Source organism: Stegodyphus dumicola, chromosome 7 (genome assembly GCF_044657685.1).
Source record: "Stegodyphus dumicola isolate Sdum_Otavi_A_Nest chromosome 7, ASM4465768v1".
Classification (NCBI taxonomy): Eukaryota; Metazoa; Arthropoda; class Arachnida; order Araneae; family Eresidae; genus Stegodyphus; species Stegodyphus dumicola.
In genome coordinates this window covers 65483786-65772143 of record NC_140774.1, presented here as the reverse complement: position 1 = coordinate 65772143, position 288358 = coordinate 65483786, and the positions used below count along the sequence as shown (strand labels likewise).

At 34.5% G+C, this 288358-nt stretch overlaps 2 protein-coding genes across 6 annotated transcripts; both read left to right on the top strand.

Annotated features, from left to right (window-relative positions):
- Positions 1-103652: 103652 nt before the first annotated feature.
- Positions 103653-173844, top strand: LOC118188773 (zinc finger X-chromosomal protein-like). 4 transcript variants are annotated; one of them, XR_015042067.1, is made up of 4 exons: positions 103653-103987; positions 123988-124056; positions 157992-160357; positions 171397-173844. XR_015042067.1 is itself a non-coding variant. In XM_085820360.1 (3 exons), exons 2-3 carry the CDS (start codon positions 124011-124013, stop codon positions 171762-171764), a joined length of 414 nt encoding a protein of 137 aa, XP_085676486.1. In that variant the 5' UTR covers positions 103653-103987; positions 123988-124010; the 3' UTR covers positions 171765-173844. The 4 variants fall into 4 exon arrangements, 3 of the variants coding, with proteins under 3 accessions (XP_085676486.1, XP_085676485.1, XP_085676487.1); XM_085820360.1 differs by lacking the exon at positions 157992-160357; XM_085820359.1 differs by lacking the exon at positions 171397-173844 and having other exon boundaries at positions 157992-160712.
- Positions 173845-179823: 5979 nt separating this feature from the next.
- LOC118188774 (uncharacterized) lies at positions 179824-226143 on the top strand. 2 transcript variants are annotated; one of them, XR_015042066.1, is made up of 5 exons: positions 179824-180304; positions 183858-183943; positions 191525-191621; positions 196189-196282; positions 225526-226143. XR_015042066.1 is itself a non-coding variant. In XM_085820358.1 (2 exons), the coding sequence occupies exons 1-2, from the start codon at positions 211822-211824 to the stop codon at positions 226077-226079; spliced, it is 678 nt and encodes a 225-aa protein (XP_085676484.1). In that variant the 5' UTR covers positions 211754-211821; the 3' UTR covers positions 226080-226143. The 2 variants fall into 2 exon arrangements, 1 of the variants encoding a protein (XP_085676484.1); XM_085820358.1 differs by lacking the exons at positions 179824-180304; positions 183858-183943; positions 191525-191621; positions 196189-196282 and adding an exon at positions 211754-211945.
- Positions 226144-288358: the final 62215 nt, after the last annotated feature.

Genomic DNA, 288358 nt, shown 5'->3' with positions numbered 1-288358 from the left:
AGATTCTTCCGCCTCCTCTTCGTCTTCGACAGCTTTGCTCTCGGAGGGGTAACAATGTAATTTCCGGAAAACGTAACTACCCTCCATCAAATGGTATCGAAAATTTCTCATCTTGTTCTCGGCACAATGAATCATCTTTTGGAAATATTGGTGTCCCGTGCATTTCGACTTGTTCCGCCACTCGGTTTTCCCTGGGATGTAAAACTCGTAAACGGATCGCTGGCAGAGCTTGCTGAAAAATTCGGCTTTATCGTATCCATTGACGTAGATCAACTCCACATTTTCGGTCAGTATTTTCAGGATCGTAGGAAGATGCTCGTAGGAAAGACGACCCTCGGTCCATTGCAGGCCGTGTCGGTTATTTGTAATCTGGATGACCACAGCTTGATTGCGGGACGATAAGTCATCGTAATGGACAGGAGGGAGAAAGTCATGGATCCGCATAAGGTTAAATCGCAAGTGATGTAGCCCAGTTCTTTCAAGATGAAACATATATCTCCCGTCTTTGGATCATAACAGTGAAAGTATTCCATGTCCAGAACAATGTAGGAATCTTTGAGAGGTTTGGCACTCAAAATGTCCATCTTCTTCAATTGAGGAAAAAAAGAAAACAAAATTCTCTCTCTCTCGCTGTGTGTCCTGAAGGAAAAAATGGATAGCGTTCTCTCGCCGTCTCCTATTTTATATATATAGAGAGAGAAGGTTGCACGTGACAGGTCGTATGAATTCTGGGAAAGGTCACATTCGTATATATATATTTGTTTTTTGAATAATATCGTGCGTATCTCAATACACATCCATCATAATAATAATAAAGGTCACCTTGGAAAGAAAAAGAAATAAAAAACATGGAACTCGTGCTCGACTTTGAAGGTTTCTACGATTCTCAAGGAGCCTTTATTGTGAAAGAATTGGCTTACGTCACATTGGACGGTACTTCTCGAGGGGTATTTGTTTTTAAACCCCCATTTCCATGGCAAATGCTCACCGAGAAAGAAAAACGAACCGCTGTGTGGGCGAGTGATTATTATCACGGCTTGTCGTGGTACGAAGGAGAAATTCCGTACAGTTATTTTCCATGGGTGTTAACGATGTTGACGGAAACCTTTTCCATGATTTGGGTGCGAGGAGAAATGAAACGGCAGTTTTTAGAGAAATGGTTGCAAAGATGCATTTATTGCATTTCGGGATCGACGCAAGAGATTCTCAAATACAATGGGATCGAACACATGAATTATCCTAACCATACAAAAAGTTTTTTCCATTGCGCTCTACAAAAAGCGGTTCGGTATCATTATTATTTAAAGACACAGAGAAGAAATTCGCAAGGTCGATCCTGCACAATTCAATCTTGATAGAACACATTAAAAAAAATACATATATCACGTTACTTCTTCAACAGCATAGATGGTTCTGAAGCGAAACTTGGAATTTTGAAATAATAGATCAGGGAGAAATCATTCTTAAAAAAAATGGTAAAGTCTCGAATCGGCTTGGAGAAAAAAATTTCTCAGAGCTGAAATTTAAAAAAAAAAAAAAAAAACTTTTGGTTAATTTTTATCATGTCTTTAGACATGATAAAAATTAATGACCCTCCCTTTTTGTCTGGGAAGGTCTTAAGACATGATAAAAATTAACCAAAAGTTTTTTTTTTTTTTTTTTTTTTTTGAGTTAGAGAATTTTTTTTTTCCAGGCTCTCAAAATTTTTTCCCAGCCGACTCGATTCTCCAATTGACGACACAGCGCCACATTTTTTAAGAATAAACTCTCGCTTATCTATTTAAGCATTCCCAGTTTGGCTTTAGATGAGTGTCAGCCGTTGAAGAAGAAGCATCCTGTCACTTGGGAGAGACATATTTTGACGAGTCAACATGTTGTGTGGACCGTTGAGATCGATTTTTCTCTTCCCATTGTGTGCACATTGTTGAGCGTTTTGTGAAGCTTTGAAAGAATGGAGGGGTTTTGATGGAGAATATTTCTTTTTATTGAATTTTTTTAAAAAAAAGATTTAAGATTGACATTTTATAACAGGTTTTACATGGAAAGAAGGTTTTTCTTCTAGTTTGACGATTTCTTTTTCTTGGGAGATTTTTCTATTGGAAAGATGGAAGGAAAGGCGATTCCCACATTTAAGAAGGTTCATGAGAAACTCGTACGGATCTTGGTTCTCTTCTCGAGCCGAAACATCATACGGAATCCGGGACATGTTTTGCAATCGCTCCAGTTCCTCCTCGTATTTTTGCTTGCTCGCCAATTTCATGCGGGGACGAAACTGGTCCAGAATATACAATCCCTGGGGTTGAGTCACTCGAGAAAAAGCGACATATTGCTGAAATCGATTAAAAGGTCCGTGCATGTAAATTGCGATCGACGGAAAGGTGGCTCCTTGGGCTTTATGAGCCGTGATCGCTTCGGCTAACATCAAAGGAAACTGTTCGCGATAAAATGCGAGTGTTTTCGTCGAACAGGTGTCAATACGAATGGAGACGCGATCGATAGGAGCTAGACTATTCGAAAATTGCAGCCAGACACGCGTCACAACTCCGTCTTCATCCTGGTCTATTTGGTGTAGTGTTCCAATCGCTCCATTCATCCATCCTTTGGATCTGTCGAGCGTTTTAGTCAATTGATATCGCGCTCCTCTTTGTAAATGGAGGACGGATTCGAGATTCGCCATCTGAGATCGATGTAAATGTTGACTCCGTTTCATCATCCTCTTCCGCAATTTTTCGCTCTCGGAATAAATCACGTCTCGAGCCAGACACGAACAGTACGTCCCTCGGGATTGGAGACGTTTCATATTATATTTCTCTGCATCCTTGCTCGAAAAACAGAGAATAATAGCTTCGCGAGGAATTTCGTCGAAACTGCGAACGCGGCACTGGAAAAATGCAACATCGTCCGGTTCTAAAAAGTGATTTCTCGTTAAACGATCGAGTCTCTCCTCATAATCCAGAGAAAATCGCATACATTCGACTAGTTCATAGTAGAGCGTGGATTGAGGCGTCCACCACCCTTCAGAATAAAAAATGGGCGTGTCGCGAATCGGTCGGAGCTGCTGCAAATCTCCAAATTTAATCATATGCACATTCCTAAACGGCTTATCCGGCACATGACACAATTGTCGAAGTTGCTGGTCGAGGCGCGAAAATAAATTGGATCCGATCGTGGAAACGTCATCCAAAATCACCATCCGTAAAGGAGCATACAGGGGTCTGTAATAGTCTAAAGTCTCTTGGGTCAGAGGTCGAACAAAAGTCCCGTTCATTTGAAGACGCAGGGCATGATGCAAAGTATCTCCCGTAATGTAGACCGCTCCTTGAGCACTGAGTGCGAGTTTGAGAACCGAGCACGCTTCGCTAAAAAGAGGCGTTCGAATCAGAGTTTGGTATAAAGCTTGGATCAGGAAAGATTTACCCGTTCCGGCAGATCCTTGCACAATAATATCCAGAGGAGGGGGACGTTTCGATTCAGGTAACGCGTAATAAGTGTACAAACGGACGAGAACGTAGATCAGGAAATTGTATTGCTCTTTATTACATTGTCGAATACATTTTTGATAGGCTTCTTCGGACCACATATCCTTATACTGCAAATTCGTATAGCTTTCCCACTGCTTGGGAGGAAGATGTTTCTTTCGCGGTCGGGAGTTCTTTTTAAGAACAGCATAACGTTCCCTTTGAAGTATTCGTTCTCGCTCTCGATTAGCTGAATTGCTTTGCCAGCGTCGTTTCTGTTCACGCATTCTTTCCCTAAGACGTTCTCTACTGGATAGGCTCATCGTGACACCACTCAAAAAGGTGAAGTGTGTGTATAGAAAATCACTTCCTTTAATTTATATACATATACTTTTTGAGGAGGAGGGGGGGGTGTGTGAAATGACCTCGTCTCGAAACGAACCAATAGCACTTTGAGAAGACTTGGAACGAGATAGGTTTCTTAGAGAGAGAGAGGGACACAAAAAATATATAAAAATCAGAATGATTTATCCGTCGACCTCTGGGCTAAAAGTAAACAAACAAAATTTGAAAAGGTCAAGGTGAACTCACTGAATTCATCTTAGAAATCAGATAGGAAAAAAAAATGAGGGTACCCATGTTTCCTCTTCAACAACATAGACTCATCTAAAACGAAACTCGGAATGCTTACACAAATAAACAAGAATCCATTCTTAAATAAAAAATGGGGACGTCTTATCGATCGAGTCGGCTGGAAAAAATTTCTGTTACTCAAAAAAAAAAAAAAAAAAAAAAAAAAAAAACACTTTTGGTTAATTTTTATCATGTCTTGTAGACATGATAAAAATTAATGAACCCCCCTTTTTGTCTGGGAAGGATGTCTCACTCTTTCTAAAAATAGACCATCACTCACCCTTTCTAATAGCAACAATTCCAAGAATGAGTCATGGTTTGTTTTTTCGAATGGGTGAGACATCCTTCCCAGACAAAAAGGGGGGACAGTTAATTTTTATCATGTCTATAAGACATGATAAAAATTAACCAAAAGTTTTTTTTTTCTTTTTTTAAACTCTGAGAATTTTTTTCAGAGCTCTGAGAATTTTTTTCCCAGTCAACTTGGCTGGACAAGACATCTCCGGATTCTTTCTGGAATGGACTCTATGATCTATTTAAACATTTCGAGTTCCGAGTTTCGCTTAAGTTGAGTGTGAGCCGTTCAAGAAGAAGAAACCATCCTGTGACTGGATAGAGAGAACTATTCCTTTTTCCATTCACCCGTTGTGTTGAACCGTTCAGATATTTGCTTTTATTAATATTTTTTTCCCTAACCCACCCGTCTTTAAACAATGGAATAGTTTGAAAGGGTCAACCTATTTTATAGATATCGACCTCATACCCTCATCTCAACGGGTCTCGAGTGGGAGGAAGGAAGGAGCAGGCGACGAGAACTAAGCATGTCTGTTTATCGAGTAGACGCATCGGGGAAAGAACGATACCCGACCGACCCCAACATCCTCATTACGAATTATACGTTACGGATCCTGAAGGAAATCCTATCTTGGCTCGAGACGAAAACGGTCATGAGTATTACGCAGTAGATTTAAACGGAAACCAATACATTTTAGCTCCTCGACGGTATGCCTGAACGTCTTTTGGACGAGAATACTACCCGAAATTTCAAAATGGGGACGAGTATTCGCTTTATACGTCTGTTTTATTTCCTTATGCCAAAGACGAATCGGGGCATGAAATGTATCTTAAAAAGGCGGATGGAGTCGAATATTGTTTAACGGCCGGCGATCGAATTCGTTATGCTCGCGATGCTTGGGGAAACGAATTTTATCCTCGAAGAGCGGATCAGCAAACGGAATACCTCTGTGAAGAAGTGGGGTATGCGAAAAGAGCCGACGGATCCGAAACGTATCCTAAATTTTATACCTACACTTCTGGTTAAGATCTCTCTCTCTCTCTCTCTCTCTCTATCGAAAGAGAAGAAAATAATAAAGAGTGTGTTACTGCAATGGAGCATTCTGACGCGGAACCTGTTTCGTATTCCATTTGGTGTGTGAAATGCCGAACCAAGCCCGATACGGTCGACGTCCACTATCGCATGTCGAAAAATCGACGGCCGATGGTCACGGGAAAATGTCAGGCGTGTGGAACCAAGAAACAACAGTTTATTACAAATGCTTCCGTTCCACCTGGAATTCAGTTCCTGGATGAGGAGGAAGAAAAAGGAAAATGTTCCGAGTAAGAAGAAACAAGTATACAAATCAAAAATTGGAAAAAGATGGATCTTACTATTATATGCTCTCCTAAAGCGGGTGGTTCTCCTTTACTTTTTTGCATACAGACGGATTCGCATAATCCGGTTCCAAGACTCGTGAATTTTCCTCAACCGGCAACTCCACCCTTAGATACTTCTTCTTTGAATGAGTTTTCTAGCATTCTGAAAGAATATCTAAACGTCGTGAGAGAATTGATTCTTCCCCTGCAACGAAATGTTGAAGAAAAGAGCTCTGAATGTGGAAGCAAGGACACGGATCCAAAGCCAAATTCGGAGGGTTGAAAGGGATAGGTGAAAGTCCATTATTAAAAAAAAAAAGAAACAATGGTCATGTCATGTCTTGTCGATCGAGTCGGCTAGAAAAAATTCTCTAGATTAGATTGAAAAAAAAAAACTTTTGGTTAATTTTTATCATGTCTTAAGACATGATAAAAATTAACTCTCTCTTCTTTTTGACTGGGAAGGATGTCTCACCCTTTCTAAAAATAGACCATCACTCACCCTTTCTCAAGGCAATTATTCCAAGAATGAGTCATGATCTATTTTTAGAAACGGTGAGGCAACCTTCCTTGACAAAAAGGAGGGACAGTTAATTTTTATCATGTCTAGAAGACATGATAAAAATTAACCAAAAGTTTTTTTTTTTTTCAGAGCTCTGAGAATTTTTTTTCCCAGTCAACTCGATGATCCAAACAACAAGACATCCAAAATTGTTTCTAGAAGAAACTCTCGCTTCTCTATTTAAACCCCTCGCGTTTCCAACTTCAGATCCGTGTGTGCTGTGCACTCAACCTAGAATTGCGCTTCTCCTCCCTCCTGGAAAGAGCCTTTTTTTTTCCTGAGCTCTTAGCATTTTTTCTCAGCTTCATTTCCATTCTCCAGGTTTCTGTCTCCTCCTTTCCGTTAACACTGCAAAATTTCTAAATTTCTAATCACTCGGAGCTTGGAAATCTGTCATCAAAAAAAACATGACATAGCTCTGCTTTCAAGGAGTCGGTTTAGATTCGTCAGGATCATGGCTGATTTTCCATGACGGCTCTCCAACGTCAATATTAGAGTTTGAAACGAATAAGGTAAAAAAGTTCGTCCTAGATATGCAACGAAACGTAAAAAGAGCGACGAAGATCTAAAAAAGCTACGACCCTTTCCAGAAGGGGAGGGAGCAATGGATATTCAGGTGAGTCCACAGCATGGACTGCACGAAAATGAAACGGCTTTCGCAGATAACAGAATGTTCGAGATGTCTCTCGTCGATCAAGTCAGCTGGTAAAATTTTTCTAAGAGTTGAGAAAAATGTTCGCATACCTTCACAGAAATTCTTTCCAAGAGGGAGAAGTGTGTATCCAGGTCGAATTCACAGCACAGACTGAACTGAAGTTGGAAACACGAGTGGTTTAAATAGACAAGGGAGAGTTCCTTCTAGAAACAATTTGGATCTGTCTTGTTTGGATCATCGAGTCGGCTGGGAAAAAATTCTCAGAGCTTTGGAAAAAATTTCTGAGTGATAAAAAAAAAACTTTTTGTTAATTTTTATCATGTCTTCTAGACATGATAAAAAGTAACTCTCTCTTTGTATTTAAAAAAATAATGTCAGCACGGACTGATCTGACCCTTGCCCATCCAGTTGGCTGCTGCAGGGAGGAAAAAAAAAGAAATTTGTTTTGAAGGATATGTCAATTCTTTTCTAAAAATAGATTTCTAAGAAAAGAATGAACCTTTGTTGGAAATCTATTTTTAGAAACATGTCTAGACAACATGTTGACAAGAAAAAAATTCTTTTTTTTTTCCTGAGAGTGAAATGATTTTTTTCTTTCCACCCACTTTTCTTATTCTTTGGGAGGAAGGAAGAACTTCCCTTCCCCCCGCCTTTTTTCCTCTAGTATTTATATAGATCCGAGTTTTTCTGCCTACAGGGTTCATTCTCGTTCTTCCTTCTCAACCGAGCAAAACTAAAATGTCGACCGATGCCGTTGTAGTTCTACCTACCCTGGTGGAAATCACGCCCGTCTGTCATCTCGAAGTAGCTGATCAATGGGAACCTCTCTCCCGTTTCGAAGAATGGTTTCGGGACCCGGAGCGTATGGAACAAATAGTCCAAGAAACCATGTGCTATTTATCCTGTTACGATGGAAAAATCCTGCATTATTTTTCGTCCATCGACGTTTTCAAGCATTTTGCTTTCCAATCGATGATGGAGGCAGGAACCTTTCGCTTACACGCTTATCTGCGATGGGAAAATGTGATCGCCGTCGATGCTGGAACCTTTTTAAAACTGTTTTACGCTTCACCCGAGTGGGCTCATATTCTTCAAACCGGAGAAGCTTCTATCCGTCTTTATGGATGGGAAATGGAATCAGAAGCCGACGGGTATCGTATGATTCCCTATCGACTGCGAGCTCGCTCCGTGTATATTATTCACGGACCTCTTTACTACCAACTCCAATTTCATGACAAGACGATGTTTGCCGTAGACGCCCTCTCCAGGAAGAAAATGGAGTCTTTACGAGCGTTGCATCCTGAACAGCATTTCCAATTCCCTGCTCGCGAGGAAGAGAGGAGAAGGAAAAGATCCAGAAGGAGGAGACACCTAAAGAGCTACTAAAAAGAAGTCGGAAGGTAGAAGCATATTTGTTTTTTCATTAACGGAAAAAAAAACTGTGGATCATTCTTTGTATATTTCTTGGAAAAAAAGACTAATAGTCATAATAGAGGGAGTTAGGAGGGACCCTATCTATATATAACTCTCTATATAAATCGGAAGCGTCAACAGGACGGTCCACCGAAAACAATCTACCTTATCTTTCTCAGAGCAGAGTGGAAGAAAGGCCAAGATGCGTGGACTCATTGGAAGCAAAAAAAATCGAGTGGTTTAAATAGATAAGTGAGAAAAGATTTTGAGAGGTGTTGTTTTATGGATGGAGCTGGCTGGGAAAAAAATTGGCAAAGCTCAGAGAAAAAATTTCTGAATTGAAAAAAAAAAAAAAACTTTTTGTTAATTTTTATCATGTCTTATAGACATGATAAAAATTAACTCTCTTTTCTTTTTGTCTGGGAATCATGTCTCACCGTTTCGAAAAATAGACCATCACTCATCATCCTTTCTAAAATAATAGAATTTCAAGAATGGGATATGTTCTATTTTTCGAAACGGTGAGACATCATTCCCAGACAAAAAGAAGAGAGAGTTAATTTTTATCATGTCTATAAGACATGATAAAAATTAACCAAAAGTTTTTTTTTTTTTTTTTTTTTTTTTTTTTTCATAACACGAAATTTTTTTCCAGAGCGCTGAGAAATTTTTCCCAGTCGACTCACACATCCAAACAAGACATCTAAAATTGTTTCTAGAAGGAGCTCTTATTTTTTCTAATTAAGAAACTCGAGTTTCGGCTTCCCATCAGTCTGTACTGTGCATTCAACCTGGATACCCATTTTTTGGAGATAGGGGGGGAAACTTTCGCAGTTTTTTTTCTGAAACCCTCTATGGATCAGAGAATCTCGCACATATCTTCCTCCGTGGATCGAAATGGACTGACCGCCATATCTGTTTTAGATAATAGTTTTGAATTTTCCACCTCATCCCCAAGATTGGACTATCTCAATATTTTTTTTAAAGAAAAACAAAATTATTTTTTATGATTATTCTACAATTTTTAGTTTTCCCCTACACTCTTTAAGAAGAATAAAAACATAAAGCACATTGAAACAGTTCCGATAAATTTTGAAACTGAAAGTCCATCACCTTGTTCTCCACGGGACTAAAATAAGTTTCCCCGGTCTGAGAATCTTCTTGGATTTGAAGAGGTTTTCTCATCACACTCTGAAGCCAGGTCGAAAAGAGGAGAGCGTCTGGACCCAAATCGTTGAGCAGTTTTTCCAGGGAATCGAAGGTGATAAAAGGGGTATAGCGGAGAATCCGGCTGGGGCGGTCCGACGTATCGATCCAGAGATCCGTCGTTAAGGATCGGTAAGGGCGAAAAGGGGCTCGAGAGATCCATTGCTGAATAGTCCGTTGACGTTTCGGACTCATCCAAGTCCCTTGCTGGGAAAGGCAAGTTACGAGTTCCGATCCTCGAAAATAGAGCGTGCCCGACCCCAAGTAAAACGTGAGGGGAATTGTCTTGGCGAAACGGAAACGAATCGCGAGGGAAAAAGACTCTCGCCGTAACCACTCCATGGCATTTGGTTTCCTCTCTCTTTCTCCTGAGGACGAGATGGAAAAAAAAGAAAAGACAACTTTTCTCTCGGTTTCTTTTATATATAGGAAGAGAGAGGGGAAGGAGGGTTCTCGAAAAGACTTATGGGAAATTTCCTCTTCTTCTTTTTGGGGTAGGTGGGAGGAACTCGTTTTTTTTTTGGCGGAGAGAATGCGTCGGATGACATCCCGAGACATTAAAAAAAAGAATAGATAGGATGGGTTCTTCAAATGGGAAATGCGGGGTGCTAAGGGATCTTACTCCATTTTTTTTACTTTTCTAAATAACAAATAGAATCGGGTGGATTCCATTTATCTCCTTCTAAAAAATATAGCAACACTTGATCCTTCCCGTCCTTTTTCATTTCCTGTTGACGTGTTATATACTTTAGAGCCTCTTCGATTTTAATTAAGTAACCCCGATAGACCATCCGATCATCAATACTCCCGATATTGCGTTCGAGAGCCATTCTATAAGCAGCTTGAGATTGGAAAGGAGAATAATTATCAAAGTAGGTATTACGGCGTAAATGTTTAGGATGTTCGACTATAAAAAAATATTGTGTATAAATGCATTGATCTAATCCCGTAAATTCTAGTTTGATTAAGGGATACTGAGCCACGTCCGAGGGTTGGTAGGCGAATCGGTAGCCGGACTCTTCTTCAAATTCCTGATACGCGACTCTGAACCATTTGAATCGAGGGTCGTCGTCTTTCTTGAAGCGTCTTTTATCCATTTGTCCATGCGGGAAATCCCATTCATCTTCATAAGCTAATTTAGCCTTGTACCGATCATAATCGTCTTGTAAATTGGGATGGAGAGTCGGATAAATATGGTTTTCAAATTCATCTTGAAGCACCGATATTTTTTCCAAATCGAAGGGTGGTTCGATACGTTTATTTTTTAAAAGCTGAATTAAATAATTTTGAAAACAGTATGGCATTTTTCGATGAATCATTACCAGCTGTCCTGATGAGGTCTTTACCACTAAACCATATGAAGTAGAGTATTTGTTTCTCTGGATCATCTGAAAAAAGGAAAAAGAGAGAAAAATTCCTTGAATACCTATCCACTCAATGAATACATTTATGAACAGCAAATTTCACTAATTGTTGGAGCGCTAGCATGGCCATAAATCGATGACAAGATTTCGATCGACAAGATGGACATTGCTGTGGCTGACGATGTTGAGGTTTGTAAATAACAGTCCATAAAAACTTGAGAGGTACCTTTTGATGAATTTTTTCTCGAGTGGGTTCATTCGCCACGTAGAGTTTTTCAATATGAAGTCGTTCCAGATCCGCATTCAATTGCTGAATAAATTCCTTCGTATGTGTTTTCAGGTCTCTGGCTATAAACCGGAGGCAGTTCGTAAGAGTATATCCATCAGAGGTGACAGCCAACACACCAACAATTTTTTGGTGGAGCTTGGTCTGTGAGGACTTCTTCTTTCTAGAGCACTGATGAGTGGATAACGAGGGAGGAGAAGACAGTATTTCCAAAGAATGAGTTGGAGAAGGAGAAGACTTTTTCGGTACTCTAAAAACGGGTGAAAATGGTCCATAAAAAGTGGGTTCCGTAACTGGAATATCCTCAAAGGGATCTTCTTCACATGAAATGACTAAGTTATCCGTTGCCATGTGTTCGCTATCTTTCTACGAAACAGAATGAACTCTGATTTCTTTTTCAACCATTTATATACTAAGAGAGAAGGAGGGGGGGAAATAAAAGTAGGTAGAGGTATCGAGACATCGTAAATATTTTTGATTGAGAGCTGGGAGAAAAAAATTCTTTAACCTTAAAAAAAAAAAAAAAAAAAAAAAAAAAACTTTTGGTTAATTTTTATCATGTCCTTTAGACATGATAAAAATTAACTCTACCCTCCTTTTCGTTTTGAATGATGTCAATATGTTGTCTAGACATGTTTGTAAACAATAGACTTCAAGGAAAGTATGATTCATTCTTAGAAATCTATTTTTAGGAAAGGTGAGACATCATTCAAAACAAAAAGGAGGGTAGAGTTAATTTTTATCATGTCTAAAGACATGATAAAAATTAACAAAAATTTTTTTTTTTTTAACCTTAGAATTTTTTTCACCTGATTCGATTGACAAGACATCCCAGTTTTTTTTAAGAATGGAATTTCTCTTCTATATATTTTAGCATGCATTTAAGTTTTGATTCAGATCCCTCTGTGCTGTTGTAAAAGCCTGCACTGCAACTCTCCTGGAAACAGTTTAAGCCATGTCTCTCTCAAGATTCTCTTTAGATCCAGCAAAGATGTGGATTGAGTCTCGTGAAAACAGTTCATTGTTCAAGAAATTTATAGAAGGATAGGGAGGTCTTTTTAAATGTATTATTTCTTTTTATTAACTCTTTTCTTATGTTTACGACCTTGACAACTTGTTGCTTTCTCAACTTCAGGTTCTTTGGTCGGCTGTCTAAAATCAGCTCTTACCTCGGTGGACGATGCATCAAATTCCATTGTACTGAATTCTCCATTTCCCGAAAAGACTTCTTTCAACATGTGGATGGCTTCTTTGGTCAATTCTAATGTTTTATCTATCGTCTTATTCTTTTCATTTTCTCTACGTTGGAGAATAACGGGAGTTAAAAAAGGATTTTGACAACAGGGTTCAAATTCTTTCGTTTTGTCTTTGCGATCATGACGATGTATTTCTATAATCTTGTCATCCGTATCATCGGGGTTTATCCATATTTCCAAATCTATCTCTTTACCTTTAGAATTTTTGGGAGATAGATGAATAAGTACAGGATCCATCGCCATGGTTAAATTATTGCTTCTTCCTTTTTTATTACTCTTCTCCCTCTTCATTTTTTTTCAAAGTTTTTTTTATATAATCCACTCTTCAAGTCCCATATTCAACGAATATATTTCTGACTTTCTTTAAAAGCTTGCAATAGCCACTGAAATCGGTATCGTATCAAGTAGGTCAGAGCTCCAAAGCAAAATAATAGAATTAAACAGACGACATAATAATGAATCTTCAATACGTTGCCCAGTAAAGCGAAAAGAATCGTAGGACCTGCCGTTACCAGTAGTAAATGAATGGCGAACGTTTGTCTCTTCGACCATCCTTCTTCTTTGGGGCTTTCGTCTTCCTTTTCAAACCGACTCAATTCTTGGTCCGTTTGAAAATTTTTCTCGATTCGTTTGAAATGAGATGTCATTCTTGAACTCTCGAAATTTTAGGAACACTTGTTCCATGTACAATGACATAATCGTACGCTGTGTTGCCTCGCAAGACCCGTTTTGTGAACTGTAAAACCGACTGATTCTCTGGACAATAAATCGGTCGGAATTCAACAGATTGGTCGGTCATACATTCTCGTTTTCCCGTTAACCTATGCTTTTCGTCTATGTGTGTATATTCCAAAACACAGGGGGAAGATAGATCGCCCAGAACTCGATGCACGTAGGGTCCACATTCACAGACGTGTCGTTCGGAGTCCCATCCTAGTCCGGGCACGTTCCACAAATCTCGAACGCAGTAATCGACAGAACAGACCCACGGAGATGTTTGAATCATTCGATTACCTCGTCGATCTAAAGAATGGCATTGACATTGGTATCGGAACGATCCATCTTCTAACGTTTCGTAATAATCGGCTACTTCTTGAGCGGGTTGTTGGGTTCGACGATCTATTAAAACATTGAGAGAAGGATCACGGGCTTCTGGATGTTGACAGGGATGGGTGAAAGAGGAACGAGGAGCACAGAGCCATCCCGAGGCCGAAAAAATAGGAATTTCCGAGGAAGAAAGACAAGCGGTCCAGATTCCTTGGGGAATACAATAAGTACCCGGTTCGAGATGATTCCATGTTTTATCAGAAAGAGTGAGTTTTTCGTAAAACGTGGGATTTGTTTCACAGAGCTGAGAACAATCGCAATGGCTATCGGGACACTGAAAGATTTGGAAAGGGCAATACGTCTCGGTTGAAATTTCTGGTAAGGCTAATGATGATGAAGGAGGAATAGAAGGCATCCGGAGATCGGGTTTATAAAAAAGATTCAAGAGAGTCACTAGAAATACAATGCATAGAATGATCGCGCTCGGGTGTATCATTTTTCTTTCTTTCCTCCTTTATAAATTAGAACCGGTTCCAATCCCTACGAGTTCTCATTATACTGTGATTCGACACTTTTCCAAGGACAAGTCGCTTCTGCAACTGTTTCCTCAAGACGTTTACGTGTTCGTCGATCAAGGTATTTGTTATTTGTACGAGAAAACCAACGAAGAAAAAACCTATATTTCAGCTATCCGGCTCGATACGCTGAGACGGCACGATCTTTTACATTATAAATACATGCTAAAATGGCCTCATACGATTGAAATCGTGTCGTATCCGAATCATCTCACCCATCCGATGGATATTTTAAATTACAGAGCTTAAGGTTCGGTTTTGATGAAAGGAGCCGTATTCTTCACGGCAATATCGTTTTTATTCTCAGTAGTATACCAATGAGCATCGACCTCCCAAATATTTTGAATAGCCTTGCATTGTGTTTCATAGACGGGATCGTCGAGCGATTTGAGAGGTAATAACGCGTTCGGTTGTAACCGTTGTTCGGCATTCAAACCTTGGTGAACGATCCGTTTCAACATAAACGTAAGAAACAAGCGACGTTTTCCAAAGAAAACCAGCGACTCTTCTGTATGGGTATCCATAGCCGGATGAAAGAGTGTGAAATGGCGTCCTTTTTGGGGATCCATCACGTATTGGATGACGATATGATGATACCAATCGCGTTGCCGCATTTGCGAGAGGAAGTGAAGCCGTTGCAATTGACGAAAATAACGTCGGGTTAGACGATACGAATCCATTCTGACTTACTTTTTTATCGCGCCAAGATCTTTCTTTTTTGTTGACAGGATAAACATTCACGATACAGAGGCGGCATTTCATCCAACGCGCGATCTTGTTTTAAAAAATGTCGATAATTCGGTTTGGAACAACACGCTGCTGCGTCCTTTTTCGGAATTTTTTGCTCTTTCCATAATTGGCACATCTCGTTTATGAATAAAGGCTGGATGCTCGCCATACTTTTATTCGTTTTGGGTTTATACTACTGCTACTTGTATTTCTATAATTTTTCGGTCCCGTCCCCGAAAGTTCCTTCTTCTCCTCCGACGACAACGACGCGTTTCCAATATCAGATCGAGACCTCAAACGACAACGAGGTTTCGTTTCACACCTCCACGGGAAAAACATGGACGTTTCCTCTCCCACTCGAATTATATTTCGCGGAAGGACGGATTTGGGAAAAAGATGAATGTTTTGGACAGCCCGATGATACTCAGCTCCCCGCAACGGGGAAAAACCTCTACCTGTTTTTATTACGATCGCAGAGTTTTGTACCCCGCGAAAAGTCCATGATGTATTATTATTATCGATGTCGGCACGGTCGTGTTCTAGACATGCTCATGTGTCAAGAAGAACATTCTCCTTCTACCTGCATTCCTGTCAATCCCTGCATCGATCAGCATGACGGATCGGTTTTACCCGATCCAACCAATCGACGTTTTTATTACGAATGCCAGAACGAACAACCGATTCGAATCGCCTGTCCCCCCAAGACATTTTTCTACTACGACGCTTGCACTTCGCGAAAACATTTCGTATCTTACTGTGAAGACGGTCAACATTTTCCGATTGACGAGCTGACGTATATCGAGTGTCGTGGCCATCGACCGAAAATGATTCGATGTTCGCCCGGAGAAAAATATTCGACACATTATCGGCGATGCGTGTCTGATCTCTGCGACGGATTTCCGGATAATACGCAACGACCTCTCCCCATCGTCCAAAAAGGATCTTTTCTGTACTCTCCGGGTTACGCGATTTGTGAAAACGGAATGGTTCGCGACACTATATCCTGTCCTCTTTCCTGGGATACATGGACCGGCGATGCCTTATTCCATTTACCGATGGTGTACGACGAAACGTCCCAAACATGTCAACCGCCTCTTTTCTGTGAAAATGTTCAACCGAGCTCAAAATAAACTGTCGTTTCCGCTCACGAGTATACGAAACATCTCCCGTCCTATCCATTTTCAACATCCTTGGATCGAGCTGTAGCTTACACGTGTGATCCAACCCGAAAACGTACGGTTCTAGAACCAGGCTATCGAGTGTCGGATCAATATACGGTTGAATGGGCTTGTGAGGATAAGTCGTCATCGTCAAAACTCGCGATAGGCGATACGAGCGATCGATATTTTGATTGCGCTCGGAGGGAAATTCAAACGTATCCTCCTCAAACATTTTTTGACGGAAATGAATGTCGACCGCGCATCCCCGGCGCGTTTCAGTATCGGCATCTCGATGTGTTTAAATTCGATCATTTATCGATCGTTGCGAATTGGATTCGGCCCTGGACGACTCTTGATCATGAACCTTGTGCCTCTTGTGACGAAACCAACGAAGAAGTTTATATTCCCGGCTATAATATTTGTTCTCATCCCGACTGCACGCCGTACCCATTTCTCAAACAATTGAAAACGGCTATTTATTTACCCACTTCTCCTCACATGTGTCTTTTCGAAAAGGGAAAAATTCGAAAGAAACGCGTTCGACGGCAAGGTTTGAAATTTTGGTCGCAGCGATTTGTGAAACAGGCTTCGACTTATAGTGTTCCCGAAACGTGTCGTGAAGGCCATCGCATACGATCGGGACGATTTATTCCCGATTCCGTATTATACGCCACTTGTAATTGGCGTCAACCTTTTGTCTTTTGTCCTTCTTCCTCCACAGAAGGAATTCGAGCCACTCCGTAAGGGTATCACGTATGCGTACCCAAAGAAGAAGCCTATGAAGGGATTTTACCAGCTGGATTAACCCTTCGACTTGAAGTTCAAGAGCTGAGTCGTATTATACCGGAACATGGAGCGCGATATAAAATAGATGGACGAGAAGCTGTTTTTGATGCGACGCAGCATCCCGAAGGTATCCCCCTCCTTACCTCAGTCTATGAAATTTGGACCGAGCGCGACATGAAATTGTTTTTTAGAATTCTCGTCACGCATCCTCGTTCAGCTTACTGGGAAGACCGAAAATTAAAAGCCCTCCCCGATCCTGACATGACGTTGTTGTACACGGGTGAAATGACCGAAAAGCCCGTCACGACCGATGACTATCCGGTCTCGGCCGACTCATTGATTCAAATGGAATAAAGTAGAAAAAAAATGGATCGTTATTTAGGTCAAGGCATATTGTTTTACTCTACGGTTTATATCAGCATCATCCTAGTCGCAGTCACCCTCTTAACGAACCGGCTCATCTTTTTATTTTTATTAGTCCTCACATTTGGTCTAGCCGCTTACATGGCTTATTTGACCGTTCATAATTCCGAACATCTCAAAACGACGGGCCAATCGATTGAAGACTGGATTCGAAAGATGTATCAAAAGATAACTGGATAATCGGAGGTGACTCATGTAAATATCAAGATCGGTAAAGGAAAAAAACATGGTTTCGGTTTACACCATAGATGAATTTGGAAAAGAACGATATCCGAAAGATCCTAAAAAACCTAAACAGGAGCTGTGTTATTTCGATAATGACAATCGACCTATTTTTGCCAAAGACGAGCATGGAAATGAATATTACGCTGTGGAATATCGGGGTCATGAATATATAGCGCTTCCTCGTCGGTACGCCAAATCCAATTCCGGAGACGAATTTTATCCTAAATTAAACAATGGAGGAGAATACCCGTTAAATTCATTGGATGTAAATGTGAAAACGTATGCTGTCAATGCGAGGGGAGGAGAGATTGATCCTAAATCCAGCATTGGAAAAGAATATTATATACAGGATAGAATTCGGGAAAAGCCAGAGACGAATTACATACGATATGCACGAGACGAAAATGGAAATGAGTATTACCCGAAAGATCATAAAAACGAGGAATTTCTCTATATCTATCTAAGTTATGCTAAAAAAGCGAATGGTGATGAATTTTATCCGAGAAAGTGGTATTATTGAAAGATCTTCAGGAAAACAGTATCCGCAGCACGAACTCATTTGAAACGAAACTTGGAAAGCTTAAATGGGTAAACGAGAGTCCATTCTTAAAAAATGGTATCTTGTCCATCGAGTCGGCTGGGAAAAAATTTCTCACAGCTTAAAAAAAAAAAAAAAAAAAAAAAAAAAAAAAAAAAAAAATTTGTTAATTTTTATTATGTCTTCTAGACATGATAATAATTAACTAGTTCCCCCTTTTGTCTGGGAATGTTGTCTCACCGTTTCTAAAAATAGACCAGAACCCATTCTTGGAATTCTATTCTTTAGAAAGGATGAGTGATGGTCTATTTTTAGAAAGTATGAGACAACATTCCCAGACAAAAGGGGGAGGTAGTTAATTTTTATCATGTCTAAAGACATGATAAAAATAAACCAAAAGTTTTTTTTTTTTTTTTTTTTTTTTTTATCATCTAAAAATTTTTTTCAGCTCTTACAGTTTTTTCCCAGCCGACTTGATCCACAAAACCAGACATGTCAAAATTGTTTCTGGAAGGGATTCTTGCTTATCTATTTAAACTCCAAGTTTCACTTCAGATCACTCTGTGCTGTGAAAGAAGAAACATCTTCTTATAATTTGTAAGTACTAACTGATTTTTTAGTTTATTCACTGGTTAGTTAGTCCCCCTCCAAGTCATTCGTTTTTTTTCTCTCCAAAAATCTTCAGCTTTCATTTAGAATGACGATAAAAATAAAATACAAATAGGAAAAAGATGGTCACGCATAAGTAATGCATGTAGGGTTGAAATAGGAAGGTGAATCCTGTTAACAAATAAACAATTATCGTGAAATAAATCCAATTTTTCGGGGTTCTTTCGTCTGTTCGTGATTTTTGGAGAAATTACATTCGCGTTTGGGGTCGATCGGTCATGGGCACTTTATGGATAGCATCTAAATATTCTTGCACTTTCTTGGCAAAGAAGAGGTATCGATCGCTCGCATCTTCTTCTAACACGTCCCATAGAAGATCGGGTGTGATTTCTAGAACATGGTCAGTTTCCGATTGATAAAACTGAACGTCTAATCGCCAGTCGATATCGTAAAGAGTTCGAGCGGTCAGCACTTTATTGAAATGAAACGGATCCAATATATCGAGTACGGCGGACAGAATACTTATACCCGTCAGCACATTGGAAGTAACCGAGAATCCTGTCGCGGCGATTCTGGAAAGTGTTGCGAGCGTACTTAATTGGGTCCGAACGATGGCTTGAAGGATGGCCGATTGAATGGGAAGAGACTGCATACTCAATTTGGTTAAGAGTTTAGGCATCCGTTTTTCAAGGATTTTTTGCGCGGCTTCTATCCGATATCGATCCCTACATCAATCGCCAATTCATGAACCAAGGACCGTTTCACATGTTTCTTGGGCCAATTTTGTACAAAGTCGGGAAGATGAGGATATGGTGGTAACGTATGATTTTTTTGCAGAGTGGAAATAGATCGATAGATACTGCTTCCCAAGAAAAATTCGCCAATATCTTGCCCCGTCGTCGTCACACAATCAGACCCGTTGAATACAAGACCGTACGCTTCACAATAAGGCTGGTTGAGTCGTAAATGACCCTCGACGAGATTGAGGCCGGCATGATGACGAGGAAGAGAAGGATGATTTGATCGAAAGAAAACTTGTTCGGGCAAGAGAGCTAATAATTTCTTGGCGAGATTTACGGCTACACATTTTCCATTTCGATATTCCGTGTCCATACTCTGCTGCGTGTTGGAATATAAACGATCGCAGGCGGGTTGGCAAGCTAAACTGAAACCCGTTCCGAGTCGAATCCATCGCGGTTCATCTTCCGGGGAACACGATTCTAAATTTTCTTGAAAAGGGAAGCAGGCAATCATGTCACATCCCGTTTGCGTAAAAACAAATTTTTCGACGACGTGACATTGTTCCGGATCGAGGGTTTTAGGTATGTAGTAATCCCGTTTGGAGTCGGCTTTTCTTATTTGGAAGGTGGTATGTTTAAAAATAAAAGCGTACCGACTTTGAAGAGCTTGTTCGTAAATATAGAGTTGAGTCGCTTCTTGAGCATACCGAATAGCGTGATCGAGATCGTAAGAAGTGACAGTATATTCATTTCTATTTTGAAACGAATCCCATTTCATCTTGGAGGAGGGCTTTGTTCCTATATATTGAAAAAATGTTCGATGTTGTTGCTTTTTTTTAACAACAAAAATAAAAGGATTCTTTTTTTATATAGTAACAAGTATAAAATGAGATTCAATTCAGTATTTACAGTTGCGTATGGAACATATACAAAAACCAGTTCCAAAAAAATTTTTTTTTAATTAAAAAATAAATTGTCTCAACTATAAAATCCTATAAATTTTAGTTTTTACAGTTGCGTATGGAATAGCGATAAAAACCAGTTCTCAAAAATTTTTTTTAATGAACTATCTTATCTATAAAATCTTGTCAAAATCAGTTTTTACAGTTGAGGATGGAACCTGATGAAAAAATATTTTGGAAAGGATGCTATTCGAAAAACATTTTATCGTGGTTAGTAGTTCTTCTTGTAAAGGACAAAAACAAGTTCATTTCGTCTAATATTTGTGCATCTAAAGTATTTAAATCTATTCCAAAAAATATATATATATAGTCTCCCACATACCTTCAATGTATTATTGGACTGTTCACTCTTTATATTCCATTAAAGAGCCATGGAAAAAATGTTCCGAGTCTCTAGGGGTTCATTTTGCCTTGTTCACTACTTGTAGTTTCTACATTTTCGTCTTCACACTCTAGTCTTTCGAAGGAAGCTTCTACAGGATCTTCTCCTCCCCTTTCCGATGGAGGTGGACTCTCGGGAGAAATAGGATCTTCTTCCCCCTTTTCCGATGGAGGTGGACTCTTGGGAGAAGGATAACGAACAGGTTGCAAATCGACAATCGAAGGGTCGAAATAATCACTTGAAGCTAAAGTAGGGTCCGACATATTATTTCTGTTTTTCTTCTTGATTCTAGGATCCTCTCTCACATTCTTTCTCTTTTGAGAATTATTTTCTTGTTGATTCTTTTTCGCCTGGTATTGTTCCAATTCTTTCGTCTTCCAGACTTTAATTTCGTAAAATATATTTGAAAATAGATCCTCTCCAAGATACTTTAAATACAATGCACCCCATTCGCTTACTTTATCACTGGTAGAAGGTGTAGTGTTTATTATTTCTTCTATAGTACGTCGAATCACATCCACGTAGAGAAGAGATTCCGATCGTTTGGAAACTTCGTGATATAAACAACGGACGATTCGAGCATGAACTGCTTTAAAATCTAGAGCTTCTTGTTCGTTTAAATTTGTTTTTTCATCTCCTCCGTACTGTAGATTAAAAACATACTTTTGCAGATCCTCGCCCAGCAATCCGTCTACGGCAAATAATTTATACACTTCTATCTTAGGTATTTCCTGTCGTTTGAATAAGATGTTGGAAAGTCTTATTAGATCGGTCGATCTAGAATAGTCTTTAGATAAAACTTTCTCGATCATATTCCATTCATCTGGCGTGGAGATGGTTTTATTTTGTACCAACTGCTGCTGCACATCCATCCATAAACGCCAAATGGTATTTAAACAGTATCGATGGACGGGTACAAGAGGTTTCAAATCTTGAATCAAGGTCCACGGAAACATCATCATATTAGCTATTCTTTTTAAAACTCTCAACTGAACGGTGGTTTTAGTCGTAAACAAATTAGATTGATTAAATTCTTCCAGCACGACTTCATCCAACACGTACTTGAGACGATCCTTCAAGGGTAATGTCAAAGGCTCCAGGGTTACAGTGTTTTCCTGATCCATCTTGTCCTCAGTATGAAATGAGAAAATCGTCTCAGCTCCAGCTGTTTATATACTGTGAAACGAAAGGGGGGGAGGTAGAAAGGAGAAGCAAAAGTTGGGTAGTAGGAAAAAATTTAGCTTTAAAAAAAAAAAAAAAAAAAAAAAACACTTTTTGTTAATTTTTATCATGTCCTTAGACATGATAAAAATTAACTCTCTCTTCTTTTTGTCTGGGAATAATGTCTCATCTTTTCGAACATATTTCTAAAAATAAATTTCCAAGAAAGAAATGAGTCATGTTCTATTTTTAGAAACATATTGAGACAATAGATTAACATCATTTGAACAAAAGGGGGATAGTTAATTTTTATCATGTCTGAAGACATGATTAAAATTAACAAAAAGTTTTTTTTTTTTTTTTTTTTTAATACAACTCTGGAAATTTTTCCCAGTTGGTTCTTTCGATAAAACCAGAACCATCCATCTTGTCCTCAGTATGAAACCAGACTTAACTATTTAAATTACTCGAGTTTCGGTTTCAGATCAGTTTGTGCTTTGCATACCAGCCTCGAAAGAGCTTCAGTTAAAGTCTATTATATACACATTTTGGTAAGTGAACTTTATTATTTTGTTGAATTGTTTTTTGGCTTTTGTGAATTGCTTGGATATTGTTTCTTTTTCTACTCGTTGTGTTTAAGCTCTTTTCTTTCTCAAAACAATACGAGCTTGTCGTGGCAATCGATCTCGAGCTGTTGGATGCCGTCGTGAGCAATGACTTAATAGATATCGACAAGCTTTATTGGGAATTTTCTTATTTCGTATGTGGGCCCCACCTTCGGTCACAAACGTAATGGAATGGCTACCATATTTATGAAGCAATCGATTAGGACCCACACGAACGGTTCGAAATCCAAGAACGTATCCTCGACGTTTTCTCATAGGTCTTCTACGAATGGGTCTTTGTGTTCCTCTACGATTCATATTGGAAGGAGAGGAAGAAGAAGATGCAGACGATGAAAAGGAAGCCGAACGACTTCTTCTTACAGGACTTCTTCTTCTAGAATGACGTATTTCTAAACTACGACTACGATTTCTCTGACTTTTTCTTCTTCTTGGACTTGGACTTCTGCTCCTGCTTAGACTTGGACTTCTGCTCCTTCTTGGACTCGGACTGCGTTTTCTTGGACTTCTTCTTGAACTTGGACTCGAACTTCGAGAAGAAGGAGAAACGGACGGTCGAATAATGTAAGGGCTAGTGGTTACATCGGATTTGGCATACGTGTGGAGAGGAAATTGAAGTTCGAAATCGTCAGGAAGGTCGACTTGGTTTTGAATTTGTGAAGGTAGAATATCGTCATAATAAATAACTTCGGGTGTTCCAAGAGGTGGAATTTCCTTCGAAACATCATCCTCGTTAGGATCATTCATTCTGACTTTATTTCAATCGAAACACGGATCCGACGACAGGATCTAAGTTATATCGCATAGAAGCTCGATACGCATCTTGAACCGATGTGCAAAGAATATATTCCAAAGGTCCGAATCGTTTCTTTTCTAAAATAATGGGAAGATCGACCGTCCCTGCTCGATAAAAAGGCGTGAGGGAGAGAATTTCATTCAATTGTAACACGTTCCCGTGCTGGAATTCCCTACAACAGAGATAATCGATCCATTTCTGAACGAGTTTCTTATAAGCACGAGCTTCCGCGGACGTTTTAAAACACAATTGCCAGCCTTCAATGCGATCGATATGGTTCAGCATGTAATCAAAGGCTGTCCAAAAATGAAATAACAGTGACGACGTATTCCGGAAGGACGTGAGATCGATTAAAATCCATGACATGTTTTCTAAGGGAGTCGGATCGGGATTCTCGGGACTGATCCATCGATCCAGGGTAGGACTAGGACCGATCGAAAGAGCTTTCTTGGACTCTTTAACTTCGGGTAGATCCGTTTTGTAAAGGAACGTCTGTTCCAAATCCATCAGCTGTTTGGTTTTTTCCATATACCTTTCTAAACTTCCCGGGAAATGAAAATAGGATAAATAGGAACACGTATGGTATCGATCGATAAAAATCATGTGGCTCGTTAAAATGACGAGGTGTTGAGCCGTTTTAATGTCGTGGTGTAAAACGGCATGCGGAAAAGTTTCAATGTAGAATATTAAATCGCACGTGTTCGTGCTCAATTCTTCCGGTTTAATTACACGCACATGAGGGGAAGACGGGTACGTATAAAAGGGACAAATGACAAAAATGGTGAGGTGGGATAAATGTTTGGAAATGTAATCGTTGATCACATAGGGTAATCGACTCAGGTTCCCAAACACAATTGTTTTCTTGTGTTGGAGAAGGTACTGAAACAATTCGTCTAAATGATTCATTCTTTGCTCTTCTTTTTCTTTTTCTAAAATAAATGAAAAAAAAATATTTAAAAATAAGGAACCATGAATTCAGAAACGATTATGAAACAAACTGTAGCTTGCATTTCTTGGTTTTTGAATGAAACGTTCGGTCCCTCAATTGCCGATCGGTTCAACCAAAAAATTCAATGTTGGCCCGAGACGTGGAACCGGTTACGCGAATGGTTAGTTCATACGCCGATGCAGAATCCCAAAGACTGTATTTTATCGTTTGCTCAAACTCTGCCTCAGTACGAAACGTTCCAGGCCTCTTTAGAAAATTCGCTCGCTATTCACGAAGAATTTTGGAATAAAGTATTTACTAACTTGAGAGTTGCCCAGTCGCTTTTAGGATCCCCATGAATATTTCGAAGCTAGAACCGTTCGGTATCTTTGCTTTAGCGGGCGGATTACTCTATTCCATTTGCGTGTTGATTGTGCATGAGGAAGAAACTCACTTTAAATTTCATTTCACGGTCTTAACGCTCGTCATTTTTCTAGCGCTCATGGCCATCACATCTTTCAAATATTTAAAATACCGCTATCAATGTGAGAGAATGGAAGATATAATGTCCGCTTTGAAAATTCAATAATAATAATAAGAAGAAAAAAGCACTTCCATCATGAATTTTGTCGAACAGTTATACGAAATGACATTGGATGAAATGGCCACTTATTTAAGTGAGAAAGATCCTATTTTCCGGAAATTGTTCACTGAATATGTGGAGTATGCCAATTTATTACCCGAAGAACAAACTCAAGCCGAAACGCTTTACCGACAATATTTTCCAGAATCGGAGGATACTCTCGACGCGTTTATTTACAATTGGCGACGGTTTAAATTACAGTATCGTTCCGACAATGGCCGACAGGTCGAAGAAGATGTCGAACCGGACGAGGTGGAAGTTCGTTCTCAAAAAGGTGGACCTTGTCCGGGTTTCGTCTTTGATCCGAAGGGGAAACGACTTTACAGTCCGAGAGTCCTGAAACCCTTCAAATCAGATCGCCGGCCAAATGAATTTGATGTGTTCAAGTTTCTCATGGACAAAGAACGCAATCATGAAGTGTATCACCTAAATATTGAACCGAACGCCAATGAGCTGTATTTAGATATGTCTTATGAAGATAGACGCAACATGGACACTCGAGCAAATCAAGCGCTACGGAAAATGGCGAAAATGGTGACCATCTTAAATCAAAATTGCCATTATAAAATATTGGATCTCTATAGCGAAAGACGAATCACATAAACTAAACGCGAAAAGCCAAAGAAACAAAAAATATATTATTAACATACCTGAACAGAAGCTTGTATTCAGGTCATAGTACAGACTGATTTGAAGTGAAACTGGGATGGTTTAAATAAATAAGTGAAAGTTCATTATTGTAAGAAAATGGTGATGTCTGGACAATCGAGTTGGCTGGGAAAATTTCTGAGAGCTGAGAAAAATATTTTCTAGTAGTGGGAAAAAAAAAAAAAAAAAAAAAAAAAAAAAACTTTTTGTTAATTTTTATCATGTCTTCTAGACATGATAAAAATTAACTCTACCCTCCTTTTCGTTTTGAATGATGTCAACATGTGTCTAAAAATAGATTTCCAAGAAAAGTATGATTCATTCTTAGAGATCTATTTTTAGAAACATGTTGACATCATTCAAAACGAAAAGAAGGGTAGAGTGAATTTTTATCATGTCTAGAAGACATGATAAAAATTAACAAAAAGTTTTTTTTTTTTTTTCAGCTTTTGGGAAATTTTTCTAGCTGACTCTGATCATTCTTGTTCTTCCTTCTTGAGTGGGCAAGATGTCAATAAAAGCAGTTGTTGGTATATTTCTTCTTGGATTGAAGTTACGCCCGTCCATCACCTTGAACGTGTTTATGAATACGAGTGACTCATCGTTATCTATGAAAGTATTTCTCTGAAAGATTTTGGATTCATCTTGGGTAGGTCTTGTCATATTTTTTTAAAATTAAATCATTACTTTTTCATAAAAATGCCTCCACCTAGCATCAGAGCAATAATATGTAGCATTATATTTCCGTAAAACATCCAGTTGCGTTGATTAAAATGTTCGGCTCCTGTTTTGGGTGTCGCATCACTGTAAATAGCTGTTGCCAGGTAGCCGAAATTGAGTAACGAGACAAATACAATTCCTAATAAGATAATTACCATGATAGCCTTTGTATCCATCGTGATGTATTTTTGAATCTAGTCTTTATTCTCTTTTCGGTTACACGTAAAGTAATAAACCGACCATTAGTATATTTATCACATTGACAACCGTTGGAGCAATGAGCAACATTTTATTGTTGGCCCAGAAATCGCTCGCTGTCGTTCCTTTGGTCGTGACTTTATTCGGATCAGCAGCATCGTAAACGAAAGCCACACTGCCGTAGGAGAGACGATATACGATGAGGGCCGTGATGACCAGTGTTGTCACCAGACATATTAAAATGGTTATGGCGAGAGTCGAACGAAGATTAAAACCAAACATTGTTTTATCCACCAATGATTCCTTTATTATGTGATTTCTTGATGGACTTGTCGATACCATTGAAGAAGATTGAAATGAAAAGGGATCGATTGTCCCGAATAATAGACGAATAAATTTCGGTACATGAAACATTGGAATAGGTAAAGAAGAAAAAAACAGAGTACATGAAATAATATCATGATGGAAACGATTCTTGATCGTTCATCAGCTTGGATTCCTTATCAGGAAGAATTTCTAAGAAGTCAATTGTTATTGACGTATCCCAAAAATATTATTTTTACAGCTCAACTCCTAGACGCGCATTTACGATATGTAACGGAACATGTTTATCCCAATTACCCCTCGGCAGAAAAATTCAACGTGGATTCTTTAAATGAGGTGGATTGGGCTCATTCCGTGATTCTGGTGAATCAAGACAGACAATTATTAATCGCTCCTGAACCGGTTAAACAGCTCGTCAACCTTGATCGGCGTTTACGGTACCATGAAGCGGCCGAAACTATATTCCATGGATTTCATTTCTTTCCTAAACTCTTCTATATATTTCAGTTTCGATGGATCGTGTTTCTGGTGTTGGTTGCGTGGTTTATCGAATGGAGAATAGACATTCAAAAAAAGAAATTCTTTTAAGAATATGGACCCAAATAAGAAGGTTTTTTCCTATGATGGAGTATAAGCTTGGATCCAGTCCACAGCACTGACTGACGATTTAAATAGTTAAGTGAAAGTTTATTCTGGTTAAAAAAGGGTAACTTCTTGTCCACATCGAATTGACTATTAAAAAAAAAAAAAAAAAAAAAAAAAAAAAAAACTTTTTGTTAATTTTTATCATGTCTTTAGACATGATAAAAATTAACTTTACTACCCCTTATTTTGGTTTGAATCAGGTGTCAACATGTTTCTAAAATAAATTTCCAAGAACGATATGACTCATTTTTTTTTGCTTAGAAATCTAGTTTTAGAAAGTGTGAGACATCATTCACAACAAAAAAGAAAAAGGGGGTAGAGTTAATTTTTATCATGTCTAAAGACATGATAAAAATTAACAAAAAAAATTTTTTTTTTTTTTTTTTCCAGCTCTTAGAAAATTTTTCCAACTGACATTGTCATGTTTTGTTACTAATGGACTTTCGTATTTCTAAGCTTTTTTTTTCATTGGTTATTTTTCTCCTTTTCTAGGTGTTCCGATCATTTCAAAGTCAGGCGTAGATGCAGTTGCATGATTCGCTGCGATCGCCATTAATATACTTGTCACGTATTTACTGACGGCATACATTTGCTGCGTGAAACGATTATACAAAGGATTGGGGACTTTGAGAGGTTCCTTCTTTGACAATTCGTCTTGAATCAAAAACGAAACGCAATGGAGTTCCGTGGATACGTTCGTATCGTCTGCTTGCAGAGTTTCTTGGAATACGGCAAAAGCCCGATTCAAATCGTGATCGGTGACGAGTTTCGTTAAATATGGAGCAATATATTTATCGTGAATGACTTTCCCGATCACGCCATTCAACATGTCAAAGATGGAATTAAACGCCATCAATTTTTTTAACTGAATTTCCGAATGGACGCATGTTTTAGCGATACTGTACATTTTTAAAAATCCTTCGTAGCCTTCTGGAATTTCGGTCGTTGAATCTAGAACGTGTTTACTCATGGGCAGTTTTTCAATGACTTTCCGTAGATAAGAAACGAGATATTTTTCGCGAGCCGTTTCCAATTCTCGATTCATTTGCTGACCGGGATCTGTGTGTTTATTTTGAAGCTCTAATAATAGAGACACGTCCGACTCTTTAATTCGTTTATGGGTAGGTTCTTCTTCCTCCTTCTCCCCCTCTTCATGGTCCATTTCCTTTTCGGATTCTTCATGAGCGCGTTTCATTTTTATTTTGATTATATGTCTCCCTTTCTTTTATTTTGATTTTCTCTCTCTTTCTCTTTAAAAGAAATGACCTTTTTCCAACGCTTTCGTGGGTTCTCCTTTAATATCGGGAAAGACGGCTGGATCTAACGTCGCCGCATATGTTTCTACATAAGGAGCTCGAGCGAACGTAACATGCCACATGCCTTCCTCATTCGGTTTCATCTGAATACCGTTCGATCGAAGAAGGTTTGGGAGGGTTTTCAACAGTAAATGGAAAGGATTGAGAACGACATGGCCTTGATAAATTTCGGGAACGCGTCGATCCTCCTCTGAAAAAAGACATACGGGATATCGATACAGGAGCGTGTAGGCGTTCGCGTGTTGACTTAATTTTCCATCCAGTTCTTGCTCGATCAACTGGCAACGCGTGAGCTGGTTTTGTCGAATAATGGTTTCGTAGCACGTTTTAACATGAAAAATAGGATCTTCGTGGCAGTGACGCGTATGCACCGTAAAGGGAAGGTACTTAAAAACATATTGCATGTAGTCAAAAGGCCACGTTTCTTCGATTTGTAGATGGTGTTTCTTGGATTGGACCACGTAATAATTGAAAGGATAGGATAATTGAGTCGGGTCTAAATTCTCAAATTCGATGAACGCGACCGGCGAATAATCAAACATGTAGAAATAGGCAAACAGTTTCACATGATGGATCGGGGAATCGGGTTCGCTTTTAAAAATATTCGCGCAAGCATTATAGCCCTTATCGTTATTTTTCAAATAATAGGGATGATCGAGTCGCACCCCGATATTCCCATACCTCGGATCACACACACAACTTCCAAATTCTGCATGATAAAAAGTATGTTTTAAAGGCTGACCTGTAAAAGCATCGAAGGAACAGGGCTGCTGGAAGTAACCGGGTTTTTGGAAAGACGCGAGATACTTTTCGGAAAATACGGTCGGATCCCATACGTTGTTTTTTTCTTCTTCCTTCGAAAACGCTAATCGTTCGTGAGCGGTCATTTCTTCACACCCGAAACCTTGCAAAAGCGGCTTGTATCCAAAATCGCAAACACATTTACCTTCTTTCAAAGGATCTTTGTCTAAACTTTCTAATCGGCCGTGAGGTCCGCAAGCAAAGTCTACGTCACGATTCCCCCCGCGTTCTTTTTGCGTGACGAGATGAGGATATTTACAAAAACAGGTCGCGAATTTCAATCCTTTTTGATTCACCAGAACCCACTCTCCCGTAGCTGAAGAACAAGTAGCATGGGGAAGGAGTTTGGGAAGACATTCACCCCGAAAACATATTTGATCGTCGTCACAATCGGTTGCGTGAATGCAAGTCGAATAAAGCGTCGTCCGCTGAGGAGGGTGGTAAGAAATGGATTGCCAAGGAGGGGTTGTAGTCGTTTGTGACTCGTTTCGAAACACGTAGATCATGATCAGGTAAAGATAAAAGGCGAGAAGAAATATACAAAGCGTCATCTTCTTTTTTTCAATAGAGGTTCACAACTTTTATTTTATTGCCTCGATCTTCATGCACCAGACCGGCATTATCTCGTTGGGCCCCAATTTGTTCAAAATATTGCAAAAGTTTATATTTGGTTTGTAGATTCTGGATCGATAATAAATACTTTCGAACACTGTAGACCATATCGTTTCGTTGAACCTTCACCATTTTGACAGGGTCGTCCATTATTTTTTAAATTACTTGTTTACGCCAAACATTTGATTCAGTGCAACCTCCGTGGAGGTTCCTGGACCCCCCTTAATAACACTTACTTTCCTAGCATTTGGATCCTCTATTGGGTCTTTAGGAAGTCCTCTTGTGTCCATCGGTAATTCTTCCTGTTCCGTTTTCACCTTTTCCGCGATCGAGGTGGCTATTAACTGAAGGAGGAGAGGTTGATTAAAATTGCGGCAAGGAACGATTTTGTTCAAATATTGACTGTACTGAGGATCAATATTATCTTTTCGGTGTATAATGCTGGAAAGCATATGATCGGTAATCACAAAACTGTTACTCAACAGCGATTCCGATAAACCTCGATGAATAAACATATTATGAGGGGTGAGATAGGGAAGTTGATCCATTTCTTTTTGAGCCATCTTGGCAAAAAATCGGTAACGTCGTTTGGATAATAAATGTCGACGATGGATTTTCCATAAATCCATTTTTAAATGCTTTCTTCTTATTTAAAAATGAGTAACGGGATTGAAGTAATTGGGAATGCCGATAATTTCGGGACACTTCTCTTCCCCTTCTTCCATCTCTTCGACTACAGGGAGGGAAAGAGGAGTTTCAATATCCAGATCGGTCGAGAACAGGACAGATTCTTTAAATAAGATAAATTCGCGAACTAAACCTCCTGCCTTGTACGAATTTTCTCCGAAAGTGTACCGGTTAGAAATTTGAAGGTTTAGAATACCTAGAAAAGAAGTCGTCGTACCAAACATATTTTCAATCGAACACTGAAAAGTATTTTTTAAACCCTCTCCATTAAAGATCCGACTCTTTCGTATACACCACATATTTCTATGAATTTGAAATTTATCTTGGGCTCCTTTACAAGCAGAGCAAAACGCGGGATCGCACCGGTCCATGAAAAAACGACAATTCTCCGCAAATTTGTGTTGCGGATTCTCTTTCATGCTTTCGCCAATTTTAGTTAAAGGAGCACACAGTCGAGTCATGAACGAAGTTCCTGTTTTATTATTCTTCCCGGTTTCAAATACCAATAACCAGCCACGAGAACATTATAGCAATTTTGTAAACCAATAATGTTTCGGATGTGAACAGTATCTTTTCGAGTTCCTTTGGAAAATTGAACTTTTTGTTGACAATGTGTCTCGTACAGCGGATCGTGATTTAAAACATCTTCCCAGTCGGGACATATTAAGTTGAGAGCACCTTGACGTTCTTTTAATTCGTCGATAGCTTTCTCAAGGATGGGAGAAGAAAGAATATTCTTGATAATCAACGAATAATCCATTCTTACTCAATAGATTTCTTCTTTTCGAACAAAGTAGAATGTAGTATCTTGGTTATTAGACTACTGGCCTTAGATGTTACCTCTTCAGCAGCACAAACTGATTTGAAGCGAAAATGGGATGACTTAAATAGATAAGCGAGAATTCATTCTAGAAAGAATTTTGCAATGTCTTGTTTGGTTGATGAAGTCGAGTGGAAAAAAAAAATTTGTGAGAGCTGGAAAAAAAAAAAAACTTTTTGTTAATTTTTATCATGTCTTTAGACATGATAAAAATTAACACTACTACCCTTTTGTCTCTGAATGATGTCTTACCATTTCTAAAAATAAACTATGACTCATTCTTTTCTTCGAATTTTATTTTTAGAAATGGTGAGTCATGGTGTATTTTAGAAACATGGTGCTGAGACATCATTGAAAACAAAAAAGGGGGTCATTAATTTTTATCATGTCTAGAAGACATGATAAAAATTAACAAAAAGTTTTTTTTTTTTTTTTTTTTTTTTTAATGGTTGTAAATTTTCCTGACATATTTTTTCCAGCCAGATTTTCAACCGACCTTTTCCCAATCATCATTTTTTAAAACTGGCTTACTATTGGTTTGTTTAAAAACGACGTCATTGCTTCAAGAACTATATACACATAACTTTCTCGTACTCACTTCTCTATACGGAATGGGGTTCCCAGCTGACATAGCAAAAACCCTATCTCGCTTCATCTACAACTCTCGTTGATGATCTATACAAAATTGGGTAATTTTTTCCACGACTTTATACAGTTCTTGATCACGGGGATCTATCTGCTTGTACGGCTTCACGTGAATTCTTAAATCATAGCGCTCGTCCATATTTTCATTGACGTTATCATCGACCCCAATTAAAAGAATGTCGTAATCGTACAAGACTCTGATATGTTCCGAACATTTTGAAATATTATACTTTCGGCACGACTTTTCACATTGCGTGCGGCCAAATATCCGATACGCATATCGTGCAATATCGTGCACTGTTGATCACTCGCTCGACATAATCATCCGAACCTTTACTCCACAAAATTATATCGATATTGCAAAGACGTAAAAACTGGATCAGGAAATTGGTTTTGGGTCGAATTTGAAATGTTTCTCCTTCAAAGTATCCAAGCGTCTCATCCATATCTAAGACACAGACCACCACCATCTTTCTTTTTTAAAGAAAGAAGAAGATGAGTCGATCCACCACTCATACTATTATTGAACACGTGAAAGAAATTGTTTATTATGCTCCTTCCAAATGTCCTTGGCATTTTGATTATGCCTGTTTTCTCATTTTAAATAATTTCAATCAAAGACGATTCCACTGCCTGTTTACTTCCCACTCGATGCAGTGGAGATCTTACAGTGCCAGCAGCTCTTGTGACTTGCCCGAACATTTTTTCGATTTGATCCTTCTTCATCGACAATTGAGTTCGGAGTATGTGTTGCCTTTTGCAACGCATTTCCGAGAACGTTCGGGATATACAATAGGTCTCTTTGAAATGAATCCTGGACTTTATAGTGCTCGCATTCTTCAACCGGAATATTTAGCAGAAACGTTTTACACGTTCATTGTTTTCTTGTGTAGTATTTGTTATCGACTCGGAGGAACGGCTCCCGTTTTAAAATTATGTTCTTTTGTGTACACGGACCATCATCCCGTGCTCGTGGATATTGGAGCTCTGAATGTGGAAAAGCATCGGTCATCGAGAATTTTTAAACGAGAAGAAATGGCATCGGTTCTTGAAACGACGAACGACTCGAGACATTATTCGGTACGTGAAACTCATGCATCCGGATTATTTTAAGAAGAAATGTCGCGGTCAATGCATTCTCTCCGAGAAAGTCGTCTTCAACGATGTAACGCATCAACTGATTTGTAAAAGTCGACAACGCAGTCTGGCCGAGGTTTTAGATACTTTTCAAGAACTCATGCCCCATGAGCCTATTCGTCAACTCATTCGAACGTGGCTTTCTGCGAGATAAACAAGAAGATGGATTATAAACAACTCGTCCTCGATTTATTGAAACAGAAAAAATATCCCATTTTATTGGGTTATGTGATCATGGATATTTATTACAAAGAGGTTTATAAATCAGACGGGAAAATAAAACGATTTGACTCCCCATGTTTCGAGTTGAATCAAAGATATTTAGAAGAACCCAATCCATATAAACTGGAATTTATCACTTCGGACGAGAGTAGTAAATTGGTTATTCGACGACAAATCGATCCTAAAGATTTTAATATAAATCAATATCCGGAAAAATGTTTTCGTGTTAAACTCTCCAGTCACCATCTTGCTGAATTTGATATGTTTAAATACAAGATGTTCGAAGAACAAATTTATAATTTCATAATGTATCTGAATAGTAACATTCCTGCCATTCGAGAATTTTTGAACTTAACTCACGACGAAAGTACTCGATATTTACCCCAGTCCATACGACTATGGGTGTATAACTATAAAACGGCCAAGATCACTCATCAAATTATGGATCCCGAATATTTTGGACCTCGTTCATCTCTTTTACTGGAAACACGCATGATTCAAGGTTTATTGTCACCGTGCACTTCTAAATCAGTATTATTGTCCCTTCGAGATGATTATGCTTGGAAGAATCATACCGATAAAGCCATTTTACCGTCTTATGTATATGATTACGATCCTTATAATTTATATTATTCGGATCACTGGAAGGCTCTTGTCCCGCTAGCTTTTAATCCGTTAGAAAATCCCATCATTTGTTAATATTCCAGTTGCAGCACATACTCATCGTCTTCACTCCCGTCACGAACAAAATTGATGTAACGTTTCGTTTGAGGATCCTTGTAGCGACAGACTTGGCGAATACCCCGACAAATAGATCCCGGCAAATTTAAATCTCGATCCATTCCTCGAGTCGGTTTTAGAATCAGACCTGATTCGTTTGTCTCGAGGGCTTTTATAAACTTTTGATCGTAGCCAACACGAGCTTTGAGTTTAGACTTTCTCTTTCTCCCTCTTTTTTTGGGTAGAGGAGCCAAGTAATGCCGAATGGGTATATCTATACTCGAAGAGCGACTTCGGGATTGATTTCGGACTCTTGTTGGACTTGGAGATTGACTTCGGACTGTTGTTGGACTTTGAGATCGTGTTCGGACTCTCGTTGGACTTTGAGATCGACTTCTCGATCGACTTCTAGAACGTTGACGTTGAGATCGACGCCGCATATTTGGATTTATTTCTACTTTATTACGGTTTAAGAAACGTTTTACATAGTCTTGGACACGAGGTTCTTCACTCATAGCGTCATACCAGTAATTTCCCGGAATGATTATAAATTTATCGTCTCGAAACTTTATAAACTCTTCTGGACTATAGCGGGGAAAAAATTTTTGTAAATGAGACAAGTCGAATAAAACGTGCCCCAACGAACATGTCCCTGTCAATTCAGAACGATGCACGTTTCGATTTAATTTCTCTTCTAACACTTTTTGAACATACTCAATAGGAACTTTGGAAGGATAAGACATTTTTTTTTTGCTTTATATTCCCCAAATGACTTGTCCATAGAAATATAATCGGAAGAAAACTGAATCTCGAACGTGCTGGTGTGTATCATAGTAAGCGTGATCGTATAAATCAAACACATCTAAATGAGCCAAGGCATGTAAAGTAAAAATGAATAATAATTGCCATGTCGTTTCATTACGATAAAATCGAGTTTGATCTACATTGACCTGATTAGCATAATAGGTGTTCATATTGATCGTGCCCCTGTTTTGATCTACTAGCATCTTGTTCGAAGTAGAATAGTTTAAGCAGTAATTGCGATGAATTTTAATAAACTCGAAAAGATTAAAAATAACGTAGACGGGAATTTTTCCTTCCTCGGTTTCGGTTTCATTAATATATAACTGAATAACCTCTTTGGGTCCTCCTGGCTCTTCACAAAAATACATGGACATTTCGTAACGGTCCAATCGACGAATTGGATTTTCCAAGATACGATTGAGAATCGAGACCCATCGTTCAAATATGAAATGGAATTTTTTAAAATCGATCGTGGCCCAATCATCCATGATTTTAAAGCATGCCGTACAAGCATCTCGCCAAGTATTAATTTTAGACTGAAGAGCCGTTTGACGACAAGATCGACGTTCTTCGTGTTGATCAACTCGTCTTTCCATATCCTTATCCTTTGTTTTTTGTCCAAAGAAAAAAAAAAGATGGCTGAAATGTATATATTCTTGATGATGTTTGGTCTCTTTCTATTTTTCTTTCCTACTTCTGTCATAGAATCGGATTCCATCCCCATGAACGAATCTATACCGCTTAAAGATTGTCGACGAGAAAAAGTCTGGTGTGTGGATACATGTGATTTTCTTTGCACAAACGGGGAAGAAATGCAATGTGTTCGAGGACTCTGTATGCCCAAACTGAATCCTTACCCGTGTCAAACTGAAAAAGGGGGTATGATTATTCTTACCGAAAAAAATGGATTCTATCAGTGGTTGTGTTACTGTACGGATCCAGCTTTTTACAATGGACCGGATTGTGGAGAATTGGCGAAAGACGTTTGTCAAAATGGTACATTTATCTATAGGGGGTTCAATCAGCATGAATGCATGTGTCAATTTCCACAAGTAAAGGCTATGATTCAAGGAAAACCTCAGTGTGTGCATAGGAATATAGCTCGGTTTTATCGGGATCCGTAATGAACTGGATCATTAAAAAATGTACGTCTGAAAATGTCTCAAATTTTTTGAAAAAACAAACCGTGACTCTATCTTACATTGGGTGCAATTAGAAATTACCCCTCTTTTCGTCCGAAAATGATGTCTCACAATTTCGAAAAATTGAAGACATCAATTTCGGACGAAAAGAGAGAATTTTTTTTTTTTTTTAATTCAATCTACTTGATCCTTATGGTTTTTTAATTATCCAGACTCTCACTTATCTATTTAAACAATCCGACATTCCCTACAGATCAGTCTGTACTACTGAAGAGGTAACATCTTTCAACGCAGCTTCTACGTTACGACAAATGCTTCAATAAAGGTAAGAGATTTTTCCTTCTTAATTATTTTTCGTTTTACTAGAAAGAAATGATTATCCTATTTTTTTTTAACCTATCTAAGTGTTTTGAGTTCTACTTCAGATTACGAAGTGCTTTTGAAGATCCAATCTGGTTATCTTTTTCAATCCATAAAAGCAATGATCCCTATATTTTTTTAAAGTTTTTTAAAGAATAGACTCTTGTGTTACTGATTCCATCTCTTTTTTAGCTTCTTCTCGTATATATTTACGATATTTTGCAATTTTCATGGAACGTTTAATGATGGTATAGGAAGGATTAAAGGGTCGATACGGAAAATACTTTCGAAAGAATCGTTTTAATTTTCTTAAGCAACCATCTAATGATCGAGGGAAAAGTGGGCCGGCAATAACCCAAGCCAAAAATTCATACAAAAACCGATTACGTTGATCCCATATATTGGACGATGCCAATTTCTTTTCTGCATAATGTCGTCGAAGATCTGTTTCGTTCAGAAGTTTTAAAATTTCGTTTGGTTTTAAGTCAGTTTCAAGAATGACAAGAATAAATAAAGCCATCTCTTCATATTCATAGCGATCTATAACTATTTTTCTAAGTTTTTTGAGATCATTTAATGTAAGAAGAGGACCTTGACATCTTTTAATATGAATTTGGTTCGAGCGCTCCCTTTATTCACCGAGCAAACGGTATAAAAACACGATTTTATTTTTTATTTTATTATACGATTTCCTCTTTTCCTCAGTCAGATACTTTTCATATATCTCTAGTGCTCTTTTATAATGATATTTTATACCGTCACCATGTTTTTGATACCAATCATAGAATTCATTAAAATAAAATTCATACTTAGCTCGTGTTCCTTCCGAAATATTCATACGTTTAATAATATTTTGACATTCCTCCATCGACGGACATTGTTTGAATACTGTATTGTCAGGCTTATGTCTATGTTTAGGAAGAGCGTTATCCCAACATTTCCATCGTCTCATTCGTTGGTATTCTTTTTCTTTGAATCGAACGTTTGGATCTTTTCTCTTTTCTCGTTTTCTCCATCGATTTGCTTCTTTTACTCGTTCCAGTGACCAATAATGTTTCAAATATGCTTTTTTTTTCTTTTCCTTTCAGATAAAGTTGTAGGTTCCTCAGTATCCATCTTGATTCCTACCCTTCATTATTAATTATTATCTATTATTTTTCACTTCGTCTTATATTTTTTAATCTAATCCCTTTTTGGTACCTAAAAAGTAAATTGATTAAAAAAAATATAAGGATTCCATAAAACTTTTAAATTTTCCTTGACCGTAAAATAACAAAGATCCTAAAATCCTTACCTTTTAAATGTAGTGTGTCCCATAGGACAAACCGGTTTGTCCTATGGGACACACTAGATTTAAAAGGTAAGGATTTTAGGATCTTTTTTATTTTACTAAAAATTTGATAAAAAGGTTTATACTAGAAGGTTTCAAAATTTTATTAATGATATTAAATTATTATTAATGATTTTTGAATGGGTGCCAGGATCTGACGCTACTGATAAAGAAATAACTTAATCCATAATATATATGTCTGAAAAACAAATACCATGAAGGGGGAACATAGTTTTCCTAATATTTATCTTGCTGTGTTTCATAAATCATGTAGATGGTCAGACAAATTACTAATGTAATGACAAATAAACAGTAAAGCTGAATAGTATGAATAAAAGGCATAAATGTCTTATAATTAGATCCAAAAACGGATCGGAGAAATGATTCATAACTCATTTTATCTTGTTCATTCCTTTCTCTCTAATTACATACAAGTTCTATCAATATCCTTAATGGATCCAAGATTCTACTTCAACTATAAAATTGACTCATCGTAAGATTTTTTACTTGCAGATACTCGAGGCAGTTTGGTCTGTTTATTAGAATTCCAAATACATTTCCCGCATCTGTTCTAACCAATGGATTCTGGATTTACAACGAGCGGTTTTTATCAGAAGCATAAAAGACTTTCCCATCTATTCTCTAGCCATGGATTTTAGATTTTATTAGACCCCTTAGCGAATGTCAGTTCGGATACTACGCCAACTATAAAATCGGCTCATCGTAAGCTTTTACACTTGCGGATACTTTCTCAGATGTCTATTTTCTTCTTTTTTTAATCCGACCCTCTCAAAAACAAAGGATAATGAATATTCATAAATACGCTACACTTTACAGCCAATTTCATGGCTTGCATTTAGGAGGATTCAATGTGATTCAAGATACGATTTTTTTTCCCTTAGCCCATATGCGGCTTCAACCTTCTGTGATTCGAAAACTCGCTCATTTCGATAAAGTCGTCCCGAGTCAGAAACCACTCGTTCTCGCCCTAGCCGCCTATTGTAAAATGTCGGACTTGTCGTGTACCGTTTTTCTTCAACGCAATGCATCATGGATCCTTCTTTTAGAAAACGAACGGGTCATTTTCCCCACGATCCCGAATTCATCGGAATCCTCCCACAATCTTTTCAAACTTTTCGCCACACCATTTTTTGTGAAAGATCCTAAAACGATCGAACGGTATTTACAAAATCCCGTGTTCGAAAATGTGTACCGCTCCCAAAATAATCATACAATTCTCTATTTAGACGAATGGGATATACCGTATCCAGGAGGACATTACTTTGATGATGATAACGGGCCCAGATTACATTTACCAGAAGATGACGGAGGGAAAAGGTATCGTCTTTGTTTTTTGTCCAACCAGGTCCATCACGAGAATGACCTCGTCCATAATTTCATCAACGAATGGAAAGATCGACCGGACGTTTATTACGATCCTCTGAAAACGCGAACGGCTTTTCCGTCTTCCTTTATTGAATTTTTACCGTCCGTGAATCCTGAGAAACCCATCCCGTTTCCCATTGAGTACAATAAGAGTACGGCGCTCATTCAAAAACAATGGACGTATCAGCACCATCCTCAATATATTGTCCAAGATATTTTGAATACGTACGATCAGAGAAATTCGCTTGAGAAGGTCGGACTCTTGATCGAATACCCGTTTCAAATCGGGTTCGACAATGCTACTCGATCGAATCCTAACGGGAAATGCATTGGACTCGTCGTCAACGGTTCTGAACCGGAAACGATTTTATATGTTCGATCACCGTATCAGCGGTACATGGAATATCAAGCCATCCCCACGACCGTGCACTGGATTCCTATTCTTTACGAACCAGAAACCACGTATCCACTTCAACCGGTCGTACTCTGTTCGACGATCATCGGGTTTGAATACAAAAAGGCTTTCTTATGTTTAAGTTATGTCATGCTCGAATCTCATCCGAAACAACCTGCTAATAGAAACACGGCGTGTCTGTTCCATCCCGTCACAGATGTGAGCGAATTGACGTTTCTCGAGAGTTACGAATACGATTGTCAGCATGCGCTTCACCGAGTTCGATATGCTTCCATTCCTCATGATTTATGGTGTCTGACCAAAATCGAAGAAGAAAAACCAGTTCCACTTGCTAAACCCTATGCTCATCTACCTTACCTGGTTCAATCATGGCTGGAGTTTTATCATCAGAATCGTTCCACGGATCCAGAAATCAGGTACGGCAATCTGAAACTCTTTCAATTAGCTCTAACTTTGGCTCGACATAAAATATGCTTTTCGGCCGAAACGGTCGAAACCGAAGAAGAAGAAGGTATCATTGTACCAAGAAATTCATCGTCTCCGATCGTCATTCGCCTAAGTCGGGAAGCTCAAAAATTTCTCGATATTGTCCGGTTAAGAATTGAATTTATGGAACGACCAGTTTCCTCTCCATGTGTTCTGTTGTAAAGAGAAAAAAAAAACGAAACAAATATCTGTAGATTGAGAAATGGTGATTCCCTTAGCTCAGCTAGGAACTCAACTTACAAGAAATGCGAAAGTTATCCACTGATATACACAATTCTTGAAACGATGACGTCATCTTGAAATGTCTTGTGAATCGAGTCGGCTGGAAAAAATTTCTGAGAGCTTAAAAAAAAAAAAAAAAAAAAAAAAAAAAAAAACTTTTTGTTAATTTTTATCATGTTTTTAAGACATGATAAAAATTAACTCTCTCTTCTTTTTGGCTGGGAAGGATGTCTCACCGTTTCGAAAAACAAACCGTGACTCATTCTTGCAATTCTTGCAATGATTGCCATGAGAAAGGATGAGTTATGGTTTGTTTTTTCAAACGGTGAGACATCCTTCCCAGACAAAAAGAAGAGAGAGTTAATTTTTATCATGTCTTAAGACATGATAAAAATTAACAAAAAGTTTTTTTTTTTTTTTTTTTTTTTATCTATATAAATTTTTCCTAGCCGACTCGATTGGCAAGACATCTCAAAATTCTTTCTAGAATGGGCTCTCGCTTATCTATTTAAACATTTCAAGTTTTACTTCAGATCGCTCAGGAGGGTTGAAGAAGAAGCATTTCGTAACTTGGAGATCATATTGTATTCTTTTCCATTTCGGAATTGGTCAAGATTCGATTAGGAGCAGCAATCAAGTAATCATACATCTGATTACATCGTAGCAAATAATCGACCGTGATCCAATTGAGTTGAATATTCACAATCAACACTAAAAAATAGAGTATTTCAACGCGAGTTATTTCGCACGTCATATCTCCCCGTTGAGCGAACTGGTCGGCTATCTGATCTATTTCCGTAATGATAGTAAAAAAGTTCAGTGGATCCACGACCAATTCTGTATTCCATTGAATTGTAAATGGAAGTACGAGGTTTTGTTCACTCAAAAAATACAAATAGCCGTATTTCTCTTTTTCTCGAAACAGCGTTTGAATATAGTCTCGCACCGCTTCCCGTACTTCTGGATCGCGCACCAGTTCGAGCGTGACGAGGCTCGTGAAGGGCGGAAATTTATGAAATTTGATATATTGAGGCACCACGGTATTCAGTCGAGGACGATATTTATGATGAAGAAGGTGATCAATAGGAGTCTTTAAGGATTGAAGTGTAACGATATCCATCTTTTCTTATACGAATTTGCAAATAATAAGGCCGATGATGACAAGAACGATTCCCAACAAGATTGGTTTTAGGTACGGTATATTACCCAAAACATCTAAAATACCACTTGTGATGGAACCCGTCACGTCTTGACTGAAATGCGTTAAAGCTTCTCCGATCGTGGGTCGACGGCATTTCAATTCTTGCGTCGGTGTACAATCGTGATATTGACAATCACATAATCGACAACACGTATCCTCTTTCTCGTTGTCGTACCCTTCACACGCATTCCATTGCTGAATAGGAAATCCCGTGCACGATTCGATCCCGTGAACAGGTTCGGGTTGACAACAACTCAATTCTTTAGGTTTACAAACCATGTCCCCTCCGTTGTAGAGAAAACAGCCCGAATTGTCCCGAATGTATTGGTTGACATATTGAGAACCGAGCGCGACGGCCGTCACCCCTCCTGCGGTCAGAAGAGCTTTCTTACTAAACACTTTATCAAAAGCTTGCTTTTTGAAGGGGTTTATTCTTCGCGACGACTTTAGCGACCTCCCCTGCTCGTTTGACAGGAATGTCGAATTGTTTAAATTGTTTAGCGACTTTGCCTCCAGACTTGTTAAAAAATCGCATGTCTCTTGACCTTTGCCGGATTTTCAGAAACCAAGACAATGAACGAATCCAATTGTATTTTTAGTAATCGAAAAATTCCTTGTGGGTCGGACAATATTTCGGCGTTTTGGAATATTCTCTGCCTGAACCATCTTCGAAATCCTTATGGATTGCAAATTTATTATCATCGAATGGAATCGGAATCTCATACCAAGGTCGTTAGACCTTTCCTGATTGTGAAGGAAAATTTCTCGTTTCCGAAAAATACTGTCATTTTACCGACGCGCGAGTTCCTGGATAAACATTTCCGACCCGATTTACACGACGTCCAGTTGGACGATCTCACATTTAAACTCAACCCGTGCATCGAGCACTATATCAACCACCTGTATTCTCAAGACCCGACCGACTTGAAACGCAATAACGCCATGGATGTGTTTGATCGGCGTTTCCATTACGAACTGCTACGGAATTTAAGTGTTGGCAACACGAACGAAATTGGTTTAGGCGTGAACAATACCACGAAGATGCAAGAAGAAATGATGGTTCATTTCAAGAGCACGCTTCAGCAACGTCTTTGCGGTTTATACCACTATATTAATAATTCAAATGTAGCGACGCTCTTCGACAAGATAAAGGTATGCGACATGGCGAATGGAGGTCTCTTTGTCGACCCTAAAACGGAATTCTCTCCCTTTTACAATTTCCTGCTGGCGCATTGTTTATTCGATTTTCATAAACTACCCAATTTAGACCTCGTTCCCGAAACCGTCATTTCGAATGTCGCGTACAAGAAAGGGGTTGGGTTTTATACGTTAGAAGATATTTGTCACCCTGAACCGATTGTTGTGATGGGAGAAGAAACAGGATCTTCGTATCTCTATCAATCCAAATGCATCACGTATCCCAAAGAAACGGCTTTAAATAAACAATTGACGAGAAAGGATTTGCCCGATAATCTCATTATGAAAAATGCCATGCAGTTTTCTGATACGCGGTTCCTAACTTGCTAAATGCGAAAAGGTTTGGAGAAATAAATTGATTTGGTTGGGGGGGTTAAAAAGTCAGTACAGAAAAATTTCTATTATGTAAAAAGGAAAAAAAAAAACAAAATGGTAATATACCTTGACACAGAATCTGTTTTCATCATGTAGAAGCTTGTACACAAACCACAGCATTAAACGATCTGAAATGAAACTTGAATGGCTTAAATAGATAAGTGAGAACACATTCTTGAAAAAAAAATGATGGTCTTGTTGATCGAGTCGGCTGGAAAAAATTTTTGAGATCTAAAAAAAAAAAAAAAAAAAACTTTTTGTTAATTTTTATCATGTCTTTAGACATGATAAAAATTAACAACCCCCTTCCCTTTTTGTCTGGGAATGTTGTCTCACACTTTCTAAAAATAGACCATAACTCATCCTTTCTAATGGCAATCATTCCAAGAATGAGTCACGGTTTATTTTTCGAAAGAGTGAGACAACATTCCCAGACAAAAAGGCGAGGGTAGTTAATTTTTATCATGTCTTTAGACATGATAAAAATTAACAAAAAGTTTTTTTTTTTTTTTTTTTTTTTTTTAACTTCTAATCCAGATCATCCAGATCACGACGAGACCTGAGAGCGTACGGTTTATACGCAAATTTACTAAACTTGTTCTTCATAGAACTGGCAGAAACCTCACCTAAATAGACTGGATCCTCATTGCCTTTTACATCCTCAGCCTCCTTCTTAGACTTCTCTTTCTTGAATGGTTTCCACAGATCTGGATTGATCTTGCTTTTGATGGGAACCTGGTCTGGATCCACCTTTTCAGTTTTGATTTTCTCTTTATCGAAGGTAGTGGAAATGGTTTCGTTAATAATATTTCTCGAAGAATGTTCTAAAATATTTAACTGAAACACGGGTTTTTCGATCATATTCAGAGCATCTTCTTGAAAGAGAATCATATCTCTACAAATGCCTCCTACTCTACAATATAAAGCGTCCGTTTCGTAAAAGTACCGCGAATTAATTTTAATATTTAAAATACCAATAAACATATCGTTATTCACAAATTCTTGGTCCAGGGTTTCTTGAAACACGTTCAAAAGGGTCGTTCCATCAAACACTTTGGTTTTGCGTAAACACCATTGATTTTGAGACATCTGAGAATTCAGATCATTTCGTTGACTCATTTGCCCACACGCTTTACAGAGAGAAGGTCTACATTTTTCAATGAAGAACCGACATTGTTCTGAAATCAGCATTTGGGAATGATCGGCAGCCACGGCTTTGGTAATGTCCACCAGAGGAGGACAGAGTTTACATATGAAAGAATGGCCATTCAGATTCCTCTTATAATTAGTAGCGCAGAGAACCCAATACCCCGCTACGAGAATATTATAATGATGATTGAAATCTTTAATATTTTCAATCTGAATATAACCTTTTTCTACGGGATGCTGGAACGGGATCGCTTTAGCTTGAAACTCTTGAAACTGAGGATTGTTGGCTAATATATTTTTCCATTCCCGGCTCACGAGGTTTAACGTTCTCGGGTTATTTTCAACGATTTCGTCAATCCCCGCTTTTAAAATCGGGTGCGCAAGAATACGATCGATTAACTCTGAATATTCCATAGTTCCCCTTTATTATTATTTTATGGACTTCTAAACATCTCGGTCTGTTTCCTCAATTCTTTCGCGTACCGGTCAATGATTTCAATCGTTTGATTCATGCAATAGGTTAAGAATTCATCTTTAATGTAGGCTGTATGCGACCCCTGCCAATCTAACCCTCCTGTCAGAGTTTGTACGTCCCATTTGATGTATTGCAATAAAACATCGGTCCATTCTTTCACAGTCATATTGGATCGAATGCTTCGATCCACGAAATCCAATTTATTCAGCACGGATCTAATATATTCCTCCGACGAAAAAACGGTTTTTCCGTACACGACATCAAATCGTAATCGAAAATAGGACACGTATAATTGATAAAACAGGTCGCTGAGCATTTTGAAATCGGACGATACGGAGGGAGAAGGGGTTGGTTCGGTTTTAATGTGTTCCAATTCCTTTTGCAAGTGGGCTTTCTCGTCCAGACATCGATCTAAAGCGTGTTTGGCATCTTGTAAATCCAATGACAGACCTCTTACATAGTCTTCGTCGACCGTCGATACGTGCTTTCGTTTATATTTCGAAGTATCGGACATTTCTACATCCTGCGGAGCTACGAGAGCTTTAGCCAGTTGGTTTTCTAAAGTTTGGTTTCGAGACCGAGACACTTCCAGTTGGTTTTGTAAATCTTTCACTTCCCGCTGTAATTCCTCCACTTGATCCGTAGGATACGTAATGGCCGGTACAGTAGTGGGTTCTTTCACTTCGGTGATGTGAGGACGTTCCTCCAACTGCCGTCGATACAGGTCTCGTTCCTGCTCGAAATATAAAATCACCGAATTCGCCAATTCTTCAATGGGATCCGGTATGTTCGGAAACTGGGCTCGAAGCGTGACAATTTGTTTATAAACGAGATCTTGAAATTGTCGATGCTCGTGAATCACGTTTTGGAGTTGATGGACAACGGCTTGCGGCCAATCTTCCCTCTGATCACTAGGGTCATTCTGAAGAATCGTTTTTAGGAACGTGGTCAATTTCGTTTTGGCGTAGAGAAGGTACTCATTACATTTCGTATAATTACTTTCGACTTGATCGAGTTTCTGTTTCAATTCGAAAAGTTGTTCTTTGGTTTTACGGAGCTCGACTTCACAATCGTTGTGATTCTCGACCTGTCGAGCCCATTCGATCATGCTCGACGCCAAAATATCGAATTGAACGACCGGTATTTCGGGAAAATGATCTTTCAGTTGCGCCAATTGCGTTTCGATAGTCCTCTCTAGATTTTCTTTGAATTGGAATACTTTTTCGAGTTCCGCGAGAATCTGATCGTGATCCGTGGCCCCAAAATACGCATTCCATTTAGTCCGTATCAGAGTTACCAAATTCGTTTTCAGGACCTCCAGTTTCTTTTCCAAAGCGACGCGTTGCCGTTTTTCATGTTCTAGACTCTGCTGTAATTTTTTATGTTCTTGGCTACGATCCCGATGGAGTTGAGCTTGGATTTGTTGTAGGACCTCCTTCGCTTCGTTCTGGTTCTCAATCGATTGTTGAAGATCGTGCAGTCGTTGCAAGAGGGTCGTGTCTTCCATCATGCTTTTAGAGGAAGAAGGGAGACTGTGAAGAATGGTATGAGCTAAATTGTCGGGCGTTAGCGATTGATTTAAAGCATTCCCGAGAAGTGTTAATTGGTTCAAAAGCTGGGTTTGCCAATTTTGTAAATACTGGATATACGTTTGAATTTGCTGGAAGAAAAACGTTTTCCAATCTTGGTTCGCACCTAAAGGTTTCCAAAATGAGGGGGGAAGGATCGTCTGTAAAAACGTCATAAACTGCGTTTCGTGGAACTCCTTCATTTGTTTAGCCATTTCGTCTCGAAGAATCGTCTCGATATGAGGATTTTTCTTTTGCAGCGTGTCAAGAACGCGTTGAATACCTTCCTGGAAATGTGTTTCGGACTCGATTTTCCATTTTTGCAGGAGGTCGGTTCGTTCTTTCTGACCCTGCTCCAACTGCTTTTCCAATATCCGTTTTTCGTTTTGACAAAGGGTCAATTGTCCTTTCAGTTCCTCGTTCAATTGCTGGACGTGCTGTTTTTGTTCCGATTGATACGATGTTAAAAACTGGTCGAGGGTTTCTTGTAATTGCTCTAATTTAGATCGCGACGACTCGATCATGAGCTGCTGAGAAGGAGGCGATTCGAGCGGTAAAGTTTCAATGACCGTAGTCGTAGAAGAAGGAGGAAGTTTCAGTTGCTCGATCGTTTCTTGTAAAGCCATTTGCAAAGGGCAGATTAAACTTTCCGTTCGTTGCATCCATTCTTCAAGTCCTGTTTCGTAGCGTTGGTGGAGCATTTGCCATTCGTTCATCAAACGGTTTGGAAACTCGATATTATTATTATTATTATTCAATTGTTGTTGTTGTTGTTGTTGTTGTTGATGTTCTACTATTTGCCTCTGCCATTGTATTTTTTCAGACTCGTGCGTTCGAATTTGTGTCTGTAAGGTTTCGTGATCTCGTTTCAATTGCTCCCACTGAGTTTGTAAGGTTTCGTGATTCCGTTTCAGCTGCTCCAACTCAGTCTGCAGGGTTTCTTTCTCCCATGTAAGGCGTTCCAATTGTCGTTGCAAATCCACGACTGAATGCTCTTTTCCGAATCGAGCGGTATTCACATATTGTTCTTTTTCTGCTAGAAAATAACGCATTTCGTTCCTGTGCTCTTGTTGGAGCATCTCGATTTGTTTCTCAAAAGCTTTCCGATCTGCCTCCAATTGAGTTTCCAAAGAAGCGATTTTGTTTTCCAGGTCCTGCGATTCCATCGGAACAATCTCTTCCAAATGCAAGCCCGAAATGCGAAACAAGAAATCGATGATGCTCGAACTCTTTTTATACAGTTGAGGATAGAGATGGAGTAAAGGTCGACTCAGGAGAAAAGCATCGATCACGTCGTCTCGAAGATTTTGTTTGAGACCATCGACAACATTTAAAGATATAAAAGTGGGGTCGGACTGGTATTGAATATGACATCGAACCAGTTCTCGTAACATTCTTTTCTTTTTGCTTTTTTTAAATCATTAAAAGGTAGGCTACTTTGTTCAAATCGAGCAACATATATTGATATTTTTCTTCGGAGCGGGACGATAACCAAATCATGACTTCTTTCAAGTAGCGACGATTCTTTCTAAAGTGGGAAACGTATATTTTAAATCCTTCTCTGGTCCATAATTCATTATTTCGGTAAAACGGTAGCCAATAATTACATTGTTCACGATTCACGTCGAGGAACGTTTCATGATGGAATGACGCAATCATGGGCGAAACATACATCACTAAAGACATATTCAAAACGACAAACCAAACACCGGTTAATTTCGTGTCGTCAAAAGTAATTTCACAAGTATAAAAGTCCGATGGAATAGAATCCGTATGCAGGTAAGGTGGAAGGGAGCGTTTCCACAATTTATGAAGTTTGGCAGCCAATTGAGCACTCGCAGCTTGTCCCGTTAAATGTATGAAGTGGAGGATGAGCATGGGATGTAAATAGTGATACCAGTTGGACCACGATTCCCAGACGTGCGTATTTCGTTTGAAAAATCGGAGGCGCATGCAATGCTCTAACTGGAAAGGTTCTCTTTTTATGTAGGTCATCGTCAGATCGCTTAAGGCGCGAAAAGCCATATTGCGAGGAAGTACTTTCCAGAACAAGGAAAACGCATTGATGGTCGAACAAACAAATAAAGTATTATTTTCATAGGAGACCTTGATAAAATCTCGAGAGGGAAATAAACTTTGTAAAAACTGATCGGTCGTATCTCTGGAGACGTTAATCCAACGAGGATCCTCTTTTGTTCCATGCACGCAAAAGACTAAAGACCCACGAGGAAACGGATAGTCTTTGTCTAAATTTTCTCCTTGCAAAATGAGTCGATTTTCACTGACCACGAGAATACAAGGTGCTCGAACGAGACCCGGGCTAAAATGTTTCAAAGTATCGACATGGAAGATGGGTAGTTTGAAACGAACAGCTATAAAATAATATTGTCTATAAACATTTCCATACGCTTCCACATAATCCGAAACATTGTAGTACTTTTCATTATCCATGACAGAGCTTACTTTATCTCGCCTTCTTCCTCGAAAGGAATAAGTCAACAGAGCCAACTTACACGCTTTATATATACATGAGAGATGACGTCATTCAAGGACATAAACAAGGACGTTTATGTCTAGAAAAGTAAAAGCTGGCTGGGAAAAATTTCCCAGATAATCTGAAATGTATATTAAAAAAAAAAAAAAATGTTTGTTAATTTTTATCATGTCTTTTAGACATGATAAAAATTAACTGTCCCCTCTTTTTGTCAGGGAAGGATGTCTCACTCTCTAAAAAATATACCTTGACCCATTCTTTTATTGGAGTTCTATTTTTAGAAAGAATGAGTCATGTTCTCTTTTCCGAAAGTGTGAGACAACATTCCCAGACAAAAGGGGAAGGTAGTTAATTTTTATCATGTCTAAAGACATGATAAAAATTAACAAAAAGTTTTTTTTTTTTAATATCTACTTTAGAATTTTTTTCTGAGTTCTGGCTAGAAAGAACTCTGGTTTATCTATTTAAGACGTGCGAAACGAATTTCACTTTAAATCATTCTGTGCCGTGAATTCAACAGTATATAGGAACAGACTTTATGAAGGTAAAAGTGCTCAGTTTATTTATTCTTTAGAGGAGCACGTGGAGATTTTATAGGATATTTACTTACAAAGCATTGCTTGTATTTTTTTAAGAAATATTAATCAAGTTAAAGATATATAATCATGTCGCAGAGCCTCCATTATTTAACAAGGATTAATTCGGTTGGAGATGCGCCCAACGATGCTTACATTTTCTACCAGATGTCGGGAGGAATCTTTTACTGTAACCGAAAAGACTACGCACAATTTTCTCGATTTTATACTCGAACGTTTGCCGAAAATCTTTTTTTAACGATGGATCTTTGCTCGACGACCCATCATTCCCTTATCCTAGATATTGATATTAAAACCGAATGCGATGCATCCCTTCCTTCATCTATGCTCTACGATTATGTAGATTCTGTTATTCTCTCAACCTTAAAATTTTACTTTTCATCTCTTAAGCATTTTACTTTTATTGTGGCTGTTCGTCCAGGAGGTGGTATTCATGTCCATTTGCCGGAAATCTCGATCGCTCATGATGATTATATTCAATTCTGCAGCCAACTTCAACCCCGGTTCTATCACGAAACATCTGAATTTATTTTCCAGTTGGACGTTTTAGCGAATGCGACGCTTGTGAATTCCTCCAAGCCCTATACGAATAAATACGAACCCATGCTGATTATTTATGTAGACGAACAAACCACCTGGCGTTTAGATTTGACCAATCCCAATGCTTTCAGCATGCGATTGTTAGGCATTCAATCAAAATTTAAACGTCGCAAGGATAATACCAATTCCTTTTTTCGTAAACTGCTCCACCTCCAGCCAATGGATATTCAAAAACAACTTTATGAATATATGATGCCTGTGGTGACACTGTACGATCCTTTGTATCGAGTATCGTATCCCACGCTTATTAGCAAAGATGAGGAAGCTGGACCCGACGATGAAAAAGTGGCTACATTTGTGTATAAACTAAAAACCCCGATGTATATTTACAAAGGGAAGGATTTTGGAACCGAAGGTCATCATTGGTTAAAAACGTTTTACTTTATCAAGTTTAACGGGTTTGTGATTTCAGACTTTGAATCGAATAACCGGGCTCTAAAACGATGGTACCGGGAAAGTCAAAATTCTATCGTCATCGAAAACGATGTATTCCAGACGGTGAATCAAGCTCTCAAGTTAGACAATCCTAGTTTGCATTCCGATCCCAATCCCCTTCGTACGATTATGCAGTACGATCAAGGTTACTATTTTTTACCTGTCTTTTGTGCCTTGTGTCAACATTTACGAATGTCCTCCCATACACTCGCATCCCATTTGCGTACGATATTAGAATCTCACGAACTCATAGATTCTGTAGAAAAAATCAACAGTAAAATTATAGATATCATTTCCCAAGATTTTACTCTCGACACGATCCTCTTTTGTGGTTCGAATCTCAATCCTAAAATTTACAAATTTAAAGATAAACTGGAAGCTATTATCAAAACCATGAAAGGCGTTATTTTATATTCGGTGTCTGGAGATCAGCTCGTGGAACAAATTCATCGAATTCAAGAGCGATATTTTCCGATTCTCGTCATTACCATGCACAATTCCTGTAAGAAACCTCAACGCTATATGTGGAATAATATCCACGAGTACTGGCAAGAAGTGCCCCACCAGATAGAAATTCTAAACCTGATGAATGCCATCTGGTCCTCCATTCAGGCCTATGCTCGGAATCAGTTTGCCGATAAAACTAAAAACATGTGTCCTTTCACAGACATTATGAAACAGGTCAACATTAATCATGTGGTCTCGTCCATTCTGAGTCGAACCAACATTGATCGTAAAATCATTCAAATGGATCGACATAAATGGCATATTCGAACCCACGATGGGGTTCTGAATCTCTTGACGGGTCATGTAGGAGGGATGGTTCCGGAATTTTACCTATCGGATCGACGTCTGGGCATCAATTTTAGTCGACACGAGTTGATGCAATTTCGTCACGATCCGGATTTGATAGCCATCTATCGTTTATTAACCGACCGGAAATTTTACCTACAATAACTGAAAAGCTGTTTTCTCGACCTCACGGATGATTTACTGGATACGCTGCGGGAAAAAGTGCGCGAGTTTCATGACAAACTAGAAACCAACCCGCTCATTCAAAGCATGCTTCATTTTTATGTGCACATGTGTAAATATACGTGTTTCGAATACGATCTGTTCATGTACCTTTTAGATGTCCTGGCCAGTCTTCTCATTGCGACCAATTACGGTCGCAAATTTTTTATTTTGAAAGGCAATACGCGCAATGGAAAAAGTAAATTCTTTCAAATGATCTCGAAGGTCTTTGGAGGCTATAGTCATGGTATTCGAGCCGTCAATTTACAAACGAGGAGTGGTCAAGGACTATCAGCCCAACCCGAACTAGCCTCTTCGTTATTTTGTTGTCGGGTAGTGACTGTTGAAGAAATGTCGGGAAAATTAAACGAAAACCTCGTGAAAGAAATCACGGGTAATTCGACCACCAGTTTTCGGAATTTGTACGAGCAAAATGTAGGAGCGATTCCCAGTGCCAAACTCATGGCTTCTACCAATACGTTCCCAGTGTGTACGGCCACAGAGGCGTTTAATGATCGCGTGGTAGCAATTCCTTTTGACGCCGTGTTTACGAAAAATGCTCCATTCCTCACCTCAGAACAAGTGATGCAGGATCAATATTTACTCGAAACCAAAGATTCTATCGTCGAAGATTCCTATAAAGGTTTCTTTTTAATGATTTATCTGCATCTGGCCCACAATATTAACATGGAGGACGGCATGATCCGTTACCGTTCCGAACCTGAAATATTAGTAGAATTCAAAAAAGAATTTTTATCTTCGACCGATATTTTTACACAATTCAAACAGTATGCCGATGTACAAATCATTCCCGGTTCTGTTACGACCTTTAACGAACTGAAATCGGCCATTCGACAATTTTTGAAAACGATGCGCGACACCTCCATCCACGAAACGGAACTCATTATGCGTTTCAATGATGAATTTGGACATTTGAAACGGACCGAAATGGATTTCAGTTCCTTTTCAGCCGAAAATAATATTTCCTCTTCTTTGGATATAGTAGAACCCCTTCAGTTTGAAAATGCCGAATTGAATTCGTCTCTCAAACGAAAGCATGACGACGAAGAGGGAGAACACTCAACCACGAAACATTTAAAAGTGGACGATGAACCCATTGATCTGCCTCAGCATAAAAGACAAGTTATTTATTACGATAATGTTATCATCAAAAATCTGAAAAAAGACAAGAATTACTAACCTTTTTACATATGCATGAGGTAGGTTCCCAACATTTCATTGTGTAATGACTTGGAAAAAACAAAAGTTGACTGAAGAAAGCCAGATTTCAAGATGTTTCTTCTTCAAAAACACAGAATCATGTGAAGTGAAACTCGCAATGCTGAAATATATAAGTGAGAGTCCATTCTTAAAAAAGGGTGATGTCCGGTCGATCGAGTCGGGTTGAAAATATTTCTAAGAGCTGAGAAAAAATTCTAAAGATTTAAATAAAAAAAAAAAAAAAAAAAATACCCTCTTTTAGTCTGAAAATTGATGTCTTCAATTTTTCGAAAATTGAAGACATCAATTTCGGAAGAAAAAGGGGATTTTTTTTTTTTTTTTTTTTTAATAGAATTTTTTCTCAGCCAGCTTCGAGTCATTCTTTCTCTTCTCACTGACTATATATAAGAACGTTGTTCTTACAGTCCTGGTATTGACATTAACGTAGCTGCTAGAATAAAAGCCATTGTAGGTATTTCAGCTAAGCACAAACAGAGGCATGGAAACAACTTTTTAAGAATTTCTTCAACGAGTACCGTGGATTGATAAACGCAGTTTCCTGCAGCATCGCATGTGCGTTTATAATGTTCTGAGAGAAGATACTTGTACTGTTCAAAATAATTCCAGGGAATGAGGACTTTTCCACTACATGTTTTAGCAAAGTAGATTTCACCTTGGGCATCTTTCAGGACGTAAGGTTCTTCATTTTTCACTAAATAATATTCGTTCCCTCTAAAATCCACCGGATATCGTTCTTTTCCGTCCGCGTATTTGGCCAGAACGAATTCGTTTTGAATTTGAATAACGAGGGATTTTTTACGTTGTAGAGGATATTTTTCATTTCCTTTCCGATCTTTGGCATAATATGGAAGGCCGTCTCGGGTTTTAGCGAAAGGATCACCTTTGTCGGGATAGATTTCTCCCTTTTGGGAGTGAATGGCATACCTTCCATGACCATATTCACTTTTCACAAAGACTGGATCTTTTTTTCGATATTTGTAATATTCGCTACCATATCGATTCGGATAAAATTCCATTATATTGCTTTATCTTTTCAAAAATAAATTTCTCGTCTAATGATTTTATTTTTACTTTTCTTCGTGAGCATGTTTAACTAATAAATATTGATGATATTTATTGCCGTGCATTAAATAATCCATTGTGATCCAAGTATATTTCGGATTCGCGAGTAGTGCGTAAAAATATAAGACATAGATGCAAGTGACATGGTAATGAGCAGAATCTTTAGGAAAAAACTGACTGGCCATTTTGCGAATAGGGTCTAAGATTTCTTCATTCGATAAAATAAATTCTTCATCATTCCATTCCAGGGCATTAAACAGGGGCTGCTGATCGATTAAAAGATATAGGTGTCCATATTGCGACATATTATCTAACACGTGATGGATATGAGCAACGGCCTGTGATTGAAAATCTCGAACGAGTCGAGGCGTAATCTCAAAAAATAAATTCAGAAACCGGTACGTCGCTTGATAGTTTTCAAGTTGAGGATTTTGCCCAATCACGAATCGGATGAGTCGATCAATCGGTAATTGAATAGTTTTCAAAACAGAAATATCGTAATACTCTGCCATGCTTGTTTAATCCTTCGAACCGAAGAAGAAAAAAAAATTAAATTAAATTGAAAAAAAAAATGAATCATTCAACCTTTCTTCCATGGCGAATCACCGAACGGTTCAATCGACAAATAGGTCCCTCCTTTCGATATATTGTTCTTATTTCCCATACTGCCACGTTTAATTTGGAAAGAGATTTAAAATCGACCTTGGGTCTTCAATCTTGGTCCTTAATACAATTTCTACAAAAGTTTCGTCAACATCGAGTGGGTATAGAATATATAACTCTGTTCACTCGCAAGGATAAGATACGTCTAGGACCTATTGCAGTACAAGTATCAGAGCGGATTTGTTTCCAACAATTAAAGAAAAAATATGGAACTCAATCCATCCACTTAGTTGGAGCCACCTATCTAAAAGGCAAATTGAGAGATTTTCATGTGATAACCGTAGAGGATTTTAGATTCAATGTTCTCCTGAAACAAGATGACCGATAAAAATAAAACATGGAATCCTATATCGTTCTCAATTTCGAAGGTTTCGAATTGAATGGTGATCCTCTCGCCAAAGAACTTAATCTTTCTTATAATGATGACTTTTCCGACTATATTATTAAAGAAGTGGCTTATATCACCCATGATCGTTCCCAAGGCATTATCTACGTGGAACCACCCATACCGTGGTTTGAATTATCCTATTCCGCCAAACAAAGTGTATCGAGTGTTCATTTACCGTTAGCGGATATAACGCATGGCTTTTCATGGAATGAGGGTCATTTGCCGTACGATCAATTAAAACCGTTTCTCGTAGCTCTAACGGCAGGATATAAAAACATTTACTGCCCTCATTATTGGAAAATTAATGTTTTGTACCAGATACTGGCCCGTCCTATTTATTTCAATTTCGTCTCCAAGAACAAGGAGGCGTTTCATACCGCGCCCATACCAATGAACTATGAATATTCATCGTTTTGTCCGAAACATATAGGTCGGACCAAATATTGTGCTTTCCAAGAAGCTTTGTTTTATTTTCATCGCCTTCAAGAGTACAAGAAAGAAACCTTTCCGTTTGTCATTCATAAATCTTTAGAAAAAAATGAAAAAGAAAGAGACTTACCTCCAACATTATCCAACACGTTATAGAATACTTTTTTTTTCCTTCCCCATGAATGAGTCAACTAGGATCTAGGTGGGTCCCTCTTCAACAGCACGTACACATTTGAAGCGAAACTCGAAATGCTTAAATAGATAAGGAAGAGTTCATTCCTAAAAAAAATGGTGATGACTTGTGAATCCAGTCGGCTGGAAAAAATTTCTCAGAGCTAAGAAAAAATTCTGTAATGAAAAAAAAAAAAAAACTTTTTGTTAATTTTTATCATGTCTTCTAGACATGATAAAAATTAACTAACCCCTTTTATATGACATGATAAAATTAACCTAGACATGATAAAATTAACACCATGATTCTAAAAATACACCATGACTCATTTATTTCTTGGAATTTTATTTTTAGAAATGGTGAGTCATGGTCTAATTTTCGAAAGGGTGAGACATCATTCCTAGACAAAAAGAGTAGATAGTTAATTTTTATCATGTCTAGAAGACATGATAAAAATTAACAAAAAGGGTTTTTTTTTTTTTTTTTTTTTTTTTTTTTTTTTTTCCAGCTCTGAAAATTTTTTTCCAACCGACTGGATTGAAAAGACATCCCAATCTTTTTAAGAATGGATTGTTTCAGATATTTTTCTTTCTCTCACGACTTTAGTTTTTAAACAGTATATTAATGCAGATTAGGAACGCAAGTATGACCAAGATACCTATCATAGAAAGAATGATTTTTGTCCAGTTGGTGGTGGATTGATGATTATTTTCGTCAGACTGTATCGGGTTGGCATATATTTTCTTCTTTCTTTTCTTCTTTTTCTCTTCCTCTTCCACTGGATCTTCTTGTCCTGGAAGACCGCTTTCCACTTTCTCGACCACTTTACCCTCCGAGTTATTATATATAACTTTATAGGGTTGGAACGCGTGTCGAGAAGCGCGTTTAGATCTCAAATTGGTCAAATAATCCATCGGTTTCAAATGCGATCGGTACAAGTAGCCTATCAAATTTTCGGGTTCAATTCTAGGGTCTCGTATAAACGCAGGCGTCCAGGGCTTGTCATTTAAATTGGGAACAATGATAATTTGATCACACGTGATGGGGTATCCACTCGCAAAGATTTGTTCCTCACTCACTTTCTTGAACTGGACAATGTACTCGTTATTATATCGATCGACCGGGTAGTAATATTCACCTAATTTATTTTGAGCGTACCGGTTTTTGTCTAGGCATACAGTAGACTGGGATCGTCAGTGGTAATATATGTTTCAAATTCCCTTCGATCCTTTCTATATCGTTGATTTCCAAGATTGTCGACTGCATAATACTCATCTTTTGCCATCGAAGATCCTTTGGTAATCGTTTTGCTTTATTCGTCATTGTCGTCGTGGTAAATTCTCGGATAATATTCGTCCAAGTTTTCATCTTTCGCATAAATGCCTCCTCCTAAAGCATCTAAGGCCGGTTCGTCCCTATTTCCAATTCGAATATACGTTTCGAGACCGTTGAGTTGCTTGGGATAGTATTCGTCCCCACTCGCTCTCTTAGCGTAATAAGGGGTTCCATCGATGTTCCTAGCCGGCATTTCATTGTGCAAACGATCTCGAGCGTAAATTTCATCGTTGAATTCGTTGACGGGATAATATTCACCTAGCGTATTGTTTCGGAAATACATTTCGTCCTGATCCGGAGAGAGTTCAAACAGTGGTCGTTTTGTGACGAGATTAAACGGGTATTGAAATTTATTGTTGTCTAAGGGAATATAGATCCGTTGACCGTTGGAATCGAGAGGGGCATATTCGATAGGGAATTGATTGACATCGAGTTTTCGAGCATAGTAAGGCTTTTGATGCTCGTCTTTAGCAAAATAGGGTCGATGGTGCTCGTCGAAAGCATAGATTTGTTCTTTGGTCTGAGGATTTTCCGGATACCATTCTTTTCCTCCGTAGAACAGATACACCATTTTTCCGTTTTCCATGGGAAACATGGGTTCCCCATCACTATCAAATCCATACACGGGACGGTTTTGGGCGTCGACGGGTAAAATAGAACGGTTCAGATGATCGACGGCATAGACAGGGGTTATTTTACCGGTGATGGGAGAGATTTGTTTTGCAAACACAATATTTCCATCGGGATCCAGCATATAAAATTCATCTCCTTGTCGATTCTTATCATAAGTCTCATTTCCGTCATCCAATTTGGCATAGCGCTTATCTGATTTCATTCGATCGGGGTAGTATTCTTCGTAATTGAGGAGATCTCGCCTATGCCGACGAATTATTTCCTCATCCACGTCCATGGGAATATTGCCTACATTATCATTATTAGGAGGATTGTCATGGATTGGAGGAGGATGGTTAGATGGATTGCTTGGAGGGTCATTGTTAAGGGGGTTGTCAACAACTGGGTCTCCTACATGATTAGGAGGAGCTGCTTCCATTCGAAGCAATTTTCGTTCCGCTTTATCAGATTTGGATTTATCCCTTCGAACCATTTTTTTTAAATTAATATGAGTTACTTTATTATTATCTCTTCTCTTCTGACTCAGAACAAAGAAAACAAAAATATGGTATCGATCCTCTTATGGATTTTATTATTTCTCTTTATCCACCATCCCGTTTATAATGCTTACCAGAATATTACGTATCGGACCCTTTATTACGAGACATTAGGTCAAGAATAGAGAAGAAAAAGAAAACAAAACAAATGGATTCCTTAACATTAGGAACGCTTTTAGTCGCTGGAGCGTATACGTCCTTCGTGATCCTGTTTTGTCTCATTTTAACACAAAGCTGGTTCTTTCTCCTTTTCCTCCTCATCAACGGACTCATTTTTTTCTTTCTGGCTTTTGGATACATTCGCAAGCTGACGATTTTTACAACTTTCGGGGAATTGCTCGGCAGTTTGGTGCAAAATAAAGACGTGGGAGATTGGTATTGCCGTTTTCGTCAATGGTGGTTTAAGTAAAGAGAATGGATGCTCAAACCTTTAAACGTTTAAAACGAACTTATTTAGAAGATGAACCGATCGTTTCGAACGAACTCCAAGAAAGCCAGGCTCGTGTTTCACCGTTCGTGGCTCATAAAATTCATGAACTTTTACACTTCAAAACCCCTTCTTCTTCACCTCCTCCGGGTATTGACGTCACCCACTTTACGACCGCTTTCCGAGAAGAAGAGCCCCAACAACGATTAGATGAAGTCGTCGTCACCTATTTATTATTCATGGCCAATTTAATGAACCAAGATAAATGGGGACGGACGTTTCTACGACCTGGAGCTTGGGTAGGCGAATACAGTTGGATTCAACTCTTTAAATTGACTACGTACTGCGTCTTAACGCTCCTGTACCGTATTCGATGGAAGAGCGAATACTTTTTCTTTTTAGACGAAGCGGTGATTGAATTACTCCAGGGGAAAAGTCAGGCGATTCGAGACTTGATGACCCGGATCGGCATTTCCGTATCCCCGCAACCTTTTTCAGCCGAAGATTATTTTCATCACATCAATTACCATAACACGTTGGTCTTTGGTCCTTATTACTGGCGCCTTTTACATTGGATGGCCGAAGCGTTTTCAGTTCAGGACGAGCAGGACGAGGATATTCGTCTCGCGAAAACTCTTTGGAGAGACTTTGTGACAGAATCTTTATATCGAACTCTCCGATGCGGGATTTGTGTGTATCATTACTTATCCAAACTCAAAACGTATAAAGAACGGTTTTTAGGCGAACACTTTGCCCATGTCTGGTTTCAATTTCATAATGAAGTGAATGCCAGTCTTCAAAAGTCACCTTATCCTGAATCGGAATTCCAGAAAGATCAAGAATATATGCGAGCTGCGTTAAAAAAATAAAGAAGCATGGGATCTTTTCTGACTCGTCTCGGGAATCAAGTATGCGGAATAACCAGCATGGGTTCCATTCAAGATCTTTTCAAGAAATGTCAAGACGCACCCGTGACCGTTGTATTAGGTAATTTAGGAAGGCATCCTTCCCTCTTATCCTATCATTTGGAAACCCTTTTTGTTCGACATCATAAAACGGTCCATATTCTTCTCGACGATTCCAACGATTGGTTCGTCAGCGGGTTAGATCCGTCTTACGAATGCGACGGCACGCATTGCGATCTTCTCATCTGGATCGAACCGAATTTTGGAGACTCGGTGGTCAAACCAGCCTATGCCGATCGTCTCATTGTTTTCACGAGCCATCTTCATCTCAATTTATCTAATTGTCAGTTATTGAATTATCATTTAGGCGATCCCTACGACCTTCCTTCCAGTACCATGAAACCGTGGATCGAAGATGAGGCTGAAATATATCCACACAATGAAGTGCTGTACCCAAGGAAATATCAAACTGGGAGATGGTGGAAGCAAGTCGAGAATGAAATGGATGTTGTCTTTCATTTGAAACTGTGTCGGACAGCTCAAGAATGCTATCTCAGCATGTTAAACGCTCTCGAGATTGTTGGAAAGTATCGTCCCAAAACCTGGCGATTCCTTCTTTCCGAATATATGAAAAAGTCATTGGCTTTAAATCTTCGGATGGGATTAAAGAAATGGGATGAATATCAGTCCCAATCCATTCCATCGGTTCGAGTCCGATCCTTACATCCGTCATCGGCTAATTTACTCAAACCCATCTATGGTCTCGATTCCTTTTTCCAGTCTCAATTAGTTTCCTCACTCTGGTTTTCTTCCTCAGGTTCGATTGATTCTGTTTCCTCCTCCTCTTCCTCCTCAGAAGTTTCCCAAGGTCCCAATAATTCATACATGTGTAAATCATCTAAATCAGCCTCATCGTCTGAAAACCTGATGCGGTTTTCATAATCGTAAATTACATCATATAAAAAAGAACGTCGCAAAGGGAGAAACATAGAAGTTAACTTCTGCAGGACATCTTCAAACGGTTCTCGGCAGACAGGACACGTCAATGCTTTTTCTCTCCAAATGTCAATACATTTCGTGTGGAACTGATGTTGACACGTTAAAGTAGAAATGGTTTCTACATCTTCGGCAATGAGTTCGTCTAAGCAAATTGGACAACATTCGGCCATTTTGTTTCTACTGTTTCTTCTTCTTATTATAAATATTTTTTTTGATTCAAAAACCTATTAAAAAAATTATAAATAAGTAAGAGTTCTTCATTATACCAAAAATAAAAGAAGCATTATGTCTCCCTCAAAAACTAGTAAATTAGTCTACTCTATTTATGAAAATCAATATGAAACTTGGTGTTTACAAATGCATAAGGATCTAAATCATACCGAAACACTTCAAGAATATCACCAATATCTTATCGATCAGAAACAACGTTCCGCGAAATATATTTCAAATGCTTTAAATGCTATTCGACGAAAATGGTTCTTACCTTCTGCAGATGAGGTGGTGGTCAAGAAACCTCGTCGTCGAAAACACCAACTTTTTACAGCAGAGCAGATGAATCAAATCCGTAATCACTGTCTCTCCAATTATGAAACAGATGAACTGTCGCTGATAGTCTTATTACTATTAGAAACGGAATTGAGGATGATTCACATCTTGGGCTATCTAAACGATGATCCAGAGAAACGAAAAGCGTTTGCGTCTAAATCTTTAGAAGTCTGTAAGGATCCAAATCAGATAAAGTTATTCCAGTTTCTTTTCAATGCTCCTCCATCCAAACTATTTGGAAAAAATCATTACCAGTATTTATTTAATCTAAAGCGACGATTGAAGAAACAGTATAACATCAAAGGGGCTTCCTTCGAAATGCTGAAGCGGTCTCGATATCTCGTGAAAGCAAAAGCGAAAACGAATGAATCAGAACCCAGTGAGTGAAACTTATATATCGACTTATATATCGTTATCAACATCTCCAAAAAAAGAAAGTAAAACCGACCGACTGGTGGAAAATATTTCTCAAAAAAAATCTAATGTGGTATTAAAAAAAAAAAAAAAAAAAAAAAAAAAAAAACTTTTTGTTAATTTTTATCATGTCTTAGACATGATAAAAATTAACTTTACCCTCCTTTTTGTTTGGAATGGTGTCAACATGTTGTCTAGACATGTTTCTAAATATAAATTTCCAAGAAAAGCATGATTCATTCTTAGAAATCTATTTTTAGAAAAGGTGACATCATTCAAAATAAAAAAGAAGGTACAGTTAATTTTTATCATGTCTAAAAGACATGATAAAAATTAACAAAAAGTTTTGTTTTTTTTTTTTTTTTTTTTTTTTTTTACTATCAAATTTTTTTGAGAAATATTTTTCAACAGTCGGTCGGTTTTACTTTTCTATTTGGAAATAGATCTGTTGATATAACGATGTATAGGAGATGGATCTGTTGATAACGAAATATTATACACCAGTCGTGAGTCTTACTTTTCCATTTTTGCGTACTGTATTCATTTTTATTTTAAGAATCATCTAATTCCTTCTACTTCGTCTTTGTCGTCTCATTTCTCTCCAAAATGCATTCGGTCGACCAAAATAAGGATTGACTTCCCGTTCTTCATCATCTGAGGTAGGTGAACTTTGTCTAGGTGTATCCATATAAGCATAATCTCCCACTAAATCTTCTCTTCTCTGTCTTCTGGGTCTCGTTTGACTGGTACTAGGCCCTGAAAAAATGAGACCATGGCCTCCCAGATCGACTAATTCTTCTTCGGGTCTTCGTCTTCGTCGTTGCCTTGGCGGTTCTTCCACCTCTGGTTCTTCCTCCTCCTCCTCTTCATCCGAATCTATTCTTAAATGTTCCATTTGCAATGTTCCGCTGGTAAAATAGAGCATATCATCCTGGCTGATACGAGTCCGACAGGTCGGGCATTTCTTTTTACCATACTCTCGAATCCATTTCTTTATACATTTAATATGAAAGGAATGCTCACAATCGAGATTGTAGACTTTATGGCGTTTCGTTTCTTTGAAGGCCTTCAGGCAAATTCCACAGATTTCTTCCTCTGCGCCTGCCACTTTTTCCAATGATTTACTTGATTATGACATATCCATCTCTTCGCCATCTTCGTTTCTTCTTCCTCCTCCTCCTTGACATATTTCTTGACGAGAGGGAACTTGAGATTCCTTCGTCGCTACATTGAGTAACATTCTCAATTCTTTTTCCATATACCCGTCGGAACATAAGAACAGTTTCACCATTTCCATCGTCCAGAAAATTTCTTCGTCGGATTTTTCAAATTCGCGTATTTTCAAGGCCACTTTCTGTACAAGACGGTAAAATTTCTTACCCGTCGCGATCGAACCTTTCACTAATCCTTTACCTTTGAGCTTGGAAATAATAAACCCGGTCCCGAAAAGATATCCGAGGTACTCATCAATTTGGATGGCTTTTTTCGTCGTCTCTTCGTCTTCTTTCGGAACAAACAGGACGTAGGGGAAATTTTGTTTGAACGCAAACTGCTTTATTCGATCATCCGCTTTTTCTAGGAACACTTTCGCTAAAAAGGTTTCGATTCGACTCATTTTTTCAATAAATTCTAGTGATAAGGCATCGCACGTGCCGCCTTGTTGAATCTCTCGAAGGAGGTAGTAGAATTCTGTATTCCGATGGTACGTAATTTGAGGAGTGACCAGTTTTCGCAATTGCTGGGTCAAGAACGATTCTTTGAAGAAGAAGGGGCGACGACAAATGCGAACTCCAAACTCAAACACGAAATTCGCCACCACGTTGAGTTCGTTCCGGCATAAATTGCAATAAATCATAACGGGCACAAGATCAAATAGGGTCGTGTAAGGAGAATAACGAGCCCGAATTTGATTCGAGGCTTTCATTTCCAAACATAATTGATAAGCGGGATCCTTTTCAACATCCTTGGAAGTAGGAGGTAGAAGGAACGAAGCATTGTCGCCGTCACATATTTTTACATAGGGAGCTAGGACTTTGTGATAATAACTTAAGAAGTTGAAAGGTTGGTCCTCGTCTTGATGGACATTTTCCATGAGCGATTTCATGTTGGTGAAAAGAGCGTGCAGAGCCGCTTTATCGACTTGGGAGTGATTCTCTTCATTGGCGATTTTTTCAATATGCTGGGCGTATTCGTCCATGTATTCGATCATGAACCGTTCGAGCGATTCATACGATTCAAAAGGTTCGGCCTGGGATCGAAAAGGGGCATTCACGCATTGTAATAATCGAATCCCGTTTAATAAAATACGTAACGTGACGGAAACATTACGGATCGGTAAAATACCAGGAATCCCTATGAGAGGAAATGTGCAGGGTACGTTCAAATCTCCCGTCCAATTCGCATATTCTCGAGCTAGACGAGCCGATAAGAACGGATCACTGTCATCAGGAAAGGATGCTTGTAAAATAAAAGCATACGCATCTTGAATTTGATCACATTCCGTGCACTGCAATTGACCATTGACACCTGCTACGATTTTATCGGGACCGTGACACGTTGAAATGAAATCAAGGAACATGGTAACCAAGATCCTACTTGTATTATTCTTATTCTTATCATTCCGTATACACCTATTGAAATAAGACGGGAAATTCGTTGTTCGTATTATGAACGAGGGCAAACGGTTCGTCAAATTGCTCGACACTTGAATGTCGCTCCTTCCACAGTTCAATATTGGATCTGCCGCTCCTCGGAAAATGAGGAGAACTGTCAAACCAAACACAAATCCGGCCGACCTCGAGCCACGACCCAAGAAATGGATCAACGTATTTTTGAAATGTCGACGGGTGATCCCTTTTTACCCGCGACGGATATTGGTCGTCGATTACAAGTGCCTTGCACCGCTCAAACGGTTCGTCGACGATTAAAAGAAAAAGGATTAGTGTCGTGCATCCCCGTCCGAAAAGATTATTTGCGGGAGATTCATCGTCAACGACGCTACGACTTTGCTTCTCAGCGTGCGGAATGGACGGTCGATGATTGGTCCCGGATTATATTTTTCGACGAGAAAGTATTCAGTTCGATCGGGTACGGTCCTATTCGCGTATGGCGGCCTCGACAGGCCCTGCGTTATCAAGACGAACGTTATTTTTCTTCTGCGTTAGAAGGCCGTCAACGTTCCGGTCGTTTTAATCTCAGTGTCTGGATGTGCATGAGCGGAAAATTTCCCAACCAAATCCGTCGAATCGGGATCCAGCATTTAAATGCCGACTATTACCTCTCTAATATTTTAGAGCCGGTGCTTCTCGATCATAGTCAACCTCCCGATGTTTCTTTAAACCCTTTGATCACCGAACACCGTCTCTTGTTTATGCACGATCTCTCTCCGATCCATACGAGTTTACGCGTCACACAATGGATTCGAGAACATGAAATTCCTATGGTCGAAGACTGGCCTCCTAAAGGAGCCGATTTGAATCCCGTCGAAAATGTTTGGGCGGAATTAGAACGTCGATTAGCGAATCGGGTAGCTCGAAACCGATTGGAATTATGGGACTTGGTCCGCGATGCTTTTTATAGTTTGGAAGAAACTTATTTTGAAACATTAATCGCGTCCATGCCTCGACGAATTGCATCTGTCATAGAACATAGAGGAGGTTGGACAAAATACTAATCATCATCTATAAAAAAAAGACACTTCATTTGGTTCTTCAATGAATATATTTATTGACACCATATTTCACTATTTGTTGCAGGGCAATCATAGCCATAAATCGATGACAATATTTCGTTCCACACTACTCACATTGCTGTGGACGACGAGAAGGTTTATAGCTTACTTTCCATACAGATTCAACACGGAGCAATTGATAAATTTTTTTTCGACAATGTTCATTCGCGACATACAGTCTTTGAATATGAAGTTTTCGCAGATCCTCATTCAATTGCTGAATCCATTTGGTATGCGGTCGATACGTTTTCATGTCTCTAGAGGCAAACCGGACACTGTTTGTCAGAGTGTATCCATCAGACGTGATGGCCAGCACACCTATGACACTCGGATGAATTTCAGTTCGATATTTCTTTTTTTTAGTAGAAGAAGTAGAATGAGATGAGGAGGGAAGATCTTCTTCGATTGTAGAACGCATGTGTGGTGGAGAGGATTGGTCCATTATTTCTGAATAATGAGAGGAAGAAGACGAAATGGGTGATAACGGCGGATTGAAATTCAGAGAAGGATTATCACGAATTGGATTAGGTTTCTTCTTTTTGATCCTACGGCGGACAGGTGGAGGAGAAGGAGTTGGCGATATATCAGACCACGACGTGATATACTCATTCTCCGAAGAAACACATTCATATAAAGGCGAAGAAGGTTGCAAGTCCAAACAGGGTTCATTATATCGTCTTCACACGTCATGATTAAGTCTCCCGTAGCCATCTGTTTTCGACCTATCTGCTCAAGAAAATGAGACGCGATTCCTTCTGCAATCGTTTATATAGAGAAAGAGTGAGAGGGGGGAATGAAAGTAGGTAGGAGTAAAAAAGATAAGTCGTTGGGAAAAATATTTCTCTCAGAAAAATTTTTAACCTTAAAAAAAAAAAAAAAACTTTTTGTTAATTTTTATCATGTCTTTAGACATGATAAAAATTAACTATACCCTCTTTTTCAAATGATGTTAACCTGTTGTCTCGATATGCTTCTAAAAATAGAACATGACTCATTTCTTTCTTGGAAATTTATTTTTAGAAACATATTCGAAAGGATGAGACATCATTCTCAGACAAAAAGGGAGTAATTAATTTTTATCATGTCTAGAAGACATGATAAAAATTAACCAAAAGTTTTTTTTTTTTTTTTTTTTTTTTTTTTTTTTTTTTTTCAAGGTTTAGAAATTTTTTTCTTGGCTTTCAGAAATTTTTCCCAGCCAACTCGATGGACAAAACCATCCAATTTTTTAAGAACGGACTATCGCTCATCTATTTAAGCATTCCAAGTTTCGCTTTAGTTCAATCCGTGTTTCCTTTTAGAATGAGTGTGTGCTCTCCAACATGGTTCTACCCTCTCTTCTCAAGAACCCCGTCCAGTGAAGAATTTAAGGATATCTCCTACCTATCTATCAAAGAAGCTACGCGTAAATTTAATAGAGTTGAATTCAATATGAGTTTTTCTAACATTTTTCATCAATGGATATTCACAAAATTAATAATAAACGCGGAACCACTCGTTTTTTATGAACACAGATTAACGAAAAGAAATGCTTTACATTTCGCTATTTTGTTCTCAATGGATGATATCGTTCGGCAACTGATTCTTCTTGGATGCGACATGAACAAGCATGATATTTTTGGTTTTACCCCTTTACACTATGCCTGTCAATTACGATGCAAACTCATCGTGGATATGTTGTTGCTTGCTGGTGCGAATGTCCGGTGTTGCGATCCCAAAACCGTTTTAGAACGCTGGCGAAAAAATGGAAAATTGGAAGAGGAAAATATGCGGTTACTCAATTATGCTGTTGAACCACGTATTCTTAGCCTGGAAAATTTATGTTACATAACTATTAGAAAACATATGAGGCATGTCAAAAGGAATGCTCATCATCTCGGATTACCTGACTTAATGGTAAGACGTCTCACCCTCGAAGAATGGTAATAATATTCTTTAAAATAAGATCCCTTAACCACCCCGCATTTCCCATTTGAAGAATCCATCCTATCTATTCTTTTTTTTTAATGTCTCGGGATGTCATCCGACGCATTCTCTCCGCCAAAAAAAACGAGTTCCTCCCACCTACCCCAAAAAGAAGAAGAAGAAGAAGAAATTTCCCATGAGTCTTTTCGAGAACACTCCTTCCTCTCTCTTTTCCTATATATAAAAGAAGCTGAGAGAAAATTTGTCTTTTCTTTTTTTTTCCATCTCATCCTCAGGAGAAAGAGAGAGAAAACCAAACGCCATGGAGTGGTTACGGCGAGAGTCTTTTTCCCTCGCGATTCGTTTCCGTTTCGCCAAGACAATTCCCCTCACGTTTTACTTGGGGTCGGGCACGCTCTATTTTCGAGGATCGGAACTCGTGACTTGCCTTTCCCAGCAAGGGACTTGGATGAGTCCGAAAAGTCAACGGACCCTTCAGCAATGGATCTCTCGAGCCCCTTTTCGCCCTTACCGATCCTTAACGACGGATCTCTGGATCGATACGTCGGACCGCCCCAGCCGGATTCTCCGCCATACCCCTTTTATCACCTTCGATTCCCTGGAAAGACTGCTCAACGATTTGGGTCCAGACGCTCTCCTCTTTTCGACCTGGCTTCAGAGTGTGATGAGAGAACCTCTTCAAATCCAAGAAGATTCTCAGACCGGGGAAACTTATTTTAGTCCCGTGGAGAACAAGGTGATGGACTTTCAGTTTCAAAATTTATCGGAACTATTTCAATGTGCTTTATGTTTTTATTCTTCTTAAAGAGTGTGGGGGGGAAACTAAAAATTGTAGAATAATCATAAAAAATAATTTTGTTTTTCTTTAAAAAAAATATTGAGATAGTCCAATCTTGGGGAGGAGGTGGAAAATTCAAAACTATTATCTAAAACAGATATGGCGGTCAGTCCATTTCGATCCACGGAGGAGGATATGTGTGAGATTCTCTGATCCATAGAGGGTTTCAGGAAAAAAAAACTGCGAAAGTTCCCCCCCCCTATCTCCAAAAAATGGGTATCCAGGTTGAATGCACAGTACAGACTGATGGGAAGCCGAAACTCGAGTTTCTTAAATAGAAAAAAATAAGAGCTCCTTCTAGAAACAAATTTAGATGTCTTGTTTGGATGAGTGAGTCGACTGGGAAAAATTTCTCAGCGCTCTGGAAAAAAATTTTGAGTAAAAAAAAAAAAAACTTTTGGTTAATTTTTATCATGTCTTATAGACATGATAAAAATTAACTCTCTCTTCTTTTTGTCTGGGAATGATGTCTCACCGTTTCGAAAAATAGAACATATCCCATTCTTGAAATTCTATTATTTTAGAAAGGATGATGAGTGATGGTCTATTTTTCGAAACGGTGAGACATCATTCCCAGACAAAAAGAAGAGAGAGTTAATTTTTATCATGTCTATAAGACATGATAAAAATTAACAAAAATTTTTTTTTTTTTTCAATTCAGAAATTTTTTCTCTGAGCTTTGCCAATTTTTTCCCAGCCAGCTCCATCCATAAAACAACACCTCTCAAAATCTTTTCTCACTTATCTATTTAAACCACTCGAATTTTTATGCTTCCAATGAGTCCACGCATCTTGGCCTTTCTTCCACTCTGCTCTGAGAAAGATAAGGTAGATTGTTATGGGTGGACCGTCCTGTTGACGCTTCCGATTTATATAGAGAGTTATATATAGATGGGGTCCCTCCTAACTCCCTCTATTATGACTATTAGTCTTTTCTTCTTTTTTTCCCAAGAAATATACAAAAAATGATCCACAGTTTTTTTTCCGTTAATGAAAAAACAAATATGCTTCTACCTTCCGACTTCTTTTTAGTACCTCTTTAGGTGTCTCCTCCTTCTGGATCTTTTCCTTCTCCTCTCTTCCTCGCGAGCAGGGAATTGGAAATGCTGTTCAGGATGCAACGCTCGTAAAGACTCCATTTTCTTCCTGGAGAGGGCGTCTACGGCAAACACCGTCTTGTCATGAAATTGGAGTTGGTAGTAAAGAGGTCCGTGAATAATATACACGGAGCGAGCTCGCAGTCGATAGGGAATCATACGATACCCGTCGGCTTCTGATTCCATTTCCCATCCATAAAGACGGATAGAAGCTTCTCCGGTTTGAAGAATATGAGCCCACTCGGGTGAAACGTAAAACAGTTTTAAAAAGGTTCCAGCATCGACGGCGATCACATTTTCCCATCGCAGATAAGCGTGTAAGCGAAAGGTTCCTGCCTCCATCATCGATTGGAAAGCAAAATGCTTGAAAACTTCGATGGACGAAAAATAATGCAGGATTTTTCCATCGTAACAGGATAAATAGCACATGGTTTCTTGGACGATTTGTTCCATACGCTCCGGGTCCCGAAACCATTCTTCGAAACGGGAGAGAGGTTCCCATTGATCAGCTACATCGAGATGACAGACGGCCGTGATTTCCACCAGGGTAGGTAGAACTGCAACGGCATCGGTCGACATTTTAGTTTTACTCATCGTCTAGTCCATTGAGTTGGTTGGAGGGGGAGAAAAAAATTTCTGAGTAATGAAAAAAAAAACTTTTTGTTAATTTTTATCATGTCTTATAGACATGATAAAAATTAACTGTCCCCTCTTTTTGTCAAGGAAGGATGTCTCACTGTTTCGAAAACGAAACCAAAACTCATCCTTCGCATGGCAATTATTCCAAGAATGAGTCACGGTTTGTTTTTCGAAACGGTGAGACATCCTTCCCAGAATCTAAACCGACTCCTTGAAAGCAGAGCTATGTCATGTTTTTTTGATGACAGATTTCCAAGCTCCGAGTGATGAGAAATTTAGAAATTTTGCAGTGTTAATGGAAAGGAGGAGACAGAAACCTGGAGAATGGAAATGAAGCTGAGAAAAAATGCTAAGAGCTCAGAAAAAAAAAAGGCTTTTTCCAGGAGGGAGGAGAAGCGCGTATCTAGGTAGAGTGCACAGCACACACGGATCTGAAGTTGGAAACGCGAGGGGTTTAAATAGAGAAGCGAGAGTTTCTTCTAGAAACAATTTTGGATGTCTTGTTGTGTGGATCATCGAGTTGACTGGGAAAAAAAATTCTCAGAGCTCTGAAAAAAAAAAAAACTTTTGGTTAATTTTTATCATGTCTTCTAGACATGATAAAAATTAACTGTCCCTCCTTTTTGTCAAGGAAGGTTGTCTCACCGTTTCTAAAAATAGATCATGACTCATTCTTGGAATAATTGCCTTGAGAAAGGGTGAGTGATGGTCTATTTTTAGAAAGGGTGAGACATCCTTCCCAGAAAAAAAGAAGAGAGAGTTAATTTTTATCATGTCTTAAGACATGATAAAAATTAACCAAAAGTTGTTTTTTTTTCTAGAGAATCTACAGAATTTTTTCTAGCCGACTCGATCGACAAGACATGACATGACCATTGTTTCTTTTTTTTTAATAATGGACTTTCACCTATCCCTTTCAACCCTCCGAATTTGGCTTTGGATCCGTGTCCTTGCTTCCACATTCAGAGCTCTTTTCCTTAACATTTCGTTGCAGGGTAAAAATCAATTCTCTCACGACGTTTAGATATTCTTTCAGAATGCTAGAAAACTCATTCAAAGAAGAAGTATCTAAGGGTGGAGTTGCCGGTTGAGGAAAATTCACGAGTCTTGGAACCGGATTATGCGAATCCGTCTGTATGCCAAACTGTTAAGGAGAACCACCCGCTTTAGGAGAGCATATAATAGTAAGATCCATCTTTTTCCAATTTTTGATTTGTATACTTGTTTCTTCTTACTCGGAACATTTTCCTTTTTCTTCCTCCTCATCCAGGAACTGAATTCCAGGTGGAACGGAAGCATTTGTAATAAACTGTTGTTTCTTGGTTCCACACGCCTGACATTTTCCCGTGACCATCGGCCGTCGATTTTTCGACATGCGATAGTGGACGTCGACCGTATCGGTCTTGGCTCGGCATTTCACACACCAAATGGAATACGAAACAGGTTCCGCGTCAGAATGCTCCATTGCAATAACACACTCTTTATTATTTTCTTCTCTTTCGATAGAGAGAGAGAGAGATCTTAACCAGAAGTGTAGATATGAAATTTAGGATACGTTTCGGATCCGTCGGCTCTTTTCGCATACCCCACTTCTTCACAGAGGTATTCCGTTTGCTGACCCGCTCTTCGAGGATAAAATTCGTTTCCCCAAGCATCGCGAGCATAACGAATTCGATCGCCGGCCGTTAAACAATATTCGACTCCATCCGCCTTTTTAGGATACATTTCATGCCCCGATTCGTCTTTGGCATAAGGGAATAAAACAGACGTATAAAGCGAATACTCGTCCCCATTTTGAAATTTCGGGTAGTATTCTCGTCCAAAAGCCGTTCGGGCATACCGTCGAGGAGCTAAAATGTATTGGTTTCCGTTTAAATCTACCGCGTAATACTCATGACCGTTTTCGTCTCGAGCCAAGATAGGATTTCCTTCAGGATCCGTAACGTATAATTCGTAATGAGGATGTTGGGGTCGGTCGGGTATCGTTCTTTCCCCGATGCGTCTACTCGATAAACAGACATGCTTAGTTCTCGTCGCCTGCTCCTTCCTTCCTCCCACTCGAGACCCGTTGAGATGAGGGTATGAGGTTGATATCTATAAAATGGGTTGACCCTTTCAAACTATTCTATTGTTTAAAGACGGGTGGGTTAGGAAAAAAAATATTAATAAAAGCAAATATCTGAACGGTTCAACACAACGGGTGAATGGAAAAAGGAATAGTTCTCTCTATCCAGTCACAGGATGGTTTCTTCTTCTTGAACGGCTCACACTCAACTGAAGCGAAACTCGGAACTCGAAATGTTTAAATAGATCATAGAGTCCATTCCAGAAAGAATCCGGAGATGTCTTGTCCAGCCAAGTCGGCTGGGAAAAAAATTCTCAGAGCTCTGAAAAAAATTTCTGAGTTAAAAAAAAAAAAAAAAAAATCTGAAAGAAATCAGATTTTAGATTACGTCCAAAGGGGCATTGTCCCCGAAGGACTTTGATTGTGATTAATGATATGATAATTGTTTTTCAATACAAATGATTTTTACAATAGTTTTTTTCACTAAGATCTATTTCAAAGATTTCCTCTTACTGCGGTTGCTTGACTACCGTTTTATTGAGAATGATTACTATTCTATTGTTTCATACAAAGGGGAAATGGTAACTATATGGAAATGGAGGACAAGAGAGAGGAGGATGAGAGAGTGTGGATGAGTAGAGAGAGGAGGAGGATTACAGAGTGGAGGAGGATGGGAAAGCGAGGAGGATGGGAGAGCGAGGAGGATAAGAGAGAGGAGGAGGATAAGACAGCGAGGAGGAGGAGAGAGTGGTTAAGGATAAGAGAGCGAGGAGGAGGTGAGGGTGGATCTGGGTAAGTGCGTTATTTTGAAAAGTGAATCGGACATTCTACGGTTTTCGACGCAAAACGCCCAAACGAAACTAATAGTCCTTCGGGGACAATGCCCCTTTGGACTAAAAAAAAAACTTTTGGTTAATTTTTATCATGTCTTATAGACATGATAAAAATTAACTGTCCCCTCTTTTGTCTGGGAAGGATGTCTCACCCATTCGAAAAAACAAACCATGACTCATTCTTGGAATGGTTCCCATTAGAAAGGGTGAGTGATGGTCTATTTTTAGAAAGAGTGAGACATCCTTCCCAGAGAAAAAGGGGAAGACATGATAAAAATTAACCAAAAGTTTTTTTTTTTTTTCAGAGTAACAGAAACTTTTTCCAGCCGACTCGATCGACAAGACGTCCCCATTTTTATTTAAGAATGGATTCTTGTTTATTTGTGTAAGCATTCCGAGTTTCGTTTTAGATGAGTCTATGTTGTTGAAGAGGAAACATGGGTACACTCATTTTTTTTCCTATCTGATTTCTAAGATGAATTCAGTGAGTTCACCTTGACCTTTTCAAATTTTGTTTGTTTACTTTTAGCCCAGAGGTCGACGGATAAATCATTCTGATTTTTTATATATTTTTTGTGTCCCTCTCTCTCTCTAAGAAACCTATCTCGTTCCAAGTCTTCTCAAAGTGCTATTGGTTCGTTTCGAGACGAGGTCATTTCACACCCCCCCTCCTCCTCAAAAAGTATATGTATATAAATTAAAGAAAGTGATTTTCCATACACACACTTCACCTTTTTGAGTGGTGTCACGATGAGCCTATCCAGTAGAGAACGTCTTAGGGAAAGAATGCGTGAACAGAAACGACGCTGTCGAAGCAATTCAGCTAATCGAGAGCGAGAACGAATACTTCAAAGGGAACGTTATGCTGTTCTTAAAAAGAACTCCCGACCGCGAAAGAAACATCTTCCTTCCAAGCAGTGGGAAAGCTATACGAATTTGCAGTATAAGGATATGTGGTCCGAAGAAGCCTATCAAAAATGTATTCGACAATGTAATAAAGAGCAATACAATTTCCTGATCTACGTTCTCGTCCGTTTGTACACCTATTACGCGCTACCTGAATCGAAACGTCCCCCTCCTCTGGATATTATTGTGCAAGGATCTGCCGGAACGGGTAAATCTTTCCTGATCCAAGCTTTATACCAAACTCTGATTCGAACGCCTCTTTTTAGCGAAGCGTGCTCGGTTCTCAAACTCGCACTCAGTGCTCAAGGAGCGGTCTACATTACGGGAGATACTTTGCATCATGCCATGCGTCTTCAAATGAACGGGACTTTTGTTCGACCTCTGACCCAAGAGACTTTAGACTATTACAGACCCCTGTATGCTCCTTTACGGATGGTGATTTTGGATGACGTTTCCACGATCGGATCCAATTTATTTTCGCGCCTCGACCAGCAACTTCGACAATTGTGTCATGTGCCGGATAAGCCGTTTGGTAATGTCCATATGATTAAATTTGGAGATTTGCAGCAGCTCCAACCGATTCGCGACACGCCCATTTTTTATTCTGAAGGGTGGTGGACGCCTCAATCCACGCTCTACTATGAACTAGTCGAATGTATGCGATTTTCTCTGGATTACGAAGAGAGACTCGATCGTTTAACGAGAAATTACTTTTTAGAACCGGACGATGTGGCATTTTTCCAGTCCCGCGTTCGCAGTTTCGACGAAATTCCTCGCGAAGCTATTATTCTCTGTTTTTCGAGCAAGGATGCAGAGAAATATAATATGAAACGTCTCCAATCCCGAGGGACGTACTGTTCGTGTCTGGCTCGAGACGTGATTTATTCCGAGAGCGAAAAATTGCGGAAGAGGATGATGAAACGGAGTCAACATTTACATCGATCTCAAATGGCGAATCTCGAATCCGTCCTCCATTTACAAAGAGGAGCACGATATCAATTGACTAAAACGCTCGACAGATCCAAAGGATGGATGAATGGAGCGATTGGAACACTACACCAAATAGACCAGGATGAAGACGGAGTTGTGACGCGTGTCTGGCTGCAATTTTCGAATAGTCTAGCTCCTATCGATCGCGTCTCCATTCGTATTGACACCTGTTCGACAAAAACACTCGCATTTTATCGCGAACAGTTTCCTTTGATGTTAGCCGAAGCGATCACGGCTCATAAAGCCCAAGGAGCCACCTTTCCGTCGATCGCAATTTACATGCACGGACCTTTTAATCGATTTCAGCAATATGTCGCTTTTTCTCGAGTGACTCAACCCCAGGGATTGTATATTCTGGACCAGTTTCGTCCCCGCATGAAATTGGCGAGCAAGCAAAAATACGAGGAGGAACTGGAGCGATTGCAAAACATGTCCCGGATACCGTATGATATATCGGCTCGAGAAGAGAACCAAGATCCGCACGAGTTTCTCATGAACCTTCTTCAATGTGGGAATCGTCTTTCCTTCCATCTTTCCAATAGAAACATCTCCCAAGAAAAAGAAGTCGTCAAACTAGAAGAAAAACCTTCTTTCCATGTAAAACCTGTTATAAAATGTCAATCTTAAATCTTTTTTTTAAAAAAATTCAATAAAAAGAAATATTCTCCATCAAAACCCCTCCATTCTTTCAAAGCTTCACAAAACGCTCAACAATGTCCACACAATGGGAAGAGAAAAATCGATCTCAACGGTCCACACAACATGTTGACTCCTCAAAATATGTCTCTCCCAAGTGACAGGATGCTTCTTCTTCAACGGCTGACACTCATCTAAAGCCAAACTGGGAATGCTTAAATAGATAAGCGAGAGTTTATTCTTAAAAAAAATGGCGCTGTGTCGTCAATTGGAGAATCGAGTCGGCTGGGAAAAAATTTTGAGAGCCTGGAAAAAAAAATTCTCTAACTCAAAAAAAAAAAAAATTTTGGTTAATTTTTATCATGTCTTAAGACATGATAAAAATAAACCAAAAGTTTTTTTTTTTCTTTCAGAGTTAGAAAATTTTTTTTCCTGGCTCTCAAAATATTTTCCGAGCAGACTCGATTCTCCAATTGACGACACAGCGCCATTTTTTTTAAGAATGGACTCTCGTTTATCTATTTAAGCATTTCGAGTGTCACTTCAGATGAATGTCAGCCGTTGAGGAAGAAAAACGCAGATTCCCATTTTCTCATTTCCTTCAGAGAGAGAGAGGCCTAGATTTTCGAGACTCGATGACATTTCAAGCACTTTTTGTTTAAGCTATTCGACTTCATATTTGTCTGACGTTCAAGAGTATGATCTCTCGTGGATGGATCTCTTCCACCTCATTCTCTTTCCAGTCGATTTAGAAGGGGAAGGGGAGATTTTTTTTTCCTCATGGAGGATGTCTCCTGAATACCGTTCAAAGAGTCTATGGAGAAATTATATGGTCAGAGTCACGGATTTCCAGGGCAATCTGCTTCTCAGCTAAAAAAAAGGATCTCTCTTTAACAGTCTGTCTTCGATTGCCTCGTTAACTGTGAAACCCATCGCTTATCCGATTTTATGGTTCTCCCAGTATAATCAGACAGTCGGTCACAAAAGTATTCGAACACCGGTACCCTATCAGAAAATGACAAGATGGCGTTTTTTTTTCTCTTTCTCTCTGTGTGTCGTGTTATTCCATCCTAGGTTTTCTTCTCCCCCCCATCTTGGAAAAAACTGGAAAAAATTGGTCACGATCTCTTTTTGAATGGGGAGATGCCATTTTGAGAAAAAGCTGACGACCCTATCTTGGAGAAGGAACATGACCGCTCTACACACCTTTTCACTCTCTCTCTTTCTCTGAATTGGGAAGCCATTTTGGGAAAAAAGCAGACGACCCTATCTTGGAGAATGGAAATGAACGCCTCTCCCTCTCTCTTTGAAATGGAAAGCCATTTTGGGACCCTCTATTCTTGGGAAGGGAGAAAACTGAAGTCTGCACTTCGCTGTCTCTGAATGCGGAAAGCCATTTTGGGAAAAGCGGACCCTCTTCTTCTGATCTTGGAGAACTGGAAATGAACGCTCTACACGATCTATCTTTGAATTCAGAAGGTATTTTGGGACCTTCTAATGTTGGAAAACTGAAATGGACGATCTACGCATTTTCTCTCTCTCTCTCTTTAACATGAGTAGCCATTTTGGAGGATTCTCCACCACCATCCTAACCTTGGAAAACTGAAATGAACGCTCTACACCTTCTCTCTCTCTCTCTCTCTCTGAAATGGGTAGTCATTTGAAAACTCCCTAACTTTGGAAAAAAACAGAAATGAACGCTCTACACCATCTCTCTTTGAAAATGGGGGGGTGTCATTTTGAGACCTCCCTCCCCTAAACTTGGAAAAAAAACTGAAATGAACGCTCTACACTTTCTCTCTTTGGGCATGGGTAGCCCTTTGGGGACCCTCTCCTCTTGGTAGGAAAAAAAAAGAACTGAAGTGAAGGCTCTACACAATCTCTCTTGGAATGGGATCCATATTTCGGGAAACGTGGATCACCTCATGCTGGAAAACTGAAGTGAACCACCAAGATTGGACTCTATATAATATTTTTTTTAATTGACATCATGACCCTCCTCCAATTTGATATTAAAAAAATTGTTTTTTTTTTTGGTTTTTATCCCATTTCCGATGTGATTTCAGAAATGCAATTCCATAACAGTTCAATTTCATTCGAGGTTAAATGATCTAAACAGTCTTTGACCCACCCATCCGTATGATTATTTTCTTCTCCTTCCTGTTGCACCAAATTTTGTAAGTCCATATAATCATTCCATACGGGAAGGGCTGGATCCTCACAAGGCTGTCTTGAAACACTTGGAGTCTCTTTGGGATGAGTGGAGGGATCTAGGATGTCTGGACCCGGCTGCGATTCTACCTCCATGATTTCTGGACCCGTTGGAACTTGTTTACCCGGCTGAAATTCTACCTCCATGATTTCTGGACCCGTTGGAACTTGTGAACCCGGCTGTGATTCTGCTTCCATGATTTCTGGACCTGTTGGAACTTGTTTACCCGGCTGACATTCTACCTCTACGATGTCGGGACTTTTTGAAGCTTGTGGACCCGTCCGACATTCTACCTCTACGATGTCGGGACAGGTTGGAGGAGAAGAAGAAGAAGAAGAGGTTACTGGAAGAGGTTCTGTCTGTGAGGAGTCCGAAAGAGGTTGCCTGTTTGAACAAGTCGGGGAAGAAGAAGAAGCTTCTGGATTCTGAAGCGGATCTTGCACGCCAGGTAGGTTCCGGTAAGTCGACCGTTTATTAAGAGGTAATTTTTTTTCTTCCTCCTCATCTTCAATTGTGATGACTTCAATTTCATTCCGTTGCCGGGTCGATTTTGTTTCGGGAAATAACGGTTTGGTCCAGCTCCTCTTATCATCTAAGGAAGGGATGGGTAAAGGTGGCGGAGGGTTTTCTTCTTCTTTTTGTTGAAACATCATCGGCGATTGGAAAGAAATCTCTTCTTTCAATTGTTTCCAAAGCGAGTACGAGCACCGATCGACGAGAAAGAGACTCTTCTGGGTTGTGACGATGAGATATTGCGTTTTCGGGGGAACGACATAGTTTTGAAAAGGTCTTAGAATATATTTCTTATATTTCATCCTGTCGCTGACTTTAAAACTTCTTTCCTTCAGATTGGGGGACGATGATTCGTAATAGGCGAGAGGAGCGGCTGTGGTTTGAACAATATGAACTTCGTCCTCAGCCGTCGTTCTCACTCCAAACGTAAAATATCGTTTCGTGAGAAAAATATTCTTCCACCGAAAACTCGTGCGCGGATCTGTATATCGCCGGTCTGTTTGAATGGGCCGTCTCAAAGCTCGATCCATCCGATTCCAAGAGAAGGGAGATTCCTCTTTCGTTTGTTGCGATTCGAATAAATTTCTGTATATATTCTGAACGAGCAGGTTGGAGGATTCGACATCTTGGTTGAAAGAAACGATCGCTTGATGAGGTGGTAAATGCGGAATAAATGTCGCACAATGACACGCCAAAAAAATTTTCAAGTTGGAGATTTGCTTTAGCGTCTTCAAATCCTCCCCGTTCGAAATCCGTTGAGTTGGGAAAACGTCTAATAGCGACATGGCTCCCAATGGAAAAGAAATGATCTCGCCCAGTACATTCGTCTTTTTATATATCTATATAGACACACACAGACACACATAGAGGCTCTATGACGTCCGTTTTATTTGTTTTTTTTTGTTTCTCTCTCTCTTCTTTCCAAGAAATCTTATCTCCATGACCTCTTTTTCTTTTCTTAAAAAGATGAATGTGTGTGGGAATGAGGAAGTGAAAGTAATAATTTAATAAACAAAAAATTATCCAACCATGACCTTCTTTTTTTTTCAAAGTCAACCTTTCCAATCCAAGGACGTCCAGAGATAGAGGAAGCAGGGAGAGAGGAGGAGGAGGGAAGGGAAGGTCACACTCTCTTTCTCTCTATAAATAAAAGGGGAGAGCCCCAAAGTCATATTTTTGTCCAAGTGGATCATGAGGAGGCATCCCCGGCTCACTACGTGTATTCCTTTCAAATATAAATATGTTGATCTTTCCTTTTATATCACCCAAGGAGTCGTTTACCTGAAAGCCTCCGATTTTTCAAAATGTGCGGGTTATTATACCGTGGGGAGTTATCAAAAGATGCGGGACGAATTTTTGTCCGACGAAAACGTGTTGATGGCTCGTGACATTCCACCTTTGGATGCACATATTTTGTTAATGAAACGAGCCAAATATTTTTACACGTCCCACTTTCTAACCGTCTCGCAAATGAATAGGATTATGGATCGTCTTGAGAAGACAAAAGGAATTCTCGTTCATTTTAGTGAATGGTTGCACAAATGTTTGCACGAACCTCTCTCGATCGAGAAGACTGGGAAGAATACCTATTATATTCTTCTCGAGGACTCTCCTCCTTCGTCTCATCATAGAGAGGCCACGACTTTTGAAAAAATCCTCGAGCAAGAAAAAATAGAATGGTGGAACAACTACCCCATCCCTCTCCCCGAGCATCAAGAGGAGCCTGTTCAGAATAAAAAGAAAAAACCTTTCCAAAAGCCTATCCTCATCCTCCTCGATAATGATGGGGATGAGGAGAAGCCTGTTCAGATTCCTCTCAGTTTGTTAAAACCCGTCGAGGATGAAAAACCTCTCCCTTCCTCGAAACCCCTTGAGGAAGAGAGACCCCTCGAGAAGGAGAAATCTCTCCCATTGTCAAACCTCCTCGAAGATGAAAAACCTCTCCATTTATCAAGACCCCTCGAGAAGGAGGGACCTCTTCCTTTATCAAACCCCCTCGAAGATGAAAAACCTCTCCATTTATCAAGACCCCTCGAAAATGAGGGACCTCTCGATTTGTCAAAACCCCTCGAGGATAAGGGAACCAAAACTTCTCTCTCTTTCGAAGAGAAGGGACCTCTCAATTTGTCAAGACCCCTCGAGGATAAGGGAACCAAAACTTCTCTCTCTTTCGAAGAGGAGGGACCTCTCAATTTGTCAAGACCCCTCGAGAATAAGGGAACCGAAAATCCTCTCCCTTTCTCAAGACTTCTCGAGGAGGAGGAGGAGAGACAGCTCCATGTCTCAAGACAGGACCCCCCTCTATCTCTTGAGGATCCAAGGGAAACGATTTCTATTGAAAAACCATCTATCGACGATCCCCAGAAAAGGTCTTCGGAGGAGATTAGACTTCCATGTAGAAAACGAATCTGCCACAATCATCATCATCATAATAATAATAATATACCCCCTTCTCAACAACAGAATCCTACAACATTTGCAGATAAATGCATTCAAACCAATCCCTTTATAGTAACCCTTTTGATTGGAGAACCCGTGCATTAGCCTCGAAAAAAAAATGAGATTGTAGACTGTTTCTATGACCAGAATGTTAAGCCAATAGATAGGTCTAGCTCAGAATTTTTCTTTTTAAAAGAAAATAAATAAATAATCCAAAGACTATTCGTAAATATAAATGGTAAATTCTCGAGTCGGCTGGAAAAAAATTTTCAAAGCTGAGAAAAATTCTCCAACTCAAAAAAAAAAAAAAAAACTTTTTGTTAATTTTTATCATGTCTTAGACATGATAAAAATTAACGACCCCCTTCCCTTTTCGTCTGGGAATGTTGTCTCACTCTTTTGAAAAACAAATCGTGATTCATTCATGGAATGATTGCCATTAGAGAAAGGATGAGTCATGATCTATTTTTAGAAAGGGTGAGACATCCTTCCCAGACAAAAAGGGAGGGTCATTAATTTTTATCATGTCTAAAGACATGATAAAAATTAACCAAAAGTTTTTTTTTTAAATTTCAGCTCTGAGAAATTTTTTTTCTCCCAGCCGATTCGAGACTTTACCATTTTTTTTAAGAATGATTTCTTCCTGATCTATTATTTCAAAATTCCAAGTTTCGCTTCAGAACCATCTATGCTGTTGAAGAAGTAACGTGATATATGTATTTTTTAATGAGTTCTGTCAAGATTGAATTGTGCAGGATCAACCTTGCGAATTTCTTCTCTGTGTCTTTAAATAATAATGATACCGAACCGCTTTTTGTAGAGCGCAATGGAAAAAACCTTTTGTATGGTTAGGACAATTCATGTGTTCGATCCCATTGTATATGAGAATCTCTTGCGTCGATCCCGAAATGCAATAAATGGATCTTTGCAACCATTTCTCTAAAAACTGCCGTTTCATTTCTCCTCGCACCCAAATCATGGAAAAGGGTTCCGTCAACATCGTTAACACTCATGGAAAATAACTGTACGGAATTTCTCCTTCGTACCACGACAAGCCGTGATAATAATCACTCGCCCACACAGCGGTTTGTTTTTCTTTCTCGGTGAGCATTTGCCATGGAAATGGGGGTTTAAAAACAAATACCCCTCGAGAAGTACCGTCCAATGTGACGTAAGCCAATTCTTTCACAATAAAGGCTCCTTGAGAATCGTAGAAACCTTCAAAGTCGAGCACGAGTTCCATGTTTTTTATTTCTTTTTCTTTCCAAGGTGACCTTTATTATTATTATGATGGATGTGTATTGAGATACGCACGATATTATTCAAAAAACAAATATATATATACGAATGTGACCTTTCCCAGAATTCATACGACCTGTCACGTGCAACCTTCTCTCTATATATATATAAAAGAGGAGACGGCGAGAGAACGCTATCCATTTTTTCCTTCAGGACACACAGCGAGAGAGAGAGAATTTTGTTTTCTTTTTTTCCTCAATTGAAGAAGATGGACATTTTGAGTGCCAAACCTCTCAAAGATTCCTACATTGTTCTGGACATGGAATACTTTCACTCTTATGATCCAAAGACGGGGATATATGTTTCATCTACATAACTTGCTACATCACTTGCGATTTAACCTTATGCGGATCCATGATTTTCTCCCTCGTGTCCATTACGATGACTTATCGTCCCGCAATCAAGCTGTGGTCAACCAGACTACAAATAACCGACACGGCCTGCAATGGACCGAGGGTCGTCTTTCCTACGAGCATCTTCCTACGATCCTGAAAATACTGACCGAAAATGTGGAGGTGATCTACGTCAATGGATACGATAAAGCCGAATTTTTCAGCAAGCTCTGCCAGCGATCCGTTTATGCGTTTTACATCCCAGGGAAAACCGAGTGGCGGAACAAGTCGAAATGCACGCGACACCAATATTTCCAAAAGATGATTCATTGTGCCGAGAACAAGGTGAGAAATTTTCGATACCATTTGATGGAGGGTAGTTACGTTTTCCGGAAATTACATTGTTACCCCTCCGAAAGCAAAGCTGTCGAAGACGAAGAGGAGGCGGAAGAATCTCCCCAGGAGAACTCGTGCGACGATGAGGAGGAGGAGGAGGAGGATGAACTTTCTAATAATAATAATAAATGTCTAAGTTGGGATGCTTTAGAGACCCAAGAATATTGGTGTCAACCCTTATCTCACCTAGACCTGAAAGAGGATGCTCAAATGTACTCTTTGTGGTCCTCTTCTAAAATTTGGTCTTGGAGAGAACCCTTGAATGTTCATGAATGAAATCGTATGTAAATTCCTAGAGAAAAAAAATAGAAAAAAAGTTCCTTTTTTTGTAATGTGTTGATTTCTTTCCAATCCCATTTCTTTTCCATAACTCCAGCCCAATCGACGAGAAGAAGAAGAATTTTCCAAGTTAAACAAGACGAATCTTCCAAGTTACACAAGACGTAGAAAGATTTCACAAGGATTTATAAATCACACGCTCCCACATGATATATGTATAGAGAGAAAAAGACCCTCTGTTTTCTAGCCAATACGTCAAGACTTCCCTAAACTAAGAGAGACCATGAGTACCGAGGAAACCTTAGCAGAGCAAGTGGAAAGACTTTCAAAGAGATTAGAAGAGTTAAGACGGGATAGATTTACAGTTCCGCCGACTAAAGAGGAAACAATCATCGATTTCAACAAACCGCTGTACTTTCATCCCCTACCCCAAAGAATGAGACGAGTGGACTCGCCGTTGAACAGTTCCAATGAGAAACAAAATGTCACTTATTTGAATAGTCAATTTCAACACATGAATATTTCATAAGTATTTTTTTGTTTTTTTCCCTAAAGCGTAGGGAGATCGGATCAGTAGTTTTGCCTTTTCATCGTCGAAAAAGATTGGGAGGAAAAATCTTTCTCAGCTCTCTCAGAAAAATTTTCAGCCTTTAAAAAAAAAAAAAAAAAAAAAAAAAAAAAAAAAAAAAACTTTTTGTTAATTTTTATCATGTCTTAGACATGATAAAAATTAACTCTACCCCCTTTTGTCTGGGAATGTTGTCTCACACTTTCTAAAAATAGACCATCACTCCTCCTTTCCTAAAGAATAGAATTCCAAGAATAGGATCTGGTCTATTTTTAGAAACAGTGAGACCCTATTCCCAGACAAAAGGCGGGTAGAGTTAATTTTTATCATGTCTAAAGTTCAGGGTCCATCCATCTTCTTATGTGAAACGGTGACCCTGACGAGATCGAGATAAACAAGTCCTGTGAGTTGTTTTGTAATCTTGACGCGATCCAAGAAAGACATTTTATTTTTTTTGAAATAGGCGGGGGGTGGGGAGAGAAAATGTTCTCACGACCCTCAGATATCTTTTTATAAATATATTTTTTATCAAAGTGTTTCTTTCATTCCAAACCTTTTAAGAGGTTGGAATGACCCTGACATTTAGATGGGGTCGCGATCCCGACAGATGTCGCGCGAGTATAAAAGTGTGTGTCCTCCGCAAGATTTCTTCAGAGAACAGAAGAAGACGTGAACTGAGCTGGTAAGTCCCTTTGGTCCTATGAATATGGTTATCTATAAAATCGATTTGATTCTTTGTTTTTTTTAATAATCATAATAATCATAACTTCATTTAAAAAGACTTTTGAAACTTTGAAACTTCTTAACTCTTTGAAAAGAAAAATGGCTCTTTCAAGACGACGACTTTAAAACGTTTTATTGTTTTTTTTTTTTTTCCCCTTTCTAGATCTTTCCTGTTATACATATATACCTTTTCGACTCTTTTTTTGCTCCTGTTTGTGGGAGACATCACCGTATTCATCGCCATGGCGTGTTCAGAAAACTTTATCGTGCTCGATCTAGAGGGTTTCCAGTCCTACAACCACAAGAAGGGTGAATTTACCTACGTTTTAAAAGAATTGGGCTATGCGACAAAAGATTTTTTGACCGTGGGATCGTTGACGTTTGCTCCTCCTCACCCCTTCCACCAACTGAGTGAAAAAAACCAAAAGACAAATGCCTGGCTGACGAGAAACCGGCACGGACTTCGTTGGAACGAGGGTCATATTCCCTACAACCATTTAGGACGCATTCTCCAATCGCTCACTCACAGCTTCTCCACGATTTATGTGGTGGGATGCCAGAAAGCTAAATTCTTTGCTAAAGCCTTGGATTATCAAAAACCCGTGACGGAAATTTATGTGCCAGATGGAATCATTTGGAAGTATCGGGAAAAATGTGTCCTACATCATCAAAGGATGAAATATTTCCATTGTGCCGAAAACAAAGTGCGCAACTATCGATGGCATATTACGGAAGGAGATTTTCATATCAATCACGTCTATCCAGACGGAACGGAGAAAGAGGAGAGGATTCAGGAGGAAGCAGACAATCCTCTGCAAGCTTTTGATAAGGCCTACGATCAGTTAGAGAAGGATCCGTCCCCAAAAGCGTACGATAACCTCACGCAAAATGGGATAATCTGTCCTGTTTTCAAGTGATGGAACATCCGGATGAGCATACGCCTTTAAACTTGATGGGCTCTTCTACTTCGTCAACTTCCTCCAATAACTCGAGGAAGACGGAGGGTTGGGGAGACATACCTGAAAATATTCCCCATTACGATCCAGCAGCCTGTTGGGACGAACTTCCAAAGAATCTCATGAGACCCCCAAAATATCTTCAGAGGATCCAAAGACAAAATCCACTGAGTGTTGGGACAATGAACGGACGACTCATGATCCAAAATCCACTAAGACTATGTCCACTGAGTGTTGGGACAATGAACAGACGACTCATGCTCCAAAATCTATTGAGACTATGTCCACTGAATGTTGGGACAATGAACGGACGACCCATGCTCCAAAATCGACTGAGACTATGTCCACTGAGTGTTGGGACGATGAAACCGAAAAGACGACAGAGAATTGGGATGACCGTTCTCAAAAGTATTTGAATTGATATATACATAAACTCAGGAGAAAAAAAATAAAGAAAAGATTTTTAGAAATAAGTAGGGAAAGGTTCTCCGCTTTCCCTATATTTATGGAAATGGACTGAGAAGAGAGAGAGAGAGAGACGAATCAGGAGACCAAAAAAAATGGGTCTTGGAAGGAATGAGTGCAAATGCATTCGATTCCTTCCGAGACCCATTTTTTTTGGGTCCCTCTCTCATCCAATCTTGGAAAAGAACTTTGTCCTATCTTTCTAGGTCCATTCAAAAAGAAATGAATCTATCCATAAATTTTCTTAAAAGAAAAAAAAACCAAAAAATCCTTTACCTCTTGACGGTCCAAAGTCGAGAATCTTGGGAAAAGTCATCCACTCTCCATCCAGTCAAGCTTCTCTGTAGAAAATCTAGTAAGTGCATCTGCATTCTTGAACACCCGGCAGTTATTATTGGACGCGAAACGTCGAATGCTGAAATAGTTAACAATGAGCCCATTCTTAAAGAAACGGGGATGTTTTATTCATCCAGTCGAGTGCGGAAAAATTTCTGAGAGCCGGAGAAAAATTTCTCTCACTGAAAAAAAAAAAAAAAAAAAAAAAAAAAAAAAAAAAAAAAATACCCCCTTTTTAGTCTGAAAATTGATGTCTTCAATTTTTCAAAAATTGAAGACATCAATTTTCAAATTTTCAGACTAAAAAGGGGGGTAATTTATTTTTCAGAAACTTTTCGCAGCCGACTCGATGGAATAAAACTTTACTGTTTGTTAAGAAAGTTATTTAATGGATCGATTTCAACCTATCGAGTTTCGCCTGAGTTCCGGCCGTGCTGTGGGCCCACCTGGATACAAGTTTCCCCCTTTTGGAATAGAATAAAACTTTACTGTTTTTTAAGAATGTTATTTAATGGATCGATTTCAACCTATCGAGTTTCGCTTGAGTTCCGGCTGTGCTGTGGGCCCACCTGGATACAAGTTTTCCCCTTTTGGAATAGAATTTCCGTCAAGGTAGGCTACTTTTCCTCTTTTTGCATTTTTCATGTCATTTCATTTGTATTACAATATACTGAAAACGGGCGTTCGAACTGATTTCTAGGCTATTTCTATACAAATGGAGCTCGATCCAAGAAAGAAATGATATCTTTTTTTTATTTTGTGGACTGCCAATTTGTATTGGAATATACTGAAAACGGGTGTTTGAGTCGGTTTTCAGTATATTTCAATACAAATAGAGCTCGATCCAAGAAAGAAATAATGGCTTTTTTTTTATTTTGTGGACTGCCAATTTGTATTGGAATATACTGAAAACGGGTGTTTGAGTCGGTTTTCAGTATATTCCAATACAAGTGGAGCTCGATCCAAGAAAAAAATGATGTCTTTTTTTTTATTTTGTGGACTGCCAATTTTGTATTGGAATATACTGAAAACGGGTGTTTGAGTCGGTTTTCAGTATATTTCAATACAAGTGGAGCTCGATCCAAGAAAAAAATGATGTCTTTTTTTTATTTTGTGGACTGCCAATTTTGTATTGGAATATACTGAAAACGGGTGTTTGAGTCGGTTTTCAGTATATTTCAATACAAGTGGAGCTCGATCCAAGAAAAAAATGATGTCTTTTTTTTTTATTTTGTGGATTGCCAATTTTGTATTGGAATATACTGAAAACGGGCGTTCACGTTGGTTTTCAGTATATTCCAATACAAATGGAGCTCCATCCAAGAAAAAAATGATGTCTTTTTTTTTTATTTTGTGGACTGCCAATTTTGTATTGGAATATACTGAAAACGGGCGTTCACGTTGGTTTTCAGTATATTCCAATACAAATGGAGATTCATCCAAGAAAAAAATGATGTCTTTTTTTTTTATTTTTTGTGGACAGCGAATTTTGTATTGGAATATACTGAAAACGGGCGTTCACGTTGGTTTTCAGTATATTCCAATACAAATGGAGCTCCATCAAGAAAAAAATGAAGTCTTTTTTTTATTTTCTGGACAGCCAATTTTGTATTGGAATATACTGAAAACGGGCGTTAACGTTGGTTTTCAGTATATTCCAATACAAATGGAGCTCGATCCAAGAAAAAAAATGATGTCTTTTTTTTTTATTTTTTGTGGACAGCCAATTTTGTATTGGAATATACTGAAAACGGGCATTCACGTTGGTTTTCAGTATATTCCAATACAAATGGAGCTCCATCCAAGAAAAAAAATGATGTCTTATTTTTATGTTGTGGACAGCCAATTTTGTATTGGAATATACTGAAAACGGGCGTTCGAGTCGGTTTTCAGTATATTCTAATACAAATGGAGCTCCATCCAAGAAAAAAATGATGTCTTTCTTTATGTTGTGGACAATCAATTTTGTATTGGAATACTGAAAACGGGCGTTCGAGTCCTTTTTCCGACTATTTCTATACACATTCCACTATATTAAAGTGACGTCATGGTTGAGTCCAAACAGAGTCGTCCCCGGATAGAGTCGTCTCCGGACAAAGTCGTCCCCGGACAATTTTATACCGAATTTGTATAGAAATATACTTAAAATGGGCTTGGAGGGGGGGCGGAGTCCAAACAAAGTCGTTCCCGGACCATCTTGATGACCAGACATATTGCCTTTTCAACAGCCCGTATTATTCTGAACAAAAACGTGGAATACTTTTATAGAAAAGAGAAGAATTGAAAGTGAAAGTCAAAAAGCAAAATGGGATCGGCTGGGAAAAATTTCTGAGAGCCGAGAAAAAATTCTGAGTCAGAAAAAAAAAAGAAAAAATATATAATATATATATTATATAATATATATATTATATAATATATATTATATAATATATATTATAAATACTTTTTGTTAATTTTTATCATGTCTTCTAGACATGATAAAAATTAACTCATCCCCCTTTTGTCTGGGTATGTTGTCTCACCGTTTCTAAAAATAGACCAGAACCCAGTCTTTTCTTGGAATTTAAAAGGATGAGTCATGGTCTATTTTTAGAAAGTGGGAGACAACATTCCCAGACAAAAGGGGGGTGAGTTAATTTTTATCATGTCTAGAAGACATGATAAAAATTAACAAAAAGTTTTTTTTTTTTTTTTTTTTTTTTTTTTTTTTTTTTTTTTTTTACATCTCAGAATTTTTTTCTGAGCTCTGAAAAATTTTTCCTAGCCGATCCCATTTCGTTTTTCGACTTTCACTTTCAACTCTTCACTTTTCCTATCCACTGTCGTTGGAATTGTGTTCACTGGAGGCTATTTCTTTTTTTGCAATCTCGCTTTTAGTTTTCTCTGAGATTCTTTAGAAATGGCTATACAAATTTCACCATCTATATAGAAATGATGTCCAAACAAAGTCGTCCCCGGACCATCTTGATGACCGAATATGTATAGAAATAGTCTGAAAATGGGCTTGAGGGCCTGTTTCTGGACGATTCCTCTACAAATTCGGCCGCATCCAGAAAAACAAAAATACATAGTTTCTTTTTTGGGTGGACAGGAGATGATAAATTTCTTTTCTCTCTCTCTCCCAATATTGGAGGAGAGAGTGGCCCAAAAAAATGGGTCTCGGAAGGAATCGAATGCATTTTGAAATGCACTCATTCCTTCCAAGACCCATTTTTTTGGTCTCCTGATTCAACTCTCCAGTCTATGGAACAGGGAAAGCGGAGAACGGTTCCCCTTCTTTAAGCGACTGGAGACCATATCGCATCATCATCATCATCATCATCATCACCATCATCCTCTTTCTGATACTTTTCAACGAAGGCTTGATGTCTCTGGATGATTTTGGGGAGATGATGGATCCCGAATTGAGTGATGAAAAAGAGAGGACTCTTTTTCCTTTCTTGTTCGTCTTGCACAGTCTCTCGGAGGGTGATATACGTTTCCCCGTCCTCCTCAATTTTCGTCAGAGGTCTCATCAATATTTTACACATCCAAGGGAAGAGCGACTTGTTATGCAGGGATTTCGAAGCGACGAAGGCCGCTTCATTCGAAGTGAGGACAATCTGGTTCGGTTGACCCCATTCTTTGGAGTAGTTGTCCAAATCGCCTAGTCGAAGAAAATGGTGTCGATTAGGAAAAAAGACTTGGAGAACACTCGTCGTATGCGAGACGTTCGTAGGCAAGAGAGTCAAGATATCTTTGGCATTCCAGTACAGGAATCCTAGATCCACATACGCGTGCACGTAATAGTCATCGTTATATTCCAGTTTGAGCAGCATGGCTTTTGTATTTTTTTTTCCGTTCTCAAGGCGAAACACTCGTCTGATATGAACAAGAGCTCGCTGGCGATCCGTTTATATAGACTCCTCAGAGAGAGAGAGAGAGAGAGGGAGAGGGGAGGAGGAAGAAGGTTGATGAATTCTAAAATAAAAAAAAATGATAAAACATGAGTGTTTGTGAAGGTCATAGAGAGATGATTATAAAGTTGTTTTATTTTTTATTTTCTCAAAAGAAAAAACCAAAAGGGTCCCATTCCATACGACATGGCCTTTGAGAAGGTGACGGGATCATGTGTCTACAAAGTTGATAAACTCTAGAATAAAAAAAAAGCTTTCATCACGTAGCTCTCGAGAAGAAAATGACAGGGGTCTCTAGGAGAAGGTCATAGGTAGTATACAAAGGATGGTTGTTTTTTTTTCTTTCGTTCCTCTCAATCCCATGACCTTTGAAAAGGTGCCGGGGTGTCCTTTAGGAAAAAAATAGAAGGTCATAGAGAGAGAGATAGACAAAGTTGATTTTTTTTTCTAGAAGTCAACCGTCACGTCGCCCATCACGTGGTCTTCTCGTATATATAGAGAGGCGAGTGGAAGATAGACTCTATTTCCCAGAGAGAGAGACTGCTGTGCGTATCCATATTTCTACTCAAGATGATGATCCGCGTCTTATATAATGAGTTTGTGAGCATTCGCTGTTATGTGGATGACGGAAGATTGTTTTGGAACGCTACGGACATTTTGCCTCTGATTCATACTTCCAGTAAAAGAACCTGGGACATTCTCTCCGTGTTTTTCGACGAACACCACGTCTTCAGGAAAATAAAAGATCTTGAGAGTCTCGGCAGTTCTCAAGAGGGATATGTCCTCTCCAGCGAAGAAATGTTACATCTGGCCGAAAATAATCCTAAAAATAATCAGCTTCTGGCCTGGGTGTATAGCATTTTAACTCAGCCGCTGGTTCGAGTTGTACCCAATCAACCCGTTTACCGACTGCTCTATCCGGGGGAGAGATTTCCCTTCATCACCCTCTTTAATCTGGGAGTGCGCTACATACCGCCTCATCCAGGCATGACGGACTCTTCTACTTACCCTAAACAATATGCCAGGGCTTATTGCCAGACAGACCCCCATCAAGAAAAGGTCGTCGAGACTCAAACGGATCCTCTGGTGGTCTCTTTAAATGTCACTAAAGTTATCACCTTCTAAAAAAAACAACCACCACCACCCAAAAAAAAATTTGCTCCTCCTCCAAATTTTTTTTTATCTTCTCGAAAGAAAAAAAAAGAAACTTTACCATCTAGCCTCTTTCTTTCAATCCCTCTTAAGAGAGAGGGAGGAGAAAAGAAAGAGAGTTCTGAGGAGGCAAAAGAAATGGGTCTGGAAGGAAACGGGTGCATTGCGAGAAAAAGAGGGTCCTCTTTTCTTTTCTCGAAATGCACTCTTTTCCTTCCAGACCCATTTTTTTTGATCACTTCTTCAAGCCAATCTTGGAAAGGTGGGGATACAATAAATTGTGTGTAAAGTCCATTTCGATCAAGACTGGATTTTGTTTTTGAAAAGAAAACATAATGTTGTATATAGATAGCTAAATCTTTATCATGATATTCTTTAAGAATTTCTTAGCCATTTGTCAAAGAAGGGGACTATAATTGAAGAATTTATGAATTTGGGAACATGTCACCCATGGCAAATCTAAAATCTTGGAAGTGGATACTGGAAAGCCCCGCTCTGATTATAATTCTGAGTTCTAGCATGGGACATTTTTTAGATCAATAAGCTAAACTATTTTTCTAGTCTCATATTCTCTCGTGACTAGGGTTTCAGATTTGGGTAGAGAGAGACACTGTTCTGAACAGAAACGTGGAATGCTTTTATAGAAAAGTGAAGAGTTGAAAGTGAAAGTCAAAAAACGAAATGAGATCGGCTGTCAAAATATTTTCAGAGCTCAGAAAAAAATTCTGAGATGTAAAAAAAAAAAAAAAAAAAAAAAAAAAAAAAAAACTTTTTGTTAATTTTTATCATATCTTCTAGACATGAAAAAAATTAACTCCCTTCTCTTTTTGTCTGGGAATGTTGTCTCACCGTTTCTAAAAATAGACCATGACTCATCCTTTTAAAGAATAGAATTCCAAGAAAAGCCTGGGTTCTGGTCTGTTTTTAGAAACGGTGAGACAACATACCCAGACAAAAGGGGGATGAGTTAATTTTTATCATGTCTAGAAGACATGATAAAAATTAACAAAAAGTTTTTTTTTTTTTTTTTTTACATCTCAGAATTTTTTTCTGACCTCTCAAAATATTTTGCCAGCCGATCTCATTTCGTTTTTCGACTTTCACTTTCAACTCTTCTCTTTTCTATAAAAGGCAACACGCCTCCCTCTCTACCCTAATCGGGAATCCTGATCCAGGTGTCCCCCGCTTCACGCTGCCCATCTTCACCCATTCCGACCCCGTCACCTTCTCAAAGGCCATGTCGTATGGAATGGGACACTTTTGGTTTTTTCTTTTGAGAAAATAAAAAATAAAACAACTTTATAATCATCTCTCTAAGACCTTCACAAACACTCATGTTTTATCATTTTTTTTTATTTTAGAATTCATCAACCTTGTTCCTCCTCCCCTCTCCCTCTCTCTCTCTCTCTCTGAGGAGTCTATATAAACGGATCGCCAGCGAGCTCTTGTTCATATCAGACGAGTGTTTCGCCTTGAGAACGAAAAAAAAATACAAAAGCCATGCTGCTCAAACTGGAATATAACGATGACTATTACGTGCACGCGTATGTGGATCTAGGATTCCTGTACTGGAATGCCAAAGATATCTTGACTCTCTTGCCTACGAACGTCTCGCATACGACGAGTGTTCTCCAAGTCTTTTTTCCTAATCGACACCATTTTCTTCGACTAGGCGATTTGGACAACTACTCCAAAGAATGGGGTCAACCGAACCAGATTGTCCTCACTTCGAATGAAGCGGCCTTCGTCGCTTCGAAATCCCTGCATAACAAGTCGCTCTTCCCTTGGATGTGTAAAATATTGATGAGACCTCTGACGAAAATTGAGGAGGACGGGGAAACGTATATCACCCTCCGAGAGACTGTGCAAGACGAACAAGAAAGGAAAAAGAGTCCTCTCTTTTTCATCACTCAATTCGGGATCCATCATCTCCCCAAAATCATCCAGAGACATCAAGCCTTCGTTGAAAAGTATCAGAAAGAGGATGATGGTGATGATGATGATGATGATGATGATGCGATATGGTCTCCAGTCGCTTAAAGAAGGGGAACCGTTCTCCGCTTTCCCTGTTCCATAGACTGGAGAGTTGAATCAGGAGACCAAAAAAATGGGTCTTGGAAGGAATGAGTGCATTTCAAAATGCATTCGATTCCTTCCGAGACCCATTTTTTTGGGCCACTCTCTCCTCCAATATTGGGAGAGAGAGAGAAAAGAAATTTATCATCTCCTGTCCACCCAAAAAAGAAACTATGTATTTTTGTTTTTCTGGATGCGGCCGAATTTGTAGAGGAATCGTCCAGAAACAGGCCCTCAAGCCCATTTTCAGACTATTTCTATACATATTCGGTCATCAAGATGGTCCGGGGACGACTTTGTTTGGACATCATTTCTATATAGATGGTGAAATTTGTATAGCCATTTCTAAAGAATCTCAGAGAAAACTAAAAGCGAGATTGCAAAAAAAGAAATAGCCTCCAGTGAACACAATTCCAACGACAGTGGATAGGAAAAGTGAAGAGTTGAAAGTGAAAGTCGAAAAACGAAATGGGATCCGATCTCCCTACGCTTTAGGGAAAAAACAAAAAAATACTTATGAAATATTCATGTGTTGAAATTGACTATTCAAATAAGTGACATTTTGTTTCTCATTGGAACTGTTCAACGGCGAGTCCACTCGTCTCATTCTTTGGGGTAGGGGATGAAAGTACAGCGGTTTGTTGAAATCGATGATAGTTTCCTCTTTAGTCGGCGGAACTGTAAATCTATCCCGTCTTAACTCTTCTAATCTCTTTGAAAGTCTTTCCACTTGCTCTGCTAAGGTTTCCTCGGTACTCATGGTCTCTCTTAGTTTAGGGAAGTCTTGACGTATTGGCTAGAGAACAGAGGGTCTTTTTCTCTCTATACATATATCATGTGGGAGCGTGTGATTTATAAATCCTTGTGAAATCTTTCTACGTCTTGTGTAACTTGGACGATTCGTCTTGTGTAACTTGGAAAATTCTTCTTCTTCTCGTCGATTGGGATGGAGTTATGGAAAAGAAATGGGATTGGAAAGAAATCAACACATTACAAAAAAAAGGAACTTTTTTTCTATTTTTTTTCTCTAGGAATTTACATACCATTTCATTCATGAACATTCAAGGGTTCTCTCCAAGACCAAATTTTAGAAGAGGACCACAAAGAGTACACTTGAGGATTCTCTTTCAGGTCTAGGTGAGATAAGGGTTGAGACCAATATTCTTGGGTCTCTAAAGCATCCCAACTTAGACATTTATTATTATTATTAGAAAGTTCATCCTCCTCCTCCTCCTCCTCATCGTCGCACGAGTTCTCCTGGGGAGATTCTTCCGCCTCCTCTTCGTCTTCGACAGCTTTGCTTTCGGAGGGGTAACAATGTAATTTTCGGAAAACGTAACTACCCTCCATCAAATGGTATCGAAAATTTCTCACCTTGTTCTCGGCACAATGAATCATCTTTTGGAAATATTGGTGTCGCGTGCATTTCGGCTTGTTCCGCCACTCGGTTTTCCCTGGGATGTAAAACTCGTAAACGGATCGCTGGCACAGCTTGCTGAAAAATTCGGCTTTATCGTATCCATTGACGTAGATCACCTCCACATTTTCGGTCAGTATTTTCAGGATCGTAGGAAGATGCTCGTAGGAAAGACGACCCTCGGTCCATTGCAGGCCGTGTCGGTTATTTGTAGTCTGGTTGACCACAGCTTGATTGCGGGACGATAAGTCATCGTAATGGACAGGAGGGAGAAAATCATGGATCCGCATAAGGTTAAATCGCAAGTGATGTAGCCCAGTTCTTTCAAGATGAAACATATATCTCCCGTCTTTGGATCATAACAGTGAAAGTATTCCATGTCCAGAACAATGTAGGAATCTTTGAGAGGTTTGGCACTCAAAATGTCCATCTTCTTCAATTGAGGAAAAAAAGAAAACAAAATTCTCTCTCTCTCGCTGTGTGTCCTGAAGGAAAAAATGGATAGCGTTCTCTCGCCGTCTCCTCTTTTATATATATATAGAGAGAAGGTTGCACGTGACAGGTCGTATGAATTCTGGGAAAGGTCACATTCGTATATATATATTTGTTTTTTGAATAATATCGTGCGTATCTCAATACACATCCATCATAATAATAATAAAGGTCACTTTGGAAAGAAAAAGAAATAAAAAACATGGAACTCGTGCTCGACTTTGAAGGTTTCTACGATTCTCAAGGAGCCTTTATTGTGAAAGAATTGGCTTACGTCACATTGGACGGTACTTTTCGAGGGGTATTTGTTTTTAAACCCCCATTTCCATGGCAAATGCTCACCGAGAAAGAAAAACAAACCGCTGTGTGGGCGAGTGATTATTATCACGGCTTGTCGTGGTACGAAGGAGAAATTCCGTACAGTTATTTTCCATGAGTGTTAACGATGTTGACGGAACCCTTTTCCATGATTTGGGTGCGAGGAGAAATGAAACGGCAGTTTTTAGAGAAATGGTTGCAAAGATCCATTTATTGCATTTCGGGATCGACGCAAGAGATTCTCATATACAATGGGATCGAACACATGAATTGTCCTAACCATACAAAAGGTTTTTTCCATTGCGCTCTACAAAAAGCGGTTCGGTACCATTATTATTTAAAGACACAGAGAAGAAATTCGCAAGGTCGATCCTGCACAATTCAATCTTGACAGAACTCATTAAGAAAAATACATATATCACGTTACTTCTTCAACAGCATAGATGGTTCTGAAGCGAAACTTGGAATTTTGAAATAATAGATCAGGAAGAAATCATTCTTAAAAAAAATGGTAAAGTCTCGAATCGGCTGGGAGAAAAAAAATTTCTCAGAGCTGAAATTTAAAAAAAAAACTTTTGGTTAATTTTTATCATGTCTTTAGACATGATAAAAATTAATGACCCTCCCTTTTTGTCTGGGAAGGATGTCTCACCCTTTCTAAAAATAGATCATGACTCATCCTTTCTCTAATGGCAATCATTCCATGAATGAATCACGATTTGTTTTTCAAAAGAATGAGACAACATTCCCAGACGAAAAGGGAAGGGGGGTCGTTAATTTTTATCATGTCTAAGACATGATAAAAATTAACAAAATTTTTTTTTTTTTTTTTTTTGAGTTGGAGAATTTTTCTCAGCTTTGAAAATTCTTTTCCAGCCGACCCGAGACTTTACCATTTATATTTACGAATAGACTTTGGATTATTTATTTATTTTCTTTTAAAAAGAAAAATTCTGAGCTAGACCTATCTATTGGCTTAACATTCTGGTCATAGAAACAGTCTACAATCTCATTTTTTTTTCGAGGCTAATGCACGGGTTCTCCAATCAAAAGGGTTACTATAAAGGAACTGGTTTGAATGGATTTATCTGCAAATGTTGTAGGATTCTGTTGTTGAAAAGGGGGTACATTATTATTATTATGATGATGATGATTGTGGCAGATTCGTTTTCTACATGGAAGTCTAATCTCCTCCGAAGACCTTTTCTGGGGATCGTCGATAGATGGTTTTTCAATAGAAATCGTTTCCCTTGGATCCTCAAGAGATAGAGGGGGGTCCTGTCTTGAGACATGGAGCTGTCTCTCCTCCTCCTCCTCGAGAAGTCTTGAGAAAGGGAGAGGATTTTCGGTTCCCTTATTCTCGAGGGGTCTTGACAAATTGAGAGGTCCCTCCTCTTCGAAAGAGAGAGAAGTTTTGGTTCCCTTATCCTCGAGGGGTCTTGACAAATTGAGAGGTCCCTTCTCTTCGAAAGAGAGAGAAGTTTTGGTTCCCTTATCCTCGAGGGGTTTTGACAAATCGAGAGGTCCCTCATTTTCGAGGGGTCTTGATAAATGGAGAGGTTTTTCATCTTCGAGGGGGTTTGATAAAGGAAGAGGTCCCTCCTTCTCGAGGGGTCTTGATAAATGGAGAGGTTTTTCATCTTCGAGGAGGTTTGACAATGGGAGAAATTTCTCCTTCTCGAGGGGTCTCTCTTCCTCAAGGGGTTTTGAGGAAGGGAGAAGTTTTTCATCCTCGACGGGTTTTGACAAACTGAGAGGAATCTGAACAGGCTTCTCCTCATCCCCATCATTATCGAGGAGGATGAGGATAGGCTTTTGGAAAGGTTTTTTCTTTTTCTTCTGAACAGGCTCCTCTAGATGCTCGGGGAGAGGGATGGGGTAGTTGTTCCACCATTCTATTTTTTCTTGCTCGAGGATTTTTTCAAAAGTCGTGGCCTCTCTATGATGAGACGAAGGAGGAGAGTTCTCGAGAAGAATATAATAGGTATTCTTCCCAGTCTTCTCGATCGAGAGAGGTTCGTGCAAACATTTGTGCAACCATTCACTAAAATGAACGAGAATCACTTTTGTCTTCTCAAGACGATCCATAATCCTATTCATTTGCGAGACGGTTAGAAAGTGGGACGTGTAAAAATATTTGGCTCGTTTCATTAACAAAATTTGTGCATCCAAAGGTGGAATGTCACGAGCCATCAACACGTTTTCGTCGGACAAAAATTCGTCCCGCATCTTTTGATAACTCCCCACGGTATAATAACCCGCACATTGTGAAAAATCGGAGGCTTTCAGGTAAACGACTCCTTGGATGATATAAAAGGAAAGATCAACATATTTATATTTGAAAGGAATACACGTAGTGAGCCGGGGATGCCTCCTCATGATCCACTTGGACAAAAATATGACTTTGGGGCTCTATCCTTTTATTTATAGAGACAAAGAGAGTGTGACCTTCCCTTCCCTCCCCCTCCTCTCTCCCTGCTTCCTCTATCTCTGGACGTCCTTGGATTGGAAAGGTTGACTTTGAAAAAAAAAGAAGGTCATGGTTGGATAATTTTTTGTTTATTAAATTATTACTTTCACTTCCTCATTCCCACACACATTCATCTTTTTAAGAAAAGAAAAAGAGGTCATGGAGATAAGATTTCTTGGAAAGAAGAGAGAGAAACAAAAAAAAAAACAAATAAAACGGACGTCATAGAGCCTCTATGTGTGTCTGTGTGTGTCTATATAGATATATAAAAATACGAGAGTACTGGGCGAGATCATTTCTTTTCCATTGGGAGCCATGTCGCTATTAGACGTTTTTCCAACTCAACGGATTTCGAACGGGGAGGATTTGAAGACTCTAAAGCAAATCTCCAACTTAAAATTTTTTTGGCGTGTCATTGTGCGACATTTATTCCGCATTTACCACCTCATCAAGCGATCGTTTCTTTCAACCAAGATGTCGAATCCTTCAACCTGCTCGTTCAGAATATATACAGAAATTTATTCGAATCGCAACAAACGAAAGAGGAATCTCCCTTCTCTTGGAATCGGATGGATCGAGCTTTGAGACGGCCCATTCAAACAGACCGGCGATATACAGATCCGCGCACGAGTTTTCGGTGGAAGAATATTTTTCTCACGAAACGATATTTTACGTTTGGAGTGAGAACGACGGCTGAGGACGAAGTTCATATTGTGCAAACCACAGCCGCTCCTCTCGCCTATTACGAATCATCGTCCCCCAATCTGAAGGAAACAAGTTTTAAAGTCAGCGACAGGATGAAATATAAGAAATATATTCTAAAACCTTTTCAAAACTATGTCGTTCCCCCCGAAAACGCAATATCTCATCGTCACAACCCAGAAGAGTCTCTTTCTCGTCGATCGGTGCTCGTACTCGCTTTGGAAACAATTGAAAGAGGAGATTTCTTTCCAATCGCCGATGATGTTTCAAGAAAAAGAAGAAGAAAACCCTCCTCCACCTTTACCCATCCCTTCCTTAGATGATAAGAGGAGCTGGACCAAACCGTTATTTCCCGAAACAAAATCGACCCGACAACGGAATGAAATTGAAGTCATCACAATTGAAGATGAGGAGGAAGAAAAAAAATTACCTCTTAAAAAACGGTCGACTTACCGGAACCTACCTGGCGTGCAAGATCCGCTTCAGAATCCAGAAGCTTCTTCTTCTTCCCCGACATGTTCAAACAGGCAACCTCTTTCGGACTCCTCACAGACAGAACCTCTTCCAGTATCCTCTTCTTCTTCTTCTTCTTCTCCTCCAACCTGTCCCGACATCGTAGAGGTAGAATGTCAGACGGGTCCACAAGCTTCAAAAAGTCCCGACATCGTAGAGGTAGAATGTCAGCCGGGTAAACAAGTTCCAACAGGTCCAGAAATCATGGAGGCAGAATCACAGCCGGGTTCACAAGTTCCAACGGGTCCGAAATCATGGAGGTAGAATTTCAGCCGGGTAAACAAGTTCCAACGGGTCCAGAAATCATGGAGGTAGAATCGCAGCCGGGTCCAGACATCCTAGATCCCTCCACTCATCCCAAAGAGACTCCAAGTGTTTCAAGACAGCCTTGTGAGGATCCAGCCCTTCCCGTATGGAATGATTATATGGACTTACAAAATTTGGTGCAACAGGAAGGAGAAGAAAATAATCATACGGATGGGTGGGTCAAAGACTGTTTAGATCATTTAACCTCGAATGAAATTGAACTGTTATGGAATTGTATTTCTGAAATCACATCGGAAATGGGATAAAAACCAAAACAAAAAAAACTTTTTTAATAACAAATTGGAGGAGGGTCATGATGTCAATTAAAAAAAATATTATAGAGAGTCCAATCTTGGTGGTTCACTTCAGTTTTCCAGCATGAGGTGATCCACGTTTCCCGAAATATGGATCCCGTTCCAAGAGAGATTGTGTAGAGCCTTCACTTCAGTTCTTTTTTTTTCCTACCAAGAGGAGAGGGTCCCCAAAGGGCTACCCATGTCCAAAGAGAGAAAGTGTAGAGCGTTCATTTCAGTTTTTTTTCCAAGTTTAGGGGAGGGAGGTCTCAAAATGACCCCCCCCCCATTTTCAAAGAGAGATGGTGTAGAGCGTTCATTTCTGTTTTTTTCCAAAGTTAGGGAGTTTTCAAATGACTACCCATTTCAGAGAAAGAGAGAGGGAGAGAGAGAAGGTGTAGAGCGTTCATTTCAGTTTTCCAAGGTTAGGATGGTGGTGGAGAATCCTCCAAAATGGCTACTCATGTTAAAGAGAGCGAGAGAGAGAGAAAATGCGTAGAGCGTCCATTTCAGTTTTCCAACATTAGAAGGTCCCAAAATACCTTCTGAATTCAAAGAGAGATCGTGTAGAGCGTTCATTTCCAGTTCTCCAAGATCAGAAGAAGAGGGTCCGCTTTTCCCAAAATGGCTTTCCGCATTCAGAGACAGCGAAGTGCAGACTTCAGTTTTCTCCCTTCCCAAGAATAGAGGGTCCCAAAATGGCTTTCCATTTCAAAGAGAGAGGGAGAGGCGTTCATTTCCATTCTCCAAGATAGGGTCGTCTGCTTTTTTCCCAAAATGGCTTCCCAATTCAGAGAAAGAGAGAGAGTGAAAAGGTGTGTAGAGCGGTCATGTTCATTCTCCAAGATAGGGTCGTCAGCTTTTTCTTAAAATGGCATCTCTCCATTCAAAAAGAGATCGTGACCAATTTTTTCCAGTTTTTTCCAAGATGGGGGGAGAAGAAAACCTAGGATGGAATAACACGACACACAGAGAGAAAGAGAAAAAAAAACGCCATCTTGTCATTTTCTGATAGGGTACCGGTGTTCGAATACTTTTGTGGCCGACTGTACATGATCACAGCGCCCTCCATTATTATTATTTCGCGCCTTCATTTAAGACAGACAAGACAGACAGACAGACAAAGTAGACAGATGTCTTGTTTTGCACCCGCTAAGTCTTTCTGCACCGATGGGCGTAAAATCAAGCATAGGTGCGAAGGAAAGGTATATAGAAAGGGGGCAATTTCGTATTTGAGGAGAGTAAAAAGGGAACTTCGTACATCTTGCACAAGTTCAAAAGGTAAGGAAGAAATGATGGGACAAAATAAAATTTAAAATAAATGGCCCAAAAATAATAGAGAGGAAAAAAAAAGGGCCTATAGAAAGAAAAGGAAAAGAAGTAGAAAATATCCTAAAATACGATTGTGTCCATGAGTGTAGTTAAAAGGAGGAAAATTGTCTTCATTTACAATAAATAGTGTCTCACAAGTGTGTGTGTGTGTGTGTGGTGAGTGTGTTTGGTAATGATGAATAGATGTGTTACTGGGGGAGAAAAAAATATTGACGGTGTTAAATTGCTTCGTATCAAGGTATTTAGCATGAAATACAAAGTAATATGTATGCTGTGTATATGCAAAGTAATATGTATTGCATCCTGAGATATCAACAAAAGTCATCATACAAAGTATATATTAATTTAACTAAAGTAACTTGTGTTATTTTCGTTCCCAACATTTTCATACATTTTTTAAAAAACAGCAGCAGATAAACAAGATAGAACCATATACAATACAAGAGCACAACCGTACACACACACACACACACACAAAAAAAAGATATATATATATATACGTGTGTGTGTGTGTGTGTGTATGTAAATTACTGGGTATATGTATTAAAAACACAAATTAAACATAGTATTTATTATTTTATATATCATAATTTATTACAAGATTTATTATTTTGCTATCATAATTTATTACTACTTAATTAATTAATTATACAATGAGGGACACTGTTGCTTATATAAGCTCATAGTTCTAAGAATTTATTTAAGGCAGTGACGAATAATCCATCCGTTACATATGGACATTTAACAGATAGCAAGGAACAGTATGAGAAAAAATCGGTGAGGTATAATATTATTTAAAGGCAAAAAATATTTAAGCGAACTAAAAAAAAAAAGGAATCCAGAGGATCCGAGAGGAAATAGCGCGATGCCATGAGTCCCCTATTTTCCCTCTCATGAGATTCCTCAAAGCTAGATAAGGGGGCTTTGTAAGTGACGACAGACGTGAACTGATAACGTTGGCGTCTGTTTGGAATTGTTTAACAAAGGAAGCCACAGGCAATGAGCAATTTCAAGTATTTTTTAATGCTAAAAACTGATTAAAAGTTAAAATTTATTGATTTAAAGGGACATATTTATAGAAATTTGATTGAGTTTAGATGAAAGAAGGGTACTTATCTTAAAATTCCAGCCTTTCGTAGTATTTCCTTACATTGTCCGCTGTTTCATTCTCATCAACATCGCAACTGAAAAACTTTTGAAAACGTGTAGGTATTGTAGAAAAATCAGTATTTCAAAGTAATTTAATTGATAATCCCCAAGGGGAAAGGAATTTTTTTCACTTTTATACGGAGCGCTGCGAACGTCCAGCCTCTTGCCTCGGTCCATTGGCGAGCGTTTTAGACAGACAGACAGACAAAGTAGACAGATGTCTTGTTTTGCACCCGCTAAGTCTTTCTGCACCGATGGGCGAAAAATCAAGCATAGGTGCGAAGGAAAGGTATATAGAAAGAGGGGCAATTTCGTATTTGAGGAGAGTAAAAAGGAACTTCGTACATCTTGTACGAATTCAAAAGGCCAGGAAGAAAAGATGGGACAAAATAAAATTTAAAATAAATGGCCCAAAAATAATAAAGGGAAAAAAAAGGGCCTATAGAAAGAAAAGGAAAAGAAGTAGAAAATATCCTAAAATACGATTGTGTCCATGAGTGTAGTTAAAAGGAGAAGAAACTGTCTTCATTTGCAATAAATAGTATCTCACATGTGTGTTTGTGTAGTGAGTGTGTTTGGTAATGGTGAATAGATGTGTTACTGGGGAAAAAACAATTATTGACGGTGTTAAAATGCTTCGTATCAAGGTATTTAGCATGGAATATAAAGTAATATGTACGCTTGCATCCTGAGATATCAACAAAGGTCATCAAACAAAAGTATATATTAATTTAACCAAAGTAACTTATGCTACTTTCATTCTCAACATTTTCATACATTTTTCAAAAAACAGCATCAGACTAACAACAGAGAACCATATACAATATATACAATACAAGACCACAACCGCACACACACACACACAAAAAAAAAATATATATATATATATATATATATATATGTGTGTGTGTAAATTACTGAGTATATGTATTAAAAACACAAATTAAACAGTATTTATTAATTTAACTATCATAATTTATTACAAGATTAATTATTTTACTATCATAATTTATTACTAGTTAAATAATGTTAGTATAACACAATGAGGCACACTGTTATTTATATAAGCTCATAGTTCTAAGAATTCATTTAAGGCGGTGAAGAATAAACCATCCCTTACATATGGACATTTAACAGATAGCAAAGAACAGTATGAGAAAAAATCGGTGAGGTATAATATTATTTAAAGGCGAAACTATATTCAAGCGATCTAGAAAGAAATGAGAATCCAGAAGATCCGAGAGGGAAATAGCGCGATGCCCAAATTATCCCTCTCATCCCAAAATTTTCCCTCTCTCGAGATTCCTTAAGGGCTTTGTAAGTGTTGACAGACGTGAACTGATAACGCTGGCGTCTGTTTGGAGTTGATACACAAAGGAAGCCACAAGCAATGGCAATTTCAAGTATTTTTTAATGCTTTAAACTGATGAAAAATTAAAATTTATTGATTTAAATGCACTTATTTAAAGAAATTTGATTTAGTTTAGATGAAAGAAAAGTACTTATCTTAGGCTTTTGAAGTATATCCTTTCATTGTCCGCTGTTTTATTCTCGTTAACATCGGAGCCGAAATTCATTGGAATGATATAGGTGTTGTAGGGGAAAAAAAACATTTTTCAAAGAAATTTAATTGATAATCACCAAGAGGAAAGGAAATATTTTCACTTTTTTACGGAGCGCAGCGATCCTGCCGCTTCCACTATTCTAAATAATACATACAGTTACAGTTACATATATAACAACATCGACCTATTTTCACTTAAAAAACATCCCAGAATTGCACACAAATGGCATTGAGCATTCCCTTGACTTTATTCATGTACACATTGACCTATTTTCACTTAAAAAGACAAAGAAAATTGACAAAATTACAATTCTTCTTGCTCTTGTAAAAGGCACCAAACAAATAAGTGGGCGATTCTGCACTTTAGCCGGAACTTGGTTGAAACTCCCCATTTTTTGAATGCCTATTGTTCGCACATAAGCTTGATTTTTCGTAGCGCCTTTCGCTCTTGCGGGGAGAAAGACTTATCTGGTGCAAAATGAGGCAACTATGTTTTGAATAAAATGCTATTTTTCGAGAATTCAGTAATCAGAATTTATAAATTGTATCTCGGAAAAATGATGCTCTTATAGATATGTGAGGGTTCTTTTACATGTAATTCGAAAGACTTTAGGGTAGTGTTTTCAGTTATATCCGGTATGACACACGAAAACACTATCCGAAGGCATAATTTCAAAGCTCTGCTTTGAGTTTAACAATATGTTATTTCACATTAGAAATTACAGCGGAGGCTGTTCGACTGTAATTTCACAAGAAATAGGAAAGAAAGGTGGCTCTGCTCCAAAATTGCTCTGTATTGGTAAGATGAGTAATAATACAAGGTAAAAGTTCTAATATCTCTTTTTCGTTTCGAATTTGAGTGTAGTAAATGATCTTTCGACTTAAAAATTCAAGAACGCTTTTAATTTTTTTAATATTGCTTTCCGAAAATTTGTAGTATCTACTATTGATAATGCAATATATATTTTTTCTTGGTAAACTCTGGAAGAAGTTTGTTATTTTACCATTTCATGACATGTCACTTGTAGACTCAAGTGAACGCAGTTCGCAGTTTTAGGCTTCAGCGCATGAGTGCGCTATCCCTGGTAAACAAGTAGTCAATTTTCTAACAGTTATTTCATTGTCTAGCAAGTACATAAAAAAAAAAAAAAATGCCTATAATTTGTTGAAAGAGCCGACTAGCAACCAAGCGTTAAAGGACACTGGTTATTTGTTCCTAGGTCTCAAACTTCGGCAAACATGCTGGCTTGTTGAGCTTTTCATGGAGTTATCCATGTGTAACATATACACTGAAGTGACAAAAGTCATGGGATACCTCCTAATATTTTGTTGGTCCTCCTTTTGCCCGGCGAAGTGCAGCAACTCGACGTGGAATGGACTCAACAAGTCATTGGAAGTCCCGTGCAGGAATATTGAGCCCTTCCTCTATAGACGTCCATCATTGTGAAAGTGTTGATGGTGCAGGGTTTTGGGCACGAACTGACCTCTCGATGATGTCCCATAAATGTTCGATGGGATTCATGTTGGGCGATCTAGGTGGCCAGATCATTCGCTGGAATTGTCCAGAATGTTCTTCTAACCTAGTCGCGAACAATTGTGGCCCGGTGACATGGCGCATTGTCATCCATAAAAATCCCATCGTTGTTTGAGGACGTGAAGTGCATGAATGGCTGTAAGTGATCTCGAAGTAGCTAAAGGTATCCATTTCCAGTCAATGGTCGGTTCAGTTGCACCAGAGGACAGACTCCATGCCATGTAGAAACAGCCCAGACCATTATGGAACCACCACCAGCTCGAACAGTGCCTTGTTGACAACTTGGGTCCATGGCTTCGTGGGGTCTGCACCACACTCGAACCCTACCATTAACTCTTACCAACTGAAATCGTGACTCATCTGACCAAGCCACAGTTTTCCGTTCGTTTAGGGACCAATTGATATGCTCACGAGCCCACGAGAGTCACTGCAGGTGATGTCGTGCTATCAGTAAAGACACTCGAGTCGGTCTTCTGCTGGCATAGCCCAAGGAAGACAAATTTTGCCGCACTGTCCTATTGGACACGTCCCTCGTACATCCCACATTGATTTCTGTGGTTATTTGACGCAGTGTTGCTTGTCTGTGAACATTGACAACTCTATGCAAACGTCGCTGGTCCATGGTGGGATGTTATGTCTGAAATTAGATACTCTCGGCACACTCTTGGACACTGTGGATCTCGGAATGTTGAATTCCCTAACAATATCCGAAATGGAATGACCCATACGTCTAGCTCCAACTACCATTCCGCGTTCAAAGTCCGTTAATTCCTGTCGTGCGGCCATAATCACGTCAAAGCCTCTTTACATGAATAACTTGGACACAAATGAAAGCCCTGCCAAAGCACTTCGCATTTATACATTTTCTACGTGATACTACTGCCATATGTATATTTGCATATTGCTATCCCATGATTTTGTCACTTCAGTGTACACGAGCCAGTTTTCCCTAGAAAGACCTCCATGAAGGCATTCTCCCGTTTGGCAGATAATCCTCCAGTGCTTTGTCATCATCAAATAAAGCAAATTATTTTTTGAATGCTATAAAGTCACATTTTCTGATCGTAAACAAAATTTTACATTTTGCTGTAATATCAGCATACTGAAATTTTTTACCTTAATAACATGTTTGCATCCCACTTTTCTCACTCCTTTTAGCTATATGCTGCTGTGTATCTGGTTGAAAAGTTATTTAAAGTTGAAGGTTGATGTTTTTTTTAATATTACATTGTTTAAATTCAAGTCAATATCTGGGTAGATTGTTACATTTTTTAATAGAATCCTTAGCATTATCTATATAGTTTCCACGTTTAGCAACATCATTTGAATTATGTATGAATGAGCATTGTGGTTCATATTATTGTTTTCAGATAAACTGAAGTTTCCAAAGATCTTTATTGATAATCAGGGCCAGATTAAGACACTTAAAGGCTCCAAGCACATAAAAGATTTTGTCAACATCATTTATATGTACACCAGTTTTTTTTCTTCATTCTTTCTGTCTGTCCATTTTGGTTTATATGCGCCATAAATTCCTTGGTAAAAACAGCAATAAAAAAATTTTGATGCCTCTTTTACTGAATATTTGAGGACTTTTTGTGGTATCCTCTTTCCTTGATGCCCTAACCTTGCCTCAAGCTTAATGGTTAATCCAGCTGTGTTGATAATGCCATGCATCATTCAGTATATAATTATCTGTGTGGTTAAAATTGTTCTTAAATTTAATTGTATTTGAGCTTGAGCAAGTTGTTACTCTTTTCCATTTTAATAATTTAACAATCTCTAATACTTTTACTTACATGAGTAATCTTTCTTGAGTATTTGAGTACATCGTTATTTTACTATCCAAATAATGCGTAGTTTGCATTAGTAAAAGGTAGGAAAATTAGAAATATTTACATTATATTCTCATTAAATAACTTCAAATAAAGATTTTTGACATTCTGAACTGCAGCTGAGAAGTGTATATAGTTTTCTAAAATGGCTATTGACTTGTTTCTTAGAGCATAAATTAAATTAAATATGGTCATTAATAAGATATCTTTTATAAATATGACAGTGTGAGGTCATTGATGTTTTTTCATTAGTTGTTTTTTAAATGTAAAATACAAGCCATGTGTCTGACAGTAAATCCTGGTGTGAGGAAAAGTAAAGAAGCTGTTAAAAACTTTTGTTAATGCAGTCAAAAGTCGTTAATTTGGACACCCATAATCCGGAATGATCTATAATCCGGACCTCAAAGCTACAAACTTTCTGCGCATGCGCACAGGCGTTTACGAGAGCGCGTAAGACCTTTACGGCTGCTAATATGTTTGTGCACATGCGCATTTAATGTGTAACGGAGGTATAAGCTGAGCTAAAATTATCTAATTCAGTTAATGTTGCAGATTGCGTTGTTCCTTAATCTTCGAATTAGATCGGCTTATTATTTTTGGCAGACTGTTAGAGCAATTTCATAAAAGTAAGCTTGAACTTTCGATTATGTCAAATAGAATTTCCGATATACATTTACTAATATGTAATTTGTATCTACAAAGCGAAAGTATGTTTTGAAATCCGAAATCTGTTTATCAATTTCACGCCGCGGATTGGAAGTTGATCTGTCAGCACTATCCTTATCTTCAGGGCAGATGTTTTTATTTTATTTGGTTTATAATTCCGTACTAAGTGTAGTATTTCATCTCGATGTACTCCGTCTTTGATATGATTTAAATTAAGTTCCTCGTCATTATAATTCGCTTCCGATAGTGAAGAAAGTGACCCAGAGGTTATTGAAAACGAAAACATTTCGATTGACAAATTAGTCGGTATTCTCAACACAGCAATTATAGGACTTGAACAGCGGAACTTTGTAACTAAACAAGAAATTATGTCTGTTTAATAGAATTAAAGAGAAAGTATTATCACATGAAACGAAGCAACTTACATTGAAGGAAATGTTTAATAAAGTAAACAAATAAATATTAAGCTTTTTTTTTTTGTAAATTTTGATACCCTTTAGATCATAATTGTTCTTTATTTCATAAATTACGGTTTCATATTTTTAATTTTATAATTTCTGCATGCCATCTTACCAGATTTAAACTGATGATCTATAATCTGGAAAAATCGATAATCCGGAATCGCCGAAGTCCCGACGAGTCCGGATTAACGACTTTTGACTGTAATGAATATTTATAAGGCCTGTTTTGAAAATATTAAGCTAAGGTGAATATAATGAAAACAATTTGTATGGCTGAGATGCAACTTGGCAGACTATGGGAAAGTAACTCTAATGCACAAGCATGAATGAAGTTAATGGAACTACTCTGATATGCGCCCTCGAGTCGGAGAAACTCCATGCTGCCGTATTACTAACGAAATTTTTTGTCTACATTTCGAACTTTCTCCAAAAACGCGGTTCCCGCGCATGCAAAAAACATGTTTTAAGCACACAATTTAAGCTAAAAATCCAAAACAAAAACAAAAAAATTAGCTAGCAAAAACGTAAAGTTTCCATTGATCTTTGGATTATGGTAACTTGGCGAAAATTTGGCGACCAACTCTGCTACAGCAACCCTCTATTTTTTTTTTTCCCGCCGCCATTTTGTCTTCGCGAAGTAAAGACATGTTTCTTTTCTTTTTATTTACTGAACACGTTTTCCAACAATCTACTAGCCAAATTACACTTATACTAGAAATTTTATTTGACAAAACTGCTTAATCATGACAAATATTCACTGCAAAATTGGGAAAAAGTGCACAATCGCAAACTTCTTGCGCGTTTTTCACAATAACACATACACATAAACCATGTACATGTCGACTTATTATTACTTAAAAAAACATCCCAGAATTGCACAAAAAGGGCATTGCACACACTCATAACTTTATCCATCTACACTGCTATTTTCTCATAAATTACAAAAATTTGCACGAAAATGCAGGAAAATTTTGTAAATCTTTAAACCCGGTAAAAAGAACGTATATGAAGTTACCTTATAGCGAAAAAGTATATACCCTTTCCAAATATGAACATTTCCACGTATAAAATAAATAAAATATCTAAAAACTTTTACCTCTAAATTATCTATTATATTATAAACGTCACCAACGAATTCATACCGCAAGCATTACAAATACTTAGTGTCAAATATTTAAATTATTTCCATGCATGTTTACTTCAACTAAAACATATACCAAATTCCTACAAACATAAAATTCACAAAATAACTATCATTTAATTAAAATATTACTAAACCATGTACATGTCGACTTATTTTTACTTAAAAAAACATCCCAGAATTGGACAAAAATGGCATCACGCACACTCTTCACTATATATATGTACACTGCTTTTTTCTCATAAATTAGAAAAATTTCACGAAAATGCATGAAAATACTCAATGTATACTACTCAAACATATTCCAAAATACTACAAACATATAACTCACAAAATCACGATCATTAAATTAAAATATAATTAAATTAAAAACACTACTTAAAATATAAATAAGCACATACATTAAATTAATAAAAAATAGATTACAATCCTAATTACTTTAAACTAAATCATTGCTAATAACAATTTTCAAATAATACCATTTTAATTTATTTACTCCTTACATTTAGAACAATGCATAAAAATAATATCCTCAAATGATTAAAAATACTAACTTACCTAATCTTCTTCAGAATCTTCATTACGTCACTGCAGTACTACTCCTAATTTCTAAATCCTAAATCCAGTAGTCAACTGGAAGTCTATTCACCAAGTAATAAGAAATTAATAAAATTTCACCTATACTCAAACTACTTTCAGCAAACCACATACCCTTCCTTACACTCCTTTTCACAAAATGTCCATTTTCACCATATTTCTTGCACCGCCAAACTTGTAATAGCCTTCCTTTCACACAATCTCAACTTATTATTATTATCAGATAAACGCATTAAAATTTTAGAATTCACTTTACAAAGCACCATGCAATCCGAAAATTAATCAACACTATTTCGCACAACACACAATGAAGCTTTTCCAAATTAACCCCCTTTTCCGATTAAAGAACTGTAATTCATCCATTAATGTCATGTTTCACACAACACAGAATATAGCTAAATACGAAATTTCCAGATTTCCCCCCTTTTCCGATTGAACAACTGTAATTCGTCCATTAATGCCACATCACATGATCTTTCATTTCCCTCACACAAAATAATGCGTAATCGGAACTGAGTGCTTCTCACATTATTACCAAAGTCCTAGGTAGTAACCTTTATCGCCACCAAAATGTCGCCAAACTACCAGTTACCATATTCCAAAGATCAGCCGAAGTTTCTAACCAAAAATAGGCTGATCTTTGGAATATGGTAACTGGTAGTTTGGCGACATTTTGGAGGCAATAAAGGTTACTACCTAGGACTTTGGTAATAATGTGAGAAATACTCAGTTCCGATTACGCATTCTTTTGTGTTAGGGAAATGAGAGATCATGAGATATGTCATGTGACATTAATGAACGAATTACAGTTCTTTAATCGGAAAAGGGGGGGGAATTTGGAAAACTGTAGTACAGTCAAAAGTCTTTAATCCGGACTCGTCGGGACTTCGGTGATTCCGGATTATCTATTTTTCCGGATTATAGATCATCAGTTTAAATCTGGTAAGATGGCACGCAGAAATTATAAAATTAAAAATATGCAACCGTAATTTATAAAGTAATGAGCAATTATGATCTAAAGGGTATCAAAATTTACAAAAAAAAGCTTAATATTTATTTGTTTACTTTATTAAACATTTCTTTCAACGCGCGCATGCGTAAAGCATACATTATGCATAGCCGAAATTAGAAAATTGCAACCAGAAAACCATTTGATTTGTATTCGTGATATTTATAATGACAAGGAATTTGATTTAAATCATATCAGGGACGAAGTACATCGAGATGAAATACTACATTTAATAAGGAATTATAAGCCGAATAAAATAAAAACATCTGCCCTGAAGATAACGATAGTGTTGACAGATCAACTTCCAGTTCATTGCACGCCGCCACGTCCCCCCCCCGTGCAGAGCAACGTGAAATTGATAAACAGATTTCGGAACGGTTAGATAAACAAAGGATATGCCTTTATCCATTTTTTGGAGCAATTCCACTTTTTGTTTGATGGACATCGAAACATACTTTCGTTTTCGTAGATCCTGTGGGAGCTCCAGCATCGGAAATTCTATTTGACATAATTGAAAGTTCAAGCTTACTTTTATAAAATTGCTCTTACAGTCTGCAAAACATAATAAGTCGGATCCAATTCGAAGATTAATTAACAACGCAATCATCAACATTAACTGAAATAGACAATTAGATAATTTTAGCTTATACCGTCCATTATACATTAAACGCGCAGCAAAAACGTATTCTGCACTTGTGCACACGCAAATGCGCAGTCGTTAAGGTCTTACATGCACGCTTAAATGCCTATGCGCATGCGCAGAAAGTTTTTAGCTTTGAGGTCCGCATTATAGATCATTCCGGATTATGGGTGTCCGAATTAACGACTTTTGACTGTATTATATTATTTTGTATTAAGCTTCATTGTGTGTTGTGTGAAATAGTGTTGATTAATTTTCGGATTGCATGGCGCTATCTAAAGTGAATTCTAAATTTTTAATGCGTTTTTCTGATAATAATAATAAGTTGAGATTGTGTGAAAGGAAGGATATTACAGATAAGTTTGAATGGCGGTGCCAGAAATCTGGTGAAAATGGACATTTTGTGAAACAGAGTGTAAGGAAGAGTACGTGGTTTGCTGAAAGTGGTTTGAGTATGGGTGAAATTTTATTAATTTCTTATTACTGGGTGAATAGACTGCCAGTTGTCTACTGGATTTCGGATTTAGAAATTAGCAGTAGTACTGCAGCCGATTGGAACTCTTTCTGTAGGGAAGTGTGCGTTCCACATAATGAAGATTCTGAAGATTAGGTAAGTTAGTATTTTTAATCATTTGAGGATATTATTTTTATGCATTGTTCTAAATGTAAGGAGTAAATAAATTAATATGGTATTATTGGAAAATTGTTATTAGCAATGATTTAGTTTAAAGTAATTAGGATTGTAATCTAATTTTTATTAATTTAATGTATGTGCTTATTTATATTTTAAGTAGTATTTTTTAATTTAATTATATTTTATTTTAATGATCATGATTTTGTGAGTTATATGTGTGTAGTATTTTAGAATACTTTTGAGTAGAATACGTTGAGTATTTTCATGCATTTTCGTAAAATTTTTCTAATTTATGAGAAAAAAGCAGTGTACATGGATATAGTGAAGAGTGTGTGCAATGCCATTTTTGTGCAATTCTGGGATGGTTTTTTAAGTAAAAATAAGTCGACGTGTACATGGTTTAGTGATATTTTAATTAAATGATAGTTATTTTGTGAATTTTATGTTTGTAGGAATTTGGTATATGTTTCAGTTGAAGTAAACGGGTAGGGAAATAATTTAAATATTTGACACTAAGTATTTGTAACCATTTGTAATGTTTGCAGTATGAATTCGTTGGTGATGTTTATAATATAATAGATAATTTAGAGGTAAAAGTTTTTGGATATTTTATTTATTTTATACGTGGAAATGTTCATCTTTGGAAATAGTATATACTTTTCGCGATCAGGTAATTTCATATATGTTCTTTTTACCGGATTTAAAGATTCACAGAATTTTTTTGCATTTTCGTGCAAATTTTTGTAATTTATGAGAAAATACCAGTGTAGATGGATAAAGTTAAGAGTGTGTGCAATGCCATTTTTGTGCAATTCTGGGATGTTTTTTTAAGTAAAAATAAGTCGACATGTAAATGGTGTATGTGTATGTGCTATTCTGAAAAACGCGCAAGGTGTTTGCGATTGTGCACTTTTCCCCAATTTTGCAGTTAATATTTGTCATGATTAAGCAGTTTTGTTACATAAAATTTCTAGCATAAGTGTAATTTGGCTAGTAGATTGTTGGAAAAAGTGTTCAGTAAATAAAAAGAAAAGAAACATGTCTTTACTTCGTGAAGACAAAATGGCGGCGAAAAAAAAAATAGAGGGTTGCTGTAGCAGAGTTGGTCGCCAAATTTTTGCCAAAAAATCGCCAAGTTACCATAATCTAAAGATCAACCCAAAAATATTTGACAAGAATCCATGTACACAGCAATATGTTTTAACTTGAAAAAACATCTACAAATGGCACAATCTAGGCAACGAATAAATCTACGAAATACGCACACCTTGCTTTAATAAATTAACATAACAACAATAAATTTCAAAGAATACCATGTACTCAGCATGCGGTTTAAACTTTAAAGAAAATCTACGAATTGCACAATCTAGGCAACAAACGAATCTATGAACTACGCACACCTTGCTTTAATAAATTAACATAACAACAATAAATTTCAAAGAATACCATGTACACAGCATTCTGTGTCAACTTTAAAAAACATCTACGAATTGCACAATCTAGATGCTATGCAATCAACAAAATAAACTAAAATAAATTTCAAACAATTAAAAAAAACAATAGCGACAGAAATTCATACTAAAAAACAATAAACATAACATTCTACAAAATAAGAACAAGAATAAAATAAAATGCACTTACCATAAATTTATGGTGATTTCCTGTTATGTTTTCACCACCAATCCTTGAATTCCATATCCATATCAATGCAGTAAGAACATAATCCTCGAATTATGTTCTTACTGCATTAATATAAATATTAACAAGACATAGTGCACAATAAAAATTAAGCTTTATTTAGGAACTTCGCGCACACTGCCCGACAGCCGACTGTTTCGCTCTGCTCGCTACTCGTAAGAAACTTCTCCTCTAGGGTTGCCACACTTATCGGAGGGCACAAGGCGCGCTCCTTATCGCCATCACCACAGAGTTTCCCCCAGTTCCTTTAATGGCTATTCAAAGGAACGACATAGGTTATGAAATTATCTCAGAGGATCCGTACTGTCGGGTATTTTTTACATGATTACAAAATTAGAATATAAAATTAGAAAAGATCAAAATGCAATTCAATGTATAACAAGGTATTGACACATATAAGAAACATGAAATAACAAGAAATATGTTAAGATATGAATTTAAAAAAATGTTTTAAATTGTTATGTAAGAAGCAAGTTTCTTAGGGAAGTGAACATGTCTTCCCGATCTGGTGACAGTTTATGTCTTAGAGAGTTCGTTTGCAGATTTATTCTGCTGAACTGTCTTTAAGTCTTTATTTGTTTTCAGTTCAGGCAAATTAGAGTCCGAAAGCAAAAAGGCTGGTTTCACACGGTCTATAGACACAGTAGATTTCAGACCGTTAATATCAATTGTGAAAGTTTTGTTCGTTCTAGAAAGGACTTTACGCGGACCTGTATATGGTTGGCACAGAGGTGGCTTTACTCGATCGACACGTAAGTATACATGCGTACACGACTTTAAGGTAGCATTTACGTAACATTTTTCTTGGCAATGTGCAGATGTTGCTATTGGATTCAATTGTTGCATTCTATGCCGAAGATTCGTGATAAATTGAGTGTCATACGGAGATATGTTAGATGACGTTATCATATCACTAGGCAGCTTGAGAGTTGTGCCATACACCAGTTCAGCACAAGATGACTATAGATCTTCCTTTATGGCTGTCCGAATACCAAGCATAACAACTGGTAGTGTTTCAGTCCAGTTATTGGTTTCGGGAGCCTTGAGAGAAGATTTTAAATGTCGATGAAATCGTTCAACAATGCCGTTGGACATTGGATGATAGGCTGTTGTTGTGATTCTGTTCGTACCCAAAATGCGCGTAAATTCTGCAAAAAGTGCGGATCTCATTTGAGAACCTTAGTCTGTTGTTATGATCGATGGGCAGCCAAAACGAGATATCCAACAGTTGAAGATGGCTCTGCAAATGGTTTCCGTTTTCATATCCAGGATGGGAATGGCTTCAGGCCATCTGGAGAATCTATCTATTAGAGTCAAAAGGTACACGTTGCCTTCTGATGGAGGTAAAGGTCCGACGATATCCATATGGATTTCTGAAAAACGTGCATCAGGAAGAGAGAATGTGCCCAGTGGTACTTTAGTATGCCTAGTAATTTTCGATTTTTGGCAAGATTCACAGGATTTCACCCAATTTTTGATATGACGTTTCATATCGGGCCATACATAACGAGAACAAATAAGCTTCGTAGTAGCTGCAATTCCTGGATGTGACAGATTGTGCAGATGATTAAAGATAAGTCTGCGAAAGGAATTCAGAACAAATGGACGAGGAATGTCCGTTGATATGTCACAAAGAATATTACCATCAGAATATTGGCACGGTTTAAATTCCAGTTTCAAAGATGATGTGTTGTTTTTGAGAAGGTCTTGTACCTCCGGATCATGCCGTTGAGCTTCCGAAAATTTTTTAAAATCCAAAAATGGAGATTTTGTTATGGAATCAATTTCGATTCTTGAAAGAGCGTCAGCAACGACGTTTTTTGAACCTTGCACATGCCTAATATCAGTAGAGTACTGAGAAATAAAATCTAAATGGCGCAATTGTCGAGGTGAACATTTATGAGGGTTCTGTTTAAAAGCGTATATTAACGGTTTTTGATCCGTATAAATTATAAAATTTCTGCCCTCTAACATGGGTCGGAATTTCTTAATTGCAGAATAAATTGAAAATAATTCCCTATCGTACGCGGACCATTTCTGTTGACTTTTATTGAGTTTCATAGAGAAAAATGCTATAGGTTCCCATGTTTGTTGAGACAACTGCATAAGTGTGCCGCCTATTGCGACGTCTGAGGCATCTACCCAGATGCTTAGCTGGGCTCCGGGAATAGGGTGTCTCAAAAGGGTAGCCTGAGCAATGGCATTTTTGGCAGCAATAAAGGTTTGTTCAGCGTTCTCGTTCCAATTTAATTGTGGGGATGAATCCTGAACACGCGAACGAGATTTCTTTTTATTCATATAGCCTTCTAACAATTTTATTAAAGGAGAAAGAATATGTGCTGCTTTAGGTATGAAACATCTATAAAAGTTAAACATGCCTAAAAATCGGCGAAGCTGAGTGAGAGTGGTAGGTTGAGGAAAATCTAAAATACATTTGACTTTGTCAGGAAGAGGTTCAATTCCGTTTTCACTAAGGTGAAAAAAGAAATCAATAGACGTTTGACCAACGGTGCATTTTGAAACATTTATGCAAAGTCCATATTCCTGAAGTTTGGAAAATAAAGCTTTCAAATGCCTGCAGTGTTTCTTAGAATCTTTAGAGGCTATGAGCAAGTCATCGACGAAAGCGTAAACACCTTCTAAATCCCGCGTGACTTCATCTATAAAACGTTGAAAAGTCGCGGATGCATTGCATAAGCCGAATTGCATATGGGTACTTTCGAATAAACCGAATGGTGTGCATGTGGCGGTTTTGTGGATGTCGGCTGGGTTAATTGGTATTTGATGGTATGCCTTAATCAGGTCAACATGACTAAAAATTTTAGTACCGTGCAATGCAGCAGTAAAATCGGCTAAGTATGGAATAGGATATTTGTCTTTTATTGTTTGAGCGTTCAATGCTCGATAATCTCCTACAGGTCTCCATTCCAGACTGCCCTTTTTTGGAACCATGTGAAGTGGGGATGCATAAGTGCTGCTCGAAGGTCTCAAATGCCCCAATTGCATCATAGTTTGAAATTCTTGTATTGCTATTTTTAAGCGATCTGGAGCTAACCGACGAGGTTTTGCAACCACAGGTGGACCTTTAGTTATGATATAATGAACGGTGTTGTGTTTAACAGGTTGGTTAGGATCTGGTAATCTAGTAACTGAAGGAAATTCTTTTAAAATTTTGTGATATGGTGTATCACTAAATACAGTTTTTACTGAATAAATGCTTGCATTTTTCACGCAACCGACGGTTTTAAAATGCGTTTTTAAATCTTTGAGACATTTGTTTCTGAGATCAGGCACCAATTCAAAGAAATGGAGAAAATCTGCTCCAAGAATGGGTGTACTAACATTTGCTATAAGAAAAGTCCATGTGAACTGTCGTCTTAATTTGAAATCCAAAGAAAGTGTTTTTTGACCATAAACATGAATAGTAGAAGAATTAGCAGCGAAAAGTGTTTGTTGGGACGAATTCCGTTTTTGAGAATTATTTGCTGGAAGTAAGGACACGTCAGAGCCGGTATCGACCAAGAATGAAAGGTTTGTTCTACGGTCACGAACGAACAGGCGAAGTGAAACTTGAGGCAAAGAATAAGTCGCCTCTATTCTTTGCTGGTTTCGTTTCCCTGCCATGAACAAGGTTTTGTACATTTGTCATCTCTACACTTTTTTACAAAACGTCTATGATACCAGCAAACAGAATAATCTCTCCTTTTGGAATTGCTTCTTTCCTTATTGCGATCTCCGCGATTTGGCGAGCGACCACGAGAAAGAGAAATGCGATCAATACGTTTATTTAATTTTTCTATTTGTTTAAATAATTTATCCTCAAGAGACTGATCGACTGTGCGAGAAACGGCACAAGTCCCTGGGGTTGGATTTACTTCTAAAATTCTGTCGGCAATTTCTGCAGCTTTATCTATAGTTAAATTGGAAACCGCTGCCAAAATAGACTGAACAGTCGAAGGCAAACGTTGAAGGAATAATTCTAACATTAAGTTATCAGGAACATTTAAAGATTCTGCTCGACGCTTCATATTTCTAAGCAAATTGGAAGGTTTTCGAGAACCTAATTCCTCTCCAGATAATCATTGGCGAATTTCTTGCTGAGAAGATTCTCCTGAACGATTTATTAACTCAGTTTTGAGCTTTGTATATGGATCAATAGGGTCTGGTTTCATAAGTAAATCCCGTACTATTGATGCAATATCTGGAGGAAGATGAGCAACTACATAATTATATTTAGTAATGGATTCTGTGATAGGTTTGGGAGTGGCAAGAGCAAAGGTACTTTCACACATAATAAACCATAAAGATGGGTCTGATCGGTTATAAACCAGAATTTGGACGGCATGAACATCAGACATTGTGCAAGATTTTTAAGCCAAAATAAAAGCAAAAATTTAACTGAAGAAAATGAAATTAAATGATAAGTAGAAAACAGAATTATAAAATGATCTATAATTACTACTCATCTGTGATTCGGAGGACGAAAACCGATGTAATCCATTACTTCTGGTTTGGAGATCTTGAATGATGGCTTGTAGTCAAAACCGAAAGTGCTTGAGAACTGTTCATACGATTTAACACAGTCCGGGTTACCATTATGGGGATTTCCTGTTATGTTTTTACCACCAATCCTCGAATTCCATATCACAGATTATGTTCTTACTGCATTAATATAAATATTAACAAGACATAGTGCACAATAAAAATTAAGCTTTATTTAGGAACTTCGCGCACACTGCCCGACAGCCTGCCTGTTTCGCTCTGCTCGCTACTCGTAAGAAACTTCTCCTCTAGGGTTGCCACACTTATCGTAAGGCGCAAGGCGCGCTCCTTATCGCCATCACCACAAATTAATGCTTTTTTAAACAGCAGAAATACCGATTTCATACTGCTTTTAACATGCTGCCATGTAATCACTATCGTATTTATATGACAGCCAGACACACTATCCAGAAAATTCATACTATGGTTCACAAATAAATAAAATCACAAATAATCACAAATCCCTACTTCTATCATGCACAGCCACTAAAAATAATCTCCCAGACCTTCTTTCCACACCTCCAAATACCCACTGCTCCTCAACAAGATGGCCACGATGATATTTCCTTTTGCCGAACTTCCATTCAACAACTTCCACCATTTTATGTTTCCCCCTGTCTTCTCAGACACAGAGCATGACGCGAACCAATGAGCTGCAGCGAAAGATTTTTCAACGTCAACAGGGTTGACATACAACACGCAATCGCTCCAAAAACCAGTGCAGAACATATATTGCTACATTTTGTGAAATTAGGCCATATATCAGAGTTGTATTGAAGTTAATTACACTGACATCGTTGATTGTGAACATACTGTTCACAATCATTACATTTACTGTGTCTAAGCAAGTAGTCTCTTCTTCAGATTTTGTGTTAAGCTGAAAAGTCTGCTAAAATTATTCGATGAATTCAAAAGGCTTTTAGGAATAAGCACTGAGTTTTACACGAATATGGAAATATTGTAAATAATTTAGAGATGATCTGTTGAAAGTGAATCTGTTGAATGTTGAGAATCTGTTGAACAGAGGTTCTCAATTAGGAGGGAGTTCCCTCCTGGGATCATTTCATATTTTCAGGTAGAAAATGCAGGATCTTTTAAGGGTCATTCCCACTGGGGTTTATTTGAGTTATTTGAGTCAGTTTCATGTGTTGACTAGCTCTGCTGTGCTTGCAGTTCAGATTTTTCAACTTGCTACCCTATGGGACAAAACTAGTTTTGGAGATGGGTCGTCTATGTCAGTTATGTTCGTTAGCTCAGATAAACCCCAGTGGGAACGGCCCTTTATTTAGCTTTTAAGTATTTAGTTTACAAACATAAAAAAACTGCTTTTATTCAAGTTTTGATATTTATCAACATTTTCTAAACTTTATATTGTTTAATTTTTAAACCATTAAAAATTATTTAAGTAAGTGTATATATGCATTTTTGGAGTTAAAGGGGATTGAATGATCTTCTAGCAATTGTATATGGGACAAAATAGGTTTAAAACTACTGTTCTAGAAGATCAACAACAAGCAAAACACTGGAAAATATATGTGCTTTTTCAAGTAATTTAGTACTAAGAGATATTGGAATTACGACTTTATACAGATCTTGTATTTAATAGTTAACACATTCACTTTCTTATATTTAGCACTGCAAACATGATCTAAGTTTTGATATTCTTTTATTTCTTCTAATGATAAGAAATTAACTTGTAATCTTAAATGTTGACAAATAGAATTCCTAGATATCATTTCAGCTTCAACATTAGTTGATCCCTTTGTATACTTTATATCAAAATCATACATAGATAATTTTAAAGACCATCTAAATAAGTGACCAGTAGGGTGTTTAATAATTTTAAGCCGAACTAAAGCAGCATGATCAGTATGTACAGTAAAATGTTTACCATGTAAATAATAATAAAATTTATCAATTGCATCAAATAATGGCCAAACATTCCAGCTCAGTAATTGCGTTACTTTGTTCATAAGATCTTAATTTGCTAGAATGAAAAGCAATTGAATGTAAATTACCATCAGGATGTTCTTGTTTGAAAACAGCACCAACAGCTTCTTTAGCTGCATCAACAAATACATTACAGGGATATTTGAGATTAAATTAAGTTAAAATAGGTCTAGAAATTAATGCATCTTTTCACTTTTGAAAAGCTATTTGACATTCATCAGTCCATTTATAGGGGGTATCTTTTTTTAAGTAAATTTGTTAGTGGAGCTCTAATTTTAGCATAAGTTTGAATAAATTTGGGATATACATTAATACTTCCCAAAAATCTTTGCAATTCTTTAACATTCTTAGGGGCTGTAATTTCTTAATAACTTCTATATTTGCATTACTGGGCTGGTATTTGACTGCTTGAATTTCGTATCCTAGAAAATTTATCTTTTCCTTAGGAAAATTACATTTAGATTGTTTTAGTTTTATATTTTTTTTCACATATATCAAATATTATCTTAAGATGGTTTAAATGTTCATCAAAATTTGGAGGAAATACTGTAATATCATCAAAATAATTTAAAGCAAATTGAATCTGATATCTATTTAAGATTTGTCTAAGAGCTCTTTGAAAGACAGCTGGAGAATTTTTCTAACCAAAAGGTAGTCTAGTAATTTCATAAAGTCCAAAATTTGTAGTAAATGCTAATTGTTCAGTATCTTTTTCATTTAAATATATATGCGAATAGCCTGATGCTAAGTCTGATGTGAAGACAACTTTTGCATTTGTTAATTAATCTAATACAGCATCAATTCTAGGGATTGGTTCAGAATCTGTTTTTGTAATTTGATTAAGCTTTCTGTAACCAATACGCAATCTAGTTTTTGCCTGTTCATGCTTATAAGCTAAAATTACAGGAACAGCATAAGGACTATAAGAAGGTTTAATTATATCAGCATTTAACAACTCATCTATTTGTTTTTTAATTTCAATTTTCTGAAATTTTGATTGAAGATATGAAAAGTGTTGCTGTAAAATTTGTCCTTCATGTACTGTTACAAGACCAAAAGAAGTATTTTGCAATTGCCAATGACTTACATCAGATTTCTATTAATGAACTAGCTGTCTTTCAAATGATCATAAGTAGAGATAAAAAAATAGATGAATAGCTGCAATTTTAAAACAAAGGCTGTGTCATCCCATTCAGTATTCAGGATCACCACATCCAGAGAAGCAGTGAAAAGTTGCAGAAAAGTTAAAATCATTGTATTTTTTGTTTGAGAAAGCATCATCGATCATTTATATATTATTTAGCTCAAATGATTATTTAGTTGAGCTACCTCAATGTTTTTGCCAGTTGCAAGATGCAGTATAATAAAAGTGACTGCAACTCAGGGCAAATGATGAATGCCAGCTTTATTACAGATATGCATTAGCCAATTCTTATATCTTTTATAAATTTGTTCTGTAAGACATTAAGGTCATACAAGTGACTGAGACACCACACAGCTTGAATTAATTATCCTATGACTTCTTATTTCCAAAACTCAAACTATGCTTGAACAGGAAAAGACTCATTCTCCAAAAAACTCTTGGCTCACTGTCCCCCTTTTGAGGTTTTTTTTTTTTTTTTTTCCCTTTTTGAGTTCATTCAATGTATCTTGCAATAATGATATAATAGATGTCCTTTGAATGCAGTCTTTAGATATTAACTGAAAATGCATAAAAATGTTTAGCTAAGTATTGCACTTGCATTGCATCAGATTATTTAATAAAACTCAATAACTTAATATGAAAACAGATTGGAAATGATCAAAGGTTTTTCATTGCATTTATAGCAATGAACGTTGCAAAACATGCATGTATTTCCTGCCGCATTACATGCAGTTGTGGGTAGAGTAGACTTTAAGGTACCCCTTGTATTATGGCGAAGTTGTTGTTTGATTTATGGTAGCCTGAGTAGTTGAATGTTATAGAAACCCTATTGTGACGTAATTGGGTGCATGATTCTGGGAAATTTTGAATCATGGGATGTTTCATAAGCGTTTTTGTAGTGTGTGTTGGTTTGATTCTTTAGACGGTAGAATGGCCGAATGTAGTAAGATTAATTTGAAGTTTCTGTATGATTTGGAGCGAAAGGGGAAAAGAGCTTTAATTGACCAGTGTGTAAATGAAGGTTTACTTAGTAGCCATTATAAGTGTTCTGTATGTAGGAAGGATATGCATCTAGTCGAATGTAAAAACCGTTTAGATGGATTTGAATGGGTTTGTAGGAAGAAAGGTTCAGATGGTCACAATGTGAAGCGTTCGATCAGAAAGCGTACCTGGTTTGTAAAAAGTCATTTGAGTATGATTCATAATTTGATTTTTACATGGCTCTGGGTGTACGAAGCGAACTCGAAAATCATGGTAAGTGAATATTTGTTTTTGGTTAACATGTTTTTCCTTTTTTTATGTTATTTTATTGTTTGGTTTAAAATGTATTTTATTGAGATCATGTATTTTTTGTTTGCCTATAGTGTAGAATTTGGTGCTCCTTTGACTTTTTAAGTGAAAATATATTGATGTGTACATGGATAAAGTAAAGGGAGTGCGCAATGCAAGTTTGTGCAATTCTGGGGGTTTTTTTTAAGTGAAAATAGGTCGACATGTACATCAAGTTAAAAGAGTGCGTAATGCCATTTTTGTGCAATTCGGCGATTTTTTTTTTTAAGTGAAAATAGGTCGACATGTACATAGATAAAGTCAAAGGAGTGCGCAATGCCATTTTTGTGCAATTCGGCGATTTTTTTTAAGTGAAAATAAATCGATGTGTACATGGATACCGAGTTTGTACAATTGTTTGTCTTGTTACTTTGGCTTTGTGTAGCGGCGAATTTTGGGTAAAAAATCGCTGCTTCGCAAGCCAAAATAACAAGTCAAAGAATTGTACAAAATCAGTATCCATGTACCGCCAAAAATCGCCAGGTGTCGCCAAAGGGTACCCTAAACTATACTTTTACCTGCAGTCGTATATACTGAAAAAATGGTATTACCTTCTGTAGTGGTACTGGTGAGAGAAAACAACACTGACACAAAACGGGCTTTAAAAATGTGTTTTGCTGTTAAATTTTATGAACATCTATGAAAATGAAATTAACTACAGGAAATAAAACATTGGCAGTTCATTCAATGTTGATACGAACACAGGTTATTTAATATATAACTGTTGAGGAAATTTAATATAAATTTGTGTTTATTATTGTATTTAATACAATTTTTTCGGCAACTTATTTAAAATAAGAATATCATTCTACAAAATTTGTTTACATATACGTTAATTATTGTATTTAGTACAATTGTGTAAATAATTTTAAAAACAACATGCATAAACATGCTAAAAAATTCAATTTATTATTAAATATAATGGAAAATTCTATTTATTATTTTGTTTAATATGGTTTTATCAGCAATTTATTGAAAAAAGAATGTGTAGACATATTGGAAAATTTGTTTTTTTGTACACATTTTGTTAGCTACATTTTAGCAATTGTTGCTATTAATGCTTTGAACATCAACTACTTTTTTTGTTATTGGAAACAGGGTTTGTACCATCATTAAGAGTAATTAGAAGTTCTCAGGTTTTTTTGAATCAATAGTTAGTCCTTAAATATCCTTAGTTCTAAATTTGGTGATTTCAGCATTTAAAAATCACTTTTTATAGACAGTTTTTAATTTGGAGATTGTTAATTTTTCGACATTTTTTTAAACATTATAATATTGACAACTTTCATTAAAATAATGGTAATATATTGAAATTATATTTAAGAAATAACATTAAAGTAAAACATTTTTATTTTTCTCTTTCATACTATAAAGTGACATTACTTTCCATTTTGGTAGCTTAATATTTTGTATCTAAAAAATGAACAAGGTAAAGCACAATTTATGAAATGATTCTTAGCAAAAGCAAAGTAGCTACGTAATTAATTCAAAATGTCTTTTTAATTTTTTCATGGTAAGAGTTTTTTATATGTAATTTTCTCAAAATATTCAGAATTCTCAGAATATTTATCGGTTTTCTCTATAAAATTACCCTTTTCCTTTTTTCTTTTTTCAAAATATTTTGTCTTTTTGCTGTTACAGAATTGGTTGGCATAATTTTTCTTATGGATCTTAGACATTGCAACTTGAACCATTTAGAAGGATTTGAAGGTAAGATCCATGATTCTAGAAGATTCCAAAAAAATATGATGAAATAAAAAATGTCTTCATTAACACATAATGGATATTTTTTACAGAAAGTTTGTGAAGAATTTCTTACTTTTTGGATAATTTTTTGAAAATGATAAAAACACAATATTTGAATGCTTTGCTTCTGATATTAGTCAGTCTTTTTCTTAACATGGTTATCTTCCCTTTATTTTCTTTACTTTTCACTAGACACAAGCATGGCAGATATAAAAAATGATTCTTATCTCATCATATGGCATTTATAGAAAGGAATTAAGTAATTTTTCTGTTACTAAAAAAATTGAAAACTGGCAATTTAAAAGATTCTTCTTTATGTCTCATGCATCATACACAAGGTTGGACTAGGCATTTTCTAACCTATTGCAATTTCTGTGGATCCTATTCTGCTGCCTAGTACCTTTCTAAATTTTGCTTCCAATGGCTGTCCTACATTCTAAAAGCTTTGCCATTTCTAGACTTTTTGCTTGATGTGTCACAAAATTTTAAAAATTCTGCCACACCAGCTGTGTAATTGGCCCTTAACATATATATTTCTTCTGAATGTTAATACCACTAAAGAAATAAAATTAGCAGCATTTTCTATACTTTCTAAATGCATTTAGTTTTTTAGAATAACAGAAATCTTTAATTAAATCCAAAAATTCTAAAATGAAGAAGAAACTTATTGAAGAAAGTAACTAGGTACATAAAGAGGAAGAAAATTATTCTTCAAAGATATGTATGGTTATTTTTACAGTACAAAGTCCAAGATCCGGATGTCCAACATCCAGAATGATCTAAAATCCAGACCTCAAAGAAACAAACAATTTTTTTTTGACCGGAAAAACTCTTTGTTTCTCGCTAGTGCAAAAACAAGCCAAATACACTTTCTCATTAATGACCCTAGAAAGAAAAAAAAAAAAAAAAACTTAAAGCTTTCAGATTTTATATTATGCCTAAAGGAGCATTTTTTTTTTTTTTCATTCACACATACATACAGGTTTTCAGAGCATTTGGGCTAAACTCTTTGGGATAAAAGTAATTAAAAACAGCATATCTTTAGAATTTCTAACAGACAGTCTTGCGTGCTAGAGATTAAAATGTTTTTGGGAGTGTTGCCACTGCTTGCTTTAAAATCATTAAGTTTCTTAATCAAAAGTTTGTTAAATTTTAAGACTATGAAATAGATAATAAAGCAAATTTGAAATTTGAATTCAGGCTTCTTAAAAGAAAAGGCACTTGGGCATATGTCATATTACTGCAAGTATGAATTTATGATCATGTTTTTAAAATATTGCATGGATAATTTATAATTTCTATACCCTTGGAATAAGAAAATAAAATGATATGCAATGTGATCAACTTGTGTTAAGTTTCAGTATATTAAATTATGCATCAAAATTCTTGTAAAAATGTGTGAATAATATTTGTATAGACAAGTAGCAACCAAATTTTCTAATCATGTTCTTATTACTTGTTTGCTTCTTAATGCCTCTTACCTGCCTTTTGAACCATTAACTGCCTACTAGATAGCCTTAGCACTTACCAGTGGATAATAGCACTGTGTTGGGTGACTATTTTCTTTGCTTTTGATGAGATTTGGGTCAGCATAAAAAGAGAATTAATAATTTGTGATTCTAACATAAAATTTTGCAGAAAGTTTTGAATAGTGAAAATAGTACTGGGAGACATATTAGTTATTTTGAAAGGAACTGAAGTTAAGCAAAATGTTTATTTTTTTTTCTTACACCTTTATTTTTTATTCAATATGCAATTGTTTTTTGTTTTTTTTAATTGTATAGCTTTTTTTTTTTTTTTTTTTTCCAGGAGAGACCTTTATGTTTCTTTTTTTATTGAAACAGTAAAACACAAAATACGGATATGCCAATTTTTTTATCACATTCGCTTCCATATAAGAGAATACTTATAGTTAGCAAATTGATAGCTATGAGCTAACTCATTAATGATCGTCTTATCTAAGTCACCGAGTACAAGTATTACCATAACAAATGCATGCAGTGTGTGGGTGTTTGGTGTAGAAAAGGCCTTTTTAATACACATAGCGAAATGAAATTGACCATTTATTCATCAAAATGTACATAAAATAATTAAATGTTTAGAATTAAGACCCATTTATTTGCGTGTATGATTGGATTCTCAATTTCAGCTTTGGCAGGGGGTTGGGAGCTTTTTTTAACCCTCTGAAGGTTTTGAAAGAGATAAGGTATTGTTTTGTAAAGCATCCGCAGCTTTGTCAACGAAGTGCTTCAAAAGAGTGGAAGTTTTCTGGCACTGTATCCACCAAAAGCATTAAGCAGTTTTTCTTTATCCCCCTACACCTGCGGAGAATCATCCAGATGAAGTGATTAGTGTCCGCTCTAAACGTATCAATCACTGTCAGAACTTTGCCCTTTGGGAGTTTTCAAGAAGTAGAATGCTTCGAAAGCAATCTGAACTTGTAACAGTAAATGTTCACTTTATGCTATGGAGTGTGTTATCAAATGAAAATTTCGAGGGAAATTGAAAATCAAGACTTTATAAAAAAATGTAAATGTTTAATTTTTTTTTTTCCGTTGATAAACCTCCATTTTTATGTATGTATACATGTGTGTGTGTGTGTTTATGTATATATATTTAAATTTTATGGAATTCAATGTGCATATGGCAGTAATATAAAAATATTTTTGTGTTTCTAATACCCTTCACTTTAGTTATTGAATTTACCTCTTGTATACGATTGCTTGCTAGGATAAAAGGAATATTTTCTCACTAAAACAATATGATTGAAAGTTTACTTTTTTTAATAAAGTAAAATATCTTGTTAACATAGAAAATTTCTTATTTTATTTGCAACTTCGGGTATTTTTGATCCAGAGTTTATTAGAAGCAATGGATATAAATAATATTTCACAATTTACTTGATATAATGACAGAACTAATTAACTAAACATAAAGTAAAAAACTTGTTTATTTGCTAATCATAATTACAGACGTCTAAGTTTTTGTCATGCAATTTTCCACTTTTGTGTATAGCCATGAGTAAGGAAAGCTGCGAGTTTATTAATTGTGCCATAATGATATTGTTTTCTTTAAAAATCTAAGCGAATATCAGTATATTTTACTATTCCACTACTTATTTTTTTTGGGGGGGGGGCTAAGAGCAAATAAACAGGTTCTCTTAGAAACTCCTGCGTTGAAAAGTTATAAGAGCATTAAGGAAAAAAGACATCAGATTTTGACAGATTGATTCTTATGGTTTTTATTAATCTCTATAGCTTTAATTCTTTCTCTTTCTATATATATCGATTTTGACAGATTGATTCTTATGATTTTATTAATCTCTATAGCTTTGATTCTTTCTCTTTCTATATATATATAGAAAGAATTAAACAGAGACTCTAGTCTAATGCTCATGATGCTTACTTATTTTTTTAATTTTATTTAATTTGACTATGGCAAAGCACTCGAAGGTTACCTGCCTAAGGGTAGGGATGTCTTCGTGGAGGAATTTCTGAGGCAAACTATCTGATATACACATTGCACGTGGGGAAAACAAAGAAAACGCCTACGCAGTGAGCTCGTTCGCAGAAAATCGAATTCTCAGCCGAATTATCAGTGTTCAGAGTCTTTATTGCTCGTTTGCTGATGGGCTAATGCTCTTGATGCGTTTTATTGAATATTTTGTTTGTATGTAAGTTTTGTATGTGCAGTTGGAAAATTGAAAATATTTTTTTCAAAATATTATAGTTAAATAGAGGCAATGCATAGTTTTACTAAACATTTTCTATCAGTATTACTTTCAGTGTAATTACCTAATGCAGAAACATAAAGTTTTATAAATATTTATATTTATAATTTGGTTTTCAATATAATGAATTAAGATTTCTCAGAATTCTATACATTCTTAAATTTCATTTTTCAATATAATAATATGCAGTTGTTTTTAAAGGGTGTAAATGGTGAAAGTTTTGAAATAGGAAAAGAAAAAAATTATGTTTGCGCTCAAAAAAATGCTAATGATAACGAATTTTAAAATAAAATTGTGTAGAACTCATCATGATTAGAGTCATCTTCTTTCAGTTAGGTTTTTCTCAAGAATATTTATGTGTTCAAGAATATACATGCTCAAAGTGCGAATATTAGAAATTATATAAAACATGCACTGAAGTAGAAGTAAGCTTTGCAACAGAAATTCAACTAATTTCAACGAATACCCGGGATAATATGATCACAATCTATATGAATATTTAAGAAAGTCTTGGTAACAGGTTTGCTCCCTATAGGCTCATATTTATTTATTACAGGGGTGTTTGTGCTCCGGGAAAACCCCGGAATTCCGGGGATTTTGAACTTCGATACCCGGAAATTCCGGGAATCGTCGTTCAAAAGGAAGTAGGAATAATAATGAATTATTTATTTTGATCTGGGTAATTTTGTTTGCTTTGAAAGCAGAAAACACAAGGTCAGTGTGTGTGGTGAAAACTTTTCCTTTCTTTCTCCAAAGGCAGTGATAATGCGTGAAAAGGGGGAAAAAACTTCTTTTTTGTTCTTTCCTTATTGTGAGTTATGACTCATTCACTCGGTTCTCGGACATTCTCTTCTGGATTCTTTTCGGCAAGTAGGCGCGGCAGAAAAAAAAGGGAGAGACTTTGTTCGACCAGATGTGCGATCACGTGACTCTGGGTTCAAAGGTCTTATCTCTCCTGGCGTGGCGCCAATAAGTAGAGAAGGGGGATTTTTCGCCGTATTAGCTATTTGTCATTGATCGCTTCTCAACTTTTTTTTCTCTGCTGTGTAAAATTTTCGTTTCATTTATTGATGCACGTGTAAATTTTTCGTTTCGTTTATTGAAATATTTTTTTATTTATGTACGCAAGAGAATTTCACTATGAAATTTCTCGATATAAATAGTGATATTATACAATTAAAAGAAGGTGTCCGGAATGCATTTAGGTGGAATTGGATTGAACGGAGAGATGGTAATGGGGATACCATCGGCACATGGTGCAAGAAAATAAATGTTGCTGGACAAGCATATTGTGTTTTTTATAACTCACTGCTGAAGTATGGTGGGGAAGGATTCAAGGCTTTCACAAATCATTCTAAAGCTGTGATGCACATAAAATATTCAAAGTGCATTAGACATTCAATGACTTTAAGCTAATTCAAAAAATACTGATGACTTACTGGAGACTGATGCTCGGCCATTGGATATAGTGACAAGAAAAGCACGCCAAGAGGTATTAATCACTTCGTTTATCGCCGAGAATTCTCTTTCTTTCAATGTAGCTCCCAATTTAATTGAACTCTGCAAACAGTTGAGCCGCGATCAGACGGCACTAAACTCATTGGAAATGTCCAGGACTACTGCATGTTATAAGATGAAATATGGGCTCGCAAAAACTATTAAGGAAAATATCATTAAAACTTTAAAGGAGACTCCATTTTCTCTAAATTTGGATGAAAGTATTAGCAATGCTCAAGAAAGTATACTGACAATATTGGTGCAGTTTTATGGCAAAAATCAAAATGAAGTTGTAGTTCATCATTTTGCATCTCTAAAGATGGAATCTTGCAATTCAGAAGCTGTTTTTAAAGCAGTTGTTAATACTATTGAAGATAATAATATTCCATGGGCAAACTTAATTACAGTCAAAAGTTGTTAATCCAGACTCGTCGGGACTTCGGCAATTCCGGATTATAGATCATCAGTTTAAATCTGGTAAGATGGCATGCAGAAATTATAAAATTAAAAATATGAAACCGTAATTTACGAAATAAAGAACAATTATGATCTAAAGGGTATCAAATTTACAAAAAAAAAAAAAAAAAAAAAAAGCTTAATATTTATTTGTTTACTTTATTAAACATTTCTTTCAATGTAAGTTGTTTAAGTTGCTTCGTTTTATGTGATAATACTTTCTCTTTAATTCTATAAACAGACATAATTTCTTGTTCAGTTACAAAGTTCCGCTGTTCAAGTCCTATAATTGCTGTGTCGAGAATACCGACTAATTTGTCAATCGAAATTTTTTCTTTTTCAATAACCTCTGTATCACTTTCTTCTTTATCGGAAGCGAATTATAATGACGAGCAATTTGATTTAAATCATATCAAAGACGGAGTACATCGAGATGAAATATTACATTTAGTAAGGAATTATAAGCGAAATAAAATAAAAACATCTGCCCTGAAGATAAGGATAGTGCTGACAGATTAGCTTCCAATTCATTGTGCGCCGCAGCATTTCCCCCCCCCCCGGGCCGCAGCATGGAGGTAGGAAGTAAGATGGAGTCGCCCTAAACAAGTTTCTCCGTACCCTGCTCTGAAGCACCGGCGATCCCTACGTGGTGACCAAAACATTGGGTCATTTACCATTGAGTTCTATGGGATTTGACGCGTTCGGGTGTAAATATTTTGTAATTACGTCGCAAATATACATATAAATGTATATATTTTCTTTTTCTACAACACTTCAGAGTCATAAGTATGTGAAAACAACATATTTTTAAACAACATTTCATTCTGAATGGAATTAAATGCTATACTTTTCACAGGACAGTTTTCTCAGAATGGTTTAATTTGAATGAAATATTTTCACAAGTTTTCGTTAATTACATTAGAAAAAAAAATTAAGGTAATTCGATTTTATTCAGTTAAGGTACAAAAATTAAGATCAAAGTTTATTGTATTATTAATATTAAAATTATGCATTATTTCTGTTCTATTTATATAGCTTCTTCCTAAAATACTTTGTTAAATATGACATGATTTTTTGGCTTCTTTTAAATCGAAAAATGTAAGTCAATTTATAATTAATGCTCTAATCGGTTCATTTTAAATTAGAGAATTATTAGGAATTAGCAAAATACTTTAAATAAGTATTTCGCTAATTCCTAATAATTAAATAGGTATTAAATAGTATTTGACTTTCTCTGAACATTTCTGAAAGGGAATAAAATAAGTTTTTTTTTTTTTTTTTTTTTTAAGTATTATTTAAAACTTGTAACTGAGTTATTATAAAATGTAAAGGGAATAATTCTTTTAATTATACTTATCAGTTTTTTTTTTTACCCTTCATTTCAACAATACATATTCCAAAACTCTTTATTACGTTCTTAAGTGCGCATCTCATAGCATTTGCTTTACAATACCTTTTAACAGATTGCTTTCCAATACGAACAATTCTTGCTTAAATAGTTTTATAACTTATTTGTCAACAGGATTTCAATTTATGTTTACAATTCAATATTAAGGTTTTTATATATTTAGATAACATTTATAATCATTATAAATTAGATACATTTAATCATTAGATTTCTTCACAGTTGTTTATAAGTGAATAAATTCTTCATTTCAAATACATTTATAAATAATTTAATGAATATTTAAGTATTTTGTCAAAGGCAGATACATGCTTTTTGCAAGCACATGCATAAATACCCATACATATTTCCTATTTATCATTTCCGGCATGTGAAAATCTTTAATTTCTGTACATTCACTATATTTTTTGTGTAAAGTAATTTACACTAATTTAGCATACACCCGAAAGTTTTACATAAAAAATATATATGAATATAATTTGAATGAAAATTATAAGTATTATTTTTAATAACCACTCAAAGGTCAGTTTTTCTTCGAAATTCCTCCACGATGGCATCTCTCTCTTTAGGCAGATAGCCCTTGCATGCGTTACTCTATTTAATAAAATCTTAATCTGACCTATGTGCCTAATTACAAATATTTTAACATACATAATTTTATATTTACATTTAGCCATCAAGTTTCAAACTTTTCAAATCTTCTAGAAAATAAATTTTGGCAGATCTCTTTTAGCAGTTATCTTAAAATCTATATTTTTGTAGTGCAACAGCTTAGAATTTTATAAAACAAATTCATAATCAAAATCGCTGTTGTTAGTTATCGAAAAATAACCAAGATGTGATTTTTGCGTAAATGTCAGTAAACTATACAAATTGCTGTTATCCATCACACTATGAATGTTTCTTTCATGCGAGAGTGTCCCTTTTTCGATTTCTATGGAACTGTCACGTGTCGAAATACTATCAGAATCTTGTCAAGCGAGCTTCTGAATGTAAACAAAGAACACCCCGTCTGGTGACCCAAGCTTCAAAGCAGTGCTTCACTTCTAGCGCGGAATGGCCCCTCCTTCCTTTCCTACCTCCATGGGCCGCAGAGCAGCGTGAAATTGATAAACAGATTTCGGAATGGTTTGAGAAACAAACGATATGCCTTTATCCATTTTTGCAGCAATTCCACTTTTTGTTTAAGGGACTTCTAAACATACTTTCGCTTTGTAGATCCTTTACATATTAGTAAATATATATCGGAAATTCTATTTGACATAATCGAACGTTCAAGCTTACTTTTATAAAATTGCTTTAACAGTCTGCAAAAAATAATACGCCGGATCCAATTCGAAGATTCAGGAACAACACAATCTGCAACATTAACTGAATTAGAGAATTTTAGCTTAGCTTATAGCGTCCGTTATACATTAAAGGCGCAAGCGTAAACGTGTTACGCACATGCGCACACACATATTCGCAGCCGTAAAAGTCTTACGCGCATGTGTCAACGCGATGCATGCCCAAAGCGACGCATGCGCAGAAAGTTTGTAGCTTTGAGGTCCGGATTATGGGTGTCCGAATTAACGACTTTTGACTGTAGTGTATTAATGGACTCATGTAACACCATGCGTGGAAAAAAAAAGGGTGTTGAAACCAGACTACGATCAAACAAAGCACCCCACTTATTAGATATTGATGGTGACACCTGTCACACAGCTAATAACTGCACAAAACAATTTGCTTCATGTTTTGATAGATACTTAGAAGATTTGTTTGATGACATCTATTTTGATATGAAAAGCTGCAGTAAAGGAGAAAATTTTTTCAAAATCTGGGAATCCCTTGCCATTAAAAAACTTAAGCCCTTGAAGAGACCAGACCATAGGTGGGTGTACATTTTATGTGTTTTAGAAAGAATCAAAGATCTGTGGGATGCTCTTATTGCATTTTATTTTCACTACTTGGATAAAACTGATAAAGGGGATTATTTTTCTTATGTTGAAACTGTATACAATAAAAGAAATATTTCTGCAGCTCAGAAAAAAATTGTTGAAGGGGTGTATTCTTGCTTGCATTCTCAACAACTCACAAAGGATGCTTTAGCTCGGAAAAAAAGAATACTAAATGGGTTATTTGTTATGCAAAACAAAACTTTATTGCGTATGGCATTATATTCAGCAGTATTACCAGAGTTCAACACATATATTAAATTATTTGAAACAAAAAAACCAAGGCTTCATTTAATACATTCCAGTATTTATAAATTGATAGCAAAATTTTTCTCTTTTTTTATGAAGCCAGAAAATATAGAGTGCACATCTTATAATGATTTATTAAAGGTTGATGTCACAAATCCAGAATTCCATCTACCTAGCAAAGTAATATTTACTGGTGCAGAAGCTTCCACTCTCCTGAAGAAATTATCAAAAAATCATCCAATAGCAAAAGAATTCCAAATTTCTCTGATGAAAGCTTATACTAATACAGCACAGCATATGAAACAGAAATTACCCCTTAAAAATTCATATCTAATTAGTTTTACAGCATTAGATCCAGAGCTAAGAGGTAAAACCAGTACAATATTAGCTTTTGAAAAATTATCATCTTTTATGTCCCATATTTTTAGTGATAATGAAAAGTCAAAAGTAGAAGCTGAAATAAGGTTATACCAGAGTGATATTGATATCACCAAAGAAATGCTCTACACATCTGATGAAAGTGGAAATCAAGTCAAGTGTACAATTAATTGGTCTAAAGTTTTTAATTTAAAAGATGATTTCACAAATGATTATAAGTATCCTACATTGGCTAAATTGGTCAAAGCCTGCCTTAGCTGCTTCCATGGCCCATTAGTGGAAAGTGCATTCAACTTAATGGATACATTTGTCACTGACTATAGAACCTCTCTTAAGATTGATTCCCTAGTTGCAGTGCACACTATTAAATAGGATTTAATGGCTTCTAAAGAAACCTCATGTAAAAAATACGGCTAAAAAAATCCAGTGACTGATCCAATTCACAAAGATATCTTACTGAATATGAACAGGAGTTGGAAAACATATCAAGAGGACTTAAAAACATGTATTTCAGATGAGTCACCTATAAAAGTCTCTGAAAAACCTTCTACATTAGCAGAAAAGCAAACTCCTTCTACCTTTGCATGTGCAGTTCTCGAGGAAATTTCTTCAGCTGTAAATGAGGAAAATAAAAGTCAACCTTCCTGCAATTATGAAGTTCATCACAAAAGAAAGACAAGCCCACAAACATTAGAAAATAAAAAAAAGCAGCAGAAATTAGATAATTTTTTTTAAAGAATTAATTCAGGTAATTTAAAATATTTACATAAAATGTAGTAGTTTATATGTTTGAAAATTTATAGTTATTAATTTTGCAAAAAAAGTAATTCATCGAACTTTTATAATTAGGTCATTCAATACTTCATAATTGTAATTTTTCATTTCTCTCCCCCCCCTTTTCGAAACTGCAAAATGTCGGTAGTAAGTCCGTAAAAGTTTCAGGGGATTTTTTGGGGTCCCACAAACACCCCTGTTATTATTAAGTACATGTGTGACTGCTATTTTTTTTATACAGAGAATGTTTTCCCCATCTAGGGTTTGCAACAAAAAAATTAAAGATTTAAATTTCCATAAAACAAAATACAAAACAGATATTCTAAGGCAAGACTGAAGTGTAAAACCTTTTTTATTCACCAAAATGCACAATATATTTCTACTTCAACTAAAAGAAGCAAATTTAAGTTTTGTTCACATGGCTGGCTGAGTTAGAAATAAATATATAATTTTTTTTTTTCCTTCTTTCCTCTAAGAAACTAAAATTCAACAAGGTACTTTTTTTTTTTACAAAACAAAACGCATGATTTATTCATTTTTAATAAAAATAGTTTATACTATTTCGATATTGCAGAATATAGGAGAGCTACTTATTGCACAGACATATCAGGGCTGCCATCGTGAAGGGCTTTTTAAGGGAAACTGACTTTGCACAAAACATCTATGATGCAGTCATCCCATTCACCTATGTTCAAACCTAAATCAAACTATTGGCAAGTGTTTTATCATTCGGCTATTAGCAAGATTCAACTAGATGAAACCAATTCAAAAACAGATGATAGTTAAACAGATTCAAAAACAGATGAACAGATAATAGTTATATATGTCTAAGGCGTACTGACTCTCCTGGATAGCAGAAAAGAAGTCTTTTTCATCAAAGGTGCCATATATAATACGTAGAATGACAATTCACATTGCCTTTCATTCTTATTGTCCCTCCTCTAATTTTCAACGCATATCCTATTCTTTCTTCTAGCCATTTTACATTACTGCTTCTTTTCAACATGCACCCTATTTGAAAATACATGATCTGTTTTTAGAAATAGAGGCTAAACTTTTCTCAGTATTGTAAGATTAAAGACGTTCAACCAAATGTAAGAACGCATTTTTGTGATATAGTTTTGTAGGAAAATCTTCTGCAAAATGCTTCAATTCTATAATAAATATGTGCATATTATATACAAAATTTAAGAACGGATTTCATAAATATATATATATGCAAATTCGTTTTTCAAAATCGTAGTTTTTTTTTTACCCCAAAGGGGCGCTAGGACAGATGGGCTACTAGTCTCAAAACGACATTTTATAGCATTTCACTATAAATGGCGAATCAACTTTTAAATTGTTGCCACCAAATATTATTGTCCTATATTATATTTAAAGAAATTAAATAATAAAGAATCTTCATGAATATATGTCTTGCATTATTAAAAATACAGTATCTAAAGCCATCAAATTAAGAATAACGTAATCCTCCACTCGAATATGCACACTGGAAATTGGAATTTTAAGTTCGAATTTGTTTTTTATTATCTCTTTCATATTTTGTAAAACTTTGACGAATTTTTGATTAGGAAACTCGACAGCTTCAAAGCGAGCAGTGGTAACACTGTAATGAATAAAATATTTTTATCTCCAGCGTACGAGACTGTTTATCGAAAATTCTAAAGATATGCTGTTTATAAATATTTTATGATATTGCTGTTGAATTGGAATTTATGTGCTTTAATTGCAAAGAACATAGTATTTAAAAAGTAAAGGTAACACACAAAGCATAAAAAAAAGTCCCTTTGTGTGTAATATAAAATCTGAAAGCTTCTGGATTTTATTTTAATGTTTTAAATTTTATAATTCCTTTATAAAGTCCAAATGAGTGTTAGTACAGAAGGGCTATTAGTTTCGAACAGAAGCTAGTACAGAAGGGCATTTTGCGTTGAATCACTTTAAATGCCCGAATCGCTTTTCAAACTGTTGCCACCAAATATTTAAATTGTTTATTAAAATATTTAAATTTATTTAAAGAAACTAAATACTGAGAATCTACATGAACGTATGTATGTTTTTCGCATTGCGGAAAACAACGTTACCTAGAGTCATCACATTTTGGATCACATGAACAAGGACACTTGGAAGCCTGAATTTAGAATCTGGAATATGTGTTTATTGTCTATTTCATATTCTGTAAAACTTTAACAGATTTTTGATTAAAAAACGCAACAGTTTCAAAGCGAGCAGTGGCAACACTGTAAGGAATAAAACATTTTTGTCTACAACCTGCGAGCCTGTGTATCGGAAATTCTAATGATATGCTGTTTCTAAATATTTTTAGCCCAAAGTGGCGTTAACCCAAACGCTCTCGAAACATGTATGTGTCTGTAAATGAAGCAAATTGCCTGTTTGGACCTAATGTACAATCTTTTTTCATTTTTTATTTATTTTTTTGGGTATTGAACCCAGTTTTACATAACTTTTCAACCAGATATTTTGCACTAGCATTATTTTCTTATTTTTTATAAAACGTTTTAGAAAAGTATTTAAAATAAATGGAACTTATATCAAGTTAAAGAAAATGGGTAACTGTCATAAGAAAAACTAAAGCAAGGAGGATAAAAAGTTTCACAGGTTGTATTTTAAAATGAATTTAATTAGCTTATTATAAGATAAAGACTGTTATTATTTTTTTGCGATGATAATAATAGAAAAATAATAGGAATAAAGATGCTGGCAGATTTCTTTATGTAGAGTAATATATTTATATTAAAATAAATTTCATAATCCTTAATTCTAATAAAACAGAACTATATTTGCATGAGGTTTGCATATTTGTATCCTATAAAATAATTTGTTAAAATTCTTCAGGGTATTCGAATGGGCTCCAGACACTCTATTTCATAAAATAACAAGTAAATATTTATATTACATATAACAATGCCTTTAATACGTCAATTCACCAAATGCACATGATGTATATATATATATATATATATAATCTCTTTTTCTAGCTTTTTATAAAAGGAGAGTTATATAAACCATTTAGTAGGAATGAAACTTTTTTACAGCTCTCAGCAGATATTATGATTATGCATTATAATGTTGTGCTTCCGTTATTTACTTTCTTATACAACTGAATGAATTTTAAAATATTTATTCATCTTCTTGAATTTATTTCATAGCTGTAAAATTATTTTCAATTATATTTTGGCGAAATAAATAGTTTGTTTTGAGAAGAAAATATTATATCTCAAATGATTTTATTTCTGTTTAGAATAATGCCTGTTTATCTGGGAACATCTTAAAAAGAGTACAAGTGGTTATGATTTTAATGTAAGAAATTAACTGAATAAAATTAGGCTTTCAGTTATGGACTATTTCATCTACGAATGCATGAGAGACGTGTGAAATTTAAGTGTCTGCAAAGTGATTGTGCGAAAAAAGTGCCACTGAATGTATTGTTTCTTACCTTGCTAAAGAAAATTTAGAGAAATAAGACGGTTCGTAGCACTTATAAAAGATGCTGAAAACGAATGCATGAGAGACATGTGTGAAATTTAAGTGTCTGCAAAGCGATTGTGCGAAAAAAAGTGCCACTGAATGTATTGTTTCTTACCTTGCTAAAGAAAATTTAGGAAAATAAGACGGTTCGAAGCACTTATAAAAGATGCTGAAACGATCAAAAACTGGGTTTAAAAACTTAAAAAATGCAACTTCTGTGTAGTTAGTGCTTGAAAGTAATATTTGAAATCTCTTCTGCAAAATTTTGATTAAAAATATATATCAGTTAATTTGCGTCAGATGAGTATGGATTTCTTATTCTAATAGCACACTGAAAAATATATTATTCATTGAGATATTTATTTCTTTTGCAGAATGAAAAGAAATTTGCTTCATACGTTTGTAATAAAATGAGTCAAAAACTGTCATTGTGTGGAAGCCTATTTTATATTTATTTATCTATTTATTATAAATTGGAACCATTGTTCTGCCCAGAACAGTGAAAAAAATTGTTTAGTCGTTCTATCTTTTTGAAGCACCTGTACATTACAACTATCATGAATCTACTACCAAAATGCACTTTAATTAATGACAAAATAGGTCCTATAGAAGCCGAATGCTATTTTGTTCGATTTTTAATAGAACACAATCTACCGCTTTCAGTTTCGGATCATTCCAAATAGCTTTTCAAAGCAATGTTTCTGGATTCTGCCATAGCAAAAAAATTTAGCTGCGGTCATACCAAAACTACCGCTATTGTGAAAACGCTTGCAGAAAGTACTGTTGCTGATATTATAAAATCAGTGTGCAATACATCGTTTTCTCTAAGTACTAATGTATCAAGTAGATGATTTGAAAGAAATTGTAGATTTGCGTATTGATGGGGAGAAATTTCCAAATTAAAAAATATGAATGGGTGTATTAAATACAAAGTATTGCCTACTGTAATACTTGCTTTCATAATAATACCTCATTCAAATGCAGCTTGCGAAAGAATTTTTTCTATTGTTAAAAAAAAAATCGGACGGAATTTCGACCAAATTTAGGTCCTAAAACTCTCGAAGCAGTTTTGATTGAAAAAATAAGTATGCAGGCAAATGAAGAACTGTGTTAAAAAAAACATTCTCAAAATCAGAACTTAAGCATGCTACATATAAATCTTTGCATTAGTAAATTATAAGTATTTTTTTAATACTAATATGTATTACTCTTGGTTATTTAAATTTTATTTCCCTGCAGAAATCAAATCCAGAATAAAGATATATGATTTATGGACTTTGATGATTTCTGATTAGTAGTGATTTAAAATACTCTCTTTTTTCATATATAATAGTAGATTTAGTGATATACATGTGTGAGGAGTTAAATGAAAATTTCTAATTAAATGTGCATATAATTTACAAGTAGTAGATATAATTTTTAATTATTCAGTTTTATATGTATATGGATTTTAAATGTAACAAAATTGATTACAGTTATTAATTAAAATTAATGAATGGTTAATTACAACATGCATTTTCAAAGTTGTGAAAATGTCGTTCGCGCGTTGACTACTGACAAGTTCTGCTGCAGGTTGGAGTCTATGGAAGCTGTTTTGTCTTAGACATTTCTCTATGAAGGCATCCCTTCTTTGGCACATAGCTTCGAGCGCTTTTCCAAGTAAACCAAACCAAAGAGAAATATTTCAAATGAAGCATAGGTATTAAATTTTAAATAGTTCTATTTTGATTTTAGGCTGTGAAATTATTTGAGTGGACGTGAAGGAAGGATGCCATAAAAACTGCACATAAAATGTTAAAAAGATGTGAAAACTGATTTCAAGAAATACATGCATATATTGGCCTTTTTAGTAAAACACTAATCATAAGTATTAACTAATGAATTTAAAAATAAATGGTAATCAGTACCTAATTTAACATAGCTCATCAGTCTTAGTCATAAATAACGTCCACTAGCGGCCGAGCAGTAACATCACTGAACACTAGTAATCTGATCTGGAATTGAGTTTTCCTACTTGTAATGTGAATACGAGCCAGTTTTCCTTAAAAAGTCTTCCAAGAAGTCTCCATCCCATTCAGAGATAGCCCTTCTTTGTTTTAATTAACAGTACAGTCAAAAGTCGTTAATTCGGACACCCATAATCCGGAATGATCTATAATCCGGACCTCAAAGCTAAAAACTTTCTGCGCATGCGCCGCGTTGGAACATGCACACAGGCGTTTTACGCGTGCGCGTAAGACCTTGACTACTGCGCATATGCGTGTGCGCAAGTGCAGAATACGTTTTCGCCTGCGCGTTTTATGTATAACGGACGGTGTAAGCTCTAATTATCTATTTCAGTTAATGTTGCAGATTGCGTTGTTCCTTAATCTTGGAATTGGATCAGGCTTATTATTTTTTGCAGACTGTAAGAGCAATTTTATAAAAGTAAACTTGAACTTTCGATTATGTCAAATAGAATTTCCGATGCTGGAACTTCCAAAGGATCTACAAAACGAAAGTATGTTTCGATGTCCAACAAACAAAAAGTGGAATTGCTGCAAAAAATGGATAAAGACATGAAGAATGTGACAGAGAGGTTAGTGAAAACGAAAAAATTTCGATTGACAAGTTAGTCGGTATTTTCGGCACAGCAATTAACGGGACTTGAATAGCGGAACTTTGTAACTGAACAAGAAATTATGTCTTTTTATAGAATTAAAGAGAAAGTATTATCACATAAAATGAAGCAACTTAAACAACTTACATTGAGAGAAATGTTTAATAAAGTAAACAAATAAATATTAAGCTTTTTTTTTTTTTTTTTTTTTTTTTTTTTTTTTTTTTTTTTGTAAATTTTGATATCCTTTATATCATAATTGTTCTTTATTTCATAAATTACGGTTTCATATTTTTAATTTTAGAATTTATGCATGCCATCTTACGAGATTTAAACTGATGATCTATAATCCGGAAAAATCGATAATCCGGAATCGCCGAAGTCCCGACGAGTCCGGATTAACGACTTTTGACTGTAGTTGTAAATAACAGATTGTTTTCTCATCCCAAAGTCCTCCATGAAAGTTAAAGTTGTCTATCTTTATCTGAGCATCTAATTGTGTCATTTTAAATCTTGTTATAGACAAATAATCGGAAATTTTTGTTTCCTTTTTTGAAATTTTCTGCATCACCCAGATCACAATCATATTTTTTCCAATTTCGTATAATGCTTGTGACGATTTTATAAAAAGCTATTTATGTTTCTTTTCTACTAAGAACTATTTTTCATAAATATTTACTCTTAGCTGCTGAGAATTTTATGTCCCAGCCGTTTCAAAATTTGGAAATAAGCACATCTTCATAGCAATAAAATATTCATAATCAAATATCGTTTGGACCTTTTTATTCGATAACACTTTCAGTAAAACGGAAGTATTTTCATTAGGGTAAAAAATGCATCATACGATTTCATGTACTTTCAGTACTTTATTTATCAACACCAAAAAACGATTTAATCAAATACCATATTATTTGTGAATGATTTTCATATCATGCCAAGGAAGTTTCTCAGTAGTTCGTTTTAGACGAGAAATCAGAAGAGTAAAACAGATTTTTCTTTAAGGAAATGGGGCCCACCAGCAGCCGGGTAGTTCGGTCCGAGGTTCAAATCCCGCGAAGGGCTGGCTGGGGTGTTTTCAAGGTTTTCCCCATGTGTAACTTGCATACGAGTCAGTTTCCCTTGGAAAGTCCTCCACAAAGGCATCCCTCCCCTTAGGCAGATAGCCCTTGAGGCTTTGCCGTAATTAAGTAACCTAACCTAACCTATCTTTAAGGAAACGCACCTTGTCCTCATATTTCAGTAATGAAATGTCCGTACTTCACGTTCACACAATGAATTTCGATACAAACATATAAATGACACATTAGTTTGAAATGGAATTACAAGATTTGAACTCTTTCAAAAATCTCATTTTTATTTCAGAACAATTATTCAAAATATATATTGAAGTAACTCTTTTTGTGAACTGTTATAATAATTTTAAAAATACAGTATTTTTAATCAATAAGCACAGCTAAAACAAAAATTATATCAAATTTCTCTGTTTCTACAGTCATTGTCAGATACCTGTTTAAGTATTTATTCTATGCTAAAAGAAATTATTTGTAAATTAGGCGATGCTGAATTCTTTAAAAGTTATTCATGGGTTCCGTGCAAATTACATTTACTTTTGCAGATGAAATTTTGTTTCACAAATTTTCCACATACAGAAAGGTTTGCGTTGGAGGCTTTCTAGTATTTTCCAGTTTTGGCATGAAAAATGCCCTCAGGTCGGCAGATGGTACGGCTGGATTTTATGTTTTTATTTATGACCCTCCCATTGTAACATCTTTCTTTAACGATTGCTGTTTCCCCACTACCAATTAAGTGCAACAGGAGGTCGGAGGGAACAACAGTATAGAATATTCCATCTTCAACGATTTCGAGGCGGAAAATGTAAGGCAGAAAAAATCGTTTGATATGCTTTCAGATTCATCAAAAGCTGGCAAAATAATCCGTGTATGACGATTTGGAAAGCCATCTTTCAATATGGAGAAAATCGTCTGTAATGCTGAGAGGGTTAATAGCCATTACCCTTGTGCCACTACAAGGGCCAGAAGTGGTGGTCATGTCATTATGAAAGCACCTAACAGGTGGCCACCATTGCCTTTTGAGAAAGGACAGACAGTTACAACCATGCCTTTCTAGATTCGAACCTAGGACCATCACTTCAGCAGTCGGGTTCACTAACCACTGTAACGGCTGGTGGCATGCATTTTGGGTTGACTGTTGCACTCTAGATGGTGGATGGATACAGTCAAAAGTCTTTAATCAGGACGTCCATAATCCGGACCTCAAAGCTACAAACTTAACTTTTGCATTAACGCAAAAATGCATTAAGCGTGAACGCATAATGCATTTACGCATGCGCATAATACCTTTACACACGCGCATAATACATTTACGCATGCGCGCTTAATGTATAAAGGACGGTACAAGCTAAGCTAAAATTATCTAATTATCTATTTCAGTTAATGTTGCAGATTGCATTGTTCCTTAATCTTCTAATTGGATCTGACTTATTATTTTTTGCAGATTGTTAGAGCAATTTTATAAAAGTAAGCTTGAACTTTCGATTATGTCAAAAAAAATTTCCAATTCTGGAGCTGCCAAAGGATCTGCAAAGCGAAAGCATGTTTCAATGTCCATCAAACAAAAAGTGAAATTGCTGCAAAAAATGGATAAAGCATATCCTTTGTTTCTCTAACCATTCCGAAATCTGTTTATCAATTTCACGCTGCTCTGCGGGGGCATTTATTATTATAATTAAAATATAATAATAAATAAAGGACACTTTATTTTTTCCAAAATGGATTGTTTCATCATGTTTGTATTTATCTTGCATACTCAAAAACAATTTGTCATAGGGTGTTGACATTTTGTATATGAGATTGCTGGATTGCTGTAACAACTAGTTACATGTATCCCCCTTTTTATTGCAATTGTACCAAATATATATATATATATGAGGGTTGGGGCAAAAGCCATGGCAACTATTTTTTTTCTTGTGGATATGTGAACGAATCATAAAACATACATGTGTCATGTGGAAGTTCTGCAGGCATAGTGTGTATGCAGAACAACAGATGGCTCTGTGATAGCTGGCTGTGTGGTAGCGAGGGCTCTGAAATCAGTCGGTGAATGTCGTGCGAGATGGAAATAACAAGTGTTGAGCAGCGTGCTTACATCAAAATAGCCATTCTCCAAGGGAGAAATGCGATGGAATATCACAGGGAATTAGTAGAAGCCCTTGGGAATAATGCCCTACCATTTCGTACAGTAGCACGGTGGGTAAGAAAGTTTCAGCAAGGACGTATGTCAACCAGTGATGAGCAACGTTCGGGATGACTGGTGAGTGTGCCGTCATCGAGCACCTCATGGATGAAGACAGATGATGGACGTTACTGGAGTTAGAGAGGGCAAGTGGCATCGAGAAATGCACCGTCCATAGGATATTGCGTAATGAGCTACAGCTACGCAAAATTGCTTCGTGGTGGGTACCGCATGCACTGACAGAAGTTCAAAGAAGGGTGTGCTATGCAATATGCTCCGACCACTTTGCATGCTGGCAACAGGACAGCGATCAATTCTTTTCACGAATAATCGCCATCAATGAATTTTGGGCCAGGGCATACAAACCAGAACTGAAATGTCAGTCTGCGGAGTGGCGACATCCTGGATCACCAAGGCAGCAGAAGGACCTTCAGAATCCTTTTGTAGTCAAATTGATGGTGATCGTCGCGTATGACGTCAGGGGTGTCATTGTTTGCCACTTTGTTCCTCATGGCAGAACAGTGACCGCACGGTACTACAACTTTATGTGTATTGTGTTATCATTCTTTTGCACTGTGAAGGCCATATTGCCCTGTATACTACCGTAATAAATTCGTGTGTTACGATATTTCAGTGCTATTCATTGTCCACACATGTTGTTAAGACCTTGTCCTTTCATCTGTACATGTCACATTTTCCAACCGGACTGGTATCTTCAAGAATAAAAATAGTTGCCATGACTTTTGCCCCAACCTACATATATATATATATATACCCACCCCCTTAACTGGCTGAAAAAAACCTTACCCGGCCTTTATTTTCACAAGTGTTGGTCATAGACACATGCTTCCAATTACAGAAGTGTTTTAAATGATGAAAATATTCAGGTTATTGCAACATCGAATTAAAAAAAAGAATAATTTTGTACAAGTAATAAAATTTAAGTTTTAAATTTGACTCCCATATGACAAAAATTGATCGGGATTTTTAATTTCAAAATTTGCACTTTTCAATGTATTTTTGACTTGCCTTGAGAAATGATTAAGTTAGAGTGATTTCAGAAAATAAGTTTAAACAAAGTGCAGTCAAAAAAAAAAAAAAAAAAAAAAGTGTGTATAAATTAAAAGGCCATACTAGGAAGTTAGTATGTGGTGTTCACATCAGATTTTTTTCTTCTATGTTTTATAGTTTTTATTCCTTAATGTCATTTTAAGTGTGCATTGTGTATAAATAGTTCTTTAAAGTTCAATCCTAGACTTCCATATTTTGCATTTTAATATTTAAAATGAAAGAAATGCTCAAAAGTAGATTTCTAGAGTGTTGTATTTTTTGGTGCAATGAATTATATTTTTTATATGCTATTGTAATCCTTTAAACAATGTTAATAATTATTCAAATTTTATGTGCATGTCATAATTATATGAGTAAGAGATATATATATTTTAAGGCCTTGTTTTTATTAGAGCAATAATTAATGCAATAATTATTTTCATGAAATTGGAGGACTAACAATAGGTAATCCCCTCAGCAAGTACTTACTGACATTTACATGCTCTAATTTATGGTCAAATTATTTGAAAACCTGTATTTTGGACTACAGATTTGCTATGTAGATGACACATTAACTTTGATTGGGATAAAGAAGATTTATCCTATTTTTGCTGTAAATTCTTGATTCAGTCATCCAGTTTACTCTGTAATTGAATCGGACAGCTCCATTTTCCTTGGTATTCTGATACAGTACAAAGTCTGAAATCCGGACTTGTCAGGACTTCGTCGATTCCGAATTTGGGATTTTTCTGGATATTAGATCGTCAGTTCAAATCTAGTAAGATATCATGTAGAAATTATAAAATCAAAAATATGAAATCGTGATTTATGAACTAATAAAGTATTTATGATCTAAAGCATATCAAAATTTATAATTTAATAAATTTATAAAAGGTAAACTGTCTGCAATGGTTACCTGTTTTATGTGATGCTAGTTGCAAGGTAGAAACGCTTGCTATGATAACTTCTATCATGATCTTCTATGATAACACTCACAAGGCCTTGAAAATTGAATCATTTGCATACTTGGTATGAAGGACTTACATACAAAATTTCAAGGTGATCAAATTATTTTTAACAGCATATTTTTCCAAAAAGATTTTTAGTTTAGTTTGTTAATTAATAACTGACGGATTAAATATGAGAGAATAATATCTTATGTTTTTCCAAATGGCAGGTGACTTAAATGAAAAGTGAAACAATGCAAAATCACATTTCCATACTAATAGCCCTTTTAGGCTTATCTGCATAACCAGACTCGTGTAAGATTCATGACTTCTTTCTGTGAAGAGCAAAAATTTCAAAATTTGTGTAAACAAATTAAATTTTAAGTAGTTTTGATATGAGATACGCAAGAATCTTTTGTAGGGCTGTTATTTCTGTCATCATAAAGGTAAAGGTGATTCACCAATTCACTGCATAATTCATGTATCAAAAAATTATTATTCACTCTAGAGATTCTATTCATAAGAACCACTGCTCTGAGAATGTATTAATTGCCCACAGAATTGTATTATTTGAAATAGGAAAAGTGGAACACTGATTATATCTTTAAATTCAGTATTATTGATACCTTAATATTATTATTTTCATCATTATTTATTTTAACTGTGCATTATAATTATTTATCTGTTGAAACATACACTTATTTATTATTATTTTTAATTGTGTATTTTTATATTATTGCATTATTTGTAATTAAAAATATACATGTATTTTATCATTTAATTTTTTTCACCTGCTGTAGTTTCATAATGTACTTTGTGTTATTGATTTCAATGATTAATTATCAGTTAACTTAGATTCAATGATTGTAGCATGCTTTGTTTATTTCAGTTAGTGTTATATTTAATATTTTAATATATGTATTTAATATAATATTATTGTGAATTAGTTTATTTTTCTTGCTATAACTTTATAATAGTATAATTAGTATAACTGTGACTAGCAGAATTATTTTTTCTGTATTCAGAGATTAATATACGTTGTAGGTTGATACTGTCAATAAGCCAACAAACTGACTTGAGGAAAAGAAGCATATCATGTACTGTTTAAAATTGGTGTTTCAAAATGTTCGTAGTGAGTCTGATTGGCATTTTCTTATGAAATAAATCTGCAGTGCTTTCAGTGGAGCTGGCAAAATTTTGTTGAAATTTCGGACAACTTTAAACCTCAGCAAGCTAAAAGATTAAGTACAGTTTCGTCTTCTCAATCAAGATGTTTAGAATGTTGTCACAAAGTAACTGATGTGAAAAATTTGTTCTAAATTACAATATATACAGATAAGAATGTGTAACTTTGAGAAAACCATAAAAATTTTCAGGCAAATTCTTTTATTTAATTCACTTAACTGATAATTAAATAAATTTATTTAAAATTTTTAAAATTTTGAAATATTTCAATCACCTAAATTTCTAATTTTATTTTAGGAAAATTAAATAAATTTATTAAAAATTTTTAAATTTTTGAAATACTTCAATCATCTAAATTTCAGATTTTATTTTAGGAACTGCTAGTGCAGTTTTCTTTAGTGTATGAAACAAGGTTTTTGTCCTGTAGTTTTCTAACAGAAAAACTGTGTTATGGCCTTTAGCTCAGTATTTATTCAGTAGACTTTCTGCATTCTTTTAAAAAATAATTTCCTAAAAAAAAAAATGAATTAAAAATAAAATCAAGGATATTTCTCACCAGAATTTTTTTAATATTAAATTGCTTTTTCCGCTTGAAACATTAAAATGTCTTGAAACCAGGTTTCTAGAATTATATTTCACTGATAATGAAATTGAAGAATTAATCACTTATAAGTCAGACTAACTTCATTTTTGAAAAAAAAAAAAAAAAATTACTATGATAAATTGAAATATTAGCTATATAGGTGAGATTAAGTGTTTACCTGTCATAAAGTGTCCTCTTTCTTCATTTGCGTCAATTTCTATTGCAAAATCAAGCAATTCCAATGTGTTTTTTTAACAATCTGTTTTACTTCTTATAAGTTAAAGGTGTTTTGTCTTCCCCTTCATAATCACTGCTTTCACTGTTGGCTGTTGTTATAAAATCATCCAGATCTACATTCTTGTCATTTCTCAATTGATTCCTCAACTTCTCCCTCTTCCACATCTGAAAATCTTTCACTGCCAATTGTCTTGCAATTTCTTTGGCTTCATTTCTAAACAATGAAAATCCATCAAATTGTTGATAACTGCTGACCACAACTGATGCATTCATTAAGCATTCATTGCTGATGAATGAATGTTGAACTGTATATAAATGAAATTCTAGCATTGGACAAATTAAATGGAAACAATTAAGATAACATATATGTGAAATTGTGTTTCACAAATCCGCATTGAGCAAAGGATTTAGTGTAATTGTACATAATCTCGAATAAAATGTAAAACATTCTTTTATCATTTATTAAAAATAAATTGGTAAATCAAGAAATGAATTACTTATACAGACATTAGTTTTCATTTTCCCATTGACTGCTATCAAAATTCAAACATAATATAAACAAAAGCATTATTTTTTCTGTTATAAAGTGTGTTCTACATATTTTAAATGCTGGTTTAATTTACGTGATTAAATGAACTTATTATTCAAAATAAACTGCTTACAAATATGAATTAAACTGTTATATCAGTTTCAATATTTGATTACATATTTCACTATTTTATTATTTTGTGTAATATTTTTTTAAAAAAGAATAAAATTCATTGAATAATTAATTTTCTTTCTGCAGATTTAATTCCATTTATGTTGATGCATATACTGCTCTATTCATTTTGTCTGTAATTATTCATGTTGTGCGGAAATGCTGTAGTACATATGCTGCAATAATGTAGAATAAAGAAATGTTGAATAACGTAATAGCTGCTAAAATCTGTTTCATGCTTTAGATGCCAGTATTGCCAAATGGAGATATCGCAGCTAAATTAAACTGAAGTCTTTATATATTCTTTTTGTGTCTGTATTTCTAAAATGAGTTAAAGCATTGAAAAATATTTATTAGAGCATATGAAGCATTAAAATTCATTTGTGACATCTGCAACAAAATTCTTACTAAAAAAATGAAATTAAAGCTTATTTAAATAATTTTTTTGAACTGATTTGATTATTGTGAATTGTTTAAAAACAGTTCTGTTGAAAATGCATATCAGTGCTTTATTGATAGTGGGAAGTATGCATGTGAAATAAACATGCAAACAAATCATTTGTAAGAATGTAAGCTTTTGATAAAGAAGGCAGCAATATTCAGCAAATATTTTAGAGAAGATAATTTTATTATTATTGAATTCAAAGGTATTGAAAGTAAGCAAAAGAAGGCAGTGGTTAATATTTATAACCAACTATCAATTATGCATAATATAAAATTCAAAGTTAATTATGTTTCATTTCTGACTTGGTTAAAGACTACTGATATTTAATATTTATTGTTGACTAAATCTTTTAATAACTTCTACTTATGTCTTAGAAATAACATAACGTATGTCATTTAAAGTATTAAATATTTACTGGAAGCTTTTAAATAAGAAATAATCACTCATATTCTTTATTGTGTATTCTCAGCAGAGTTGGCAAGTTTCTTCAGTGGTGGAGAAAACTTGTGAGAAGAAATTGGTTTTATTCCCTGTAACATTAATATTATGTTTATATTTTATTCATGTATAAGATTATTATAATACTAAGCAATTTAAATAATTTCATTATATATGATTTTAACCTTATTTGTATGCCTTCAATAACTTTGGTAATATTCATACGTATATGTATATGTGTACTTTTTTATTCTTGTTAAGACATTTGCTTTCACATCTATAAGTTTGGATAGATTTTGAGATGAACTTTTATCATAACTGTAATAAAAATATGAAATTAATGTATTTTTCTAAAGAACCAAAAAAATAAAATCTTAAAAAATTGAATCTATATCATCATCATCATCATTGATATATACTGTAACAAAAAAATAATTTTTGTGCTATTTTGTGCAATAACTTATTTTGTAATTTGGAATGAATAACTTTTGTTATGAAAGCAGGTGGAATTTCTTCTTTTATAAATTAAAAGAAAGAGGATGAGATATTGGATGAAAGAAGTAAAACAAACAGGGGCAGCATCTCAAGCCTATAAATTTGAAACTGCATAAAAAGAATTATTGTTTTCATTTCATTCATATAGTAAAAACCTTATTAATTACTTTAAAAGTATCTTTGATTTTATTTCTTATCAGTAATTCAAAACAGAATGACTTGTACCTTTTTATGTCTCCATGCTTGCAGTGCAATGAGCTTTAATTAAAAAAAGCTGAGCTATAACTGTACTCTACAAACAGTTCTCAAAATTTATCTAAAATATTTCCCATTTCAGACCATAAATCTGATGAATTTGAAATTTTTATTTTGTGTATTTCATTATTTTACATGCAATATTTAACAATGTATTAACATGCGAATAGTATAGATAACTTTCGAATATACGCAATTTTAATTTCCATTTATTTATACTCCCCCTTAATTTAGACTTCAGCATGTCCCTTAGAAAAACTCAGGATACACCCCTGGAAACAAAATATTACATAAATTTGGTCATGGTTAAAGCATTGAAATATTCTTTGAAACTATTATTTAAACATACAAATTGAAAAAAAAATGACTTTATAAAATCTTAAACTGTAGGGATGATTTTCTTATTGCGATTACAGATTTTGGGAGAGGATTCAGTGAAGTTATTCATCAGTGAATGAACAACAATTCTTCTACATTTTTCATTTTTTAATGAAAATTATTTAATTATTTTGCATTTTACTGCAGAAATAATAAAATATTTATTTTTCAAACAAGTTTAACTCTTATTAATAAATTTACCCCCTTTGGCAGCATCAATTTTTTTTCTATTCTCTCTCAGAAGAAATTCTGCCCCGGTTGCACAGCATTAAGTTACTGCAGGTATAATGTGATAATGCCTGTATTTCTGTTAATGGTCAGCAAGGTGATCATTGTTTTAGCTTTAATTGATACTAGATCAAAGGTATCACCACCTGCAATGATATGCTCAGTGATGCATCAGTGGCAGGACAGGTATTTTTTAATGAATGCAGTTTTCACTTATGATGGCTGTATGTAAGTGTGGAGGATCTGAGGGGAATGAATATATGGAAGTTTGCATTCATCATTGTTGTACTAACTCAGCATATGAATTGATGTTATAGATGTATTGTTCATCTCTAGTCAGCATATTCACTAGTTTGATAAATTACCATTACATTACTGACATTTTTAATGTTCATGGTTAGGCCTTGTCTTTGGAGCCTCAGTAGCCTCACCTTTAAAGATAGTTCCATGTTGCCCAAGATCTCCTGTGCTTCCTCAATATGCAGGCTGTTTGACACCTGCCTTGGCCAGCATATTCTCTAGATCTGTCGCCAATTAAAAATATCTCGTCAACAGTTGCAGAGAGATTGGTATGACAGCACTAACCAGCTAAGATGACAGATAAACTCTGGTATAGATCTAAAGTCACATGTTTTGAAATACTCATGACTATAAATAAATCTGTTCAACTCCATGCTCAGCAATATAATAGCTGCTATTATTGTTGCCAGAGATGGATGTTTGCAGCACTGATTTCTGCATATTTCAGAACTGCTTGAAATGTTAGTTATTTCATTCTTTCATTGTGATGTATTTGTAAAATAAATATAATTCTGTTAACTGCTATCTTTCATGTTATAGTAAGATTATTGGTGAGCACTGAAATTTGAAAATTTTAATTCTTGATTGTTATGCTCAACATTAGAAAATATTTCTATAATGTGAAATCATATTCTTTTGTCACTATGTATTATGCTTACATAAATATACCTTTGATGAAAAGTTAAATGTCTTGTTAAATTATCATTGGATGAAAAGATGATTTTCATCATATCAAATTTGTACTGCCTTTAGCCATAAGAATTTTTTTTATTTTTAATATTCTTTTTCATCTAAAACTTATTTTTTCATTTCTTAATCATCTGATTAATTTACAATGTAATCTTATTTTAGAAATAAAGAATAGATTTATTTTACAGTGTTTAATTAGGTATTTTATTTGCTAAGGAATTATTCTTATTTATTTTTTTTTAAAATGAATAAGAACAAACAGCCTATTAAAGTCATTTTATGCTGCTGGTGATTCAGATAGACTTTTTTTAAAGATAATTTCTTAGAATTTCAGGAAGAAAATTTTCTACAATTGATGATGATTTGATTTATTTAAACATTTAACAACTAGGGCAGCTTATTTTTTGACATTTTAAGTTGGATATAACTTCTTCAGTACTTAATTATCTTATTTTAATTCCATATTCTTAGTTATCTTATGCATACTTTGTACCTAGTTTATTTTTTCTTTGTTTCTCAGCATAATTATTAATTTTGCGTCTGGAAATATGTTTAATTGGAAGTTAATCAGTCATAGAGGAGTATAATTATTTTTGTAAAGCCTGATTATTGAATTTTGCTTCATTTTATAGGTATAGAGATTGTTCAAGCAGGATCTGGCTACCAAAGTCAAGTTAAAAGTGATATTTACAATTGTTCTTTTTGTTCTTTTGTTACTGTAAAACGGTGCAATCTGCAAGAGCATTTGCTGTTTCATAAAAAATATCCCCCTTTCATTTGTGATATTTGCAGTAAAACATTTTCCCAAAAAGTTTATCTTAAAAGACATTTAATGCTTCATTCAGGAGAGCGACCTTACATTTGTGAAACATGTAACAAAACTTTTAAGCAAAAAGCACATCTTGACACTCATTTAAGGATTCATTCTGGAAAACGGCCTTATAATTGTGAAGTGTGTAACAAAAGTTTTACTCAGAAATATGTTCTTAATACTCATTTAAGGATTCATACTAATGAATATCCATATCATTGCACTGTTTGTGGTAGCAAATATAGACATAAACTTGGATTGCAAAACCATTATTGTGAAGGTTGTATGTATCATTGTTGAATTTTCTTTAATAGCATGGACACTTCCTGCCATATCATGATGACTAAAGAATGTTGTTATTTGTTTTAAGGGGGAAAAATATTTTTTTAATGTGTAGTATTGAATTTTTCTGTTATCATTATATATAAATTTTTTTTTGTCTAAATATGGCAGATTTTTATTTTATGTATGAATTGAATTTAACATTTACAAAAGTATAAATAGATACAAATTAATGTATTTATTTAAACCTTCTTACGTATTTAAGTTCATAAATGAAATTCATAAATCTTCATAAATTGCATACAGGTTTTTTTCAGAGAGAAAGGACAAACTTAATATACTTTCAGATTGCTATTTTTATGCAATATAAAAATATATCACTAATACTTTACTATAAGAAAGCTATGTTAGTTAGTTAATTATAATCATAATTTTATGTAGACTTAACAGTTCTCCAAAATGCAAAAGATGACCATGCATAGGATGTCTTTTTTATCTAGACCTTGGTTATTTTTTCAGTGGGGATTCAGAAAATCTGCAAGAGCATTTGCTGTTTCATAAGAAATATCCTCCTCTCATTTGTGATATTTGCAGTAAAACATTTTCTCAAAAAGTATGGGTTATCCTTGTCCACTGTATTGTAAGAACTTTGCTAGCAAATTGTTGCAGCAGAGCATTTTAAATTATATGCAGCCTGAAATTGTGTTGCATGATAATTCTAACTTATATTGTGTAAAATTAATAATCACTTAGATGTATTACAGGAAACATGTACATCAGATGTTTGCACATAGCAAACTTTGATTTTTTCTTTATGAAATTATCTCTCTCTATATATATGGGTGGAAGTGAGAAATAAGTTTTATATGCAAGTACAATAATTTTCTTTTTAAAATATTCTGTGCAATAAGAATTTGTATACTGACATAATTTAAACACAGGGTGCTTTTACATTTTAATAAAGTGTAAAAATACATTATTTTTGTTTAATAAATTAACTAAAACACTTTTAATGCTGAATTAAATTAAAATTTAATTTATTAAATTAAAATTTTATGATTTATGTTTCAGAGCATCATTTAGGATCCATATGCTTGTATTTTAAGGTTTAATTTATTTGAATTTTTTTCAGTCATAAATAATAATAAGAATTAAATTAAACATTGTGTCATTGAATGGACAGTTCTCAAAATATCGGAGAGGGGAGATATTGTTTTTGGAAGTCTGAAATCCTTTTGTCTGTGCCTAAGGCATAGCTATTATAAATTTAACTGCAATATATATGATTTTAAAACAAAATTTCTAAAAAGAAACTGTTTTTGAGATGGTATAAGCATATCTGTTTATGTAACTTCAGATAACTTATCCACTTTAGGGTTAATTTGTCAAAATCTTTTGCATTGAGATATTTCAAATGACGATTGGTCTCTGTATTAATGTTCTAAAAACTGCTTTATCCTATAATGATAGTAATAATAAAAAAATTAAGAACATATGTTAGTGCACAGATCTTGCCATTGAGTGTGATATTTGTAGCATGATTAAAAAATTTGAAAATAATGTTTAATTCAAAAAAATAATGCTTTAAAATTCATTTAGTTTCATACTGGGGAGGGATCTTTTGTTTGAGAAGTGAAAAAGGAATCTGAATGTCTATTTAAAACTTTACGCAGTGCTTATCTGTATCAAAGTTCTGCTTGTGGCAAGAAATAGAGATATGTAAATAACATGCAGGTGCATTGTTACACAGTCATTATTCAGTGACTGTTAATCATCATAAAAAGTTAATGATGTTAATCTTCTTAAAAAATATAATCATTTGTAATGTTTTGTGACGATTAAAAATAACTTTTAAGTGTTTTGAAAATCATTGATAAAATATATTTAAAAATTATTATTACATGCAGCTTTAAATTATTAGCATATTTCAACTATGATTTATACATTTGTGTTTAAATGAATACAATGCATTTGGTTCCTCATAAATTGAGTTCAGTGCTGTATGAATTTTAATTATACATGTGTGACCAATGGAGAAGATATCCATGTAGGCATTTTTATTATTTGCATGAAAAATATGTTAAGTTGTATGTAAAAGGAAGAAATACCTGTATTAGAAAAAATGAAGTATGAAAGATTTTGATACCACATTTGCTAAGAATGCTACATATGGAAGAACCACAGTTGCCAATGATTTGAGCCTCCAATTTTGAAGAGACAGACTAAAAAAGACAAGGAAGAGAATGGACGAAGAGGAGAGATGCAAAACTAGATGGTGTGATTGGAAACATACTTGAAAAGTGGCAATTGGGAATTGCAGGAAAACTGATGGCTTGTAAATGAAAAAGCATATGCCCCCCCCCAAAAAAAGAACTGCTGCAGTTGAGAAGTTTTTAGTAACATAATTTAAGGTATTAATAAAATAAACACTTAAAAATTTCATCTAAATCTAAATCTATTATGTATATGGTGATTTTTAATTTGTGCCAGTAAGCATTCTCATGTAATAGAGTTAAACTAGGGCTCCCAAAATGCTGATTTTTTTTAACCTTTGTTCAGGAACAGAAAGTTTACTATTGTAAATTTCAAAAATCTCCCACACTAAATAAAAAATTTCTTTTCGTGTTGCAGATTGTTATTTATAGTGACTAACAGTAATTGTTAAGAAATGATATCTTTCTATACTGATTCGTTTTATATTTCAGGTTTTCTCAAAGATCTAAGCAATGTTATGAATAAATGTGGATTAACTCCTAACCATATGGTAAAAAATATATTGCATAAATTTACGCAATATATTTTTTAAAATTTTTTATATAGCGTATATCATGTATTTCATTAACTGAACTGTTTTCATAGATATGCCTGCTAGTGACATACTGGATAAGACTACTGAATGTTGGTATTTCATCCCAGGTTTAGTTCCTGGCAAATGAGCTAGCCATATGAGATTTGTATGATTCTTGCCATGAATAGTATGAATATGGGTCAGTTTCCTTTACAAAATTTTATATGCTGAGATAGATAACTTTTTAATGCTTTGCCATAATCAGTTAATTAAATTTCTTCAAATATTTTAGTCATGAAATTGTACATTAATGCAAATAAAACTGTTATTTCTGTAAAAATTTAAATAATTTTTATTTTTAATATTTAAAGTGGAACTTTGAAATGCTTAGAGCATTAATTTCTGATGAGATAATCATAATTATTGTTTCATAACATATACATCATAGGAGGAAAAATATCTTTCACTTTGTCTTGCCATTGGCTCAATTAGAATGAATGTTGCTTAAGGCATGTTCACTAGTGAAAAAATGCAGTTGTTTTATGCAAATTTCTTTCTTTCGGTGTGCAGATCTAGAAGTAAGTTTGGTTTTCAAGATTTTAATTGTGTTATCTTGTTCAAACTTCATATCAACTCTTAATGAATATAATCTGAATTAATGCAATTACTTTCTGCAAGGGCATCAATTTCTTCCCTTTTGTATTTAAACTTCTTGTCTTTTTTTAGTTCCTTTAAAATGTCTTTTCATTAACAATTTTTCTAATCATTCTATTGTATTCTTATGTTATTGAAAGAGGTTTATTTTTAGATCTTCAAAATCTTTTCTATGTTTAACCATTTCAGATTTGATTGCTTCTAGAAGCATTTAGTTCATTACAAAAGGCTTATAAATTATTTAACATTTAAAAAATTTCTTTAACTGTAAGAACGTGTTTGAAAAGTAAAAAAAGGAATCTGAATGCCTATTTAATAATGCTTTAAAATTCATTTAGAAGTTTCATACTGGGGAGGGATCTTTTGTTTGAGAAGTGAAAAAGGAATCTGAATGTCTATTTAAAACTTTACTCAGTGCCTATCTGTATCAAAGTTCTGCTTGTGGCAAGAAATAGACATATGTAAATAACATGCAGGTGCATTGTTACACAGTTATTGTTAAGTGACTGCTAATCATCATAAAAAGTTAATGATGTTAATCATCTTAAGAAATATAATCATTTGTAATGTTCTGTGAAGATTAAAAATAACTTTTAAGTGTTTTGAAAATCATTGATAAAATATATTTTAAAATTATTATTACATTCAGCTTTAAATTATTATTAACTTCTCTGTTGTTTAAAGCAGGGATGGTCAAAGCCAGAAATTTTAAAAATGTATTTATATAATATATTTATGATGTTGCTAAACGATATATAATATTATATATATTAAGTATTACAATACATTTACTGTATAAAGCCAAAACAGAAAGGCATGTCTCATTGTCCATGGAAAAAACAAGTTTGTGTAGAAGCGATCTGCTACCTCATTTCAGTGACATTTACACTGTGTATTTTAAGCTTTGCCCCATGCCTTTCTGTGGTATAGACGGACAAGTATAACAAGATTTATATCTGCCCCTAAAAATGTTTCAGAATGCAATATTTATTGATAATCTTCCTAAATGAGTAAAAGTACTTCTTCTTTTCTTTTTTTTTTTCAATGAATGTGAAAATTTTAGTTTCATAGTAAAGGTATCTTTACTAGTTCTGATAGCAAATTTTGCTGAAGAAAAGTAACAGATGGCACTACATATAATAGATGAATGCTTTTCTACACTTCTCTGTGGCCACAAGTTACTGATTGCATCTATTGCTAAATGGAAAGTGGCAGATAGATATCATCATTGTGAATAATGTTGAAATTATTATAAGTACAGTGTTGCTGGTGCTTGTTTGGAGTATTGTGGGTATTTGTAAAATATTTCAAACCTAAAATGTCTGTTAAAAAACTTAATGTTAATTCAGAGTATTGTAGAACGTGGAAATATGTTTTTTTTTAGTTTTAAAAAGATAGACCAGTGTGTCTCATCTGCACTCTTTTGTTCATTATTTGTGTGATGTAAAGCATTTAATAGTATGAATGTTTATTTTCTTGTATGTCTGAAAATCTTCTTTGGCTTATAATTTCTGTATGTGCATCTTATATCAAGGTATTTATTGGTTATAATAATTCTTCACGTGGGTTCTGGAAATTTATTTGAATTCATGTTAGTCAATCACATGATAATGTCATAATTATTTCATAAAATAATAACTATTCAAATTTGTTTCATTTTCTAGGTAGAGACTTTGTGAACTTTAAATCTGGGAACCAGTTTCAAGTTAAAAGTGAAGTTTACAAATGTTCTTTTTGTTTTTATGTCACCGAAAGAAACTATGACATTCAAGAACATCTATTACTTCATAAGAAATATCCTCCTTTCATTTGTGATATTTGCAAAAAAAGTTTTACTCAGAAATGTAATCTTAAAACTCACTTAAGACTTCATTCTGATGAACGACCTTACATTTGTAAAATATGCAAGAAAGCATTTAAACAAAAAAAGAATTTAGATGCACATTTAGTGATTCATACAGACATATGCTTGTATCGGTGCTCTGTTTGTGGCGAAAAGTTTAGACAGAAAATTCAGGTGCAAAATCATCATTTAAGACATCATACAGTCTAGTAATACTATTTTTTTTCCAGAAGCAGGAAGATACATTATAGATTTTTATAATTAAGGAAGAATATAGCATGTTTTGCAAATTTTTACTAGAATGTTTATTTTAAGATTCCTCTTTTCAATTATTTACTTTTTTTGATATGACTGAAATTTTCTTTGCTTGCTTGAATGTGACAAGTTTCCTGTTTTAAGAGATAAAAATTATAGGTTTTCAATCCATATTTTCAAAAATAAATTTAAAAAAAAAAAATGTATGTTTTTCAACATGAGAATAGTTTTTTGCTCATTGAAGAGATCCTTTTTCAGTGCTGAAGATAACGAGTATCTCAATGACTAATTCAACCCAGATTATTCAGTGAATTCACAACCAGTGACTATCAAATATGATTCTTAAGAGTTTAATGAAAACCTTTCAGAGAAAACAATCAAGAATTAAGAATAAAAATATGATGTTTTTTTCATGTTAAAAGAATTAACATGAAAAAAACCAACCCAACAGAATAAAGATAACAGATCTGACCAAAGCAACAGATATGAAAGAAACAGTGGATAGCATACAGCTTGAAATGTATCCTTAAATATTGCTTGATTAGAGTTTTACACTTGGATTACCATATCAGGAGAAAATAAACTGAGTTCACAAAAAATTAGAAACAAAGAGAAGAAAACAGATTCTTCTGATTGGATTTCATTCAGGAAAATGGCAAAAGCCTCTGATAATAAGGAACTGTTTGAGCTTACCCAGATTAATTTGATTCACCCAAAGATTTGCCTTTTTACAAGCAGAAGTAAATATTGATGATAAAAATAATAACAAAACTGACATTCAAGAATCTGCAGCAGGGAAAATTCTTCCCATTATCATCATGCTTGATGACATAAATTAGATGCATAGAAGAATTTGAAATCATTACCAAGAAGTAATCTCTGTTTATGTACATTTGAAAAACAGCACTGCTTATAGAAAAGTTACAAAAAGCTTACAGAAAAATGAAATCATGTTTCACATTTATCAACTGAAAAATAATAATTAAAAAAATATAATTCAAACCAGAAAAACATCTTAAATATGTTCTTGAGGAAGAAATCAAAACATATTTAATGAGAAGAAAATTTTCTGTGATTTTAGTCAAGCAAATAATTCGAATCGAAGATGAAACCGTTGAAAATGGTTTATTTTTTTCAATTGTTTAGAACAACAGAAGCCATTTATAACATTAACAATGTACTAAGCATCAGTGTTTGTACAGAACAGTTGAAGGCCAAGAAAATACCTGACACTGTACTTTCGATTCCGGAAATTTGAGCATATGCATCATTTATACTGCAGAAAAGAATGGTGTGTAAAATGTGGTCTTGAGTACCAAATTCAAAATATGAATTGAAACTAAAAGAAGAAGCTGCCTGTAAATAGCCAAGAACATATGAGCTCATTCTGAGTCACTCAGAGTACAAGAAAAGCAAAAATAGAAGAAAATTTCTACCAAATAATAGATTCAGAAACAAAGAATTCCTTGTCCTTTTTGGTCACAAAACCAAAGAAAAATCAACCAAAACAACAGCACGCATGAAAGACTGATAAAAAAAGTTTACATCTTCTGTGTGAAAATAAGGAAACATTGCACCCCTTGAGATGAACTATGAGTAGCCATGAGCTGGCTGTTTGATGATGATACTAAGAATTTTAATCAAGAAAGCAAAAATCTCGTATGAGAAAGTAACTGCAAATTTTAAAGCCACCAAACTCATTCATTTTGGTGAATCAGGAGACTGAATGGTTCCTCACAGCTGAAGTCCTGTTAATGGAGCAGTAACATGCAGAGTTGTTTTTCAACCCTTGAGATCACAGTTTCTGGCCTCATTTTGCCTATATTATTTTTTCCACTTTTTTTAGTGCATTAATTTTCAGCTATTTAGTGAAGGCACAAATCAAACTTATCACCAGTGCTGCAGTTCAAGTGACACAAAGTTATTTTGTTGGTAAATTTGGTAAAATACCTTAGGGAACCATTTGAGTTAACTGGTCTTAGCCGATAAGTTCTGTGTACTAGTAATAGAAAGACATTCATCAATAATTAAATTATGAGGTTCATTGTTAAGACTTCCTTTTAATTTATGTTCAGATTAAGGAGCTACAATGTTTTTACAATTTTAGTACATTACGCTGAGTGAAATTTTAAAGGGAGAACAGATCTATTAGCGTTGAAAATCTTTTGATATATCACTGAAAGATTATTGATTTTGTAAAATCAGCAGCAATTTGCAGTATATAAGCATAGCTTGCTTTAGTTTTCTTTTCTCAATTTTTCATAATAAAACTAAGTTAGAAAAAGGCTTTCAAGTGCTCAAGTGAAGGTTTCTTTTTTTTTTTTGGACGGGGGGGGGGAGGGCATTTCTTATTGCTTTCCTTAACCCTTCAAACGGGAGATGCATATGTGTGTTCAAAAATTGTAATGACACCATCAAGTATATAGACTTGCATCTTGAAATGTGTTCAAATAATTAAACTAGTATAAATATTGGAAATAAAAGAGTAAAGGTACAAAGTGGGAGGGTAATTTTGGAATTATAATCAAGGAAATACCCTTTTATTCATAGCCTTTTGGGGAATTTTAGGGTTTGGCCCCAAACTCTTGAACTGCTAGTGAACTTAATAGGTGAATATTCATTTAGAATTCAAACAACAAAAATTCATTGAAATTCATAAATATTTGTTGAACTGTGTGAAAATAAAATGTTTCTCTAAAAGTGTATATAAATTTATACTAAAAGAAAGAAAAATTTTAGAACAAACTTTTCACAAAGACCAAAAATTGAAATTAAAAATAAATTGATAAATGTGAATTATAATTCTGAAAATGTTAAAAGAAAAATTAAAGTAAACCAATACAAGAAAAACCAAAAATAAATAATGTAAAAAAGAACAGGAACGATGAGAAATCCTTTTAACTTTGACATGCTGTCTTCAGGAAGAGGATATGCCGAAATTGGTTACATTTTCCCTTTTATAAGAAAATCCTGGCTTTTATATATAAAGAATTAGCTGATGAATCATTGCAATATCTTTTTTTAATGTTTATGGTTCACCCCAAAACTCGGGTCCTCCCTGAAGCAAGGAAAAATAGCAAAAGTACAAAGTAAAATCATTATAGCAAAAATACAAAGTAAAATCATTATTGAAGATTTTTTCATTAAAAAGGAATCGTTTCCAAAATTGAAAACTTACCTATTATATGTAGAATAAAAACAAATATCTTCGGTTAACAAAATTTAAACATTGAAGCATTGTAACAGTGAAAATAACTGTTAGAAGCTAAGACACCTAGGGTTGCTAGTTTGGGTAAGTTTTCAATTTTGGAAGTGATTTATTTTTAATAGGAAGATCTTCAATAATGATTTTACTTCGTAATCTTTGCCATTTTTCCTTGTATTGGAGAGGACCAGAGTTTTTGGGTGAACTGTTAAAATTAAAAAAATGTATATATATATATAGGAATGGTTCACCAGCTAAGGTGATATAGAAAAGCAAGGATTTTCTTATGGTAGGGGAATTGTAATCAGTTTTGGAATATTCTCCTCCTGTAGGCATTATGTCAGAGTTGATTTTATTATTCTTCTTTCATGTTCTTTTTTACATTATTTATTTTTGGCTTTTCTTATATTGATTTATTTTAATTTTTCTTTTAACATTTTCAGAATTCTAATCCACATTTATCAGTATTTTTTTAAAAAAAATTATTTATCTGAATTTCAATTTTTGGTCTTTGTGAAAAATTGGTTCTAAATTTCTTTTCTTATGTATTTACTGATCAATTGTCGCCCAGACAGTATAGTGGTTGGGGAGCCTATTACGGTACTGAAGGGCCCGGGTTCGAATCCTGGAGAAGACATGGATGTCTGTAAATATATAGTGTCGGTGCGGCATGGTGGCATTCTAAATATGCAGTGAGCCAAAAGTCCTCTGATGTGAATTAAAGGCAGAAGAGACAGGTGGAAGGCCCCCAGATTCCCCCACGGTGTTCTTCCTCAAAACTGGGGGTGGAAAATAGAAGTCCAACCTCTCTTCGGAGTAGGCTCTGGCAACCATTGTTCCATGTAATATGGACATGACAACAACAACAAGTGATCAATTTTCAGTGGCATAATGCACGAAAATTCTTTAAATGATTTTATATTTTTCTTTATATATATATATATATATATATATTGTGTTTATGTAAATTTATACTAAAGTATAATGTTTCGATTCTAGGACATCATTCTTGTATCTTCTACTCGTCAGCTTGCCATTCTATGTAATATATAGGTCCACAAGGCTACCTATATTTTTCATACCAATGTCATTACTTCTTCATCTTGATTTTATGACCTTTCATGTCTCATAGTTGCATTATTTCTTGTTCATATGAAGATTGAGCAATTTTCTGGTTCCAAGAGTAATTTTGTGAAGAAGACTTGACACCTCTTCATATTATGTCATTTGCGATATTCATCTGCTCTGTTTCTTTACATCCTGCAAAGTGAACACAAACTACAATTCTAGATGATTGCAAACCTTATTGATGAAGGTGATATTGTATAGTTTTTTGTTGACACTTTTTGTACTGTAACCCAGAAAAGCTGTCTCGTAAGTAAGTGGCAAACAAGGTTCTTGTTCTGTTTCAGTGGTCATTTATGGACAGAAACAGTTGTCAAGTTTTGTTGTTTCATGTGAGCAACCTTGATCTAATCTTTCATGACTATTCCAAATAGTTTAGAGCTGTTTCTAAGTTTAATATTTTGAGATGATGAAGAAATTTGCTACTTGCCTTTTGATTCACATATTTCGAGGTAACCAGCTACACAGCATTGGTTCTTGTAAGTCATAATGCTGAGACATTGATCAGACTTTTTCTGTGAAAAATACTATTAAACCTCCATAATATGAACAGCATAATATGTGAGTTCCGGTCCACAATCGTATTCTTGAATTTTGTCAGTATGTTAAATAAACCAATATCATATCAAGAAGCAAGTCGAAAAATAAGAAACGTATCTTTTCACATTTTTTATTGAAACTTAACAACACGTGTACAACATTACAACGACATCCATAGCTGGCACGCAGAGAAGAAAACTTAATGTTGCCAACATGGTAAAGATAAATGTACCAAACTAACACGCCTCCTTACATTTATATTTACTAATTACAAATAAACATAGATATAAGCAACCTTTTCATCTTTACCATTTACAATTAAGCATAGATATAAACACTAACATTCAACACTTAACACAAATTATTTCAAAAAGGTTTCTTTCATTAACTTAAATGTTAAAATCAAAGTTAAATACAATTTAGTTTACATACGGACATTACCAAAATCTATTTCATCTCAAGCAAAATATTTAAATAAACAGTATACAAAATTTATTTCAATTTCAAACCTTCTCTGAATTTCATAAATTTAATCTTTCCTAAAGACTTAGTAAAGATATCTGCAATATTTGATTCTGAACCAATCTTTACAATTTCAATTACTCCATTTTGAACTTTTTCGTGAACATAATGATATTGAACTTCTATGTGTTTTGAATTTTTAGTGAAGTTCTCATAATTAGCAATGGCCAAAGCTCCTGAATTATCTTCATAAATTTTAATGGGGTGAGTTATATCAGCAAAAACATCATTCACAACATTTTTTAAGAAATTAATTTCTGTCACAGCCTCAGATAGAGGAATATATTCAGCAAAAGTGGAAGATTTTGTCACACAATTTTGCTTTTTGGATTTCCAGTAAATTGGATTACCAAATAATTCAATAACAAACCCAGTAGTTGACTTTCTGTCAACAATATCACCTGTCCAATCAGCATCAAAATAACAATTCATAATATCAGTTTTAAGATTTTTACTATAGGTTAATTTTAGATGTTTTGCTAAGTACAAATACTTAAAACTCTCAAAGCATATTTGAAATGTGTCTCATCATAACAATTTTGCAATCTACTTAAATAATTTACGCTGAAAGATATTTCTGGTCTAGTACCATGACTAATATACAAGAGTGCTCCTATTAGATTTCTATATTTGACATTTTGATTTAAATTAGATTGGCTTAGTTTAATATTAATCTCCATTGGTGTATCATAAAGCTTTGAATTTTCAATACCATACAGTTTAGCTAATTCAATATAATTTTCCTGACTCAATATTAAGATATTACTTTTCTCATTATCATATTCAATATAAATTCCAATGTAGCTTTTTACTTTATTTAAATCCTTCATTTTAAATTTATTATATAGCTGTTCTTTAATATCATTAATTACCTGAGTATCTTTGCAACATATCAACAAATCATCAACAAATAAAAGAATATATATAAATACATCATTTTCAGATTTTACATAATAGACTAGACTCTCAATATACTCGTTAAAACACTCATACCAAGCACTAGGGCTTTCTTTCAACACATATAGTGCTTTCTTTAATTTATACACTCTATTCGAATTATCATTATAGCCTTGTGGTTGTTTAACGTAAACCTCAGACACAACATAACTATGTAAAAAAGCAGTTTCAACATCCATTTGACAAATATTTAAATTATATTGACAAGAATATGAAAGTAACAATTTTAAAGTTTGCATATTAATGACAGGGAAGTAAGTATTCTCAATACTATCTTTGCTGGAAACCGCAAATCACTAATCTAGCTTTAAAAACATTACCTGGTTTTCTTTTGAATACCCACTTCACACCTAGAATTGCTTTATCCTCTGGTTTAGTCACTAGTGTTCAAGTGTCGTTTTTAACAAGACTTTTCATTTCACTGTCCATTGCCTCTTTCCAACGTCCAGCCTCACTGCATGTTTTCGCCTCCTCAAAGTTACCTGGAACTGTAGCATTACAAAAATTTGCACTAACACAGTAGTACCCGAATTCTTCATGAAATCGAACTGGTGGTTTGATTTGCCTTCTTGGTCTCATTCTACTTTTTGTTTCATCTTCATTTATCACACTGTCCTTGGAGTTATCATTACTCGATTCATATGACACTTCTTGAGGTTCATTCTTCTTATTTGTATCATCATTCTCATCTTCATCATCCCAACCTACACACGTTATGTCTTCTTTAATGATATCAACATGCCTGGCAACTATTATTCTGTTATTCATTAAAACTCTATATCCAATTTCTGTATATCCAAGTAAAATTCCAAATTCAGCTTCTTTATCCCACTTTCTCTTTTCTTCTGGTTTTCTTACATACACTGTACTTCCATATAATTTCAATTCATTTGCAGATGGTTTCCTATGAAAAAATATTTCATATGGTGTCTTCTTTACAACAGTATTTGTTAATGTCCTGTTTTCCAAATAAGCAGCAGCTTTAATTACTTCAGGCCAGTAACATCTGCCAACTTTTGCTTTGGCTAAAAGACATCTTGCCATATCCATTATAGTTCTGTTGTAACGCTCAGCAGTACCATTTAATTCATGTACATATGGTGAGCATGACTTTATCTTGATACCTTTTTCTCTTGCAAATTTGTATGTCTTGCTGTTCATATATTCGCTACCATTATCACATCTTAGTTCTTTGATAGTCTTCCCTGTTAAATTTTGAATTTCATTTACATATTTAAGCAGTCAGAGACTTTATCCTTAGATTTTATACAATAAATTTTTGCCAACTTGCTATAATCATCAATAAAACTCACAAAGTATTTTTCACCAGCTCACCAGCGGCCGAGCAGTAAAGTCGCTGAACACTGGTAGTTCGGTCCGAGGTTTGAATCCCGCGAACGGGCTGGCTGCATGGGTGTTTTCGTGGTTTTCCCCATGTGTAACGTGTATACGAGCCAGTTTCCCTTAGAAAGTCCTCCACGAAGGCATCCCTCCCCTTAGGCAGATAGCCCTAGTGTGCTTTGCCATAATTAAATACACAATATTTCTCACCATTACATCCACTTGTTCTGTGAGGTCCATTTACGTCTGTATGTTTAATCTCCAGAATATCTTCTGCTTTTCTTTTATTATTCTTGAATGGTAAATTGTGCATTTTATTTTCAATACATATGGCACACTTCATATATTCGGTTTCTGTTTCTTTAGGGATTCCTTCTAATAGCTGATCTTTGCACATAATATCCAGATATTTAAAATTTACATGTCCAAATGAACAGTGCAATTTTTCTTTTAACGTTAACTTACTGTTGGTCAAATTTGTAAATATTTTGCTATTTTTAACATAGCACTTTACTTTATATGATCTTTCTTCTTTCTTTGCTATTGCTACTAATGAACCATTGACATCATAAATTTTAGAGAACTTTTCTTTTGAAACTATTTTATGATTATCAGTAATCTTCAAATAATTTAATAAATTTGCTTTCATTTCTTTTACATAAAATACATTCTTCAATGTTACGATAGATTCAGAGTTATATACAGGAAAAGAAACTATTATATTGCCAACATTTGTAGCTTTCAAAATCCTTCCGTCACCGACTTTCACTTGAATAGGATCCTTCAAAGTGACTTGCTCTTTGAAATAATATTTTAATATCTCTTTGTTTATAATTTGGTCTTTGCATCCGCTATCCAGTAACCAATTGATTTCATTTTTATTCATCACAGTATTTGCACTGGAACTTGACATGTTACTTTCGATAACAGTGGTGTGAAAACTTGCCTTGATGACTGTTTATTCTGTGGTTAGAGTATGCTTCGCGTCTACGATGTCCACTAAAAGCATGACTACATTCTCGATTGTTTGAAGCACCACAATAATTTGTGGAGCCATTAACATGATAGTTCCTTTGATGTACATTCCAACAATTCTTTTTAATGTGACCAGGTTTTCCACAATTATAACAGACATTCCCTTGTGGACCCAACTTGCTTGTTTCAATTTTGAACGCATTTGATTTTTCTGCTGGTGCACAATCTTCATAATAATTTTCCTATTCAAGTGATTTTAATTTGCTTTTGCTTTTTAGGTAATCGACTGTTCTGTCCTTCTCTGGTATTACATCTATTAAGTCACCAATGTGACTGTAATTTGAAGGTAATGCTTTTAGCATATGGTTCAATTTTTCTTGTTCCGTCACGGTGGCGCCGGCATGTTTCAGCTCGTTCACATACTTCTCAAAATCATCGAAAAATATATTTACATCAGGATAATTTTTCAGTTTCACACATTTAAGTTATTTCGACAAACAATTTGTAGAGATGTTGAAGTTTTTAAATACATTGCATCAAATTTCGTAATTATATCAAATGCAGTCTCACACTCATGAATATATTCCAATTGCTTGTTTATGGCACCGTAAATGTAATTTGTAGCTTGGATATCCTTTTCTTACCATTTTTCCATGTCATCGTTTTCACTGACTTTTCGCTGAACCACATCTTTACATTTTTTAAATTGAAGAAATACACTTTCCAATTAAAATAGTCCGAACCATCAAATAGCGGTATGCCGATATCGCTGCTTCTTGTACATGCCATTTTTACGCTAGTACCGGTAACTTTTAAAACAAATTACAACTACTAAATTCTTCATTCATATTCACAAACCACGAGAACTGCTACCATGTTAAATAAACCGATATCATATCAAGAAGCAAGTCGAAAAATAAGAAACATATCTTTCCACACTTTTTTATTGAAACTTAACAACATGTGCACAACATTACAACGACATCCATAGCTCGCACACAGAGAAGAAAACTTAGTGTTGCCAACATGGTAAAGATAAATGTACCGAACTAACACAGTAATCTATTTTGATGTCTTTATTGCTTTTGTTGATTTTTGCATACGAGATCTTCTTCTAATGTATTTGAAGCATTAGATTTATATTCAGTAGAATTTAATTAGATTTTAGATGTACATAGTGTTGCAAAAACAACATAATCCTTTACATTTAATGACTGGTGTATTTTAATCTGGGGCAGTAGGCTAAGTGTAAAAAAAGAATTTTAAAGAAATAGCAATAATGGAAGTTGAGAATGGTAACAATGTCTGTTCGGTGGTGAAGCAGTAAGATATTGTAGAACACTTTTGCAGAAGAAGCTGAAAAGAGGAAAATGACTTATACAAAGATCTATCTACTTTGTTTTCAGCAACTCAAAGTATTGCTGTTCTTTGTATCAGAACTATGCAAAATGTTTTGGTACCTGTTTCAAAGGAAGCATTTATGTATAGCGTAGCAAAACTGGCAAGCAAATATTAAGTTGTTTTCTGAGGGGGAGATAATTTTCCAGGTAATCTGAAACTTTTTTAAATCAAAATTTACCTATATCCAGACAAGATGGTTCCTTCCCCCACAAAAAAAAGCCAGTTTTTGGATGTTAGGACTTATTCAGAATGTACCAAATTTGAAAATTATTCACACAATCTATAGAGAGTCTTCATTTGGGCTTTCTTTTTTAATCTAAAAATCATTTTCAGTCAACTGCAGGAATTGATAAAAATTTTAATTTCAAATGTATGGTTCTTTAAAAAGCAATGCAGCAAGTGAACTTGGTGACAAGGTCATATCGTTAAGCTGGCTTAATTGTAAAAATCTAACTTACTAAACTTTTTTTTTTTGGCAAAGACATTAGCCCAGAAGTGCTATTGGTCTCAAAATGGCATTTTGTGTTGAACCACTAAAAGCGTTGTATCACTTTTCAAATTTTTGCCACCAAATATTATCACCCTGTTTTATATTTAAAGAAATTAAGTAATGAAGAATCTTGCGTGAATGTATGTATGTTTCCTGAATTGGGAAAAAGCAACAGTACATACAGCTATCAAACTGGTAGTAATATAGTCCTCCACCCAAATATGAGCACCTTGAAGACTGAATTTGGAATTTGTTTTATTGTCCATTTCATATTTTGTAGAACTTTAATAAAATTTTGATTAACGAACTCAACGATTTCAAACTGAGCAATGGCAACACTGTTGAAAAACATTTTTATCTCCAGCACACAAGATAGTCTATCGCAAATTTTAAAGATATGCTGTTTTTAAACATTTTTAGCCCAAAGGGACATTAACTCAAATGCTCTCAAAATGTGTATGTGAATGTAAATAATAATAATAATAATAAAAAAAAAACACTTTAGGTGTTATATAAAAGCTGAAAGCTTTCAGATTTATTTTTTTACACTTTTGGTATGAAAATTTATTTCAATTGGTTCAGAAGAGCACAATAAAAATGCTTGAGGTGGATATCATTGTTCAAGAAGGATCATTTGAACCTGTTCTGATTACAATGCTCTCAGTACTATTAAATTCTATCATTGCAAGACCATTCAGAAATGTACAATTTCCTTTAAGAAAGCTTTCATGTGCCTAGAAGTGGAAAATGACAAGATAAAGAAAAGGTGAAATTAAAAGGAGACTCCAGTAGTTATGAGTTTTCATATGTTTTGTTATTATAAGCTGAGGGATTAGAAACACCAAAGCAACAGAGGAGGTGGGAGAAAGAAAAGAAAGAAAAAAAGAAAAAAAAAAAAAACATGATTAGTTTGAAGGGCGTGTTTCATGCAAGGTCTTCCATGTTATTTTTTACTTCTGTTTCAGAAGAATGGAGTGGTTTGATTTGATTGTTTCAGAAGAATGGAGTGATTAATTTGATATTGAAACTTACAAGAGACAGAAATGTATCCCAAAAGTGTTTGAAGTATAGGAGGGCAATTTCTACCTATACCATATTCAGGAGGGGTAAAAATGCATGAAATGTAGTGTGATTGAAGAAATAAAATTGAAAATAATTTCAAAAACTGAAATTGTGAAAACACTTGTAGAGACATTAGGTTAATTGGAAAAGCTGGAGAGATGAAAAATGAGCAAACGCCTTCGCCGGGAATTGAACCGCGGACCTCGGAAACGGAAACCACGAAATATGCACCCAGCATGCAGACCACCACACCACGAAGGCATGCCAAGAAGGCAGGAGAGATACCTTATATAAACCCCCTTTTAAAGGGTGACTGGGGTTTTTAGGGGACCCAGTCGCCAAATTCTGGGTGGGAAGAATCATCATCCGCCACCCTTTTAGTTCAGGCACCACTGTATTGACATTAGGTTAATTGGAAGCATGAAAGATGAGAAATGAGCAACACTTTCACTGGGAATCGAACCACGGACCTCTGGAATATGCGCCCAGCTTGCAGACCACCACACCAAGAAGGCAGGAGAAATACCTTATACACTAACGAATTTGTTATAGAGGAAACAATGTTTATCATATAATTATTTCAGATGTTGCTCCAGTGATACTGAAACAGCAACTCTGAATGAAAGCTTGCCAACTAATATATATTTTTTGTAAAAAATTTGCTGCAAAAAAAAAAAAAAAAAAAAAAGTATGACTAAAATAAAAGAGACTCATTTAATTAAAAAAAAAAAATCATAAAGTATTTTGTTATATAAACTATTCATCTTTTCATTAGTAAAATATTTTGTTATGTAAACTGTTCAGCTTTTCATTATATTACATTTTAGCAATGTTAATGAGAATATATATTGCAAAATGTATTTTTTACCTTTTTAAATTTTACACCTTTAGGTTATTTATGCCACTTTGTTAGAAATTTGTCTATTAACGAAACATAAAGAAGATAAAAATTTTTATGTAAAACTGAGTATTTTGTTTGCAAGCTGTAACAGTTATAATAAATAAGCATTTAAACATTTTTTTTTTTTTTTTTCTAATTAGAATCCATTTTATATTAGAAACTCTCTAGAAGTTTTGATGATGATTGATTTAGTGGCCTACTACTGCTGCATAATGCCTAGTTGCATACTGTTGTTTATATAATGTGCTTAAACATTTAAATGCAAGTGGGATGGATGTAAATCCTTGGGCCCCTAATTACTACATGTATATTTTATTTCCCATTTACTTATTCCTACAATTGTTCACTCTGTATTAGGAAATGTATTTCATTTTAAATAATTCAGTCATATGATAATATCATAACTGGTGTTTTATAAAATGTTAATTATTATAATTTACATAATTTTATAGGTGTGGAGTTTATTAATAAGAGATGTGATTATGAAAGTGAAGTCTTCAGATGTCCTTCTTGCTTTTATGTTACTGAAAGAAACTGTGACCTTCAAGCACATTTGCTAGTTCATCAGAAATATTCTTACATTTGTGACACTTGCAACAGGCCTTTTATTAGAAGAGATTATCTTAAATTACATTTAAGAATTCATTCTGGAGAGAGACCTTATATTTGTGAAGTGTGTAATAGAGGTTTCACTCAAAAAAGTGCTCTTAATACTCATTTGAGGATTCATACCAATGAATATCCATATCAGTGCACTATTTGTGGCAAAAAATATAGACACAAAATTGGATTGAAAAAGCATCATTGTGTAGAATGGTAAATAGAAAATCATGATGTATTATGATGATTATATGAAATATCATCATTTATTTTACGAATCAAAGATAAAATATATAAAATATATTTCAATATGGAGCTTTGAATTATTTTTAAGTTTATTTTATTTATGTGGTAGTTTCTGCTTCATAAATTGAATTTCTAAGTAATTTTAATATTCTCTGGGAAGAGTAGAATTTTGATATTTTTTTATCCCTCTGTTAGAAATTTTTTTAAGGCTCCTGTTAAAATTCTTAAGTTTTCAAAAAATATATTTAGAGTGTTTCAAAAGAGTGGACCATATATTATATGCATTCAAAATTGATATTTTATGTGATAAATTTGTCGTACATTGTGGGAAAGAAGAAGGAGATAGGTTGTTCTTTTATCTGAATATTATAGAATGTAAGTGTTCTTCATTGTGGAATGTGAAGTGCAGAGGATGACTACATTATGCTTTGCTTCCTAACCTCCAAATTTTACTTCTTTGTGTCTTTGGATTTGTTAGATGCTGTGTTTTGTGGTACCTAAAACAAGAACTCGGTCAGTGAGTTATTGAAAACATGCATTATAAATGCATTGCACGGCATGTATGAATAGGAAATTAGCTATTGCTGTAATACATGTTGACCTAACAGGTGCATGCATTAAATGCCTGACATTGCAAATTATCATATTTTCCTTATCAGAGATGTATGGCAATTTTTTTTCAGTAATTAAAAAAATAATGATATTATAAACAAATAAGATACATTCTTCTTTTAGAAACAGTTTAATTACTTTTTTAATTAAGTTTCTCTGTGGGAAAATTTGGGAGGGGGAAATATAAGATTCGCAATTGTAATATGTGTGTGGACAATCTAATTGTCATTGCCAAACATATTTTCTTTCATTGGCCTCCCGTTCTTTTTGTCTCACTGACCAGCAGCCAAATTGTGAAATTGTTGAACACTAGTAATTTGACCCAGGCTCAGCTTATGTGACCAAACTATTTGTATGAGAGTTTTTGTGTTTTCCTGTTGTGTAGTAAAATACAAGCAAGTTTCTTAAAAGCCCTCCTTCATCGAAACAGATAGCCCTCATGTGTTTAGCTGTAAACCAAATAATCTAATTCAATCCACTTATATTTTTCTTTTCTTTTCTTTCTTTTTTTGTATAGCCTCTTATGTCATTTCATGTACAAGTTTGTTGTTTTTGATGTTAGCTTCAATAAATTCAATTTTTATGGTTGGCACTTATTTTTCTATGAACGTTGGTAAAATATATTTACTTTTGCTTATTAATATTTTGAAGAGAAAAGATTTGAAGTATTGTTCTATTGTGTTTAATTATACAATCTTCATATGATGTCATTTCATGTAGAAGTTTGTTATTTTTTATGTTAGCTTCAATAAATTCAATTTTTATGGTTGGCACTTATTTTTCTATGAACATTGGTAAAATATATTTACTTTTGCTTATTAATATTTTGAAGAGAAAAGATTTGAAGTATTGTTCTATTGTGTTTAATTATACAATCTTCTTTATTTTGGATTTATTTTGCAGCTGTGGAATTGAATTGGTTTGATAGTTTTGATTTTTTTTAAAGTTTTTTTTAAATATTTATGTATATATTTTAATGAAATGAGGTAGTACAGTTTATTTTCTCCTAATATTTGACCTATTTATGTTTTATTTTATCTGTGTCTTAATATTTTTTCCTGTGCCTATAACTCAACTTTTAAATTTTGTGTTTCTTGCAATGTTAAGTATTTTATTTAAGGTAACTCTTTTAAGGGTAAAAAAAAAAAAAGTGTGGGGGTTGTGATTTTAATGGTTTCATTATACTAGAATGTCTGTTAGTGTCATTTTTATAATGAAGCATGTTTGTTATGTTATATATATATATATAAATTCAGATTTTGAATAATTTTAGATAATTTTGATCAGTTTATGTAGTTAAGTTTATACAGTTAAGTTTTTTTTTGAGGGGGCATGTCATAATTTGGAGAAGTTTGTTAGCTGCTCTTCTCTTTTCATTATCATGTAAAATTCTAAAACCCATGTTTGTGTTTATAAGACTGGTGAATAAATTCCATTTTGGCAATGAATTCAACTGCTTTCATTAATCCATTTAAGGGTATTACTGTAAGCTCTCTTTCATTTTACTTCCTTTAAGTATAAATAGCTCAGTTCCTGTTAATGTTATGAATGAAGTTCAACTATTGCAAAACTAGCTGCATTATGCAATTATTTTATAATAAAATATAGTGGCTGCTTGCGATTTATATCATCTCAACCAGGTAAGTTTTGTTTAAAGGCAGTTTAAAGCAAAATATATATTTCAATTGCTTTGGCTTATTTAAGAAAAACAAATCTCTGCATGAAGGCCAAAGGTCAATGTTGTTATTGTTGATAATGGAAAAGAAAATTTCTAAAACAATTGAATTTCAGTTACTAGTCCAAATGCTACGTAGTCATTATTTGTGAAATAACAAGAATGAATTTTATGAAAACTCATTAAGCCAAAGGTCTATCTATGCATTTTATGATATCTTGTAGCTGTAAGCATTTAAATTGTTACAAATTGGTAATAGATCGACATATTTCAAGGAGAAAGTGTGTACAGCAGTTATTAAAAGAATTGCATTTAATTATACATATAATAAAAAAAAGGTTGAACATAAAAAACTGCATGCAAATGCAAATAATCGAATTAAATTCTCTAATGTGCAAAAAATATGAAATAATGAAAATGCTTTTATAGTTATTAAAGGATCTGTTTTGGTAAACATCCATGCTTAGTTTTTTTTTTCGAGGGGGCGCCAAGAAGTTTAAGCATAAAAAAATTTAGCAAAATGCTGCTACGTAATTATGCAGATCGAATGGATCAGTAATTTTTCTTCTTTAAAATTGTGACTTTTCATGGTACCTTTTGAATACCTAAGATGTATAATCATATTTTGCAAATCACAGAGAAAGCCCAAAATTGCCCAAAGCGGAAAGTGACCAGCCAAATCGGGTAATGGCCATCATTTCTGTAAACTTACTGCCCAATATCTGATCTTCTTGATTTCGGGGTTTGGCCGGCCAGTTTGCGAAATGGCAGGGGACAATCAGTCAAAGTTGGAAGAAAAAGTAAAGAACTGATTACTTTACATTTTATTAATTACAGATGGTGAAAATCAATTACGATAATGTTAAGTTTATAAAGTAAAGTAAATTACCTATAGCTTTCATCATTTATTACAAGATGAATTTGTATGGCATTTCTAATTACATAACAGTTGGTTCTTTCTGCATTTACAGTGACATTTTGTGCACTTAGTACTGCATTTGCATTAAGTGTAGCCTTGGTCGCTGGTTATTGGTTTTGTAGACACGATGGTTCATAGTAATTTTTCTTCTGTACCCACGGATTCCAGTTGGAGCATTTTCTTATGGACAATAGAAAACCCACGTCTGGAGTACAGTTTTTGGAGAACCCCATGTACTGTTCCTAACTTGTAGTAGCTATCCTCGATTTTCAAGACAACTGCAATAACACTTCTTGAATCATCTCAACCTCTGTCAACATCTGGTACAGGGACATGTACATTATCTCCAACTTTTGCCGGTGGGAATTTTGCATCTGGATTTTTAAGCATCTTCACAGCTTGGCCTTGAAAACTAACATGAGGTGTTGAGGTCTTCCTGATTTTTTATTTATTGTAATTTTTCAATTTTTATTTTTTTGTTTATTGTAATTTTTTTTTTTTTTTTATTGTAATATAGCCTGCAAGCAGTTTTTCCTCCGTACCCTTCATCTGCTTCATTGCTTATTTCACAAACTGCATGGACATCTTTGTCGCAGGATCCACAAGAATGGTCTGAACTACACTCTTTTTCACAGACTACACAGAATTGTTTGTTATAGTTATTGTCAGGCAACTGGTCTGAACTTTGCGATGCTTTCACCTCCATGGTAGCAGCTTTACCATTTCCGGAGGCAGTTCCTGCATTTATAACATCCTCCATGTCTTGTTTGTCCTTTTCAAGGTCTTTCTCTGTAACTAAAGTATCGAAAACATCTCTGGACAGATTTGAGGTACTCAGCCACACTTTTGCTTTGCAGTCAAACATGGCCTCATATGGTGACTACCAAATTCCTTGGTAAAAAGAACAGTTTTTTATGAATTGAATAAATTGGAGACTTTCAGCCCAATGCGTTGATTTGTTTGTTTGCATCCATGTTATCTTTGTATTCTGATTTGCAAGTTCAATGAAACCTTAGCTTTAGCTATGCCTTGGTTTTTCATGTACCAGTTTCAGATCAGGCCACATAGTTCATTTATAACTTGGTTCACAAACTCTTTCCCATTATCTGATTGAAGAATGCTTGGATCCCTTATAGCACTGAAGATGTTAAGTAGCTGGTAAGCAACTCCTTCTGCTCTTTTGGTTTTGAGAGCACACAATAATATGAACTTGGTTAAATGATCCTAATGATAGAGTATAAATTTGTACTCGTCATCAGGGGTACTTTGCATGTCTAGAAGATCTACCTGGCATTTTGGGTTAAATTCTTTAAATATCAAAGGTTTAGAAACTAAGACCTCTCTTATGATTAGACAACTTAGCTTGCACAAATGAATATATATTGTAATGACTTCTTTGGTGATATTTTTGTACATAGTTTTGAGCTCCTTTCCTTTTACATCCATGTGTGACCTCCATGTCCAATTTTCAAGTGAATATCGTGCAGACGCTGAATAATTCTTTTGCTTGCACATAATACAAAATAATGCTATTGTCTCCTTATACTAGCACAATAAGTCTTTCCTTACCATCAACATCAAGAACATCATATTTTCTTAGACGACAATAGTCAACGCTTTCTTTTTTCTCCTTTGCTTTACCTGTTTAAAGTCCTATGTAAAAGTGCAGTATTTCTCTCTGGTGAGGATCTCGATATTACTTGCTTTCCCTTGCAGCAATGTGTTCAAATTATCCAAGAACATGATTTTCTTATAAAATGTTTATTCCTCATTTTTCTGTGCAATAACTTCACCCAGCATATTAGTCACATCAGAAGTAGCCATGGGACAGCCTATGGAAGAACACATCAATACTTGAATCTGAAATGCCTTTACTTGAAAGAAAGCCCAGTAAGTGTCCACTTGCAGATTTAGCACTTTACTATGCAGAACTGCTTGCTGTCGTAGACAATAATCCTATCAGCTATTAGGCCTATTCTCAGCATAATTACCATTTGCTCTTTCCAGCAGCAATACGACTGTCATCACACCCGGCAACATATGCTATATGTTCCTTAACTACCACATATCATTTCAATTGAAAGTATTCACATATGGACATTACAAATATGAGGAATACATATTTACAATGAAATTGTGACAGTACTAAGAAATCACAATTCTTACTGCTGCCACAGTAGTAAGAACTAATGTTAAGACCTTCTCTGAAGCGTGGCACCCTCCTTTGTAACACACGCACACTGTCACACAAGAAGCAACAGATGGGCCACCTACTGGACAGTTTTCCATTACCACATTGAGATTTAACCAAGGATTCCTGGCCAGTTTGCAGAATGCCCAGCCAAAGTAGTTTATACAATATTAATTGTAAGTACATCGGACTTGGCCACGCCTTTTGGCTAAAGTGCGAATTGGCCAGTCAATTCAGGAACTGGTTGGACTTCGGGCTTTTAGCCAAAACATATGTTGTATATATTTCCTCTCCATTTGCTGATGCATAAATAATGCCTTTCATTCATTTGTAATATATGCAGCCAAAACTTTGCTCAAAAAGATTGTCTTTCAAAAGCATTTAGCTATTTATTTTGAAAAATGACAGTATGATTGTGACGCACATCTTGACACTCATTTGAAACTTCATTCTAAAAAGAGCTATAATCAGTCATGTGACATGTTAAAAAACACTTAAACAACAAAGGTCAGATCTTGACATTCATTCATAAAAGACTCTTGTGACAAGAAATATAAACGCGTAAAGAGCATGCGGATGATAACGTTGATTAGGAACTTTTTCCCCTCTTTAAATTCATGATAATTTTTTATACATTTAAAAACTTAAGAATTGTCATCGTATGTTTACAGATGTGGTATATTTTAAAATGTAGTTTTCTCTTGCTCTTGAAAATTCTTGTGTGTATGAATAAAATTCATATTAATAAAATCATTCAAAATTCTTGATAAATGCAAGCTTTCAGGCCATTCATATCCACAATGGAATTTTTCCATTGTAAGAAATAACTAAGAATGGAAAAAAGTGCATTGGCCTTTATGTTTCACAGATGTGAGATATTTATTTTTAAATATGATGGAGCACCTTTCTAAAATATTTGTATCAAGATATAAATAAAATGCTAAGAGATAATTTTGATGTTTTTGAGTTAAAAAAAAAGTGTTAGATACAGTAAATTTTAATATTTCTTTGAAGTCCTTTAGTCTGTGATGAAAGTTCCAGCCAAAACGATTGGCTGTCTGATTTTTATTTGAATCTCTAAGTATAGAATTACATTTGTTTCCCATTTGCTTTCCTTCTAAGTAAATTACTGCTTTGAATTGAAAATGTAATTTTGAGGTGGAAATTAGATGGAATTTGAGATGGTTTTCATTTTTAGTAAAATAAATCTTTTTTTTAAACTTGAATTTTCTTACTTTTTTTTGGTAAATTTTTGGGGAAACATTTCATTTTTTGCTTTTTATTATTTTTAATAAATAATTTTCCTGTTCTGGGAAAATAAGAAATTTTCCCATTTGAGAGAAATAGTAGTTGGTTGTGCTCAGGTAATCGAGTCAAATAAATGCACAGCTGTGTCTTAAATAATTAAACCTTTTGGTAATTAAATAAATGTACAAATCTTCATATAGAATTAATTTACTATGAAATAATACCATAACAATTTTTCTTCCATACCATTTAACTTCCATTTTGATCAACACATCTCAAATGTGAGATTTCATGTTCTGTATTCTTAATTTTGGTGAATTAGTCCTCAGAATTTTCTATGGTGACTACTTTACTTAAAATTCTCAAAAGCATTAAACAGAAATCAGGGGTATTGTCTTAAAGTATAGGATGCATGTGGCACATGCTTATAAATTTAAATTGAGAAAACGGAATTGTTATTTTTTAACTCTGTCTTAAAGTAAAATCCGTACTAGTTACTTTATATACTCAGTTTTGTATTAAATGCTCTATTTTACTACAGTCAAAAGTCGTTAATCCGGACTCCTCGGGACTTCGGCGATTCCGGATTATAGATCATCAGTTTAAATCTGGTAAGATGGCATGCAGAAATTACAAAATTAAAAATATGAAACCGTAATTTATGAAATAAAGAACAATTATGATCTAAAGGGTATCAAAATTTACAAAAAGAAAAAGCTTAATATTTATTTGTTTACTTTATTAAACATTTCCTTCAATGTAAGTTGCTTCGTTTCATGTGATAATACTTTCTCTTTAATTCTATTAAACAGACATAATTTCTTGTTTAGTTACAAAGTTCCGCTGTTCAAGTCCTATAATTGCTGTGTTGAGAATACCGACTAATTTGTCAATCGAAATGTTTTCGTTTTCAATAACCTCTGGGTCACTTTCTTCACTATCGGAAGCGAATTATAATGACGAGGAACTTAATTTAAATCATATCAAAGACGGAGTACATCGAGATGAAATACTACACTTAGTACGGAATTATAAACCAAATAAAATAAAAACATCTGCCCTGAAGATAAGGATAGTGCTGACAGATTAACTTCCAATCCGCCGCGTGAAATTGATAAACAGATTTCGGATTTCAAAACATACTTTCGCTTTGTAGATACAAATTACATATTAGTAAATATATATCGGAAATTCTATTTGACATAATCTTTCTAATCTATCATAATCTAATAATGACGTTTCTGCCCCCCCCCTCTGCCGCAGAGCAGCGTGAAATTGATAAACAGATTTCGGATTTCAAAACATACTTTCTCTTTGTAGTAAATATATATCGGAAATTCTATTTGACATAATCGAAAGTTCAAACTTACTTTTATAAAATTGCTCTAACAGTCTGCAAAAAATAATAAGCCGGATCCAATTCGAAGATTAAGGAACAACGCAATCTGCAACATTAACTGAATTAGATAACTTTAGCTTAGCGTATAACTCCGTTACACATTAAACGCGCATGCGCACAAACATATTCGCAGCCGTAAGGGTCTTACGCGCTATCGTAAACGCCTGTGCGCATGCGTGAACGCGACGCATGCGCAGAAAGTTTGTAGCTTTGAGGTCCGGATTATGGGTGTCTGAATTAACGACTTTTGACTGTATTTAGAATAATTAATTTAAAACAAAACAAATTGTGCAATATCATTTCAGTTTTCTGCCTTTGCATCCCAGCATCATTAACAAAATAATTCATTCTGCAAGAGCAAAAGGGGAAAAAAAAATTTTTTTTTTTCTTGTGTTCTTCCACAATGTGAAAGAGTGGCTTAAGTTTTCTCTAACTGTTTGCTGTATGATTTTCCACATCAGCTGAAAGAAGTAAGTGTTTGTTCTTAGGTACTGAATTTGGCACAACTTATTATTATGTTTTTGGCATTCTTATTATCTAATGAGTTTTCTGATTCAAAGTTTACATTACAAAGTTCTATTTTACTGTAGATTCAATTTCAAAGTTGTTTATTTAAAGCTGGCTTATTTTAAAGATGAATTATTCTTATTACTGAGTTTCTTGAAGTTCATATAATAATGAAGCACCATTTTTTTGGGGGGGGGGCAGCATAGAAATTTGAAGCATGGTTACAAATGATACAGAGGGCCTTTTAAAAAGTTTAATTCAACTAATGTGTAGATTTTGATCGTCCTCTGAAAAATAAAAATTGCTTAAAAATGATGAAACATAACAGGCATTTGCAGTCATATGTAAGCTAAGAACATGAGACATATGCAGATAATATAATGAAAGGAAACAGCTAATTAATAATTTATGATATGAAAGAAAAGCTTTTTTCGTCATAGCTAGTTGTAAGTTATGAATTTAACAAGTTCAGTGTGTTATTAATATCTGTTTTAAGACAAGAAACATTTTGCTGTAATCAAGGTTTGAATTCAGCTGATGCCCGGTTCTGTATTTCTAAATCGAGTGAAATCTTAATTCTAGGTAAAGTACACTGGATCTTTAAATGAGAGAGACTGTATTGTACAACTGAATTGCATTTCCCTTGAAGAACAAAATGCATAGAAAAACTTCAGTAGGTGAGGAAGAAAATCCTCCATGTAAATATGTGAATCCATTAGGAAAAGGAATTTTTAGGGGCTGCATGTATTTGGTCAAAATAGATTTAAGAGAAGTCGAAATAAAAACACACTTATATATCTCTGTGCAATGAATAATAATAATATTATTTACTTTTCTTTCCTTTATTGACCTCTTAGACTGTATAGTGGTTAGCAGAGATTGAGGCTGATGGCTAGTCTAAATTGTAGGGTGATGGTTTGCATCTTATCCAAGGGTTGATTATTTATACGTCCTTTCAGCTTTTCATGAATGTAATATCATATTGCTGCTAGTGATATACCCTTTGCAACATTCTCGTTCATGAGATGGCTAAATGACTGATTGGCTTGGTAATTCATAATTAACAAAAGTTAAGTATTGGGGGAGAGAAAGAAAACTGAGGTCATGCACTTTGTATCATGCTTATTATCATGAACTTAATTATCTGTCATTTGTTTTAACCTTATTGTATTATTAATTTGCTCATTTCATTTTTATGATATTTTCATTCATTATTTACCTAATTATTGTTAACTTAATTTATTAATATTTTTATTCTTTTATATTTTAGTTAATTATTCATTATTTAGTACTTGGTTTTGACTCTATTATAATTTCACAGCTTTATCTATTATTTTATTTATTAATTTTTATTCCCATTCTTGATTTTATTCTATAGAATTGTAGTATTTCTAATTTTAAAAATTAAGCCTTGGCTGTAGTAGTAAAATATGTTTTAGAGATTTTCAGTATGAGTGATAAAGAATAGATATTCACTAAAATAGGTAAATAAAAATATCTGTAAAACTTTGTGAAGATATGAAATAAAAGTATCTGTAAAACTTTGTGAAGATATGATAAAAAAGGCAATATCAAATCGATTTATAAATTATATACATACCTTTATAAAACAAGAGTTGCCTTTAGAGGCCTTGATCAATCTGCTGATTCCATGAAAGATAAAATTACATAAAATTAATAAATAAGAGTAGAAACATGTAGGCACAGTAAGCATAGATATTTCTTATTGCTAGAATGATTTTATAAATTCCAGTTAAAAAATCACATGAATGCCATATAAAGGAAGCAGAGATTTCTCAGTTTACATAGTCTAAAAAGCACATTATAGTTCTCAAAAATCCAGTACACAAGAGTAAAAATAAAATTTAAAAAAAATTCTCCCCAAACAGAATGTGAAATCAGTTATTTAAATTGAGAGACAGCAATATACTAAGAAAATGTGTGAAAAGCTTGATTTTAATAATAATTTACAAGCTTTCTAAATGTAGAAAAATTTCCATCTTCTATAAATTTATTCCCCAAATTTTATTAAATATATTTGGCACTAGTCCTGAGAATTATTTGAATTAAATGTTCTCCATTGTCCATTCAGATTGAAAAAATTGCTTTCATAAATTTATACTATATCTAAGTATTAGCGGTGTTTGTAACATGATCAATGAAACTTAACAATTCGCAGATTTTGCCAATACCTGTGTTAACTATATAGTGTTCAGCTTTTATTTGGCACAAAGATGAAGCACTAATTGATTAATATGATTTATTTACTGGTTATACTTGGAAATATATTATAAATTAACCAACAGTGAATTATCACCTAAAATTTGGTGAATAAGTGCATTTCATTATTTTACATGTTATGAGATATTTTACAGTATATTAATATGCAAATACTCTATGCAGTTTTTTAATACATCTAGTTTGAACTTCCATTCTTTAATATAATTTTTAAAAATTTGGTATTCAGCATGCCCTTCAAGAAGATTCAGGATAGCCCCTTACTAAAGCCTAAAGTGTTGTAAAAAATATCTTGCTCCTGAGATTAGGGCTCACAGTAAACTCCAAAGTACAAGATACTTCAAATACAAGATACTTCTTATTTTAAACAGTTGTTTAGCATGTCTGAAAGCTGATCTTCTAGAGGAAAACCACATTTTTAATTGTGTACCATTAAGCTGCACATCACTAATCAAACTATAAGTCAATGCTAATATATGTTCCATTGGATGGTCCAAGATAAACTAATATCGAAATATCATATATAATCTCAAAATGTATACTGTTCATATTTATTTATTACGTGGCAATGTCAAATTTAATTTTTAAAATATCAATTACTGAAATTTTATTTTATTTTGTGTAAATGGAAGGTGATAATTGAATTTATGGCTAACAAAATCAAGTTGGAGATGAAGTTTTTTTGGTGCTTATTGGCACTAAAGAATGTACAGTTTTTATTGCAGAAACATCCTCCTTTTTTTGTGACGTTTGCAGTAGAACATTCATTCTAAAACTCAAGTTCTTTTAAAAATTTGTTCTAAAGTTGACATTACTTTTGTGAAGTTTGTTACAAAATGTTTAAGCAGTTGTCTTCCCTTGCAATCTTTGAATGATTCCTTCTTGTCAACATACCTTACAAGTGTGAAACATGCTATAGAATGTTGAAAAAAACGTATCTTGATGCTTCTGATTTATTCTAAAAAGTGAAGGATTATCCTGGTTTAAGGATTTTTTTGAAGCATAAGAGAGCTTCTGATCAAAAAGACAGTATAAATACATGAGTCTGATATCCAAAAAGACAGTATAAATACTTGATAGTATTTTATAGCTACAACACAAATAAAGCGTACAACTGCATCACTGTGCAATCAGTATGAATCATTAATATTCATTAATTTGTGTTGACATGTGATATGTTTTGATTACTAAGGAGTATCATAATGCATTTAGTAAATTGCAGGTAACATTTTTAGATGCATATTTTAAATTATTCTTAACCTTTGTTATTAAATATAGAAGAATCTGCATGTTCCTTGCATTATGGGAAAATGGCAGCACCTACAGCCAGCAGATTTTGTACACACATAGTCCTTCACCTGAATGTATGTACTTCAAAGTCCAAAGTTTGATTTCTTTTTATTATTTCATATTTTAAGCAAATTTAATGTATGTTTGATTAACGAATTCTGTAGTTTGAAAGCAGCATCTTTCCATTTGAGAAAGCATGAGAAATGAAACATGCTTGAGGAAGTATTGTTCAGATTTAATCCGAAAACTCATTTAAAAGATATGAATTGTTATTGCATGAAATAAAATATTTCTATCCTCAACCTACCAGTGTGTTGCTATTCAAGAACAATTATTTAATTTTTCTTTCAAATTTAATCTCTCTATTATTGATTAACAAATTAAGCAATTTAAAAGTAATAAATGCAATTCTTCTTTATTCTTATTCTAGTTAAATTATGTAGCTGAACTGATTAAAATCATCATATGTTTTTACTTTTTTTATAATAATTATTTCAGGTGACTAATCACACAAACAGCTAGTGTAATTAAAAATGCATATTAATTTAATTTTAATTCAAAGTTTCATTCATAATTTTAATACGTATGAATTTTCAGTGTTAGAATCTGTCTGAAATAGGAAAATGTCTTGGAATTCATATTATGTACTTTTGAAAAATTGCTTTTTTTAATTTATATTTTGTAATTCTGAAATGTTCAGAAAATGTATGCAGTTGGACTCTACTGAATGCTAAAGATAAAAATTTGGTGTTTAAAATAAAACCTTGCTATATCTTTTAGAGTTTCAATGTCTGAAAAAAACTGTAAATACCTAAATGTGCATTTTCAATGTCTGTCATGGATTCTTTCATATTTATTTGTCACCAATTTTGTTTACTTTCAGTTGCTTTGTATTGATTGATGGAGAGACTTAAATCTTTACATTGTTAAAGAAAACCTTGGTACAATATTTGGTAGAGAATGACTTTTAGAGATAAATTTAGATTGGTCCTCAATAAAGTCAATTTCTCTCTCTCAAAAGAGTAGTTTAAGTAAATTATTGGAACAATATAAAGAAATTTTTGATGGAAAATTAGGAGAGGTAAAAAATTATGAGGTTCAACTTGAACTGAAGCCAAATGTTTCACCAAAATTTTGTAAAGCTAGGTAAGTACCATTTGCATTAAAGGGCTGAATAAATGAAGAAATTGATTGCTTGGAAAAAGAGGGTATAATTGAAAAGGTTGAAACGTTGGAATGGGCAAATCTGGTAGTACGAGTAGTTAAGCCGGACGGCTCTATACGACTGTGTGCCGACCACTCGGTGACAGTAAACCCAAATGTTGTTATGCATCAACACCCTTTGCCGACCATAGAGGAATTTCATGTTTGAGCAGGGAAAGGCATTTTTAAAAAATTAATTTTAAACATGCTTATTTACAAATGAAAGTACACCCAGAGACTCAAAAATTGCTAACAATAAACACACGGAAGGGATTATAAAAGTGTAAGAGATTACTGTTTGGGCTGAATGCAGTGCCGGCATTCTGGCAACGTTATGTAGACGGACTATTCCACGGAAGGAAAGGTGTAAGGTCTTCATGGATGATGCGCAGATAACACGGGCACATTTAAATACTTTAAAAAGTTCTTCGAGAAATGTAAAACTCATGGACTGAAATTAAATTGAGAGAAAAGTAAATTTTTTCGGGATGAGATAAAATTTTTAAGTCATAAAATTGATGCTAATGGTTTACATAAAACTGATGAAAAAATATCACCGATTGCAAAAGCCCCCAAACCCAGAAATGTCCAGGAAATTCAAAGTTTTTTGGGATTGGTTAAATTTTATGGAAAATTTTGCCCTAATTTAGTGACAGTCGCAAAACCCTTATATCGATTAACTAAGAAAAACTCAAAATGTGTTTGGACAAAGGATTGTCAGAAGGCTTTTCTAAACATTAAAAAAGAATTGTGTTCACAAAAAGTTTTGATACATTATGATCCAAAATTGCCCTTAACATTGGCAACTAATGCATCACCAGTGGGGTTAGGTGCGATATTTTCTCACAAACTTCGTGATGTAACAGAAAGGCCAACTAGAACACTGACTGAAATGGAGAAGAAGTATTCTCAGACTGATAAAGAAGCTTTCAATCATTTTGGGAATTAAAAAAATTTTTCTGTATTTAAAAGGCAGGAAATTTACGTATTTAAAAGGCAGGAAATTTACGTTAATTACAGATCATAAACTTCTTGTTGCAATTTTCGGCTCAAAGAAAGGCATGCCAGTTTTGGCAGCAGCAAGACTCCTACATTACGCTTTCGCTTTACAGTCATTCCAATTCGACAGAGGCGTAGCTAGGGTTAGCTAGGGTTTTCAGCACCTGGGGAGAACTGAAGATTTTGCGCCCCTTTCTGTGTGCCAAGAATGGAAAACATTTCACTCTAAAATTTCATAACATCAATTTGGCACCCCCTGAATGCTGCACCTGGGGACAGTTGTCCCCTCTTGTCCCACTAATATCGAATTGCAGTGGCATAGATGTCCCCTCTATGCCACTGCAATTCGATATTATTTCCCGTAAAACAAATGAGCATGGTAATGCTGACTTTCTATCATGATTGCTGACGAACTCAGAACAACTGTCTGTTCAGGATGATGTAACTATTTTTCAATTACAGCAGATAGAAACTCTCCCAATCGCTGCCAAAGATTTGGCTAAAGAAACTGAAATTGATGCTGAACTCAGTCCTCTGCTACGAATACTTCAAAGCTGCAGGGAATTGAAAGGAAGGGAGATAGAGTACAGTTTCCAAGATGGCTGTATAATGTATGGTCAACGTGTTTGTATTCCAAAATTATACTGTGATAATGTTTTGAAGGAATTGCACCACAGACACTTAGGCACTGTAAAGATGAAAGCAATTGCTAGATCTTACATACTTTGGAATGGTATAGATAAAGATATTGAAAATACTTCCAAAAACTGTTCTGAATGTGCAAAACATAAAATAGATCCTCCTAAGGTAAAAGTTCATCATTGGGAGTACCTGAGCGCTCCATTGGAACGTATTCACATCGATTATGCAGGAGCATATGCTTTTTATAATCGTTGATGCTCACTCAAAATGACTAAAAGCCTATCCAATGAAATCAAGCTCGACTGTCAAAACAATAGAATGTTTACGGAACTTTTTTGCACGATTTGGATTACCAATATTTAGTGAGTGATAATGAGCCACAATTCACTTCACATGAGTTTAAGATATTTCTACAGAGTAATGGAGTCAAACGCAAAACTACAGCACCATTTAAACCATTTTAGTAATGGACAGGCTGAACTGTATGTGTTCACAGTAAAACAATCTTTAAGAACAATGCAAAATTATCCAGGAACTTCGAGACAAAAACTCAGTACATTTTTGATGCAATATAGGAAAGCTCCGAATTTAACTATGCAGAGCCCTGCAATGCTGAAGAGGGAAATTCGAGCAAGACTAGATTTATTGAGACCAGATCTCAAAAGGAGGGTGGAAGACAGAGTTCGAAAAGGAACCTACGAGTTTGCAGACTGAGGATTTAGAGTAGGAGATAGAATGGCAGTAAGAAATTATCGCTAAGGTGATAGACGATAGAGATTTGGAACCGTCCAATCCAAGGATAGGCCGCTTCATTACACCATAAATGTAGATGATCAGCTATGGCGACAACATGTTAATCAGATGCGTGAGGGAGGAACCGTAACAGATGAGGGTTTCATACGTCCACCTCCAGCTCTCATGATTTTCAAAGAGCCTGATAACAGTAGAGTTGCAGAACCATCCAAAGATAATAGCCACCAGGCAGATGAGTCTGTGTCCTCCTATGAGCCCAAGGTTGTACGAGATGTTCCATCCACCGGACCTGCTGCTGATATAACCAGGTTACCAAAGAAACGTGCTGTGCCACAACCTTTGCATCGGTCCAGTAGAATTCGACATCCCCCAGATAGACTGCAGTTATGATAAACCGGGAGGAATGTGGTATATTGAGAACTATCGATGTCGTATATCATAATTGGATTTAAAGCTGGCTCAGCACCAATCATCGAAGCGGGCACAGTAATAAGAAAATAACTGGAATGCGAGTAGTTGTACATATAAGTGTGTATGCGAGTGATGATATATTTTGTTCATATAAAAAAGTAGCATGTAGAGTAAAAGAGTGTATGTTATGAAATAATTACTCACGAAAAGATACACAGTAGATGGTATGACATGACATGAGCATTTAATTTGGATCATTTTGTTTTCAATTTTTATAATATAACCTACATGTTATTATATGTCTTATTTTTTTATGAAACCATCTGTATTTTGTAAATATATTTTGAAGAGAAAGTGGTTAAAATTTTCCCATATTGTTTTATTCCTAATGTGTGTTGACTTTGTATATCCTAAGTGAAGTATCTATGATGGGCAGAGCATAACAATAATAGTAGAGATTTGCACCATAAAATCAAGCAGCCAAACAGTTATCAGAATTTGAGAATTATATTTGCATTTTCAGTGCTTGAGATTGCCAGTTATAAGAAGAGGTATGTTTTTGAGTAGAATATATATATATATATATATATATAATATATATATATAATATATATATATATATATATATATATATATATAATATATATATATATATATAATTTATTTACTAAATAATATTGATTAATTGATTATATTATCTCCAAAGTTTAATTAAAGTAGAATTATCTTAAAAGAGTGAATTCATACTAGTAAGTTATATTTTGAAAGATGTGTTGAAGTAACTTGAAAGTAAAATGTTAATAATGTTTTAACGGGGACTGGAATTAAATCATCATGAAGAACAGAATTTCAATTGTAAAAGGAATAAATTAAAGGCAAGAATTAAATTAAATGCATGTAATCATTGTAATTAATCGGAAATTAGTTGACTTTTCAAGGGGAACAAACCAACTCCCGTTCAATGAACAATAATTAATAAATAAATACGAAGGTGTTTCATCTTTACTCATGTAATAAGGCTAAGCCATACCGGCAATTCAAGTCAGGCCAAATATTTCCGTGAATAGAAGGGATTATGAACCAATGCTGATATTCAAAGAACTTATTCCTATGAAGCATTTTAGCCAATTCAATTTTGAGTGAAAAGCAATTTCTGCTTCGAAAAAACTTGAGTAACTGTCCCCCGACACCCTCGTGTTTATGCATTTGAGTTCAATATTATTTGTACAAATTAAACATTGGAAATTGTCATTATGAAATAGAATTCAAAGTATAAATTTGAAATAAACGTTAGAAGATTAATAAATATAAGATAAATAATGCAAACTTTGTAAAAACAAATCAAAAATAACATAAAAATAAAAAATATAATTAGAAAAGTGAATGTACATAAAGATATAAAGGCCAGAAAAATTATTATTAACTTACTTTGCAGCAATTGCGCAAGTAGTAGTTACTTGTTTTCACACTAAATGAATTTAAGATCATACAACATTATATATATATATATATATATATATGACCAGTGTTAATGAAGTAATTCAAAGCCTTGACTATTCTGCTTGTTAAATTTCCTTCATTTCTGTTTTAACTTTTTGTACTACCTGTTAGTTAATGTATATTGAGAACGAATATATATATATATGGGTGAGTAACAATAAATGCTTTTGATGATGGATGCTGTAAATAGTATACGATTTTGGAACTTTATGCATAGAAATATAGCAGCAATCATGGCTGGTTAAATACTTCTTTATTCTTGACAAACACATTCTTAAAATAATATATGGAGTTTAAAGAGCTGAAAAATAATTATCAAATCATCCTTTAGGTTTATCAGAAATTAAGATGAATTATGACATCAAAGAGATTACCTGCATAGTGATTACTAGGGCTTGAATTTTGATGACATATGCATTTTTTCATTTTTCATTTTTTGAGTATTTTTGTCTTTTAAAAGCACTTTATAAGTTTTTATAGCACTTTTTTTTTTTGTCATTTCAGAGCATTTTTAGCATATTATAGTAATTATACTCAAAATCTTCCTAATGTTCCTAATCTTCCTAAGTTGCTCTTTAAATAATGTTGTTTCATTTCCTATGAGCTCATTTGTGTTACACAGGCATATTCTATCCACAGAAAAGTGATTATGTAACCTGTTAGACCTGTCTCTCATGATAGGCTTTTTCTACAAGATATAAATGTCACTTCTTTGAATTTTTTCATACCTGCATTTCTTAGCCTTGTGCATGTTCAGTTCCATAGGATTACATGCAGAGGGGAAAAAGCTATTCCACAGATGCATTCTCAAAATTACATACTGAGAGCTGTGTGCAATGCATTTTCTTACCTCTAAAAAATCCTTTTTAATTTTTTTTTTTTTTTTTTTTTTGGGAGGGGGCTCAACTGAGACTCATTGGTGATAATTTAGCGAATGTCTTTGAATCTTTCCATTTTTATAAAGGGAACTATTGTATTAAGAGTGCCATGAATGCAAAAGATGTTTCTTTTACCTTGAATATACTGCTGAAATGAACAGGGTATTTTTTTTAATTTAGAATTTTCACTGTATGTGCTTTAAATCTTTTAGTTAGGGGCAAAAACTTTGTTTATATTAAATCATGGAATTTGCTGATGCAATAAAATATGTTGATAAATTAGGTGACGTTTTAAAAAAACGCCAAAGTTTTAAATACTACATTTGTTAAATTCGGCGCTATTTGACTAAACACTGTAGCTTTCAGACTATGCAGAAAATATCTTTCGTGTTGATAGAAGCTGACTCTTTTGAAACTGAAGGAAGGCAATTTACAATAAATGATTTCTCCAAGTATTCTCCATAATTGTAGTAGACATCGAGAAAAGCTTCTCTTGATATAAAAACTTGTATGTGGACAGCAGATGATCTTTTACTTTTGATAACATCAAGAAGATTTAATAATTCAGTGCAGTTGTCATAAATTTGTGTAAAGTTAAAAAAAAATCAAGTGGCAGGTGTGCATAATTGTTCAGGTTTTAATCCATTTATCAGTGTTTGCCCATTGTGTCACTTTTTTATTTTAAAGGGAAATTTTTTCCATTTTAGGTGTTTTTTCCAGCTATTTTTAAGGGCATTTTTAGTGAATTTTTATGTCACCAAAATTCGAGCTTTGGTAATTACATTGCTTGTTTGTTGTTATTACTCAAGTGATTTTTTTCTTTTTAATGAAGTTAAGTTTGAGTGAATTAAACAAAAATTCATCATATGCATCCCTGAATTTGATTGGAAGTTTTACTTGGAAATTTATTGTTTTTGTTTTTACTTTTTCAACAATGAATGATTGTAATCCTACTCATAATCCAGTTATCTATTTTGTAATTTTGGGTAATTTCAAGAATAAACATTTCTTTATTTTCCTTTTTATTTATTTATTCTCATTTATAAAATGTGTTTAAGTAAAGATTACTTTTCTGATGATGTTAATTTTAATTGCATGCGACTTTAGTGCATATTTACTATAAGCATATTTTTCTATAGAGCCTTTTCTATTTATTTGTTTTTGTAACTGTTATCTTTGCTTAAAAGAAAAATTTTATATTTGCAATCATATAATAATTAATAGTTACATTTATAAAATACTTATTACTGAAATTTCCTTTGTTTGCAGGTAAATTATACTATGTAAATCAAGTTAAATGTGGAGTTTTCAGATGTTCTCTTTGCTCCTATGTTGCAGAAGAAAACTATGACTTTCAAGAACATTTGTTAGTTCACAAAAAATCATCTCCTTTTATGTGTGAAATTTGTAAAAAACCTTTTGCTCGAAAAGACTGTCTTAAAAACCATTTAATGATACATTTTGGTCAGCGACGTTTTATTTGTGAAATGTGTAAAAAAGCTTTTAAGCAAAAAACTTCTTTATATGCTCATTTAAGGATTCATTCTGGAAAGCGGCCTTATATATGTGAGGTGTGTAAGAAAAGTTTTATTCAGATGCGAGATTTGAAGCGTCATTTAAGAGTTCATTCTGGAGAACGGCCTTACATTTGTGAAGTGTGTAACAAAGCATTTAATCAAAAGGCAAACTTATGCACTCATTTAAAGCTTCATACATGTAAATAACTATATCAGTGTTTTGATTGTGGTAAAATGTGTACACCATGCAGTTTCTATACATGAAAAATTTTTTTTAATTGTATATATTCATTATACACCATGCCCATGGAAGTTCTTATGCAGCCTTTATTTTTACAACTGTTAGTCATAGACATACACTTCCTGTTATAAAAGTGTTTTAAGTGACAAAAAAAATTCATGTTTTGGCAATTTTAAGTTCTTAAAAAAGTGTATTTTGTAAAAGTTATAGTACAGTAAGACCCTGCTTAACGCTGTTTCATTTAGTGCTCTTTTATTTCAACCCGGGGATTCCACGAAATCGCTCGCAGCATACGGGGATTCCCCGAAATATTATGCAGCGATAGGTTTCAAATACACATCCGAAAGAGTGTACTTGTATTTCTTGTTTGGTGCGGTATTGTACAGACATATTTTGAAGGGGTAAATGTGGAAGATGTTGAAGAAATAATTCAAGAAGCAGCGGCTAGTCTTTCTAATGATGAGCTCAAGGAATTAACTGAACAAGAAGAAAACAAAAATGTTGACAGCAGTGATTCAGAAGAAGAGCAAAAAGAACTTTCGATGGCGTTTGTAAAAAGGAGTTTGTCTACCATAACTGAAATAATGGATCAATTCATTGAAAATGATCCGAATTTTGACAGGAGCTCAAAAGTAAGGCGTGGTGTTAGAGATGCTCTATCTGTTTATGAAGAACTTTTAAGAGAACAACGCAAAAGAAAAAGGCAAACAACATTAGATGCTTTTGTCACAAAAAGGCAGAACACTGAAAATGCGGAAGGCTAACTAAATATGACTGACTGAGAATTTTATTTGTTTTTTTTTTAAGAATATTCGTTTTGTTATTTATATTTTGTTTTTATTTTTGCAAGAAATAATAATGTGGTATTAATTTGGGCTTTAAGAAATAAATGTTTGGTTTTATTTTTATTAAAAAAACATACTTTTTAAATTTAATACCTAACCAATTTCCTAGCCATCTTCCCCTAACCCCAATATTTACATGTAAAGATAGCCTCGTTTAGCGCTGTTTCGCATTACGCTCTACTTTGATGGAACGTATCCCCCGCGTTAAGCGGGGTCTTACTGTATCTAACTTTTTATCATTTGTCATTTTCTATAGTTATGTGTAATAAACATAATGCTCATTGTAAAAAATAAAACACAAAACATTTGACTTCCATGTAACAAAAATTGATTAAGGTATTTAATTTCAAAATGTGAGATTTTTTATTCTTTCCTTTTGCATGGAGGAGTCAATTAAAAATTAATTTAGAATAATTGGAGGAGGAGGTTTCCTCTCTTTAATGTCATTTAATTATATTCTTTTCTGATTTGCTAGCGTTTAAATTTTTTTTAAGTTTATAATTCTGTTACTAATGATTTGTCAGAAGAATTTTTGTGCAAGTAATTAATTCACAAGCTTTCATATGCTAAAAATACTTCATTAAAATTTTCATGCACTTTTATTACTTTAAAATCATAATTCAATAATCATAAAATTAATTAAACTGGCAATTTAAAAAAAAATTTGCTTATACAAATAGTGTTATGAGTTGGCTATGTGCCAATAATGAAACCTACCATTGTTTCCTAGAACATGAATTTTATAAGATTTTGGGTATAAAATCTCCTTTTTGAACAAAATATGTATGCATATATATATATATATATATATATATATTGGTCCATGCTTTTAATGACAGTGTGCATAGCACTTAATAAATTCATATTAAAAATTTGTTTTTAAACTACTATTTCATATATATTTATGAAAAACTGTAAACATTCTTTTCAATTTATGTATAACTCTTAAAAATGTAATTAAAGGTCAAAATTAAATATTTTTTTCAGTTTCTGCCATGTGGGAGTTAAAATTTTTGATGTGCGGTTTTTTTAATGAGAATAAACTTTTATTAAATATAACTGCAGGTGCCAAGAAGCTGTATAAAAGGTTATATTTCTTAATTTTTACAAATAGATTTTTTAAATTTAAAAATACTAAACTCTGTATCCTTGCATCATTTCAAATATTTTTGCAGCTGGAATTGCATGTCTAAGACCAATGCTTATGAAAATAAAAACTTTAGTGGACACTACGAATATTAAAAAGTTTTACAATGTATTTTGTAAATCACAGATAAAAACATATTTTGAGATGAAAGTTATCAGTATATCATATGTATAAGTTATCAGTATATCATATGTATAAGTTATCAGTATATCATATGATTTAAAAATTATTTTTATGTTTTTATAGAAAGATCTCTATTAATTCCTTAATGGAATTTCGGGGTGTATGTTACAGGAACTTGAGAAATGTCTTCTTATAAATCAGAATTTTCTTTAGAAGTACCAGATTGTGGATCCTTTTGTATTTGTTGCTGAGTCTGTTTTCTTTTATAAGTTTTGTAGGCAATGAACATGTGACCTGGTGATGTAATAATATTATATTTTTTGTCAAGTCTGTTTTATCTGTGAAATAGGGCTACTAAATCTATTACTTGATTTTTTCTTAAATTTTTATAAACTCATTTTTATTTTTGTTACATGTTTTGAATGGAAAATGTTGGAAACTTTCTGCTGTTGTAGAGATCAGTAATCTTTTGGTAACCAGGCAACATCATTCTGAAAATATATGTTACTCTTTAGGCAAAGAAAAGTATACGTTTATATACAAATATATATATATATTAAAACAGTGCTGTGTGCGTACTAGTATGCAGAAGTTACATTGCAAAATCATTCAGCATGCCAGCCTAAGTTTACTATAATTTTTATGCACAACACATTAATTTGATTTTGTGTTACCAGCTAGATTACTTAGTATTTCAGCTTAGTCTTGTTATGTTTCCAGTGAACTAAATGAGTAGTTAATTCTTTGTTGGTTAAAATAATTTTAATGTAAACAGGAACAAATACGAAAACTGTGTTGCAAAGTTTAACTTCTTAGTACATTGTGTTGAAATTTTATGATAATTCAGTATTTTTTAAGTGCAGTACTGTAAAGTACAAATCCATTAAATAATTGTAGCATTAGGCAATTTATTAAAATTATAAAATGTATAATCATTGGTTTTTATTAGTAAGACTGTAATTCTTAACCACTGTCATGTTTGAGAAATTTTATTTATCTATAAGTTAACTCAGAATCTAAAAGCAGAATATTATATAAAACTGCATTTTGCTTTTAAAATAGCAAAATACAGTTTTTTTTTTTTTTTTTTTTTTTACACATGACTAAATTTTTTCTTTCTTTCTCTCTCTCTCTGTGTTTATATTTAATAAATTCTCAGGTTTCAGGTCTTGTTATCTCATTTCACGCTCACTGAAAAATTTTGTTTTGTCATGATGATGAAACATAAGTAGCTTTAGATGAATTATTGCTTCTATTTAATTAAAAATTCAGTGTTTATTCAGAAACCTGGCTCTGTTGATAATTCTTAGACTGTTTCTTGAAAAAGATTAAATTTTCAACAATTTCTTATTCTTATTTTTATTATGTTTTTTTAATTGAGTTGTTTGATTGTTGTGTTAGTTTTTAATGTATATGCTACCTTTTACACTGTTAACCACCTATTTTATTTTAATTATTATTTCTTGATTATTTAATTAATTTTGCAACATGCTGCATTAATTTTTTCATTTATAATTTTAATTTAAAATTTCTAAGCTTTTATTTCTTTCTCTCTCTCTCTATATATATATAGTTCATGGACTGCGACACTGGCACAACTTAAAAAATACAAATTCTGAGTTATGACCATTCCCAAGATTGTAAAATTGTTTTCTTTGCTGCAGCAGCACTGGTATATATTTAATTCAGAACTACACTAACAGAAATCAGTAGTGTCTTTGTTGTATTCCTTAGTTTCTCATGTACATTGGTTGCAATACTGAATTGCATTCGAAATCCAATGAAATAGGTAAACACATTCATTTCAAAATTTCCTTTTTTTAAGATGTGCCAATATTGCAGCCTATGGGCAATATATAACTGATTTAGTATATAACATATCCATTCCATAATTATTTGAACATTTGCTCCATTGTTGCCATTAATAAGAAATTTCTCTAATGCTGTATTTTAAGTTTGTCAATAAAGAAGGTATGTTTTTATTAATTTAAAATTTATTTCCAAATTAATAAAAACTTCAAAGCTTTACTAAAATTATTTGTTTTACTATCTCCATACAGGGTATACTGGAAAGACTTGGGAAATGAATTCTGATGTTGGCTTTGTCATAGATCAATGGTTCCAGTTGAAGAAACCAAAGAAAATTTCTTTTAAGTGGGAATATACATTTTAGAGATTTCTATTACTTTTGTCAAGTATAATGATGTCTCAACTCCACAAACAGCATCTTAATTCTTTACTAAAATGGTTCTATTATGGCTTTATACATGAGAGTAGCCTAATGTTTATATAGTGTATAAGAAAGCATTTAATATGGATGGCAATCTGAACAATAATTTAAAGCTTCACACTGATAAATATAAGTATATGCCATTTCTGTATGTATGGCTGGATGTACAGAATGCATGCAGAAATGTCTTTGTACGTATCATATGGCTCATCAGTACTGATTTTAATATGAAAATTCATATTTCCATAAGATTAAGAAAACTCATCATATGTATTGCAGTTCTCGATTAATATACACTAATGTTTGTGAAAAATGAGGAATTGTCAGAACTGAAGCGCTATGCTGAGCGATGAGAGCCTGTATACGTTGTGGTATTGGGTCTCATAGGTTCTGAATGTAATCCTGAGGAATGGCATTCCATATGGCTTCAACTTGACACCAAAGTCCAGTCTTAGTATATGCCCTATCAGCTGTATGAGCGAGTTGCCAACCAATGAAATCCCAGACATGTTCAATGTGCGGCATATCCGGAGAAGAAGGTGGACTTGTGCTCTAAAGAAGGCTTGTGCAGTCTGAGAAACATTGTGCATGGGCATTATCCTGCTCAAATACAGTGCCCAGAATATGTCGAAGAATAGGGAAGACTTGTGGCTCCACAACTTCCCTTATGTAGCGATCACTGTTGAGATTGCCCGCAATCTGCACCAAATGGGATCGACAATTATACCTAATAGCTCCCTACACCATGATTCCTGGCAGTTGTGCAGTATGATGGTGGTTTGTCTGTGATTCAGCGACAGTGGAATCCTACATAGAGGAGCCCTTGCATGCAGTTCATGCTGCAGCAGATGGCGACGAACTGCGAAGCTAGACAACAAAACACCTGTAGCTGTGCTCTAACATTTTGCTAACACATGAGAGGACACTGTATGATCCTTGTGCATTATGCTATGTACTGTTGTGACATTATGCTGCTTGTTGGTTGTGATTGCTCGATACGAAAGTCCACCCTCTTGGATACCACGATGAGGCCTCGTTTGAACTCTGTTAATTGTTGGTATGGCACCTTGTGCTGTTGACGAAGCATATTGATCTCTAATTAAACATTCATCACAGACAGAAGATGATAAACAGATTTCAATTCAACTTTACAGTCCTTTATATACATGGAACACGGGGCCGTCTCTCATCCCACGTATACTTAATCACTTTGTAATTCTAATCATTTGTATGTCTTACTCACTTTACATTTCCTTTAAGTTTGATTCAATTTGCATAATTCCATCATGGTGTTGGAATTTTCACAAACATGAGTGTATTTTATGATGAATGTTTTTAATGAGTTTTAATTTCTTTTCTATGATTTTAAATTTTAAGTGAATACAGCAAGTTCTCAGTTAATTTATACATTTACTCGTAGCTGTATTGATTTCACTGCAAAAGACCATAAAGTTTGGTTCAGTTTGCATAATTCCTCATGGTGTTTGAATTTTCACAAACATTAGTGTATTTTATGATGAATGTTTTTAATGGGCTTGAATTTCTGTTCTGTGATTTAAATTTTTTGTTTAAGTGAATACAGCAAGTTATCGGTTCATTTATACATTCACTCATAGCTGTATTGATTTCACTGCAAAAGACCATAAAGAGTCCAAAGGTCAGGTTTGAAAGGAAGTTTTCAGATTTAGTTTTTTCCCTTAATTTACTGGAAAATGTGACCTTCAAAACAATCTGATTTGCAAGGAGAAACTTTTTGTTCGCTATGTTTTCAACCAAACCTTTTTCCAAAGGAATCATTTTAACAGTTAGATAAATTTTCATGTTGAAGAACAAGTTTCTGAAAATGAAGTACAGTACAAAGTCCGTAATTCAGACGTCCATTATCCGGAATGATCTATAATCCGGACCTCAAAGCCACAAATGCATTTGCAAGCGTTTACCCATGCGCGCTTCCGATAGAAAGGGACGGAGAGGTTATTGAAAACTAAAAAATTTCGATTGACAAGTTAGTCGGTGTTCTTGACACAGCAATTAAAGGACTTGAACAGTGGAACTTTGTAACTGAACAAGAAATTATGTCTGTTTATAGAATTAAAGAGAAAGTATTAGCACAAAAACAAAGCAGCTTATACAACTTACATTGAAAGAAATGTTTAATAAGGTAAACAAATAAATATTAAGCCTTTTTTTTTTTTTTTTTTTTTTTGTAAATTTTGATACCCTTTAGATCATAATTGCTCTTTATTTCATAAATTACGGTTTCATATTTTTAATTATGTAATTTCTGCATGCCATCTTACCACATTTAAATTGATGATCTATAATCCGAAAAAATCCCTAATCCGGAATCGCCGAAGTCCCGACGAGTCCGGATTAAAGACTTTTTACTGTATGTAAGACTGGTATTTTATCCTGGGAACCTTTGTGGTATATGCAGGGCTTATTGAAACTACTAATTGAATTTAAATTCAACCACTATACTGTACTCGTTACTGGCCAGAAGATCCATTAACCTCGCCAACAAATTAAAAACTTTATTAATGAAACAACTTGTTACAACAAAAATATAATAATACATAATTTTAATTAATTAAAAATAACACACTCCTAACTTAGGAAAAATGGAACACTTTTCTTCATATTCAATAATACCAATTATAACAATTGACATCTTTGTTGTAAATAAGATTATTTGTGCAACAATATACAATCTCAAATAAATTTTTATAATATACAGAGATTATCTAACAAAATGAATAACTTTTTCAATTTGTTTTTAACGTATTTTTACAGATAAATATATACAATAGTCAATAAGATTTCATAATCCAAGATTGTCCACCATTCATTTTTCTTTCTTTTCCTGCCTCTTCTTTTTTGGGAGCATTACCCATAATCAGTTCTTATTATGAGATCCATTTGTCTTCTAAAACAAGAAAATTTTTATTTAAGTTTGAATGCTTAGTTTCTAAAGCTAATTTATATTTGTTATTTGCTTGTACCCAATTAATGCATTCAAGTTCATTTTTGTATTCCCAATGATTATGTTCTTTTTTCGAACATTTCCCACATATTAATTCCTTATCACATTTATTTTGAAAATGGCCAAACTCTTGACATTTAAAACATTTTACAACATTTAGATACACTTTTTTTACTGTGATTCTATACCATTTCAAATTAATTTTATTTTGGTTTATAATCGGACCAAACTTATCTGATTGAATATTTGCTACCCAATGTACTTTTTGATTTTTAGCTTTTATTTTGAACAAAAGTTCAATTCCTCCATTTTCTAATATTTGATTTTGTCTTTTAATTGCTTCCAAAATTTCATCTTTATCCAGTTCTTCATCCACGTTGTATAATTTTAGGTTGTTTCTTTTTAGGAGCTTTTACTCTCAAAAGAGAATTCGTTTTTATTTCTCGTTCTAGTGAAACAATATCTTCTTTCTTCAAACATTGTACAGCCAATCCTCCATTATTCACTTTTCTGACATTTTTAATGCCAATCTTCAACTCAACTGGGTCAATCACTTTAACCACTTTTGATTTGACTTCTTCAGAAGAAGTCCCCTTTTTACTTGGATATAGTAGAACCATATGTTCTTCTATTTTCTTTTTTTTTTTTTTTTTTGATACATTTTCTTATCACTTATTTTCTGCTCATTTAGAACTTCAGCAAAAGTTCTTTCATGTTGTGGTTTCTTATCTAATATTTCTAGTTTTCCTTTTGAATTTTCAATCTCCATTGCTTGGGATACCAAATAACTAAAAACAACACTTCTTGTGTGTTAAAAACTTTCTTTCTTATTGCAATTGTAATTCTACTTGCATCTTCCAAACAAGTCTCAAATAGCCCTCAGACCACGACAAGGTACCAAACTCCGGGAAGTATTACTATTGACTATCAAATATTAAGTATAAATATACTTTTCAATAATAAACGCTTTTTCAATTCAATCAAAGTGAGCCAATAATTTCCTCTGAGGGGTACTGTATATAAGAAAGATTGTATTCAATAAAGGCAATCTTAGGAATCATTTAAGGGTTCATTCTGGGAAACTATCTTAAATTTGTGAGTCATTAGGCAAAACTCTTTCTAATCTTATACACCAATTTAATCATTCATATTCATGAATATCCATAGTATTCTACTCCTACCAAGAAGTATAAATATAAAACCGAAAATGAAAGTGCATCATGTAGTACTGAATGAATTCATATGCATGATATTTTTCATGAATATTATTGAATTAATTAAATTAAAGAAAAAAATTATAAAATGTAGAAAAAATTTATTTACGATGTTTTTAATTACTTTATGTTTCAGAATTAGATTCAAGAATGATGTTTTTATTTGAACTGATTTTGTAGTGTAAGAAATTGTTCATCATGTAGAGTATATGCATCTGAACATTTTAGTAACACAGATTAAAGAAATTCTTTTAAAATCACATGTTGTACTTTAGAAATTTATGAAAGGTTGTAAAATTCTGTTATTGGTATCATATAGAGAGAATAAGTATTTTCATGATAAGAATTTAAAGTAATTGGTGTAAGCAATTTATTGTTAATAATCATGCTAGATCCTGGTTGCCAGGAACTCAAATTATTATGTAGAACAGGTAACCATTTTCTTCTTTTCCAATATAGGTTGAACAATTTTAGGTGGAGAATATAGGTATCTGCTTTGTATATAGTTCACAGTGATTGATCTGTAGCTTCATACTGTATGTAAACATGATATTTTAATAATATGAAATTTGTATATGTTTTGGCAATGGGAAACATGGATGCTAATTTTTTTTCTGTTTTCTAGATTGTAGAACTCATTTCAATATTCCAATTTTTAAAGCAGTTTTGTATCAGTGAACGAACAAAAATAAATTTCATTTGTTTATATCATTATGTACTTTGGTTGCTAATTCATTACTGTAAGTTAGCATTTTTTGAGAAATTAATGAAAGGAATCTGATGAATTAATATAAACAATGTCATATGAATTCTATGCAGATTTGTCTTCTTAAACTTATTTCTTATTTAAAAATTATAATTATAAAATTAAAATTATAACTTCTTAAATTTTTAGAAAGAAATTTTCTGATATTTCATAATCAATGTTTATATTATATGAAACATTTTCAATGCTAGGGAAGTTTGTTCTAAAAGATGTTGCTCTTTTTGCTAGATGTAATATCTCCACCATGACTGGCTATATATACACTCTTTTGCAAAAAAAATTGAAGCACCATGAAGAAAGTGGTTGTTTTTGATAAAATTGAATATGTGTATAACTCATAATAAAATGATTAAGTAAGTTCCAGGCTTCCGTGCCTTGCAAGACTGAACCGCACTACAGGTCCACTTTCCCTTCAGAACAAGGCGCGGAGGTTCAACCTCCACTCTTGCCCCTCGGAAAGAGCAGCACACCGCCTGGCATTCATCAGATGGCACTGGTTGTTAATTTGTTACCTACCAATCACTCGGACTGCCCGTAACAGTGGGACATTACCCAGCCTACCCGGGGACACTACCCCCGGGCTACTAGAACCACGCCACGCTAAGACGTGCCAGACCTGGATGCTGGCCAATAAGTGACCTTTCCCAGAGCCTTTAGAACCACCGAGTTCATAAATTTTATCCCCCATGGGCAAGACTGCCTAGGTACAGATCCTAGCCAGTAATTTCGCAGAATTCTCTACGTCGACATCCGGGGGGAATAAAATGATTAAAAAATCAATGTCATAGTACTTGTTCAGGGCTCACAATCACCCATTGACTCTTCAAATTAGTAGTTGGTCTAACCGCCCCTGGCTGCAATGCATACTTGAATTCATCAAGGCGAGGAGTGGTAGAGGTTCCTAATGTCATCCTGCGACATATTCTGCCAGGCATTCATCAGTTTTCCCTCCAGATCTGCGATATTTTCTGGTGTCTGAATCTGGCAGCCTACTGTGTACCAGACATGCTCAATTGGTGAAAGGTTTGGTAAACTTGCTGGCCAAGGAAGAGTATCAACTGCACGGAGATAGTCCAGAAATATGCTAGCGGTATGTGGCCTGGCATTATCTTGTTGGAAAATGGCCCCAAGATGACGTGCCATGAAGGGTAATGCAACCGGCCGTAGGATGGTATCAAATATCATTATAACTAAAGATGACCTGCTGTCATAAGAAATAGCACCCCACACCAGGGGTTATGGCTGTATGCCTTTGTAAAACAAAGGCTGATTGGGACTGCTGGCTCCATCCTCTCCAGACACGAACACAGTGGTCATCTGCTTCAAAAGGGAAGCTGGATTCATCGCTGAACACTATACAAAGCCAGTCTGATGGCAGCCATGACGATCAACTGCAACACCACTCCAGATGACTCCGTCGATGTTGTGGGGTGAAAAGTAATCGTTTTAAAGGCATGTGTGAGCGTAACCTCATTGCAGACAAGCGCCGGGAGATGGTGGACGGTACCACGGGAGGTATAGATGTGGCTGTAGTGCGTTGAATAGTCGACAATGATACTGTTGGGGCGGTTGAGGCCTGGCGAGCAATCATCTTATCTTGCCTCGCATTTGTGCTCCTTGGCCTTCCAGAGCCTTCATTTCGTCTGAAATTTCCTTGTAGCAACCATTGCTGTGAACATCTTTGCACTGCGCAGTGTCTGTACCCTGCAGGTGGTGGCCTATTGCTTGGTATGACTACCCAGCTTCACGCAACCCTACAATGCGACCAAGTTCGAAGTCGTTCAATATCAAGTTTTCAATATCATCGTAATGGCATCTTTAGTTGCTTCTTTACGGCATTACTATGGCAGCAACAAAAAAAGATAAATTTTCCGCCTCTGTTATTGGTTTTATACTTTGCAAATTGCGCCCTAGAAATGCGCGCTGTGATCGTAATTCCTGTTCATTTGCTTTGAAACTTTGACCATTTGCATGTTCGATCAAGATGTTTATGCATACCGAATTTCGTCACGATCGCAAAAGTCCTTCTTGGTGCTTCGATTTTTTTTGCAAAAGAGTGAATTTTACACAAGACTAGCTGTCATTTATCACTATCATTGTACGTTTTACATCTGAAAATGTACTCAATTTATGTTAACGAATCTGATAATAATGCCATAATTTCTGTAATAAAATATTAATTATTAAAATTTGCTTCGTTTTATAGATATAGAGGCTGCCTACCAAAGTCAAGTTAACTTTGAAGTTTTCAGATGCCCTTATTGCCCTTATGTAACTGAAAGAAATTATGATCTTCAAGTACATGCGCTTTTTCATAAGAAACATCCTCCTTTCGTGTGTGATATTTGTAGCAAAACTTTTACTAGGAAAGATGTTCTTAAAAATCATTTAAAGATTCATTCTACAGAGCGGCCATTTATTTGTGAAATATGTAAGAAAACCTTTAAACAAAAGGGACACCTAAATACTCATTTAAAGTTTCATTTTGGAGAGCGGCGTTATGCATGTGAAATGTGTAACAAAAGGTTTATTCAAATGCAGGATTTGAAGCTTCACATGAGAACACACTCTGGAGAGCGGCCTTTTGTTTGTGAAATGTGTAATAGAGCATTTAGTCAAAAAGCACATCTACGTACTCATTATGCGAAGGTTCATTCATATGAATAGGTTTCTTCAGTATTTGTCGCTGATACAGTTTTCTTTTTATATGTTTTTTATACTTTGATGATGTAATACAGTATAAAGTCGGAACTCGTCGGATTTCGGCAATTTCGGATTTTGCGGGTATTAGATCATCAATTTAAATCTAGTAAGATTACGTGTAGAAATTATAAAATTAAAAATATGAAATAGTGATTTATGAAATAATTAAGCATTTATAATCTAAAGAGTATAAAAATTTACAAAACAAAGCCAAAAAAAAAAAGCTTAATATTAATTTTGTTTACTTTATTAAACATTTCTTTCAATGTAAGTTGCTTCGTTTTTTGTGCTAATAGTTTCTCTTATTCGGACATAATTTCTTGTTCAGTTGCAAAGTTCTATTGTTCAAGTCCAGTAATTGCTGTGTCGAGAATTCCGATTAACTTGTCAATCGAAATTTTTTCGTTCTCAATAACCTCTCTGTCACTTTTATCACTATCGGTAGAGGTATTTTCTGGATCTAGAACCATACTACGGATTTCGCTATCCTTAATTGATTGATGTTTGGGGCATTGTCATCACAATGAAAAACTTTTGTTATATAATCTACATTTATTACCGCTTCTCCACATTTTTTTACAAGATCCATTAATTGTAAAATTTCATCTGTGGTTTGCGATATTCGAAAGACCTTCAAATTCACGGCTGTCATCTTCATAATCCGCATAATAAAATATGGTATCTGGCCATAAATTATGCCAAGCATTTTTTTAAAGTATCTGGAGACACATCCTCCCACGATCTTGCGATGCACCACACAGCAGATTTTATGCTAAAATATTTCAAAAATTCTTGAATATTCTTGCCATTATTCAAGAAATTTAACCTGAATTTAAAAAATGCTACTTTATATTTGCATTTCACTGCGCGCACTATTCCGATATCCATAGTCTGAATGATGGACGTGCAGTTTGGAGGAAAGGATAATACCGATACATTATCTTTCACTAAAACTTTAAGCGAAGTATGAGCGGAACTACAATTAGGGCAATTTTTGAGTCATCAGGTAAACCAACCGAATTCAGTGTTGCCGAGCCTCGGATATAAAATGATTTTCAAACTACTCATTCATTAACGTTTGTGTCATGCATCCTCTTTTATTTGCACTATACAACGGGAAACATCTTGACTCCTTTAAAAATGCTAGAGATCGTGTATTTTTTCCAATTTCAAAAAGTTTACACTTGTTCGTTCCTGCATTTGCGCATGCTAAATTGTTAGTCTCGCTTTGGAATCTTTGACACCAGTTGAGGCTTTTTTGTAGAGATTGCCAAGATATTTCGCATTACGTATTGCCAGAAAAGACCAGTTTCATCAGCGCTTTAAATTATTTTTGGAAATAACTCTTCACTATTAATGAGTTCAGTGAATTCACCAGCAAATAGTTCTGCAGCTTCGGTATCAGCAGAAGCTTTTTCACCTGAAATTTTTAATTACTTTATACATGGCGATTTTAAAATTTCGTTAACTAACCTGTCGAATATATGCAATCAGTTTTGAAGTTCTTTCTTTATGAAATATTTTGGCTTGAGTCAATAGCATTGGACCTGTTAGTGGCACACACTCGCTGCGACGCTGTCTGACCCATTCAATCAATACTTTGTCATGATCGTCACTTTTAGCATCACGAATAATTTTTCCGTTATTCATTGCGAGTGGAGTGTTGGACTAAAAAGTCTTCAAAAAGTTCCTTTTTCTGTTTCTTATGCCATATACAGTTCCAATGCCGTAATCCTCGCATAATTTTGAGACGAATACACCATACGATTAGGGATTTTTTGGGGGGGGGGACAGCAATTCCTTTTTTTTTTTTTTAAATTTTAATTTCATTTTTTTAAAAATTGCCATCGAAACATGCTTTTGCGTTGTATATCCTATATTTATTTAGATTTTTGTAGATCTCTATACTCTTTTCGACATAATCGAAAATTTAAACCTTAAATTTCATAAAATTGCTGTAATTATTATTAGGAACTGCAAAAAATAATAAGCTGGAATTCTTCCACCCGATGCGGCCGTATGAGTCCTGGCGCCATTTCTGGATTTATGTGAATAACAAATCGGTTACTTTTAACTCAGATAGCACTAAAATGTAATATTTTGGCTTATGCGTATCATCAATAAAATCTATTTTTAGCATATGGAAAGAAATTTTTGTTAATTTTTTGTCTGGTCAACATTTTTTATCTCATGTAACTTATATCTGTAATTATCGCTACGCGTAATATCAACATAAAAGTTTTCCATACTCTTTGTTATTCAATTACTAATATAAAAAAAAAAAAAAATTGTTTAGGCATCGCTGCGCAAGTGATTACTCAAGTGTTGATAAACATGCCGTGATGAAAGCAAAATATAATAAATAATGATTTGCCAGGTAGGCGTCAGGGATACAAAATAATAGTAGGTGTAAAGCCAGCGATGTATCTTAAGTTAAATGTTTCGGTTTGAGATGTATGCGAAGCTGATACACAGCTACTGAGCCAAATTATTGATCACACAAATTTATGCTAAAATGATTGCTTCTTCAATAATGAGGTATTTTATTTAGCGCCAAAGTGAAATTTATATTCGGGACTCCACATATTTTATTATGTGTGTGTGAGGGGGGACATTAGATGCGCATGGTGGCTTTGAGGTCCAGATTTTATACCATTCCGAAAATTGGACGTCCGGATTTCGGACTTTGTACTGTAATATGTTTGTTATCGATTTTATTAAAACAGTTGGGTTATTAAAAAGTTTCTTTTTGAATTTTTGAGGATTTTTTTTCAACAAATTTATGTTTTTGGAATGTGTTTTGAAGGGAAAGTATTTTGAACTTTTTCGGGTGGCACAGCTTGGAAATCTTTTGGTACCCAGGCAACATAGTTAAAAAAAATGTACACTGCGAAAAAAAAAAGGACAGTTCTATAATCTCGCGTTCTACTGGGCCGATTGACGAAATTCAACTTGCGTTTTACATGTCTCGAAAGCGCGATTTAGGATTTAGATTTTACAAATAGCATTGTTCTAATATAGGTATTTTGACACAAAAGCGGACTTTTTCTGAAATAACATATTATTTTTTTTTTCATATTTCTATTCTACGACTCAAATTACGCCAAACTACCAAGTTTTGTAAAAATCGGACGAGTAGTTTTTAAAAAATTAGCTCTCAAAATTTTAGCTCCTCAATATTAATTGAGTTTGCTATGTATTTATTAATCTCTCTTTTTTTATTTTGATTCTTCCTTTCACATTTCGAAATTCAGATTAATTTCAAATAAAATTCACTCATTTTTTATGATTTATTTTTTAAGTTTGTATTTTAAAATAATTTTTATAAATTTTTCAAAAGAATTTTGTATTATAATCTATAGTATTTTTACCGCCATCCTAAAGTAGACGTATACCGGCAAAAACTTACAGTTTTTTATTCAAAATTTCCGAAGATTATGAGAATTTAAATATTTGCGCGTTTTGAAATTTGGCATATTTGTTGAAAGCGATAAAACATCAAATGTAGTTTAGACATTTTGCTAAAATTATTTGAAAGTAGGAACAATGTGACATTTTTTATGCTCATGGACAATGTAAAAAGGTAGGAACGAGGTGCCTTTTTTTCCACTTCGACATACTGGAAGGGAAAGGAAAATTGGTTGCTATATGTTAAGAAGTTCAAGTGAATTATTCTTGGCGCAAACTGGAAAAGTTACGCCAGATAAATTTTCGAATTTCTCCGTAAATTGCACACCAAATTATACAAAATTTAATATCTAAGCATAGTTTGAGTCGTAGGATCGAAATATGAAAAAACAAAATTGGTATCTTATTTCAGAAAAAGACCGATTTTGTGTCAAAATATCTATGTTATAACAATGCTATATATAAATCTAATATATATCCTAAGCCGCTCTTTCAGGACATGAAAAACGCAATTCGAATTTCGTCAACCGGCCCAGTAGAATGGGATATATAGAACTGCCCCCCTTTTTTTGCACAGTGTGTATATATATATATGCTTAGGGGAAAAAATGTGTAGTATTTGTATATATCAATATATATATATATATATATATATATATATATATGTATGTATTTTCAGAACAATGCTACTTGGGTAGCATTGCGTTAAAGTTATAATAAAATGCAAACTACTGCAAAATTATTCCACACATTTTTATGCACAGCAATTAAAATGCATTAATTTAACCTTGTATCATCATGTTTCCAATGTATAAGTGAGTACTCAATTTTTTGTTCAGTATTTTAATATAACTAGAAAAAGGTATGGAAACATGCTTCGAATTTCCTTACCTTTTTCTAGTGATATTAAAATACTGAATTATTAGCATTTTGTGTTGAAATTTTATGATAAATTCAGTATAATTTAAAGTGCAGTTCTCTGAAAAACAAATGAAATACAAGACATTTATTAAAATTGTGATATGATTTAGTATTGGTTATTACTTACATTGGTTATTAGTAGAGTAATGATATTGTTCTTCCTATCCATTTGCTAATTTTTTAGTATCAAATGTGCATTTGGTTAATTTTTACAGATATCTGTATCTATGAGAGAGAATTTCTCAGTGCATTAAGAAGTTGCAAAACTCACACTTGCTTTGAACTACACGTTCAATTTCCTTTGAATGTGTAGTTCAAAGGAAATTTCTCTGTAGATTCTAAGCAGCTGCCATGTTTAAGAAAATTTGTTTACGTGTTTACGTTAACTAATAATCAAAAAGTAGAAACAATGTGAGTACAAATTTTTCCAAACAGCAAATTACATTTTTTACGTGATGTGGGAATAAATTTTTATTTTTCATAAATTCATAAATTTTGCTTTGGATCATTACCTCATTTCACTTTCATTGAGCAACTTTTGCTTAAATGATATGTAAAGAAACAGACTGTCTTGTTTTTAATTAAAAGTAACTGTGTCCTTAATTAAAAGTTGTTTTTAAATCCTGTCCACTGTTTTTAATTCAATTAGTGCATTACTGAAAATCGTTCCACATACTTTGTCATCAATTTTGTAGGTGAGTTAAATTTTTCAGGTTTTCTTGTTAATTCCACAATAAAATTTTGTTATATCATAGCTGATCTGGAATACTAGTGTTAAATTTTGTTTCAAATAAAAGAAAATTATTCTGAATCTTTTTAACCATGAGATTTAGGTATTTTAACTAGTCTTACCTTTAATTTCAGTTTTGTTACTTCAGTATTTGTTTGTTTTTTCGTTTTTAATTTGTGATTAAAAGAACTATATGTTGATTTACTTTCATTATACATTATATTTAAAATTGTACCTTTCCTTAGTTTTTCCCTTCCCCCCCTCTCATAATAAACTATTTACTTGTGTGTTGCAAAAGTTGCAGTTTTTTTTTTTTTTTTTTTTTTTTTTTTCCAAAATATTCTTATGTTCACTGATTTTGATGCTATTTTTTTCCATTAAATATTTAAAAAGTTTTTGTTTTTTTAAAAGTATATTGTGATATAGTTATAATTAACTCGAAATGCATTTTAGAATAGTTTACTTTTTAAGTAACATTTTGTTTTTATATGTTCTAGATGTAAAAATTTCTTTCCAATAAATTGTTGCAAGTGTTAAATGCTCTGCCTAATAACAATAAAAAATTTCATTTGTTGGAAATTGAAGGAAACAAGTTTTATTCTCCTTTCAATGCTGTTTTTTCTATCCGTGTTTAGTAAATGCTAATTTTTATCAATACTATACCCAAGTTTAACCAATTCTATGCTTCCTTAGTGAATCTGCTGCTTTAAAAGCACATTTTATAGTAATTAAAAATCTTTTTATTTTTTGCAACATGCTTAACTGACGTGATTTAAAAAGCATTTAATTTATGACACAGGAGACTACTAGTTAACTGGGTAATTCTGAGAATGATGTGCACAATTAATGCAAAAATCCTGGTTAATCCAAAAGCAGTTAAAAAAAAAAAAAAAAAAAAAAAAAAAAAAACAGAAGAAGTTCACTGATTAGAATTAAGTTGCATTTTAAAGTAATTTAATTCATAGAATACGTTCACTTAGATACATACATTACATCATCATTCAAAGCAAAAATATCATACTGTAAACAGCAGTAGAAGAAACAGCACTTGAAATAAAGAAACTAAGTTATAAATGGCATTAAAGAACAATATTTACTGTGAAATTTAAAACAATGTCACCAAGTTCATACTTGCATAAAATAGTCACTTAGAAATTTTCCCTTTTGACAGAGTTTTCTTTTTAAATCAACAATCTTATTTTGTAAAATGTCATCTTGTAACTCAGCAAATTGTCATCTTGCCCTTCCAAATAGTTGAGAAAGAAACAATAAAGCTAAATTACTTAAACTAGTATACCTGATCGTGCAGAAAAAAATACATGATGGAAAATCAATCAAAGCGAAAAGTAATGTGTATACTGGTGATGTGGTTTTTATAAAACTCTGAAGGACTAGCAAACCATGGTTAAAATGAGAGGGGGTGAAGCCAATTCGAGAGTGCCTATTTGCTTCACCCCCTCGAATACCTAAAGACAGTCTCGAATTGGCAGTGTACATACTGTTTTCGTTAACATTAACCTTTTCCATCACGCGACCTTTTAAAGTTGGAATTTTGATTAAAAAAAAGGTAGGCTGTCTAATTAGGCCTAGAGGAGTACACAAGTAAAATTTTGTGAAGATAGCACTTATCTTTTAATTCTGTATGTGTGCCCAAAGTGAGCACACTGATTGAATAGAGCTTTGAAAAGAGTGCTAAAACGAGCATTGTTGTCAATGAACTGACCGATGAGATACGGAGAAACAAAGAATACAGACTCTCAGTTGTTCTAGAATATTGTTGAGCCCGGCCTGGGCACACCTAGGGTTCGCCGTTTGATTTTAGGCAAGATTTCAAGATAAACATTTAAAACTAATATAGAATAAGGAGATTAGCATACAGCCAAAAAAATAACATAGAAATTTCTTTTCAAACAATTTCTTTTATACCCTAAAAAAAAATCTGGAAGATTTCTTTGAAAAATGAGGGTCTTAAAAAACTAAACATGGCTAAAATATATGGACTGGTTTGTGTTGAACTGCCATCTACTATAAATAAAGAAGGTTCAGAGTAGCCTATAAATCCTTTTTCATTTAATTTTTCAGTGCATACAGAAGGAAATTTTTAGGTGTGTCCAGACTGGACACACTGTGCCGCAAAGGGTTAATCTTGTATTATTCTGTTATTATTATACAATAGGGATCAACATGAAGTAGAAGATTAATGGTACTTTAGATTTATTTTTGTAACTGAGCCGTTTACTTTTAAGAGAGGATTTAATAATATAATGCCTATTATATTCTGAATTGTGAAAAGTTTAATCGCAAGTATTATAATATCATATATTAACTGTTATTCCACATATCCTTCTTTTCTTTTTAGTATTTTAGTATAAGCAATTTGTTTTATTCTGATCATTTATGTGATAGTAATTCCCATCATTCTGCACTACACATTCATCTTTTTTTAGATTGGGCCTCGGTCATCCAAAATCTGCTTAATCTGCCCCAGTTAACCGAGAGTGTACTGTACATCTAGTTAATCTCTTTTGTTAGTATTTGTAGTAGTATTATAATTTATGAGTTGTTTCTTATATCATACTTTACTTAACTTATATCAGAATTATTTAGTGCCATCATTTTTTTTTTTTTTTTTGAGTTCAGTTTAGAAATAATACTTCAAATGGGCTAAATAAAGCTATTTAATTTTAATGCTAATTTTGAAATATTTATAGACATTCGAGCAAAGTCTTTCTAACATTATGGGCTGTTATGCTGTGCTACCAGAAAAGCTGTCATTCATTTCTTGGCGAATGTTGGTATTGCACAAGAAAAGCATCTCAGCCCAATCTACAATTAGTTCTCGGAATGTTCCAGCTCAGCATGGTATGAAATCTTTAATTTTTCTTTCAAACTGTAATTATAGGTGATAAATTAATTAAGCAACTTATAAGTTGCTGTGTGCTTTTTTGGTAATTTTGTAATAATTGTATCTATAACTTACTTTCCTTTATTTTTAATGTACGTACATTTGAGAAATGATACTAATATTTGTAAATAAGTGATGGAACTAGTTTTATTGACAAATGTTTTGTTAGAACTGTGTTACTACTTTGAAGTATGAAAGTATTTCTTTGTTGACAAATAATACATTAGAATTTGGAATATATGTGAAATATATGTTGCGGTTAGCAATGTTCACAGAGTGCCCTCCTTTTATTAACACTGCAAAATGGTGTCATTGATTCCTCTTGATGATGTTTGTTACAGAAGTTATGACCAATCTATTAAGGCCTGGGATTTCTTTTTATATTATCGTCTTTATAATATATTATAATATTTATATTATCACATTATATTAGTGCATTGCTGATCAGTGCAACAAATTATTTATCTAAATTTAAACAAATTAAATTTAAATTTTAACAAACATAAAAAAATTGTTTGGATTAATTTTAATTTGCTAAATTAGTGAATTTATTTTCATGAATTGGTTTTACACTTGATTTGCTTATGCTTCTGAATTTAAATGATATTGTAGATTAGTTCAAGAATTAAATCTTTTATACGAGGGCTATCCAGAAAGTAGATTACGTTTTGGAATAAAAAAATAAACAAAGTATAGGAAACAAATTTTATTATATACAGATGAAAGCCACACTCAAATACTACTTTTCTACATAGTCACCATACAAATTAAGGCATTCATCGTAGCGATGTACGAGCTTGGAAATTCCTTCGTCGAAAAATTCGGCCGCCTGCGCCTTCAACCACTTCGTTACCTCTTCTTGCCTTCCATCTTGCACAAAACTTGTGGTAACCAAGCTTTTCGCTGATGATTTCGTGCAACAAACTTCGCGAAATTTGTGGAAAACTCAAAGAAAGTTCCGTTATTGTGAAATTTCGATTTTCACGGACTTTAGCATCGACTTTTTCGAGAAGTTCGGCGGTCACTATGCTGGGTCTCCCACTTCGATCTTCGTCGTGAACATTGGTTCGGCCATTTTGAAATCTTATGACCCACTGACGCACTCCACCTTCAGTGATAATGTTGTCCCCATACACTTCACGAAGCTGCCGATAGATTTCTATCGGTTTACAGTTTTTTGCAGTCAGAAACCTTATTACTGAGCGCAGCTCGCGGGATTTTCAATTAACGCAGACATTTCAAACCGTCACAGTATCTGAACGGAGCACAGCACGAACCTCTCACTAGCACGGCTAGATGCAGACTGAGCTGCGCAACGCTCTGACCCCAAGATGGCCGCGCTAGCCCCGCCCCTAGCGGACACAGACGGAAACGTAATCTACTTCCTGGATGGCCCTCGTATGTTTACACTTTTTTTTTTTTTTTTATTTTAAATTTGCTTTTTTACTTTTATGCGTGTTTGTTTAAATTTAATTTGTTTAAATTTAAATTTCATTCCTTGCAGCAATGGTGCAAAGAATTATTTAATTAAATTTGTTTTTAAATTTTAATTAAATTTATTTAATTAAATTCAATTTCTTCTTATGAAACAAATTATTTATCTAGATAATTTTAAAAAGTAATTTTATTGGTACTTGGAGATATAATTTTGTAGAAAGTGTTATCTTTCACATAAGGATAGTAAATCAAATAACTTCCTAACCCTTCCTCTGTCAAATGAAAAAATTATGTCTCTAGTTCTGATACAAATCACTGTCTGCATTAAAATTGATTTTACTGTAATGGTGAGATTTCATGGTAACATATAAATTACAATTCTGTTATTATTATTAATTTTTTTTTCAAATTTTGTTTAAACAAAAATCATTTTCTTGTCTTGTATTTTTCTTTCTTTAATTTTTTTTTTTTTTTTAAATTTTTTTTTTATTTTTGAGCTTGCTTAAAACTTTTAAAGTTTCTATTTCCACCACTGTATGCTCAACTAAGAAATGCAGAAACAAACATTAGAAATTTAAAGACCATGAATTGCTTTCTAATATAAATAACTAATTAAAAAAAATAATTTAGAACAGTAAAGCACAACTAGAAAAATTACATAACAGAATACTTATGTAAACGAATGCAGTTGAATGTATTCAATCAATATTATAACTGTTGCCATTTACTAAAATATAAAGTTTTAAAACAATTTTTGCAAAATGGGTATCCTTTACGGTTTAAAAATAATATCTCCCTTCAATCATCTCTTTTTCCCTATCCTTTTTTAACGTTAACCCTATATCAAGTCCTAAAAGTCTCTTCAAATTAACAGGCCTGCTTCCTATGTTTTGAAGTATATTTTCAGCACATCATATAATAGATGTTTAATTAAAAGATCTACTTCTTAATTTTTAGTATTTTGATAAATCAACCTTTTTTGCTCTATGCTGCTTGTCCTTGATAAAATTAAATTTTTTTTATTAATATAATGAATGTGGCTATTCATTCTTGATCTTTAACCAAGTCAACTGAAGCTTTGCTCTTTGTTACAGTAAAAGGTTTGATGGTAAGTTCTTTTTCTTCTAATTCTTCTAACAGAAGTTCCATCCACTTTACAGCATAAACTGCATTAAATAAAGAAAACAATTCTGCTTCTATTGTAGACAGACAAATAATTTTCTGCTTTTGTTTTCTTTAAATAACAGCTTCAGCTACCTTAAAAAAAAAAAAAAAAAAAAAAAAAAAAAACCTCTTGTATGTGTATGCATTTAATTTTCTTTTACTAGGTCTAGGGGTTAAGCAATAATCTGAAGCTCCTTTTAAACAAAGAACTCTTTTTCAATGCTGTCTAATGCATTTCTCTTGGATCTAAACATTATTCAAACAACTTGCTAATATTGTAAGCCCTATCAAGTTTAGTTCCAGTTGCTAAGTAATACATCAACAATCTGAAAGCTTTTTGATATATATTTTTTAAATATATCAAGAATGTATTTTCAAATCGAGAAGCGTGAAAATTATTAGGTTAAACGAAAAAAATTATATATATATATATATATATATGTATATATATATTTTTTTTGTCTCTCCTTTTAATCAGTGCATTTATGTGATTTGTGGTCTTTACTTGAGAGCTTTGAAATTTTTTTCATGATTCCTAATTTCAATACGGGATTCTGTCTCTGTAGTTATATTTATTTTTTTCAGTGTTCTCTTGGCAATTACCATAAGTTCTCATTGATTCATATCTGGGCTATTGCCTGGACTTAGAAATGTTTGATATCATTTTCATTCAAAAACTGAGTGATAGTTTTGCTTTGCTTCAAGGAGCTTTATCATGATTAGAAATTTAGTGTTCTTCAGAAAACTAGAAATTGTGGCAAAAATTGTTCTTTTATAATTTTTTTGTGTTGATATTGGTTCATTGTTTCTTTGATATAAAAATATACTGTGCCTTATTCATGCATAATACTCCACACCTTAGCTTCAGTTGGATGTTTGATTCAAGGCTCACATTGAGGTGAAAATTCTTTTCTTCAGATATACAAAATATATATTTGTCAGAGAAGCATAAGAATAAAGTTTTATAATTATTTAGGTTGTAAAAATCCTGCAGTATATAATTAAATAAAAAATCCCATGATGAGATTTTGCAAAACAAACAAATAATAATAAAAAAAAACTTTACAGTTTTGTTTTTAAATTTTCACATTTAAAAAATATGCAATATATTTAACTCAAAATGTAATTGTTTACTTTGTTTCAATAATTTACAAACTTTTTTTAAATTTAAAATGCTTAGGATAACTTTTCCTGCCGTTTTTCCTATGGTTTTAGAAGATTCTGCTTTATTACAAGGACATTATGTGGGAAACCCAGGAGTGATGACTTTTCAAGGTACTTTTCCGCTTTGCCAGCGCAGGCGATGAAGTCGCCATTAATGCTACAACTGATGCCAAACGCTGGTAACTTTTTACGCCTCATTTACAAAACAAGTAGCAGCTATTTCTCATCAAATTCATTGTTTCTTTCAATACTGGCATACAGTTAAATAGAATTTTTAACACATAGTTCAATTTTGTGTCCTAAGGCCATTCACAGTAATTAAATCAATAAAGATACAATCACATCGCTCACCCGAAGGCGAAAATATAGAAAAGGTAAAGTCAAGACTCATCAATTCTAATGAGAATGCACTAGTGAAGTAAAGCACTGCGGTTTTACATAATTTTTGAGTAAGCTATTCGTACGAATTGAAATAATTCTTGCATTTAAACTTGTATTCCAAATTAAGATGTAACTTGAAACTAATGGAGATAATTACTGAGAAAATTAGATTTTTGTAGCGTAGTTTACGTGAGGTGAGATCTCTTGGGGTGACGTGATACGAACCGGCGAATCAGGATGTTGAACCATGAAAGCATAGTAAAATAAATGTATTGTCTTTATTTATTGGCTTTTTACAAAATTTTAAACGATATTAAAATGTTTATGCCTTCAAAATAAAAAATTCTTAGAACTAACATTTGTTAACGTTTTTTATGTGTATAGTGTACGTTGTCGCCAATAAATTCTGCTTAGCGAGATTTGCGCAGGCGAAACGGAAAAGTACCCTTTTCAATGAATACTGTTAAATAAAACTTTCTCCAGACATTTGTATTATAACTTAATTTGTAGCTCTCATATTAATCTTTGAAAGTTTTATTAGTGTTCTTTCCATTTTTAAGCCGATTTTAATCTTTCGTCCACATCTTCTAATGTGATTGGCAGGGTAATCCACTAGATTTTCAAAGACAATTCAATCCTATTCACTATTTTTCATGATATTTTCAATCTATCTTCAATTTTTTGTAGGACATATCTTTCTTTCTTGTAATACCAATTAAGCAAGCGTGACTTGTGTTGCAGTAAGATGACTTGACTTACTCATAAATACGAAAGAAATATGAAAATTAAGAATTGATAAAATGCTTGATTATTTACAAAAAAATATAAAAATGCACATTAAATACTAAAAAGTTAACAAAGTAGTATGGTATAATAGGGAAAAAAAACTGCTGAATAATTAAAAAAAAAAATAATAATGTACCAAAAATTAAGAATTTTTATCACATTAGGAAGTGATAAAATGCTTGATTATTTACAAAGAAATATCAAAATTCACATTAAATACTAAAAAAGGTGTTAGTGAAGTATTAATAGTATGGGGCAATAGAAATAAAACTACTGAATGATTAAAGAAAATGTAACAAAAACTAAGAATTTTTGACGATTGGAAATTTTTATATGTAAATTTTTAATGCTGCTAAAATATTGTTGCATGTGTAAGGGTTCGTAATAGATTGAATGCACAAGTCTGATGAAACGTTAATAAAATTTATTCTTAACACAAGAGCTAAAACAAAATGCTGAAATCTTTTTTCTCACAGATATTCGTATAATATCACACAGTAGTTATATTTTAAACTACTAAAACGTTAAATAGAAGACAATTCAAAGCTCAGCGAAAGCTAATCCGATCTCAAAATCACAACAGCTAAGTAAACAACTACAGCTCACTAAAACAACTGAACTGAGATACCTTTTAAAGCTTTTTAATCATGCGCGAGAACATTCTGGCAATTTTTATTTTCTTGACAGACAGACAAAGTTGAAGTTTGTGGAAAGCAAAAGAGTAGAATTACAGTTACAGCTAACACACAATTGCATTTATTCAATATAAATATAAATTAGGAGATATCTATTTATTAAATGCGCGTGCTCCCGTATTTTTACTTTTTTGGCATAGCTTTCTCTTAAAACTCGCCACGCATGGCATTACATGGGGAAATAAAACAGCTTTATTTACAATTCTACTAAAAATAGCTAAATAAATACAAAATACGCAACAATATATCTAAATTATAGCATTTTGTAAAATAACATTTTTATTCTAATAAAGGAAATTTAGATTAATGAGTTAGTTAGTTCTGAGCACTGGCCCTCAGCCCACCTAGCAGGTGAAACCTGCCATATGGCTATGAGGGGACAGGCCAAGCCACAGAGGCATAACAAAGCAAAAGAAAAAAAAAGTAAAGTAGATACATACATTCCAAACACTCTCAGTGAAATAGTATATAAATGTGTCGTTTCCATTTTCTGTGTTTTTTCCTAAGATTAAAATCTTTATAAGTTTTACTTTCAATTAGGTATTATTATTCAAATCTTTATATTATCAAAATTCATCTTAAATTTACAAGTTACCTCAATTATTTCTGTTTTCAGTATGATTTTCTGCTTTATTAAATCTCGATACCAATATTCTTATTCTCATTCACAGTTTGCATAATGTCTCTTGCAAATTTTCTAAACAATCTATAATTACTAAATAAATCTTCAAACTTTTCAAATTTATATTTTTCTCTCACACTTCCGGTCAGGCAGCAGTCCTCGATGAAATGCTTTGAATCGCTGAATTTATTACAAACTTTACATATATCATTTTCCTGGAGGTCGAACCTTTTTAAGTAAGCAGGGAACCTTCCATGTGCAGTGAGAATTTGATTGACATCTGCATCTCCTAAAATTCCCATTTTTTTGCTAATTTTTATACATTTTAGAAAGTTTTTGTTTCTTTCAGAGAGATTCCATAAATTTTTCCAGTCGCTAATAAGCTTGTCATATATTATAGTGCATGTCTTCTTTTTCGAATCTTGAATAAAAACCTTTTTGGTCAGATTAATGAGTTAAAATAATATAATTGAATATTTAAATAAATTTGTGAAAATGGTCAGAAGGTTTATTTATTTACTTATTTATTTTGTATTTTTAAAGCCCAAAGGGCTATTAATCTCGAAGCATGATTTTGTGTTGAGTATCCTTCACTGTAACGTTTAAGTGTCCTTCACTGCAGCACAGGATCTTTGATTTTTCTGATGTTGGGCAAAAGCTAAAACTACCGCCCTCACCTATCATCCTTTAAAATTTAGGGGGACCAATCGCCAAATCATGGGTGTGGTGAATCATCATACAACACCCTTTTAGTTCGGGTGCTGCTGTAGTGACATTAGGTAACTGGAAGAAGAAAAGATGAAAGACGAGCAACGCCTTCGCCGGGAATCGAACCGCGGACCTCTGGAATACGCGCCCAGCATGCAGACCACCACACCACGAAGGCATGCCAAGAAGGCGGGAGAAATACCTTATAACTTGACCCTCGGACCAAACTACTAGTGCTCAGCGGCTTTTATTGCTCAGCCACTGATGGGGCCATTTCATACAAAATCTGGGCTATTCCTGAAAGGAAATATTCTGAATAGATTATACAGAATATGGGCTATTATTAGAGTATTCGTGCTTCCTGTCTTGTTTTGCATACTTTATATTTCATAAGTAATTTTAAGTTCTTACCTGCCTTAACGCTATTAAAATATCACGGAATTAGTAACGAACATTAAAATTTTACTCTGTAAGCCTTTCGTTCTGTAAATAAGTTCATGGAGTCATCATAATTTGATCTGCGGTTTGATTTTTGGTTGCCAGAATCGCGAGATTTGATAAACGCTCCTGGCTCACTGATGATCGTAGATATTTTTTAATGATGTTTTAATTTGCTGAAACGTCTATGTGAACAGGTTGAAGTGTTCGTGATTCGTCTCCTCAAACAGTTCATCAGATTGCTTTTTGTGCTTTGGAATTCTTTCTTTGTCAGAATAGACTCAACTGCAATTTTTTCGGCTACTGTTTTAGACTCTTGTATCAATTATATTTGATAAGATTTTTATCTCATTTTTTATAAATCCTCAGTTTTGGCCATTTGTTTTGTTAACTTCACAGAATATGGAAGAGGAATTCCTTTTGAATTTTTATATTTACTCGATTGAATTCTGTAAAAATATTAGTTAAAATTTTTAGGTTGACAATAAATTCAAAATTTTTCACAGCATGTACCAAAGGTCCTATCTTGTGCATTGATTCCGCATCGAGAGAAATATCTTTAATTTCTTTTAATTATTTTATATTTCAGGTAAATTCATTAGAAGGACTTTCACAGCCACATATTTTGAAGACCATCTCGTCTGGTTGTTTCCTTTTAAGTTGTATTTTGTACATTTTTTTTTCATAATATACTATTGAGTAGAGCATCTGACAAAAAGGCAAAGTATTTTCTAAGTAATTCCAAACAGATTAACTGCTTCCGGCATGAAAGAAGCAGAATGCACACCAACAAGATACGAGGAGTGAGCTAAACATGCCACAGATTCCTCCAGCTTATTCAATTCTGTAATCCTAGCTTGTACTGTTTTAGAAATGCCAGCCACGTTAGACCCATTTTCGTAAGACTGACACAGACATTGTCCAATATCTAAACCATCAAGTTTCAATTAAGACACTAATTTTCTACAATGCTTGTTGAAAGATACAGTACCGCATCCATGACTATATAGAATTTCTCTCCATTTTCTTTCTCTGTGTGAATGAGTCGCCCAGTGTCGTGGTCGATGCCTTGGCATGATTTCATTTGTTGTACTTAAAAAACTTCATTTGTTTTATTGTTACTTCATTTGTTGTACTTACTTTGTTGTACTTGTTGTTTTCCACGTAATCATGCACCTCTGTGGATTCCAGACATTTCGTGCTCAGTTAATCTTGCTAAAACGTTTTTCCAATTAATGAATCCTGTATTATGGTGTAGTGGCAGCACCATGTTTCTGATAAATCTTGCAGGATGTACAAAAAAATTGAATTCTTATCTTTAGAATATGTAAACCAAGATCTTCTAAGCTTTTCATTATTTACTAATGTTTTGTATTACATGTCAAATGCCTGCCATCGTGTTCAATGGGACTAAGGTTTACGCTTTCTGGAAGTTAATCGGCTAATAATACTGATTGACTGCTTAATAAAGACTGTTGGCGATCATTCAATTTTTTTCTATGACCAGCCAACTGCATGGGTCGAACAAATAAAAAATTTTAGTTTTTTGTCTTTCTGCTGCCCGCCCCCTCTAAATGAAGAGATCTTTATATCATGGTTTCATGTCCTCCAGCTGTTCGTTGGATGTTGATGAAGAAAGTTGTTCTTTCAAATGCTAACTTGTAGATTGTTTGTGGAGGATATATGCAGTCATATTTTATCTTGCAAATTGCAAGAACTATTAATACTGTCTAGAATCTCAGCATAATCGGAATTGCAGCAGGGTTCTGATGGTTTACTTCTTCCGTGAAGTTATTTTTTCATCTTAGCTGAAATTTGTTTTCTCTCTTTGGCTCATTTTCTATATTCTGCTGTTCTCCCCCTCGGCACGCAGATGGTTTTTTTTAATCTAAATGAAATACACTTTGAATTGTCTTAATTAAAATAACTGAGACTTGATGTAATTACACTCAACAGTCCTAAATAAATGGTCGCGTCTCGCTAAATATAGTGTGGGCTATTAAAAGCAAGCATAAAAAAAGTAAACAAATAAATAAATAAAATAATAATCCAAAATGCACTCCACTGTTCCGAGTCAAACAAAAGGTGAGCCTAAGTTGCCGACTGGCTGCAAAAAAATCTAAATGGTGGTGTCTTGTATATACTCAACGAATATTAATTTGAATTATTTCATTTCTACAGGATGGCCCAAGGTTAATTTTTTTGGTTAGATATTAGAAAATAGTTGCAAAATGCTTCTCCATTTCCCAGCAGATGTTGCTATGGAAACCAGGCGAATTCTTCAACAAGCTATTGTTCTATTTCTCATTTGAATACACCCCGGCAAGGCAGGAAACAATAGAGGGATTCCAGACGTTACTGATAGGGTCCGTCTGATTCTATCAGTGACGCCTGGAGTCCCCCTACTGGCCTCTTTCTGATCTTATATTTATAGTTGTAATCGGCTGTACTAAACTTTATTTTAATTCATGTTCCTTTAAAAAGGTTCTTAGTATTTAATTATAAATCTTCTTAAAAGAGGTTTTTAAACTTGGCCTTAAAACTATTAACATTGTAGTAAAATTCGAGAGCTGTTTTAGCGAACAACATACCAAATACTATCCAGCGTTATATTTGAATTTTCCGCCCGCAAAAGTTGCCACCTGGGGCAAGAACCCCGGCTTGTTCCCCGCTAGATCCGGGACTGCTTCAATGTAACTTTTCATTTAAGTCTGTTGCCATTCTTCAAAATGCTACAAACTAAGCTGTTTAAAAGCAATAGATACTGTTCTTAAGCATATATATATATTTTTTTTTTTTCCTTTTAATCTGATTAATTTCAATAAAAATGCATTTTCAAGACATATTAAAAACTTTACACGTTTTTATAAAATTATTTTATATAATTTTTCGCTTTCCTGTTATACAGAAAAAATATATATAATGTTCCTATGTTAGTCTAAATGAATATTTATCTAGTGTCCTATTAAATGTTTCGCTAAGCCACCTTGAACATCTCTACTGATAAAACATATTAAACTTCAAAAAACCATTTTCGGCAACCATTAAAATCTGAACCATTTCAGATTTTTTATTTAACTTTTATTTATTTTTATTTTTTTAGAATTCACAGAAATTTTCACTTCCGTGTGCCTTAATTTTTTCATAGTTGTCTAAATGTTTATCTCCTGGTATACTGGGAGTTTTCACTCATTTCCAATCTTGCAGTTTCAAACTTTTTTAGATTCTGATTATTTAAAAATTCTGATTATACAATTTTTTGATTAATAATTTAATTTTTCTTTTGTTCTATTTTCATACTTGAGAGAAAAAATGATCTACATATATGATGAAGTGAATAAGTTAGTTTCAGTAAATGAATGAATTCCAGTAGGTTGGAAAAAAAACACATGGTTCTGAATTTTTTTTTTTTTTAAATCGGCATTTGCATAAATTTCATTTAATTTGTTACACCAATGTCATTCTGACAAAACTAGTTCTTTAAAGCTTTTTTTTTTTTTTTTTTGTTTTGTTTAAATATCGTATTATCTCTTATTTCATAATTTGGAAGGGCTTCTTCTAAGCACTTTCTTCTAGTTTCCTATTCAAATGGGCATTCATAACATAATAAAATTTTGAGGGGAATTTTTTCACCTGCTCTTATTAACATTTTTCCTAATGTATTTAATCTTCTCACTGGATAAAAATTGTCTTTAAAAATCTGTGACATTTTTGTCCACCTTACTTATTATTTATCATGCTTTATACGATGTTTTGCTGTTTTTGTTGGCATGATAAAGTTTCCAGTGCCAAAGTTCACAAGAAATTTCATTTATTGTAAAAACAAGTTTTGATTTTATTTTCATAATATAAAGGGAGAAATCTTACTGTAAGCAAGTTATCAGCTAATTTATGTTTACATAACAATTAATCTTGCAGAACCATATATGTAAACAACCTTATTGCCCTTTTTTACCATACTTGGGAGAGCCATTAATTATATCCTTAACTATGAGATATATAAAACATCTTTCAAGAAAATATTTTGTACTTCATCCTCATTTAATGTTACTCTAATATCAGCTCAATATATGTGTTGTATATTCCTTCTTTCTTCAGCCCTATTAATGATATTTTCATCTGTTGTATTTTCCACCAAAAAATTGGAAGAAATCAATATGGAATGTACAAACTGAATATATATATATATTTTTTTTAGTATTATTTCTTAACAGGTGAGCAGAAGTTCCTCCCCCACCAGTAAGATTTTCTTCTTTTAATATATTTGCGTATTCATTTAGCTGCACTACAGTTTTTTTAGTTATTTGGTTTCCTAAAACTTTCTTTTGTGTTTGCTTTGTTCTCATTTTTAAACCCACAATCTTTTTATACATGCCAACTTTGTTAATACCACTTACATATATACAGTACAAAGTCCGTAATCCAGACGTCCATTATCCAGAATGATCTATAATCTGGACTTCAAAGCCACAAGCTTGCGCATGCGCGTTTAATGCGCGCATCCGCTACGCATGCGCGTAAAGCGTTTACCCATGTGCGCTTCCGATAGAAAGTGACGGAGAGGTTATTGAAAACGAAAAAATTACGATTGACAAGTTAGTCAGTATTCTCGACACAGCAAACACACAGCAAAAACCATCTGATTTTGTCAAATATTCATCTGTATTTTCATTTAGTTGTTTCTTAATGTAGTTAATTCAAAAATTAAATTAATTCCATGTACTGCATCTTCATATTGATTTTCAGTGTTTTCCATACGTTTTTTAGGCCTCTTTTTTTTTTTTAATACCTGTATAGGCAGTTCCTTATTCTGCTCTTAGCTAATAACAATAATTCAATTGTTTCTTTGTTATTATTTTTTTACCAAGCTTCATGTAATGTTATTTGCATCATTGTCATCTTTTATTGATTCATCTTTTATGATTATATCTTGAAACAGTAATTTGCATCTAACAGTGTATCTATTTTGATAATACAAACTGTATAATTGTTCTGTTTTAATTGCACCAAAACCTTGCATTCGATATAAATCTAAAAAAATTCTTGTCTGAACATAGTTATTAACAGTGAGTTTGATTTAATTTCCTTAAAGTGGTGATTTACTTATTAGTTAGGCCTGATTCTTTCTTGCTAAAAATATTTAATTTTGAATTTACTAATCTATAATCAAGCACATTAGACACAAACATTTTCATTGACAGCAGTAAAACACAATTGCAAAAATTACCTAGTGGAATAGTATGTAAAAGACTTCAACCCAAGTTATGTACCCTATACCCACATTATTTATTTATGCGTTATTACGCTCTTATTGTTTGTAATATATCCATTCCATAACTAGTAAAATAAAAACAATATTTTAATGTTAAGTATGGACAAAATTGATAAAAGTGCATTCTTTACTACTGAGTTGCGCCCTCCTGGCTGCCAATAATTCAGAATATATGTTAGCTTTCAATTGCAGGCTTAGTCATAAATTCTATATTAAAATGGCAAGCATTTTCATATTTTCCTTTGATACTTTAGGGGCTGAAGATGTTGAACTGAAGAACATAAATATTCACTCTGTATATGGTTCACAGTGATTGATAAGCTGAATTCACATTATATATTAGCATGATTTTTATAACAAATTTATAGCAGTCTTGATAATGGAGATGGGGGATACTCAGATGACCAGCACTTGGCGAACTTCCTGAAATCGCGTTCGCCAACTTGGGCACCAATGGGCAAAAATACATTTTATTTCCATATCATTAAGTGTTTCACTTGCTAATTTATTGCTTTGGATTGGCATTTTTTGAGAAACAAATAAAAGCAAATGAACTAAATAACACTATTTCAGTTCCAAGCAATTTTTAAAAGTTTATTATTGGTATTTCTTATTTGATTGTTTGTATGATATAATTAAATGTTTAATACTAAAGACTTTTATTCTTACAGACAGTGCTTTACTTACTGGATGTAACTTTTCTAGTACTTTGATTATTATGTGTATATTTCACATCAGGACAATTTGTCATTTATTTTTTTGCTGTCTTTGTTCTCTATGCATTTCAACATGTGTTCATGTTAAACAATTTATAATAGAATAATAGTTATTTTAATTAAATATTAATTTGAAATTTCCTTAATTTCATAGGTGGGGAGATTGATTACTGGGCATCTGGCTGCCAAAATCAAGTTGAAGTTCTCAAATGTCCTTTTTGCCCTTATGTCACTGAAAGAAATTTTGACTTTCAAGAGCATACACTTTTCCATAAGAAATACCCTCCTTTTATTTGTGACATTTGTAACCGAACTTTTACAAGAAAAGATGTTCTTAGAAATCATTTAAAGATTCATTCTGGAGAACGACCATTTGCTTGTGAAATGTGTAAGAAAACTTTTAAGAAAAAGTCTTACTTGGATATTCATTCAAGGATTCATTCTGGAGAACGGCCTTACATTTGTGAAGTATGTAACAAAGCTTTTAATCAAAAACAGCGCCTTAATTCTCATTTAAGGCTTCATACTGGAGAACAACCTTATGTTTGTGTGGTGTGTAATAAAGCATGTAATGAGAAAGGGAATCTTAACAAACATTTACGGCTTCATAGTGGTGAATATCCATACCAGTGCGTTTTGTGTGGGCAGATGTATAAATGTAAATACAGCCTGAAGAACCATCGTTGTAAACATACTGTTATTTCATGATGTCAGAGACTTAAAAAAAAGCATGTATTTTGCAAATCTGAAATAAAATGTTTTTGAAGTTGCATTCTTTTTTTAATTCTAATTTCCTTTAGACGGTTTAGAGTTTCTTGTTTTGGTGAATGTAGCAAGTTCTCAATTATTTCTCAAATTGAATTTCTGATTTTGTTGCTTTTTATAGCAAAGATATTGGTAACAATGGAAAATGTTTTGAAATTTATATCAAACATGTGAGTTTTTTTTTTTTTTTAATCATTACCAGCTTTTGGAAGTTCAGAATTTTCAGAGAATGCAAAGAAAAGGTTAAAAATCTGTTAGAAAATATCATTTTAGTATTTATATAATGTTCTTTGTAGTCGTTTTCAGAGACTGTTTAAATTGTGGACATTTTCCTTTTGTACATAAAATGTTACTTATTATTGGGCTTTTCCCCTATTCTCTTTCTTTATAAATGCTTCTGTGGATCGATGAGGATGTTTTGAGATAGGAATTTGCAATTTTTGACGAATGAATACTTCAACGCTTGAGTTTGGTGTACAGTTTATTATTAATTTTCAAATATTGAGGTTAGAAATGTCTACAGCGTAATCTTTTGCATTTTGAGGGCAATTATAACTATGAGAGCATTTATTACCTACATAAACTGGAAAATGCTGCTATTGCAAGATAAATTAACATCTTTAATTTTATTTTGCGTGCCACCAAGCAGATAGTCTGTTGTCTGAGTGCTGTTGTTCGATATGGTATAAGCATTAATTTAGCCTTGAAGTTGTAACTGCAGTTGTGTAACAAATTGCAAGATTTAAAAGGCAAGTCCTCTAGCTGCCAGTGGTAGCTTTGCTTTGGTTATAACTATAATTTCCATTCTTTATTTTCATATGAAGGCAGTACAGGAATATGCCTATAATGCTGATATTCATGAAGGAACAATGAAGGCCTGTCTATCTTACTGAAAATGATGCATGAAAAGTATGTGGTACCTCAACTTATGTTCCAAGTTCTAGAAATTTTGGAGGGAAAAATGATTATAGCATGCATTGATGTAAAAATGATTAGTTTTGTGTATAAAATAAGTGGTTTTGCATGTTTTATGTTCCCCCAAAATTTCACTTAAAAACGTCAATTCTTGCGACTGGTTTTATACTTTGGTTTTATTGTTTTTAGTCAACATCGAAACAACTTCTTTTAGTCTTTGGAGGAAAAGATTTAAAAAAAAAAAATAATAATAATAACCAGTGAGGATTGAGTCTGTTATTTGTTAATTATTATTATTTTTTAAATGAGTACTGACACTGAAAATGAAGTTTGATGGCTGTAGAGAAATGGCTTGATTAGAATGTCGCATGTTAATCAGTTCTAATTTGCTTCAGTTTCGCAAGATTTTCTTTATGTCACTTGTTTAATTGCTCCTCTTCTGTTATTATCTTCTTCATCCTTTGAAAGCATTTGCCTTTCTTTCTCATCCTTTTCTTTTTACTGTTACCTTCTTGATTTCTCTAACATCCCAGTGGTCAGCTCCATTTGTATCTCTTTTATTGATTTTTAAACATGTGGTCTTTACTAATTACATTATCTGCAATGTCAGTCCCGCTTTCAAGCTTTTCCAAAGCACTTTACAGAATGTGTTTGGGCTATAGCTTTTCCCAGACTGATTTTAATATTTGCACAAAAACATTATTCCATGCATGATTAATAAGATGCAATTAATGCAGACTGTTTGAATGGTTCTTCAAGAATTCATCGGTGGTTAATTCTATGTCAGTGATAATTTCTAAACGTCTTAAGAAAAGAACTTTAGTGTAGAGCTTTTTGAAATTATCAATAATGTTTTGATCTACTGGCACTAAGAGTGATGTAATATTAGAAAGCAAGAACTTCATTTTGATGAAATTAAACTTTCCATCCAAGTCTTTTTTAATTTGTCATGGATGTACTAAAAAAACATTTCTCAATCTGTGGTCCATGGACTTCAAGGCTACAGACTTCTAAAAACGACAAACAATAAAATTCAAGTTAACTACGTATACCACACTGTAAATGAAAATTTTGGGAAATGTTGCATGGTAATCAACAATCACTTTTGCTTCCAGTACTTACATTTTATGAAATTTATTACCAGTTATTTAACTACAGACTTCCCACTCTAGTCTTAGCAACCAAAAAAGGATTTAAAAATCTCTATAACTGTGATTCTTTTTACCAGCATACATCCAGACATAGAGCTTTAATTAATGCAGATTATTTGAATGGTTTTTACATCCTATTATTGTGCGCATCAAAATTTATTTAATTTTTAGTTAACAAGATAAAGATTACACGAATTATGTGAAAAACAGATATAAATTTTCTTCTCTTAACTTAATATAAAATTAAATCCAGTCTAATTAAAAGAAGTGGTCCCCACTGTAAAGAGTGTGAAAAACACTGAACTAAAATATTATCAATTACTTGGAAGACTTTTCATGGGTTAGATCCCTTACTTGTACATACCACTTTATGGCGGGAGTGAAGACTTTTGTTATTCATATGGAAAACTGCTTAGTTACCCAAGCTCCGTATAAACTTAGCTTTCATATAACTCATGTACACATGATGGGTGATTTCAGCGCTCCTTTACAGTCTGTATAAAATGTGGAAAGACTGCTATTTTGAATAACGTGAATTGTTCTGTTTTGAAATTATTATTATTATTATTATTTTTTGTGTAGCTTCTCTATGTTTTGTAGAAAACATGAGTATCATTCAAGATTTGAGCTGTAATTGATTTACTTAATTTTGGTAATGATTATGTTTGATATGACCCTTAAGATTTATTTTTGAACTGAACTGAAAGGAAGATCAGTTTTTGTAATTTTTTTATTGTTATTTGTAGATTAAAATTATCCAGTTGAAATATGTTTTTCAAATGTCATCAGTGACTTTGAACATTTTATATTCCTCAAAATAAAAACATGAAATGCAATATTATTTATTCACTGAACTGTTATTTTTCTATTAATGTAATGTGTATCATAATTATGCACAAAATAAACTTATATAGACTAACAGTAATATTATTCGTTGAATTTTTATTTTTTTATTCACGTGCCTAATCAAGTGTAAAATGAAATTACATAGATTAAAATATATAGAAATAGAAGCCAGTTTTAATTTCACAATGGAAAAAAAAACCATATTTTATATTTTGATAAAAGTAAATTAAAAAAGTCAGCTATGACGAAAACTTTGTGAGGATCAATTGATGTATTTTTAATTTTAGCTCCTCTCTTTTGCGCAAGTCCTTAATATCTATCTAGAAGGAAGCTACATTTTTTGAAACAGGACTTCAGTATTATTTTCCACTTCCAGCTTTTTTAAAAGTGCAGCGGAAGCAGTAGAAATTAAGTCCTGAACATCACTATCCTCCCTTTTACATACGTATTTTGTCAGTAAAATCGACTTCTCCTTCTACTGGCCATGATCTTATTACTACAGCCATCACTGTAGGCCTAAGTATGCGAAAAGAACACATTTTTAAAAACAATTTTAATCCGAACGAAATTAAATGCTATATACTTTTCACAGAACAGTTTGCTTACTTAATTTGAATGAAGTATTAACACAAGTTTTTGTTAATTGCATTAGGAAAAAAAATTCAGGTAATTCGATTTTATTTGGTTAAGGATTACAAAAATTAAGATCAAAGTTTTTTGTATTATTAATATTTCTTTTCTGTTAATTATTAAAAATTATTTCTTTTCTGTTTACAGAGCTTCTTTAAAATACTTTCTCAAATAAGACATGATTTTTTAGCTTCTGAGGCATCTTTTAAATTGAGAATCTGAGTCAATTTATAATTAATGCTCTATTCAGTCCATTTCAAATTAGAGCACCTTTTATTTTAATAGTGAAATTCGTTAAATGGTGGTGTTGATTTCCATGTACTTACCTTTCTGTGAATACCTCTGAAAAGGAATAAAAAAAGGATTTTTTTTAATATTATTTATAACTTGTAACTGAGTTATTATAAAATATAAGGGAATAATTCTTTTAATACTTATAAGATTTTTTTTACCCTTAATTTTCAACAATACATATTCTAAAGCTCTTCTGCTTACTTAAGTACTCATCTCATAGAATTTGCTTTACAATACCTTTTAATAGATTGTTTTCCTGTGTGAACAATTCTTGCTTAAATAGTTTTATAAACGTATTTGTCAACAGAATTTCAATTTATATTTTAGCATGCATAATTAAATGTGAAGGTTATTATATATTTAGATAATATTTATAATCATTATAAATTTAGCTATAATATGTAATAACTAGATTTCTTCTCAGTAACTTACAGGAGTTTATGAATGAATAAATACTTCATTTTCAAATACATTTATAAATAATTCAATAAATATTTTTGTATTTTGTTAAAGACAGGTAGATGATTTTTGCACCCATACACATTTCATATTTTCCATTTTTGGTGTGTGCAAATCATTAATTTCTGTGCATTCACTATATTTTTCGAGTAAAGTAATTTAAAATAATTTAGCATATACCAAAAATGTTTACATAAGAAATATTTATAAATATAATTTGAATGAAAATTACATGCATTATTTTTAATACCCACTCAAAGGTTAGGTTTTCTTCAAAATTCCTCCACGATGGCATTTCTCCCTTTAGGCAGATAGCCCTTGCATGCCGTACTCTATTTGATAAAAACTTAACCTGGCGTATGTACCTGATTACAAATATTTTAACATGCATAATTTTATATTTACATTTAGCCATCAAGTGTCAATTAATATTATTAATAAATAATAACTGTCCATTTCACATTTAAACATTAACCTCATTGTCATCAGATCGCAATCCATCACATGAGGAATGTTTCTTTTATCGGAAGTGTCCTGTTTTTCGATTCAATGGAACTGTCATGCGTCGAAATACTATCAAGGCTGTCAAGGAAGCTTAAACAAAAATACCCTATCTGGAGACCAAAGCCTGGGAGCAGTGCTTCACTCGTAGTGTGGGGTTGGCAATTACCTTCGTGAATTTAGATGGCCTGGTCAGCTTCAAAGTCACATGATTTGATGTCACGAAAGGCGTCTAAACTTTCACCCTTTGCTCTGCATTGCGGTTATTGCAAGCAAAGAATTCTATGTTAGTTTGTGTGCTGTACATTAATGTTTCACTCTGTTTTTTTCATTATTCATGTATTTCTTATTACTAAATTAGAGTTAAAAATTTAAGTAAAGTAGTTATGCAGTTTTGGTTAATAGTTAATTACTAATAGTTAAATTTACTTATTTCTTTAGTATTTGTTAATAAATATAGCTATCGACTTCTATGTAGAGCTAAAATGAGTTAAGTCTTCTTTCATCCCTGCACGATGTTGCATTCCAAGTTGCAAAACGAATTATGATAAAGCCAATGAATATATATATATACAGGTATTCAAGTCTCCAAAAAATACATTAAAACAAGATTTCTGAATAAAAAATTCCAAATGAGCATTGTATGTGAGAAATATTTTTGAGATGATATCATTTGGTACGATTATTTATCAAAAAACGAAGGCTCTATTATTTAAGTGTGTAAAGGACACCCTAAATTTTAACGATGCTTATCCATGCATTTTTTCTAATTGTCCAAAATACTTATCTGAGAATCCAACATCTCTGAGGATGAGAACAGAGGAAAAAAGAGCCAATATGGATAAACATATTTTTAATGAATTTTTTAAAAAGGACAACATTTCATCTTTTGAGGGTTTTTCTTCTTCATTGTGGAATAAACTAAACATTTCAGATGCTTCAAATATAATTTTGCATAAAATATGCTGATAGAAGTTTATATTTTATTGCTCAGTTTGAATTTACAGCTTAAAATTGGGAAAAGTTGCTATGTATGACTTCATATGAATATAGCAATGTTTATTGGACAAAAAGCTGTTGAAATGGGAGTATTTAAACGTATATTAAATGGAAATACTAAATTTATGGACTGAATTTGAAAACATTTATAGTTATGTCAAAAGCATAGCATTAAAAACATTAAAATTGAACTATAAATTATCAGTATATAACTAGGAAACATACCTTGAATAAAAATCACATGAGGAAAGACCTTACTTGAGGAATAGAACATTTTATTTTGGAACAAATGAAGATGAGTAGTAAAAGTAAAATGGCTAGAAGTACTGGTCTTTGCTTATTCTTTATATATTATCCCACCAGCCACAGAGCAGTGAAATTACTGAACACTGGTAGTTCCGACCTGCGAAGGGGCTGGCTGCAAGGGCATTTTCGTGATTTTCCACTTGTATAAAGCGTATACGATCCAGTTACCCTTAGAAAGTCCTCCGTGAAGGCATCCCTCAGACAGATAGCCCTAGTTTACTTTATTATAACTAAACTAAATCACTAACTAAAATAAATAATAAAAAAATTATTATATTAAACTAAATCAAGTCAAGTGAAACTGTTATACATTAAGTAATCTGCTTGTTATAGTTTCCTCTATGATAGTCAACTAATCTGCCTTCCATCCATTGACCATCTCTGAAAAATCCTGTGCCTGTTAAACTTGATGTATCAATGAATTTTAAAAATTACTGGAACATAAAAAATATTTGAATTTATTTATTGATGAAGTTCGAGGGAAAAAGGTGACATAGATAGGGGGAAAAAAATCATTGGCTTTCCTAAGAATCATGAAAGTATTGAAGCAACAGCTGTTCAGTCTTTTATCATTTCTTTATTATCAGATTATAAAGATATCATTACATTAGTAATAATTCACTTACGGTAATGTTGCACAAAATTATGCTTTATTTAATTTGCGTTGGCAAATGTCAAGAGGTAATTTTTCTGCGACTTTTGATCTTCTGTTCTTTTCGTTAGACAACAACTGAAATGAATAAAAAGAACGTTTGCATACTTTTTGAAAGCTTTGAAGTATTTATAGTTTCAAAGCATTGGCTATATTACTAATCGTTCATTGAAGTTGTTCTTAAAATTAGAAATGCAACAATGATTAATAAACAATTATATTGTGATAAAGCAAAATCAGTTTTATATCTTTTGATTGGTTAAATAGTGTTTATGTATTTTGTCAGTTAATTATTTATACTTTGGAATCTTTCCTTCCTCTTCCCTTCACATCTGCGAAATTTCGGATCAGTGAAATTAACAGTAAATTTTGTAAATATATTTTTCGGAGTATTTATTAAAGAATTTTATTTTAGTATTTAGCGGAATTAAGAATAATCAAACTATAAAGATTTATTTATGTTAATAAATAGCCACATTTATTTATTTTAAAACTTTGTTTTTCAGCAGATTCTAAAAAATCATTCCTGTGCAGTATAAAAACAATTGTACAAAATATCGTAAAACATTGGATAGAAAATTTCGTGAATAGTTCATAAAATAATACCTATGAAACTATCACTCTTAACTATAACTGAATAAATGACCTTTCATATACGTTTTTCCATAAGTCTCTGAAAATTTAATTCTATACATTATTTAAAAACAAACGAATCTAAACATTTAAAGAAACGCGCGTATTCAAACCTGAAGCAAAGGTCACCGAAGACTTGGACACCTCATGGACTAACCCAGTGGGCGGGGCGCGCGTCACCGAAATGTCGGCAAGAAAGAGTAGGGACGATCTGGTTTAGTTTAACACTGAAACCTATGGCGCTTGTATCACATAACTCTTTTTAATTATTAAATGTGATACGTTGTATAGTGATGAGATTATAAAAGCCACAGTTTTTTCCAAATAGGATTTAATATATTTCATTAAAGCACTTTTTACTGCATTTCGCCCATTTTTTTTCACGCGTAATTCTTGCACAAACATCTTTACTTTGGTAAAACGGTAAAAACAATAAGCACAAAATTTATGAACTTAATTTAGCGTAAAAATAAAGTAAAATTAAATAAGATTGATAGTACGTGATGCTTTGAAATAAATAAGGTAAAATTAAACAATATCTGATAATTTTTTAAAAAATTTAATGAATATTTTCAGACAGTGATTTTTCAAATTATAATAACATTACAAAACGATCATATTTATTTGATTATATGATCATTAAATTATTAACATTAAAGTGGATTAGTTATTTTAATAATTCATAAAATTCGGAGCATAAAATTTTCTGAGCGTAATGAAGGAAAAAAAAAAAGATAAAATAAAATCTAGAAGCACTCAGATTTTATATTACGCCCAAAAGGAACCTTTTTTTGAAGTTTTGTGTGTTACCTATATTTATTGAATATTATGTTCTTCGTCCGTAAACCACATACATTTGAAAACAGCATATCTTTAGAATTTCCGCACTGGAGATAAAACTGTTATTTTCCGTACAGTGCTCGCTCTGAACTCGTTGAGTTTGTTAATCAAAAATTCGTTAAAGTTTTACAAAATATGAAATAGATTAAAACAAATTTGAAATTCGGCCGTCCAGATGCCCATGTTCGGGTGGAGGATTACATTATTCAAAATTTGATGGCTCTAGATACTCTTGTTTTTGTCACAGTGCGAGAAACATACGTGTATTCATGCAGATTCGTCATTATTTAATTTCTTTACATATAATACAGGGCGATAAAATTTGGTAACAACAATTTGCAAGGAGACACGGACATTCATAGTAAAACAGCTCAAAATGCCGCTTCGAAACTAACAGCCTTTCTAGGCTACCGCCGCTTTGGGCTAATAGATTAAATTAACAGTAAATAAAAAAAATCTCATGCAGAACTAAAAATAAATTAAAAAAATAATCACTATAAAATACAAGCAAACTTAATTATTACGGTTAAATACAATTTTAATATTAGAATTAAATGTATAAAAATTTTTAAGGAGTGAAAAGTGTTTATCACTATGATGTATTATGAAATATAATTGAAATAAAATTCCTTTATAGAAATTAAGCTATAATACTCACCTATAATTTTAAAAAAAGCAGCACAATTTAGAATTTTAAACAAAACTTTCGAAAATTCGTTTTTAAATATTTTAGTATTTTTTACTTATTTACACCAATAAAAAGCATAAAAATTGCAAGAGAAATTAGCTTTTTTGAAATTTTCCATTACTTCAGATTTAAAATATTATTTTCTAAAAGAAGTAGTTACAAATTTTCTTACAGCATAGGAAAGCTAAAAAATATCCAGCCCTGAAAGCATGCAATAGCTTTAAAATTATTTGGAACGTTAGTTATGCTTGATAAATATGCTAAATTTTAAAAAATCAATCTCAATTTCAAAAATAAAAATATGTAGAAAATCTAATTTGTGTAATGAGGCGCTACAACTAGCTTTTTCTTGAAAATTATACACGCTGCAATAGGCAACCAATGTTATATTTCCGCAAGTCGTCCCTACTCCTTCGGATGTCATCAAGGTGACAGCTGGTAACGCCTCAGGTGAAAGAGAAAACCCGTTTGGGTGAGTCTATTTCTTATAAGGTCCATGCAGTGGCGTAGGTAGGGTTCCAGTGCCCGGGGCGCGTATTTTTACTTCTTCCCTAGGAAACGCAACCCGCGACTAAATTTGGCGATTTACGAGGTCTTGGCGAACTTTTGTAAGAGTAAATAACAATAAATACGAGGCGCCTTCTGGGAAATGACGATATGCGCAGTAATCTGCGCAGATGTTCCGGGAGGAAACTAGCGTCTGAGGGGCTAGACGCGTGTTGGAAGAACTATCGTGATCATATATCGTATTTTATAGCGTGATAATTGATCGGCGATATTTTGTAATGGCGGCTTATATGTAATTATGCATGTGTGAAACATAATTACTGAATTACTGAAGCAGCAAACTTCATATGTGATTAGTGGGGGGGGAGGGGTATTAAACGAAGAAAAATGGCGGTTCATTTTTCAACAGAGTGTACTTACTGTGCTTTTTTTATGGCCTGACTACGTGTCGAGCTATTGGCAATTATTTAACAATGCATATAGTTAGCGTGGTCGCATTACAGTAAAGATAAATATTAGATATATACGGGGGGGAAACGCTCATATGAGCATGAGCTCATACGATAGGATAGCAATCTAGGTATAAGTCCTTTTTTTTGGCTTATGGAATGCTGGAGTTGTATGTTACCATGTCTCAGCACCTGTGTTATTACACCTTTCCTGTAAATTTGTGGGATTTAGTAAACCATGATATTTAATAATGATTATATTTGGTTGAAAGTGAACAATAAAATAATAATAATTCTTTCTAATTTAATAGTTACTGCTCTTAGTTTAGCCTATATAGTTCAGTATTAATAACTCTGTAACTATAACATGTATATATTTACCTATTAAATAATTCTGTTAAGATATGTATTGTTTCTTATAAAATATCAATAAAAAATGGATGTATAAAAGTTAATAATTTATTCATTTTAACAGTTTTTATTTAACTCATTTCATCTTCCTTTGTCTAGTTTGTAACATAAACAAACACTTACCAAGTGTGATATAATTTCCTTTATATATATATGGGGACATATGAATGGCATTATATTCAAAATATGTATTTAAGTTTTAAAGGAAAATTCAATCTGAGAAATAGTTTTATCATGTAAGAAATGTTAATCAGAAGTAACATAGTTAGGTAATATATTTTGAAAGATCATTTTAACTAATTATTACATTTATAAGTGTTAGGTTTATTTTAGATTTTACCATATACTTGAGTAATTTGTTATTACTATCCCTTTAATAACAGATTTAAATAAATTATAAATATATCTTTCTTATTTAGACATAAGTAATCATCATTTCTGTAACTTTTTCTTCATTAAGAGACTGTTAGTTTTCACACTTTGAAAAATTCTATTATTTATAATTTAATAACTTGCCCTAATAAGACATAAAAAGTATATTTTATAACTCATAATGATAGTGTTCCATTTAAAAACTGTTATTAGAAATGCAGGTACTTTCTTCTGTTATATGGGCACTGCAAAAAAAAATAATAATAATAATAATAATGAGGAGGAAGCACTGAAATTACTACAGAATAAAGGGATTCTTCATAGCTGAAAATTTTGTAAAAATAATCCTGAATTACTAATTACGATGCACCAAAATAAAGTTTCAATCTTAGATCTTGCCCAGAAAAAAGTCTCAGATCTCGCACTTGGTTTGAAGGATCGCATCTAAATTTCGGCCCACTAGCGGCCGAGCGGTAAAAGTCGCTGAACACTGGTAATTCGGTCTGAGGTTCGAATCCCGCGAACGGGGTGGCTGCATGGGCGTTTTCATGGTTTTCCCCATGTGTAACGCGTATACGAGCCAGTTTCCCATAGAAAGTCCTCCATGAAGGCATCCCTCCTCTTAGGCAGATAGCCCTCGAGGCTTTTCCATAATCAAACACATATCTAAATTTCCTTAGAGCTGTAAAATTTATGTACCATTGGTACCATGGACTGACCTTAGCTGAATTTTGTAATATGCAATACAGTTGTTGATTGGAACAATTATATGCGGAAAATGTTTTAACCATTTTATATCTAGGTACATCTCGTGCTTGTTTCTGAAGTCTGTTAATAAATGTTATTTATCAAATCCTAGTTGATTTCTCATTTAAACTACAGCAGAGCACAATCCTAAATGTTGGAAATTATTTCTTACAAATTTTAATTTTTATGAAAATTGTTAAAAAATATATAGAAGCATTTATCATGCCAGAAAATTGGAGTTAATGGCAATCGTATGAACATTGAACAGGTTAAGAGAATTCTTAATCGACATAAGATTTACAATACAGAAGCATCTACTGCAAGAGAAAAATTATTTCTAATGTGTCAGCTAAGTAATTTGACAATTGTAGCGTTTAAATATTAATTACATTGACAAAATGACAATTTTATGTGCTACCTCTCTTGCAAGAAATATATCTCATTTTAAAGGTATGAAAATATTTTAAGACTTGTTTTTAGTATCTTTTTCCCTGTTATTATACAGCAAGGATTATATAAACCATAAGTTTGGCATATTGTTGCTATTTTAGGTTATGTGCTATTAATATGCACTACTCACTTACAAGAAATAACTATCTTGAATTTAAAGTTTGAAAATTATGGCAATTATTTTAATTAATAGGGTCAAGCTGATATAATTACAGAACAATTTTCAAATTTTAATTAAAATCAGATTTTTTAATGCATAATGAAAGCAATCTTTCAATGAAAATTTTTATAAGCAAAATGGTATAAATCAAAGAACTATTTACCATTAATTTAAATGGAAAAAGGTTCTCGGATTAGAAAAAAAAAAAAAAAAAAAAAACCACTTTTCAAATTATATTTAAACAAATTACTAAAATATAAAATGATGTAATAAATATATAGTCTAATTAATAATATATTATTAATTAGCATTTAAAGGACCAGCAAGTACATTATAATTACAGGTGGTTGAGTAATGATTATGTTTGGTATCCTGAGTTGTCAAAGATCTGATAGTAATAAGATATGCAATTTTTTCATGCAGAAAGAAGAACGAGGATCATTTAGTAGTGTCTTAACCATTGCTTGAGTGTGTACTGTTCCTATGATTTCTATGACTGTTTGCTCACGGTGCAAGGATCTTAAGTTTTACTAAGGTTTATTTTATTTTAAATCTTTACTATCACTTCTTATTTTCTACTTCCGGCCAGAATTAAAAGCTTTAACTTTTTTATGCAAATGTGTCTGGCGAACGCCAAGTATTTAAGTTGTGGCTTTTTGCCAAGCGAGAGAGAGGAAGGAGTTAGTCGAAGCAGGCCGCTTGCCTTAGCAGTTTTACTCGGTTGGTGGTTGACTTCCAGGCCAGAGGTTTAATCCTCTTAATAATTTTAAACGTATTGTAGTGTTAATAGTTCTCTGTACTACATACGGCTTCTTGTTAATATACGGCCAATCTTCCACGTAGGCCCTTGTTTATTATTCCAAAGTTAAGTTAGAGTTTAGTTAATATTTTTATATTCTTACGTTCAGACCACAAGTAGTTGGTCTCTGTATTCCGAAGTACGGAAATTATTGTAAAGAGTGAAAAATAAAGGGTTTCGTATACCCTTCCTGTGTATCTTGTCTACTTCCCACATTTATTGAACATAGCTTTAGTAAGCTCCCTGTTCCGAGTCAGGTTCTTAAATGTTCCCCAAGCAGGTAAGGCGGAACATAGAACCTGATAGTGGCGCCCAATGAAGAAAAATAAGCATGGCCAAGTTTCAAGAAGAACCTGTGCTGCCTGCAGAAGCGGCTCAGAATCCAGAAATGCCAGCTGCCGCCCTGGAAGGATTTGGTTACATCGTCCAGACCATGCGCGCAGCGATGAAACGAGAAGCAACATTTAATGGAAACTCACCGGTAACCAGTTTTTTGGAAAAACTAGATGACCACTTCATAATGTATCCCGTGCACGAGTTCCAAAAAGTCAGCTTAGCTACCAGCGCTTTGAGGGGCCAAGCGCTTAATTGGTTCAAATGCATAGGCAGATGCATCTTGGGTCAAGCGGGAAGTCCCACCTATACTTACGAAAATTTCAAGACTGCCTTAGTAAAAGCCTTCCCTGTCGTAAGGGATCGTGCGAAATTAGAAACGGAACTTTTCAGCATATATCAGCAAAGAATCGAAAATCTTTCCACCTTTATTTTAAGAAAAATTCACGTCTTCAAACTCTTGTATGGAAACCGTCCGGATCCTGAGATAATTCAAGTGATTTTGCCGAGGTTACTTCCCCAAGTGCAAGACTTTATTGAATTAAGGAATCCGACTACACTGGAAAAGTTATTTGAGCTAGCAATCCAGTTTGAAAGTAGAAGAACGGCGGACATTGAAAGAAGACGCCAATATCAACAACGAAACCAATTTGGTGAGCCAAGACCACAGCAAAGTCAAGCACACGGCTACGGAAGCAAAGCGAATCAGTGGGCAAGGAAACCCGAGCATCCAAAAACAGCCGGCGAACGTCGACAGTTCAATAGCAATCCAGGAAAAAAGTCTGAAGGCCAGTGGAAAAGGAAGGAAAGCATGGAAAGGAAAAAACAAGATTTAAACTAAAACGGATTTCTGCTGACGGGAGGGTGCGGAAATCCGAAGGCCAAGAAAACCCCTCTTCCTTCAAGTTAAATACAGTAATGGTGAAAAATTTGACTCTTCCGAAGATTGAAGTGTTGGTGAATAACATCCCAGCCACCGCACTCCTGGATACAGGCGCGCAGTGTTCCTGTATGGCAGAAGATTTTTTTAGGAAGTATTTTCGGAAATACCGCATATATAATTCGGATAATACGACAGTGTTAGCTGCGCAAGGAGAAAGATGCAAGTTCATAGGTAAATTACCGCTATACGTCCGTATCAAGGACTAACAAGTAAAGGTTATGTTTTTTATCGTAAAGAATTTGCAAGCACATATTATCTTAGGAATAGATTTTCTTTCAGGGCAGAAGCAACGCTGGATTTTAATGAAGCGTCCCTTAAGCTGACGATGAAACCAGTTCGAGAAGAAAAAACGGAACCGCCAATGTTAAACCTTAACCACCTGCCTAAGAAAGAGCAACAAAGAATCCGACAAGTGGTAAGTGAATTTGCATCGTTATTTAGTGATATTCCAGGATTTACTCAAGTTACTAACCATAGTATTGACACCGGAGATTCAATGCCAGTTCGCCACAAAGCATACCGGTATGATAAGAATAAAGAAAAAATTATAGAATGGCACATTAGCGATATGCTACGTAAAAAGATCATAACGCCCATCTCAAGTAGTTATGCTAGCCCGGTGGTTTTATGTAAGAAAAACAATGACTATCCATTAAACACATCCAAAAAGGTGGCGTTTCGCGATTGACTATCGTAAATTAAACTCCATAACTAAATATCCGGTATATCCGTTACCTATTATTGAAGAAATTCTAAGGAACATAACGTCGACCAAATACATGACGACTTTAGACTTAACGACTGGTTATTTTCAAATAGGGGTTAGACCGGAGAACGTGCCTAAGACTGCTTTTATAACCAAGTCTGGCACTTATGCATTCCTGCGTATGCCGTTTGGCCTTTCAGGGGCACCGACAAGATTTCAGCGATGTATGGACATTGTGTTAAGGCCTGTTCTTGGAAAGTCCACATTCATCTATTTAGACGATATCATTATTACTAGTGATAATCTCGACCAACATGTACAGGATTTAAGACAGGTGTTTTCTTTATTAAATGAGGCCGGTCTAAAAGTTAATGTCGAACAGTGCAAATTTGCAGCCCCTGAATTAAAATATTTAGGTTACAAAATATCTCAGAAAGGAATCGAGACAGATGAATCAAAAATAATCGCTGTGCAAAAGTATCCGCCACCAAATACGGCGAAGAAGCTCTCTTCGTTTCTAGGACTTTGTTCATATTATAGGTCCTTTATAAAAGATTTTGCAGCTATTGCTGAACCATTGTTAAAATAAAAAAGGAAAAAGGCAAGATTCTCGTGGACGGCCGAAGCCAATAGTGCTTTCGAAAAATTAAAGCAAGCATTAACGCAAGCCCCTGTGTTGAAATTTCCTGAAAAGGATGAGATTTTAGAAATTTCAGCGGATGCTTCGGATTATGTGGTAGGAGCGGTACTTTCGCAAAATCAGCAGCCCGTGGCATTTTTTAGTCGAACTTTAAATCAAACACAAAGAAATTATTCCGCGACCGACAGAGAGGTACTTGCAGTTCTGTTAGCAGTGCAAAAGTTCCAAGTCTATTTTGGAAGAGCGCCAATAACAGTGTATTCTGATCATGCGGCGGTAACTAGATTGTACTCAGGGAAAAACTTATCCCCAAGGTTAATAAGATGGGCACTCAAGCTACAAGAATATAATCTGGTAATCAAGCATACCTCCGGAAAAGAAAATATCGTAGCAGATGCCCTATCCAGAATAAAAATAGATGAAGAAGGTAATACTGGAAAGGTGGCAATGCTCACAGCATGTACAATAAATTCCCGAGAAATTGTAATAACCGAACTGGGTAAGGATCCTGAGTTTGGAAGCATTTATGAGTACTTAAAGGATCCTGAAAATTTTAGCCACCAAGATATTGTGGCGATAAGAAATAGGGCGGCCCATTACGAACTAATAGATGGTCTATTATTTTATACAAAAATTACAGATTCCAACAACGAATTTCGACCTGTTATCCGAGCTAGTCTTAGATTAAATATTCTGCAGGAGTTACATGACAGCCCTTTAGCTTCTCATGCTGGTATTCGAAAAACTATCCAACGCGTACGCGAGGCAGTCTATTTTCCTGAACTGCAAAAGTTAACAAGGGCGTATGTCCAGTCCTGCCCAACATGTCAAGCAGTTAATTATATTAATTTCCGCCCGGCCGGGTTTCTAAATAGTATTAAATCCGAATTTCCAAATGAAATAATTGGCATCGATTTATTGGGCCCTTTCCCAAAAAGTCAGTTAAATAAAAGTCGCTATCTCCTTGTTATGGTTAATCATTTTAGTAAATGGACCGAAATTGTTCCCTTAAAACGAGCCTCCGCGAAATTAGTTACTGATTCTATTTTAAATAAAGATATTTTAAAATACGGGGCGCCCCTAAAAGTCATATCGGATAATGGTCCTCAATTTGTAAGTAATGTGTTTGAAGACATGTGCCAAAAACTGGGCATACGTCATTTAAAAATGGTCCCGTATCTGCCGCAATCAAATATAGCGGAACGGGTCAATAGATATATAGTGAAAATTATCCGTAGTTTTGTTAAAAATTTTCATAAAAGCTGGGATAACTATGTCACTGAATTTGCTTTCGCCCTTAGGACCGCAAAACATGATACAACGGGCAAAACTCCTGCTGAGTTATTTTTAGGCAGAAAGATTATAACGCCGTTAGATAAATTATTTTATGTGCAACAAAGAGCCCCAGAATTTAAAATGGGTGATATAGAAAAATTAATTAAAGAAGCAAAAAAGAATACTGAAGTAGCACAGAGAAAACAAAAGCTGTATTATGACTTGAAACGACGGGGTGTAACTTATAAAGTAGGGGATGAAGTATTAAAAATTAAGCATTCACTTTCTTCAGCACCAGAAGATAAAACCGCCAAATGGTTTCCACGATTTGAAGGACCATATGTCATAGAAAAATTAACTCACGCTGTAGTGGTGTTAAAAGCCAGGAATGGTGAAACATGCTCCGCAAACATTGATCAAATAAAACCATACTATGATCGTAATAAAATGCAAATATTCAAAGATCTTTTGCAGGATCCGGCACGGCAGGCACGGCAGGCACAAGCTCCAGAGGTGGAACAACGACAAGTACAAGGGTAAGCCATTAGGAGGCAGGAGCAATTGAAAAGAAGGTTTCCCCGTTGGAAAATTGAAGGTAACAAGAAAAAGAAGCCGTTCCACCGACCACAAAAGAGAGCGCACGACCGCCCCCAGAATGAAGAAGGGAGAAGTACGACGAATGCAAAGAAAGCCAGGAGAAATAATGGCAACTATAACCCGGCTCCCAAACGGAAGATCTACTCATCGGACAGGACTCTACGCAGTAAATGTCGCCGACTTGCGGAAGGACCACCACCGGCGGAGGAAAAGATACAAATAAAATTTGAACGGCCAGCAACGAGGTCCAAGCAGGAACGAGAGAGAAGTGTCCCGGTTCCGCCAAGACCAGCTGCCATCAAACGGCCAAGACCACAGGCAGAGGCGAAAAAGAAGGTATTCAAGGGTGACCGAACTGGAGAAAAAAGAAAGCTTCTAGAGGAAGGCACTGAAGGACGAGCCCGCACAAGAAGGAGGATAAATGAAACGAGAATCTGCGCTACGTTCCAGGACTGGGCTCAGAAAAGAATGTCCGAATATAACAAAGATAAATAAAATTTTATGTTACTTTGCATACTTAAGTTAATCTTTCATTCTTACTGCAAGTGGCAGATTTCAAGAAATTTTACGTCATGCGAGGTCTACCTTTATCGCCAAAAAGGCGAGAAATGAGTTGTTACCGATTTTGGTATTATGTTTTTCAATTACTCGCGCGTAAAACTAAAGTTGATGTATAATAGGAATATGTAAAGACTTAAATATTGTAAAAGTTATTGTATAAATTTTATTTAAAACATTCTGGCAAGAAAGAAGTTTTAGTCTGAAAGACTTTTTGAAATGTAGAATTTCAATGTAGAAGAATTGGCACTTGATTTGAAAAGAATAGAAGTTAACAATGTACTACTAATGTATGTTTTCAAATGCGTAAAATTAACGGCATGTTAATATGTTCTTATATACAATGTGAACTGTTATTTTAAGTGTTAAGAAATACTGTGATATGGTAAAAGTGAAAGTAATGCCAAAAATTTTAAACTTATTCGTGTGACTGAAAAAAAAAAAAAAAAAAAAGAGAAAAGTATTGTGAATATGTGTTAAAGGTTGAATGAATGTAGTTAGGCTCTCTGACGCTACACTTCAGAGTTTGCCACTTTCAGAATAGTACCTCAGGGTTTAGAGTTGAAGATAGGGTGTGTTACGAGGTCTTGTTATGTTGAATTTTAACACGTTAGTGTTTTGATTGTAGGAGGCAGTGTTGAACACGTATACATAAACACATTCGTGTTTGGTGTTTTCTTTTACAACACATGTCAGAGAGCACGGGGAGAGATAATTAAAATAAAGTCATGAATGAAATAAGAATGTTAAGAGAAATATAAATATTCATGTTACTTGCCATTTCATTGTGTAACATTTCATTAAACTAGTTTTCCTTCCAGATCTCTGGAAGGAACCAGATTTGAACTAAAAGCTCCTGTTTAGATGCAGTACAGATGAAAAGTGGTTGTCCATGGAGCTGATAATGTAAAAACAAATTTTTTTTAAATTTCTAGTTTCTAGTGAGAAATGTTTGTAAAAGATTGGCCTCTCGTTAGATTCTAGAGCTAAAAGTTTTCAACAAGGTCGTTTTAGACCTAAGTTTCAAACTAATTAACTATGGCGGGAAGTATGTAAGGATCTTAAGTTTTACTAACGTTTATTTTATTTTAAATCTTTACTATCACTTCTTATTTTCTACTTCCGGCCAGAATGAAAAGCTTTAACTTTTTTATGCAAATGTGTCTGGCGAACGCCAAGTACTTAAGTTGTGGCTTTTTGCCAAGCGAGAGAGAGGAAGGAGTTAGTCGAAGCAGGCCGCTTGCCTTAGCAGTTTTACTCGGTTGCTGGTTGCCTTCCAGGCCAGAGGTTTAATCCTCTTAATAATTTTAAACGTATTGTAGTGTTAACAGTTCTCTGTACTACATACGGCTTCCTGTTAATATACGGCCAATCTTCCACGTAGGCCCTTGTTTATTATTAATACGTAGGCCCTTGTTTATATGTTAAGTTAGAGTTTAGTTAATATTTTTATATTCTTACGTTCAGACCACAAGTAGTTGGTCTCTGTATTCCGAAGTACGGAAATTATTGTAAAGAGTGAAAAATAAAGGGTTTCGTATACCCTTCCTGTGTATCTTTTCTACTTCCCACATTTATTGAACATAGCTTTAGTAAGCTCCCTGTTCCGAGTCAAGTTCTTAAATGTTCCCCAAGGAAGTAAGGCGGAACACAGAACCTGATATTCAATAAACAAAAATTTGTTTTCATACATGATCAAAGGATTTTTAAAAAAGTGTGTTAGATCAGTATACTTTCTTAAAATTAAGGCGTACATTTTTGCAGTCATTACATTAAATAAAAATATTAAACAATAATTTCACTTTTTCATTCTAGAAAAATGAAAATCCATGCTTTCTTTTATAACCCTTCTTTCTGAGAGTAAATTTAAGACCTTTGTAAAAGGTCTTAAATTGTCTCTTTGTAAAAAGCATCAAGGATTTAGTTATTATAGTCATATAATTCGGGAATAGTAAATTTCCAAATAGTAATTAATCCTAAATATTTATTTTTAACATTTAGGGATTGAGTGGGCTTTCTGCTAAAAATACAGAACTTGCCATTGTTCAGATACAATTTCATTTTTTCTTTCAAATTATTGAGGTCACATAACAGATTTTTGAAAAAAGAAAAAAAGAAAACAAAACAAAAAAAAAAAAAAAAAAAAAAAAAAGAGTACCACATAACATATTTTTTTTGTTTTGATGCACTGTATTCATATGATAAATCTGAATTTATTTTTAAAAGTTTAGAATGAGAATTAAAGGAGTCCAGGTTGGTGGCATTTAAATTTCCCTTCACTTTGTGGCATTTGTGCATAGAGCAGAGCTTAAATTGCTCCGGTACTTCTTAGTTTTCGAGATAAATTATAATTTCAGCCGGAGCCCTAAATGAAAGTGCTCAGGAACTTTTTTTATGCAAGTGAACCACAATTCTAACACAGAAATTTTGTTTTAATAGTCCGCCTCCTCCCTTTAGCAGGAGAGCCGGGATTAGAACGCAGCAAGAGTTCGTTGATGGTGCGGAATTAGAAACATGTCTTAAAAATCCGATTCTAACTTCTGAATGCAAGCCTGTCTTTCCATCGCACTCAAGCCTTGCACAGAAGTTGAGACTTTTGAGGAAAGAAAAGCCCTCCCCAATTATATGTCAAAAGCCTATTCTCCAGCATATTCAATGAATTTATAAGAGCGGGTAAATTTTGTATTCCTTAAAGAACTAAAAGTTACAGCTTCGTCCTGCACGTTTCATGCTAGTGACTTCTTTCTGCAGAGCTGTAGACTTTCTGAATGATGTAACCAAACGGGAGGACCACTGCTGCCACTTGTACCCAGAAGTCTTATATTTATTCTCAGGTTGTATTCAGGAAAAGTAATCGGGGAAAATTTCTGCTTGACGGCTAGAATTATATCGACAGGGCATCGCAATCAGGCAGTCTTGAACTCTTGCCTCTTTATCTTCAAAGCTACACTTTTCAGCTAAATTTCTTTCCATACCCTCATACTGTTTCCAGAATTCTCACTATTCTCTTTAGTGGAGCTTTTATTTTTTTATCTTTTTTCCTTGGTGTGCTGCAAAAAAGGACGGATACTTGTCATCCCTTGGAATAGTACATTTTATGTATAATCAGGGCTTAAACTCGGACGGAGATTGGCTGAGCTGCTTCTTAGTATCTAAGTGGAATTGTAATTCCGGACGATGCCTCAAATAAGACGAGGCCGGTGCTTTTTTTTTCTATTTAGCTATTCAAAATTAATTTAATAATTTATTAAATTTCTCTTTATCTTTACATTTTTCTTAATTTAATTAAATTAGTTAATTTAATCAAAATAATTAATATTAATTTAAATTTATTATTTAATTATTAGCTATTTTAATTATTTATTTATTTTTTCTTTTCTTCCTCACAGTCTTCCATAGGGCTCCGGTACTTCTAATTTTAGAAATTAAGCCCTGGTATATAGCATGGAACAATAAGTCCTCAAGAGTTAAGGGAACGGAAGAAGGGTAGATGATCTTTGGATCTATCTCCTGGTCATTGTTTCGAAATGAGATAGAGCTGGGCAAATTCATATCGTCACCTATAATCTGTCCAAGGTTTAAACTAATGACAGACATAACCAAGTGCACTCTTGGTCAATGATTTCGAAGACGTTTTTGATGTTACTATCAGAGGTGTCAGTGATTATATTTAGAATTTAACTAAATCCAAAGTTACTATGTGTTATTAATTGCTTCAACATTCAATTAATTTATTATTAAATAATCAGTTAGTTAAGTGATTTTTCCTTCTATCGTGTCTGAATAATTTTATATTCTGAAGCTGTCATTTCAATATACATATAGAAACTATAAATTTATTCATTATTCCATAATGTAATGGATGGATTAATATGCTTAACATTTGCAATCTAATGTGCTTTCAGCTGTTACAAAAATGCCTTCAAAGCTTCTCAACTAAGGCAATTAAAATAATGCCGTTATCTTAACTAAAATTCATTGTATGAAATGTGAGGTACTGGAATATAACGAAAAGTAATAAAACATATTGCCCATTAGGTAGAAAAATTATATATTCTGATACATGTTTATGAGACTGCCTTTATCGTCACCATTTTGACGGTATTTACTAACAGTGAACTCTGTGGATGTGTAGCAGAATAAAAATATTTATATTATTAATTGTTATTTTACCGGCACAAAAGTAATTGGTGAACACTTCTTTCATCGAATCAATTGGGCGTAAGCAATTCCACGCTTCAGCAACATCACATCGATGTGTATGAATGAAACTTTAATCAAAGTGCACAGATTCTTTTTTACATACTCATCACATCTTGTATACTTATTATTATTATTTTTTTAAATTCTGACATGCAAAGCAGCTAAACATTCTTTATTTCTGAAACTAGTCCACAAAAAGAAACACACCGGAAGAAATTTAGTCGTGCATGTTGACACACATAATCTTTCTTAAAAATAAACTTTACTCTTTCCGATTTGCATTGTTTTAATCCAATGCACGTGGGAAACAGCTTCAAAATGTATTTTGCAATTCTCCCATATATCTTCACTATTAAGATCACATCTGATCTTAAAGTCGAAATCCTCTTTTCCTCCGAACTTGGATGACACTACTTCGTAGGAATATCCATCAAATAAAATTTTATAAGATTCATTTTCCACTTCGTTTCGACATACTGGCAGCCATCACAAATTTGAAACATCAACCGACAGCGTTATTTCCTTTTGACAATTTCGCAAAGACCTGATAAATCGTCAAATTTAGTCACGGGTTGCGTTTCCTAGGGAGGAAGTAAAAATACGCTAACCGCCGTTCCATAGATATTTGTGAAAAAATTAATTGGCGCGTGGCCAAATCTCTTTAATAGGGAAAAACCCAACAATATAGGTGAAAAAGTAGGGAGAACGTAGTTTTTAATTAATATCTCGGATAATTAAAGTCGTACGAAGACATTTTATAGCCTACGAAGACCTTTTCTAATACAGTCAAAATCGTTCATTCGGACAACCATAATCCGGAATGATCTACAATCCGGACCTCAAAGCTACAAACTTTCTGCGCATGCGTCCTGTTGACGCATGCGCATAGGCGTTTACGCAAGAGCGTAAGATCTTTACGACTGTGCATATGCGTGTGCGCATGCGCATAATACGTTTACGCATGCGCATTTAATGTATAATGGACGGTATAAGCTAAAATTATCTAATTATCTATTTCAGTTAATGTTGCAGATTGCGTTGTTCCTTAATCTTCGAATTGGATCCGGCGTATTATTTTTTGCAGACTGTTAGAGCAATTTTATAAAAGTAAGCTTGAACGTTCGATTATGTCAAATAGAATTTCCGATGCTGGAGCTCCCAAAGGATCTACAAAGCGAAAGTATGTTTCGATGTCCATCAAACAAAAAGTGGAATTGCTGCAAAAAATGGATAAAGGCATATCCGTCTCAAAATTATGCGAGGAGTATAACATTGGAAAGTCAATTGTATATGACATAAGCAAAAAGAAAAAGAAACTTTTTGATTTTTTTTTTGTGGATTCCGACACCCCACTTGCAATGAATAACAGAAAAAGGGTTCGTTATGCTAATAGTGACGATCATGACAAAGTGATGATTGAATGGGTCAGACAGCGTCGCAGCGAGGGCGTGCCATTGACGGGTCCAATGGTAATGGCTCAAGCCAAAATATTTCATGAAGAAATGAACTCTAAGGTAGAGAGAGTGCACATATTCGACAGGTTGGTTAACCAAATTTAAAAATAGCCATGGTATAAGACAATTAAAAATTTCAGGTGAAAAATCTTCAGCTGATACTGAAGCTACTGAACAATTTGCAGATTAGTGAATTCGAATTCATTAATCTGCCAAACTAATTACTAGTTAACAATTATCTGCAGAACAAATTTACAATGCTGATGAAACTGGTCTTTTCTGGCAATATGTACCGCGAAATACCTTGGCAACTTCTACAGAAAAGGCTCCAACTGGTGTCAAAGATTCCAAAGCGAGACTAACAATTTTAGCGTGCGCAAATGCTGCAGGAACGCACAAGTGCAAACGTTTCGTAATCGGAAAACATGCACGACCTCGAGCGTTTAAAGGAGCAACGATTTTCCCTGTTATATATCGCGCAAATAAAAAGAGCATGGATGACACAAGTGTTGATGAATGATTGGTTTGAAAATCATTTTATACCCGAGGCTCGGCGACAATTGAATTCGTTTGGTTTACCTGATAACTCAAAAGTCCTGATTGTTAATAACTGTTCGGCGCATACTTCACTTAAAGTTTCAGTGAAAGATAATGTATCCGCATTATTCTTCCCTCCAAATTGTACGTCTATCATTCAGTCTATGGATATGGGAATAGTGCACTTGCTGAAATGCAATATAAATATAAAGCAACATTTTTTAAATCTATGTTAAATTTCTTGAACAGTGGCAAAACTATTGAAGAATTTTTGAAATTTTTTAGCATAAAATCTGCCGTGTGGAGCATCGCAAGATCGTGGGAGGATGTGTCTCCAGGTACGTTAAAAATTGCTTGGCATAATTTATAGCCATCTACCATATTTCATGGTGAGAAGGATGAAGATGATAGCCGCGAATTTGAAGGCTTTCGGACATCGCAAACTAAAAGTGAAATTTTTCAGTTATTGGATTTTGTAAAGAAATGTGGAGAAACGGTAATAAATTCAGGACGTTATTCAGGACGTTAAGTAGAATGTGTGGCAGCATCGAATGTCACGCCTGTAGTACCAAAGGCCTGAATTCCGACTTTTCGCGGTATTTTACCAGGTGTATTTTAAGTTTCTCTATCCAAAAGATGTCGTTTAGAAAGATAAAAGACTTTTCTGTTTTCTTAATGCCTCAATTCGCATATAGCCATTTAGAAAGCTGCTTACTGAATGTTGATACAGGAGGTCGACAAAGCAGTAAACACTGACCCGTTGATTTTATTCGATTTTGACTCAGCCTAGAAGAAGATGGTATTTTGATAAATTTGTTTGTTTGTTGTTTATCACGTAGCCCAGTATTTTTTTAAATATGTTTATTTGTTGTTTATGTTTTATCTCAAAGGGCTTCAGAATCACTTTCCGGATTCAAAGTTAAGTAGCAACCCTGTCTCGTAGCTTAAGAGAAGGGTTCACGTCTTCTTAAATTCACTACTGGCCAATTACTTCATGATGACATTAATGGACTGCATTTTTTGACATAGCATCTTGAAAATCGAGTCATCACACATGCGTAAGAACTGTTCTGCTTCCAAACTAATGACTGCCTTATAACTGAATTGTTGCTAATTCTTGGATAGCAGAATGTTTTTACATCACTAGGTATAACATCTTTGCAGAAATGTATATGAATGACTGTTTTAGATATTATTCATCATTAACCGGTTTCTTGTAGAAAATAGTATGACTATTATGTTACACCATGATTATTATCCAGATAACACTAAAATTTGTGAATATTCTGTTTTGAAATTTCAGTGACAAAACACTTGGGACACGCACTGCATGATATTCCAAATGGCAGACTGTTCTGAGCTGTTCATGTTCTGAGCGGTTGGATCCGTAGCCGGGGGTTTCCCCCCCGGTTCGCTGGGTAACGGCCTTCTGCGACGGGCTTGCCCATGCGACTGACAGGCAGCAATTGGCGACCAGTGCTGCCTGGAGATATTTTTCCAGGTGGTGTGCCACCCCTGGGATTAATAGTGGAGGTTCAACCTCCACGACGTGCCCCAGAAGGGGGTTGGACCCGTAGTGTGATTTAGTTCACAGGAATGGGGAACGCCTATAAGTTGTTATTGTTACCTACACGTACAAATGGTTTATGTTTATCATATTTTTCTGCAATAAGGTGCTACCGGAATTGCTGCAGGATGTTCCTGCTGTCGTTCGTGATCGTATGTGGTTCCAGCATGATGGTGCACCAGCCCATAACTACGTGCGTGTCCGCAATTACTTGGATGGGACATTTCCGGGCCGATGGATTGGCCGTGGTGGACCCGTTCGATAGCCACCCCGTTCGCCAGATTTATCCAGCTTGGATTTTTTTATGGTGGCCATCTGATCAGCATCATTTACGAGACTCCCGTTGACTCACTTTAGGACCTCGTTGCACGACTATCCATTGCGGCTGCAAGCGTGCGCGAAATGCCTGTCGTTTTTCAAAATGTTCTTCAATCCCTTCTGCGACGTTACCAAGCATGTATTACTGCTGGTGGTATCAATTTTGAACATTTATTGTGAATACTGTATTGCTACAAAGAAGCACTTTGCGTTGATTTTTTACATAAACACATTTTCCTTTCGTGTCGTTTTTTGTGTTCCTGCCTTAACCCGTCACTTTAGACCCTACATTCCTATAAAAAATGCATGTGTTAGTACGCTTCACCACCCCTTCAAGTTTGTCCCATGATCTATGAAATATCCTGTATAGTTTAACTGGAATACTACTTTTCTTACTTTTTGTACTTCTAAGTTGGAGATACGCAGAACTTTCTCTTCTAATGTATTATACTAACTATTAATGACTATATTAACTTTTTGGCCAACTATACAAAACGTCGCGGATTCTCTTTTACACGTCTTACCTATATTCAAAGGATTCACCAAACTATGTCTGACAAATGTAATTTTTACACTTTCCATTTACACATTTACCGTTATATTTAACTTACATTCATGCTGTATTTCTGATTCCTTTTTCCCCCAAAATTAAATACAGACTTGCACAAATTTCGTTATTGCAAGACCTACTGACTTTAAACAAATCGTATAAGGAATAATAAATTTTCAAGGTATGAAGTCCCCTCGAACCAATGCATGGGGCATTTCTATCCAGTTAAGCTTAGATACGTACCAATAGTACTTTCATTTCTTATTATTTTACTCTACAGACATTTATAAATATATATTCAGAACACTCCCTTATATTCAGTAAGATTCATTCATACTACTAACACAAATTTTGCTAATTCTTTGAAATATTTTACAAAAATATCTTGTATTTTATTTCACACATCCTACTTCAATCACCAAACATACACTGAACCTTGATTTTTCCTTCATGTGAAAACATCACTCGGATTCTTAATATGATTCCACCACTTACCGCAGAACTTTATAAACACTACTCTATTTGAATTTATCACAGCCTTAGTCTCTTAACAAGGTACAGAAGATTGAATTATTTTTAAACTACAGAGAAGAATATCCACACTGTAACGTATTATTTTAAATTTGAATTATAGTCACATTTTGTGAAGGAGAACTTAAAGTCTATAACACACATGGAATTAATATTCAGCCATGGAAAGGAAACTTTATCGCCTTTTTCCCAACTTGGAATATAAAAATTTGCTAACTTTAAATATTTTTAACGTATACATCGTAACTTAACTGAAAGATACCCATATATCACATTGACAATAATTTATTTAGCACTGAACTCTTTTGAGAACGAAATTTAATTTATCAACCTGACAAATAAATTCTACATAGTTATGATACATTACACGAAATATTGAGTAGAGTTCCAAATAATGATCCAACATAGTAATTAACTTAAAAGACCTAACAGTCATTTTAAGATAGAAATTTCAAGTCATTTTGCTCAATAATGAATTTTTACAGCTTTTTCGAAATTTAACTTCTCATAGATAGTAAATAAAATTACACACAAATAATTATACATAATAGGTAATAATGACAAGACAGAAACTCCATATAATGATCTACTATAGTCACCAGCTTTAAAAATTTTAACGCTTTGTAGTATGACTTATCATAAGAAAGACCGCATTTTCGAAAAGCATTATTTTAATTAAACACTGGAGGCACACATGTATAACATTTTATTTATCATGAACATGACACATAATAAGTAAATAAAATACATTTCACAAAGTATGAAACACATTTCTCTTTTAACCGGCTGTATTCTTAAGAAAAGATGCAGTATGGAATGCTTAGAACCACTCGGTGCCACAGTTCCTCAATTCTCCACGCATTGATTAAAATATATTTGTACTTTAAAATCAGTTAAACAAATTTAAATGCAAGTATTCAAACAGAAATACTTCACAAATTAGATAAAAGATAGGTACACAATGAACTTGAATGATAAATACAGAAAAGTATGTAAGGACCGTGAAAAAGATGTATTCGTGGAGAACTTTTTAAGATAAACTTGCTCTATTTTTGCACATGGGTTGCATTTTTCATTTCAGATTAAGTAAACATTCAAGATAATTCCTGTATAACTAGAAATTTTATTCACACTTGTTAGTAATGTAATTTATTAGAACAGTGCCAGACATATAGGACATGTATGCCATATCCACAGGGAAAAAAATTTCCCAAGCCAGACTCTAGCAGTGAAATTTAAAAATAGAATAAGAAAATGCCATGTTTCCAAAAAAATTAGTATGTGAGTATGCAAAACATGAACAAGAAATGAATATTTTTTTCTGAAAATGTTCCGAATGTGATAAGTCAGGAATATCTTAATATATATGTAATGAAAACACAAATTTTGGAAGCACTGTATTGGAAATTAGTTCCACGCATTTTTTCTGAAGAATTTGCAAAGTGAAGTAAGCACCATATTTGAATACTCGATGACATTTCCACTAGAATTCCAATACACAGGACATGTATCCTGTCGACTTTTTATAAAGACGGGTAACCTGGTGCAAGTTTCCCAAATGGTCTTCGAACTCTGCTGCTTCAAACGCCCAGCGAAACCATCCAATTCGTCTCCGGTGTGTGATTTAACGGCATATTCTAAAAGTGCTTTGAAATCATCGAGTATCTAAGTTCAAAATCGAAAAGTATTTCGAATGAAAGTCAATGCCGCCAACGTAGTAAAATATGATTACTAGTTCTCGCTCGCTTCGAATATTCACAATGTTTATTCATTTCCAATCATCGCGTAAAAAGAAAATTAAACATCTAAAGTGCTTTGAAGGTTATCAACCTCATCAGTGAAATATGAAATGCCAAATAGCATTTTGTGCTCTCTTGCATGTTCAGTGCTTTATTCGGCAAATTCTTCATATTCTAAGAATATTATATTATCAAACGTCATCAAATGTGATAGTGATGTGGTATTACAAATGGAGTATGCATTTTAAAAAAAAGACTTTGCATTATAAGTAACTTTGCATTTTAAAGTTATTGTTATGATTTATTGATGGCAATGTTTTGCTTAAATCATTTTAAAATAATTTTTTAATGAATAATTCAAAAATTTTATAATTTATTTAAAATGTACTTTTGTATTTCTGAATTGGAAAAGAAAAAATTACTGAATTTGACAAAAATTAGGTAAGGAATTTTAACGTTTAACTTAGGGAAGGTTCCTAAATGCAAGTAGTATTTTTGTACTACTGTTTAAATTTCTTTGAATTTATATTTTTTAATTTTTACTATATTTTGAGAATGAAATTATTGTTTGAAAATTTTAAATTCTAGGAATTTGTTTAATATTTTCAAGATAAACGCTGAAGGCTCTCACCTTATGAAAAAATACCTTTTTTTTTATTAAATCTAAGTAGTATTTTATATTTTTTCATAAAATAGAGTGTGTTTTAAATTTTTTATAATGGAATGACAGCAGTTCAAAAAAGGTCAGTTGCCTCTATCGAAGGAACGGAGGTCTTTCCTACAGTAACTGCTAATTGGCAAATCTTTTGGCCACTGGTGAAGAATAACACCAGTTTGCTCAATTGATAAACCAATGTGATAGAAATGCTAGTATTTAGAGAAAGTTGTGGAGTCTTCAAGTTTTGTAAAGAATAAGTAAATTTTAAATGTCTTCATAATAGTGAAAAGTTTCAAATTTGTTGTGTTTATGAATGATGTGTTACAAAATTTTTATATTTTAAAATGCCTTTCCTTAAATAACATGAAAGTTGGCATTTTAATTTGTATTGTAATAAGAATATTTTCATCAACAAAAATTGGAAAGACTTTTATTTGAACAATTACTTTGTGAAAAAATTTTGAGGGTTTACTTTGTGGAACTATTATCATCGGGAACTTTCCAAATTTCATTAGACATTCTTATCTCAGAACTCTAAAATATGCTATTATTTTAAAAGAATACAGTGCTAAAATTAATAACTCATTCAAAATTTAATGACTTTCAATGAAATGTCAAATTGAGTCAAAATATCGGTCAAAATTTTATGAGAATAATTAAAAAGTTAATATGTTTTGTATTTTCAAAATTATATCTTTCACATTCTGCTGCTCTAATGCTTTTTCTTCCACCCTGCTCACTCAACCTTTCTTTTGAAGGGGGCGATATGTAAGATATAACAAAATATGATAGCTGTTTCAAAAAAAAAATAATTGGCGACTTCAAATTTAACATTCTGAATTTGGTAATCTGCCCCTAAATTCATCTCTTCTCACAGGTTCCAGATTTTTCTATCTTACGTAACGTTTTAATGCAGATGCCTCTTCTCCAAATTAATTGTAAACCAAAACTCTGAATTGAAACTTTTCCGAATCCCACCCTTCTTCCTCTGAAGTTCTATGATACTCTTCCCTTTTCTGCATAGCTCTCCTGCTGGCAGGATGCTTTTAAACCATGCTGCTGCTACTTACTTACTTAAGATGACGTTCTTATTCAAAATGTAATTTATGAATTCAAATATAATTAGGAAACATCTTTTCTGAAAAAGGATGATTTGATATACGTGGGAAAAATAAAGATTATGATTTTTCAAGGTACGTTGTGCTAAATTGCGTCAGCATGTTTTACACTCTGCCACTACGGTCTTCTCGGTCATCTAAGCAGTATCGTAAGCTGTTAAAGTTCCAGTGCCTTCATCTACGCACTTTAAAATCATTACACGCATATATATATATACTAAATCTTATAATATATACTAAAATCTTCCATTTGGTTGACTGTACTGTACATTTAGGCACAAGTTGATAAATCAGAGTGATTTTGTGTTTTAAAGCTTCATATTCCAATACATTACAACTCAAGAGCGAAAAAATTAAAACGACAAGAGAATATGCTATAATCAAACGAACGTGATAGATTACTCTTTTCGTTGATTTTCATGAATTCATAGATCAGTAGCAAAATTTTAATGCACTCTATATGAACTATGATTTTTTTCCAAATGTATTACTATCACTATTTTCCATTTACTTTCGTGTTAATTTACCTTTTTTTCCTGAGATTTATCTACGTATTTACTTAATTTTTGCATTTTGTTTACAATTATAATACCGAAAGAACATAATAGAAAATTTTTCTTAGAAATGTCCATATTTTTTCCCCAAACGTTATTTCTTTCATAGCTTTGAAGTAACCTATTAAACACATAGTTTTCTTGTATCGTCCTGACAATCGTTGGTCTTGCCAATGTCTGAGGGAAGTCACGAAGCTAAAGAATTTAAGTAATATTTTATCAACACGCAGAACTTATTACTGCATTTTTGATGAAAATTGACCGAATTTAATAGTTCGTTACTAATCTAGGAGCATTTAACTATTTTTATTTGAAACAAACACACTCAGAAATTATCATCATGATTTTCCATACAGATATATTTTTTCTACTTTTCATGCCATTACACTTCCAACGTAATTTGACTCGTTGTCAGATAGCCCACTAGCGGCCGAGCGGTAAAATCGCTGAAGCGGTAAAATCGCTGGTAGTTCGGTCCGAGGTTCGAATCCCGCGAACGGGCTGGCTGCATGGGCGTTTTCGTGGTTTTCCCCATGTGTAACGTGTATACGATCCAGTTTCCCTTAGAAAGTCCTCCACGAAGTCATCCCTCCTCTTAGGCAGATAGCCCTCGAGGCTTTGCCATAATCACACACACATTGTCAGATAGTTAAATGTTTGTTATTTTTTTTCCCCGTACGAATGCATTTCGTGTCTCACATACGTTCATTAAATACGATTTAACAAAATTACAAACAAGTTAAGTGAATATTTCCTGAAATACTGTACATTTCATTCCGGAAACTTTACATTAGTATCTTCATTTTGAAACCTGTAATGTTTCTTTTCCTGCATTAAATGTAAATTTTGAGTATAAAATTTTCAGTTGTGACGGAAGTTATTTGTGGGTGGCTGTAATGTGTTCGTGTTTTCATAAACCGTTTTTGTGAAGTGCCTTATTGGTAACCTTTAGAACACTTTGAATAGTAACATTTTTACTTCCTTGTACGAAGTAAAAAGGAAGTATTGTAATCGCGAAAAGTTTCAGGCAGCATATTTCAACGAAAATATCCATTTTGACTGCTATCGAATGCAATTTAACGATGTTTTTGCGTCATATCTGTACGTAAGGACAGAATAAAATACTCTTTTCCTTCAAAAAAATTATAAAACTGCTTTAAAATTAATTCTGAAGAGAATTTTTCGTGGCGTCTGTACGAACGTATGTACGCACGTGCATACGTACGTACGTATCTCGCATAACTCAAAAACGAGTAGCCTCAGAACGTTGAAATTTTGTATATAGGACTGCTATAACATGTAGATGTGCACCTCTTATTTTGGTTGCAATAGGCCGCACCAAACGTATATAAATATATTTATATATATATCCACTCTGTTACCCGGCTCAGTGATCTCAGTTTCTTTACTCTTATATGTTGGTAAATTGTACATTTTTTGCTTTAAAAATGATTGAATTTTGCTGTTTTTATCTTCCGGTTAAGGATTTTATGCCTTGAGTAAATTTGTGTGCAATATTTTTAGAATTATCAGCAATTTTAAAGTTGTTTAATTGCCGCTAAGCCTTTTTTAATGGCGGCCATTGATGTTTACATTTGAAACAGGAGACTAGTGGATTTGTTGCCAATCTAGAGAAACTTAGCTTCGCAACAACAAAGATAACGCAATTATTTATTATTGCCAATTAAATCATGCTTAATTCTTTCTGGAATTTTTTCGAGGAAATAAGCGTTTGAGATTTACTTCGTAATTTTTAATATAGATATTTTGAGTTTTTATGTATTTTTGCCTTCTCGCGAAGTGAGAACTGAATTAATTAAATGAGAAATACTCAATCGTCTGTGAAAAACTGTTTCTTTTTTGTTTTGTTTGCTTAATTTCTTTTATACATCATTCTAGCTTTATTATAGTATTTGAATAGAACATGTGGCAACGATTAGATAATTCTATTCTTTAAATGATATAAATTTTGTGCATTATGAGTTATAATATGAACGAAATATAGTACTGGAGTCATCACTTTTGCGCAACACAAAAAGTGAGAATTTTAGCTGATTTTCGAGTTTTAATTAGTCAAATTGTTTTTGTCATACATATATGAATTTTTCAGTGTGTCATCTTTATACATAGATTATTATCTTTCTTTATTTATTTTACTTAATAGTGTATAAGAATTTGTTTTATGAAGAAAAAACTAACAGTATTTTCCGAAAATTTAAAATCTGTACTGAAGCACTGCGCGCAAACTGACAGTAATAGAAATTTAGTTACAGTAATAATTTTTAAGTGAATCTAGCGCCAGAGTGTCGCTATGGTAAACAAATACTAGAGTGAATTTTAAAGAATGCATTTATTCTATTGTGGTTTATGCGCTGTCGGCGAAGTAGATTTAATTCAATCCAATAAGTTTAAACGAAATGCAAGAAAAATGCGTATAATTTAATATTCCGTACAAGGAAGTCATGTGGTGTACACATCAGATTTTTTTTATTAGTGCCACTGCAAATAATTGAATTTTCAAATATTTTCCTATTTATCGTTTACAATGCCTCGTAAAGTCTTGGGAACGAATTTTTACAAAATAGTTATATTATTTGATTTCATAATTTTGCTACACGTTTGGAAGATGTAACTTCAACAACATTACCATGCTAAACCAGAAGTTAAGAAAGGAAATGGAATTTTTATCTTACTATTCTATGGGGATAGATTAGTTTTCTCTGACATTGACGTATTCGTATGTAGATAATAGAGACTTTTAACCCAGCTCATATAGACTTGGAATATTTTCCCTAAGTCACCACGATCACTGACTTGCATTGTCATAGATTTTCTCGTGAAGTCTATTTCTTTCTTAAAAGTTTATATGCTAATTTCATTAGAAACATGTCTAAGAAAATATCTCATAAGAAACATCAGTGCTTTAATTTAAATTAGTAATAAAATAAGAAGCAATGTTTTGTAAGTATGTTTCTCTTTGACTTAAAAGTTTCTTTTTTTATCATATTCGAAATGGACAATTAACTGTACATAACTAATATATTGTATTGATGAACCAGAGTTATATTTTAACTTATTGCATTGCATTTCAAGTGAATGTGTTTATTGCATCTTTTAATAAAATCTTAAGAGCTGAAATGAGTGTTTCATTACCAAATTTGTACTTTCTAACTTCATTCTACTGAAACGAAAACATTCATAACTTATTGCGAAGAAAAATTTTTACATGTTATACTTTTTTATTAATTTTCATACCACAGTATTATCTTTGAATATTTGTTTCCTAGTCCACTGCTAATATATTACTAATTCTCGCTCGTTCAATACATTTCGTACGTGACAAAAAAACTTAGCTTAGAAATTTTTTTGCTTAACACTTTGTATTGCATTGCTGAACTGCGGCCATGCTTTCATTTTTATTACATATCATGCGAATATTTTAAAAAAGGCATATTTTTTCCTTCTGTTAGCACTATTTTAACCAGCCTTTTACTATTGCAGAGACTTTTTTTAGTAAAATCTCAAGGGTTAAATTGAACGTCTCATTACAAATTATGAAGATTCCAGATATATCCTACTTAAATGTTCATAACCGATTAGCAAAATAATTTATGTATGTACTTCGTTGTGCTCTTGGCTAATTTTTAAATCGCTGTTCAACTATAACACTTGATTTCTAGCGAAGTATCGAAATGATTATTTACTTTCCGCTTTTCCCAAAAATTTCGTAGACACACATGTTCAGTACAGAAAATTTTCCTAACTTACCAATATTATTACCAAAATAGAAAACATGCAAAATTTTCCTAAAAATTTATATATTTGTTTTTTTACAAACATGCACACGAATATCCACATTTAATTACTGAATGTGCATTTTCCTATATCAGAATAAAAATTTCGAACCAAAATTTTTAAATAATGCCATGTTCCATAAAATTTGTGTATTTGTGATGTCATTGTCGTTTCGCAAACGTTTTGAGAGTGTGCTCTAGGTAATCGTTTAGACATTTCGAAACTGTTTTCTCTTTGCTATTGGAAACTATTTTATATTTGCTGTTTTATCTCTTTGAATATATGTCAATGAATTCTCGATACGTTTTTGGTTTATCTTCAGCTTATGAAATATTTAAATACTTCAAAATATATTTGTAGATCGTTTATGTTGACACTTGTGACAGATCTTCTGGATGTTTGCTTTTGAGAATGTATTTATTTTATTGACGTGAATGAAGCTGATGTCTTCTTAAAATTTTATTACTCAGAGTATTAGTCAATTATGACAGAACGCCGAATTTGTTCTCTTTATTCAACGTTCATATGAATTTCAGTATTCCAAATCTCTCACGTAAATGTAATTTTTCCTATCAGTAATAGGAAGACGAATGGAATAAATGCAGGTTATGCAGACATAAGGTAAAAATCTGGAAGTAAAAGAAATTCTTCAAATCTAGGCAATTCAGTAGACAAATATTCATCCTATTCGAAGCTTATTTTTGGAATTACATAGCATATAAAATGTAAATTTAATAAAAAGAGATATAACGAAGATCAAGTACTCTGCAAAATCTGGACGGTAATTATACAAAATTAGTTATAAGGCCGTTTTTTCATAAAAAGTGGTTCCAACAGTGGAAACCCGTAAGCAATCTCCTAAAACTTTAAGTGAGCACCTGATCTTTGCTCTTACAAAAGGCTAAGTAGAATTGTAAATTCTACGTAAGAGCGAAAATCAAACGCCCACTTAGAGTTTTAGGAGATTGCTGGCATGTTTCCTTCGTTGGAACTGCATTTTATGAAAAAACTGCCTTATAACTAATTTTTTATCACTATTCTATCTCTAATTAAACTTATAAGGTATTTCTCCCGCCTTCTTAGCGTGCCTTCGTGGTGTGGTAGTCTGCACGCTGTGCGCGTATTCTAGAGGTTCGGAGTTCGATTCCCTGCGAAGGCGTTGCTTATTTTTCCTCTCTCCTTCTTCTTAAAAATACGTAATGTCTCTACAAACTATCTTTTTATTCTGGAAATCCACAGTTACCACTTAATTTAACTCAGTTAAACAATCATCAAACTATTCACATACATGTTGTGTTCGTTCGACAGAAAAGTATATGTCTATCAACACTTTCTTTTGCTTTCAGTATTCAATAAATTTCAAAAGCTTCAATTAGTTTGTCAACATCCTTCTTATCTTCTTCACTTAAATTAAAAGTGTTAAACTTTTCAAGTATTTCTTCACCAATAATATGCAGTGAAATAGCTACTTTAATTTCAGGTCATTTAGTAATACCACTAGACGCTGTCATGTAAATCTGGAATGTTTGTTTCTACTTCTTCCAATTTTCGCTTAAATTACTTTCGAAATTTAGATTATTTGAAAACTAGATTATTTGAATTTAGATTTAGTTAATATCCACCCATATTTAATTTAAGACTTTAAATAGTTTATATATACTGAATTTTTAGCCACTTCAACTAAAAATAAACCTGCGATGAAAGTTTGGATTTCACTTTTAGCAAATTTCCATCATGTTTCAAAGCTCAAAATATATTTAAAGTTATTCACAAGTGACGCTGCTTCGTTCTTTAAAAAACGATTTTCTTTTTTTACCTACTACCGGTTCCGCCATGTATCATTTTTATGTGTTGGATAAGAAGTATATGATGATTAGGAGATCTAAAGAAACATCGTTTATTCTACATCACTACTACTATATTTTATATCATAGTTAGTGTTAATAATAATAATAAATACAGTTAATATGAGGGTCGAGTTACGGTTACAGATTATACAGTGATCAATTACATATATTCAATTACAATACTTATTACGGTAATAGAGGAACCTTAAAAAGTTGTCGTCAAGTTCGGCGACTTTTGGCGGTTTCTCTCCAAACTTGGAGACGAAAATAAGTCGCCAAAACCGTTCCCAGCTTGGCGATATCTCTCGAAACTCAGTGTTAAACAGACTTGCCCCAGTATGTTACCTCTCGATTTTTCATGTTGCATTATGCAGAAAAATAGAATAATTTCATGTATAATTGTACATTGTTCCTATCTGTGTACGAAATTCGTAACATTACGCTTTTCCCAAGGACTGCACGTCCCGGGCAGTACAATCTCTGGACAGGAAGCCGTATTTACAACTAAGAAAGATCAGTGTAATACTAAAACTATAATTTCCGTAAATAGCAAATCAAATACTAAATCAACAACTGAGTACACATTTAGAAGCAAATAGGACCATGGTTTTAAACTAGTTACATTATTATAAACACTATAGCGCCTATATACTATGGCCATAGTAAGGAGCTAACCTGTCGTAATGAACGACTTTAAGGTGAAGAATATGTATTGTTAAGAAGGAAAGCTTCGCAGCAGCAGGAGTGGCTTCCTCCGAACGAAAAGGGACACAGCTGCGCATACGTGAAATATCTGTCGCCAAAAAGCGCCCAAACTCGAAGCTGATGTCGAAGTTCGAACAGGTTCGACAGTCACGTTTATCAAGATTTTAAAGCTGTGTGACTCCATTTTTTTCCTACATATTGACAGATATAAAATCAGACATCAAACTGCGATATGGATAATACAAGTTCAACTAGTAAAGCAAAAAGCACGAAAATTCGAGTTTAAATTATCGCGAAAAGTCAAAGAAGGATTCATCTTAACCCGTGTTCCTCAATTTCCTGTACACGTGGCGGAGATGGAAAATCTCGGCCAGGTACATCACAAAGGGGAAAATTCTCGCCAACAGGTTCCGTCGCCAAATCCCTTGGCGAATTGTCCCTTTTCTTTCTAGCGGCGTAGAAGACAAACTGGTTTACATTACGTCTATGGAGCCTTTCCTTCTTTACATAGACTTTCTTTGCTTATAGGCTGCGAAGTCGATGACATAAGGATCCGAATCACGACGTCATTCAGCCTATTTGCGACGTAAGAACCATCCGAAGGGGACTGTAGTTTAGGACAGCGTCCTCTCCGAATCGGATTTAACACTCACACCTTGTGTCCTTGAGAAATTGGAAAATTTATTTAGTGAGTTTGTGGAGCTATTGGAAAATTGGAGCTCGCAAGAAGATATAGAATTTATTAGAAAAGACCTATGCAATGTGTTTCCGGCAGGGTGGTAGAAGTATTCGCCTGTCCAGGTTGAAATATAATGCTGAACGATTAAAGTTCTCTGAAAAGATGAAATACCCTGGTGTTATTATCAGGAGCGTAGCTAGAGGGGGGCATCTGTCCCCGAGCGCAGAATCCAAGGGGCGCCAAACTGATGTTACGACATTTTAGAATTAAATGTTTTCCATCCTTGGCAAGCAGTAGGGGGCGCGAAACCTTCAGTTGTCCTGGGCGCTGAAAACCCTAGCTACGACTCTGGTTATTATCGATACGAAATTAAATTATTTGGGATCATTTTAAGGATGTACAAAAAGAACTGATGTTATTTTGAAATATTATCGCAGTACTTTTACTGCGGAATGGCAAAGAAGAGCTCTATCTTGTTATTTACTTTTAAAAATGCAGTAATTCGAATTTTTAAGTATGACATTGGAGCAAGGGGCTGCAGGACAAGGGAACTTTTGAGAATTAGAAACTAGATTCAATACAGAGAGGCTTGCTGCTACGCGTGCTTTCAGGACCGTTTCAACGGAGGTGGCTTGTGTGCTTGGCGGTGTGCCCCTTTCTCCTATCAATATGACTTTTTCTATAACTAGTTTTTAATTAAAAACAAATATATTACATTATTGGAAATCTCTGATATAGAATTAAAAAGTGATGCCTTTGACGAATATCTTCAATTGATTCACTCTGCAGATAAATTTGGACTAAATTATGATCGATTATTATGTACTGTAAATGAATATGATATTTATAGTGATGGCCCGGGCCTAGGAGGAAATTTTGGTTGTGCATTTGTAATGTATTATTACGGAACTGAGGTTGACTACAAAATTTTCTTATTAAATTTCACGAGTACAGTGTACCTAGCTGAATTATATACTAGAGGCTTTGACCTGGATCGAAAATAAATTATCTGGTGGTCAATGTGTACATATATTTTCTGATGCATTATCGGCCTTGCGATAATTTTCTGCACTTGGGTTTGATAAATAAACTTATTGTGGATATTAATATGAAATATAGAAACCTACGTACAAAATATAATATTAAGATACATTGGATTAAGGCATATGTAGGTTTCCATGGCAATGAGAGGACTGACGCACTGGCAAAAGAAGCCACACTTAGCCATACAACTGTAAAGAAATTAAACTGCAGGGCTCTAGAAGAAAGACTATTGGAATTTTATACAATAGTATATATGAAAAAGGGAAAAACAATTGAGAATCCTCGGAGAAAAAGAAAAATTATATGTGTACTATACAGATTTATAAAAGGAAGAAAGTGCTATACTGATATAGATTTGAATCAGGTTTTGACGAGACATGAACTCTTGGACAAAAGGTACTTTGTGGTACTATACCACCAGCAGGAAGAGGCGACTTGATTAACGAGCATAAGTAAAACAATATTTATCTGTACGATCAAAGTGATGAACCGATAGAAATATTAATTAGAGCTCATATTGTGGAAAATTGATGACTGGGTGCTTTAGACTACTTCCGTCAGGTCTTGTGGCTAGTGAGGCCAAATTAGGCTGGAGAGGTATGGGCAAACGAACATGGAGTGAGTACCAGCTGCCCAATATTGTTTTCTTGTAGGACTATAGATCGAAATGTCCTGCCGGGTGCGTTTCCTGTTTGAAGATTCCATGAAATCAATAATGGGTTTAATGGTCGTTCATGACTTCTTTGTCACTCTATGCGTCTCGATCAGCTGATGTTGAAGTTGTAACTTAGTGAAAGGAGTAATTATTACGAGCTCCATGAAATATGACGTCACTCTTGAACAAGAAGTAATTTTAGAGACTTTTAATGATTTTTTTGTATGGCAATGCTATCTATATTCCATGAATTTGTTTTTTGAGTTGCAGCTTTCGTTTGGTTTCAGATGTCAATATTAATAAATTTGAATTTAATTGAAAGATTTGGAATCCTCGTTTAGAATTTGACACATGCCTCAGTTCCGGGCAGGGAAATATTTGTGATTAGAGTCTACTATATTATTTTATTTCCTTCTCTTTTTTTTTTTGGAACATCCGGCGTCGTTCGACAGGACTGGATAACTGTAAGTAAACATAGTTCTGAGTTGAAATATATTGAATTGCATTGTATTTTTACTATGGATGCTTTAAAAGCTAAACTCTATCACTATAGAAGATTGTTTAGTAGAGCTTTAAATGATTTTGAAAAAGATTAGAATAATTTAACTAATAGTAAAAATTACAAAGTTAATTGAAAGATAAAGCGAAACCAATGCTAGAAGTTGAACAAGCTCTTAGAGAAAAGCTTTTTAAATTTCAGGAAAGTGAGGATATAATTAATAAAGAATTTGATGAATCATAAGCTTACATAGATAAATGGAGAATAATATAAACTGAGTTAGCTAACCTTTTCAATGAGAAGGTCAGCAGTTTTAATGCTGCTGATATGACTGTTCCGCTGAATACAATTCTACCCCTGCTAAAAATGACTCGTAGAAACCCATAAAATTTTCTTACGGGAAATTGGCCTACTGGTACCCATACAGCTCTGCGGGTACCCGTAGGTCAAATCCCCGTAAAAGCCCACAGTACAATTGTACGGGTACCCAGTAGCGTAGCGAGCATAACTGGCGCCCGGGCCAAAACACCTTTTTTGGCGCCCTCCCCCCCAAAAAAACACTTACAGTAGTATAATGTATAGAATATATTCGTAATAAAAAAATGATGCAAATAATAATAAAATGCTGAATCTGCCATAAAATACTCTAAAATGTATTAAGAACAGTCACTACCTAACTACATTAAGCCTTGGATTCGGGAATGTATCTGTGTCAGCAGAAAAATCAGACATACGATGATCTAGAATTAGTTAAAAAGATATTATTTATTTTACTTATTTATATAACTGTTTTTAAAAAAGTACAGTTTTTAAACAATTAAAAATTTTATATATATTATAGATAAGTAGATATATTTATTAATAACAATATAGTATTATAATACATTAATATAATTAATTACTATGAATCTTGTCCTATTGTTGATTGTAAATATGTCAAAATTTAGTTTAATTTGCTGAACGAACGTTCATAGCATTTGATAATGAAACAGTAAGGAGTATTTGAAGTGCTACTCTTTGGTTTGAAAAAATATTTTGTCCATATATCTGTAATGGAGTCTTAGGTTCAGTTTCTTTTCTACTGCGGAATAACATCTTGCAGACATTCACTGCTCAAAAGAAATAGGAGACAATGCAAGTTCGGTATTAAATAACTATATAATCGACAACCTTTTTTAACAAAAGGAGATAGAAGAGATTATAAAGGAAAATTATAACGTTTACAAAGTTGGGAATATGCAAATTTAGTCTGTAACGTCGGAAACTATGCGTTTTATATAAGGAGTAAGGAGCGACCTGCAGCATTCCCAGCATTCCTTTTTAGTAGGAGACTAAAAACAACTGACACGCGTTGAATGCTTTGTAGCAGTGAATATACGATGTCTCAGCAAGATGACTTAGTTTAATCGGTGACCAGGAAGACCATCAGTCGTTTACAGGATAGTCAACGCAATCCATTGTAGCGGAAGCGTTTACGAGTTTCTCAAAATGTCATTTCCAGACTATATGGAATCGGTTTTTTAGAAACTTGATAAGTTTGACTTATGACTTACTTTTTTCTGGTCATTAACTGCTAAGCGATAAGCAACGGAGGACGTGGGCACTGTCCCTTTACCAAAAGGTTAATCGGTATAGCACCACGTCCACCTATATCTAGAGCCTAAAGAGGAATCACAAGATGCCACGCAACGGGCTCCCAAACCCAAAGCCAAATTCAACCCGGGGGCAGTCCAACAGACCAAATGCCCACGAAAGACAGTCCCAACAACCGCCCAGGCCCCACATTTATTAAATAAAATAACAAAAGCGTGCAGGGCCAAAAAGGGCGAGTTTTGACAATAAGCAAACATTTTACAAAGGTGTAATACACACAAATATAGAATATACATAAGCTAAAGTACAGTCTGATGTTGAGCAGCCCAATAATATACAATGAGTAAAATATAGACAGTAGAATTAGACTTAATGACAATATAACATAAAAATAGAGAACATAGTGACATAATGAATGTAAATGATTACAGCAATACACAGAGGATATACCAAAAGAAATAAAAATAAAATAATACAATAGCCATCAGTGTGTGACTGGAAGTACTGATACATGGGAAATGCGTAAAGCATTCAGAATTCGACTTAATTCAGAAGGCTAACAACTGGATCGGTATACATTGCATAGCCAAGTACATATATTTGACAAAGCAACATATTGAAAGTCAGTGTAATAAACTAGATATTCGCTATGAAAAAGTCATGTTACAATACCGCAGGTAGTGATGTGATACAGAAGAAGTAGGTAGCGTACAATATAATTTGATCTCGGTACGCATTCAATCCCTATAGTACAACAATAGTTAGGAAAAAGGAATATGTTATACAAAATATATTTAGCATGCAACTGTGTTTAAGATATACAAAGGTCGATACATTGGTTACTACCAATTATGGTACAGGATTCGTACCAAACTTAGTAACTGAATGCAATAGTGGTACAATACAATTGATCACGTGGTATTGTGGGAAAAACATGCAATAAGGCTAATTATACGATTATGAGGAATAAAAATAACATATTTATCCTGCATAAAAGTTAACGAATATAAGATACCATACAATACTATACAATATTACAATACAATACAATACAAAAAAAAATTAACATAGTTAACCTGTACTAAAAGCCAACTGATATAAGATACTATACAATACTATACAATACCACAATACAATACGATACAGTAGATACAATACCACAATACAATACGATACAGTAGATGCTATACAATACTATACAATGAAAATACAAAATACATTCAGTGTTGGTGACACAAAAATACATTTAAAATTGTCATGACACCAGTGATCCTAATGCAGCAAATAAATTGATGCAGTTACCTGCATAAAAGATAACTAATATAAGATACCATACAATACTATACAATACTACAATACAATACAATACAAAAGCTAATTAAACGATTATAATGAATAAAAATTAACATGTATAAAGCCAACTGATAAAAGATACTGTACAATACTAAACAATACCAAAATACGATACGATACAGTAGATACTATACAATACTATACAATAAAAATATAAAATACATTCAGTGTTGGTAACACAAATATACATTTAAAATTGTCATGACACCTGTGATCCTTATGCAGCAAATAAATTGATGCAGACAGTTAAATGTGTTACTATACATTTGTAAAGGATGAAATATAGACTTAAGTATGCCACAAATTATGAACATATATTATACCGTGAAAAACACAAAATACATTCAATGTTGGTATAAATACAATGGATATATTTAAAACAATGGATAATGTTTGGATATATTATACAATGAAAATCTCTAGCAGCGTTTTCGCCAGTAGATCGCATTAAAGTGCACTAGGCAATGATATTTCCAAATAAATGTAAGGGAAGTACCAACACCCGTGGGCGAAGAAAATTCAGCTGCGTGAGCAGGCATTGCGATACTGTGATATCTAATGAGAGTATCTAATGAGACTCCGAGTTAGTGTTGAAACTTACAAAGGACGTAGAGGCCCCACGCAATGTTATAGATGCCAGAGCTTCTATCATGCTCAGAGCACCTGCAAGTTACCTCCACGCTGCGCGAAATGCGGCTTAGAACATGAATCCAGAGACTGCACGAAACCCAGAGATGCTCCTCCAAAGTGTGCTAACTGCGGTTTAGAACACGTAACAAGCTATAGAGCTTGTAATGCCTTCCCGAAACCCAAGCCACAAGGAAATAGAACGAACTGACAAACAGCGCCCATAGGATAGACTCCAGAAATTCCTCAGAAATTTCTGAGTTAAATCACAAACTCACGGAGGCAAAAGAAGTGATAGTTAAACTCACAGCTGCACTTACTATGCTAAAAGACCTCCAAATACCCAACGCAGTTGGAAACTCAGTCAGGTCATTATCTAGCCAGGATGAATAGACACTCTCGAAACTCGCATACACCGATCAGGATTTTATTATGGAACGCACAAAATCTCACCACGAAAATCCACGAGCTTCAAGATTTCGTCAGAAGAGAGGAAATAGGCATCTGTATGATTACAGAAACCTACGCTACCCCAAGAAAACATCTGAATATTCCAAACTTCATTTAGATGCGATAGATGGCGCCACGGGGGCGGTGGAGTGATTATTCTACGTGAAAAAATCCTACGATGCTTGCCTTCTAAACATGAACAACTCTAGACCGTACGAGATGGTAAAAGTGCAGATAGAACTCCCGAAGTTGAGGAAAGTAAACTTTTGCACGGTGTACAATCCACTGGACAACTCCTTGTCTGAAAATAGTCTGAACGACTTGTTAGCCAGCCAAGAACCTTGTATAGTTGGAGGAGACTAGAATTCCAAACACACAGACTGGGGCTGTCACAGTAACAACAAAATTGGAAAAATTATCCACAGCTATGTTAGTAACCATCCTGTTTACCTGTTTGTTCCGGATCAAGCTACTTACTGTCCCAATGTCCCGGGAAGGAGACATGACATTTTGTACTTTTTCATGGCTACCAAAAATATCCCCATGTCTCTTGAGACTGTTACTGATTTACCGTCCGATCATATTCCAGTAATTGCTAGACTAGGTAGGATTCAACAGACTAAAACTAAGCAGCAAACTTCAACGGACCGGGATCTGTTCTATAACATTGCCTTTACCTCACCCTTCAACATAGGCCCGCTCCGATCCGAGATTGACATAGACGAAGCAATCCAAAATTTTTCTTCTCAAGACTTCCTACAAAAGGCTACCTCTACTGTCAACACAAATTAGGTGTACCGCACCAGCCCGCTAACATAAGAACAGTAATTACTGACAGAAACAGACTCAGAAAGAAATATAGCAGAGACTGAAATCCGACCACAAAAACGATCATTAACAGGCTCACACGTCAAATTAAAAGCCTTATCAGTGAGCATCGGAAAGAACTCGGGAACAATAAAATGATAATCTAAATTTGGAGGACGGCTCTTTTTGGAAATTCACTCGAAACCTCAAGAAGGACTTTTATCACCCTCGTCCAATTAAAACAGAGAACGGTTTCGCCTATTCAAATCAGGAGATATTCGATACCTTCGCTAAACATCTCAGCGAACACTTCGTGCAAAACGAAATTTCAATTGGTAACGAGCCAGTAATTGATGATGAGGTGCAACGTTGGCTCGACACACCTTCTGCACGTAACATTATTCAACTTACTACTCCTCAGGAAGTTAAGGATATTGTCAAGCATGCAAAAGCAAGAAAGGCTCCAGGAGTAGACAGGATAACCAACAAAATGCTTAAATATCTGCCGCACTGCCTGATCACCAAATTAACCAGTATTTACAACTCCTGTCTCTCACGCTCCTACTATCCTACATCATGGAAACACGCCAGCATTTTCCTTATCCAGAAACCTGGCAAACCCCCGGAGGAACCTGCAAGTTATAGACCTATTAGTATCTTATCTATTTTAGGGAAGATCCTTGAGAGGCTTATAATTAACAGACTTCAACAGCACACCGACACCATTGCAGAAGAACAGCACGGCTTTCGTAAAAGTCTATCTACCACTCATCAACTAATCTGGATTACGGAATACATCGGAGCAGCAATCCACAACAAAAACAGTGTGGCCATCCTTATGCTAGACGTGGCGAAGGCCTTTGACCGCGTCTGGCATAAGGGTTTAATCTACAAGCTCGTGCACATGAATCTCCCACGGGAAATCACTTTTATGCTCATATCCTATCTTAAAGACAGGACATTTTCAGTAAAACAAGGAGAGCATATTTCGATGCCTCATTATATCCACGCAGGCGTCCCACAAGGCAGTAATCTTTCGCCGTTACTGTATACAATCTAAGCTTACGACTTTCCTAACTTTAAAGATAAAGCAAACACCATCTTAGCATGTTACGCGGATGATACCGCGATCGTCGCCAAATCAAGACGCCCCAATTACGCTCTACAGAAACTTCAGCAAGCAGTTCCAGAAATAGAAGAATGGTGCCAGAGATGGAAGGTAAAGATAAATCCCGAGAAATCTCAAGTTTTAGTTATCCGGAAATACAGAACCAAAGATCAGCTTAGCTGTAAAATCACTATGTTTGGGAAGCCAGTTCCCATCGTAACGAAGGCCAAATATCTCGGCGTTACCTTCAACCGGAGTTTTACTCGGTCTAACCATATAAGTTATGTGTGTGAAAAAGGCCTATGGTATAGTAAAAAGACTGTATCCGCTACTCGCAAAAGACTCAGGCCTCAGCCTCACTCGCAAGAGACGTATATACACAGCCATCATTAGGCCGATTATAACTTATGTTGCTCCGACCTGGGCCAGTGCAAACAAAGGAGAAATCCACAAGATAAGGTTCTTCAAAATAAATTTCTAAGGACTATTACAAACGCCCCTTACTTCATTAGAAATGAAATTTTTACATAAACTCAACTCGAACTTTTTCCAGAGAGCCGCGACGAACAAGACCGCAAACTTTGCCCAGATTCTGAATTACGAAATAATCTTAGAAGATTTGCTTATTCATCCCTACACTTCATATTTAATCAGGCAAGCTTAATATTTAATTTAAATTTAGAATAACATGATCATATACACGATGTTTACGTCCTCTCTTCGGAAATACTGACGCCCTAGGATTTCGACCAATCATCAGCGTACAGCCAGCAGCAAACGATTACAGAATTTTCACCTGCTTTTACTTGGGAATTAATGCTGTGATTTTTACATCATTTTCCTCATACCACCCATAATTTTCCGATTATTTTCATGGACAATATGCCTAATGAACTTAGCTATTGCAATAATTAAAAAAAAAAAAGCGAAATTGGACTTTACAAACAGCAACATCGATTGGATAATTCCGACTAAACCACGCTCCCTGCTCCTTGACCAGCATTTCTTCTCACCGGCTCCAGTCAGCGTTCGAGCATACATACATGAGGCACCGTATTCTCTCGTATTCATCATATCTTCCCCTCAGAGGAAAAATATTCAGGTTTTTACACTGCTTAAATTTTCTACTTGTACTTGAATATCTGGGAAGTATTGCCACGGCAATAGATACTCAAAATAACACAGCAGTATCGCAGAGCAGGCATTGGAAAATCCGGGATAAGGTCGTGTTATCGTTTTAAAATAAAATACGGGAGTTATACATACATTTCGTTTTAAAAAAAATAAAAATATATCTCTGTTTTAGAGAAATAAAGTGGTCAGAAGGAACGTTTTGTATACGGAGATATTTGGTTGATGTACTGCAAACATTTTATCAAACAAATCAAGAAAATAAGTAATTAATTATATTACAATAATTATTAATTTTAAATATATTTTCCAGAAATCGATCGAAATAAAAATTGAAATTTTCTGAAAAATTTTGTTTGGAGACCATTTGGCACCCCTCTGCGACCTGCGCCCGGGGCATCATACACACCCTTGCCTCCTCTTCGCTACGCCACTGCGGGTACCCGTAGGCCAAATGCCCGTAAAAACCCATAGAAAGAAACCCGTACAGCTGTACGGGTACCCGTAGGCAAAATCATCGTAAAAACCCATAAAAAGAAACCCGTACAGCTGTATGGGTACCCGTAAGCCAAATACCCGTAAAAACGCATAGAAAGAAACAGGCCAAATACCCGTATAAAACCTGTAAAGAGAAACCCGTACGACTGTACGTATACGAGTAGGCCAAATCTCTGTAGAACTGTAGGTACTATAAACAAAATCCCAGTAAAAACCCATAACCAGAAATCAGAACTTTATGCATATCCATTGGCCAAATCTCCATTAAAAAAATGGATATTCCGTAGGTCTATGCCACGTAAAAACCAGTAGACAAAAGCACGTACACCTATACAGGCATCCATAGGCCAAATACTGTAAAAACCACTACACAAAAATCCGCAGACCAATAAAGGTACCTCTTGGAAAAATCGCTGCACAAAACAATACTCAAAAACCCATAAACAAAACCAATAGAATTATATCATAGTGGAGTAACCATACGTAGAACGGGTATCCATATACAGAATCCCTATAAAAACAATACACAAAAATAGAACTGTAGATCAAATTTCCATAAAAACATAAACCAGCAGAAATACATAATTAGCACTGATGAAGTGTACAGAATTAAATGACAGAGAAAGCATGTAGAGTAATTTTAAATAAAATTCAATGTGAATGAATAAAATTTTTAAAATATCTAGAAGCCTACAAGCCCCTGTCCTTCTCAATGCACGTCAATATCTATAAACATATTACAAAATATTTGCATAAATTCTCTTTATAAAATTTTAAACTCCCTTTATATAATTTTGAAAATAAAACGAATAGAAAGATAATAATCAAAGTCATGACTCACAACCATCGAATGATACATGTACATATGTATATGTAAGAAAAATAAAGAATATGCAAAAGATTAAATTAGCAGTGTAAAATTAATTTTTCTTCTCTATTCTAAAAATAGTAATCTCTCTGCACTGCATCATTTCGAGATTAATTCATGTCGTATTACTCTTACATAATTTGATGCTGTAAAAGGAACTAAAACTCAAACAGCCAATAGTAATTTTACAGCAGTATTAATTATCAAATAAAAATGGACCAAGAACCAAAATTAACTCGATCTGAATTAAGATTTCACCCTTAACATAACGCATTTGCTTTCTACGCTTTGGCCTAGCTGGACTACAGTCTGTCTGCTTCTTTTTTCTTACTACAAATTTATCAAAAATGTAAATTTTTGGAATAGGCATAAATAATGTGCCAACTTGTTTGTGGCTGCAACATATTTGCTGAAAGAAAAGTTGAATTAAAACTCCCTCTACTGCCAAATTTCTTATTCATTGAGGAGTGGAGTTTCAACATCTCTAAGCCATAAAAATTCTTGCGGTTCATTACGGATTCAGCTGCTTGTATTCGAGTAAAAAATCTATTATATATTGTATACATATCATTTGATGGTTACGAATCATTACTTATATATTATTGATATATATATTATTGATTTGATTATAAATATATACATATAGTACTGTATCTCGCTGCATATATTTGTATTTCAGTTCTTTAATTCGGAAATTAAACAATGGTATTTAATCACATCAGCTTGTTTAACAATTTGATACCTAATGAGAAATGTATTGACAAGGGATGGTACTTTCTAGCATCTGCTTAAATTTTAGGTTACCTACAATGCACTAAACTAAATTTAAAAACACAATTAGAAGAAACCCTAATTTTCAGGAAGAGAAACACTATAACCAGCAAGCAAAAAGAATAAGGGACTTGCAAATTAGAAACTTAATATTGATTTCAAATTTAGCATACAGTAAGACCCCGCTTAACGCTGTTTCGTTTAGCGCTGTTTCGGTTTAGCGCTCTTTTATTTCAACCCGGGGATTCTCCGAAATTGTGCGCAGCGCTAGGTTTCCAAATAACATATCCGAAACAGTGTAGTTGTGTTTCTTGCTTTGTGGACGCATTTTTATCATTTGAAACATTTGTTGACATTATTGTAAGTTTAAATTTGTATAATACTATAACGATTAATACAGTGACAAATATTATGATCTTTAGTTTTTATCATGGGTGATAATAAAAAACAAGAAAAGAAAGCAACCAGAAAAAGCATTTCACTGAAAACTCAAATGCAAGTGATTAGAAGATTAGATTCTGGTGAACGTCAATCTCAAATTAGTGCTGCATTGATTTTGGCAACTTCAACAATAAGGACAATTCTTAAGAATAAAGAAAAAATACTGTCATCGGCAACTGCAACTACGTCAAGCTCTGCAACTAGAATTACCCGTTCTAGAAATAACATTATAGAGGAAATGTAAAAACGACTGTCTATATGGATTGACGACGAAATTGAACGCAATATGCCATTAAGCCAATCTATCATAATGCCTTCTTGACAAAAAGGCAGAAAATTGGAAACCCAGAATAGACTGAATGATCTGACTGAGAATTTTATTTGTTTTTAAAAGTATATGCGTTTATATTGTTTTTATTTTTGTAAGAAATAAATGTTTGATTTTATTTTTATTAAAAAACATTATTAAATTTAATGCCTAACCATTTTTTATCCGTCTTCCCCTAACCCCATTATTTACATGTTAAGACAGCCTCGCTTAGCGCTGTTTCGCATTACGCTCTACTTCGATGGAACGTATCCCCCGCGTTAAGCGGGGTCTTACTGTACATGCTATCCCCTTAAAGCTCGCTTACCACTGATAGTAACACCCTACAGCTTATTATGACACGCATACACATAGATGTTTTGCGTGGAAGAAAGGATGAATCCTAGAATATAATGTAGTGAAGAAATAATAATATACAAACACTGTGTCGACTTAAAAAAAAAATGCCAGAATTGCACAAAAATGGCATTGCTCACTCCTTTGAATTTATCCATGTACACATTGATCTATTTTCACTTAAAAAGTCAAAAGAAAATTGACAAAAATCCAATTCGTTTTTACTCTTGTAAAAAGCACCAAACAAACGCCAAATAAATAAGTGGGCGATTCTGCACTTTACCCGAAAAAAATATATAAAAATACCATTTACCTATATATATTAATAATTTATTATTACAAAAGGCTTTTCATATATCATCCCGAAGGAATATAAATTTAATTAAAGCGATGCAATATTGGAATAAATTTACGTTAATATCTATACAAACAAATAATTTTAGTGCAGAAAATTGTAACTGCCATTTCCGCAGTATAACTAATGAAAGAAAATAATGTTTAAACATTAACTATATTTGAAAGCAATGCTAAAACAGTGCCCTTACAAGACTCATGATCTGAAAAGCTTTGGTTTTAATTGTCTTGTAAAAACTTCCAATTACTTCTGCAAAATTCATACCCACAAAAAAATTACTACGCCTAAATCAGTTGATTATACAGTGAAACTTTCCTAAAACAATCAACTCCACAATTCCAGATAATGCCAGCTTCCTGTAATTTAACAAAACTATGAGTGATTTTAAGTACTGATATTTAATTATGTTTCTTGTAAATGTGTCACTGCCATTTAAGAAAATAACCACTATATGTGGTTTCACTTAATGTTATTTTTTTCAAATAAATAATTCACTTTTTATATTCCCAAGACTAGTACATTTAATATTACATAAATCTTATTCACGAATCTATTTCTATTTCAAAAGCAATTTATGAAAAACATATTTGAAATTTTCTATGCATAAAAATGATTATATGTGTTTTAACAAAATAGCACAAAATATTTAATGTAAAAACGTGGTTCTAATCTCATACTTGTAAAGAAAAATAGACCAAAAAGAAAAAAACAATGTAAGCTACTATGATCATCTAAATTTTCACATAATTTTAGTAGTCGAAGAAAGATTCCTTAAGCTTGTATGTCTTGTCTACCCTATTCAATAAGTAATAAACACATTAAATATTTCAATGTTTACTTCATTAATAAAACTTAGCTTTTCTGCTCGTGAAATATAATTAGTACATTTTTTGATATAAAAAAACATTCTTTTTGCTCGGCCACATCACATTAGTCGAAAAATTGAAAATTGAATCATTTTTAAGTAAGGCATGCTCAAATTTATTAGTACATAATATTCAAATGATAAAGCATCTACATGAACAAGCTTTAAAAAGCATTTCTAAACTGTAATAAAATTTAAAAAAAAAAAAAAACAAATTTTCCAAAATACAGTTTCAGTAGAATGCAAAAACTATATTTCTGCATCTGATCTAAACACACTGAACCAAATTATCAAGTCTGAAATTATCACTTTTCAGTCTTTAAGCATATTGCTTTTCAGGATAAAAGTAAAGATGGAAAATCAATTTCACACACAGAAACTCCATTTCACAACTAGTCAGCTATCAGCAAAGTTCTCTCAAACATTAGACACGATTATACGTGCATGGCTTTAGTGGCATTTGCTTTCATATTCATAGTCAGTGCTGGAATTTTATTATTTATTACTAATTTCTAAACAGTAAAACATAGTAAAATTTGTAATACAGTAAATCATAGTAAATTATATATTGCATTACTACATATACGAAGAAAATAACACCACCATCGCACAACAACAACTAGAAGTGTGCCATATTGCTTGTTTGGGAAACTTCTGAGAGTGGGGGAGGGAGCATGGGAGGGAGGGGGGAATTTTTTCCATCACGTTAGCGTTAACACGGAGAAAAATTTTGCGATTGTGAATGAACTTGGTCGCGTTAAAGAGATGTTGGTTGATACCGGTGTTTATTTGTAATATCAGAAATGTAAGTGCTTATGTGTGTGTATTCAGAGAACCAACTCGTAGCAAAAACCACCTCCCTAAGACGACCGCCTCTGAAAGAGACCAGTATTTCTGAAAACATAAGTATACTTTGGCATTGAATATTCCCTCTGTAAGGCGACCATTCACAAAGAAAATTCTCTAGTGTGGCTGGTCGCCTTAGAGAGATTCATTCCGTAGATGCAATCTCCCTAAGACGACCACCTCTAAAAGATAACCGTATCTCTGAGAACGTGAGTATATATTGGTATTGAGCGTCACCTCTCTAAGGCGACCACTTTCAAAGATGAATTTTTATTTGCGGCTGGTCGCCTTAGAGAGACCTCGTTGTGTGTGGTGTATATGATTACTGTTATTGTTTCCGAAAAACAATTTTTAAATGAAATAAATAAGCATATTTAGTAAAAACCCTCTCTAAAACGACCACCTGCGTTTCCAGGTTACTCTGATGGTCTTAAAGAGATCATATTTTCATTCTGTTAATTTTATTGTTTACAAGAAGTCTATTAACGTCAGATAAAAAAATAGCATAAACCCATATAAGCCAACAGAAGATTTATTATTATATTGATACCAGTGAGAAAACCAGTAAAAGTCAATATAAACCTATAAAAACCAGTGCAAAGTTCTGCCATTGATGTTGGTTGTATGGGTGTCAAGTGATACCAGTAAGAAAAACCTACAGAGATCAATAGAAACCAGTAAAAGTCAGTAGAGACCATCAAAAATTCTATAAGTACCAGTAGAAAGCTTTACTGGTTTCTATGGGTCATTTTGAAACCAGTAAGAAAAACCCACAGAGACCAACAAAAACCCATAAAATCTTATGGGTACCCATAAAAAAGTTTACTGGTTTCTATGGGGCATTTTTAGCAGGGACGTTATCCGAAACTTAAATTGCCGACTTTTGACGCTAATGCAAAGAATTGGTTACGGTTTTGGGGGCAATTTAAAAAGATAGACGGCGATTGTAATTTGGATAATGATGACAAGTTTGCATATTTATTACAATCTATGGAAAGAGGATCACCTGCAGAAGAGTTAATTGAAAGTTTTCTCTCTAAGAGGGATGATAATTACAACAAAGCATTGCAACAACTTCAAATACGTTTTGGTAGAGAAGACATTCTTATAGAAACTTATGTGAGAGTTTTCTCTCTTTATGCTTCAAAAGAATTCGAATCACAGAATTAAGAAATCACAGAAGAAAGAATTGAAGATGATAATTTAGAATAGAAACTTCTCGCATTAGAGGTTCTTGGAGTTGTCAGAGATAAATATGCAGCTATGTTATACCCACCTGTAGAATCATCATAACTTGATGATACTCTTCGTGCGTTGCAGAGATTTAGATCAATTAATCGTGACTACAGAGAGATAGAAGCAAAAAGGGAAATGAATAATAAAAGAGAAAAGGAATCGACACATTGCTTGGATTTAGATGGTCTACTTTCGTTTTTGCGTGATAAAATTGAGGGCGAAGAACGTGTATCCATAGCTAGTAAATGTTTTGTCAAAGATCAGTCCTCCAGACAGCGAAGCGCTCTGGACAAGACAGCGAAGACAGCGAAACGCTCTGGTTTTAAAAATCATAACCATTCTCCACCAATACCGTCGGCCTCCACCTTAATAACGACGAAATAAGAAAATCAAAATTTGTGGATATTTTTGATCTGGAGTTTATGAATCCAGTGATTTTTACAAAGCCAGAAAGCTATCAGTAAAAGAAACATTAGGCGTAGTACAAAATAGTCGCAGCTGTTTCTTGAGGTTAGATAGAGGACATGGAAAAGCTAAATGTCGGAAAAAAGTTTCGTATGTAGATTGTAGGAAAAAGCACGACATACTTTTGTGCAAAAACATCAACTTCGAATCCAAACCCTAAAGTAGCGCCAATGGCAATATCAGAGTAGATGATAAATAGATACCAAAACACGACGAGACACTTGCAAATTTGTCGAAAACTCCTAATGTATTATTACAAACTTCAATGGTTAATTTGAGAGCAAAAAATAAAAAACGGCAAGCAAGAGCTGTTATTGACTCAGCGTCACATAGGTCCTATATTTTGAAGAAGATCGCTACTGAAAGGCAATTTCTGAGCACATGCAAAGAAAAACTGCAGCACTTGTTATCTGGAAGGACAGCTACTTAATTATAGATCATCATATATTAATGTGTTTTTATCGGAAACAGATGGTAATTATCTATGAAATTTTAAGGCTCTTGGACAAAGGTAACTTGTGGTACTATACCACCAGCAGGGCGAGACGACTTGATAAACAAACTTAAGAGAAATAATATTTATCTGAATGATAAAAGTGATGGACAGATCGAAATATTAATTGGAGCTCATATTTGTGGAACATTGATGACTGGGGGCTTTAGACTACTTTCCTGAGGTTTTGAGGCTAATGAGACCAAATTAGGATGGAGAGCTATGGGCAAAAACGCAGTGTCTGAAATTTCAAATAATTCTACTTTTCTTGTCATTTAAATGCTCAATAAAGAGACATTAGTATCCGATTTGTGAGCTCTTGACAAGCTGGGAATTTTGTATGCTTTAGAAAAGAAAAATAAATTAGAACTTCGAGAAGAAGTAAGGAAACATTTCTTATCTACAGTTAAAATAAATGAAGAAGGTCGTTTTGAAATATGCTTACCATGGCTTAGTCATCATCCGCTCTTGCCAGAAAATTTTAATTTTGTTATTAAAAGATTAGAATCGACTCAAAATATAGCATAAAAGGTGAAAAGTCGGCGACTGAAGAAGTGCGTGCTGCTGACGGACTTTCCATCAGCAGCACGTACTTCTTTAATTGTCGACTTTTCTTCAACTTTTATGCCATAATTTTGACAATAATTGCTATCGCATCTAACTCACACTACAATAATGGCTACTACTTTCGTTATTCTCCATCACTACAAATTTTTCCAAAACGAAAATTTGTGTTTTTTTTTCTTTTTTTTCATATCGGCATTTTTACTATGCTATTACAAAAAGATATGTTTACCATCTACATGTTCCATCCGGGATGAGGCTTACACAGCCTAGGTGTCTGTTCCAGTGTAATCATTACACCAGCGAAGGACTGTTAAACGATTGAAAGCTGAAGATCTTTCTCTCTCACTGGGGAACGGTGTAAACACCTTATCCATTATTTCGATGTTATTTCTAATATTTTCCGCGTATTGTAGAGCAAAAAGTAATTTTCACAATTCAGTGTCTCCTTGTTTAAAAGTTCCCTTCAATTTTTACCTAGAATTCCATCCGCATATAATCGATGAGTTCACCTGTCAGGAGTTGATGAGCGGCACAACTACAGATGATAACGGAGGGGAGAGTCCTTTTCTGCCATGAATAATCCAAAAATAACTGTTCAAAATCACTTATTTAATCACCACTAGAAAATAACAGCATCACAAGCGGATGTAAACACAAACGCAGTATGTTGTATTCCGATTTGAGGTTGAGCTCGAAGTAAACACGAAAAGGGCAATCCAAGGCGAGCAGGAGCTATAGCAAAACGCATCTTTACTCTAGCATCTAGCACGAACCAGCTCGAATCCCCACTGAAAATCTTTATGAAGAATATGGGTAAGCTTTCTGTGAGTGGGAACGAGAAGTAATAATAGAATCTGTAACAAAAAATTAAATTGAGTTACCTTGTCTTTACTTACCTCATCATCGCATAGTCAAAGAACACAGTACAGCAAAGATTAGACCCGTATTGGATGCTTCAGCAAAACGGAAAGTAATACCTCGTCTAAATAAGTGTCTGAAAAAGGATTTGAATGTTATTGAACTGATTTCTTCGATTCCGGATGAACAATATAGTTACATTCGATATACGAAAAGCTTGTTTCAAATCAGCCTTAATCATAAAAATAAGGATTTTTTTGATTCGTATGGTATTGTTACGGATTTGGTATTTAAATAGCTAATGTTAGTAGAATTATAAATTAAATATCTCTTTTTGATTTCGAGAAATTGCTAGAACAATCTCGTGCGGCCGATTTAAAAAGCTATAAAAGCCAGAGAAAGAACATCTCAGCTCAGTTTTTATAGAAGTGCTCTAGTTTACTGTAGCGAATTCGCGGTGAAATCGGATTAGCTTTCTCTACGTTTCTGTTTTGCATTAGTTCTGTTGAACATATTTAGCAGTTTAAAAGATAACTGCTGTGAGATATTAGAATACTGTACGAATATCTGAGAAACTTTAAGCATTTTGTTTTATATTTGTTGTGAAAGTAATAAATTTTATTCGCTTTTCATCGGACTTCTGCATTCTATTCATAACGAACTCGTACGCACGCAACAATTTTTGGTGTCAGCAGTGGAGTTTGAATGTCAATAACAACAGCGATGGAAGAGCAGTTAAGGCAGTTGATATGAGCCTTTGTCTCGTTTAAAGAAAAAAATCTGATGTGTACACCACATGACTTTCTTGTACGGAATATTAAATTATACGCATTTTTTCTTGCATTTTGTTTAAACTTATTAGATTGAATTAAACCTACTTCGCCGACAGCGCATAAACCACAATAGAGTAAATGCATTCTTTAAAATTCACTTTGTTTACCATAGCGACTCTCTGGCGCTAGGTTTACTTAACAGTATTATATTTCATTCATATTATAACTCAGAATGCACAAAATGTATATCATTTAAAGAATTATCTAATCGTTGCCACATGTTCTATTCAAATACTATAATAAAGCTAGAACTATGTATAAAAGAAATTAAGCAAACAAAACAAAGCAGAAACAGTTTTTCACAGACGATTGAGTATTTCTCATTTAATTAATTCAGTTCTCACTTCGCGAGAAGGCAAAAATACATAAAAACTCAAAATATCTATATTAAAAATTACGAAGTAAATCTCAAACGCTTATTTCCTCGAAAAAATTCCAGAAAGAATTAAGCATGATTTAATTGGCAATAATAAATAATTGCGTTATCTTTGTTGTTGCGAAGCTAAGTTTCTCTAGATTGGCAACAAATCCACTAGTCTCCTGTTTCAAATGTAAACATCAATGGCCGCCATTAAAAACAGGCTTAGCGGCAATTAAACAACTTTAAAATTGCTGATAATTCTAAAAATATTGCACACAGATTTACTAAAGGCATAAAATCCTTAACCGGAAGATAAAAACAACATATTTCAATCATTTTTAAAGCAAAAAATGTACAATTTACCAACATATAAGAGTAAAGAAACCGAGATCACTGAGCCGGGTAATAGAGTGGATATATATATAAATATATTTATATACGTTTTTGTGCGGCCGATTGCAACCAAAATACGAGGTGCACATCTACATGTTATAGCAGTCCTATATACAAAATTTCAACGTTCTGAGGCTACTCGTTTTTGAGTTATGCGAGAAATGTACGTACAGACGTTCGTAGACGCCACGAAAAATTCTCTTCAGAATTAATTTTAAAGCAGTTTTATAATTTTTTTGAAGGAAAAGAGTATTTTATTCTGTCCTTACGTACAGATATGACGCAAAAACATCGTTAAATTGCATTCGATAGCAGTCAAAATGGATATTTTCGTTGAAATATGCTGCCTGAAACTTTTCGCGATTACAATACTTCCTTTTTACTTCGTACAAGGAAGTAAAAATGAAATCGGGACAGGAATCAGTTAAGGAAAAAGGAAAGCCATTCAAGTAGGTCAAGAAAAAATGAAAAAGGAAATTACTTGCATAATTGTAAACAAATTTGAGGCTATGGAATGTGTAATAGAAGCAGTTGAAAATAAAGTTGGACAAATCGAAGAAAACATTTCTTCTGCGAAAGAGCAAAGAGAAGCAGAGTTTCGACCGTAAAACAACAAATAGTCTGCAGAGGGTTTTTTTTTAATTTTTTTTATTTTTTTTATTCTTTTTGTCAAAGAAGAAATCGAAGGAAGAGTTTGTTCCATTCAACAACAAATCGAACAACAAATTGATGAGACAGAGTTTCTGCAGTTGAAGAAGTGAATAGTTTAAAGAAATTCGTAGCAACGGCAGAGAGCAATTAGGATGATTTTAAATTTTTACCCAAGCCATCCGTCACTGAACTTATCTACATATGATAGGAAGACCTCTTGGTATGTTTATAAGACGCAATTATCCGTAGTGGCGGATGCGAATGGATGGGATTCCGAAGCTAAGGCTTGTCATCTCGCCGCTTTTCTGAGAGCAAACACTGCGTATATTCTTCAGACTCTTCCAGAAAACCAGAGACTTGACTTTGAAACTCTATCCGGCGCGTTGGAGCTGCGCTTTCGAGAAAAATGGGTAAAAGATTAAAGTAGGCTTCAATTAAAATCCCGTCAACAGAAGCCCACGGAAACACTTCAGGAGCTCGCCGCGGATGTTAAAAGGCTGTCCCATCTCGTCTTTTCGGAGTGCCTGACAGAAACAAGGGAAATCCTGTCTCTGCAATACTTTATCGACGGCATCCGGATCTGAAATAAAGCTTTACGAATGGAGGATGTTAAGGACATAAAAAGCGCTCTGTTGTACGCGATGAAATTCGAGGCAGGTCAGCAAGCAACTCGTAGAGATCGCTACCCAGTCAGAGCTGTGCGAGTCCGCGAGCCAGTGGATCATTTGATGGCTCGTTTAGATAACTTATCCAGGCAAGTCAACGTTTTGATATGGAGTAGGAGTGAGAACGAATTGGCTCTAAGGTGTTGGAGATGCGGTACTGAAGGTGACCTACGACGGAATTGAAGACCACCCCAAAGTACGGAAAATAAAACAAATGGTTTTACCAGACAAGTCAGTGGCTTGAGACGGAACAGAAGGTAAAAGAAACCAATTCTAAAGTGCTGGAACTACGGTGTTGAAGGCCACCTAACGAAAGAACTGCAAAACATCCCAGATCACGGAAAATAAGACAGTCGAGTTTTATAGACAAAGAGATACCATCGGACGAAAAAGGAGTGACAAGAAAGAAAATAATTTTTTTCTTTTTTTAAAAATAATATTTTTAATGTCAAAATAAATAAATAAATAAATAAATAATAATAATAAACCAGCAGATTCTTGATATTGATTCGATGTTTTAGTAAAATTAATTCATGAAGTTTGCTTGGAAAGAAAATCAGCATTTGAAGCAAATAGCAATACAATATTTCCAGCTTTTTCAATAAATTTATTCTTAAATACAAAAATAATTAACAGGAAGAAAATGATAGTAATAATTTATACAAAAATAATAAACAGAAAGAAAGTAATAATATTTCACATAGAAAAAGTAAAAATTTGCAAGCATGCATTTTTTAAAGAATTTTCATAATAAAATGAAAAAGAATGGATGGGATCAATCATCTACAGGATCCTACACAGCGTGCATGATCCTGAGTTTAATTTTCGCTTTACGAGTTTCATCCATATTTTTCAATTTATTCTGCAAACTCATTAAAAAATGCATGTCATCACCGTAGATTTCTTGTGAGATCAACTCATTATTTCGCTCGGATACGATGTGCTCCATATTAAAAAAAGAAGTCGCCTTCGATGTGACAACGAAATCGTCTGCAGAAAGCCGCTTCATTTTAGCTTCGCTCTGATTGGTCAACGCTTATCCCAAACTCGGCGTAAAATTGAAACCTTGGAACCTTATGCCGCGAGCCCTAAACCAGATTTCGTGACGTAGCACAGACTGGCTGCCTTGGCAACGAAGCTCGGCTTTAACCACTTATGCCATTTATGCCCCCGTCTGAACGCAGCCTAAAAGGAAGATCAAACTTCCATTTCAGTAGTGGAACTGAATTAAGAAATGAAAAATATTAGAAGTTAAACTTTGTTATAAAGTTTGTCTAGAATTTAAAATTCTCAACAAATTTGTTGTGAGACCTTTTTCTTCGAGTACTTAAATTTTGATGGGTAGAAACGTTAAGTAAATTTTAATTTTTTAACCCTTTGCGGCACAGTCTGTCCGGTCTGGGCACACCTAAAAATTTCCATCTGTACGCACAGAATAATTGAATGAAAAAGGATTTATAAGTTACTATAGGTTACTCTGAACCTTCTTTATTTATAGTAGATGGCACCTCAACACAAACCAATCCGTATATTTTAGCCATGTTTAGTTTTTAAGACCCTCATTTTTCAAAGAAATCTTCCAGATTTTTTTAGGGTATAAAAGGAATTGTTTGAAAAGAAATTTTTATGTTATTTTTTTGGTTTTATGCTAATCTCCTTATTCTATATTAGTTTTAAATTTTTACCTTGAAATCTTGCCTAAAATCAAACGGCGAACCCTAGGTGTGCCCAGACTGGGCTCAGCGATAATCTAGGACAACTGAGAGTCTGTATTCTTTGTTTCTCCACATCTCATCGGTCAGTTCATTGACAACAATGCTCGTTTCAGCACTCTTTTCGAAGCTCTATTTAATCAGAGTGCCACTTTAGGCATAGCCACAGAATTAAAACTATAAGGGCTATCTTCACAAAATTTTACTTGTGTAGTCCTCTAGGCCTAATTAGACTGCCTACCTTTTTTTTTTTTTTTTTTTTTTTTTTTTTTTTTTTTTTTTTATCAAAACTCCGACTTTAAAAGGTAGCGTGCAGGAAAGGGTTAAGGTTAAGAGATATTTTTAATTTTGAAACCCTTTCCTGTCAATCCTTGTTTTCAACTTACTCCTAACAAGATGAGGTTTCAGAATCGCATTAAATGCAAATGAGAAAGAGAATAGTATTTAAGTCCAGTTCAACTGATTTTCGACACAAAGAGTTAGGATTCCTGAATAGCGCGCTTTTGCCTTTGGGCTACGTCCCTCTAAGATACTACGCTCTGCCGTATTACGTGCCCATGGCCAATTTAATATCACGGGACAGCTAGTTTAGAAATGTGTTAGCTTCGGCTACATTTTTTAGTTACTCATTAATTAGTTTTTATTTCTTCCATTTTGAGTTTAAGCCCAAGTGGAGCCTTTGCTGTACGTCCTGAGAAAGAGGACGAATGTTAATCTTTATTTAGAGTAAATAAAGGGTAGTTAACCCTTCTTGAGTTAACGTTTCTGTTCTTGGACTTAAGCGATTATTCTCTTAACAGTTCACTAGATTCCTCGAGATTGCATTTAACAGGATTAAAGTGAGGAACTCTATAAAGTGATCTAGCTTTTAGAAAACAATCGGGATCCCTCAAGAGCCAGCTCATTCTGTTTAATATGTTTCCTATCAACACCTGGCAAATTGTTTGCAAAACGTTTCATGAACAGGTTTAGGTATCACCTAAGCACCACCCAGTTTTTAGGCACAAACCGTATAGTTTTAAGCCCGGCAGCTCCAACGTGCACGTTCTCAGCGACATCAGAAGTCAATTACTGGATAACAGGAACGACAGCCATCACATAGCATCTATATGTATATATCTGAAAAGCGCCTTTGCTACATTGTGGTTTTCGGCCATACTGAAAGCATTGCGAGAAGCAAAGTGTCCCAGAAATATGTACAACACCTTGCAGCATTACATAACAGAACGATAACTAATACTAGTCAAGAACAATGGCATTATACAGAATAAGCAAAGGCGGGGTTGTGCACAAGGGT

Bases quoted from the DNA above. Each gene is read 5' to 3' on its own strand.
- LOC118188774 (XM_085820358.1), top strand. From the start codon at position 211,822: ATGGGCTGTTATGCTGTGCTACCAGAAAAGCTGTCATTCATTTCTTGG. The intron at 211,946-225,525 runs GTATGAAATCTT...TTAATTTCATAG, and splicing joins GAATGTTCCAGCTCAGCATG to GTGGGGAGATTGATTACTGG.
- LOC118188773 (XM_085820359.1), top strand. From the start codon at position 124,011: ATGGATCTTAGACATTGCAACTTGAACCATTTAGAAGGATTTGAAG. The intron at 124,057-157,991 runs GTAAGATCCATG...TTCATTTTCTAG, and splicing joins CCATTTAGAAGGATTTGAAG to GTAGAGACTTTGTGAACTTT.